General features: G+C 38.4%; 3 protein-coding genes across 6 annotated transcripts; 1 reads left to right on the top strand and 2 right to left on the bottom strand.

The window, feature by feature from the left end:
• Positions 1–43,327: 43,327 nt before the first annotated feature.
• On the bottom strand, positions 43,328–154,213 carry rcan3 (regulator of calcineurin 3). 4 transcript variants are annotated; one of them, XM_039739704.1, is made up of 5 exons: positions 154,027–154,213; positions 145,060–145,315; positions 52,494–52,667; positions 51,926–52,097; positions 43,328–46,977 (listed from the first exon to the last, which is right to left on the bottom strand). In XM_039739704.1, the coding sequence occupies exons 2-5, from the start codon at positions 145,252–145,254 to the stop codon at positions 46,820–46,822; spliced, it is 699 nt and encodes a 232-aa protein (XP_039595638.1). In that variant the 5' UTR covers positions 145,255–145,315; positions 154,027–154,213; the 3' UTR covers positions 43,328–46,819. The 4 variants fall into 4 exon arrangements, with proteins under 4 accessions (XP_039595638.1, XP_039595640.1, XP_039595639.1 ...); XM_039739706.1 differs by lacking the exons at positions 145,060–145,315; positions 154,027–154,213 and adding exons at positions 117,490–117,580; positions 118,146–118,324; XM_039739705.1 differs by lacking the exons at positions 145,060–145,315; positions 154,027–154,213 and adding exons at positions 117,490–117,580; positions 117,723–117,849.
• Positions 154,214–155,481: 1,268 nt separating this feature from the next.
• On the bottom strand, positions 155,482–212,300 carry nipal3 (NIPA like domain containing 3). The gene is made up of 11 exons (XM_039739288.1): positions 211,949–212,300; positions 192,237–192,305; positions 179,758–179,929; positions 177,014–177,073; positions 176,070–176,215; positions 174,522–174,618; positions 170,924–171,059; positions 165,365–165,453; positions 163,755–163,818; positions 163,496–163,590; positions 155,482–159,134 (listed from the first exon to the last, which is right to left on the bottom strand). Exons 1-11 carry the CDS (start codon positions 212,009–212,011, stop codon positions 158,938–158,940), a joined length of 1,188 nt encoding a protein of 395 aa, XP_039595222.1. The 5' UTR covers positions 212,012–212,300; the 3' UTR covers positions 155,482–158,937.
• Positions 212,301–247,047: 34,747 nt separating this feature from the next.
• On the top strand, positions 247,048–249,646 carry LOC120517553 (potassium voltage-gated channel subfamily S member 3-like). Its single transcript, XM_039739950.1, has 2 exons — positions 247,048–247,139; positions 247,502–249,646. Exon 2 carries the CDS (start codon positions 247,582–247,584, stop codon positions 249,049–249,051), a length of 1,470 nt encoding a protein of 489 aa, XP_039595884.1. The 5' UTR covers positions 247,048–247,139; positions 247,502–247,581; the 3' UTR covers positions 249,052–249,646.
• Positions 249,647–264,433: the final 14,787 nt, after the last annotated feature.

The raw sequence follows: 264,433 nt of genomic DNA, 5'->3' as shown, positions 1-264,433 counted from the left end.
TACTGTTTTAAATATAATCAAACACACTGTATCTAATAAAAATTGATCAATACAAATGTAAAGTTTGCCTGTCAGCTTCTTTTTTTCTGACACATTACCGAAGAGGTGCGGTTTTCTGTCCTGTAACGGATTCGGCCAAAATAGGCTTCAGCTCCCTGCATCTTCGAACTGCATTAAGCAGGTTTGAAAAAGTTTTCTTATGCTATGATGAAGATGAGTTGTACATTTTTAGCATTCTGAGGAAACTTTTTTTTTATAATTAGGAAAGAAATACAGTTAGGTCCATAAATATTTGGACAGAGACAACTTTTTTCTAATTTTGGTTCTGTACATTACCACAATGAATTTTAAATAAAACAATTCAGATGCAGTTGAAGTGCAGACTTTCAGCTTTAATTCCGTGGGTGAACAAAAGATTGCATAAAATGTGAGGCAACTAAAGCATTTTTTAACACAATCCCTTCATTTCAGGGGCTCAAAAGTAATTGGACAATTGACTCAAAGGCTATTTCATGGGCAGGTGTGGGCAAGTCCGTCGTTATGTCTTATCAATTAAGCAGATAAAAGGCCTGGAGTTGATTTGAGGTGTGGTGCTTGCATGTGGAAGATTTTGCTGTGAACAGACAACATGCGGTCAAAGGAGCTCTCCATGCAGGTGAAAGAAGCCATCCTTAAGCTGTGAAAACAGAAAAAAACATCCGAGAAATTGCTACAATATTACGAGTGGCAAAATCTACAGTTTGGTACATCCTGAAAAAGAAAGCAAGCACTGGTGAACTCAGCAACAAAAAGACCTGGACGGAAATCCACAGAAGACAACAGTGGTGGATGATCGCAGAATCATTTCCATGGTGAAGAGAAACCCCTTCACAACAGCCAAAGTGAACAACACTCTCCAGGGGTAGGCGTATCGATATCCAAGTCTACCATAAAGAGAAGACTGCATGAAAGTAAATACAGAGGGTGCACTGCAAGGTGCAAGCCACTCATAAGCCTCAAGAATAGAAAGGCTAGATTGGACTTTGCTAAAGAACATCTAAAAAAAGCCAGGAAAACATTCCTTGGACAGATGAAACCAAGATCAACCTCTACCAGAATGATGGCAAGATAAAAGTATGGAGGAGGCGTGGAACAGCTCATTATCCAAAGCATACAACATCATCTGTAAAACACGGTGGAGTCAGGCAGTGTGATGGCTTGGGCGTGCATGGCTGCCAGTGGCACTGGGACACTAGTGTTTATTGATGATGTGACACAGGACAGAAGCAGCCGAATGAATTCTGAGGTGTTCAGAGACATACTGTCTGCTCAAATCCAGCTAAATGCAGTCAAATTGATTGGGTGGCGTTTCATGATACAGATGGACAATGACCCAAAACATACAGCCAAAGCAACCCAGGAGTTTATTAAAGCAAAGAAGTGGAAAATTCTTGAATGGCCAAGTCAGTCACCTGATCTTAACCCAATTGAGCATGCATTTCACTTGTTGAAGACTAAACTTCAGACAGAAAGGCCCACAAACAAACAGCAACTGAAATCCGCTGCAGTAAAGGCCTGGCAGAGCATTAAAAAGGAGGAAACCCAGCATCTGGTGATGTCCATGAGTTCAAGACTTCAGGCTGTCATTGCCAGCAAAGGGTTTTCAACCAAGTATTAGAAATGAGCATTTTACTTCCAGTTATTTAATTTGTCCAATTACTTTTGATACCCTGAAATGAAGCGATTGTGTTAAAAAAATACTTTAGTTGCCTCACATTTTTATGCAATTGTTTTGTTCACCCCACTGAATTAAAGTTGAAAGTTTGCACTTCAACTGCATCTGAGTTATTTAATATAAAGTTTATTGTGGTAATGTACAGAACCAAAATTAGAAAAAAGTTGTCTCTGTCCAAATATTTATGGACCTAACTGTGTGTGCATATATTATATTCCTTGTCTTCACTACCATAGCACCACTTGTCCTGTAATTCAGGTTTTTGTGAATTTTGTGACAATCCCCCCCTCATTATTAAAATGATCTTCAAATATACACAATTATTTTACCATGGCTTCTGCTTTGAAATAGAAGTTCTCAAAGTAGAAATGTATACCCCCAATTTTGACTATCAAGTCACCCCCTGATTAATTGCAAAATAAAAATATTTTACAAAATATTATTTATTTGTATATGTAACTTTTATGTGCTGAGAAGAATATCTTCATGATCACTGCCTCAACTGAATCACAAATTAAATCATCCCATTGTTCTCTTTTCAGTTCTCCTTTTGGACATGTAACTAGTAATTAGCATTTAATTGTATAATTAGTCGTGTGTCAGCCATTGGTGGGCTGAGAGAGCCTCACTAAGTGTGTTCAGGCGGAAATGAAGCAGCAGCAGTCACATGCTGTATTAAAACATATAACACTAATATAATATGTTTTCACTTCCTTATAGATTTTATTTTTTACATTTTATTGCAACTGAATATGAAATGTTAAGACATTTTTGACACTTATAATTAGAAAAGCATAGTGTTAAAATGAATGCAAAATACATTTTATGCGCTATCCTGAAATGACTATAAAGCAAAAGGTATTCTGTTTAGTTTTATTTAGTAAATTATTTTCTATGATACACTTAGATAGACTTTCGCTTTAAGAAATTCACTAATTAGTTGAATGGACCCCAACTGTGTACAATTGCACTTGAATGTCCACCCTCTGTGATGCTACACATTTGTTTAATATAGCTGCTGGCAAAAACTTCATCATGAAAACAAAGAAACACTTATATTAAATATTGCATATGTAGAAAAAACAAACCTCTGAAGGCATTGAAAGTTGTCACAACTTACAAATTCAGAATATGCACCTCACTTACTATGCAACTGGTCCCCAACTGAATTTACTCCCTCTCACCTTTCAGTTTTCTTGACATGCCTGGCTCTTTGTCTTTCTGCCTGTCTCTCTATGAATGTACCGTATATTAATTCACTGTCAGATGACACTTTTTCACCTCATACTCAGGGAACTTAGAAAGGGAAATTCCTTTAAACCTCATCTAAAGGTTAATTCCACGGTCAGGACACACCTTGAAAGTCCTGGAAACAGACCAACAGATCTGCCTCAGGTGATTGCGAGCTGTTCCTGAGCCCTGCTTAGAGTAGAAGGAGAGGACCACATCCTTCTTGAGTAGCCTGTCTTTCATGAGAATGCCTTTCAGGTGTCTGTACAAGTATTAATACTCAGGGATGCTGCCCCCTAGTGCACCAGAGGAACACATAGTCTTGACAGACTGTCTCCCCAGTCCATCCATCACACTGATCGCCCGGCTGGGTGTTTTCCCGTGGTCCAACCCTGGTGGGACACCAACATACCTACTTCTGAAATTACATCTTCTGCTAGTCCCCTGACAGAAGCAGGATGATCCACACCTTTCTTCTGGTGCTTCTGAAGGGCTGGCCTCCTGTCCAGGTAAGTAATCTTGCCCTGTCCCAGCTGGGATGCCTGTCCATGTGCACCATCCATCAATATATAGTAAAACCTTGGATTGAGAATAACTTGGTCTGCGAGCGTTTTGCAAGACGAGTAGTACGTATATGCTTTGTCCGCCGAGCACATGGGGATTGTGGGTAATTGTCTCCCATGCTCGTTCTCCGTCGGTGTACTTCACTCATATAGTCAACATCTGTATGAGCATATACTGTTTACTATAGCATGGTGACCACGTGTGCATGCTGTAACATGCGAGTTCCTGTCATACACCTCAAAACACAAGGCTGAGTCTTAGTACTTTAGCAAAACTAGCTTTATTCAGCATGAAACAGGAATAGCGCAGTTATTTATTGTAGTGGGATCTACCGCTCTCCTATACAGAGACTCAGCCATCAGGTAGGGTCGTGACCAGGTAGTGGCCAAGTAATACTGTGCTCTTGTATTTATAATGTTCCTTGCATCACCCATTGACGGCAGGCGCTTATAGCTTGGCCGCAATCTTTTCTGATTCACTTTTACAGCGAACTGCTACAGCGCTTGGAGCCTGCGGTTGCTTCGGGACGCTCTTCCACGTGTTGACCCTTTGGGGGGGATTCCCAAAAGAATTTAGAAACCTTACAGTGTGTAAAGCATTTTTTTAGTTTTGTGTCCAAGTGTAGTGACTCTTCAGGCAAAAGCAACTGTCATTGGATAGGTTTCCTTGTTCAAGTCGCTAAAAAAGAAAAAGATTCCAGTGAGCCAACAGATAGCAGTGATTCTGTTAGTTAGAGTGAAAGTCATCCTACACAATAACTCTCCTCCTCCTCTCCTCTATATATTTTGTATTAATCATTTTTATATAAATATTTGTGGGTTGTGAAACAAATTAACTGAGTTTACATTATTTGTTATGGGGAAATTCGCTTTGATATATTAATGCTTTGGATTACAAGCACGTTTCCGGAACGAATATTGATATATATTCGTATAGATATTGTGGAAAAATAAAAATCAGTTATTGATCAAATCTGGTGTGCGTGACAAGGGCCACGAGAAGTCTGTCTTGCGACAAGTGCAGCTTCTGTTTTCTGTAACGAACAAGAAGTTACAAGTGCCCAACTGATGACCTTTAAAATTGTGTAACTACTGATCCAAACAAAACTATTGTAAAGATGTAATGTCTTGAAATTCTTGTGCAACTAAAGTCATAAGGTCAAATTTTGCGCTTAGCATTATAAAAGATTTAGGACACCGACACCTGGGCGCAGATGAAGGGCAGGTGTCCTAGGACTGTGCTTCTCTGTCATTCTTACCTTTGCCTGGTGTGTATTAATAAAATATTTTTTACTAACTTTAATTATATCTCTCTGTCTTCAGTCACAAGAAATGACACTAGAGAAAAAGTGTCCACAATATCCAGCAGGATTTTTTTGTTATTGAGATGTGATGTTTTTTCAAAGTGATCCTTTAATATTTTTTGAGCAGTTTATATATATAGTGTATATTATAATTTAAACATATTGTTATTTTCATGGGAATTGTGACATATGCATAATAGAACTATTTTTCATTACAGCGAGTAATTAACCATAATAAAACATAGTAAAATGTAATAAATTGAAAGAAAATTGTTTCATGTTGCATTAGTGGTATTCGTTACGTTTCACGTTTTCATTCTGTTAAACATCTTAGATTCACGAGTAGCGATTTGGGTGGTGAGATGTCTATCGAGGTGATCACTGTAATATTTATATGTCATTGAAATGTATTATTATCAGGCATGGTTTAGGCACCTACTGTATGTCATCAGGAAGGCACCCCGAAAAAAGGACCTCAAGGTTACTATTATGGAAGTTACTTTAGAGCACAGATGCTGTGAATGTAAGAGCTGTAATAAATAAAGTTCCCCTGCATACTTTAAAAGAAAGTCTCGCCATCATTTCATTTTTCCCAATTTGTGAAAACAAGACATGGTGTCAGAATAGAGGACAGTCATGTTGTTGGAGTTCCCTCGCTAGGAATTGACTTGGATTCTCTTAACCTGCCAGGAAAAAAAGGAAAAAGTTCCGACAGCACGTGAAGCTGATGTTTTCTGGCCCGCTAAAAGGCAAAGACGAGAGTGAGAAATGCAGCTACCTGCTCCTGTGGACTGGGGAAAAAGGAAGAGACATTTTTAACAAATGGACTCTCACCCAGGAGGAAGCCAAGGTACTGAAAACTTATTATGACCGTTTTGAGGCGTTTGTCATGCCTAAGACGAATACGATATTCGCGAGATACAAGTTTAATGAGAAGACGCAGGGTATAAACGAGACTTTTGATTACTTCGTAAGGGAGTTAAAATTGCTGGTGAAGAACTGTGCTTATGCAAACGAAGATGAGAAGGTCAGGGATAGAATAGTGTTTGGCACAAACTCAGCGAAAGTGCGAGAGAAACTTTTAAGTGCCGGGTCTTAGCTAACATTAAATAAAGCCGTGGACATCATAAGAATGCATGAGATAGTACAAGCACAGCTGAGAACCTTCGATGCATGTACTCTGAGCGGCTCACGTGAACTGACTGTGAACGCAGTACGCAGACTACAAGCAAGAGCTCCAAAGAGTGCTGAACAAAAAACGCATTACACAATTGAGAAGGCAGCAAAAGAATACGAAGCGAGTGACGCATACAAGCATATTCATAAGTGCAGCTACTGTGGAAACAAAGCACACGGTGGAAAAAGTCAATGTCCAGCTAAAGGAAGACAGTGTAAAAAATGTGGTAAATTGAACCACTTTGCTAAAGTTTGCAGGACTGGGAAAGGTAAACCCGTGCATGCAGTGTGTGATGTCTCAGATAAAGAGGAAGACGAGCTCTTTATTGATGCAGTAAGAAAGGAACAACCCTCTGAAACTGAACAAGCCTTTGTAGACATATCAATAGGAAAGCAAGGTGTAAAGCTTAAGTTTAAATTAAGTTCATAGACACGCTGGCGCTAAATATTCGCAGGCAAATCCACAACTTAATACTGGGAATGCCTGTTAAACATCTTAGATTCACGAGTACCAATTTGGGTAGTGAACACTTCGATGAATGAAACCTGTTATCTTTACAACGGTTGACAAACACGGAATGTAACACAACACATCCTCCAAATACGAACCTGATTGAAAGAAATAATGATAATCAAATCCTTGATGACAGCAACACTCATAACAGTCACAAAACAATTACGTTGACAATCACGTTACGTTATTTTTAACTTCTTTAACACACTACTTCTCCACTGCAAAGAGCAGGTATTTTGCTATATACTGTATATATACTAGCAGAATACCCGCGCTTCGCAGCAGAGAAGTAGTGTGTTAAAGAAGTTATGAAAAAGAAAAGGAAAAATTTTAAAAATAACATAACATGATTGTTAATGTAATTGTATTGTCATTGATATGAGTGTTGTTGTCATATCTATATATATGTACGAGGTGTGGCAGAAAAGTAATGAGACTGATTTTTTATTTAGCAAAGTCTTCTTTTCCATTCTGACCAGTTTTCACTGCTAATTAACTTCTTTCCCCTTCATTTTAATAGCCCTGATTTTAAGGATCCAGTCCCCTGAATTCATTCCTTTCTTCATTAAATGGTAGCCGAAATGAAATGAAATATGAAACACCCTAACAAATGACCAACTAAAACAATTTCACTCCAATCACTTTCTTAATGAGAAGCCTATTCTTGCTGTTAATTAAACTCGTTAGTTATTTAATTCAATGGCCTGTTGTTGCTCTCATTCTGCCACAGCACACATTTCCAAAACTGTTGATTTTTCTGTTTTTTCTAAGAACATCATCAAGATGTTTTGGTGACCTTAGCAATCAACCTTATCAAGACCTTCACCTTTCTTTTTTTGTAGATAATGTGTGATGGGCACAGGTGAGCTGGTCATGTGGTGGCTTGTTTTGTGTCTCATTATTGTTTGGCTGCTAATTAAAGAGACAACTAAAGGGTCTCACTCAAGTTAATTAAAACTGAGGCAAAAGAAGTTAATTAGCAGCAAAAACTGGTCACTAATGAAGAAGATGGTCAGAATGAAAACCTGCAGCCACTGCGGCCCTCCAGGACTGGAGTTTGACAACCGTGATATATATATATATATATATATATATATATATATAGATGTACATATATGCACGCTCACACAGACGTTGCATTAGTATTTACAATCCTTCAAGAAAAAAATCCCTTTTTAATTTAAGCAGTAAAGAACACTATTAGATAATATTTTATGTACTGCAAAAAATGCATTTATGCACCTGTTAGTCATGCTGTATACTATTATATTACAAGACCTTAACAAAGGCTTCTTTGTGTCTTCATAACACTCACATAGCAGCAGTGAAATGTTTGTTTATCTCAGGAGTGTGTCCTTCTAACAAACCTTCACTTTGAAGTGGTCTGAGATGCTCAACTGAGACATATTTCTGTTGATATTCCATATTTAATATAAAATCTGTGAATCGTTCATAGTAACAAGTCATTTTACCACCATGTCAATATAACACACAGCACAGAGATGAATAACCTGTCTACTGATGTTTTAGATAGATACTTTATTAATCCCAAGGGGAAATTCACACACTCCAGCATCAGCATACTGATAAAAAACATTTTATAAGTGTTATGAAGACCAAAGGAAGCCTTTGTTAAGGTCTTGTTACATAAAAGGAAAGGAGTAATAGATGCATTTTTGTAATATCTGAACTAAAGTGCTACCAAATATTTCATAGAGTTTTCAAGCTATAAATCTGGGTGGAACTTTCTAGAAGCTCAAGTCCAGAAGTTCTAAGCTTAACACGCACATTCCCGTATATTCAGTTACTGTTTCATTTCAGTAAAGTTCAGTGTGTTTATCTTTCTTTTCTAGAGCTGTCTGATTTACAGTAGTTTTTCACTTGAGGGTTTTATATATCTCACATCTGTTTCAACATCTCAGTTTGTGTTTCTTTATTTTACAGCCTTCTCTTCTTCAGAGGAAGCAACTGAAATGCAGTATTTTTTTTTTTTTTTACTTTTAACCTAATACAGATGTTTTATGTAAATGCAGTGAACTGATATGGTGCCCATTTCCTGACAGTCCCCACCTATCCAATGTTGCGAAAGTCGCCTTCCATGTAATCAGCCTGGAGGAATTCTGCTCTTGTTTTACAAATACCTCATCAACATTTCTTCAGCATTCAGTCCGGTATCCTCCGACATACATTGTGCCTTTAAATCAAATAGGATGTACCATGCCCTGGAGGTGTCTAACTCACCAGGTTGGTAGTTACATTGGCTCTGCAATAACTTTTTTTTATTTTAAAGTCATTAACATCTTATCTCACCTTTGCCATGCTCACTTTACCTCTGTAGTTACTTTTGAGTGCTCATTTTTCCAGCTTATTGTAGCACACAGTGATGTCCCAATCACAAACACAAAGAGAGCTCTTTAATTGATGATGATTTGGATACCCAGGTGATAACAGTTCAGTTGCTGATATTTTTGTGTTGCATTAAGCTCTCTATTAGTATGAGAACTTTGGTAATAACATCTTTGAGATTTCCATGTACTATGCAAAGTCATTTCTAAGGTGTTTCACCAGATGGACATGAAGTTAGTGACAGACAAGTGTGGAACATGGCAGATTCTTTGTTGAAATGTCAAGGACTTCAATGAGCTGCCAAAAGTAGAATACAATACTACTAGTATAATAAAATGTATAATTTTAAGAATTTCACCAGCTCTCTTCTAACATTACATCATTAAGCATGGACTAACCTTCTGTGTGCTGACCGCTTTAGCTCCAGGCGCTGTCGATTAACGTGAAACGCATTCTGTATCCCTACAAATCTAAAATATCTGCATGAAACTGAGAGTATTTTGAACAAAGTGCTGACTTGCAAAGACACCAATTTCAGGCAGTGGGAATTACAATGAGCTTACACAGCTTGAGGTAAAATGTGCTTTGTTTCCACACATAACTGACACCCAGCAAAGCCGCATTCACTTCCAACTTAAGGGTCCAGTTCTGGTGACTGTAACACTTGTAACAAATTCCTTTCAGTCATGTTACCTGTGTGTTAACAAACTATTTCTGTTTCTTCTCTCTAATGACAGCAGCAGCAGCAGCAATAATCGGAGGCCTTGAAACCTTTTTGTATGCATTGGCAAAAATAACAATGTGTTTTAGAACATGAACGCAGCCATTCTTTGATGTTTTGCAGGTTTAAACAACTGGGGTGGGGTATCTTATCTGACCTCAATAATGATACATTTCTGGGCAATTATTAAGGGTGAGATTTGAGTTTATTAAGGGTGAGATTTGAGTCTTGGCTTCATGCTGAGATAGTGACGATGCAAGACTTTTTTCCTGCGACAAGACGTGGTCTTTTGAATAGAGACAGTGAGACACTTTCATGTCCTGCAAGATGGTCAAGTTACATCTAACTTACAACCTTTGGAAGCAAGTCCCATGATACACATGTAGAGCAGGTTAGAGATAATCGAAGTAGGAAAATTCGAAAGTCTCACAACAATGAGAGTAAACATCACATTAGTGCAAACAAATGAAACATATTACTCAGTAAAATAATGGAACAGCAAAAAGAGATCGAATAGTGTTTGAGAATGTCTGGGGGAGAAGAGAGACAAGGCAGTGAGACAAAAGGACAGCTGCTGTACAGACTTTTAAACAGTCGAAGCGACACACGAAATGCAGATCACGTGGCACGGTAGCAGCAGCAAGCCAGCAGCTGATCGAGCAAAGAAGAGGTAAAAATAAAATGTATTTGTTTCCCATTGTGTCACCATTTAAGAGGGGTTTCAGATGAGCAGCCGCGTCTCCTTGGGGTGCATTCAGACCCCCTCTTCACAACCGTGCATAGTGTGGGGAAGGGGTTGGTGAGCAAAGCAAACAGGGGGCAAAACCCCCTACTGTTTCTAAAAAGTTAGGTTTATTCATAACATCATTCCTTTGGCACAGACATAGAAATCAAAGGGTTATATTGTGAGGAACCTTTTCAGAATTGGCTGATGTTAATAGTGGTATGCCACGGGGGTCAGTGCTAGGGATGCTGCTATTTTTAATATATATACAGTATGAATGATTTGAATAGGAATACAGTAAACTCTCCTCGATCGCGGGGGTTGCATTCCAGAACCCCCTGCAATAGGTGAAAATCCGCGAAATAGAAACCATATGTTTGTAGGGTTATTTTTATATATTTTAAGCCCTAATAAACTCTTCCACACTGTTTATAAATATTCTCCGCACAGTTATACAGTAAACCCTCGTTTATCGTGGTTAATCCGTTCCAGACTCTACCGCGATAAATGAATTTCCACAAAGTAGGATTCTTTATTTATAAATGTAATATTTTCACAGTTAGAGCATAGAAAACCTGTTTACGACCTTTTAAATACGCTTTTTAACATTATTAGAGCCCTCTAGACATGAAATAACACCCTTTAGTCAAAAGTTTAAACTGTGCTCCATGACAAGACAGAGATGACAGTTCCCTCTCACAATTAAAAGAATGCAAAAATATCTTCCTCTTCAAAAGAGTGTGCGTCAGGAGCAGAGAATGTCAGAGAGAGAGAGAGAAAAGCAAACAATCAAAAAATCAATATGTGCTGTTGGGCTTTTAAGTATGCAAAGCACCGCGATAAAGCGGCCGCAAAGAAGGGAGCAATGTGAAGGTAGTCTTTCAGCATTTTTTAGAGGAGCGTCCGTATCCTCTAGGCAAACAGCCTCTATACAAACAGCCCCTCTGCTCACACCCCCTCGTCAGGAGCAGAGAATGTCAGAGAGAGTGAGAGAGACCGAGAAAAGCAAACTATGAAAAATCAATACATGCTGTTAGAGCTTTTAAGTGTGCGAAGCACCGCGCGGGAAGCATATCGTATATCATTAAGGAGTTTTAGTTAATATGTAATACCTGCTCTGATTGGGTAGCTTCTCAGCCATCCACCAATGCGTCCCTTGTATGAAATCAACTGGGCAAACAAACTGAGGAAGCATGTACCATAAATTAAAAGACCTATTGTCCGCAGAAATCCGCGAACCAGCGAAAAATCCGTGATATATATTTAGATATGCTTACATTTAAAATCCGTGATGGAGTGAAGCTGCGAAAGTCGAAGCGCGATATAGCGAGGGACTACTGTATATATAACAAGCTGGTTAAGTGTGCAGATGATACCAGGATGGGTGGATTGGCAGGTAAGCTAGAATCTGTTGAATCATTACAGAGGGTCTTGGATATCATACAGAGTTGGATGGATTTGTGGCAGATGAAATGTAAGGTAAGTAAATGTAAAGTATTACATGTAGAAAGTAAAAATATTAGGTTTGAATACATAATGGGAAGTCTGCTTTAGGAGTCGTTGTGGGCTCTGCACCAATGAACAGACATGTTCAGAAGCTATTAAGAAGGCTAATAGAATGTTAGGTTATATAGCGCCTTGATGTGTGGAGTACAAGTCCAAAGAGGTTATGCTCATGCTTTATAACACACTGGTGAGGCCTTAGCTAGGCTACTGCATACAGTTTTGGTCTCCAGGCTACAAAAACATAAAACAGTGCTGGAAAAGGTCTAGAGAAGAGCAACTAGACTGAATCCAGGGCAACAAGGGGATGGATTATGAGGAAAGAGGAAAAGAGCTGAGCCCTTTCCATTTAAGCAAAAGAAGATTAAGAGGAGACATGATAGAAGTGTTTAAAATTATTAAGGGAATGAGTACTGTAGATCGAGACCGTTAACTGTAAAATGAGTTCATCAAGAACATAGGGACACATTTGGACACTTGCTAAGGGTAAATGTCGCACAGACTTTTAAATTTTTCTTTACACAGAGACCCATAGATACATGGAATAAGAATAAGTAGTGTTGTAGACTGTGGGTCTTTAGGGACTTTCAGAACTTGACTTGATGTTATTTTGGAAGAATTAAGTGGATATGACTGGTGAACTCTTTTAGGTTGAATGGCCTGTTCTGGTCTAGATTGTTCTAATATCCTAATGTTTTTTCTCTCTGCCAACGAACTAGGATATTTTCTTTGACAGAGAACATTGAAATATAAAACAGAGGTTGTAATTCTTCACGTTTCTTTCTAAGAGTTTAGTTGCTCACAGCATTACTGTGTAACTTTTTCACTGCAGTCTTTTGACATTGCCTTTGATGGCTCTGTTTGAAAAACAGAGTTTATTAATTTCTTGGCAGCTGAAGGCAGTTGGCTGGTTTCATGTGTAGATGAGGGCTGAGATAGGTAGTGTCGGCATAGTGGCGAGGTCGCTGGACAAGGATGCAGGTTCACTCTCCACTTTTGACTCGCTCATTGCTTAAACAGTTGTAGTGTATCCTAATATTGCAAGTCACCTTGGAAAAGAAGTCTCACAAGTGAAAAAAATAAAGCTGTGTAAAAGGGAACATACTGTAAGACACATAAGAAAGGCAAGGGTCCTAAATCTGTAAAGCTCCAGTGGCTTTAAAAGTTGCAGTCTTCTGCAGAAAAGAGAAAAAAATACATTTTACTCACATTTTATTTTATTGTGTCTTTAATGAACAATGGCCGCTAACCAAATGTGACTTTCCACAACTGGTGGGCCTTTAAAGGTTGAAGAACTGCAAAGGCAGAGTCGGGCTTCGTCTTGAGGGGCATGGTCTGAAGTTGGACTCAGTGTAAACTGTAAGTCTCATGGGACCCATGCCTCTTTTACAACTGTGCATCTTCTGGGCATCTCAGACAAACTTTTGCATTTTATACAAAAATATACATGACAGAATTTTTTATACATACTAGGGGGCTTTGCCCCCTGCTCGCCAACCCTCATTTTTGTTTTTCCGGATACACACTTTTAAGATTTTTTTTTCTTTGAATTGTTGCTATTTCATTAGTTTCACTTTTATTTCAGAACTTCTGTAAAAACAATATTTGGAATCTTTCAGTCCCAATATGCTGAATCTTTTAAATGAGCTCCGTGAGACATGTGTTTAATGACTTTGTACCATAATTTAGGATAGGTTTCTCTGTTTGGAATTTCAGCCCAGACAAAACGATCTTCATCATCAGCAGTTAATCATTTTTTTGGCAAAGTAACCAATAAATGCATTTGAGTTAAACCCTGTTTTTGAAATTCTCTGACTTAAACTTCAAAGCCTTACAATATTGACATACTTCTGACATATTACTTATGTCCATATATTCGATCTCTATTCTCCTTTTCGTTATTTCTCCGAGTAATAATTTCTCTTTCTTTGTGCTAATGCAATGTTTACTTTCTTTGGTTTGACACTGTCGCTTTTTTCTGCTTTCATATTCTGCATCTTGCTCTGCATGTTTTTCATGCCTACATTTTTTTGAGTCTTTTGAATTCCAGTTTTCATTTTCTCTAACCTGTTCTGCATGTGTTTGGCCCCCTTGTTTTTTAACCTCTTTATGACGTTTTACTTTGTTTTCTACTCTGTCTTTTATTTCTGACCTCGCTTTGTCCTGCTTTTGTTTTAATGACACCTGGTCCGTGGTGATTACTTTCTCTTTTTTGATTAATAATTTCCATTTGCGCGACTGCGATCTTTAATTTCTTTTTTTATAGACCTGCTCTGCATGTGTATAGCGCCAATGTCAGGATTGGACGTGCTTTTTTTCAATTCCACTTGTTCTGGGCTGATAATTACTTTCCTTATTTTCTGAATTTGCACCTAGATTATTCTTTTTATAAGTTTTTTCTCTCCAACGCTTTTGAGTCTCTTTTCTCTGCCCTGCTTTCTTCTTCGCTTAGTCGTCTACGTTCATTTATAACATATTGTCCTTATACGCTTTATATGTGCTGAGAGCCCTGAATCTCTGTGTGCTCAAAGCCAAAATACGACTGAGTGTGTTGCTGCCTGCACTGTTATTTGGTCATGTTCTGTGTTATCGTGAGACGTTCCTGGTTCAATCTCTTGGCACAAAGTCTCATGTATAAGGTCCCCCCCCGCGAGATGCTCTGTGGCCAATCTTGCTAGTCTCGCGGGTCTTTTAAGTGTCTTCCTTGATTTTAATGTGAATATCACGTCTCGTCGCCCTACTGCTTCTCTCCAGGATTTTTTTATATATATATATATATATATATATATATATATATATATATATATATATATATATATATATATATATATATATATATATATATATATATATATATAGTGATATATGGCCATCCCGGCCAATACCCCCAAGCTGCCAGATGGAACCCTCCCTGCGAAATGGAGATGCCCCGAATTCCAGCAAGGCATCATGGTATGTGGAGTTTTAATTCACAGCCCTGCTGGATAACATTGGGGCTGCCCAGAGACCTATATTTTCAGTACAGCCTGGAAGTACGTCACAGTCACGGGGACAGAAGAAAGAACGTACTTCCGGGTTGAAGAAAAGGAGTTTTCTCCTGACCCAGAAGTACTGGATAATCACATGGACTGAGGGATCAGAAGCACTTCCGGGTCAAGGACTATAAAGGACTGTGGGAGATCCCAGATGGGTGAGCTGAGTTGGGAGGAAGGGAACAACGCATCTGGGAGAGGAGGATTATTGTATTTATTGGATTATTGTATTGATTTATGAGTATAGTGGAGTGGAGGGTGCTTTGTGCACATTATTATTATAATAAAGTCAAGAGTTGGACTTTTATCTGGTGTCTGTCATCTAATCTGAGGGTTAAAGGGGACGACAGCGCCCCCTATGTGTCACAATATATATATCTCCATCCATCCATTATCCAACCTGCTATATCCTAACTACTACAGGGTCACGGAAGTCAGCAGGAGCCAATCCCAGCCAACACAGGGCGCAAGGCAGGAAACAAACCCAGGCAGGGCACCAGCCCACCGCAGTGTATATATACCTGTATATATATACTAGCAAAATACCGAATAGCGAAGTACTGCCTTAAAATTTTTATTAAGAAGAAAATGAAACCTTTTTAAACTGAGGGAAAATATACCAATAATTATTTGTTAAGGATCTCTTTGTATACCACATTGTCAGTTCGGCCCTCCGGTTGTAATATGACCAAGCTGTGCGCTGAGCTTACTCTTGAGCATGCAACGTACAGTTGGCCATGTGAACAGCAATCTTGTTTCAAGATCTCATAGCTTGGATTGCTGCTGTCATAATCGGTTTGAGTTTCATGGTTTGTTTCAATTACGACAGTATTTGTAGGACTTGTGTTGAAGTGACATTCGGCATCTGTCAAGCGTTGTAAGTATACAACCTGTTTCATTGATAAATTCACATCCAGCTTTTGAGAGTTTAAACATTCATAAACATCAAAGTGTCCACTACTGAAACCGTCACCTGTGAGTCTAAGATGTTTAAGAGGCATTGGTGGTTGTCCAAAGGTGTAAAATATTTGGCCATTTCGGTACACTTGAAAGCGTCAACTGAACAATTCAGCGGCAGCCATCAACTCACATGCAGATGCATAGGTGAAAGGCTTAAGCATTTCACTCTTCTAGTGCTCCTGTGTAGTATAATTATCTTCTGTACCGTCATCAGTCCACACCTTGAACCTGTCCCAGTCATTCAATACATAAGACACAATGTTCCTCCGGATATCAAGAGTGAGCCTGATATGGCCGTGCAATATGTAACAAAAAGACAATGGAAAAGGTAGGTGCCATCTCTGAGCATGGAAACCACTCGGTAAGTGACAGTTCTTTGATCGATGGTGATCACCTCGATAGACATGTTAATGGAGGTACGGTTGGAATGATAAAGAAAATGGGTACCTGAACAATGTAAAGTAAGTCTAAAATACGTACACAATAACTATAATCGTAATAAACGAACAATAAAACAGCGGAGAAGCTGTGGATTAAATAAAAAGGCTGTAGTTATCAGCAGGGAGACGTGTATCCCGTGGCGAAGCAAGGAAGGGAATGTAGAGACTGGAGCGATGGACGGCCTTATATAGGCAGGCAGCCAACAACATGGGAGGTGTTGGGATGGGGGACCCAACGCCGCCTCACACGGCGACCGAGCTGCAAGCTATGGACGTATATATGTACGTAAGTAGGATTCAGTTAGCGTTGGGAACCCGCGTACCAAATTTCTTGAAGATGGGCCCATAAGTAACAAAGACATTTGAAAAGTTCAATATGGCGGCCGACAGTGGCGTCATACCACTGAAATAAGTACGTACAGTAATCCCTCCTCGATTGCGGGGGTTGTGTTCCAGAACCCCCCGCGATAGATGAAAATCCGCGAAGTAGAAACCATATGTTTGTGTAGTTATTTTTATATATTTTAAGCCCTTATAAACTCTCCCACACTGTTAACATTATTAGAGCCCTCTAGACATGAAATAACACCCTTTAGTCAAAAGTTTAAACTGTGCTCCATGACAAGACAGTTCTTTCTCACAATTAAAAGAATGCAAATAGATCTTCTCTTCAGGAGGAGAGAGAGAGAGAGAGAGAGAGCAATCAAAATGTGTGCTTTTAAGTTTGCTGCGGCATTTTTTAGAGGAGGGTCAGTATCTTCTAAGCAAACAGCCCCTCTGCTTACATCTCCTCCGTCAGGCGCAGAGAACGTCAGAGAGAGAGAGCGAGATTAAAGCAAACCATCAAAAAATCAATAAGTGTGCTTTTGGAAGCACAGCGATAAAGCGCCATTTCTTAGAGGTGCGTCCGTATCCAGTAGGCAAACAGCACCTCTGCTCACAGCCCCTCCGTCAGGCGCAGAGAATGTCAGAGAGGGTGAGATAGAGGCAGAGACAAGCAAACAATCAAGCTCCGCGCGGGATGCATATCGTATGTCATTGAGGAGTTTTATTGAATATGTAATACATGCTCTGATTGGGTAGCTTCTAAGCCATCCGCCAATAGCGTCCCTTGTATGAAATCAACAGGACAAACAAACTGAGGAAGCGTTTAGCATAAATTAAAAGACCCATTGTCCGCAGAAATCCATGAACCAGCGAAATATCCGTGATATATATTTAGATGTGCTTACATTTAAAATCTGCGATAGAGTAAAGCTGCGAAAGTCGAAGCGCTATATAGCGAGGGATTACTGTACATTGGTTTTGGTTAGCGCAGGGAAGCCACCTACCAAATTTCGTGAAGATGGGGTCATCCTTCTACCTACACGGGAAGTTGGAAAATTAGTGACGTTGGAAAGTTCAATATGGTGGCCGACAGTGGCATCATACCATGGAAATAATTATGTACATCGGTTTCGGATAGCGCAGGGAAGCTGCCTACCAAATTTCGTGAAGATGGGGCCATAAATAAGAAAGTTCAACATGGCGGACGTTGTCAACCGTTATTGACCGTTATGACCGTTATGTGTAGAATTTCGAAATGAAACCTGCTTAACTTTTGTAAGTAAGCAGTAAGGAATAAGCCTTCTACCTACACGGGAAGTTGGAGAGTTAGTGATGAGTGAGTGAGTGAGTCAGTGAGTGAGTGAGTGAGGGCTTTGCCTTTTATTAGTATAGATATATATATATTGTCAGGGATGCCAGGGGCCATGACCCGGCCGGGACGCCATGAGGAACCGGATGTGGGTCTGTGCCCACCCTGGATCACATTGGGGTCGCCTTCCTGGTTGCTTTGGGGGCCACAGGTACAGGGCATGGAAGCTCCACCCTGTAGGGGCCCGTGGTCACCACCAGGAGGCGCCCCAATGCCTTGGGGACCTGTTACCCCAGCACTTCCGCCACACCAGGAAGTGCTGGGGGGAAGAATTAGGGCGGCGCCCGGATAGCTGCCGGGAGGACAGCTGGCACTTCCGCCACGCTGGGGCGTGGCCAGAAGAGGAATGCCGGGAACACCTGGGGCCGTCTCCCTTCATTTGAGGCTGGAGTTGGGTGGAAGCAGGACGAGGCAAGAAGAGAGTTTGGAGGCGGCCCGAAGACGAGGCATTGTATGGCCAGGACTGTGTTTGGGGTATTGTGCACGTGACTGGGTCTTAGTGACCATTGGACTGGGTCTGAGTGACCAATTATATATATATAGTATTTATGGAGACCTTTACTCAGACTAGCTAAACTTTGTATCACAATGCGTACAGCTTTCCTTTATTAATGTTTACATTAATTACATTAACTATTTCTGATGCTGTACAACAGAAGGGGGTCTGTAGGCAGTGCTTTTTAAAAACGAGTCCTATCGAGATTTTCAGGACTAGCAGTAGCAAATATTTCTTGCTGTTAACAGCTATGTGCTGCACAAGATGGTCAAAAGGCCAAACCATGCCACTTCTGTGCAAAATAGGTGTAGTGCCTAGACATAACGATGTAACAATAACCATTTTTTAATTAGCTGAGACAGTACATAAGTTTATTTATGGTTTATTTTTAATGTTAGTCTTCACAGCACAATTATCTGAGTCCAAAATTAATCTGGATGGGCCGATCCATCCAGTCATTTCTAGAATGACATGGTGGTTGGCAGCTTCAAAGCATGTTGATCTTGTAAGTCTATAAAAATTAGGTACACAGCTATAAGACTGATTTTCTGTTTTAGTTCAGTTACATTATACTGATAATACCATTATGTGTTTTTTTTTTGCCAGTCCTGCTGCTACCAAAGCAAAAAAAAATAAATAAAAAATGGAATCTTTGATATAGTAATTTAGCATTTTACTGCTACAAGATTAGGTTTTTGAAATGCTAACCTTCAAATGGGCCTGCAAGTCTATTATGCACCTTCATGTCAAGACGGAGATAAATAATTTAGGGGTAACTGCTTACTGTGACCTGAATTTTAAATCACATATTAATCAGATCACTAGGACAGCATTTTTTCACTTAAGAAACATAAGTAAAGTTAGACCTCTTATATCATTGAAAGATGCTGAGAAATTAGTTCACGCTTTTGTTTTCAGTCGACTAGATTACTGTAACGCACTCCTCTCAGGACTACCCAAAAAAGACATAAATCGTTTGCAATGAGTGCAGAATGCAGCTACTAGAATCTTAACTAGGAAAAGAAAATCCGAGCACATTTCTCCAGTTTTGATGTCACTACACTGGTTACCTGTGTCTTTCAGAATTGACTTTAAAATTCTGCTTATGGTTTATAAAGCCTTAAATAATCTCGCTCCATCTTATATATCAGAATATCTGACACCTCATATTCCAAATTGTAACATCAGATCCTCAAATGAGGGTCTGCTTAGAATTTCAAGAGCAAAACTTTAAAAGAAGTGGTGAGGCGGCCTTCTGCTGTTAGGCACCTAAAATCTGGAATAGCCTGCCAATAGGAATTTGCCAGGCTAATACAGTGGAGCACTTGAAAAAATGCAAAAAACACATTATTTTAACGTGGCTTTCTCATAGCTTAATTTTAGTTTAATCCTGATGCTCTGCATATTCAATTAATTATCATTACTATTCATGGTGGCTCCAAAATCTGTACTAACCCCTACTCTCTCTTCTGTTCTTTTTCTGGTTTTCTGTGCTGGCGACCTGCGCCACCACCACCTATTCAAAGCACCGTGATGTTCCTACATTGATGGATTAAAAGCCAGAAGTCCACGTCACCATCATCATCAAGTCCTTCCATGAGAATCCTAAATATAAAGAGGACTAATCATTTATGTTAGGTACAATGCCTAGAGGGGGCTGGGCGGTCTCGTGGCCTGGAACCCCTGCAGATTTTATTTTTTCTCCATCCGTCTGGAGTTTTTGTTGTTTTTTTTCTGTCCTCTCTGGCCATCGGACCTTACTTTTATTCTATGTTAATTAGTGTTCCCTAATTTTAATTCTTACTTTGTCTTTTTTCTCTTTTCTTCATCATGTAAAGCACATTGAGCTACACTATTTGTATAAAAATGTGCTATATAAATAAAGGTTGTTGCTCATCCTTGGAATGTGTGCCTTGATATTTAGTGTAATGTTATGCTGGACAGGCTCAAACTGTTATATTGTGTTCCATGTGCTTATTCAAATGTATTCAGATGCTTTTTGGCTGACATTTTGCTTCAGTAAATTAAAAGTACTTTCATATTAGAGTAATTAAAGTTACAACTCATTTTTTTTTCCTGAGATGAAATTAAATTAATACATTTTGTAAAAAAGATCAAAGGTGGATATTATCTCTGTGTATTCTCTGCTACTCTCTGTAATGGTGTTTCGCTTGCCGTAGGCCCAAAGAAGTGTGTTAACTGTTTTAGGAGACTTGGCCTTTCAGTACCCTGGTCGCAGTTTCTTTATTTCTACAACAGAGTGAATGTTCATTGGAACAGATTTACATAATGATAAAAGAATCCCATCAAGGCCAGGGGTTGACAACAACGACAACAATATTTATTTATATAGCACAATTTCATACAAATGATGTAGCTCAAAGTGCTTTACAAGATGAAGAAAGAAAAAAGAGAAAAACTTAAATTAGATTAGGCAATATTAAGTAATAAAGAATAAAGTAAGATCCGATGACCATGGAGGACAGAACAGCAAAAAAAACTCCAGAGGGCAGGAGAAAAAAAAAATAATAATAATTTGCAGGGGTTTAGAGGCCACGAGACCACCCACCCTCCACTGGGCATTCCACATAACATAAATGATCTCACTCAGTCCTCATAGTATTCAGGCTTCACATGGAAGAACTTGATGATGACCGTCATGTGGACCTCTGGCCTTCAATCCAACAATGTGGGGACAGCACGGTGCTTTGATCAGGTGGTGATGGCGCAGGTCACTACCACAGAAAACCGGAAAAAGAACAGCAGAGTAGGGGTTAGTACGGATTACGGAGCCACCATGAATAATAATGATAATTAAATAGATATACAGTACAGAATATCAGGATTAAACAAAAATGAAGCTATGAAAAAGACATGTTAAAATTATTAGTTTTTAGCAGTTTTTTTGAAGTGCTCCACTGTATTAGCCTGATGAATTCCTATTGGCAAGCTATTCCAGATTTTAGGTGCATAACAGCAGAAGGCCACCTCACCACTTCTTTTAAGTTTAGCTCTTGGAATTCTAAGCAGACACTCATTTGAAGATCTAAGGTTACGATTTGGAGTGTAAAGTGAAAGACATTCCTAAATATAGGATGGAATGAGATTATTTAAGGTTTTGTAAACGACAAGAAATATTTTAAAGTCAATTCTAAATGACACAGGTAACCAGTGTAGTGACATCAAAACTGGAGAGATGTGCTCGGATTTTCTTTTCCTAGGTAAGATTCTTGCAGCTGCATTCTGCAGTCGTTGCAATCGATTGATGTCTTTTTTGGGTAGTCCTGAGAGGAGTGCGTTACAGTAATCTATCCGACTGAAACCAAAAGCGTGAACTAATTTTTCAGCATCTTACATTGTTATAAGAGGTCTAATATTTCTTAAGTGAAAAAATGCTGTCCTAGTAATCTGATTAATATGTGATTTAAAATTAAGGTCAAAAATAAAAATTTATATATTTTAATTACCCCTAAATTCTTTACGTCTGTCTTAAATTTTAATCATAATGTATGTTTATTTCTAATACCCTCATTATATCAATTTTTGCCAATCACTACAGTTTCTGTTTTCTCCTTATTTAGTTTGAGAAAATTACTACTCATCCATTCAGAAACACAAGTAAGACATTGTGTCCATGAATCAAGAGTATTGGGGTCGTCAGGCGCTATTATAAATACATATAAATACAGTTGTGTGTCATCAGCATAGCTGTGGTAGCTCACGTTATGCCCCAAGATAATCTGACCTAATGGAAGCATGTAAATCGAAAAGAGCAGCAGACCCAGGATAGATCCTTGTGGAACACCATATAGAATATGATGTGTCTTTGAAATATAATTACCACAACTAACAAAGAATTGATGCCAAAAGGAACCTTGACTTTTGATCTGAAGAAATGGAAACATTGGTCTAAGTAGCACGGCTTTCTTTCTACGGCCAAGCTGATTCATTTTTTCTTATGGTAGTAAATTAGATAAAGACCTGTGCCAAATCTGACTGTTACAGCTTCAGGAATCCACTACTGAAACCTAAGCATATTGCTTAATAGGATATGATATGGCACTTGCCAGTTCAGTTCTGCTTTTAACTTTCGTAACTGTTGTCTGATAGATCTCTGCTCTGGAGTGTTATGGTTTCTCTCCTTGTTCAGGTGTCTGTTTGCACATATGTTCCACGCTCCTTGCTGTAGGTAGTGTAAACTGGTGCAGACGTGACGTTATAGCAGCACCCACCACCCATGAATGTGTTCTGTACTAACAATCATTCTAATTAGGAACAGATAGTCATATGCAGCAAAAAGCAGTAGGGAACATTCACTATTATTCTGTATTTCCAAATTAAAAAGTATGTTTGTATTCAGATTCACTGGTGACAGGGAAACACCATACTCAAGGTAAATCTGCTTTAAAGTTATCCAGCACTGCTTGTACTTACGTGCTTGTTGTGAATTTCCTTTTAAGAGGGGGCTGCTTCACAGAAACCCTCATCTAGATGCTTTCTGTGGGGATTTTGCACCTTCTCCCCATGTCTTTCTCTGGGTCTACTTCCCTTATCTAAAGATGCACAAGTTAGGTTCATTGCTGAATTTGAATTGTCCCTATATGAGTGAGTTTGGTTGTGTGTAGGTGAGTGAGCCCAAAGTTGTACAAACTGCTGTACGCTCCAAACCAGATCCTAGGGAATTATATTTCATAGGACAGGCTGAACAATTATTTTGGTTACATTTGGCCATTAGAAAATCCCATTTTGTAATCTTAACTTTAGCTACACCAGGCTAAGCTAGCAAAGCTATGCATTTATGTGCTCAAGTGAGCCTCCAAACAACGTTTTGGCTGAACGTATTTAGTCACTAACTATGTAGATTGTTGTTAGCTGTTAACATTTCTCAAACTTTGAAGGTTTCCCAAAGAAATCCACCTTAGGAAGCAGTGGGAGGTAGCCCTTAGACAGGAGTTTGAGAAAGCTGTCCTGTGATGTGTGCCATGCTAGTTTGGTAACAGATGCTGTACCGGCATCATATGATCAAGGCTATCACTTGCTCACATTAAAAAACAAAGGAGGTTTGATGATTCCTTCTAAAGGTACAGTCAAGGTGGTCAAAGTAGCTGAGTGTGTTATCCAACAGTCGACATTAGGGCAAGCCGTCAGTGTATTTTTGATCAATCAGATTGTTCGAGCTGAAATTGGTTCAGATGGTTTTCTCAAGGAGCACATCGAGGAAACACAGTTTGAAATTGACAGCCATCATTTTATGCTCATGTTAGTTGTGTCTGTCTTCCACAAACTGAGGCTGCACCATATTGCCAGACTGAATACTCTCAAATTACAGGATCTGAGTGAGCGAGAGGGAGTGTAAGTCTGGAGGAGATCAGTGAGGTTGTGGAGAGCTTTAAATGTTAAGAGCAGTATTTTGTATTGTATTCAGTAGTGAACAGGGAGCCAATGAAGTTGAGAGAGAGTAGGTGTAATATGTTCAGTGGATTTAGAACAGGTTACTATCCTGGCAGCAGAATTTTGAAGAAGTTGTAAGCGATGGATACGTTTTTGTGGGATGCCAGATAGAAAAGCATTACAGTAATCAATACGAGAGGTATCTAGGGCATTAACCGGTACTTCAGTACTGTGTTGCGTAAGAACAGGACGAAGTCTAGAAGTGTTTCGGAGATGGAAGAAGGCAGTCTGAGAAATGTTACTTATATGGGAGGAATTATTTAATAATAATAATAATTATTATTTAATAATAATAATAATAATAATAATTGTTATTTAATAATTGCCATTATTAGTTAGTGTATAAATGGATATAAATAATTGCATTTAAACGGTTCATGTCGCGGCGAAAAATTATCAACAGAAGGCTTTTTACCTGAAAATGAAGGCTATTAGGACCCAGGATAGGCAAACAGACTTTTAAAGCTTTATTGCAATAAAACTACACAAATAATAACATGGACTCAACCCAATACGGCCAAATTGAGCTGAGCCCCGAACAGTTCAAAACTTATACAGTATTTCTCATCACTCTTGACTTCGTTCAGTTAGCTCATTCTGCACCTGTCCTTACTGGCTATTGTTCATTTCTAGTTTCTGTTTTGCTTATTTTTGATTGGTCTTTGGTCAGGCAGATGCTTCCTTTTTCCATCTTTGGGCTTTCTTGTCTCATTTCCTTTCCTAAGCCTTTCATGCTATTTATTTGGTATCCAAAAGCTAAGCTTTAATTAAAAAGAAATATGGCATATGGCTTTATTTAATCATTTGCTCAGCATGCTTGACTTGCCTTAATTTCTGTGCTAATTTCAATATATTTTTCTATATTTATTTATGCTAGTGCTTGAATATACTAATTCTTCTTTCATGCATTACACCATTTTGACCTTGTTTATAGCAAAAGCCTTTTGCTGTCTTTTTGCTGATTCACTAATCCAGCTGGTTTCTCACATGTCTACCAAGGCCTCCTTTTCCTTAGTTTACTATCTTGTCCACACAGGTGCACCGCTCATCACCAGGCCAATACCACCCCTACAGTGAAGCATAGTGGTGGCAGCATCATGCTGTGGGGATGTTTTTCAGTGGCAGGAACTGGGAAAGATGACTGCAGCAATGTACAGAGACATCCTGGATGAAAACCTGCTCCAGACTACAGACTGGGGCGACAGTTCATCTTTCAGCAGGACAACGACCCAAAGCACACAGCCAAGATATCAAAGGAGTGGCTTCAGGACAACTCTGTGACTGTCCTTGAGTGGCCCAGCCAGAGCCCAGACTTGAATCCGATTGAACATCTCTGGAGAGATCTTAAAATGGCCGTGCACCAACGCTTCCCATCCAACCTGATGGAGCTTGAGAGGTGCTGCAAAGAGGAATGGGCAAAACTGGCCAAGGATAGGTGTGCCAAGCTTGTGGCATCATATTCAAAAAGACTTGAGGCTGTAATTGCTGCCAAAGGTGCATCAACAAAGTATTGAGCAAAGGCTGTGAATACTTATGTACATGTGATTTCTCAGTTTTTTTATTTTTAATAAATTTGCAAAAACCTCAAGTAAACTTTTTTCACATTGTCATTATGGGGTGTTGTGTGTAGAATTCTGAGGAAGAAAATGAATTTAATCCATTTTGGAATAAGGCCGTAACATAACAAAATGTGGAAAAAGTGATGCACTGTGAATACTTTGTGGATGCACTGTAGATGTTCACCTATCCTGGGCATGCACTCATTGGTGGAAAAAATCTTTGAAGGGTTGGTAATGCTGCCAGCCATGGAATTCATTATAAAACTGTAGTGACTGGTATATTATTTGCCTTCGGCACATAAAATTGCAGCATTTAAACAGTAAAAAAACACAAAACGGATAAACAACGCAACATGTGCCATTGAAAGCAACTGTTCAGTGCCCGTTACGTTGTGTTGAAATACAGTTTGTTTTCTTCCATATGGGTGACAATTTAGGCAAAGAGATGTTTGTTGTAAAAAGCAGGATCCAGTCTGGGAAGCCAGTCCAATCATAATAAGCGCAAACCAGTCAAGAGTGTGATTGGAGTCTGCAATTAAAAAAAAAAAATCTGCATTTTTACTGTTCATGTTACGACTGTGTTTTCGGCTTTGAAGAGCATTTTCAATAGTCTCCTTTCTCAGGGGTTGAAAACACTGGGGTAGTGTGGATGAAAGGCGAAAATAGAGATGAATGTCCGTGTTTTTAAATGGTTTGAATGGGGTCTCAGGTGTACTTCTTGAATGGCTCTCGTCTGGACCATCGAGACGTCACACAATATAAAGTGAAATATGGATAAGTTTCTTGTGCATTCCCGCACTGCTAATCCCTACCCAATGAGACTGAAAAATCAATTTCTCAATCATGAATTTCAGAAATGTGTATTTCATGTATTAAAATGAGTGAGAAATCACTTGCGCAGTTGCGAAATTCTAAAAAATAGGCTTTTCTATGTTGAAATTAGTAAATGGCACATTTGTGTGCCCATAGTACTGGCATATCGTACGACACGTGTAATACTTTATTTCTGCATTTCAGAGATTTTCTCACAGCTCCAGCATGCTCTGCAAGCGTTCACTTTAAATAGACACGTAGAATGATGGAGGTTCACTACATAAATTAGTGTAAAACAATAGAAGATAAAAAGCTTTAGTGTGTCTAAATATCAAAAATCCCCATCACCAGTAAGTAACATGCAATCCCTTCAAATTGCATATGCAGTAAATCTATTCATAGATCTGTGACTGGAAAGTGAACTTTAAAAATGCCATAAATCTTTGCAACCTCACCCTTTAATAAAAACGTTTGAGAAAGGCAGCACAGAGAGATTCTGTGGCCAAATGTAACCATATTATTGGACATTGGTGTCTTGCTATTTATATAAAGTGTTTTCACTGTTTTAAGAAACAAGCTTTGTAAAGTAACGTGTTTGATAAATTGACAGTGTAACAAAAGCTGTGTTAAAAATGACTCCTATTTGATTTGAGCAAGTACGTCATTTGGAGCTGTCAGGCTTGTTCATGTCTAAGTGGTTGTTCTGGCAGCAATGGAGACAAAGTAGAGCTCACTCTGAACTGGTCACCAGTTGCTTACAGTGTGTGCATACGGTTTGGGCTTATTTGGAGTTCAAGTGCTTCTGACAGCAAAGAACGTTTTTAATTATAAATAAAATTTGAGTGTGAGTATGATTTGAAAGGCTCATGGAAAATCAAGAGGTCTGAAGCCGCCAGGTTTCAGCGTGTCCTTACTGGCCTCCATCTACAGTAGGAGTTTCAGACTGCCTTCCTAGAGTGCCTCAATGGCTGATAGGTTTTGTCACAGTTTGGCTTTCAATCAGTGGCTAATTCTTTTCTTTTGATTAAAATCCCTTGTTGATTAGGATTCTAGTTTCTCCCATTTTAGTCTCAGTATGTAAATTTAAAAGTAGCCTGCGCTGTGTCTTGCTTAATCATGAAGATGTTACAACTGTCTTTTTAACACACAGCTTTATATTGTATTCAGCTTCTTAATTGTTCTTTTTTAAGGGGCATTTCTTTTTAAATAATTCCAATCTTTATAATGTGGTTAATTTCCAGTACACAGGCACATGTAGAAATGCAGTAGGATAGATAGATACTTTATTAATCCCAAGGGGAAATTCACATACTCCAGCAGCAGAATACTGATAAAAAACAATATTAAATTAAAGAGTGATAATAAAAATGCAGGTATAACAGACAATAACTAATATAATGTTAACGTTTACCCCCCCGGGTGGAACTGAAGAGTCGCACAGTGTGGGGGAGGAACGATCTCCTTAGTCTGTCCGTTTAGCAGGACGGTGACAACAGTCTGTCGCTGAAGCTGCTCTTCTGTCTGGAGATGATCCTGTTCAGTGGATGCAATGGATTCTCCATGATTGACAGAAGCCTACTCAGCTCCCGTCGCTCCACCACAGATGTCAAACTGTCCAGCTACATGCCTACAATAGAGCCTGCCTTCCACTCCAGTTTGTCCAGGTGTGAGGCATCCTTCTTCTTTATGCTGCCACCCCAGCACACCACTGCATAGAAGAGGGCACTCGCCATAACCGTCTGATCTAATTGCAAATGTTGAAGGACGCCAGCCTTCTAAGGAAGTATAGTCGGCTCTGTCCTCTCTTGCACAGAGCATCAGTATTGGCAGTCCTGTCCAAGTTATCATCCAGCTGCACTCCCAGGTATTTATAGGTCTGCACTTTCAGCACACAGTCACCTCTGATGATCACGGGGTCCATGAGGGGCCTAGGCCTCCTAAAATCCACCACCAGCTCCTTGGTTTTGCTGGTGTTCAGGTGTAAGTGGTTTGAGTCGCACCATTTAACAAAGTCCTTGATTAGGTTACTATACTCCTCCTGCCCACTCCTGATACAGCCCATGATAGCAGTGTCATCAGCGAACCTTTGCATGTGGCAGGACTCTGAGGAATTGGAAGTTCGATGTATATAGGCTGAACAGGACCGGAGAAAGTACAGTCCCCTGCAGCACTCCTGTGTTGCTGACCACAATGTCAGACGTGCAGTTCCTGAGACGCACATACTGAGGTCTGTCTGTAAGATAGTCTAGTCTACTCCCATCTCTGTCAGCTTGTCTCTAAGCAGCAGAGGTTGGATGGTGTTGAAGTCGCTAGAGAAGTCCAGAAACATAATTCTTACTGCACCACTGCCTCTGTCCAGGTGGGAGAGGGATCAGTGTAGCACATAGATGATAGCATCCTCCGCTCCCACCTTCTCCTGGTATGCGAACTGCAGAGGGTCGAGGGCGTGGCGGACCTGTGGCCTCAGGTGGTGAAGCAGCAGCCGCTCCATGGTCTTCATCACATGTGATGTCAGAGTGATTATAAGACGTATACAGTGGTACCTTGGTATACGTCCTTAATCCATTCCAGATCCTTGGACTTATACCAAACAAATTTTTCCCATAAGAAATAATGGGAAAATGATTAATTCGTTCCCATGAAAAAAAAATCATACTGCTATTGGCATATTATACATTGATGGGGTTGTATAAAATAATTTAAACACTGCTTAATACTAAAATACATAAATACAAAAGCAATTAGATGAAATAAATGAAAATGACTTGTCCGATAACAATGAGTTTTATTTTACTGCACAACAAAGGAGAGCGTTACAGCTCTTCCAAAGGAGCCTCTTCAGGCGATTGTGTAGCACTGCCGTTGTTCTTCTTCTGGCAGTCTTCAATCCAAATCCCTAAAGCAGATTCCATCCAGACTACTACCTTATTACATCCACTTACAACTCGTTTTGCACCCTGGTTAAAAGGACACTGCGGCCGTAGATCTTATATTCCTTTCCTAATTTTTAAATAAAAAGAATCGTAGCCTTCAACAAATCCAAAACGTTTACCTTTTCGGCAATTGTTAACATCTTCCGTTTGCGCTTGGGCACGGCCCCTGAAGCAGTAGCAGATCGTTTTGTAGCCATAATGAAGGGCTTGACTATGCACAAAGATAAACACAAAAGAGCACAAAAGTTAACTCTTTACACAGCGAAACACGTTAATGCTGAATGAGCGAGACGAGACTTCCTGGTTAACACTGCATTCAGCACGCAGGAACTTAACTACTTCTCAGTCATCCGCCAATAGCGTCCCTTGTATGAAATCAACTGCGCACCATGAAACAGAGTCCCCGACCTTTAGATTTCTTAGCCTCCGCTATTTTGCCTATGTAGAACTTGGAATAGGAGTCCAATGGAGTCACCGCTTGACCCAGAAAGTGGTGGGTCAGCCATGTCTCAGCGAAACCCAGAATGTTGCAGTCCCTCATGGAAAGTCTCTCTTGCTCTGAGATCATCTAGCTCGGCCAGAGACTGAACATCTGCAAGCTGAATGCTTGGCAACGGAGGATGATAGGCTTGTTTCCTCAGTCTGTTTCGGGCTCTGGCACAGTTCCCCAGTGTTTGTTTGTTCATCACTGCAGGGCCTCGCAACCACGTTCTTTGTCCTCGTCTGCACTCCAGAGTATCTCAGGCGGCCACGATGGATCGAGTTTAAAAAGTTCAGAAGCCGAGTGTGAAGCTTGATTCCCAAAGTCCTGAAGCATTACACTTTCATAAATTACTAAACCCATTTTGTATGGCCATAAAAGTTGGTAAAAACTAAATAAAATATTACCGTAATTACTTGTGTACTTTTTTACAAAGAAAATCACGAAAAAAGTTTTGCCCCGTGTATGATGCGCGTTTTTATTATATAGGAAGTGTTTAGAGAGAGAGAGAGAGCCCGAGTGAGCCCATTCAGAAGAAGTTAACATTACAGAATTACATTTCCTCGTGTATGATGCGCACCTGATTTTCTAATGCTAATGTTCGGGAAAAAATGTGTGCGTGGTACACGCGTAAATACGGTAAATAAAAACACAGCCTACATGGATCGATGAGAAAGGCGTCTGGATGTAGCCGTGCCACCGGCTGAACTAAGTTTAAACCTCTGGCAGCTTACTGGTTACCTTTTCACCATTTTAGGTCATTCATTGCATTTCAGTTGATTACATTTGAAGAGACATTGGAAAAACTGAGGTGTTGTAAAACTTTTGACTGGTAATATACAGTAGATATGAAAATTGCTGTACAATAAATAGATAAATAGATACTGTAGACATGAAAGGTATTGATGCCACATTGATTTCGCTTATTATTAGCATTTTCACAACAACATGATTTTGGATTTAACTGTTCAAAATTAAGGGCGGCACGGTGGCGCAGTGGTAGCGCTGCTGCCTCGCAGTAAGGACACCTGGGTTCACTTCCCGGGTCCTCCCTGTGTGGAGTTTGCATGTTCTCCCCGTGTCTGCGTGGGTTTCCTCCCACAGTCCAAAGACATGCTGGTTAGGTGGATTGGTGATTCTAAATTGGCCCTAGTGTGTGCTTGGTGTGTGGGTGTGTTTGTGTGTGTCCTGCGGTGGGTTGGCACCCTGCCCGGGATTGCCTTGTGCCCTGTGTTGGCTGGGATTGGCTCCAGCAGACCCCCGTGACCCTGGATTCGGATTCAGCGGGTTGGACGATGGATGGATGTTCATAATGAATGTAGCTCAGTTTCCACGGGGGACCCCAACTGGCATTTCCTATTTATTACTGGAGTGCAGGGGGGCTGAGCAGGGAGTTACCCATTATTTGCTTCAATACTGGTAGTGGGGTACAAAGCCAAGCAACGATACAGAAATCAGAATGTTAGTACCAAAGCAATACTACAGCAGTCACTGTAGCTGTAGAGAGGCCGAGTTTGACACTCCTGATCTCAAGGGTAGTATGTGTTGGATCAAATCAAACAGACATGGCAGTAGGCTGTGAATGTATGTTGTACAGAAATGATTAGGTGTGTGTGTGTGTCTCTCATCTGTCCATTGTATAGTGTGATGCTTGACTCCTGTTGTTTCTTTTATTAATTGTGTGCACTGTACACACAGAATGAAAGGTAAATACAGTATACGCAAATCATACACCAAAACAAAAGACATTATCTCCTGCCCTGTGCCTGCCTAACAGAGTTCGGGCGCATAATGAGCCTCAAGATCGTCCCAACTGTAAGAGGGGCTCATGAGGATTTCTGAAAGATGCTATGAGTTAGCTGCGGTGGGCTGGCGCTCTACCTGGGGTTTGTTTCCTACCTTGTGCCCTGTGTTGGCTGGGATTGGCTCCGGCAGACCCCCGTGACCCTGTAGTTAGGATATAGAGGGTTGGTTGCTATGCGTTAGTAACATTGACTGTCAGTTGTTTTTTTTTACCTACTGTACATGTGTGCCTGCGTTATTATTTGTGCCATTTGTTTGACCAGTTTATTGTTATAGGGGATTTGTGCCAATCAAAACTGGATTTACTTTAAAAAAAAAAAAAAAAGAGGCAAGAAATGCTACAAATATTGCTCCTGACTTGGCTCTGCTTATAATGTGGTGGCATGTAAGCTCCATCTGCAAGGTTTGCACACCAGTGATTGTAGCCCTGTGCAAATGTTACTTGGGAATGTGGCATAGCTTTGCTTGACATCAGTGTTTGCCCTCGAATTGTCTTGCTGCATAATCACCAGCATGCGGCCTCAGCCTGTGGTAACGTTTCACCTTCACAATGCTGGAATGGCTGCTAGACAACTCTGTGACTGTCCATAAGTGACCCTGCCAAAGCTCAGACTTCAACCCCATAGAACATCTGTGGAGGAACCTGAAGATGTCAGTTGACAGAAGCTTCCCGTCCAATCTCATGGCGCTTGAGGGGATCTGCCAGGTAGAAGAAGGGGAAAAACTGCCAAAATCTAGATGTGTAAAGCTTGTAGAGATTTGTCCAAGAAGACTTGAAGTTGTAATTGCTGCAGAAGGGGCTTCTAAAAAGTACTGAATTAAGGGTCTGAATACTTACATGAATGAGAGATTTCAGTTTTTGATTTGTAACAACTTAGCGAACCTTTATGAAAACATGTTTTCACTTTTTATATAACGGTTTATTGTAGATTGATAGAAAGAGTTTCAAATTTATCTTATTTCAAATTAAATCTGCAGAATCAAGGGGTCTGAAGACTTTCTGAATCTCATGTCATTAGCAACCAGAAGTCATCCGAGGATGACACAAAACAAAATGGTGTTAGAAAAAAATTGTCACAAAACTTAATAATTAAACACAAAGTGACAAAAATGAGTCATCACAGTGGTCAGGTTGGCTTACACCCTCGCTTCCCGATTCATTTTACCCTCGCACCCCCTTGGTTTGAGAAGAAGTATGAAAAAATATGAGGTTAACGCAGAAAAACAGATCACCAGTTGAAGCTTTATGAATAATGGATACTTTATTCGCCATCAATAATTGTTTTGGTAAAGCCATACTCGGTGTAATCCTCCTTCCATTTTCTAATTTTTTCGCGACTAGCCATGATTAAATGAATGGTAAAAAAGTAAGAGCGAAGTGACGGTCACTTATTGTGGCAGGCAGGCTTGATGTGGTGCGCGTTAAGTCGATCTAAAATGCGCGCTCAGATTCGAAAAAATATATCTTTCCAAGTTCTATTTGGATATAAGTAGGTTCTATTTAGTCGACAGAAGTATCTTTGGTAGGAATGTAAGTTGAATTTAGTCTTTACATTTCTATGGTGAAGAAAAATTTATGCAATGCTGACTAAATTTAACTTACATTCCTACCAAAGATATTTTTGTCGACTAAATAAAAATTACTTATATTTAAAATTTAAATAGAACTTGAACAGATACGATAGTTCATAATACCCACGCAGCACTACGTACACGTAAGAGTGGAAGTCATCCATTTTAACAAGCAGCGTATTGCACTGATACGAAATAGCCTGTCCATTTAATTGTTTAGGAATGGATAAATAAATTAAGATTTTGTACAAATAATGTTTTTCATTTTTCTTCCTCGATGGATTCTGGCACCCCCAGTAACAGCTGCTCGGACCCCAATCGGGAAGTGCTGGCTTACACTGTGCCTTGAGTCCGTGTGTTTCACCCGCATGCAGCACGTTAGCCTGTCGACACAATGCACTGCCTTCGTAGACAACACCGACGCTAAAACAACTACAGCAGGTCCACTTTAACGCCATCAGTTTGGCCACTTGGGTGATTACTCTGCTGTGGAGCAGTGAGCATGAGGGCTACGGCTGGCCTGCGACACGCACTAAAGTTTATTACAGTCGGATAAGGAGAACTCGTTGGGCTAATGGTGCGTGATGGTTTTTATTGAGAGCAAACTAAACAGCATGGCTGTGTCACCATCATTTAAAATGAAAAGACTACACCTAAGTGACAAGTCACAGACCTGCTTTGTGTCGCCAGTCACTCGGCAGTCAGCACTTCAAAATCGCATCACAGTGTCGGTGCTCTAAAATGTTTGAGTTTCTGCTCAGATCACTTATGCAAGTCGTCCATCTTAAAGCTAGCGATTGTGAACACCACAGTGCTTTATAACAGTTGTTTATGATGTATTTTTTATCATTTTTAGATCTTCCAAGTTTCCTGTGGCCTGTCTTCAGACCACACACTTCTAGTGCCTGCTGCTTCTTCTGTGGTCCCCTGAATTTCATGTTTTTATGTTAGTCTTGTGGGGCCTCTTCTTGGACATACCCTTTGGTCACATTGTTGAGATTCTTTAATTTAGCTTATTTACTATTAATTTCAAAATCATGCCTTTAAAACTGTGATTGTACGATGCCTAGAAAAAAGTATTCACCCCTAGAAGTTGTCACAGTTTATTTTTATACAAAATTGAAGCACAATAGATTTAATTTGCCTATTTTTAACAGTGACCAACAGAAGAAGACGCCTTTTAATGTCAAAATGAAAACAGATCTGTGCGAAGTTGTCTAAATGAATTACAAATTTCTAATAATTGATCTGATGATCATTCTCTCCCTTCAAGTCAGTATTTAGCAGACGCACCTTTCTGTGTGCACGGGCTCTGCACTTCTGGACACCAAAATCTTTTTCCATTCTTCTTTGCTGAACTGCTGAAGCTCTCTGTCCGGTTGCATGGAGATTGTGAGTAGAGAGCCTTGTTTCACGTCCGACCACAAATTCTCATTTGGTTTGAGATCTGCACTCTGTCGCTCCAGGTATTCATATTGTTTTTAAGCCATTTCTGTGTAGCTTTGGCTTTACACTTGAAGTCGCTGTCTGGCTGGAAGACAGACAAATCTCCTGCAGACTACATCAGGTTTTCCTCCAGGATTTCCCCAGCATTCAGTTTTTCTCTCTCTCTGTCCTCAGAAACCTTCCAGGTGCCGTGGCAGAGAAGCATCTCCCCAGCATTATGTGATTGCTGCCATTCTTTATGGTGGGGATGGTGTGTTTTTGATCATTTGCAGTGTTTGGCTCACGTCATACATGGCATTTAATGTGATGGGCTGAAAACTCAACTTCGGTCTTCTCAACCACAGAACCTTCTTCCAGCTGACTTCAGTGTCTCACATGCGTCTTCTGATCTGAGAAGTCATTTTGCTTTGCTACTTTACCATAGAGCTGTGACTGGTGAAGCCACCCAGCATGCGGCTGTTGTCTGCACAGTCTATCCAGTCTTAGCCACTGTAGCTTGTGACTCCTTTAGAGTTCCCATTGTCCTCATGGTGGCCTCCTTCACTAGTCTTATTTACATTGATCACTCAGTTTGTGTGCTGATTTACAGCAGTGCCATACTCTTCATTTTTTAATGAGTGATTCAGTGACATGAACATTTTCTTGACTCCATCCCTGTGCTTTTCAGTCTCCTTTTTAAGGAAGTCGCCTGGAATGTTCTTTTGTCTTCATTGTGTAGGTGAGACCACCATACTGATTCACCACAAGCTTCACCTCCCAGATAAGGTCCGCTTTTACTAGCGTCGATGGAAACCCCAAGACAGGTGATCTCTCTTGAACTAATAATGGGATTTCTAAAAGCAGTTGGTTGCACCAGTGATGGTTTAGGGGTGTCATGTTTGGCAGGGTGACCATTTATGAGATTTGAAATTGTAGCTAATTTTGACCACTTTTCAGAGATTTATTTTGACTTTGACATTAAAGTCTTTTTCAGTTCAACAGTGTCAAAAAAGGGGGTTGAATGCATTTGGCATCACTGTATAAATTGTTCTTCTTGGTATTCTGCTCCCTGTGATCAAAAGAGACATCCGAGTGCATATTAGGATGTCGAGGTTACTGAGACAACGCCACACGTTTTTCTTTTAGCGTATTTTATTTAGTTGTGGGCCTCAGGAGGTGTATAAGACTCTGTGGAATTCCTAGAAGGTGTCCAGTTGGTCATCAAAAGTGCAGTTTTATCTTTTGTAAAAGACTGTGGACCCCTACTGGCTGTAACCTGGAGGTTTTTTTTTTTAATTATTCACTGACCACTTAGTGTGACTTTTTAAAATTTTACCACTAAAACTAATGCTTGTTTCAATTTTTGTTGACTGGATATGTGAGTTTCTGTACAAACATGCATAAACATTGTAAGATTAAGTACTTTCTTGTTGTTATATGTGAGCCTTTGCCCATAGCATAGCCATGTACAGTATAAGAGTAATCTGATATTAATCTCTCTATTATAATTAAAAAAAAAGGAAGAGAGATGAGACGTGACTTTCTCAGAGAGACACTTTCACGTCCCGCGAGACAAGACTTTGTGGCAAGAGATTTAACCACACCTGGGGCCACAAATTAAAGACGACGAGTAGATGACAAAGCAGAATGTTGTAAACAGGTTCAGAAATGTTGGTGCGATACACATGCAGAGCAGGCTAGAGATAATGCAAGTACGAAAATTCAAATGTGTCAAAAAAATAATACTAAAGAGTGCAAACAAATGGAAATTATTACTCTGTGAAATAACAGAACAGCGATAAGAGATAAGATATATTATTCAAATTTAAACTTTAAGTCAGAGACTTGTAGATCATCTAATCCGTGTTGCCATCATGGAAAAGCAGTGTTTCTTCTCAGTGAAGAGGCATATCCGCGAGAATTAAAAGATTTGTTGTTTGGTGAAAGTGAAATTCACATATGCAAGCGGCAGAGACGCAAAGTGGCTGGCACGTAGCGCAGGCAGGGGGTTTGGCGAAGCCCCCTAGTTTAATTAAAGATTAGCTTCCCTTCATCTTACCGAACGTGTTAATGTGTGTGATGTGTGAATATGAGGAGACACTGTGGCTAGTAGATCTTTTAGTAAGAAGTGCCTGTAAATTTGTAACGATCTTTGTAGGCACCTTGAGGACATGTTGACTGTTCTGTCAATCTTCACGTCCGTCCAGCCATCCATCATCAAACCCACCTAATGCATTTCAGAGTCACATTGCTCTCAATAGCACCATGCACAAAGCAGGGCAGCCCCGGACAGAGAGCCAGAGCTATGTGTCACCCACATGCTCACAGTCTATAATTTGGGTGGCAGTAATCATAAAGACCCCATCTTTAGGATGTAGGTGGAGAAATGGAGTCCCCAGACAGAAACCTCATACAGATACAGTTACAGGCACAATGGGCAAACAGCACACTGATAGTGACCAGGCCAGGTTGAGAACCCAGTGCTGTGGAGTTGTGAGGCAGCAGTGCTTACCATAGCTTCCCAAAGTACTAAAATCAAGAACGAGAAGTATGCCATGTTTATTATGACAGGTTGTTTAATTTGCCAAGAAATGATAAAGTAGGCACCATTTGGACACCAAATACAAGAAAGGGCCCAAAAGAGTGTGACGTTTGAAAAGATTTCACACTAGTGAGGGTGCAGTGTATGTGAGGGACAGTGACAGCAGATGGACGCTGCTTATCCACTTGTGGGAATGTGATGGCCCAAATGTTAAGGCACAAAGGGCAGTGCAGTACAGTATAAAGGAAGTGTAACTGAATTGGAGGACTGGCATATGCAGATCTTTATTACTGTTGTAAACATAAATTGATTTGAATTCCTTGGTTACATCTCTAATAAGAACGTCATAAGTTTGTGGAAACATACAAAACATAAATAATCAAATAACGCTTAGAATAAATAGGCTGATAAAAGAACACGTAGGATAGTAAAACTAAGCATAAGACCCGGCCACAGTCCCACTTCACTTTTGGATATAGTAGGAATACACAGAGTCAGGCACCTGGGACCTCCTGGCCATCCAGTGGATCAAGCAGTAGAGAGCAGTTTTATCACAATGACTGATTAATCAGATCCCATATTTGCAGCTGAGCTTTTGACAGCTTTATGGTGGTGTCAGATGTTCTGTACAACCTCTGGAGTTTCTGAAGTTTGCAGAAGATTCCCCTGCTGTTGAAATCCCAGTGTGGTTCTAGTGCCAAAGAAGCGGCACTTCAATGCACCAAAGGACTTTAGGCCATCTGCTCTTTCCTTATATATTATGAAGACCTTTGAGTGGTTGGTCCTGAAACGGCTCCAACCCCAGGTTACAGACCATCTTGATCCTCCACAGTTTTCCTCCCAGGATCAAATATTTGTGGAGGACGCGCTAGTTTATATGCTCCACAAAAAGTACTTCTACTTGGACAAAGCCAGCACCATAGTCAGGGTTGTACTTTTTGATTTATTCAAGGCTGTTGACACCATCTTGTCTCATAGACTAGGGAAGAAGCTGAGGCCCTGCATTTTGATGCCCCAACAGTCACCAGGATCATGAACTACCTGACCAGCAGATGGCAGTAAGTGCTGGGCATCAGACATTGTGGTGTGTAACGCTGGGGCTCCTCAGGTAACCATCCTGTCTCCCTTCCTGCTTACCCTCTATACAATGGACTTCCACTGATAATGGAGACCAGTAGGAGTACAGGAGGCTGGTGGAGGATTTTGTCTTGTGGTGGAGGGAGAACCACCAGCAGATCAGCATCAACAAGAGAAAAAAAGAGTTGGTGGTGGACTTCTAGAGTATTACAGAACCCCTAAGACCAGTCACCATCCAGGGGAAGCAAGTGTACGTGGTGCAAAACTACAAGTGCCTGGGGGTCCATTTGAACAGGACAACACAATGATGTTGTATAAGAATGGCCAGCTCAGACGGTACCTCCTGAGGAGACTGTGGTCTTTGAATGTGTGCAGCAAGCTGCTAGAAAAAGTGTTAAAAGTCTGTTGCAGCCAGTGTGGTGTTCTACACAGTGGTCTCATGGGGAAGCTACTTGAATTCAGGTGATGCAAAATACCTAAAGAAACTTATCAGGAAAGCCGCCTCCATCACAGGATTGACTCTGGACACACTGGAGGCTGTTTTCAGGCAGTTCAGTGTTTCCTCCAGACATCAATCACTCCTGCCCAACATCACTGGAAATAATTCAAGTCTCAATATATTAGTTATTTTTTTAGCAAGATATTTATTGAATAATATGTTTTATTCTGTTTCCTTGTATTTTGCTTTGAGACAACATCTGTGTATTTTCTATTTTTCTTTTTATTTGCTGCGGTATGCATTTGAACTTCCCCTTGGGGATTAATAAAGTAAATCGGATCTCCTCTAACTGAACTGTCACTTAACATTAATTGAGAAAGAGCGGCCCAGCATGAAGAAATTTGGTGAATCAAAACTCTAGGGGCGAATTGATTAACAGGGCTGTACTTTTAGTCACGAATCTGGAGGACAGCATAGCGGAGGTGGAATACGAGTCCTTGTGTGTGTGTGTGTGTGTGTGTGTGTGTGTGTTTGGAACGAGTGCAAGTGGGACTGGTGAATGCAAAGTGATCCAGTGGGGCAGCAAACATGTCTTGGTTTCTTTTTCCCTCTTGACCTCTCATTTATATGTGTAATAAGACTTTTTTATTTCTGTGTTCACTCTATTTGGTCCAGAAGCCAGCACCACGCAGACATGCTTCATACACTTTCCATTTATATTCAGAGGCTACATTTCTATTAGAGACTCACAACAGGAACAAACCTGAACGGGACGCCAATACATTACAAAGTATTCCTACTGCTTTATACCTAAACATTTTAGAGTTGCCGTTGAATTTAATATTCTTGTCATTGAGACATAGGACCTGAAGAAAACCCTCTTGTCCCAATTACTTTAGAAATGTAGAAACTTTAGAACGGGAGAGAGCAATTTTGGCTCTGTTAAGTAATTTAATCTCAAGTTAAACAATTATTAAACATTTGAGACTTGTTCTTCAGCTTCTGTCTGAAGATCGTCTGATTGAGATCAGTATGAGAGTAACCTCAAGGTTGGCTTAGTATGGACTTGAATGTTAAGTTAAAGCTCAGTGTGGAAAGGGCTTTCCTGTGGGGCACTGTGACTGGTAGCCTGCAGGTTGGCTTACTGATTTGGTTGATTAACTAGACAGCTGTCTGATGTTTCACTTAAACAATTACGTTTTTGCCTATTTAATGTCTGACACCTGCAGCTTAGCTCACATACAGTACATTTCTTACTGATTCAGCTGATTATCAGGAAAGCCATCTCACACATCTTTATCTATTTAATCATCCATGTCTTGCGGATGGCTGTACACAGATTGCTTCTGAATTCTGATAATTGGCTGAAAAAGCCAATAGTTGAATTATCCCATCTATTTATTATCAAACCATAGGCACTGGTATTTGGATTAAGGCAGGTACCAACCCTGAACATAGCACCAGACCACCACAATGCACACTCAATATACAGGGTGGGCCATTTATATGGATACACCTTAATAAAATGGGAATGGTTGGTGATATTAACTTCCTGTTTGTGGCACATTAGTATATGTGAGGGGGGAAACTTTTCAAGATGGGTGGTGACCATGGTGGCCATTTGGAAGTCGGCCATTTTGGATCCAACTTTTGTTTTTTCAATAGGAAGAGGGTCTCCTGATCTGACCCCCTTAGAATTTTTATCTTTGGGGTCATCTGAAGGCAACTGTCTATGCTGTGAAGATACGAGATGTGCAGCACCTGAAACTACGGATACTGGAAGCCTGCGCTAGCATTTCTCCTGCGGTGTTGCTATCAGTGTGTGAAGAGTGGGAGAAGAGGGTTGCATTGACAATCCAACACAATGGGCAGCACATTGAACACACTTTATAAGTGGTCAGAAACTTGTAAATAACTCATGAAAGAATAAAGTTACGTTAAAACCAAGCACACCATTGTTTTTCTTGTGAAATTCCCAATAAGTTTGATGTGTCACATGACCCTCTTCCTATTGAAAAAACAAAAGTTGGATCCAAAATGGCCGACTTCCAAATGGCCACCATGGTCACCACCCATTTTGAAAAGTTTCCCCCCTCACATATACTAATGTGCCACAAACAGGAAGTTAATATCACCAACCATTCCCATTTTATTAAGGTGTATCCATATAAATGGCCCACCCTGTATATTGAGTGTGCATTGTGGTGGTCTGGTGCTATGTTCAGGGTTGGTACCTGCCTTAATCCAAATACCAGTGCCTATGGTTTGATAATAAATAGATGGGATAATTCAACTATTGGCTTTTTCAGCCAATTATCAGAATTCAGAAGCAATCTGTGTACAGCCATCCGCAAGACATGGATGATTAAATAGATAAAGATGTGTGAGATGGCTTTCCTGATAATCAGCTGAATCAGTAAGAAATGTACTGTATGTGAGCTAAGCTGCAGGTGTCAGACATTAAATAGGCAAAAACGTAATTGTTTAAGTGAAACATCAGACAGCTGTCTAGTTAATCAGCCAAATCAGTAAGCCCTATAAATGGCCCACCCTGTACATACCCCCATGAAGCCAATAGAGGACCACCAATTCGGGTAACAAGCATACCTTTAGGGTATGGAAGGAAAAGCAGTTTGGTCATAAAGAGAGACCAGGGCCAGGATTCAAACGTACAACTGTGGCTTTGTGAGGCAGGAGCTCTTACCAACCCAACAATAAAAAGAATCAGTTATATAATCCTCCATTATAGGTTTGTGAAATTTATTAGATGTTTTCTACTGCAAAACTACACACTGTACAGGTACACCTCAATAAATTAGAATGTCATTGAAAAGTTCAATTCAAAAAGTGAAACTCATATATTCACAGATTCATTACACACAGAGTGACATATTTCAAGCATTTATTTCTTTTCTTTTTGTTGATTATGGCCTACTGGTAATGTAAACCAAAAATTCAGTATCTCAGAAAATTAGAATATTGTGAAAAAGTTCACTATCGTAGACTCATGGTGTCACACTCCACTCAGCTAATTAACCCAAAACACCCCAAAAGGTGTCCTGAGCCTTTAAATGGTCTCTCAGTCTGGTTCAGTAGGCCACACAATCATGGGGAAGACTACTGACTTGACAGTTGTCCAGAAGATAGTCATTGACACCCTCCACAAGGAGGGTAAGCCACAAAACAATATTGCTAAAAAAGCTGGCTGTTCACGGAGTGCTGTATCCAAGTATATTAATGGAAAGGAAAAAATATGGCAGAAAAAAAGGACACAAGCAACAGGGATAACCTTGAGAGGACTGTGAAGTACAGCCCACTGAAGTATTTGGGGGAGATTCACAAGGAGTGGACTGCGGCTGGAGTCAGTGCTTCAAGAGCCACCACACACTGACGTATCTGGGACATGAGCTACAACTGTCACAGCATTCCTTGTGTCAAGTCACTCCTGAACCAGAGGCAACGTCAGAAGTACCTTACCTGGGTGAAGGAGAAAATGGACTGGACTGTTGCTCAGTGGTTCAAAGTCCTCTTTTCAGATGAAAGTACATTTTGCATTTCATTTGGAAATCAAGGTCCCAGAGTCTGGAGGAAGAGTGGAGAGGCACAGAATCCAAGTTGCTTGAGGTCCAGCGTGAAGATTCCACAGTCAGTAATGATTTGGGGGAGCCATGTCATCTGCTGGTGTTGGTCCACTGTGTTTTATCAAGTCCAAAGTCAGCACAGCCGTCTACCAGGACATTTTAGAGCACTTCATGCTTCCCTCTGTTGACAAGCTTTATGGGGATGCTGATTTCATTTTCCAGCAGTACTTGGCACCTGCCTACACTGCCAAAAGTGCCAATACCTGGTTTAATGACCACGATATCACTGTACTTGATTGGCCAGCAAACTCTCCTGACCTAAACCCCATAGAATAGAGAATCTCTAGGGTATTGTCAAGAAGAAGATGAGACACCAGACCCAATAATGTAGACGAGGCAAAGGCTGCTATCAAAGCATCCTGGGCTTCCATAACCCCTCAGCAGTACCACCTCCATGCCACGCCGCATTGATGCAGTAATTCATGCAAAAGGAACCCCGACCAAGTATTGAGTGTGTACATGGACATACTTTTCAGTAGGCCAACAGTCCTAGATTAAAAATCCTTTTTTTTTTATTGGTCTTATTTAATATTCTAATTTTCTGACATACTGAATTTTTAGTTTTCATTACCTGTAAGCTATAATCAGCAAAATGAAAAGAAATATATCAGTCTGTGTGTAATGAATCTATATATATATATATATATATATATATATATATATATATATATACTGTGTATATATTTATATATGTATATATGAGAGTCACTTTTTGAATTGAATTACTGAAATAATTGAACTTTTCGCTGATATTCTAATTTATTGAGATGCGCCTGTGGTGTTGGAGATATTCACTTTTGTTGAGATAAACAACAATCATTGTTTTTTTGAACCAGTGCTGTAGTGGGCCAATAAGCCTATCCCTGCGGCAGCGGGTGCCAGGCTGGAGCCAAGTGTGAAGAGAGTGGTAGTCTGATTTATGGTCACTAATCACCCTAGCTGCAGATCTTTGAGAGGTAGTATGAAAACATCAGTGCCCAGAGAAAATGGACATAGCAAGAATGCAAAACTCCATCATAGGCTTGAAGAAGCCGTGCTAACCATTGCGCCACCAGGCCCCATTAGCAGATATACAGCACAGAATGCGTATGGTGGAATGTTGTTTCTGATTAGTTTCTAATGTTCTATGCTCTGTTTTACAAATGTAGGCTCATTACCAACACTGAGATGAGTTCCAGTTTAAGAAGAGTCTTTTATACACATTGTTATTTGAAACAAATTACATTCAGAATTCTACACAAAAAAGCAGTTAATAGTCAAGTAAAACAACATTGAAAAATAATGAAACACATTACGTGAAATACAGAGAAAACCATAAATTATTGCTTTTTTGCCACTACAGTACAAGACACAGATTTTTTTTAACAAAACAGTGTAACAGTAACAATATTGTTCTTTTTTTGTCGACAAGACAGTAAAGAACTGGGTGCATTTTCAAGAGCCTATTCACCTTCTGATTCGGCCATTAATGTGCAGCCTCTTCTTTACTTTCTAAGCAAATGTCTTCCACTTACCTAAGTGCTTCTTTTTGCTTTTACCAGACTGATATGAACGGGTTTACTTCGCTGGCTTACATCCAGCAAGGAGGCAGCAGTGACTTTCCTTTTTGTGGTTCATTTACAATGAGCCCCACTATCTCCACAACAGAAAGCAAGCAGATCCACGGAGTACAAAGAGCTGCATTCACAGAGCCTTGAAACGCTGAGGCGTGAGTTTCGGGTATTATGTGTTAGCATGCAGATCCTTTTGTGATTTCCTTCAAGTACATAGGCAGTGTCAGCATCTGTCAGAAGATGACACAAATTTGGGACTGTTGTTATCAGATTATATCTTGTACATTTACTTTTGAATGAATACTAAATATCAATACTAGCAAACATTTTGAAATGTGTAACGTGAGCTAAGGGGCAAAGCACGAGCATTATGGATGCCATCAGTGCAAACAAGGAATAGGAAAGGAATTTACGTTTACAGTTCTTGTAAAGTGAAATCAAACATTTTGAAATAAAATATTGCAGTTATCCGAGACGGGTACATGCTGTCAGTATACACGTTTCACATCTTTGATTAAATAACTGCATTCATTTATTTAGTCAGTTAGTTTTTGGCTGTGGTTCTAATGCTGTAACGTATAGGAGACCCCCAATAGGCAGAGCAGTTCAAGCTGAGTCACTTACTGCCTGTGTGATAACTGGTGTGTAGTAAGATGTATATAATGCTAACGTATTTTACCCACAATGCCTCTCATAAAAAGGGTAAAGTCAGTGGGTGGTTCATTCCAGTTTACTGTACTTGAGTTAAGTACGAGACGGACATTTATGAGCGTCTCCAGCTGTTCCTAACTAAAAGACAGAAAAAAGAAAACGAAACCACCAAGATTCAGCAGACTACGGACATTGACATACTGCTCAAAAAGATACAGCAGAAACAAAAATTTGTCCGATATTGTCAATGCTCCAAGATGAAAACTTTGAAAGTGGTCAAAGGACCAAGCCTCCACGATACTGCGCGTGATAAATAAAGCGCATCTGAAAATAAGGGAAGGATAGAGAGAACCTTTGTTTTCCATATCAGTGAGACGAGTCGCGATTCGTTGAGTGAGGCTCTATTGTAAGTTTGTACTTGTCACAAATGTGAGAAGGGAGATGCCCCGTTGTGATCGTTATCCCCACTGCTCCCCTGAGGGATTAAGTGAAGCACAAATACTTCTGGTGGGAAGTAATAATCCAAAATGCAGAGCCTAATATATTGTGATAGCAGCCCTAGATGGGATGAGGCCTTCCATTTCACTTTTTAACAGATACACCCTGATAAGGCTTTTCAAAGACATTTACAATGCATTTAGAACATTAAATATACATTTAAAAATATGACATTTAACAGATTGAACAAACATTTTACTCGTATGAGAAAATGCACCCAGTTTCCCCAACAGACACTAAAATGCTATACAAACGTGATAATCTGACGACGTGTTCCTTAAATCGGTGCTCTGCCTCTGAACGGTTCTCGATCTGAATGGAGCTGCAGAGCGTCAGGCTAAGTCCAACCTGCGCCATTCATCTGAACCTCTTGGACCAAGTGACTCCACTTCTGACATTCTGAAAAAGGCAATCTGCAGTTTCAGGTAGCTTTTACGAATGTAGCCAACATCCTTCACTTACACTGTGAAAGGCGTCAGGACTTAAAACAGCAGTCAAAGTGTCATGTAATTACGAATAAAAAGCACTGAGCAAATCCACAACGCTAGAGCCTGGTCTGCCAGATTTGCCTGTTTAAAAATGTTACTTGCAGTTATGTCCCCAGCCAGTATGATGCATGTTTAAAAGCTGAAAGCAACTTAAACGTTACATTACATTCTGAGCATATTCTACTTGACTCTAGGGAATCTAGTCTATTTTCTGGCAGTAAATAATAGATACACATGCAGAACCGTGTCCTTTTCTGGCTACACTTCTTACTTTACAAAGAAAATTTCCATATATACACCTTCTATTCCACAAACAATGCAAAATACAAAAGTTAAAATGTTTACTTTTATTTTCTTTATACTATTTACTCTGGCCTACTTTTATGTTAAGATCTTTCCTATCATTTTATCTGAAACACAAAAGGTAGGTAGAATGTTAAAAAAAATATATATATATACAACAAACATGGAAACCAAGTTATGAAATGACTACTAATCTGGAACAAAATGACTAGTGTTTTCTAAAAAATGGGATATTTGATATTTTCAGGGTTATTTTAGTTTTGCCATCTGCTTCTTGAAATGCGATTTGTACGTATACTTTTATTATTTGGCCTGTCATATGTACTGGATTTGTTTGTGCGCACGTATTTATAACTGGTGTTGGTAACACTTCTTTAAGGTAAAGTACATAAACACAAAAGTCTAAATACATTTGTATCTCTGTAAAAATGTACACAAAAATGTAAACACACATTGGTCACCTGTTACCGTCAAGTGCCACACATACTGCACAATACTCTCCCTGTTTTACATGTTAAACATGCATTTTACAGCTGATGTATTACGTTTTTTTGTTTTTTCTTTCATTTGTTCAAGGTATAATTACAAAACATCTAAAATGTGTATATATTTTTAGGGGGATTGCGTATGTTTATAGTGTGTGTGTGTATATGTATATACTGCATTTAATAGGCATAGAGATTTAGATTATTATATGAATTTGTTTTTCAGTTTTATGCTCCCTAGTTCCACAAATATTTGATTCTTTTGTAAAGAGCTATATATACTAAACCTCTGTGAGTAAAACAAACTCCGATCAAAACTTCTTAAGCTAATTTTTTTTTTTATAAATCACATCTATTAGGTTTTTGAAATGTAAAACAGACGTAACTTTTACACAAAGGTCCCTCTGCTCAGTCTTGAATAAGCTTTCAAGCTATGCTGCATAACAAAATACAATCAAACAAGCAAATTAAAAAACAAAAAAAAAAAAAAACAATGCGAGAAAGTGCTTCGGATGAAAACAGTATGTGGACTTGGCCTTCAAGAATGCAACAGTACCCATGAGCTCAGCTTTATAGTCTTCTGCGCTTAGAGAACCACTACTCACCCTAGTCTGGTATTTGCATTTGTCTGATTATTCATGCAACATATCTTTAATAAGATATGAAAAGAACAAAATAATGCCATTTTAATTAAATAATTCTGGTAGAGCTTCTGGGCGTCTTGTTGGAATGATCTTCTGTTTCGGTGGCTTGGCGTCCTCTTCTTCTTCAGTCTCGCTCTCACAGACATGTACCACGACACTGGGGGTTGACTCTGTCCCTGCATGAAGCTCATATTTCTCTCCTATGGAGAAGAAAACAATATAACACATTGCAAGATGATTCCCTCTTAATAAGTACAGGGTGAGTCAAAATGATGTTAACATTTGAATAGCGGAAACAATTTATTCACAAAATATATTTCATATGTGCCAGGTGATTTACAGGAATGTCTCAACCTCTTCGTCATCATGTTCAACACATGTACCATATGTGGCACATAAATTGTCCCCAAAATTGTATACAAGTATATACATAGCAGTACCGTTAGTGTTAACATAATTTTGATTCGCCCTGTATTTGTTTTAACTGAAAGAACAAGGTGTATTTAAGGTTCTCCTTCCTTCTGTAAACTCTTTGCTTGTATATTATTTAATGTGAAATAGGTAGCCCAATTACTGTTAGAACTTTTTTCTTATTACTACTAGGGGGCTTCGCTTGCCAACCCCCATGTGGGCCTTACGCACAGTCATTTCCTGATATGTCGCTTGAGACGAATCGTGCTGTGCTTTTGGATAAACACAAATATCAACTCTGTCTTTGATATCTCCCTCTTTTGAAACTATTATTGCTGACAATTCGTCACATGTTGGTTTATTATATACTAGCAAAATACCCGCACTTTGCAGAGCAGAAGTAGTGTGTTAAAGAAGTTATGAAAAAGAAAAGGAAACATTTTAAAAATAACGTAATATCCCTGACCATCTCATCTTTGTTGTCAGCCGTTGTAAAGATAACAGGTTTCATTCATTGAAGTGTTCACTGCCCAAATCGGTACTCGTGAATCTAAGATGTTTAACAGGCATTCCCGGTATTAAGTTGTGGATTTGCCTGCGAATATTTAGCGGCAGTGTGTCTATGAACTTAATTTAAACTTAAGCTTTACACCTTGCTTTCCTATTGATATGTCTACAAAGGCTTGTTCAGATTCAGAGGGTTGTTCCTTTCTTACTGCATCAATAAGCAGCTCGTCTTCCTCTTTATCTGAGACATCACACACTGAATGCACGGGTTTACCTTTCCCAGTCCTGCAAACTTTAGCGAAGTGGTTCAATTTACCATATTTTTTACTCTCTCTTCCTTTAGCTGGACATTGACTTTTTTTCCACCGTGTGGTTTGTTTCCGCAGTAGGTGAACTTATGAATATGCGTGTATGCGTCAGTTGTTTCATATTCTATTGCTGCCATCTCATTTGTGCAATGCATTTTTTGTTCAGCGCTCATTGGAGCTCTTGCTTGTTCTCTGCGTACTGCGTTCACAGTCAGTTCACGTGAGCCCCTCAGAGTACATACATCGAAGGTTCTCAGCTGTGGTTGTGCTATCTTGTGTGATCTTGCGATCTCCACGGCTTTATTTAATGTTAGCTCAGACCTGGCACTTAAGTTTCTCTCGCACTTTTGCTGAGTTTGTGCCAAACACTATTCTATCCCTGACAATCTCATCTTCGTTTGCATAAGCACAGTCCTTCACCCGCGAATATTTAACGGCAGAGTGTCTATTGGATTGCTGCTGACGGACGGCCTTATATGGGCAGGCACTCAATTACGTGGGAGGCGTGACGATGCGGGACACAACTCTGTCTCACACGACGACCGAGCTGCAGGTTATGGCCGTATATATGTACGTAATTAGGTTCCAGTTATGACCATTAACACGTAGAATTTCGAAATGAAACCTGCTTAACTTTTGTAAGTAAGCTGTAAGGAATGAGCCTGCCAAATTTCAGCCTTCTACATACTTGGGAATTTGGAGAATTAGTGATAACTCAGTCAGTCAGTGAGGGCTTTGCCTTTTATTAGAATAGATGTGAGCATGATCTTTCGGATTCTTGAATATAGACCAAGAAAACTTCTTTGTCTGTGTTTTTCAGATAAATTTTGTGTAAAGTGCGATACTTTTGGATAGATGGATCTGTATCCTTTATTGACTGTAGAATTTCTAATATATCCGATTGTTTAACCCTTTTGATTCCACATTGCATCACTTCTCCGTAATCATAAATACAAACCTGACCAAATTGTGCTTTCTTTGAAATTAAACTTGTCTTAGCTTTAATTGTTGCAGGACCACAGATTGTGATAGCATATGGTCCTGAATCGTGTAAATCTACGTTTTGAGCATTGAATGATGCGAACATGAACAGATTAATGTAGATGTGGATATTTTATGGTGGCGCAGTGGTAGCGCTGCTGCCTCGCAATTAGGAGGTCCGGGTTCGCTTCCCAGGTCCTCCCTTCGTGGAGTTTGCATGTTCTCCCCGTGTCTGCGTGGGTTTCCTCCGGGCGCTCCGGTTTCCTCCCACAATCCAAAGACATGCAGGTTAGGTGGATTGGCGATTCTAAATTGGCCCTAGTGTGTGCTTGGTGTATGGGTGTGTTTGTGTGTGTCCTGCGGTGGGTTGGCACCCTGCCCAGGATTGGTTCCTGCCTTGTGCCCTGTGTTGGCTGGGATTGGCTCCAGCAGACCCCCGTGACCCTGTATTCGGATTCAGCGGGTTAGAAAATGGATGGATGGATGGATATTTTGCCTGTAGAGTTTGTGGGTTTCACTTTCACCAAACAACAAACCTTTTAATTGTCGAGGATAGGCCTGTTCATTGGGAAGAAACACTACTTTTCCCTGATGGCGACATGAATTAGATGATCTACAAGTCTCTGACTTAAACTTTAAAGCCGAACAATATCTACATACTTCTGTCATATGACCTATGTCAATTTATTCAATCTCTTTTCGCTGTTCTGGTATTTCACCGAGTAATAATTTCTCTTTGTTAGTGCTAATGCAATGTTTACTATCAGTTTTTTGAGACTTTCCAATTTTAGTATGTTCATTATCTCTAACCTGCTCTGCATGGGTATCGCGCCAACATTTTTTAACCTGTTTATGACGTTCTATTTTGTCTTCTACTCTTTGTCTTTTATTTCCTGACCCTGCTTGGACCTGCTAGGTTTTCAGTTACACTTGGTCTGGGCTGATTATAACTTTCTTTATTTCCTGAATCTCTTGCAACAAAGTCTCATCTCGCGGGACTTGAAATTATCTCTTTGAAAATGTCTTGTCTCATCCCAGGATTTTTTGTATATAATAGAGAGATATATGCATGAACAGAGTTTTAAAATTCAAATAACAGGTGTAAATAAATGCTATCAAAGTGAGATTTGCTTTGCATTTACTGATAGATTGTCAGGGGCAACCACCAAAGCCACCAAGCATTTATGATGGAGTACAATAGTTTTGTTAATCCAGTCTGTCCTCATTCAGTACCTGGTACTATAGTGCATCACACCTACAGTGGGTTGCAAAAGTTTGGGCAACCTTGCTAATAGTCATTATTTTCCTGTATAAATCGTTGGTTGTTACGATAAAAATGTCAGTTAAATATATCATATAGGAGACACACACAGTGATATTTGAGAAGTGAAATGAAGTTTATTGGATTTACAGAAAGTGTGCAATAATTGTTCAAACAAAATCAGACCAGCACCAAAAACCTACAACATCATCTTGCAGCAGATGGAGTCACTGTGCATCGTTTAACCATTCGGCGCACTTTACACAAGGAGATGCTGTATGCGAGAGTGATGCAGAGGAAGCCTTTTCTCCGCCCACAGCACAAACAGAGCCGCTTGAGGTATGCTCAAGCACATTTGGACAAGCCAGCCTCATTTTGGAATAAGGTGCTGTGGACTGATGGAACTAAAATTGAGTTATTTGGGCATAACAAGGGGCGTTATGCATGGAGGAAAAAGAACACAGCATTCCAAGAAAAACACCTGCTACCTACAGTAAAATATGGTGGTGGTTCCATCATGCTGTGGGGCTGTGTGGCCAGTGCAGGGACTGGGAATCTTGTCAAAGTTGAGGGACGCATGGATTCCACTCAGTACCAGCAGATTCTGGAGACCAATGTCCAGGAATCAGTGACAAAGCTGAAGCTGCGCCGGGGCTGGATCTTTCAACAAGACAATGATCCGAAACACTGCTCAAAATCCACTAAGGCATTCATGCAGAGGAACAAGTACAGCGTTCTGGAATGGCCATCTCAGTCCCCAGACCTGAATATAACTGAAAATCTGTGGTGTGAGTTAAAGAGAGCTGTCCATGCTCGGAAGCCATCAAACCTGAATGAACTAGAGATGTTTTGTAAAGAGGAATGGTCCAAAATACCTTCAACCACAATCCAGACTCTCATTGGAACCTACAGGAAGTGTTTAGAAGCTGTAATTTCTGCAAAAGGCGGATCTACTAAATATTGATTTCATTTCTTTTTTGTGGTGCCCAAATTTATGCACCTGCCTGATTTTGTTTGAACAATTATTGCACACTTTCTGTAAATCCAATAAACTTCATTTAACTTCTCAAATATCACTGTGTGTGTCTCCTATATGATATATTTAACTGACATTTTTTATCGTAACAACCAACGATTTATACAGGAAAATAATAACTATTAACAAGGTTGCCCAAACTTTTGCATCCCACTGTATTCGATTATCTCCTCTTCTAGACTCCTAGTAATGGTTTGTACATTTTTAGCACAATTCTCTTTCTGAACAGTAGAGGGCATTGTTACACCAGAGGAGAACTTGAGTGCTCTTAGCAATAGCTGAAAAGAAAAAGGGCGCAACCCGTGTAAATGCCACAAGAGACTTGAGTGTTAAAGTTTGGAAATTACTGTCTTTTTAAGGCATGGGACATACTAACTACCAGCATAAACAAACAAATTCAGAGATTTTCAAAGTTGAGCCATGGGAGACATTACAATTAACAATGAGACTAAAATTAGTAACAGCTATCTGTTCATTTACTTCATTATATAATACAAGCAATGAGGAAAATTCCTTTAAAAGCATGCTTTCTATTAAACAGCAGCATAGTTCTAAACGTTGATCAGAATATGTGAAAATAAGGAGCTGGATTACCGCATTTAATGCTGGCTATCTCAGTGAATTTATTTACTTTAAATACATACCTGGCCCCAGCTTGGCAACAGCACACAGCAAATCATAATTGATGACCGGTGTTGCATCCTCAATCTGACTCCAGCCCACTGGTGGGGAGGCGGGTGGCGAGATGAGGAACTGTTTGACAGGCTGAGGAGGTGCCAAGTAAGATTTGTCCATGTCTTCACTGGTGTTCTGCACCTGATTTATGAAAATAAACACAAGGAGATCAGGGGAAAAGTCAGCACAAAAGCCTTCACCACTAAACACCTGACTGATATGCAATAGAGCACACAGTCATATGCAGGAAAAAAAATGATTAAATACAGAAGAATTGTGAGTCAGGATTTAATTAAAACATTACTGACCTAGAAAGTGGTGTTCTGTAGGCACAAAAAAGTAGTTAATATCAAGCACCAGGCTATAAAGCATTCCAAAGCAAGAGAGGAAACGGGTCCAGAATGCACACAAGTGAACCAGTGTGACTTTGTAGGCCATTGACAGCAGATGTCACACTGCCATAAGGTTCTTAATCAAACACATATTAGCCTTCTTGATAACAGATGTGAAAAAGCATGCGACAGGTGCTAGTTTTACCTGTGCAAAGTAAAGTTTGAGTTTTTTTCCATTAAACTCTGATTCATGAAGCTCTATTCTGGCTCTGGCTGCGGTTTCTGGTGTGCTGAAGTTGATTCGCACCCTTCTAAAGCTTTTGAAGAGCTGGAATGTGACATGTTCGTCATAGATTCGGAAGAGAGCCTCAAATCGTTCCTAGAGGGAATAACACAAAATTCAGAAATGAGTATCAAGCTACTTAACCTTCACTTTTGAAAAGAGTGAATGATGCATCTGAACAAGTTAAGAAAAAAAAATTCAGACCAGATGTAAAAACTACAGCTTAAATTTTTTCTACAATCTAAAGTTGATTTGGAAAGAGCAGGACTTGATCCAAAAATCTTTCAGGAAATATTCCATTGATTATGTAATCAGCTGCACCTTGTAATAAAAAATAGAAGCTAGAAAGGCAAAAGAGACAAATGCGTTTGTTTATAGACTATTCTTTCATCCAAAGGTTTTTAGAATTTTTTAGAACAATGAACTACTAATTACCACTGGCATACCTACATTAATGGCAGGCGGAGCCCTTCTTCCAAAGTGCAAGAAGTTAAGTAAGTAGTAAACTTGCCTCAATAAGGAATATGGCATTACCTGTATATATTATTATTTTTTATGTAATGATATTATATTATGAGTATTTGTTTACGTTCCTGCTTTCCTAATATTTGATGCTGATGTTGAGATATCTTGTAATACTATCTGTCATTGGGTGGTTGTACAGTATGACAAAGTAATACAGTATACAGATCTTCATTTTGTGTCATTTTTATGGCATTTTCTGGCTAACATTTTATCATCACAGTTGCTGGTGGCCTAATAAATTCTGAATACTAAAGCTTCATCCACACATAAAGCTTACTGCATCCTTTGCTGCCCTCCATGGCCATTACAACCCCTTCAGTTTTGCACTGCCCCTTTATTGCAGCACCAGTGATCTTTTCTTTATCGCATCCTCACACACATACACATTCCTACCGCCATCTCCGTCTCACAATGCTCACTTGGCCTCAGAGGTAATAACATCTGTACTCACTTTCCCCAACTCTGTCAGTCAATCCGAGCCAGGATCTCCTTATTTACTGGCGGCCATGTACATAGACCAGCGGATTTAAGCAGGTCTCAAGAGTGCTGCTCTTTAAGTGTTTGATCATCTCTCTGTCTGCCACATCCCGCTCTCATTCACTCTTTCTCAAACATCCAGATGGCTCTGAGCCTTCTGACAGCATCTCTCTTAACAGGCTTTTGTTACGTCCACCCGAATTTTCATGACAAAAACACCCCTACTGCCAATATGAACCACACATCTCTTAACGAGTGAATGATTATAAATGTATTTGTTAGACCGGTCTGGCAGATTTGCACTCCAGTGGCATCTGAATCATGGTAGTTTTAGACTGTATATGCCTAACTGAATGAAGCAAGAGATTTCAATGCAGTTTGTGTCTGCCATGCCCAGGATGTGGCACAATTTTCAGATTGCTGTGCTTGTCTTCTAACAGAAATGAATATTATTACTCACCATAAACATTTTTTACCCACAATTCTTTTTAAATTTATTATAAAATTTTCAACCACATCTGCGTTTTCATATTTTAGGGTGTTATAACATAATCTGCATTGTGCTGGTGTCTGATTCATTTATGCCTTGTGCCCAGTGACACCAGTACAGGTTATGCTCTCCTTTGGGCTGAAATTCGATCGACATACTTGAGAATGCTGTTGCATACAGATACAAAGTATTGAACCACTCTCCAGTGACCATCTAAACAGATGATCGTGCAAACCGTGGTCTTCACAAGACACAGAATTAGATGAACGAAGTCCACTGTAAGAGAATTGTGTTTCTGGGACAAAAACACCACTTACAAATAACACAGAACTGGGCAACGTCATACAGAATGCCTTCATAATTTCCTTTATTGTGTGCCAGTGTGGGTAGTACAAGGGTCACCAGGGAGTGTTATGTTCTGTATGTGTGCTGGGTGCCCTGGAAGGACAAGAGATAGGAGCACCCATATGTAGAAGAGAGAGATGCCACCTAGGCAGAAGCACATAGTGCTTTCCCAGGATGCTGAAGAGCTGGTGACCCATCTGTAGGCAGGTATATGTGTTGTTCCTATAAAAGAGAATGAAGCGAGGCAGGGAATCCGAGTAATACAGGCCACATGGTCCCAGAAGGGAATATTTGGGACTATGTTGTTGTTGTAAAAGACCAGGTGGCATGGATGCTGCCAGGGAGATCCAGACTTGTAAAGGCAACTAAAGGGCAACTAACAGTTCAGCGGTGCAAGCTGCCCGAGGGAGTTCTAGCCTTATGTTCCTGGAGTAGATACAGGGTCAACACCAACCCAAGAAATGATGAGGTGGTATATTTAAGTCTGGAGTAGAGACAGTTGGTGACAAAAGCTCAATTGATGGGAGGATGACAAGGCAGTGATTGTGTGTAGCATTATGGTGGGTAAGTGGGTGAGCTACTGTATCTTGCAGGACAAATGAGGGTAGGCCCTGAAGGACAGCCAAGTTTTGGTTTATTTATTTGTACTTTTCACTATCCCAGTTGTGATGCTTACACCTTTGGATTATTTAATGAAGGTTGTGCACATATTTTTTGCACGTTTTGCTACAATTTAAAACTATTATTTTTATATTTATATAACTTGTGGTGGGCAGGCGCCCTGCCCGGGATTTGTTCCCTGCCTTGTGCCCTGTGTTGGCTGAGATTGGCTCCAGCAGACCCCCGTGACGCTATAGTTAGGATATAGTGGGTTGGATAATGGATGGATGGATAACATTTATGCCACCATTTTATGTACTGTTTACTCCTGCATTCAGTCGCCATTTTGTACATTTTTCAAAATGTCATACAGAATGCCTTCATAATTTCCTTTGTGTGCCAGGGTGGATAGTACAAGGGTCACCAGGGAGTGTTATGTTCCGTATGTGTGCTGGGTGCCCTGGAAGGACAAGAGATAGGAGCACCCATATGTAGAAGAGAGAGATGCCACTTAGGCAGAAGCATGCAGTGCTTTCCTGGGATGCTGAAGAGCTGGTGATCCATCTGTTGGGAGGTATGTGTGTTGTTCCTATAAAAGAGAATGAACATATGATGACTATAAAGCTTTGTGGTCACAGATCACCATGTTCGTTGCATTATGATGTCATCTTCGAGCGCCTATACTTAGCAATGGTCTGAACTACCTGAACTATTATGACGTGTGCTGTTTTCCAATGAAGAGTCCTTGCAAACGTCCCTCTTCTGTATTTTTTGATTTAATGCTTACGCTTTGACTCTTTGGTTGGCTAGATCTTGTCGTTTCTGATTCTGGCATGGCTTTAGGCTTTGGTTTGTTCCTGCATCTTTGGGGCTGTCAGGCGGAGTGGTGGCTCTGAGGCTAGGGATCTGCACTGGCATTCGGAAGGTTGAAGGTTCGAATCCCATAAATGCCAAAAGGGACTCTGCTCTGTTGGGCCCTTGAGCAAGGCCCTTAATCTGCAATTGCTGAGTGCTTTGAGTAGTGAGAAAAGTGCTATATAAATGCAAAGAATTATTATTATTATTATTATTCCTCACAACTAAGCTGTGACCATTTCTTGTGGGCAGAGTACAATGCATGTAGTCATCTCTCCCTTTTATTATTTTATTTCACTTTACTGACAACCAGCTTTAAGGGGATGTGTAAAAGTGCATTGCCAAGACATTGACAGTTCTGGAAAGTGCAGTAGTGTAATACAAATGCAAAACTGAGCATCCATATTAGAAGGAACTTATCAGGAAGGGAATCAATATGCTTATAGGAGCTCTTCCATGGCAAAGTTAGGCGGCAGTATCCACAAAGCAATAATGTTCTGGGTGCATAATACTGTAAATCTCACCATCTTGTATGAGTGATAAAGAGAAAGCTACTGTTAAAAAAAACACTCACCTGAAATATTATAGAAGGCGTGTGAAAGACTGAAACAAAATAAAATTTTTTTTTTTTTTTTTGCTTATTTAGTACTACTTTTACCACAAGTAAATGCCCTATGGTGCACTGGTTAGTGCTGCTGCCACAAATCTCTAGTGCCCTGGGTTAAATTTCCAGTGCAGTTTGTGTGGTTTTCCTTATCGACTTTTGTGTTTTCTCTGGAGACTCTGATTTCCTCGTACATCCCAAAAACAAGCACAATAGGCTGACAGGTGACTCTAAATTGTTTCTCAATGAGTAAATATGCCTGCAGTGGACTGGCACTGGCTGCTAAGTTAGGCTGTGGCAGCCGGTATTGGAATAAGTGGGTTTGGAAAATGAATTATTAAGAATAATACCACATATTATCCTGAGAATATTATCCCCTACTGTGCCATGTAGCTTTGGCAACATCATCATCATCCTCCTATGGGGATGTTTCTTTATATTTGGGTGTGAAAAGTTCAGAAAATAGAAAGTAAAGTGAACACAAAAATGCACATCATGTAGCTGGACAGAAGCTGGAGTTTGACAGAAGATTAATTTTTTCTATCATTTTCACCTATAATTTTCACCAAAGCAGACACTAACAAGTAAAGACTTGAGAAAAGAATATGTTATCTTTGGGTTTTTTGTGTGTCTATATTATTTGGAGAATTTTATTCCTGTTTGCATTATAGGGCTTTTGTGTTTATTAGTGTCATAAAAGCCCAGTTGAATACAATAACATTTCTCATATAATATGATTAATGTTTATCGCCACAGTGTAATGTTACAAAGGGAAACCACTTGAAAGTCAACTGGTATTCAAGGAAGAGTGTTGAGTGAAAAAGAGCTGTAACTCTAAGGTAGTAGCAGTACGCAACCAAGCAGAGGATATTTTTTAGGATAACAGTAACAATCCTGTTTTCATTCTTGCTAAACAAAGGACTACAACAATGCAAATCATGTCTAAAAATGTAGGCGACTTTACATCCTTTGAAGCATTCAATTTAAATATTAAAACAGATTCCAACACAATTATAGTGCTAGTCTACAGACCTCCAGGGCCATATTCATTGTTCATGACTGAATTTAGCAACCTTTTATCTAATTTGGCTATAAATTATCATCACGTAGTACTGATGGGGAATTTTAATGTACACATTGATGTGGAAACTGACACATTTAGCAAATGTTTTACTTCCATCCATCCATTTTCCAACCTGTTAAATCCAAACATAGGGTCACGGGGGTCTGCTGGAGCCAATCCCAGCCAACACAGGGTGCAAGGCAGGAAACAAACCCGGGCAGGGCGCCAACCCACCGCAGATGTTTTACTTATTTGTTAAATTCAGTAGGATTTTGTCACAATGTCAAAGGTCCAACTCATAATCATAACCACACATTAGATTTAATTATAACTTAAAAAGTTGAAATTCAAAATTAAAATATTACTCCATTAAATTATTTCCGATCACTACTTAATTACATTTGATTTAGTCCTGCTCTTGTCAACGCACTCACAGATTAAAACAAAGATAGTGCAACATCTAGATTGTAACTCTGTTTCAAAATTTATAGATACTTTGAGTAAGTTGAGTGTAATTGTGGAAAACCATTTAGATCAGTTAACATCAAATGTAAACATGGAAAACAATTTAGATCAGCTAACATCACATTATAATGTGACCTTGAGAGATGCTCTGGACACAGTGGCTCCCCTTAAAACAAAAGTGATCAAAGCACATAGAAACTCTCCCTGGTTTAATGAAAACACTCGAGCTCTTAAATTAGAGTGTTGAAAACTGGAGTGCAGATGGAGAACAACAAAGCTACATGTCTTTCAAATTGCATGGACTGAGAGTGTTAAAAAATTTAAAAAAGCTCTCTTTAAAGCTCGCTCAGAATACTATTCTACAATAATAGATAGCAATAATAAAAATCCTCGGTACTGTTTAGAACAGTGGCTAAATTAACAAATGGAATTTCAGATCTACAGTGCAAAATACCAACAGATATTAGCAGTACAGACTTTATGAACTTCTTCAATGAGAAAATTAAAATATAAGATCCCAGATCTCAGCATCACAGTACAAACCAAATACTAGCTTAGCAGACCCTGTCTCACATTGCATTCAGCACTTTAATAATTTTAATCCTGTAACTGAGCAGGAAGTCTTAACTTTAATTTCTAAAATGAAGCCCACTACTTGTTCCCTAGATCCAGTGCCAACAAAACTAGTAAAAAGTGCAATGGATGTTCTTGCAGCCTATTCTAACCATTATCAATAGTTCATTATTGCATGGCACAGTACCTGATGCACTAAAAGTGTCAGTCATTAAACCATTACTTAAAAAGTCAGACCTAGACCCACACATACTAAATAATTATAGGCCTATTTCAAATTTACCCTTTCTCTCTAAAATACTAGAAAAGTAGTCGCCAATCAGCTTCAGTCACACCTTACGCATTACAATTTATTTGAGAAATTCCAGTCTGGTTTCCGCACTAGTCATAGTACAGAAAGGCACTAACACGGGTTGTAAATGACATTCTGATATCCTCTGATGAAGGAAACTCCACTGTAATTATGTTGTTAGACTTAAGTGCAGCATTTGACACCATTGACCATTCTATTTTACTGCACAGGCTAGAAAATGATGTTGGGCTTACAGGCACTGTGCTCACTTGGTTTAGTTCTTATTTATCAAATCGATTCCAGTATGTACAGAAATGTGCTGACAGTACTCCATCATTATACACAGAAGTTCGAATATGGTGTCCCACAGGGCTCAGTACTGGTACCTTTACTGTTCTCAATTTACATGCTATCATTAGGAAATATAATGTTAATTTTCACTCATATGCAGATGACACCCAGTTATACCTTTCATTTAAATCAAATGAAGTTTCTCCGATGTTGTCTTTAATTAGTTGTGTTAGTGAATTAAAGGAGTGGATGGATGAGAACTACTTGTCTTTAAATACAGATAAAACAGAGATGTTAATTGTTGGAGGGAATGACGCTGATCACAACAATATTTTGTCATCATTTAACTCAGTTGGAATCCCATAAATTTCACTGAATCAGCCCGAAATCTAGGAGTTATCTTTGACTCTAGCATGTCATTTAAAGCATATTACAAAGTGTCCAAATCATGTTTCTTCCATCTTAAAAATGTTGGGAAATTAAGGCACTTTCTAAATAAACAGGATTCTGAGAAATGAATTCACGCATTTATTTCTAGTAGGATTGACTACTGCAATGCGGTGTTCACTGGATGTTCAAACTAAAATGATGCTGCAAGAATTATTACAAGAACAAGAAAATACAAACACATCACTCCAGTTCTTAAATCTTTACACCGGCCTCCCAGTTAAGTTTAGGGCAGATTTCAAAATCCTCCTTTTAACATATAAAGCATTAAATGGCCAAGGTCCGCTTACTTGTCTGAACTTATCATGACTTACAAACCAGAGCACATTAAGATCTCAAGATGCCGGTCTGCTTATGATTCCAAGGATTAATAAAATAACAGTGGGAGGTCGAGCTTTTAGTTACAGGGCCCCTAAACTGTGGAATGGTCTGCCTGCTACAATAAGAGATGCCCCTTCGGTCTCAGCTTTTAAATCCCAGCTGAAGACTCACTAGTTCAGTTTAGCATATCCTGACTAGAGCTGCTGATTAACTGTAAAGACTGCTTCTCTGCTGTTAGTCATTAGCACTAAAACATAAGTAACATGATAGTTATAATTTGATACTAACCCTCACCTATTCTGTTTCTCTTCATGGTACTCAAATGTGGCACTTGGTGCCACAGCCCACCTGCCAAGTTGTTTGCCTGCCTAAGGTAAAGTCATCCCTGATGGAGGATCACAGGAATCATTGGAAAGAGGGGTCTTTTCATCGGATTAGCGCTATTTCAGCTGTGGAATGGCCAAATCGGGGAGGTAGCTTGATGGATGAGGTCTCCAGGACACTAAACAAATCCAAATCATATTATGTGATATCATGTACTGTTAAATTCTACTCTGTATTTCTAAAATTTTTTATTTTTATACTGTACTGAGGATTTGTTCTGTTCTGTGTATTGTACTGTATTGTATTGACCCCCTTCTTTTTGACACCCACTGCACGCCCAACCTACCTGGAAAGGGGTCTCTCTTTGAACTGCCTTTCCCAAGGTTTCTTCCATTTTTTTTCCCTACAAGGGTTTTTTTGGATGTTTTTCTTGTCTTCTTAGAGAGTCAAGGCTGGGGTACTGTCAAGAGTCAGGGCCTGTCAAAGTCCATTGCGGCACTTCTTGTTAAATTAAACCACATAGGAAGAGTAAGTTAGGATCCCAAAAATTCTAGGAGTCATTGGCAGATTCATTTTCTCAAGCACCCCCACTTTTTTGGTATTACTTCTTACAGAACTCTTCAGTTAGAGAAGACAAAGCCAGACTTGGCCACAAAAGCTTTTGATTAAGGAATTTCTATTAGGGAGAATTTCTAGGCTAACCCAAGGGGCTAAAAGCTTAAATATTTTAAGGATGATTATGTAATTTAACTGGGGTGACCACCACTTCATTCCAAAGCATATTCAATTAAGAGATTAAGTACTGCACTTGAAGAAACAAAATATTCTGTGGAAGTTGAAAAGAAAACAACAAATGTAAATAATTAATGGGCTTTGGATTCTATTCAGAACAACGTGACACCAAGAGAACTTCCAAGACTAATCAGGAAATGGCCAAATGTCAAGTTGAGCAGCCATCTGCCAAGCATTACACCGCTACTGTGTCACTGGAAAAGGGACAACATGTTACGTTATACTGCTTTGCATGCTGATTTTTTTTTTTAACAACTTTGACAAAGATATATTTCCATTAGGTAAAATAATCTTTTTTTGGAATGCCAAAGTTGTAACTTTTGAAGACTGAAACAGCACAACAGTGTTGTGGTTCTTCTGGTAGTATGACACCCTGTTTACCAGTTATGATTGCATCAAGGAGACAGCAATGCCTTGTACATTCATCCATTATACTTGGAGTGAGGATAACCTCAGCTTCATGTGTGGGAGCGAGTCAAGAGACAAGAAAGGACAGCTGCTGGGAAACAGAAGGGCTTGGATTCCAGTGTAGTGCATTTTCCTTTGAAAAAAAGACAGTAAAGCTACATGATGATACATTCTGATGTGTCTTTGTGTAGAAAATGTGCAGCTGGTCACAGTTTAATAAGCACACTGTGCTTCTCCACTGTGAGAGCTTTTAATATATAATTGATTTTCCATGGGTGCTGCAGGTTACCTGCATTAAAAAGCTGGATGAATAAGTGTGAACAGGGCTTTGGGGAGCAGTATTCTTGGTATTCCCTCTAAACCTTTAAAAACCCCGTAACGACTCTCTTTTTAATGAGTTTTGCTTTTCCAGATTTTAAAATTCTATTCAAATATTAGCATCAATTTTGCAAAGCTGTATGCTAAATGAAACTTGGCTGTTTTGCTCATCACGACTTACTAGAATTAAATCCTTTGTTGTTGGGCTGGCCAGAATATTGTTAAAATAACCTTTAGGAAGTACAGCCATTTTCTGGCATTTATTTGACTGCCTTGCACAAAATGTTCTAACAGATGGATCAACAGTGTGTTAGTATTTCTGTTGCAATGCAATGCAGTGTCTCTCTCCAACATCCATTGGTGCAATTATTTAAGAACTTTTTAAAGTACATGCTTTTTATTAAGCTCGATAAATAACATGGGGAGAAATGTGTTTTTTAGAAGAGGCTCATTAAATCAATACACAGATAAATAAAAATAGGTATACAGACACACAAAGGTCCAGAAGAATGGAAAAGGAAGAAAGTTAAAAAGAAAGAAACACTTCTGACTTTATAGGTACAGTCCCAGTGAGGCATTATGCAGGCATATTGCTGTTGGTATAAAGGAGCCCTATTTGCGTTTATTGACACACTTTTGGTGGATAATTTGTTGGATGAAAGTCCTCAGTGTTAGTGTGTCAGAGAGAGGGTGTGCAGCATTGTTCATAATGCCTATCAGTTTTGTTTTAATTCTCTCCTTCACTATTACTTCCAGGAATTCCAGAGTGTGTCCCATAACTAATCCTGCTTTTTTTAATTAGCTTGTTGATTCGGTGAGCTTCTCTTGAAGTGATGTTACCGGCCCAGCACAACACAGCGCAGAAAATCACACGGGCAATCACAGAGTTATAGAACATGTGAAGGATATCATTAACCACATTAAAAGAGTGTAGCCTCTTAAGAATAAAACAGTCTGCTCTGCCCTTTCTTATGTAGTTCCTCTGTGTTATGAGACCAGTGCAGGCTGTCATTGATATGGACCCTCAAGTACTTACTTACTAGGGCAGGGGTGGGTAGATTCAGTCCTGGAAGGCCGCAGTGGCTGCAGGTTTTTGCTCCAACCCAGTTGCTTAATCAGAAGCATTGGTCTTGCTTGTTAAGATTTCAAACCCTTATGGCTTATTTTAGTCTTAAACAGCTGTGGTCTTGGTTTTTAATTGCTCCTAATTAGCAATAAGATGCAAATGACAAAAGAAACTAGCATTTCTCCATTTAGCTTGTTACCATTTACACCTGTGTGTATTTCTTGTGCACTATTGGGTTTAATTAAATACTTGGAAGGAAAGTGAAAAGAAAAAAGTGAAGCAATGAGAATAACTCATCTGTTTTAGACTTCAAATCATTTGGATGATATCCTTAGAATGGAAAAAAATCTAGGATATGAGAATGACCTGACATAGCAGAGTTAAAGCACTAAAGAGCCCTGAAATTAAATAATTGGCAAGAATTGTTTTTTAATTAAGTAACTGGGTTGGAACAAAAACCTGCAACCACTGCGGCCCTCCAGGACTGACTTTGCCCACCCATGTACTAGGGGGTCACTACCTCTATATCCACTCCCTAAGTAGTGACCACCAGACAGAGAGGTTCTGGCACAGTGAAAGTCAATAACCAGTTCCTTGGTTTTGCTGATGTTTAGTTGAAGACTATATATATATATATATATATATATATATATATATATATATATATATATATATATATATATATATATATATATATATATATACTGTATATATATATATATAAAATTGAGAGAGAGAGAGAATTCTTTTAGTAAATCACAAAAAAAGTACAAAAGGCATGTCTCAAATGCACTCTGTATGATGAATAAAGATTAACCTCTAGCTGTAAAAAAGGATACCAGATTTAGAAGGGCAGTAAACTTTATCCGTCTTCAATAAATTGTATTTTTTCTAATTTCACATAACCATTTTTAATGTAGAGTTGGCACTGGGAATTTTTATTAATTAAAATTGGATTTCAAGCTATTATTATTGGCAGTTACATTAGGATGATCACTAAAAATGGATACTTTATCAAGGATTATAAAATAATGTCTGTTGATATTCCAGTCGTCTTTGGCACTAATCTTTGGCAGATTTTCAATAAAAGGTGAAGCCAAAACAAGTGGTCAAGGGAGGGAGGAACCTGGAAGGCCTTTTTACATGTGTTGTTTATAAAGAATTATAAGGTACAGTATACCATTTTTAATTCTGTTATTCCATGTCCAACGAAGATTGATGAAGAATGTATTCTTTAAAAAATGGATTTCTAGCTCATTATCTGTAGCTGTTGTTGTAAGGTCTTCTTCTCAATGTTGTTTTACAAAATCTAATGGTAAGCTGCTTTGTAGATGCTGTTCTTTTCTAAATAACTCTTTAGTCTTGAAGCTGCTATTTTTTATATGCCTTTTGTGTTGATCTGCCATTGATTAATGTAATTAACGAAATTGAGAATGAAGCCCTACACAGTGTCCATAAGGTTGATAAAGTTCTTTTTAAAAGTAAGATAAGTTATGGTCAACAAAATAGTGAAACGGCTAATCAGTATTTGTCACATGGTTGTGCAAATGATGTGGAAGGATCCAATACAGTGGGGAGAAGTGCATTTGACAGTAATACATCTGTGTCAAAGAGTCTGTTTTTATTGATCCCAGATTCATATGAGCTTTCAACCTGTTGATAATGTCAGGTAATGCACAACATTTAAAGATGAAGAGATATGAAGCCCCCTTTCCATTGCAGCTTGTTGCTGGAACACACATACAGTGTAATAACTAGTACACCACGCCTGCTCGTCAAGTCAAGATATAGATGTTAACATTATAAGCTGAAACTACAAGTTTTACACTGCGTCAAAACAGATGAATATTCATTTTGCTATGAGAAAAACATTATCAGTTGCTGTCCATTGATGTAAAGCATGAAAGCTACAGTATCTGTGTCAGGACATTGGTATCTCTAAAATTGAACTGACAGTTCTTCGACAGGGGGAAGGCAGTCTGTGCCATTTTCAATGGTTTCTACTGAAATCACTTAGACAATGCCACATAGAATGGCATTGTGTAAAAATAAACAGAGCCAGAGACAGTTGGTGTGTGCATGTGTGTGTCTTAAAGAGAAAATGAGAGAGATGCCCGTTTCCACAAAGTGAATGGTAGGAAATTAATTACTTGCATCTTTAAATAAATGCCCATTTCCAGCCAGCCTGCCATAAACAGTCCTCAGGTGCTGTTTATCTCTTTTATCATAAAAGTAAAATGGCAATTATGCTATCTTGCATTATACCAATCTAATCTATTCATTTTCCGTTTTTACCACAGAATACTGAAAACCCTTTAATGGAGTAGTTATGCACAATCAAACCTTATAATATCAAATCCAGATTGCTTGCTAGTTACACAGTGTTCATTGCTGCATATTGTTAACGTTGCTTAATGTTTAAACACCTTCACTTGCAGAATTCATCTTAACATCTTAAACTCATCAACAGGAAGGTTCATCTGTTGCACAGAGTTTGGTTCCACTGGCAATAAATAAATTATGGAAAAGAGGAAAAAGGTTCAACACCAAGACAGCAAGTCTATGAAAACAACCTAGTTTTGCTTCACTTGTATGGTGCCATGTAGCATTCAGTCAACACAGTCAAGTAATACATTAAAAAGTTTTACTCAAATGAAACATATTCACTATACTCTGTTGCCTACCGGAAAAATAGTGTTTCTATGTTTTATTCACCTAAGTCAGGGTCCTCAATCCCAGTCCTGGAGAGCCGCAGTGGCTGCAGGTTTTTGTTCTGACCTGGTTGCTTAATTAGAAAGCAATTCTTGCCAATAAAGCACTAACAAGCTATGAAATTAAATTAACTCTGCTATGTCAGGTCATTCTCATATCCTAGATTTTCTTTCCCTTTCTATCATGCAAATGATTTGAAGGCTAAAATGGACGAGTAATTCTCAGTCCTTCACTTTTTTCTCTTCATTTTTCTTCCAAGTATTTAATTAAACCCAATAGTGCAGCTAAATACACACAGGTATAAATGTAAATAAGCTAAATGGAGAAATGCTGCTCTCTCTTATCATTTGCATGTTATTGATAATAAGGAGTAATTAAAATAGCTGTTTAAGACAAAATTGAGCAATAAGGGCTCAAAATCACTAAAGTGAAGCAGAAGTGTTACTTTAGCAATAAGTGCTTTTTATTAAGCAACTGGGTTGAAGCAAAAACCTGCAGCCACTGCGGCTCTCCAGGACCGTGATTGAGGACCCCTGACCTAAGTTATAATAAGCTTTGTATTTACGGTAAAAGACACTATATAAAATAAATATATGGTTTATTGAGATGCTTTAATACAGTGTCAAACCAAAAGCTACAAAATATTGGATGGATTTTTAAAGTTAAATGTGTTCAAACTTCAAGGAAGCCAACAAAAATCAGTCCAATTCCCCTAAGTGTAATTTTGTCTTTTACCATGGCTATACTTGGTAAAATGGCCCATTTTGAGCCCACAAGAGTGTGTCATTATTGGTTTCTCAAATGAGGCGCCAGTGTCCCTCACAGATCAAAGGGCCCAGGTTTAACTCCAAGCTCATTCAATACCTGTGTGTAGCACACACATTAAATATGCACATGGCTCCTCTATGAAAATTCTAGATTCCATCCCACATTCCAAAGATCTGTCTGTTACGTACGGGTGACTTTAAACTCAACCAGCACATCTAGTACCCAACTTAAAACTGGCTCCTGACATGCATCAGAATGGATTCCAGCTTTGAGCAGCCTATTACTGGAAAAGGTCAATTCACAAAATGAATGAATGGATGGATTTTTTTTTTTTCCAAAAGAATTCATGCGCTGTACACCATTCAGCTCACTTAAATAGCTGATGACATTTTACAACTTGATAGTGGCTCTTTACTTATTTATATGTCCATGTAGGCCTTCCTGAGAAGAGGATGAAGTTACAGACGTGCAAAACACCTGCCTCATCTACCCAAGTCACATCATACTGCGCGCTTCATACAACTAAACACCAATTCTTTTAGTCCTCTTAGGGCTCCAAAAAATTATTTTAGCAAGGCATCCCAGATAGGAATTCACAAAAATCTCAGATCCAATTTAGATAAAAAATGCTTTTTGCCTACTGGCACCGATTATGGAGACTAATTCTAATTTGTCTAATCTAAAGTTTTTAATGGCTACAGTTGTCCTTTTAATTTAGATATTGCCATCAGTTACTTCATGACTAATAAAAAAAACAGGTGTAGATATTTAGGGATAAAATAATTCTTATTAAAACTATTCACTCTGTCAGAAACATGACATAAATAGAACAGCAATTAAAAGATGATTGTCCTCATTGCACAAGTCTGTCCTCGGTTTCATGACAATTAATGACCCGGGTTAAAGAAGATGCCAACCAACACTACAGTTAACCGGACATCATAGATTTAGGAACTGTAAAATAAAACAGCCATACTGAAATAGTTTTATATCATATAGACTGTTGAAGTCATAACATTCTTCTCCTTATTATTATTATTACTGTGTTTTTAATAAGATCATATTCCACTACAACAGCTTACATATATTTTGTAGAACTGGTTCACAGGCAGGTCAAATAACTTCTTAGACCAGATTTATACTTCACACAACGCATTCTCCAGGGGACACTTCTGCTACGCAAGCGTTGTACTGTTTATACTTGCGCACGTAAATCTGGAGGAATCCAGCAGGTGGCAGTGCGAGATATTATCACGGTGAGAACAGGTTCAGCTTTGCTGTGTTGTGAATTGCCTGGAACACCCATTAAATTTCGATGACACCTTACCGCAGTATCTGTGAAAAGGATGTTTAATGATTAGATCCATCAGTCCAGGGAGGTGTCCATTCCAGCTAGCATTGGGCACGAGGCTGAAACAATCCCTGGATGAGGCATCAGCTCATCGCAAGGTGAATACAAGCACTCACCTACACTAGCGTCATTTTAGTGTCACCAAATCTGCTTATCTTTGGAAGGAAACCGGAGCACACCGAGGAAACCCAGCAGGAAAACATGGCAGAGAACACCAGCGATGTGACTCCCTGCAAGACAGCAGTGCTACCGCTCTGCTACTGTGTCACCCCGTGAGTGTAATTATTAACAGTATTCATTATTTAAATGAAATTAACAATTTACTGTAAAATGTAACACACATACTTTAATGCGTTTCATCATGAAAGTGACATCAAGTATAAATCTAAGGATTCTAAATGTGCAGAGAGTTGGAATACCATACATTTAATGTGTTCTGTGTGGCGATCTATTGCTGTTTGCTGCTGCTGTCAGGTCAGGAGGAAGCCCTAAAAAAAAGACTGCACAACAGATGGTATGCGAGACTTTTAAAATGAATCGTGTCATTACGATCGGGAATATGCAACGCTTGAATATAAAAGCACCACGAATACATTTGTATGTCGGCATTTTGCTTCACCACATCAAACCATTCATCAAACATTGAAGCGCACACATCGATCCCGTAGGATCTGCAGAGAGCCTTTCTGTCACATGTAGATAGTAAACAGAGACTCTTGCGTCACATTCCAGCTTTTAGCACACTCGCCCGACTTTTGCTGGTACTGCAACTCGTGCACACATCGTGTTAATTTCTGAGGACCTGCTCAGAGGACGTGTCAAATGAACGCTGGGAACGCGTGGCAGCCATGATGCGTGCGCATACGTATTCTGAGCGTGAAGTATAAACAAGCCCTTAGGGTTACACAGTCTGCCAGAGCTGGGGACTCTCTGGTTGAAAGGCCAATGCCCTGGGCACTATTCCACTCTGCCTACAATATACAAACCACATACAGAAATGGCTAGGCAATCAGGTACTTAATAGTACGAAACATATCTAGAAATTAGGAGCCACAAAATTAATTTAACGTTTGTGTGGATTTAAAAAAATTATTGGCACCTATGATTAACATGAACAAAAAAGTCACATAAAATTAACAGTACGGATAATAAGACATATTTTATTTCTATAAAAGTGGCAGAGCTAAACAGCATTTATTCTGCTTCATTTACCTAAAAAAAAAAATTGACTTTTTTCCGCAAACAATATTTGCAAATGTCACTCAATTAAATTCATGGCTGTGGGGAGCTGCAGCATATCCTTGTAGCACTGTGCATGTGACACGAGTCCGCTGCAGAGCCTGGTTAGGCACATAATCACACTCACTCATGCCCATCAGTTTAAAATATCCACCATTTACATCTTTGACTAATTGAGAGGAGGACAGGACTACCCTTACAAAAATACACAAAAGTACAGAGAGACTCTGCAAACTCCACTCAGACCACAAGAGGGCATGAGGTTCAAATCCCAGCTTCTGGATCTAGGAGGCAGCAGAGCCGAACTACTGTGACATCCCATCTCCACAATGTATATATCAAAAGTAGTCGTTTACCACACATTTCTTTTTGTTTTAAGAAAATGAAAAACATTAAATCTGCAGTATGCGTCTCTTTTATTTACATAGAACTTTGCCAGAAGGAACACTTTATGGATCTCCTGTTGTATCAACATAATATATTTTTGATAAATCTTCCGGTGATCAGCATATAAATGTATGACAGATTTCAAGCTGTCATGTAAATAAGTGTAAGCAAATCACACATTTACATTTATATGTTGTAAACTTTAAAAGATACTGATTTAATTTGAAAATCATCATCATTTTCATTCTCTTTGCCCTGATGTGGACCCACTGAGCTACTAGATACAGAAATAGAAACCTTTCGATCGATCCTATTATGGCACAACACCTTCTTTCAAAACCAAGAATTCAGAAGCACATCAGTTATTATTATTACTATTGTTCCCCTTTATCACCCCAGTCCCAAAGGTATCACGTCCTGGTGAGCTGAATGACTTCAGGCCTTTCGCCCTGACGTCACATGTGATGAAGACCATGGAGCGACTGCTGCTTCACCACCTGAGGCCACAGGTCCGCCATGCCCTCGACCAGCTGCAGTTTGCATACCAGGAGAATGTGGAAGCAGAGGATGCCATCATCTACATAATACACTGATCCCTCTCCCACTTGGACAGAGGCAGTGGTGCAGTAAGAATTATGTTTCTAGACTTTTCTAGCGCCTTCAACACCATCCAACCTCTGCTCCTTAGGGACAAGCTGACAGAGATGGGAGTAGACTCACACCTGGTGGCATGGATCATGGACTATCTTACAGACAGACCTCAATATGTGCGTCTCAGGAACTGCAGGTCTGACATTGTGGTCAGCAGCACAGGAGCGCCGCAGGGGACTGTACTTTCTCCGGTCCTGTTCAGCCTATATACATCAGACTTCCAATACAACTCGGAGTCCTGCCACGCGCAAAAGTTCGCTGATGACACTGCTATCGTGGGCTGCATCAGGAGCGGGCAGTAGGAGGAGTATAGGACCATAATCAAGGACTTTGTTAAATGGTGCGACTAAAACTGCTTACAACTGAACACCAGCAAAACCAAGGAGCTGGTGGTGGATTTTGGGAGGCCCAGGCCCCTCATGGACCCTGTGATCATCAGAGGTGACTGTGTGCAGAGGGTGCAGACCTTTAAATATCTGGGAGTGCAGCTGGATGACAAATTGGACTGGACTGCCAATACTGATGCTCTGTGCAAGAGAGGACAGAGCCGACTATACTTCCTTAGAAGACTGGCGTCCTTCAACATTTGCAATAAGATCAGACGGTTGTGGCGAGCGCTCTCTTCTATGCTGTGGTGGCAGCATAAAGAAGAAGGACGCCTCACACCTGGACAAACTGGTGAGGAAGGCAGGCTCCGTTGCAAACACGGAGCTGGACAGTTTGACATCCGTGGCAGAGCGACGGGCCCTGAGCAGGCTTCTGTCAATCATAGAGAATCCACTGCATCCACTGAACAGGATCATCTCCAGACAGAGGAGCAGCTTCAGCGTCAGACTGTTGTCACCGTCCTGCTAAACGGACAGACTAAGGAGATCGTTCCTCCCCCACACTATGCAACTCTTCAGTTCCACCCGGGGGGGTAAACGTTAACATTATATTAGTTATTGTCTGTTTTACCTGCATTTTTATCACTCTTTAATTTAATATTGTTTATTTTTATCAGTATGCTGCTGCTGGAGTATGTGAATTTCCCCTTGGGATTAATAAAGTATCTATCTATCTATGGTTGACACCTTCATCAAAGGAAATTTACAGGTTTAGAATACAGTAAAATTGTATCTATGCGTTTTTTTTTTTTACTTTTTTTTATTACATGTATGTTAAGTGACCTGCTCAGGAGGCAGATATTGACCTGTCATCCCCAGAGCTCACGATCTAATGTCTAATGCATTATGCTACACCACCTGTTGTATTTGCAATAAATATAGCAGTATTTACTGACATGTAGAGAATTAACAGACTGTCTGTGGAGGAATTACATTACGCCTCCCGGGAGGGGAAAAGTCAAAAGTTATGAGAAATATGTGTGCAATAAACAGATTAATACACCTACTGTTCTCCTAACATTCAGATGTCAGTATGCTTCAATGTTGACAGAATTCTGATTTGAAGATAGCAATAGAATAAAAAAGAAAAGAAACATGTTGGATGCTATAGTGACTAGCACTTGAAGTGCATTGTTCCAAATTCTTTATAAATTGTCAATACCAGCACCTCAGAGCACATCTGTAAACGACTTCTACTGTGTAAACGTGAGAGAGAGATCTTACGCCAGACTGGTGCTCATTTGGTCAAGACCTCACTTCACATCACTTGTGACTGTTTCATTTAGTTTTACAGCATTTGTTCAACAATTAAAATGAAACTGCAGTACACACCTTTTTCTTTTCATATATTAGAATTGCTTTTGCTTTTTGTTAATCTTCATTAAACTCGACTCTTTATCTCTCTTATTTATTTTGTACTGTTAACATACTAGCTGAAATACCCAGCGTTGCCCAGGAGGAAAATAAAGTTTTTTATTGTTTGATAATAACATAATTAAAAAAAAAAAAACTTTAAAATAAAAATAAATTAACAAACAATAAACCTGGGTTTGCTTCCGAGGTCCTCCCTGCGTGGAGTTTGCATGTTCTCCCCGTGTCTGCATGTGTTTTCTGCGGTGGGCTGGCACCCTGCCTGGTGTTTGTTTCCTGCCTTACGCCCAGTGTTGGCTGGGATTGGCTCCAGCAGACCCTAGTGACCCTGTAGTTAGGACATAACGGGTTGGATAATGGATGGATAAAGACTCACTAATGTGTTTGTCTTGTGGTGTTGTATGTATATTATCATCCAGTTGACGCTTCAACCGGCCAACTGTATTTAATTTGAAAAGCAACAGGGGTGCAGTGGTGGTCAAACATAAAGAATGTTGGTAGTCACGTTCAGTTCGCCCTCGTGTTTTTTTTAAATTGTTTGAGAAAAACATAATTAAAAAAACACAACGTTAAAAATAAAAATAAATTAAGAAACAAAGACTCACTAATGTCCTTGTCTTGTGGCCTTGTATGTATGTTATCATCTAGTTGACGCTTGGAACTGGCCAACTCTATTTAAATTGAAAAGCAACAGGGGCGCGCGGTGGTGCTCAAAAATAAAGAATGCTGGCAGTCACCTGGTATACACTGTGTAAACGGGATCCTAGAAAGTACTGAAATCGTCAGAACTGTTCTGGGCATCTCTCTGCTAGAAGTATTCATGTTGCCGAAGTGCTCTCATCGTTTGTGCATTAGCTGTTTTTCTTAGAAGGTTTTCTTTTGCCGGTGTACTGGGCTTGCTTGCGCATCCTCAGAGCTGGAGCCCTCACCCCGACTCTACGTCTCACTTCTGGGCTGGACAGACACACACACTTCCACGTGTAGAACTCTATTTAATTTCAAAAGCAACATAAAGAATGCTGGCAACACCTCCAGTTTACCCTCTGGTGGTCGTTCCAAGTGTCAACTGGATGATAACATGCATACAAGACCACAAGATCACCCCCCACCCTAACCAGAAGGGGGTGGGTTATGGCTGATTTCACCCTACAGTATTTTTACTTGACCAATGAGGAACATGTGTGCCAAGTTTCATGAAAATCGCTCCAGCCGTTCAGACATGATGCTGGAACATACATACACACATTGACTTTTATATATATAGATTTCCATTCACATCTGTGTTAACTGATTGTATTGCTTACTCAATGTCTGGGTAACACAGTAATAGTATTTTTAGCACTACAGCTACAAGGATCTAGGTTCAGTTCTAGTGTCATCTGCATTCTCCCCATGTCCATGTAGATTTTCTCTAGGTACGGTGACATACAGTTAGGTCCATAAATATTTGGACAGCGACAATTTCTTTCTAATTTTGGTCCTGTAAATTACCACAATGAATTTTAAATGAAACAACTCAGATGCAGTTGAAGTGCAGCTTTTCAGCTTTAATTCAGTGTGTTGAACAAAACGATTGCATAAAAATGTGAGGCAACTGAAGCATTTTTTAACACAATCCCTTTATTTCAGGGGCTCAAAAGTAATTGGACAAATTAAATAACTGGAAATAAAATGTTCATTTCTAATACTTGGTTGAAAACCCTTTGCTGGCAATGGCAGCCTGAAGTCTTGAACTCATGGACATCACCAGATGCTGGGTTTCCTTCGGCTTTCAGTTGCTGTTTGCTTGTTGGCCTTTCTGTCCAAAGTTTAGTCTTCAACAAGTGAAATGCACGCTCAATTGGGTTAAGATCAGGTGACTGACTTGGCCATTCAAGATTTTTCCACTTCTTTGCTTTAATAAACTCCTGGGTTGCTTTGGCTGTATGTTTTGGGTCATTGTCCATCTGTATCATGAAATGCCGCCCAATCAATTTGACTGTAATTAGCTGGATTTGAGCAGACAGTATGTCTCTGAACACCTCAGAGTTCACTCGGCTGCTTCTGTGCTGTGTCACATCATCAATAAACGCTAGTGTCCCAGTGCCATTGGCAGCCATGCACGCCCACGCCATCACACTGCCTGACTGCACCGTGTTTTACAGATGATGTGGTATGCTTTGGATAATGAGCTGTTCCACGCCTTCTCCATACTTTTTTCTTGCCATCATTCTGGTAGAGGTTGATCTTGGTTTCATCTGTCCAAAGAATGTTTTTCCAGAACCGTGCTGGCTTTTGTAGATGTTCTTTAGCAAAGTCCAATCTAGCCTTTCTATTCTTGAGGCTTATGAGTGGCTTGCACCTTGCAGTACACCCTCTGTATTTACTTTCATGCAGTCTTCTCTTTATGGTAGACTTGGACATCGATACGCCTACCCACTGGAGAGTGTTGTTCACTTGGTTGGCTGTTGTGAAGGGGTTTCTCTTCACCATGGAAATGATTCTGCAATCATCCACCACTGTCTTCTGTGGACTTCCGTCCAGGTCTTTTTGCGTTGCTGAGTTCACCAGTGCTTGCTTTCTTTCTCAGGATGTACCAAACTGTAGATTTTGCCACTCGTAATATTGTAGCAATTTCTCGGATGGGTTTTTTCTGTTTTCGCAGCTTAAGGATGGCTTCTTTCACCTGCATGGAGAGCTCCTTTGACCGCATGTTGTCTGTTTACAGCAAAACCTTTCACATGCAAACACCACACCTCAAAACAACTCCAGGCCTTTTATCTGCTTAATTGATAAGACGTAACGACAGACTTGCCCACATCTGCCCATGAAAGAGCCTTTGAGTCAATTGTCCAATTACTTCTGAGCCCCTGAAATGAAGGGATTGTGTTTAAAAATGCTTTAGTTGCCTCACATTTTTATGCAATCATTTTGTTCAGCCCACTGAATTAAAGCTGAAAGTCTGCACTTCAACTGCATCTGAGTTGTTTCATTTAAAATTCATTGTGGTAATGTACAGAACCAAAATTAGAAAAAAGTTGTCTCTGTCCAAATATTTATGGACCTAACTGTATGCTGTCATTTAAAAAGGTGCACATATTACAATAGTGGCTGATACTAAAATGGCTTGGAGTGGATGTGTGCGCATTAATGTGACATGTGATGGATTAACATCCTGTTGAAATCTGGTTACTAAATGATGTGGCGTCATTTCTAACCTGCACCTTGGGTTTGTCAACATACACTACATACTCGCATGCTTGGTTAGTTCATAATATGTTTATTTTAAAAATGTATTCCTTTTTTATCAGATTACACTGTAAAGTAACCTGCTATAGTATCCTCTGTTAAGTGCGCTGTATAGAATTAGGACCAAAATAAGGTTTGGGAATCAAGGTGTAGAACATCATGGAATCTTTTGTGTGGCTTTTATGTTTGTACTAGTAGGAGTACCCGGCGTTGCCCAGGAATCTACAACCGGTGAATTTCCCAAATGAAAGAAACAGAACATAGAAATAGAACAAACAGTTTTCTGATTGACATTTTATTGTAAGTTCATCCACTCTGGATTCTGTCTGCTGTGGCGTTTAAAATGCCCCTGAAATAGACTTTCTTGTGGCATCTGAAGTGGACCTGCCAATTCTGCGTCTTTTTTTCGTGGCATGGGCCAAAAGCCGGACAATTATAATGTGTTACATGGTATTACGTACGGAATAAGCACCACAGTGAGATGAATTTATGTTATTTACAAAATGTCAGAAAGCAAACAAATAGCAGCAGTCAGTAAGAAAGTGCAACACTGAAATCGTAGTATGAGTCAGAAAGCGAGCAAATAGCACCACAAATACGGAAAGCCAGTGAGAAAGAGTAACACTGAAACCATACTGGGAAAAATGGCGGGGAGGGGTGCTCTGTTTGTAAGGAGCATCTGTGCTGAACCGTGATGCCATCTAACGGACATTGGCGATGGTAACTACAGAGAGAAGTGACATACAACCGGTGCTGCATTTCGGGAAAATGGTGGGGGAAGGATGTTGTCTTTTTAAGGCGAGTCTCCGTTCAAACGTGCTTGCATATAACGAATGTTGGCGAATGAAAGACAGCAATATCAGTGTGTGTGGGAGGTTGACGTGCGGAAACGCGGATGTGTCAGCCGGTCACGCGCACTGGGTCGTTGACGTTTTATATCCATACGCCAGATCCCTTTCACCCGATCAAAGCAGTCAGCCTTGCAACACTTGCGCCATCTCTTGGCAATTTAAAGAAACATGGGTAAAGAGCGACGCACAGAGGCCAAAGCTGTCGCTAGATGGCGCCGCGGTGAACGTCTGTTGCAACATGCGGCCATCTTGTCGATGATAAGTATGGGGACGTGTGCCGAACTTTGTGTTGGTGAAAAGGTGCCCTGTGGTTCACCAGGAACGTTTTTCCCAACCAAACATACCCCATGACCTTCTCCTTGTCACAAAGCAGCCCCATCCCCAGTTTGGTGTCGATCAGATGCCCGGTGCAGATTTGTATGGTGGACAAACAAACATACATACACACATACATAGACTCTGTTTTATATATTAGATAGATTAGTTTGCTTTCAAAGTTTTAATGGTTTGATGTAGCAGTGTACGCATGCATATATCTAGCATGGAAGTGAAGTCTACCTCTTATTAGCTCATGCATATGGTGACTAACCCTGGTTGGAAGGCAGATCCATCATAGCACAAGATGTCAAATCTGAAATTTGTCACATTTAATGTTCATTATCATATTGTTCATTATTTGTTTAAAGTAGCATCCTTGGCACTGTGGTCAGTTCGGCTGCCTAATGGATTCCATATCCTGGATTTAAATCTCCACCCACTCACTTTCTTTGTGGAGTTTATATGTTCTCCTCATGCATGTATTGGCACATTGCTCAGGGTTGCTGCTAACTTCGGATCCAGGAAAATTGATAGATGCATTATTTGTTTTTCTGGTTTAATTTGTCACTTAACATATATAATGTAATTATTCACTCTGTTTAGTCACACTTTTAGTTATCTTTCTGGACATAGGAAAATGCCCACTTAATTGATTGGGAACAAGATAAAAAACATTGGCAAGAGCAGTAGCATTTTCCATGATAAAAACAGTATCCCTAAAGCACTTGAGACTATTGCATGATTTTTACAGAAAAAACATATTTATGCAGAGGGAACAGTGGCGGGTTAAATGAGGTCACACAGAGAGTCAGCGGAGAAATCTGAACCCAAGCCCCTTGTGGTCTCAAATCCCAAATCTTTAGTCATGCTGCACTGACCGCATGCTCTGCTGGCATCAGCTGCTAAGGTAATTAGTTTAATGTAGTTGTGGTCCAGTGTGCTGTTTCATTAAAAAAAAATGCTCACAAGGAAAAAAAATGTTGAACACCACAAACTACTATAGTGACTTTACAAAAGCAAGCATATACTGGAATACGAATAATACAATTATAAAAACCCACCAGATTTCTTACATAAGTGTCCCCCAGGGCCCTTCTTCCAGCCCTGTTTCAGTTGCCCTTCTAGCCTGCTGTTAATCATGAGAATGACCTACCACCTTCGATGATAGCTTTGTAACCCAAGCTGAACAAAACAGCCAAGCAAAATTTTAATTTAAGAACATAACTTTGCATTATAGTTTTGTAGGACTGCTGCCTCAAATATCCAGTGACTTATGTGCAGTTTGCACACTCTTTGTGTGAAGTTTGTAAATTCTCCCTTGGACCAAAGAAGTGTGTGTTGCATTTGCATCCCACCCAAAGAGGTGCCTGCTTTGTGTACAGAATCTTATAATGGAAAATGCCGATTTAAAAAATGCTTTCCATATGGCATGTGAGGGATGACATGTTGGGACCGGCGTCCCAGACAAAATTGATTTGGGATCCTGCCTGGCTGGGACACCAGTATCATGGAAGGACAGTGGAAGGCAATATATTCAGGTAATTGTCTCCCCCCACACACTAGGTGGTAGCATCCCTGGGCTACAGTACCCCTGTGGATACAGTGAGGCATCATGGGAATCGTAGTTCTTTGGAACCCATGGGAGCAGCCAGGGGTACTGAAGGGACTAGAGAGCTCTAGTTTGTGGGACTTCAAACGTACCCAGAAGTACTTCCGAGCCACAGTTTCGGGACACTGGAAGTACTTCAGGGTCTGCAATAAAAGTGGCCACATTGCCTTGTCCAAGTGAGTCAGAGCTGGGAGAGGAGACAGACAACAGTTGCCTTGAAGGAGTAGCAATGCGGCATTGAGAAGAATAATTATAATTGTCAAGTGAAGGTATTACTTTGAAATAATCCTTTTCTTTTGAACTTGGGGCTTATGTATGTATTCGTGTTTGGGGGTTGGTGCTCGGTGGTGCCCCCTGCTGATCACAGGTGTTACAGAATTCATCAATTACAGAAATATGAAAGGATTTGAAAGACTGGTCATCAATATATTGAAGAGGAGTTTCATCACTTTGCTATATTAATAGCCAGAATGCACTTTGGCTACAAACAGCCATGGAAAAAAACTGGACAGTTCTAACTCCGCTTGTGAACACTTCAAGGGAAAAAAAATATGATCTTGTTTGCCAGACTTAATTGTAGATAACCAGCAAACGTCATAACTTCAGTGCTGTTTAAATGATGCCTAACAGAAAACAAAAAAAAAAAAAACCTTGAGCGATCTGTGATGTCAAACTGGGATGATAGAAAGTTTGGGCTGTCGACTTGTAAACAAGATTTATATAAACATTTAGTTTGTCACCCACTGCTTTATTTAAAGCAACACAATCCTCACCAGAAATTGAGTTTTCCTATGTGAATCAGTGGTGTTAAGTTTTCCAGTGATTTGTTTCCCCACGTCTCTTGTCTGTTTCTCTCTCTCTCTCTCTGGCATGTTTCCTAATGGTTCAAAGTCGGCTTTGAAGGATTCCGTGTTCCATTATGAGAATACACAAAGAGACCACATCCCTCTGGACGAGAGGAAAGTCAGAGACTTTCTTGTTCAAGTTGCAAAATCCCCAGGCAGGAAAGGGAATGGAAACTTTAATTTAGCCCCATAGGTATCAATCACCATGCTTACAATCTCTGCCGAGCAGGCAAAATTACAGAAGGTTATGTAAGGTTTACAGACTACATTTTTGCAAATAATCATAGGATTAATTTGTGACTCATGAAACAGACACACAATTTTGAGTTTCATCATTTCCATGAGGAAGAATAGCCAGGATTGCACCTACTAGACAAATATACTTACTATGCTACACTAATTTAACTCTGAAATCTTTCAAGGAACTTTATACTGCAGTTGTTTTTACTTTTGAGGCTTTAGCAGGAAAAGGAAATGGATATTGATTTTGACAAATCACAAGCACCAAAACAAAAATGTGCAAGATTGCACGCGCACGCCTTTGTAAAGTGCCATTCCGTGTTTGAGAACTCTCTTTTTTGTTATGTTTCCTGTAGATAAGGTCAAATCTGTATGAACCATTTCAGTTTGTCTCTTTAGCGAGAGCCTCGGGGTCGTGGTGCTGTCACTCCTCTTGCATGTGTTGACGACATAGTTAACAGGTCTGGGTAATGGCAATTCCAATCAGAGAAACAAGGGATATTATTTAAACAATCTCCTCTGGGATAATTACTAGGACTCACCACCCTAGTTTCCCCCACATACAGTGTGTTTAATTTGTTTTAATAGAGGATGTACAGTAATTGTTTGGATGCTTTGGAGATTTATATTTTGAAGTAAAAATTGCTAAGCAGCCTTCTAGCTTTTCAGACAAACTAAACTGACCAAAAACACTTAGAGAAAGAAAGAAGACTTATAAAGTATATCCATAGGTCGGCATTGTTAAATGAACTGTAAGATCTACATGCATTTCAGTAAATAATGATATAAAGTTATAGGCATGTTCACATTTATTACTGTACATCTTTCTAGTGCTTTACTTTATTTAACCATACAGGACTTTTATGTTTTTCACATTACTTCAATTTCTTTGCACATGCACATTAGGATAATTGCGGTCTCTAAATTGGTCTGATGCACATGAGTGTGAATGTGTGCCTTGTGATACGCTTTGTGTTCAGTCCAGTGTTGATTTCTGCCTTTCGCTTGTCACTATCTGAATGGACCTGGGCTTCTTATTAACCTGTAGTGGATTTAGTACTCCTAGAAAAAGGATGGACTCATTTTCAGATGAATTGAACTGCCTATTAGGCATAGCCTGGCCAATATGATCACCTGAGTACCATGTGCCACAGTAATTTTGAGGAGTTAGCTTGTTTTTAAAATAGAAATTTGTAATTTTCTTGGAGAAAGATACAGCTATAGAGGTGAGGATTGAAACTGTCCACAACTTCTAGAACACAGCCATGTAGTTGGCTATTTCCTTCAGTCTAACATAAATAGGAACGACTGCTTAGCTTGCATGATTACATAAGCCTCCTCTCTGATGAAGAATGAACTACTCCCTGGGAGCATTACCCAGGCAAGAAGAATAGACACTGTACTGGTGTTGTAGGCTCTGACCGGGCAATCCCAAAACTCTACACACATTTTTCTTTAGTCATTCCAACAAAGACTTGTTTGTGGGTTTCAGATCACTTTCTCTCTGTATGACCCAGATGCGCCTCAGCTTTAGCTCAGTGATTGATGGCCTTACATTTTCCTAAGAAATCCTCTGACACAGAATACGCAGAATGTATAGTTTTAATAATGATGGAAAATCCTACCGGTTCTACTGCACAAAATAAAACTAAACCATAATGCTGCAGTGCTTGACTGGTGGGGTGCGAATCTTACTTCACAATGCAGGTTCAGGCAGTGCCTAGACATAATCTGACCCTACACAGGGATGGCTGTCCTCTCTGCATCCCTTCTTTATTGAACACCATATCTTTGATGCCTCTGCATGCATTCTGCTTTATGTAAAATAACACTGTATCTATATCATTTGAAAATCGGAATAGTGAGTATTCCCCTAATAGCTCATGTAGAGAAAAGCCAAACAAAATGACACCTTTTCTTGGCTAACTAAAAAGATTAGAATATGCAAGCTTTCAAGGCAACTCAGGCCCCTTCTTCAGAAGAATCTTTTTAGTTAGTTAATCTTTTTTTAGTTAGTTAATCTTTTTTTTAGTTAGTTAATCTTTTTCGTTAGCCAATAAAAGGTGTCATTTTGCTTGGCTTTTCTCTACATTCATAATGGCTAACACGGTACAACACCCTAGTACTACCTAATAGCTCATAGTATTTTCATTTTCTTCAGTCAATGTTTCTTCACTATATATCATTTAATTGATAAGAATTCAATTAATTGATTAATTGGTTAAAAGTAAATACATTAGTCTGTTAGTCTGAAGGTGAACAACAAATCATACATTTTGAATATGTGCCTGTCTTTTACAAACCAATTTAATGTATCACCGTGTGTATATTTTTGTGGCATTCCTTGACTATCCCATAGGATATTTCAAAGTCTAAAATCTAAAAGTATAAACAAATGACCAAATTAAGCAAAGAGTTTCACTAAAAGAAAAGATGCACGCTCAGTCTGTGCTTGAGCACTGGTTATTTGTTTGGAAACATATTATGCTATTCCTATGTTACAATATTTATTCTAACATAACCATACCATCTGTCTATCCATCCATTTTTGAATCTGCTTCTTCCATTGCAGAGATGACATCAACCATAAACAGGATCGAGTATACATTTGGAATCATGCCAGTGAACTTAGTACATCTTTGGGATGATCCAAACAAAAGTAAATTAGTTGGACATAACGCCATGGAGGTAAGGACAGACATTTCCAGAGTGATCAAGCCTAGAAGCAAACTCGGGCCCCAAGATGTGTAAAACACTAGGACTACCATACTGGTTAGTGTGTCCCTTCCTACGCCAAAAAGGTTAGTTCAGTTTAGTTCTATTTATAACGTTCACCTTCAGGTATAATAAGCTCTGTGTGTTAAACACCAAGTGCAAATGCAGTATAAACCTGTTTAAGTAATATATTACAAAATGATGTATATCTAAAACACGAAATACAATGTTGAAGCATTGAATAAAAATACATATATGCACAGGTTTCTTTTAAAATATTGATAATGATTTCTCAAAGTCTCAACAGATTGCTTTAATTCTAGGTTGATCTGTTCTAATGTAATGGATCAGGATATAGGTATTTAGAGGTTTATTTATGTAGGCTTTGCTGCAGCATATAAGTGATATTTAAAAATGCACTTCATGTACATTCACGCTTTATTAAGACCAAAACTGAACTACACTGCTTCTTACTTACTTATTTTACAGCATTGGTCCTGGAAAGCTGACTCAGACAATCAAGGAATGCTCTTCTATCTGAGGGAGAAAACCGCAATCTTTTATGAAACAAACTCACATGAGCATTGTTTCTAAGGATGCACAAAATCAACTGGACTAAAAATAAAGGAATACATTTTAGATTGGTTTTCATAAAATTTGAAAAGCATCTTCTTGTCATACTGTCATGCCTGTCTGTCTGCATTAAAGGGCTTGGCTCCCATTGGACTCATTCTGTTGAAATTTAATACGTTCACTCTCCAAGGAAATTTGTCAAGAACATTTCATTTTTGTTGACCAGAGCACTATGATTACATTTTTGAAATTGGACAAACTTTAACAAAGAAACAATTCCATGCAACCTCATTTACTGATTATTTACTTTTTCGGTTTACCTTGAGAGGGGTAACTGCAGCTTGTATATTTTGGATATTTTCTACTTTTGCTTGTCCAATAGCTGGCAAAACATATTCACAATATGAGTTATTAAAATGCCAGAAAAGTTGCATGCACAGCAGGGAGCAGGCTTTCACATTATTGGCCTTTGTGAACCTTTTCCAAAAACACCTAATTTCCCCTGTTGTTCCAGGTATGTTAAATGATCTTCATAACCACTGCATAAAAATGCAAGCCAAGAAAACAAGTCACTTCAATTATCTAGAAATAAAAGGAAGAAGAAAAGAACCCCTAAGCATGGGTCTGTGAGCTGTTACGTGTGCAATGAATAAACATGTACAAAGGGTTTACTTTACGGTGAAAACAACTTAGTGGCTAATGTATCACCAGATTATAATGATTTAGTATTTCTATGACATTATACAGTAAGTTATTGGCAAAGCGCCACAATGACTTTCTATCAATCGTGACATGTTGTAGCCAACAATTTTATTTGGAGACTTTAAAATAGATTTTAAACTTTCTATCAGACACTTCTTAAAAAACTTTTTATGCTTAAGAAATATAAACTACAGTTAGCCTTAAACCCTCCACAACCAACCACTAACAATAGTACAAAAAATATTTTTGTACTACTACAAATGCAATCTGGTGTCTCGGAGAGCTATTACAGTTACAACAAGTCTATTTGGCTCATTTTTAACTACAAGATATTGTAAAATGTTATTAAAGTGTATTATGTACTGAAGTAATACATTTAATTATATTCTGTTATCACTATTTTTTTGGATATACCTGATTATTATTTCAGTGCGTACATTGTTGCTCACTTGTTCTTTCTAATAACTCAAACAGATTTCATAGATTGTTGATGTGCATAGTTTTGAAAGCTCACAGATCACATTCCCAGCAATGTATTGTATGCTTAGTTTCTACTATACCCAACTACACTTTACAGGCAGTAATTGACGGTAGTTGAAAAAGCATTATTGCAATTTTTATCCAGCCTTAGATTAATTTTAAAATGAAATTTTTAAAACATAAGAAATGTAACAAATTAGTCCATCAAGCTCTTTAGTTTAGCTGATACAGTAGCTAAGCGGTTACAATATTTCATCCCAACACTTCCTAAAGGTTGTCAGGGTTTCTGTTTCACCTCAATATCTCAGCTGTTTGTTGCAGATTCCTAAAACTCTTTGTGTTCTTCCTGGTTTCAGTCCTAAATGCACTTCTAATTAATTGCCACTGGTGTCCTTGGGTATGTAATGCAGGCTTTATCAAAGCCTTTGAGAATTTAAAGACCTGGGGCATCAGGCATAATGGCGTGCATAGAATTCACACTATAACATGGCGTACGGACAAAAGTGGAAATGTGCGTATGCACAAAAAAAAATCCAGATGCATAAATCTGTGCATATGCCAGATCAGACCTGGTCAGTGTGAAAAGTAACGCACATGCACGCGCCTGCTATCCCACCCCGTCTCCTCCCACAATTACACTTCTTTGAATATGCAACTCAATATAAATAGCCCTTAAGCTCAGCATTCTGTGAAAAGACAATTGCAAAAGCACAGGGGAAAATAAAAATATTTCAGCGAATACCAAGTGGAGGCAAGGAAAAACATACTATTTGTTGGTTTAAACAGTGATATAAACAACAAAAGGAAGTTGATCGAGTGACATAGCATGTCAGAGAAACTTGAAAGCACAAGTTCACAAGAAGTCACATATCAAAGTCGCCGTGAAAAGGCGAGTTGTAGCCCATCGTCTGAGCGTCATATGGAAGCTTATTATGGTACAGAGAAAAGAAAAAAGGAAAAAAAAAAATACGGACACAGTGGGGAAAAAAAGCTTGAAATATCAACTTAGTCACATAGTTTTTGTCATTAAAGTAGACAAGTAAACTTCATCTTAAAATCATTTGATTTACTAGTTTCTCAAATACCATCGTAACTAAAGTAGCATGTTAAATGCTATGTTTTGTGTGTGTTCTTCTATGTGTGTGAATCACTACATGTTTCTTAAACGGGCTTTCTTTTTCTCCAACAGGACACAGAATTCATTACATTTGTGATATTACAGCTCTATGAATAATTTAAATACTGAGATGTATACTTAATATCATTTTCATGATTATAGGAATTAAAGCATGTTTTAAACATGGGAACACAGTGGCGCAGTGATGGTGACGAGCTGGCGCCCACCGTCCAGAGATTGTTCCTGCCTCCCACAAGATGCTTGGTGTGCCGTGCATGACCTTCAATGAAATAATTTATTGCAGCAGTACTGTCTCTCTCAAACATACTAACCCCCAATTCCTGTCCTTTCTTTTGTGTCTCCAAGTACCCAATCGCCACACAATTAGCTCTGTAATAGATGTCAAGCCATCTGTAAGCTTAGATCGCCGATTGTTCAAAACTTTTAAGGAACATTGAAATATCCTCATAATACATGTTTAATTATTCTATCCATCTATACATCCAGTGTTGCGGCAGTCCCAGCAAGAATACAGCGCTAGCACTGCAACACTGTGTCCTTCCATATTTATTATTATTAACAATGTAGATCATTTAAATGATGTTGAAATTTTGTCTGTATAATGTAATAAACATATTTTGCTGCATTTCATCTTAAAAATGATATCGTTATCATATGTAAATATGCGCTTTATAAAGTGGCAATATTATAACTGTATCGCAAGTTTACAGTGAGGCAATTGTACTTATAAGTACAAAGTGTTCTACAAGGAGCACTTGATGGACTGATTGAGTGCATTTATAGTTCTTGGGATTAAACTGTTTCTGAAACACGAGGTCAGTACAGCAAAGGCTCTGAAGCGTTTGTCGTGTGTGCATATCTGAGGCAGGGTGTGCTTGATGCTGTATCCCGATAATTCTCTTTCCGATCAGCTGCTGTAGAGCTGTGATTTCACATTCAGATACAGTGGGATAAATACTCTGAGTGGTGCATTGAGAGGAACAATGCTAAAGCAGCTATGGTATCTGGAATAGTGTGGCCATTCTGTGGACCATTATATTGTTACAGGTTAATTACAATCAGATGCCTTAAGCTAATAAACAATATGCGATTAATTGCAGTTTATTTGATAAAGCCGCGTCAGGATGTGGATCTAAAAAAGAAAGGCAAACCACACTGGAACAAAAGCACCGCTTTGATGCTGGGTGCTGCTAGTTTGCAAAACTGAGTGGAGAACTTGCCTAGACCAGGGATTGAGCTGGCGTGAAACTGTGCGTGGCTTTATGCCAAGTTCAGATTTTATACATCGCGATCTGAGCATGAAAACGGGCGTATGCAACATTTGTGTGCATAAGCACTGTTTATATATGAGGCTCCTGGATTAGGGCCCCACAGAGTTTCCTCTGTTCAAGACTACACAGATTAAATCCACTGAGTCTTGCGGAGTAGAGTATGTCCATAAATATATTGCAGTCCACTGCACCTCTTCACTGTCACACAATACTCCAGATACGGTCTCACTACTACATTATATAGTCTTGAATATCAATTTATATTCAACAGTTTTAAGATATAGCCTTATTTGCCTTTTTAATAACTTCTGTGCATTGCTCAGATGAGTAAAATGATGCGTCAACATCCATCCATCCATTATCCAACCCACTATATCCTAACTACAGGGTCATGGGGGTCCGCTGGAGCCAATCCCAGCCAACACAGAGTGCAAAGCAGGAAACAAACCCTGGGCAGGACGCCAGCCCACCGCAGGGCGCGCGCACACACACACACACACCAAGCACACACCAGGGACAATTTAGAGACAATTTAGAATTGCCAATGCACCTAACCTACATGTCTTTGGACTGTGGGAGGAAACCCACGCAGACACGGGGAGAACATGCAAACTCCACAAAGGGAGGACCCGGGAAGAGAACATGGGTTCTCTCTCATGGGTTCTCTCTAACTGCGAGGAAGCAGCGCTACCTAATGCTCCACTGTGCCGCCCCTATGTGTCAACATAAACTCTTAACTCCTTTACAGAGGTTGCTTCCTTTTGGACAGTTTTTCCATCTTGTAAAAAGTAACAAGTAACAGTTGAGCAATATTTAAGAAATCCCATCTCATAACTTAAATGAAGCCATGAAACCACAGGACACAAAATATTACTTTCCCACAGTTGGAAAAACTAACTACCGTATATTCCTGGAAACAGCAGAAGCCTAATTAGGGCCATGTGCTCTGTGAATTACAGCGGGGCTTCACTGGTATCTCTGAGAGCTACTGCACCTATCACATGTTTATTTGGCTAATTTTTAACGCCAAGATATTGTGAAATGTTATTAAAAAAGTGTATTATGTACTCTACTGATACATTAAATTATATTCTATTATACTGTTGTTTTGGATGTACCCAATTGTTATTTCAGTGCGTACATTGTTGTTTACTTCTGCTTTCTAAGAACTCAAACAGGATTCATATATTGTTGATGTGCATAGCTTTGAAAGCTCACAGATCGGTTTTTCAGCAATATGCTGTATGCATGTTTCCTACTACAGTATACCTAAATGCAATTTGATGTTAAAACCTAATAAATTTTATTTATATAGTGCCTTTCCCATGCTCAAGACGCTTGTAAAACCTAAATAGATTGTGATAGACAGAAAGAAATAATTAGAAATGCCATTTAGTAAAATATAGGTGAGAAGAAAGTGAAAACAATCGATAATCCATCACATTCACACATGAACTTTAATGACTATACATACAGTAAATATTAGTAACAATAAAGTGAAGAAACAATGACATACATAATGCTTCTTAAGTTTTAACCTTTGCAGTATATCACAGCAAAATATTGGAAGGTTATTAGAGAGGACGATTGTATGTATAGAGAATGAACTGTGGCAATTATGGACTTCATTTTGTACTATATTTGTGTCATAACCCATTCTTCGTTTCTGGTGTCTGTTCAAGAATTAAAAAAATAAGGTGCATTGGCAATATAAAGAACAGCAGCTCACTACCCTGATACGGTCAGTTATTTTCTAACCTGATTAGTCATGAACAGGGCTGTGGGCCTCTGCTGGAGCCTATCCCAGCTAGCATAGGGTGCAAGGCAGGAACAAACCCAAGACAGGGTGTCAAGCCATCGCTGGGCAAACACACACATCTGCCCTACCCACACACTAGGGCCAATTTAGGATTGACAGTTCATCTCACCTGCATGTCTTTAGACTGTGGGAGGAAACCCATATAGACATGGGAGAACATGCCAGCTCCACGCAGGGAGGACCCAGGATGTGAACCCTGGTCTCCTTACTGCGACGCAGCAGCGCCACCACTGCGCTCTACTTACACAGAACATTATGAGGAATCTGAGACTAAGCAACACATGATATATAAAAGGCCTTTCATCTATCTGTACATTCAGTTCCCTTGTATAAGTGATAGAATAAGAAAAAGAACACTTCTATTATCTAACCTCCACCACCTGCTTCCACGGATGCTCCTATCTGATTTAAATTTTTGTATTTTAGTTTCGTTTATAAATGTGTGTTTTATCTATTGTTTGGTGTCCTTGAGTGTTTAGAAAGGTGCCTATGAATAAATAAAATGTATTATTATTATTATTGCTACTATACAGTACAGCTGGTCCTTAGAACCCATACAAAAAAAAAATCTCACAGTCACTTTTAAAGTTTGTGCATCACTCTGCTTCACTTCTAGAAATACTAATTGGTGCTAAAGGGGATCCCTGTATTTACTGTATGTCTTTCCTGGAACTGCTTTGGGGTGGTCTCCCCTGTCCCCCTGAGAGTAGAACCTAAAGTGTGCTCACGTCCCTGGTATCACAGAGGGCTGTCTCCAGCAACATTCCACTTTGTTTTACCTGCTTGTTCAGCCTTCCCCCGGTACTCCTTTTAAGGCCTTTAAAAGGTGGTTTACCCTCCGGAGCACATCTGACTGTAATTAACCTTGATTGCCATTGTGCCTTTAGCACAGAGCCATTAACCAACTAATTAAGTTTATTTTAAACAGTGCAGCAGACAGTTTTAATGGTAGCTATGCTACCTGGCAACGGCCACCAGTTGAGGTCAGTGATCTTATAAAAGACTTGTCATCACTATGTGGACACACTTCTAACTAGACTTCCCTTTGCTGAAAGAGACAAGACACTACAAAAACTTCCAAAACAGTGTGTCCAGTGCTACAATACATCAGAGAAAAACACAGATACTTGGAAGTCCATGTGTTATCCTAAAAAGTATCAGAAGAGATGTAAGGGCATGTCAAGTCCTACAGAAAGTACACCATAATAGCTGTACATGTCTACGTGCCAGCATAAACATGCATTTGTTTCCTTAAAGGAATGCTCCACCCAAAAATCATACCCTATCTAGTCTGTAGGGATGGCCAGAAAAAACTTTTCACCTCATATGCGCATGCAGAATGAGACAAAAATTTTTATGATATAATAGAACCCAGTGGTGACTAATGCTGTACAGCTGCAAACGATGTGAAAAAACATCCAGTGCAATTGTCACGTTGCTTGTGTCACATAATTCACATGTCTGTTATCCAGTTGTATGCTCAAAACATGCAAAATGCATGCATTATTTGTTAAAATATTATTAATAGTCCCCCCCCCCCAAAAAAAAAAAAACTAGGAATGGCAGTCCCATAATACTGTACTTTTGTGTTAAAGATCTGTCTCTCTTCCTCATTCATTGGTCCTATCTTCAATTCAAAAGCATAATATTTTGGGAATGCCTTACCTGTTTATGTTTTACTCTGGTTTTTCCAGATGCAACTATTAATAATATTTTAGCAAAAAATGCATGCTTGATCATGCGATGGAATAATGGACATGTAAATTATGCAACACGAGTAGTGATAACGAAAGCATTTTTTTTCTTTTTACCATGGACATTTGTCACATCTTTTGCTATTGTACAGCATTGGTCACCATTAGGTTCTATTATAAAATAAACGTTTGTCTCTTGTATTACATGAAATCATGAGAATTAAACATTTTTCTTGACTATCACTACAAACTACATAGTGACATATACAGACATGTAAAAAAAATATGTTTAGGTGAAACATCCCATTATTGCTACCATCAGCTAATGTCTGAAGCCTTGAGTATGAAGACGGTGACAATCGCTCTCAATCAGTTCCACATCCATTACACCAGTGGCTTATATCCTTCTTCTTAAATTTGTGTCAGTGCTATCAACATTATACTTAAGTGCAAAGTAATGTTAATCATGTCTACCTTTTTCCTCTAACCTATATTACATACACATGTATTGTAATTTTGTGTATTCTCTGCTCTGAATTAAAAATGAAAAATCTTGTATCCATCCTGCCATATTTTATGCTAAGATTCTTACCAGGTCCATAGTATTATTGTATGCAGTACCCAACCTGGTCATCAATTCTCTGTCTGTGTCTTACTGTGTGTATTTTAGACACTAAAAGTAGGGAGCCGTGTGATCGTTCACCATGGATGGAGATGCAATAGTGAAGCTGTGTTGGCCAATCACTTTTACCTCTCCTTTTTCATGCACTCCCTCCTGACACTCCACTGCAAACACGGCTATGCTCTCCGGTCACTCTTTCCTTCCCAGCTGCATTTTGAGTTGTGTTTTTTATCGAGTCTCCATTTCAACAACGTGCTTCTGGTTAAATTACCTAATGGTAACTAACATCCGATGAAAACATGGAACTCTATTGAAAGAACCTCCAGTATCATAACACTGGCAGCTGTGTTTAAGGCCTTACTCACAAAATTCTCCATGCAGAGATTTGTGTTTTTACGCATGTTAATGCCTGGGTGTTTTCTGCCTTTTTCCCCATTGTTGCACATAGGTTCATGTGCTTTCATGACCTAGTCAGCATGTATCTGCCTGTTGTTTGGGATAAAAATGAAGTTCTTTTAAATAAAGCTACTACAATGCCTGTTTTGCCAATGAGGATGGCAATCATAGCAATTACATTCCTGAAGATCCATAGGAGATACAGGCATTAACATTAATTTTCCATGGTTGGATTATGAAAGCCTACTACTTTGCTCACACATTCACGTTAATGCATTTTTATGGAAAAGAGCTGTAGTCTCAGCAGACAGCACAGGCCCACAGCATGAAACAGGAAAGTTGCTAGGGCAAGGTAAGGGGTGAGCTTCCTGTGCAGTGTTTCCTGGCTAAAATATGAGCTAAAAGACGCAATACAGTGTTGTATGAAAAAGTTTGGGAACCCCTCTTAATTCTTTGGATTTTTGTTTATCATTGGCTGAGCTTTCAAAGTAGCAACTTCCTTTTAATATATGACATGCCTTATGGAAACAGTAGCATTTCAGCAGTGACATTAAGTTTATTGGATTAACAGAAAATATGCAATATGCATCACAACAAAATTAGACAGGTGCATAAATGTGGGCACCCCAACAGAGATATGACATCAATACTTAGTTGAGTCTCGTTTTGCAAATATAACAGCCTGTAGACGCCTCCTATAGCCTTTGATGAGTGTCTGGATTCTGAATGGAGGTATTTTTGACCATTCTTCCATACAAAATCTCTCCAGCTCAGTTAAATTTGATGGCTGTCTAGCATGGACAGCCTGCTTCAAATCATCCCATAGATTTTCGATGATATTCAAGTCAGGGGACTGTGACGGCCATTCCAGAACATTGTACTTCTCCCTCTGCATGAATGCCTTTGTAGATTTCGAACTGTGTTTTGGGTCATTGTCTTGTTGGAATATCCAACCCCTGCGTAACTTCAACTTTGTGACTGATGCTTGAACATTATCCTGAAGAATTTGTTGATATTGGGTTGAATTCATCTGACCCTTGACTTTAACAAGGGCCACAGTCCCTGAACTAGCCACACAGCCCCACAGCATGATGGAACCTCCACCAAATTTGACAGTAGGTAGCAGGTGTTTTTCTTGGAATGTGGTGTTCTTCTTCCATCATGCAAAGTGCTTTTTGTTATGACCAAATAACTCATTTTTTGTCTCATCAGTCCAAAGCACTTTGCTCCAAAATGAATCTGGTTTGTCTAAATGAGCATTTACATACAACAAGCGACTCTGTTTGTGGAGTGAGTGCAGAAAGGGCTTCTTTCTCATCACCCTGCCATACAGATGATCGTTGTGCAAATTACGCTGAATTGTAGAACAATGTACAGATACACCATCTGCAGCAAGATGTTCTTGCAGGTCTTTGGAGGTGATCTGTGGGCTGTCTGTAACCTCACAATCTTGCGCATATGCCGCTCCTGTATTTTTCTTGGCCTGCCAGACCTGCTGAGTTTAACAGCAACTGTGCCTGTGGCCTTCCATTTCCTGATTACATTCCTTACAGTTGAAACTGACAGTTTAAACCTCTGGGATAGCTTTCTGTAGCCTTCCCCTAAACCAGAATACTGAACAATCTTTGTTTTCAGATCTTCTGAGAGTTGCTTTGAGGATCCCATGCTGTCAGTCTTCAGAGGAGAGTCAAAGGGAAGCACAACTTGCAATTGACCACCTTAAATACCTTTTCTCATGATTGGACACACCTGTCTATGAAGTTCAAGGCTTAACGAGCTAATCCAACCAATTTGGTGTTGCAAGTAATCAGTACTGAGCAGTTACAGGCATTCAAATCAGCAAAATTACAAGGGGACCCACATTTTTGCACAGCCAGTTTTTCACATTTGAATTAATTTCATACAACTAAATACTGTGTCACTAAAAATCTTTGTTCAGAAAACACCCCATTACTCCGATGTTCCTAGGAAATGAAAGACATACCACTGTTATCTTTTTTATTGAAAGTAGGGTAAATTATTATGCAGGCTGAGAGGGGTTCCCAAATTTTTTCAAATGATGTATGTATGTATGTTAGTTATCTTTTGGGGGTTTTGAAGATGCAGAATTTAATTTTACACTTAGTTCTTTATTTCAATTTCATTTTGAAGGGATTATATTTTTAACGTTTGGTGGCAGTGGTCATTCTGTTATTGACTACAGCTCCCTGTTACTATTATGAGGTGACTGGAAGCTGCAACACGTGATGACTATTTACTTTAAGTATAGAATATAATTCATTTGGCTGGTGTGTGGTGGATCCCTCATGGTATGTTGATGCTCAAGTAGCATTGGTGTGAATGTAACCTAAATTACAAAAAACTGTCATGCAATAAACGGACAGTACAACACAGAAATCGCACTGTGTGCCACTGCACCTGCTACTCCGTTTGGATGCCCTTGTCCCCACTCTAAGGAGAACTCCATGAAGGGCTGTTGTAGTAGAGCAGAGAATTCAGTAGAACATATTTATAGAACAAGTTTTCCAATTAAACAGTTCCAGTGACATGCACATGAAATCATTTGCAATAAGAACAAAGCAGACCTTACTTAAGTTAATTTAATTTTCATGTATTTCTGGCATGTTTGCTGCTCAAACAGTAAGGACACTGGACTTAACTGTCAGTAACTCTTGAATGCTGGTGATGGTGGCTGCCTATTCAAATAAGTACAGTAGATTTTTTTCTACTTGCACTAACGTGAACACGTGTGAGTAAATACAGACAAAATGCCCATGATAATTTCTGTGTAGCTTCATGCATGCTACTATAAATATGTAAATATATTTGCGTATAGTTAAGAAACTTAATTATCAAGTAACATGATTTTCATAATTTACAAAACGTAGTGATGGGTTTAAACAACTGTCAAACTTTGAGACCATGGTGCAAAATGGCTGGGTAGAATTAATGGAAATGGGGTAAAGACACTTTATTAATGAAAACAAAAAACAGCTCAATAACTGTTATAAAACTGTAAGTCATTTGAATAGTTTACCAATAAATCCAACTAAATGATAAGTTCGAAGACCTTGGCAAAAGGCCTATATGGAGCCAATGAAAATGGGGGGTTAGGGAAGGAAAATCTATAACAAAATCAATAGGTGCTAGCGCTTCGAGTATTAAATGGAAGACAGTGTAGTCTAGAAGGTAAGTCAAGGCAATGGCTTTAAAAATTTCAGTTTTTTAAGTTTATTCTCAACCTGTCACTCGATACAGTGGCCTGAACAAGTCAATTAATGTACCGTAATCATTCTCCGACCCGCTGTATCCTAACACAGGGTCACGGGGGTCTGCTGGAGCCAATCCCAGCCAACACAGTAAAAGTAAACAATTGAACTATCTGTACTACTAAATTAACCCTAACTTAAGTACAAATCAACCTAATTGAACCATTGTGCTTGAGAGCACTTTTATTACACAAGATACAAAATAAAGTTTAGATGGTTTTTTTTTTTGTATTTAAACATTCAGTAGAGTAGTATTGTTGAATCCCCAGACGTATGAGCAACATTACAGAATACATTTTTTATGTAGGCGGTAATGCATTTTTATGGAAATGCTCATTTTCAACCATTGTATGATATAGATATTACTTCAATATTCTAATTTGATACAGAACTCTTTTCTTTTAAGAACTGAGCCACAGAAAGATCTTAACACAGCGTGTAACATATGAGTGACATAATGGAGGTATGAATGTTTTCAGATGCTTACATTTCTAAAATCCAATGGTGACTGCACGCTTAGGTCTGTTCAAAGGCCTTAAGTCCTGTGGTAGCACATGGGGATGAGTGAGTACTTTCATCTGTGAAAAGTGTGTATATATAGAGTGGAGATAATTATACAGTAGATACCTGATGTCATGGCAACTCATTTAAGTAATTTTAATCTTTTAATCTACATGTGATTTCATTTATTGCACTTTTACTGATGTCATTCATAATTTCACTTTATTTAAACCTGCAGATGTGCTGGCAAACATTCTGCTTTCAGCTATTTCTGTTTCTTTTTTATGTACAGCATTTTGAGAGATTATTGACTGCGTTACTACCAGCAGTTTGTACGGAGAATGAACTTGTGTTTCTGATTTCACATTTCAGAACAACTGTATATCATTTCAACAGAATACAATGCTCTGAAACTCCATGATGGCTCTCATTTTGTATACCGCATTTTTATAAAAGCAGAAATAGAATTGCAATTGTAATTTTGTTCAGGATTTCAAAGTATGGCTAATACATTCTTGGGATAGCTACACTGATTTACCAGGGGTGTTATATGGTTATTTAGATGAAAAATAAACAAAAGACACAGTGGCACTATTTCCACTTATCAACAATATGTAAGGAAATAAGAACATATTTTTTGAATATTGGAATGCAAATATGGCACCATTGTGGCACAGTGTTCAGTGATTCTGCTCTGCATGGTTGATGACCGAGATCAGTACAGTTTAATTTTGGCATACACTGTTTCAATATGCACACTTCTAAGGGTGACTTTAACACTGTCCAGAACTACAGTCTTTAATTATTAACCAAGTTTAATTTCTCGCAGTGACTTCTTAAAATACTTTAGAAAAGGTACCAGTATTATAGTACAAGATTAAACTACAGTATACAATGTACTAAGAGTACAAACAAATTTAAAGAAATTGGCACTGGTAAATTTTTTTTCACTGAATGTTTTTTTGTGTAATGAAATCTCAAACTAAAAAAAAGAACAGTTTCCAAAACTTGTTGAAACTAACGCTGGGTCATTGAAGGGAGTACCTAATCACAGCATCATCTGGTACGAAGGAGAAAGGAACTTGGGCAAGCAATGAATTCATGTAGTATTAAGAAATACCAAGAAGTAGCGGCCAGTGGTTCAGCTGGATGGTTACTGGTCAGTGACAGTGGTTGCTGGAGGAGGTCTCAATCTTTTCAATCTTTTTGTCTTTCCCCTTAGTATTTTAGTTTTGTGGCCTGCTATCTTCTGTCATGGCTGTTCCGACACTTTCCTTTCTTTTCTCCTTTTATTGACTTCTCCTTACAGGGCTAGGATGAGAGAAGGATGTTGGTAGAGGAAGGATCTTCCATTTTATCGGTTTGATTGAAACTTGGCAATAAGTGGTCATTTATTGAATGTTTTTAAATATAAAACTGACCAAAAAAGCAACGCATTGTAGTACAAAGGCTGATCGACCATGTTCTAATAATTTTTATGGGCACTATCAATTAGGTGAAGTAATGCCTCCCTACACACTGCTGTCATCTCTAACAGCTACTCTGCTGTATCTGGTGGAACACACAAGGGTGAAGACACCTTGACATTCTGCTTTTCATTTGGCCGTAAGTGCTGTATGGTTCATTTAACCAGGAACATTGAACAGGTGTGGAGAAAGAATTCAGATCCTCATTAATTCAATGCCATGTAACGTACAAGTGGGCAATTAGGATAATAGCGGACATTTTCCATTGCACTTCCTCCAGCCAATACAGTATTATAGTCAGAATTATTTTGCCCTGCATTATGTCATTGATACTGTGTGATCTACAGTGTAAACAGTATTGTGATCCATTTTTGAAAGATCAAAAATATATAAAAAGCCTTTATACTAGTATAAAACAAAATCCTGTTTGCAGCATTTTTATTACAGCCAGTCATTTTTAGGCACTGTTCTGTGTAGCATGGAAGTCAAAATTGTAATATGCCCATCTCACTTCTTTTTTTAACAGTACATAATGCTGATTTTTTTTTTCTTCGTTGTAATGGGTTGTGCTAGAGTTAGACATTAACTTTTGCATCATGAGATGAATGAACTAACTTTATTTTTTGAAATTTGCTATTTACAGAACATTAGTTTTGCATTCTGCGTTTAGGCAATAGGCATGTATTTTAAAGTGCAATTAATGAACCAAGTTTTAGCCAAGGTGGATTATAATCTTCTTTGTTGGTTTAATCTTCCATCCATCCATCCATCCATCCATCCATCCATTGTCTAACCCGCTGAATCCAAATAGGGTCACGGGGGTCTGCTGGAGCCAATCCCAGCCAACACAGGGCACAAGGCAGGAACCAATCCTGGGCAGGGTGCCAACCCACCACAGGACACACACAAACACACCCACACACCAAGCACACACTAGGGCCAATTTAGAATCGCCAAGCCACCTAACCTGCATGTCTTTGGATTGTGGGAGGAAACCGGAGCGCCCGGAGGAAACCCATGCAGAGAGGACCTGGGAAGCGAACCCGGGTCTCCTAACTGCGAGGCAGCAGCGCTACCACTGCGCCACCGTGCCGCCTGCTGGTTTAATCTTCTAGGTTAAAAAACAACGTTCTAAACTTTTTCAGAATAATTCATTTGAAAGTACATAACATTTAAAAATTGTTAAGTTTTACATTCTTCAGTAACTGCAGTCAAGATAGCAACAGCTATTTAACTTGCAAGCTAAGCTACTGTGTTTACAGAACAAATTCTAATGTAGTTTTATTCCGGTATAATGGCAGAGACACAGAGGGCTCCAATCATGTGAGAACGCTGCGAGACCCAACATAAAAATAAAATAAACGGCGTAGGCGATTATGGAGCAGGCAATTGACAGGAGTGAGCAGTCAGATGACAGCCTGTAGGAAAGTTATGGGACTTAATTATTAGAATTATAATATACACATCTATTATGTAATCAAACAAAGAACTAAATAGTTCAATAGTAGTATCGGTTTTGTTCCAGTTACCAAATTATATAACTAAAGAGCCGTTCAAAAAAGCAAACCGGCAGTGTACACCCATAGCACACACATGGGTTCTTTCCACCTCAAGGGCAAAACCCTGGCTGATCACTTAAAACTCTGCCGTGGTATAGATGACTTCCTTAAAGAAGAAGAAGAATTTATTTAGTCCTAATACTAACCATTGCTACTTTCAGCTACTCCACTATGACTGACTTGCATATTAAATATTTTAACAGTACTATATGCAAAATTGCCTGTCAGTGCAAGTTGCTTCAAAACTTTAAGAGAATAAAACATGTCAGGCCAAAAGTGAGTCAGTATGGAATTAAAACTTTGCGGCAGCAGGCAAATATAGGATCAAGTCTTGCGGAAGTGAGAGTGACAAATCACTTCCATGATAGCCTCTAGAAGAGGCCGCATCAGCCCCCTATACTTCAGCAGAATACAAAACGTCATAGAATTGGTTCAGCACAACTGTGTAACTTTATATATTATATATCTACAAGTATTTCATAACTGGGAATAAAACTTTGATACACAGCAATAACTCAGAATCCAAACAGTAATATTAATGGAAACATCTAGATATTGTAAATGACAAAAAAATTATAGTTCCAAGACTGTTCCAGCAAGAACAGTTTTGTATGATGTTGACAGTGCAGTAGTATTGACTACTTGCCTCAAAATCCTTCCATCCATTTTCCAAATGTGTTTATCCACATGCCTCAAAATTCCCACCAAGTTGCACTGGCTTGCTTTGACACTTGTGGTGGTCAGTCAAGGAAGGCACAGTGACTGCCCTTACATGGCACAGGGTGCAAAGGCTGCTCTGTGAAAGCAGATATTCAAAGATCTCTCACATCAACTCCATTCAGAAATGGTGGCATACAACTACCGCCTGTTCACTAATTAAATATCACATTAACACAATTAAAACCCAGTCCCATTCTAAATGCAGTTAGTATAGCATTCCAGACAATGAAGATACATTAAATCATAATCAACACTTGATGTCCACCCCTACCCAGTGTGGAGTCCTAACCAAAAGCCCCTTATAAGATAGTTCCTTGTGAATACTGAAATATCAAAAAAGTAGAACAGAGGTATATTCTTGCTGATTCTGAAAAATAACTTTCACATTTTTCTTTTGGTTTTAAATGGTCTATGACATCACTTTCCCATTAAATTATAGAGGGTGGGTTAGGATTCTTACAGTTAAGCAAAGTAAGTCGGAGTGTGAACAAAGCAGTATAGGAGACCACAATAAATGTATGATTGCATAATGTTTTTCCTTCATCTGTTGTTACTCTAAATAGTACTATTTAAGAATTAGAAGTAAGTGTGATTCCTGTACTGTATGACAATTAAGCTAAGATTTTTCTTCTAAAGGGTCTTCGTGCAGGACATTCCCTAAATGTATGACCTAGTGAGACTGTTATTTGATGATATTGTTTACAGCTAAAATCCTGTCCCTGTTCGATTTTAGATAATTTTAATCTTACAAGATGTGTGTAATAATGTACAATTCTGTTTAATTACTCCATTCCTTGCACATACCAAAGAACAGTGTTCATGATAGATTATTGAATTCCATTCCTTTTCCAACATTACTTGAGAGGTTCATTTCCCATTGCTTCCTAGGATTGTCTATGTATGCGCACCGTGGAATTAGTTGAAATTATTTTAAAAATACTACCTACATCTTCATCATTGCTACAAGCAGTATGTTGCTTGATGTCGGTCTATATTGTTGATCAAAGAAGGCATGCCCTCTGTACCAAGTTCCCTATATGTCGTAATATCTAACGTCTTCCATGAATTAATTACTTTATAGATTAAGCAAGGCTGGGAATATATGGTTTTCACACACCAGAGCAGCAGAGAATAACATCTGCCTTCAAGTGTCATTGGGTATTTACTGTATGTACTTCAAATGGAGTTGTGGCATGCTGTGATGTGAAGTCTGCATCAAAGATTGCACTTATACAGTACAGCATAAAAGTTCTTTAGACAATCAAACTGCCAGCTTATGAAATTAATGAAGTGTTGACTTCACTAGTAAGAGTAAAGAGGTTTCACAGAGAACATAAAAAGTTTAGAAAACAGTGAACACTGGATGACTGCTCCTTTAGGGGACATACAGCAAGACTTTAGGTGTACGCAGTGTAAACAGGTATGCAGAGCTTTGGGTTTTAAGATGTATTATTTAGTAACAAGAGTCGTGAGCATTATTCTTAAATGAATGGGAGGAAGTTGATCATATCTACCAAAAGGATACATTTAACTGTTACATTTTTTATCCATCTGTTGCTTGGTAATACTATTTTGCAAGAGAATAGAAATCTAGTAATCCATCCTAAAAGTGAAAATCAGAAAAAGCATTTATATCTAACACACTGGAGGAGGGTCAAAGTTCAAGCCACTTGCAATGATGGCTCCAAACTTGGCCACAAAGCAGCACTGATGCAGTTAGTAGGGTTGATATGAGAAATTGTCTTCTTGTATTGCTTTTTATATGACACGCTAAAGGCCACCAGTCTGTTGTGAAAGGGAGCTGCACCACTGCTAGTACATTGCTAACTGCCAATGGACCAATTTTGTTGATTTTAGGTATGCTAATTCTTCAAGGAAATTTGTCAGAAAAAAAAAAATTTTGTGCAGGTTATATGAAATAAAGCTGTCTGCAAGAATGTTTGAAATTGGAAAAACTCCACATTAAAAAAAAGAGTTGGTTAATTTTCAAATGCTCCATCTGCAATTATTACATAAACAATTTGCCTTGAGAGAATTTACTTCCGCTTGTGCATTTTCCTCGCATATACATCTGATAGTTGCTCCTAACTGCAAAATAGATCCCTAAAAACAGGTTTTTGAAACATCAGCAGAATCACATGTGCACATGCATGAGTGGGTTTATGAAGTCCCCTAATGCACCCAAATGTTATACCATGTACACATTATTTAATATCTTTATTATTAGTAGCATCAGGTTTGTGACCATAACATGGGGAACAACAGAGCACAAGAGTGTGGCACAGTCAGGAAGGTCATTTTTTCTTTTTAAGGGAAAATAAGTTTCAGGGTCTTGCCATGATGATGTGGAGCCAGAAGTTCCAGCCACAGCCTTTAGACTCGCTGTTCAAGGGTGAAACAAGTCACAGCAAATTGCTTTGTGCATTTCCTCCTTAGTGATGTCTTTGTCTATGTGTAAGAGAAGCCTGGACACAAAGCCTGAATCTGCACACTGGTCAGCTAATACCTTCAAAAATAAAAAAATGGCGGACTAAAGGCCTAGGAAGTAGTATGGATAGAGTCCCATAAGTAACTGGCATTTGCTATATTCTGAATGTCAATCATGCCTTAGTGGCTGCCAGTAGTGTACTACCACAGCCTCGTATTTTCCTTCCTTGCAGCCTTAAGTAAAAACGTGAAGGCACCTGGTTGGAACCAGCAATCTTTGTTTTTGAAGCATACTGTAGTTACTCAAGCTTGCTACTGTTTAGTAAGTAGTAGGTTATACTCAGTTTATGTTTCTGGAAGGACGAACATGCTAAATTGGCAAAAGCCCATCCAGTCATTCATTTTGTTAATTCCTATACAATATTTTGTTACAGGAAAATGTGACTTGCATGCAATGTGTTAGATAATAGATGAGAGAACAGTCTATTTAAGATAGTTTGTTAATTTATTAGAAAAGCTGTTATAGCATCTCATCTGGATACTTTTTAAAAGCTGCCAGGATTTCTGCCTCAACTACACGACTTAGTACAGCAGTATCAAGCGATAGCAGGCTGCACTCCTTGTGACGTCATTCTCAAAGTTTTCAAGTTGTTCACCTGTAAGGTCAAAGTGAACAAGCACAGAAAATAAAATTGCAGCACATGCAGTTAATACTTAAATAGGTAACTTATTTGTAAGAATCCTTAAGTTACTCTGTGAATGTAATAATCTCTGGGTGTTTTTATTGTTATTATTATTACTACATAACAACAGTAACATTCTGAGAGGTGCTTAATTCATTTTTTTTAATAAGCTGAAAGTTTCAAGGTCCTACTGTGCCGCCATTTTTGGCAGTCTTCCAGGCTCCAGTCTTCCATCAGACTTCATCTTCTCCAGAGTTTACCTGGAAATTTCTAGGTTACTTCCTTCTGTGTGTTAGCTAAAACCATTAACCCATTTACTTTCTATACCTGGATAACAGGGCCATTTATAATCCATTCATTGCTACTATCAGTTTGTAACATTTAAAGAAATAATTATTACCCAGGAGTGACATACAAACAGGCAGTGCTTAATATAATGTACGTGGCATGGTCTCTGACACAGAACACTTTCATGTTTCATTGTGCAGTGGTATCCATAATCTTGCGATGCTGGATGGATCATAGGCAGAATATCTCTCTGGTCAAAGAAGGCTGAATTAAACAATATTTAGGATTTGTGTAGTACAAAGCAAATGGATTAAACTATAGACCCAACTGTTTTTTCAAGGTTTCAGTTACATCATTTCACAAAGAGTACAAAAAAAAAGATGTGAATACTCCATGTGGAGTGAAGTTCCTCAGAAGTCTGTCCTGGGACCATTACTTTTTGCAATTTATATTAATGACATATATTTCAGTATAGTTAGTAAACGTGAAATCTGGAGATGACAGAAGAACTGACGGAATGATAAACACTGAGGAGGCATCAAAAAACAATTCAAGAAGACCTGGACAAGCTTCAGAACTGGGCGAACACTTGAATAATTAATTTTAATGTAGAACAATGCAACTTGCTACATGTGTGCAAAATAAACGTCAGTTATATGATGGGTGACACTATCTTACAGTAGGCAACCTCTGAAAAGGATTTAGGGGTTTATGTTGACACAACCTTCTCATCGTCTAAACAATGAGAAGAAGACATCAAAAAGGTGATTACAATGTTAGGTTATAAAACTGTTAAAATTGTTAAAATAAACTGAGGTACGCGACTTTCACTACTGTGACTGTATCTGGAGTATTTATTGTGTTCAGTTCCGGTCATGACACTACTTCTTTACACAAAGAGGTGTGGGATTCTAAAACAAGCACCTGAGCCATGTACAGTATGTGAAACAGAAATCTTGACAACCTTTAAGAAGTATCTGGATGACGTATTGGGACATGTTGGCTAAACAAATGAGCTCGATGGACTGAATGGTTTCTTGTTGGTCACATTTCTAACATTCTAGTTTAGATAGTGGAAGAACCAAGGTCAGCCAAGAACACCCTGTTTGCAAGGAAGTACTTATAAGAGAAAGAAACCCTGTCAATGCAAAAAAAGTATTTTGGTTACCCTAAAATGTAACATTTTTCTTGCTGCGTGTAATGCCTCTGATCACTTGAAAAAATTGCACACTTCCAAAATGTTTTTTAAAACCTGATCAGCTACCCAGAAATCTGCATGTTTTAGGGACATTCAAGCCTGCATAACCCAGTTGTAGAGATACACAAGGCTGGAGCTTATTCTGTCAGTACTGTGCACAGGGCAAGAATAAAAACTGCTGGGGCTGTCACACACACACACACACACGCACACACACACACGCACACACGCATACCTGCACTTCCTCTCACTGGTTTAGTTTGGAGTTGGAAATTCTAGCAAAAACATCTTTGAGGTATAGGAGGACAACTGGATTACCTGGAGAAAGACCCTTGTATACAAGGGAGAGAGCAGATTCGACATTTGGTATTTGAATTGGGTCAATAAGCCATCTTTTTATTCAGACAACTTTTTGGTTTCATGTAATATCACACAGTTCTGTAGGTACAATCAACACTTAAATGTTTATACACTTTATACCGCTGCAGGTTAGTTTTAGAATGAAACTCTTATATTCCATGCACTGATGTAAAGCAATAATGTAAGCAAAATGATACGGTGTCTGCAAAATGGCTGAAGAAGTGGAATAGTTGAAGTAGTTTAAGCAAACTTTTATTTTATTAGTGTTTAGACAGAATATTTCCACTTCTTCATTTGTCAGCACGGAAAGAAACAAAAGCCCTTAGTAACAAAGGGAGTGCAGCTTTTCAGACACTGAGAATATGGTGAAAAAAAACGAGCTGCAGTGTACCGATTGAGCAAAGCATCAAGCTGGTGAGGATGTGGTCAGTCATAGGCAAAAAAGAACAAGTCATAAAACAGTATACAACCAATGATAAGTGAGCCTATCATAAAGTAAAGGTCAAAAAATAAGAGCAAAAGATCAAAGCATAAGAAACTAGAAATACTGTGAACTCTAAACTCTGCAAAGTGCAAGGAGGCTGCTTAAATATATGACCAATTAGGACTAAAAAAAGCCTCAACTTAAAGTGCAATTCTTGTAATTCACAAATTAGATAAGACAGAGAGTAAGGAGTAGGCTTGGCTAGGAAGCAGAACAGTTCCTCTTGTAACAAATATTAATAGTTTATCAGATATATGCAACAAACTCCAAAACTATATAGGAGTCCAAAGCTGCCCCAGGTACACTTTATTTTTTTCCAGGGTAGAATTAAATTTCAGATCCTAGTGATCCCAAAAAATGCCTAAAATTAAACTTGCCAGGAGCTAATGCCTAAGCTGATTACTCATGTTTGACAAATAGAACTAGATTTTCTGAAACTGTCCTTTAGGTCACCGAGTATCATATGCCCTCTCTTTTCGAGAATAATTTTTTTTTTGGTTTATTTCGCCTTATACAATTTCTTGTATTAGGAATTTGTTAGTTTTCGCCCCTGGAGCAATTGAAGGTTAAGGGTCTTGCTCAAGGGCACAACAGGATCTCTTTTGGCAGTGACAGGGATTTGAACCGGCAACCTTCGGGATACCAGCGCAGAGCCTTAGCCTCCAAGCCACCACTCCGCCCTAATGGAATGAGTAATGGAAAATTTAATATTTAAACTGAAGAACATGATTTCTGCATTGTTTATAATGAACCTAAAATCCTGCACATCTTATATGATTTCAAGTTGACTTTATTGTCAACATGCTGTGCATTATTTTGTTTCTGTACTAATACAGTGCTAATTGTCAGGTACACTGACATTAGAGGAGATTTATACCTCAATGTTATAGATAAACTGAAACAGATAAGTCTTAATTTATTTTGTTCTAACAAAAATAAATGTGTTGGAAGAAACTGTTTTTAAGAATTTAAAGGCTTGAACAGTATAAAAAATAAGAATACACAGTATTTTAAAACATACATTTACGCTTATGGACAGACAATTCATGATGGATTAAGTTAGCTAAATGGTTGCTCACTATTTATTGTTGTTTTTAACTAGGTGACATCTGAGTAACATTATCGTCATACACAACACAACAATGCAGTAATTATTTGGTACGAAAGCCAATTTCTGGAATACAACACCACTTTTAAACTAAGATCAATATTCACTTTATATCAAAAAAACTAACATAAACAAGAAAAGAAGCACAAGCAATGCACTCGGCCATGTTGTACAAGTGTGAAAAGTAATTTGAACAGTGTAATCACTGATTCCCACCAGGCGGACGCTTGGCATCCCAGCGAGCAGACACAAGTTTGCTGGGTTCTGTTGGACAATGAGAGGGGAACAAAAGAAGAAACCTTCATCCTGTTTCACTGATCAAGCAAGACAAAAAAAATGCCTATGGGCTAATAAGGTGTTGTACCTGAAACAAATTGTAACAATGGCAGTGAAGTCACTTAATGAAAAGAAATCAAAGTAAAGCATGCTCTGTAGTTTCAGAGTGAACCAATTTTCACAGATAAACTGGGAACATAAAAAGTGTGATGATAATAAGAAGATATAAATCATAAATAATTGTGTAGTAAAATTTTCCATGTCTTCCTGAATATAAAAAAAATCTAACCTGAATATAATAATTGTAATATGTTCACCTGGGACATGACATGATGTTTACAGTACCACTTTCATGAAATCTCTGATTTGTTAGTAAAATAAAGCAACAATGAAATGCTTCAAATGAATTCACAGATTATGCTGTACAGTACTTGGTATAGGAACCGCGAGATATTTTTTGCTGTATACTCAAGGTATTTGGATATTTCAGTTGGAAAGAAGTCTCCCATGGGACAGTGCTCTGGCTAAGCAGGTTTAAAAAATGGATGGCTGGACGGGTGATAAGTCCAAAAAAAAACAGCAAATGAAAATGGCTACAGTAGGTTAGAAAATCATCTGAAAAGAACAAAATTAAAGTATGGTGATAGGCATGATGCTGACATGTTGCATTTATTTGTATCACTTTAGATTCATTTGGTCTCATGTTTATTATGCCCTCCTAAAATGACCACAGCTGGTAGTATAATTGTGTATAGATAGTCAAAAGTTAAAAAAGGCATTCTGTAACTTTGTCTGATCCCACCTATTTACCTGAAATCTGAATTGCATGTGCATATAGCAAGAAATCTTTCTTCAGCGACCCAAAAATTATTCACAATGTAATATATCTATTGCCTGTCAATTTGTACCGCATAGCTGTATCTCCATTTGAACCATTACAGATTTACAGGCAAATATTCAGCATATCAGAAAGCTTACCTCATATGCAAAAACATGGCAGATATCATTGTGTTACTCTGCATAAACCATGCAACAACAGTGCTTAGCCAGCACTCTCTCTATTTTTGTAATATTTAATACTGTGTGGTTTAACTAAATGGACAAAAGGGCATTTCAGGTATTGTATTTTTAGAACTATTAATTTGAAAAGATGCAGTAAAAAATGAAAAGGGCATTTACAGGAGTCTGTCTGCAGCTGTCCTTTATCCTGACTTTTCAGTTCATCACAATCAATCAGGGAGTCCAGGCAGCCACAGTTGGGCCGTAGCCAGCAGTGGATTTGGCTGCTCACTCTACCTGCAGTCCTGACCTGTCTTTATGCACTGCAAAAGCTTACCATGGAGACATGAAAGAAGAAAATGCACTGACTCAGAACCAAATCCAGGCTTTCAATAAACAACAGATTTTTCATCCAGCTGACTTGGTGTACTACACAAAAATTAAGCACATGAAAAAGTAAACTGCCACATTATTAACATATTAATCATTATGAGGAAGCAAGTCAGCTGTTGTACACCCCCAACCCCCTCACCAGTCTGTTTTGGTATCTTTAATGCGCATTTATGAGCATCTGCTGGTATTAAAGTAGTGCTGGGACTGAGATTTTTCTTTGTGAATTTTAGCTTCCAATAATAATAATAAAAATAGCAAAATAAAAACTTGCATTCTTTTCTTTACATAAAAAACGTTTTCTGCCTTGTGTATAGTGCTGCCTGGATAGGCTCTGGCTCCCAAACAAACTTGAAGTGGATTAAGCGGGTGCTGCTGTGTCATGATCATGTCATATCTCCTACTGCAACTATCAGGAAAAAGTTTGTGAACCCTTTGTAGTTTTCTGGATCTCTGCATAAACGGTTCACAAATGTGATCTTATGTGATAAGATTGTCTGATTAAACAGTTAGCACACACACATGAGATTTAAGTATTCCGGGACAGGAATGCAAACATAATTATTTAACTGGTGACAAGTATTCCATTTAAATTTGGGTATGGATCTAAGGCATTCTACCCTAAAAAAAACAAATAAAAAACCTAACTCTTCCCAACAGGGATCTGTTGAAATTCAAAACTGCCTGATCAAAAGGCATTTGTGAAGACCGCAGAAGAAGAGTTTTTGAATCTTATAAAACAATAAAGGGCTATGAAAGAATCAAGAATTACAAGGTTGGGTGGAAATTTGGTACCACTGGAGTGGGTGACCTGGAAATTACAATAAGTATAATGCATATCATGTTCAACAGGGTCACAAAGGACCCCAAGATCTGCAGGTGTCTGTTTCCCTTGGTGTATTGCTCCATTAGTTTAGGACATGAAAAGCACTAAAAAAGATTGATGATCATGGATGTCCGCCACACAGGAATCTCCTGCTCTCCACAAAGAAAACAAAAATCTCTAGTTTTCATAAAGACTACCAGTCTGTTCCACAAAAAAACATTACTGGAACAATATTCTCAATCAATCAATCAATCAACATTTATTTATATAGCACATATTCATACAAAAAAAATGTAGCTCAAAGTGCTTTACAAAATGCACAGATGACACAAAACTGGGAAACCAAAACACTGCACACCAACACCAAAACCCCATCCCAATTGTTAAACATAAAGGAGGAAACATTAATTGTTAAAAAGAAAAAAATCTGCAGTCTGGTTGGACCACAACAACAGTCCTATTGAAATATTTTGGTATGATATCCCAGAAATGCAAAGTAAATCATCTGGTTTTGTATGCAGAAATGGGTCAAAAGACCATTGAAATACTGTACATATCAGAGGAGTAGCTACAGGATCCATGTGTTTGCAACGTTTTCTTCTAAAGGAGGTCTTATTGTTCTTTTTTGGCCATTTTTCCTTGTAAGGATAAGGTTGCTATTTTTAAAGTTGAAGTAATTTCTTTTTACAATCATGGTATATATTAATTTGCCAGAAACAAACTGTGTTGTAAAATGAAGCATATTTTATACATTTAAAAAAAAAAATAACTAGCCTGCTCTTTGGTTTTATAATCTGTGCCTGGGTCCCAGTGGGAAAACAAGCCTTAAAGCTTACAGACTAAATAAAAGCATTCAATTTTTGAAAGAGCCAAGCTGCCGGCACATTGCACTTTCTGTGGCATGGACATGCACAATAAAAAAAAAATACTTAGAAAATGAAAAAGGCAGAGAGAGTGATAGAGCAAAGCCATGAGGAAATAGTTTGGAGTGCCATAAACCAATTATTTATTTATTTATTTTTTTTGACACTCGATGAGTCTCTCTTGCTGAGGATATAGTAATGAAAGAACTGAGGACAAGGGTTTTGTGCAAGTAAAACCACTGGCACTCATGGATACCAATCAGCCGGTTAAATTTACAATCAGAATGTGCAAACTCCATGTAGAAGCTGGTGCTGTGAGGCAGGAACGTCAGCTCTGCGCTACCACTCTGCCTATGCTAAAACATCCATGCCAGACTTAGTAAACTTCAACCTGATTACAAGTAAATGTCTGTTCAGTTCTTGTCACTTGAATGTATAGTGCGTGCATATTTTATCTTTCTCTCATTGGACCTCTGAAGTACACATGTACATTATGATAATGGTGGCAGCAGGCAATATCTTTGTGAAATAACAAAATAAGCTTCCTTATAGTAAAAGAATGTGAGCAGTCCTAAGTGGCAGTTTATTAATTCTTGGCTGGCTGTGTGCAGAACAGAGACAGCAATTTACATCTGGACATCTACATTTAATAAAGTCCATAACAGTGCTTGGTGATGGCTTTCCAAGGTGAATCCACACTCCTGGGGCTGAAAGGCTGCTATAGAGGAAGACAGGCAGGGAAGTAAAGTACACAGCAAGATTTATTTTTTAAAATGGGTGAATCTCACAAGTTTGCTTTTCTTTTTCTCTTCTTAAAAGAACATGGATATCCTGTTTTGCAGCATGTGTACAATCTCAAGTCCCTGATCAACATACAATAACATTTTTGACTTGAAGAATAGATGTACTGTATATGGTAAGTTTTAAAGCTTTTTTTCCCCACTTTTGGACCCTGGTACCCATTAGCCTCATTATTAAATATTTTCAAGTGTATAAAATGTACTTCACTTTAACATGCAATTTCATGAGTCAAATTAAAACATACCATGATTGTGAAGAACTAACTATGACTGGAACAACACCAAACATATGCTTTAAAATGTAAGCAATGCAGATATTACAATGTGCAGTTTTTAGTATATTATTTTTACATTTTAGAAAACATTTATGCAGGAATTAAAAAAAAAAAAAAACCCAAAAACTCCACAAATATTTCTCAAAACTGTCCAATTCTCTCCCATTTGGCTACTCCCCAACTCATAATCTTCAGTCCCAGAATAGGTCTAATTCCGTAATAACCATTGTAGTGGTTTGGAAAGCACACATGTCAGAAAATGTGAGTTTTGTGTAGTCTGCAGTACCTGAAGAGCAGTTGGGAGTGCGTGCTTACTTTTAACAACTTTTTTTTCCTCCATTATTGGTTCAACCCCCTTTTTTTTCTTTATGTACTGTTATTTGTAAAGCATGGACAGCTACACGTCTCTATGAAAATACGCTAAGTAAATTATGTTTTTTTTCTCAGTTTACCTGCTGTTGAGAGCCACTCGCTGGTTTTGGAGAGTTGATGATGAGTGAAGGCGTTTTATCCATCTATTTTGAGTTGCCATTCAGATTTTATAGTTTTTTATGGCCTGCTCATACTTATGTCACCAGTTAAGTGATAAGTGTGACCGGAGTTTGAAACTGTGGAACATGGTACCAACTGCACTATGAAGTACAGCACTCCTTCAAGCCATATTGATTTCTGTTGTGAAGCTTTACTGCCTTCTCGTTGGTTAATTATTAATAAATAGATGTACGATTCAACACACACACACCTCCAAAGAGAACCTTACTTTTTACTCTTTGCACATTATTTTTTTCTGTGTTATTCAAAAGATCCAAGTGTAATTTTTTAAAATTCTAGGCACCTGTGAAGCTTGATTTTTGTTTTTCCTTTCCTGGCATTATGGTCTAAATAGCACATGCAGATGAATGTGAGCTGCTCAGAAACAATACAGATTAGCTGTGATCTGTGCACTGCCAAATCTCACTACTGCCACTGTTGAGATCTTGCTGGAGGCATTTTACACTTAGAGTGGCAGTATTTTGCACTGTCGTTTTTAAAAATCACTACCTACTGCTTTTCCACCAGTGGTGATGTTGGTATTCTGGTGCATCTCAGGTGAGAAAGAGAGAAAAAGATAGGCTGAAAGGAGGCAAGTCTCCTTGATCCAATTTCACTTTGGGCCAGCAGGGTGATTGATGCTTGTGGAATGAGTTGTAGAAAGGAAATTCATTTCCTTTGTGGAAACAAAATTGAGTTAGAAGTACTGTTTCAGTCTACTGAGTTGGAAACACTGTTTGAGCCTGCAGCTGATATTACAAATACACAAGAGGGAAAATGGTGGCTGAACTACAATTAGAGTCGTTTAGAAATTAAGACAAATAGGAGCTCGGAAGACAGGTTAAACAGAGACTGTAGAACGCTCAGGGATCAAGTGGGGGCACAAAATTAACAAAATGTTACAGGGAGAATGGCCCTCAAGACTCTAGAGAAAATATTGGAGACCAGAGAAGCAGAAATCACACTAATCACCGTTCAACATTAGGACTTTTATCCCAGAGCCATAGCACAGGCTAAACATTTCAAACTAGAATGAAAAATGTGAAAGGAAAACTGGGTAAGGTACTCATCTCATACAAAGATATCTTATGTTTTTCTCATTCAGAATAATGCAAAATAATGTATAATCTGCCTTTTTCAGGTAATACAGAAAAAAATATGAAAAATGCTTGAAGTTAAACTGCCCTCCTGCATTACATCTCATGAATGCAGCTTGAGAAGCAATCAGACTGACATTGAACCTTCAGGGCTGAAAGCATGGTATTAAAATTTCATAGTTGTAACCAAAACACTAATTAGGTCATCCATACAAGGTCAGCTCTCTTGTCTGATATATAATCCCCCCTTCTGTCTTTTTCACATTAAAGAAAGTTTTTAAAACAAAAATAACTTTTCTGTGAGGAGTTTGCTCTCACCCGCCACTGGGTTTCCTTCCAAAACGAAGGATGGGTGTATCTTTCAGAGCAGATACCCACCTTGCTTCAGTTGCTTGTAAATTCAACTCAGATTCTTCAGCATCCCCAGGTTACACTAAAAGGACTTGAGGAGGAATGGAATCCTGCCTGTGCAGTGACATATGAAAATGTCACTCATTTACTTTCGGTGCTGCACCTAGAAAGCATTTATTTTCCTAAATTCAGTGAGATGAAGATTTAATGATATCTGGGATCAAATTTAATATAAGTAACCATCACTCTACATAACACAAGGCACATTTTGTAATAAAAAGTTCACGTTGCTCTAGAAGCAAAATTTTGTCAAATAATTACATGAAAACTTTCTTCTCTTTTTGTGGTCATTTATTTTGTTATGGAAAATTATCAGCACTTAAAAGGTGCAGCATACTGCCTCCAATTTTATATTATCTAGTAACGGTGAGGTTAAAATGATTCTTTTTTGTGTATCATTCATATGTGTGAAAACCAGAGTGCTCAAGGATGAATTTCTCTCTGTGACAGTGGCAATGCTAAACCTGCGTGCCATATCTCAGTCGCGACTGAGGAACAGTCAATGGTAATAAGAAATACACCTTCAGAATATAACATGGCAACATTTACACATTCTTTAGCTACTTTATTTTACATTAATTCTATACAGAAATCATGAACATATGAAAGAAATATGGAATTAAGGACCTCCAGAGCAGGGAGACAATTGTTCTAGCTTAATGGAGGAAAAATTTACCGTTGTGATGGAAAAGCCAAATTGGTTCAAAGGACCAGAGTTTTAAGACCATTGTTGAAGTGGATCATTATATAACTCTAAAGGTATGAAAATGACTAAATGTATATCAACATGGTTGTGACTGTAGATAAAATAATAGGATACCAACATTTCAAAATAAAAAGCTTATGTCATGTTTTTCACTTTCTCATGATTTAAATAAATAAATAAAAATGTACAAGTATGTATATCCTATGTGACATATTAGCATGATGAAGTTTTGCCATTTTGCTTAACTACCATCATGAGTTAGAATAATGCAATGTTATTAATTAAACCTGCTTATTGGGTCTTTCTGATCCTAAATTATGTTTTTGCTCATAGTCATACCCGCACTGCTTTGTATTGTACAAGTAATAGTATGAATGTAATCTTCTTTTCTCTTATTTCTTCAACAGTCTATTTAAGTTGCCCCAATTCATATCATTTGACCCATGCCCTTCCAATGTTTTAGCTAATTTAAGTCAAAAATAGTACATGGTTTATCTAAAAATCATGTGGGATGGGGGATGTTATTTATTGTTATCCTAAGAAGACAAAAGTTTAGCTTGTCGATGTGGGGCATGGTTATATACTCCACGCTTAAAATGTGAGAAAAGTTTGTGAGGGTTTAAATATATCAAGCATGCCTGGATTGCTTTGACAGCTCAAATGTATAGTTTAAGCTACACTTTTCACTTTTATGCAATCCTATTATTTTTAATTGCTGAGGAAGGCATGAGTGGTCAGTCCTGGAAACATCATATGCATTGCTTTATGCATATAAGCTGACATTCTGGTTGTGTCAGGGAGCAGACTAAGAGCTGTACATCAATAAATTACGAGTGTATTAGGCTGATTTAGTATCATCTGTGAGGGTACCTCTGCCTGATGCCCCGGGGGAATGGGAAGGTGTTCAGTATATATACTGATCTATTTAATGCTGCTTCTCTGTTTCCATCTTGGCATGCAGAGGACCCCCTACTGTTGCCTGGTGTGGTTCTGTTTATCCTCTGAAAATCAAATGTGTGGACTTTATGCTACAACATGCTATCATAGTGGTGCTTCTGGCAACCTCTTGCCAGCAAGGCAAGGCTTCTTTATATACATCAACCTCTGAACAATCCACCACTGTAACGTTGAGTGTCAGGTTAGAATGACCAAGGGATCTTTAGTCCTTGTACGGAAGTACCCCTTATGGCCGCTAGTGTTGTTTTCAACCTTTATTACAGTAGTAGGGGTCTAGGATTCATGCCTCAGGCTCTCCCTGCATGGAGTTTGCATGTTCTCGACAAGTCAATGTGGGTTTCCTCAGGGTGCTCAGGTTTCCTCCCACAGTTCAAAGACATAAAGGTTAATTGAATAGTCATTGCTTAACTGGCTCAGGGATTGTTCCTGCCTGGTGCCCACTGCATGCCACAGCATTGCTCAGGATATGTGGATTTGGTAAATGGATGAAAAATATTAGCATTTGTTAAACACTGAAGAAAAAACATAATTTATATTACCCTAATATCACTTGGTTATATATGGCTACAATGAAGAGCATATTAAACCGTCCTATCAACAATGGCTACAACATTGGGTGGAATTCATTTGTTTACTTACCATTTTTTAAAAATTTTTTGCACTACAACATCTTTAATATTCAGAATATACTAAGATGAGGAATATTACTTGATTATGTTGTTGCATTGTGAGCCTGATTAAAAAAAATACACAAAAACCCTATGTACTGAAAACTGTAAGGAACTCATGAATAATATTCCTCATTTTTTAGGTATGAGACTTTATATCAGGTTTCCAGGACTTAAAACCTCTGTCTATTATAAGCCAGCTCACTCACACACACTTACCTTTTCTACATTTATTTTCATCCCTGGCAAACTAAAAACTCCCTACCTTTTTTACAGTTTCTTAGACTCTGCCACCTCTGCAATGATGAGGGTGACTTCAGTAATGATACACTCAGAATGAGGAGTTTCTTCATTGATAGAGGGTACCCTTCTTATACTGTGGACTGAGCCCCCAATTAAGCCAGGAGCAGGCCTTTGTAACATTCACTCTAAGAAGAACCGCAATAATGAAACCCACATCCTGCTGGTCCCTCCTTTCCATCCTGACACCCTCTCTCTCAGACAAGTTTATTAAACAAAATGTCCCCATCTTGCAGACTGATGCTTCCAAAGAAGTCTTTTTTTCATAATCCTCACTTGATCGCTTTCCATCGACCACCTAACCTAAGCAAACCTCTCATCTGCAGCTCACTTCGCAGAGCAGAGCCACTTTTCCCAACAGGCACTTTGAACTGCAACAGGAGTCGATGTGCCCCTTTAAAATATGTTACCAACTATACCCTTGTGTCTGCTCAACCTGGTAAATTCAATATTAGACAATGAAGCTCTTGCCAGTCTAACAATCTTACTTACTACAGTTCTACCTGTACATACAGTAGGTGAAACAGAGAAATGGCTAGCAAACTGTTTCAGGCCGCACATTCAAGCCATTAACATCAAAAACCTTACAAAGCCTATTGAAGACTACTTGACAGCACCCGCTCTTAAAAATAACAGTTCTTTAATGACTTATTATGGTTCTTTACAGGGTTGTGTGGTTCCTCATAGAACTGTTGCTTAACAAAGCGCCATTTCATTCTTTGTAGATGAAGTTGGTTCTTTGTGCTTTGAAAAACTTTCTAATATGTAGAAAAAACCTAAACTACCTAGCAGGAGACTAACAGATAAAGAAAACCTGAAAATAGCCTGTGTTATGGTATGCAGCAAGAATACTTTTAACATCATGACCCATTAATATTTCAGAAATCTGTGACCATTTACTCGTGGTTATTTAGTGCATGGAGTCTGTTTACGAATCTAAATAAATAAAGGTTCTTTCTTGAACCTTCATATGGATGTGTCTTTTAGTAACAAAAATGGTTCCCATATGATATGAAGAACTATGCACACAGTATTTCTCCATGTCTGAATGACCGATTAACTTTTTAATCTCTTCTTTCATCTTCTCACACTTCCTTTAGCTTAATCTCCTTTCACCTGCCCTGGCTTTGCTCCCTTCTTCCCCTCCTGTATACATATTACCTGCTTTTTCCTTTTCAGTTACACACCTGATGAAGGCTACACTCACCGGCCACTTTATTAGGTACAACTTGCTAGTACTAGATTGGACCCCCCTTTTGCCTTTAGAACTGTTGTAATTCTTTGTGGCATGGATTCAACAAAGTGCTGGAAACATTCCTCAGGGATTTTGGTCCATATTAACATGATAGCTTCATGCAGTTGCTGCAGCTTTGTCAACTGCACTTCCATGACGCAAATCTCTCATTCAACCTACTCCCAAAGGTACTGTATTGGATTGAGATCTGGTCACTGTGGAGGCCATTTGAGTACAGTGAACTCATCGCCATGTTCAAGAAACCAGTTTGAGATCGTGTGAGCTTCGTCACATGGCACGTTATCCTGCTGGAAATAGCCATCAGAAGACTGCAGTCATAAAGAGATGGACATAGTCAGCAACAGTACTCAGGTAAACTGGCATTTAAATTATGCTCAGTTGGTTCTAAGGAGCCCCAAGTGTGCCAAGAAAATATCCCCCACACAATTACACCACCAGAAGCACCCTGAACTATTGATACAAGGAAGAAGGGATCCATGCTTTCATGTTATTTTTTCTGATCCTACCATCTGAACGTCACAGTAGAAATCGAGAGTCAATTATTACAATCTTCTGTTGTCCAGTTTTGGTGAGCTTGTGTGAATTGTGAGTTGCCTGTTCTTAGCAGACAGGAGTGGCACCCAGTGTAGTCTCCTGCTGCTGTAGCCCATCTGCTTCAAGATTTGACGTGTTGCGTGTTCTAAGATGCTTCTTGGCATACCTCCGTTGTGATGAGTAGTTATTTAAGTTACTGTTGCCTTTCTATTAGCTCCAATCAGCCTGTCCATTCTCCTCTGACCTCTGGCATCAACAAAGCTTTTTGCCAGGAGAAGTGCTGCTCACTGGATATTTTCGCTTTCTTGGACCATTCTCAGCAGTTTCTGAAATACTCAGTCCATCCCATCTGGCACCAACGATCATGCTACCTTCAAAGTCACTTAAGTTACCTTTCATCCCCCTTTTGATGCTCAGTTTATACTTCAGCAGGTCGTCTTGACAATGTCTACATGTCTGAATTGCTGCCATGTGACTCACCAGTTAGAGATTTGCTTTAACACGGAGTTGAACAGGTGTACCTAAAAAAATGGCCGGTGAATAGATACTGTCGAAATGTTGTTTCTTTAGCTGCTTTCCTTATTCAACTATTCAACTAGGAAATAACATTTAACCCCCTTGTTTATTTGCAGATGCACACAGTTGCAGCACTTCACTATATATATATATATATATATATATATATATATATATATATATATATATATATATATATATATATATATATATATATATATATATATATTTATACACACGCATATACTGTATATATATTTAATATAGTTTTAGTGAAGATTAAACTAATCTACAGATTTTATGCAAGTAATTTCACCCAATAAACAAGATACCATAAACCTAAACCTAACTGCAGGTATCACCGAATTCCTTTCAGGTATATCACTGTTAGGTTCCTGTGGTGTATAACCATATCATAATGTAATTGTTCCCTCAATTTGTACTTCAAAAACACAATCGCAGGCATGCAACGGTGAGTAATGCCGTGCTGTATATGCAAATATCATGCGTAAGTGGCTGTCAAGAGTACATAAGCAGGCAGCCTCACTATGAAATGTCATTTTAATCACTGACCTTAAGGAAGGTAACAATCATCTCATCAGGACAGCCAAACAAAAGATTAATATTCGCTTGGAAAACGTCTGAATGGCAGCCGTGCATGTTGATGACAGTACAGCATGCCTAAGTAGATGGTGTCAAACAATTCCCATCCAATCAGAATCAAGACGCACTGGAAGCAGTCTCATTTATTTAACTGCTGTATATGTATCTGGCAGTAAAATGTATTTTAATAGGCAGCACCGCAATGTTCAGATCGCATTTTGGAAGCAATGACTGAATTGCTGGTGCAGACCCGGTAAGCTACATTCAACTTGAGAAGTGTTTAATGCAAATTAGCTGTTTCCGAAGTGGCACATGCAGAGCAATCGGAAAACTGATCGGGCAGTCGAGCGCACACTGCAGGTACACGGATTCGGAAGAACGGACATAACAGGAATGTGGTGAAGTGAAAGAGCTGGATAGGAGCCAGCTGTGTCGCCGATCGCACTGTTTATTGGAGTGAAAAAAGCAATCAATGAGAACAAGGAGCGTCGGTAAACACCTAGATGTGTTATTTTTGGAAACATTCGCCACGCGCCGATTTACACCATTGTTAAACACTTCCTCACAATTGCGCTAAACCCTACACAACAAGCGCCAATGCGACATAAATCGGTGACACTGTATCACAGGGGGAACACAATACAAAAGCCAGGCTAATAGGTTTAGCAGCAGACATGGCCTCTCTAATAAATCAAAATAACTGATGGAGGTTACATTTCGATGAACTTGCTTCTGTTTTATGAATCTAAACCGTAGAGATGGTCCTTTACAGAAACATCTACCTGCAGTGACTGCCAGCCCTATAGCGCAGGGGGCACAGCTTCATGCATTGCAACGAGCACCGTTCTCTGCACTGATTGTACATATTTTCAGGTAAAGCGGGCGTTTCCTTTTTTAACTTTTATGTATTAGTATAACAAATCCAAACTTTCATTTAAAAAGTCCCACCTTTGTTTGCATAATCATTTGCCATTTACGACACTAGCTAATATTCTGCATACAACAGAGCTCGTGCTTCTCGTGATCTTTCAATATTTCGTATCTGCAATACAGAATAATGCAAATAATACTGTTGCCATGCACGATCTTTTTAGCTAGGCGCCAAGCTTGAAAAGGCATTCTTCCAATGCAGCGCAAGAGGCATCGCACAGTGCAAAGCATGCTTTAATGCTAGCATCTCCAATCATCCAAAAAATCAAGAAGCATACCCCCTTAAGGTACAGTACCTGCATCTTGTCATTTGTGAACACTTCCGAATCAACCTCGCAGGCAATCAGAGTCAGCAGTTGGAATTTCATGTTGAGAGCTGGCATTCCTCTTTATTTTGCCGAATGAAAGGAAGAGAAACAGAGTAAACAAACAAACAAACAAAAAAAAAGCCTTGTTCTTCTTTTTTCTTTTAATTTTTGTTTAAGTCCCGATACAAGCAGCAGCTTTTATTTTTTCCTTTGTTAGTCACCTAGGAAGATGCCTGCTGGACTGGCAGTAGTGCCGATGAGACGACTTATCCGCTCCTTCCTCCAGCGCTCTGAGGAGCACGCAGCCAGCGCAGCACATCTCCTAAAGACCAAGCTTGACGTCAATGCTTGCGAACCGACTGCTGCTCCGCTCTGTGCCTCAGTCGTCCGGCGCATGCAGAACAGTACAAATAGCTTCTAGCAGACCACCATCACCACTTCCTATCTGAACTGCAATATATCTGACAATTATTTTCATGCATTCTAAATCATTCCTAAATTTACAGATTCATAGTACACGTACTAAGCCCGTAATGTGAATTATTACAAGAGGCAACCCATATCAGATAAATGACAAATTTGTGTTAGTTTACTGTTGCATAACACACGAAATTCACATCATTGCCAAGGTGAATACCACATACCCTGGGACTCTGCGGCTCGTCGCGATTGCGATCAGAGACGCGAATCGATCGTTCCTGGCCATTCCTATTGCTCCTCAGTCATAGCATTGCTGAGACGCATATTTCTAAAACGATCATTTAAGCCTGATATAATGCAGACACAACCAGCAATTCGGGAATAAACGAGGGTTGTGCGGTGCCGTCTTCCTCGTGCATATGTGGCATTTGTTTCCAGTATTAGGGCACTTTGGGGAATAAATTCGCACGGTTTCTGACTAAAGAACGCAAATCAATACGTATTCAAGCTATGATTAAATATGGTGGTATACACAGTTCCAGAGTCCAGACCAAATAGCGGACAATAAATCAGTGCAGAGACGTAGAAAACCAACTTGTTGTTGATGAATGAACAGAACAAGGTGGTTTGGGTGCCTTATTTTGGATAGGTTGCATACAAATAATGAGTTTCAAGAGTTCAGTGCGTTTCAAAACAGAAATATTTATTGAAATAACTTGCACACACAAAAACAGCAAATAAACCCCTGTTTGATACTTGTGTGGTTTGCCTTCTGAGTGGAATGGGTGTGTTTTCTCCATTTACAAATGCGTTTATTCCTGAGGGTCCATATGCCTCCCACAGTCCAGACACATACTGTACAGCTGGCAGAGCAGCAGCTCACCGTGTTGGTGAATGTGCAGGACTGTGTCCTGTTACTGATCTAAGATTTGTTTCTTTCTTTTATTCAGTCCTGACAGAAAAGACAACTGCTCTGTGAAACCCTTTTCCAGATTATGAGAATTCATAAACAGATATAGTAAGATGGAAGTAAGTAACAATGAAGGAAGAATGAAAGCATGCATCGGGCAGCTTTGAAGTATGTCAAATCTACAACTAACTCTCTGAGTCTGTATATGTATGTCTTTCAATTCTAAAATTTATATGTAGAGTAAATGCCCATATTCTCTTTATAGTAAAAAAAAAAAAAAAAAAACATTGACCATTACCAAATATTCCATATTTTCTCTTCTGCTTTCCTTTTATCTAACCAGGCTGACTTTATACAGTATACATACTGTTATATGATAATCTATCTAATTCATGTGTACGTTAATTTGTTATTGTATCCATAGAAGAATTTTTCTGTTCTGTTCCTGTGAGAACACAGGTCCTTCTGCTTTGCAATTGACTCAGGGTTCTTATACCACTTCATTATGACTGCCTTCAGATTGAAATGGTAATGGATGTAATTTTGACTTGATAAGTAAAACTGTGGCACATTTACATTAGAAATGCTGGCTACTGTGTCAAGTATCTAATAGGTGAGGTGAATTTCAAATAACCCCATGCTCTGCGACTGAGGAGGACGGTGGAATGTGCAGTTCAATCACTGACATTCTATAGCTACTTTAAACAAGCCAATAACAAAAGCTGTAGTATAAAGGGAGATGGCAGCCATGAACCCACTGAGCCAGTCAAACGTATTCTCACACTCCACACCACTGTCCTCACATGTGTCATGATGTTATTAGCCTGATCTCGGACAACAACGGCATGTAATCAACAATATAAAATGTGTATGTTATCAGTTTTAAATCGTAATAGTCATCTGGAAAGTTTGAAGACATTCTGATCAGGAGTCTTGCAGTCTGAGAAACTGTTAATTAATCTGTACAAAATGCATGTTAGGTACAAACATCCATCCATCCATTATCCAACCCGCTATAACCTAACTACAGGGTCAGGGGGGTCTGCTGGAGCCAATCCCAGCCAACACCGGGCACAAGGCAGGAAACAAACCCCAGGCAGGGCGCCAGCCCACTGCAGAGGTACAAACATAATAATGAAAAAAAGAGAGGTGCACTTGAGCATAAACTTTTATATTTATTTTCTTCACACTGGCAGCAGATTTAAAAATAAATTAACATGTAATGCATTTAACTGCAACAGAGTTCATTCAGCCATTCATTTTATAAACCTACTTTTTCCAATGCATTATTAATAGCAGCTGTGGTCTGTCCTGACAGCACTGGATTCAGGGCAAAGGTCAGTCCTGGACTGGGTCCAGTCCATTGCAGGGTACACTTGGACGCACTTTACAGTTAATTTAGTATGTACATCTTTAAGATATGAGAAGAAACTGGAGTACCCAAAGAAAAAACCCATTGGCACTGAGAAAATGTGTAATCTCACTCAAACAACTGTCAAAATAGGAATCCTAATGAATAACCCCTGGAGTCGTGACACAGCAGCATTAACCGATGTGACACCTGGTAGCACACTACAGAAATGTGGCATTGATAAATAAGCCGACTGAAAAGCAATGACAGCAGCAGGGTTGACAACTTTGGATTATTGTAAATGTTCCACTTGAGTCAATATTGGAAGATGAAGAAGGAAAAAAAAAAGAAGAAAACCATTTATACCATTTACGTAAGTGGGTTGGTACGAGGCCTCGGGGACATTTTAGAAAGGCAATGATCACAGATCAGTTGCAGCTATAATATAATTGAAGTATACACCATAATATTGTTTGAGAGAGGAAGCCTCATTGATTATGATGATTTCTGCAGAGAGCTGCATGCAAACTCCTACAAGGATACATACAGTATATAAGGTAACAGCAAATAAATCAATCCACAGTGAACAAACTTCCATAAACTACATAGCATAATTTACTGAAGACAGAGTCAAAGTCCTCGATGGAATTAACTACAATAGGACATTCGTATCCAGTTTAAGATCACAGGGAGCTAAAGTCTATGCTGACTGTATCTGTGCAAAGCAGAATCCCGGTCCATCACACACATGTCTACACTCACACAATTTAAATGGGAGACCCCACCAAAAAAAAAAAAACACTCCTGTAGGAGAAACAAGTTTCACTCTTAAATTAGACGAGTGAATGCCAAGACTTTTAATTAACTTCAAACACTACCAATGTGTGATTTCCAGTTTTGTGAAAATAAGCACAGGTTTTTATATCGCAGCTGAAGTTAGTTTGTGCCAGGTCCTGCATGTAGATCCTATGGCATTTGGGTGTTGTATCCCTTTAATTACAAAATATGCCCTGAATCTGTAAAAAAATGAGTTTATTTGTATAGTCAGAGTGTGTGTCTTTGAGAAGGACAATTAAATGACTTGATCAATAAAAACTCATAACATCAAAGATTGACGGAGCAAGTAGATCAATGGTTGACAGAGTGCAGCCAAGTCCGCTTTAAAGAGTGAGGACTGACTACAATACCTGCCTCAAGTTTCATAACATTTTCTTTGACACTCTACAAACATATTAAATTAACTTACTAATTTGAACAACTTTCTTGAAGTAGCAGCATTGTGCCACTATGCTGTGGTTAAATGAAACGTATTTTACTAATAATTCTAATTGTAAGTCATGTGGCGTACGGGTGGGTGGGACGCCTCCAAGATGGAAGGACCTGGGGAGGGAGCATTACCTCCCTCGGAGAGCAAAGTGGCAGCGGTGCCTCAGCCTCTCGCAGGGCTCCATGGGAATTCGAGTTGGTTACAGCCCTTTTGGGATTCATGGGCACCACCAGGGGGTGCTATAGCAGCTGCTGAGCCCTTCTGGGCAGTTCTTCTGCCACACCACAACGAGCACCTTGAGCACTTTTATAAAAGGAGCCAGCAGTCACTACTCCTGGAGCCAGAGTCGGGTGGAGGGAGGCAAAAAGTGGAGGAGTAAAAAAAAAAAAAAAAAAGAGAAAGAGAAGAAGGAGAAATGTAGGTTGTGCGGTGCTTGGGAGGACTGTGCTAGACTTATGGGAAACAGGTGAAGACGTTTCCCACGAGGAAAAAATAAAAATAAAAAATAGTTTGTGGCTTGAACTTGTGTCCCGCATCTGTCTGTGTCGGGTCTGGGCGGCAGTGCGTCCTCTGCAGGCCACACTCAATAGGCTCATACGTAGCTAATAAAAACAAAGAGATAACACAAAAAAGGAGAAAAATGTCAAAAATAATCTAGTAGGCGCTATCACTTAGAACACAAAATAAGATGAGGGCAGTGTGGTCAAGGGCAGGGGTTCTCAACCGTTTTTCTTGGTGTACTACATCCAGGAATTGAAATGTTCCAAACTACCACAATTGTTTGTTTTTAAACTGTTAGATACCTAACTCATATTAGACATGACTAAGGGAGATGTTACTTTAACCCCTCCTACCCACCAAATGTTACATCTGAGGATTTTAACAAGGGTTTACAGATAGTGGCGGCACGGTGGCACAGTGGGTAGCACTGCTGCCTTACAGTAAGGAGACCTGGATTCGTTTCCCGGGTCCTCCCTGCATGGAGTTTTCATGTTCTCCCCTGTGTCTGCGTGGGTTTCCTCCCACAGTCCAAAGACATGCAGGTTAGGTGCATTGGCGATCCTAAATTGTCCCTAGTGTGTGCTTGGTGTGTGTGTGTGTGTGTGTGTGTGCACCCTGTGGTGGGCTGGCACCCTGCCTAGGGTTTGTTTCTTGCCTTGCTCCCTGTATTGGCTGGGATTGGCTCCAGCAGACCCCCGTGACCCTGTAGTTAGGATATACCGGGTTGGATAATGGATGGATGGATTACAGATAGTTTATTTAGGACCTGCAGGAAAAAAAATCAATTGATGTAGAAATCTAAATGCACATCTTTTCTGAATGTTAAAATTTTATGGACCCAATTTTCTCTTTTCTAAATTGTGGTATGTAAAAATGTAACCACTGTGTGCGCACACACATTGTTCTGGAGATGACGTACATAAACTTGTGATACACGTGATTGAGGGCACTGGGTGGTCATGGCTAATATAACAGGAAACTCTGCTAGTGTGAACTATGACGGCATTGAAGAAAATTACATTCATATCAGCCCCTTCTTCACTAAAGGCAAGCATCTGGACACATTTCAAAATTTATAGTCACCAAGGGAAGTAGGCACTTGACATGACTTATACAGTAGGAAAGCTGTGCAAGGCAAATGTGAAGTATTTTGGGAGTATTACAAACTGACGCATACCTGGTTTTAGCATTGAAGCAGAAAGGTTTTTCTCATCCGCTAAGGACAGAGTAACAGCTCAGCAGCGCACTCTCACTTTTTACAACACGTAGAGCAATTTCTCTTTCTGCAAAGTACTTAGACATTCCAGGACTGTATGCTCAGTAAACTACATTAAGTCGATCAGTGACAGCACTTTTGCAGCTACTTTATATATGCAGATTTATAACATCTAAAGGTATGCTCTTAAGACTATACAATTGTGCATTTTTGTGTTCATGAGAAACTGAAAATGCTTTTTACCTGTCCTATCTATGTAATATTTTTATTGTGTTTAGAAGGGTTACTTATACATACTTTGAAATCACTTCCGTTTTTTTATTTTTTACCAGAGCCTTTTGACTTACCTGTACGAGAAACCCCCACAAGACCACAAGCTTTTTGGAGTTTCCCCTCTATTTTGTCCCTCTAGACCTGAAAACCCTCTTTTGTAGCCCATTTGTGAGCTGTATGTTATGCACCCTTATGACAAACGGTAAACTAGTAGGTGTCTTCAGCAAAAATGATCAGACAGCATGAAGTTTTACATCTCACATCAACCCCCTAATAAGATGTAGGGGGTGAAAGCCAGTCCTTTTCATAAAACTTAATGTTTCATATTTGATACTTTACTGGTGGTCCTAGACCTCCCAGAAGTTTAAAAATGACACATTTCAAACATAAGCACTTTGGCTACAGTTTCACAGTACTTCAGGTTAATGATTACAAAAATGATGTCATTTTGGATTTTTGATTCCCCTGATAGAAGTCTATGGAGAACATTTACACTTTAAACATATAAATTGAAACACATGTTGTAATATTTAAAATATTTGATATTTATTATGTACTTCTGACTCATGAAGAAAATCAATGCATTTCTTATGAACACCCTGAATTAGAGTTTAGCTTAAATTATTTTTGGATATTGTTGAGATATACCAACAGCTGCTCCATGTTTTATCTGTGCTAATGTTCTAATTTTGCATTAAGAAATGTTAGCATTTGTCTTGAAGCTGCATTCAGTTTGATATGAATTTAAAATAAGAAAGTGTAAAACGTATATGTGTTTAATTTACAAAAATTATATAGGTACATTTGACTTTGGATTTGACTTATTTATCAAAATAATGTAACTTCCAAATGTTTCCAAGTCAATGTGAAGGTTGAGCCTGTTTCATGGTACTGAGGGTCTTTATGTCGGGGTCCAGTTTTGATAACTTTAAACAGTTTTGCTTCTCCATTGAGCCGATTCTTGTACTTATTACTTAAGGAAGGATGAAGGTAGCCAAACATTGTCATCTCTGTCAAAACAACAGTGTTCCTCTAGAATTATATTAAAATTAAAAATTAGATGTTTATCTTATTAGTGATAATTGTTAAAATTTGCCTTTGTCACTTGCTTTATATTCTTCTGCTTTATCCTGCCAAGTTATAGAACTGTTCTAAAAATTATGTTAGATCATAAATTTACCAAAACTAACAACATTGTAACGATGGTGGACCGGACCTGAGAGAGAGAATGAGATGCTGCACAGACTGCTCATGTAACTGAAGGGAGGTTGGGGTTGTAGAAAGAAAGTACTTGCCTGTTAAGACACTCTCCTCTTAAAAAACTGACCAGCTTTGGCACGTTATTCCTTGGGATCACAATACTGGCATGGATCTACTCAAGGAGGTGAGAAGCAAGAGAGAGCTCTTACTTTGGGCCCCATGTGAGCAGTGGGAGACTTCAATTTGGGTGGACACAGAAGAGGAGAATGAGGTCGGTGGGAAAGGAAAGGCGTGAAGTCCTGTAGCAGGGTCACTGTGAGATATAGAGGTAAAACTGAAGCTTAGCCAAGGATGCAGACTTGGGTTTGGATGCTGCGTAACCAGTGATTCTTTTAAGAGCTACGTTTTTCACACTTTTTTTGTTCCTTAGTTGAGAAAAACTGGTCTAGAGTCTAAGGTAAAGCAGTGGACTTTAAAGTTCAAGTCTGTTGGTTCAGTCCCCACCTACAACTTACTGTGTGACCCTGAGCAAGTCACTTAATCTGCCTGTAGTCCAGTTGTAAAAATACTGTATATGTAATCAATTGTATTACAACTCTGAACTTGTAAACAGAAGTGTAAAATAAGAAGTAATAGCTGTTTATGTTTGTGTGGATATGTACCAATTTAGCAGAAAACACTCTGACAAATTTTCCAAATGAATCCTCAGACACATGAGCAACATTGCAGAATAACCATTTTATGTAGGAAGCAACATTTTGTTTTACTATTATACTATTGGTCAAAATTTTAGAACACCTCAATTTTTCCAGTTTTTCTTCAAATGTAATCAGCTGAAATGCACCGAATGACCTAAAATGGTGAAAAGGTAAGCAGTAAACTGCCAAAGATTTAAAGTTTAGATTATTAAAAACTTAAAAAAAGGAAATTTCAGAATATTACAAATGGGCCTTCTTCAGGGAAGAACTAATAGATTACAACCTACAGATGTTCTGCAGCACTTAAAGTAAATGAAGCCTTGCAAATTGAAAACAATTTGCACAGGTGTCCCAACTTCTGTTGATTACTTAAAAACCTTCTATCTGTCTTAAAGCAGAGTTGGAACAGACTGTGTTACTACACCTTCTGAAGTGCTATTTGGACAATATGACACTAGCATAGAACAAATAAACAATGGCAAATTAAAAAAAAAAACAAAAAAACAAGTCAAGGAATCATTAAGCGTACAAAGTTTTATTCATTATGTTTGATTGCTGATATAACAGCCAAACTGTGGTAACCCTTTTGATTCAGAATGCCAGTCACTCTGTGCAAGTCAATCTGCCTCTAGCAAAAGACCCCCAGACCATCAAACTTCCTCCTTCGTGTTTGACAGTTCGTGTCACACACTGAGGAACCATTCTCTCACCAACTCAATGGCATACAAAAACTCTGTGTGAGGAACCGAAGATTTCAAATTTTGATTCATCGGTCCATGAGACTTTCTACCAGTCTGCAGTATTCTACAGCCGGTATTTCAAGGCCATTTCCTTTAAGTAATGGCTGTCTTACTGCCACTCGCACTGTCAAACCTGCAGCTCAAAGTCTCCTCTGTCTGCCTTTTCGACTACTTTTAAGCTGTGCTTGAAGCTGGTGTGCTGTGAGGCGCCTATCATGTAAGCTGGCGACCCTCACAAACTTGTCTTCTAATAGGGTTGTGACTTTGGGTCTGCCAGATCTCTTCCTATCAGAGTTTCTTCCAGTTTCCAATTGCCTTTGGATTGTGTAGGACACCATACTCACTGATACTTTGATTTTTTTTTTGCAGTTTCTCTAAATGAAAAGCGTACACTTCTAAGGGTATTAATGATCTGTTTCATTTAATTTGTTAATTGCTGTTTCCTTGCCATTATCAAAGGAATTTAGGGTGTAGAGGGTGTAGTAACACAGTCTGTCCCAACTTTGCTTTAAGACACACAGAGGGTTTTTAAGTAATCAACAGAAGTTGGGACACCTGTGCAAATTGTTTTCAACTTGCAAGGCTTCATTTACTTTAAGTGCTGCAGAACATCTGTAGGTTGTAATCTATTAGTTGTTCCCTGAAGAAGGCCCATTTGTAATCTTCTAAAATGTATTTTTTTCAGTTCTTGCTAACCTAAAATTTAAATTTAAACCTCTGGCATTTTGCTGCTCACATTTTCACCACTTCAGGCCATTCATTGCATTTCATCTGATTAAATTTGAAGAAAAACCGGAAAAACTGTGGTGTTCTAAAACTTTTGACCAGTATTGTAATAGTAAAAAATATATTGCTGTCTACATAAAATGGTTATTCTGCACTGTTGCTCATGTGCTGGGGGATTCAGTTGGAACATTTGGCAGAGTGTCTACTGCTGCTTTGGCAGATTTGTATAATATGGGTTCTCAACAACACAGACTAGGAAGACTAAAAGCAGATGATAGTTTTGAAATGAGCATATTCACGAGTCATAACTGGACCATATACAGTAAACATCTTAACACAATGTGGCACATATGGCGAATTCCACGTTTAACCACGGATTAACTGCAAACCATATTGCCCACCCACTACATTCAGTTGGAGTCATAAGCATGGAATGTAGAAAAGTTTATTGGTCACATACAGTTGAGAAACAGACAAAAATTACCAATTGATCTAAAATCAAATCAACTTAATCTTGTTCAGCTTCACAGGGGCCTTAGCCTATCCCAGTAACATCAGGTGCCAGAAAGGAACCGATCCCAAATAGCATGCCAGTTGACTGCTGGACATACTAACACTTAGACTCATACTCTCTTGTGGTTGCTAATTTAGAAGGACAAAATAACAGAATAAGCATTTCTTTGAGATGTGTGAGGAGAACCAGAGTACACAGAGTAAAACCCATAGACACACAGAGAGCATAAGCAAGCTCCACAAATGTGGTGAATGCACTGTGATTCAAAGCCAGGACTTTGAGCTATGAGGCAGCACTGATAATCAAGCCACTCTTCCATCCTATTTAATAAAACAACATAACAACACATTCAAACTAGTTCAGTTAACTTTTGGATTGTAGGGAAATGATCCTGTCCCAGACACAATGAGTAACACAGGAGCCAATAATTCAGAGCCTACTCACACAAGCACGAATATATACACACACAACACATTTGGAGTCATCAGTTTACTGTTTTGGTTGGTGACTTAATATAGGGTGGTCCAGATCTAATTATGCAATTTTCTTTACTCTACAACTTAAGTTTATTACATAGAAAATCACCTGAAAAATCCCGGATCATCGAGAAGGACGGACGACATGAAGAATCTTCTTCGCGATGAATTGGAATCGTCCCCGCATAAATCAAAGTCATCCAGACGATCTGGATCTGCATAATTAGATCTGGACCACCCTGTAGATTAGCAGATGCCCTGTTCTGATTGGGGTGATTTGTTTCTGAAATGTGCCTGTTGTCTTCCTAGGCTTCTTCTTTACAATAAATTCTTGCCTTGAACTATTAAGATACAGAGCTTGGTTGTTTTTTGTCCCTATACCGTGATGAACTGACTTCCTATCCAGGGTTAGTTCATATCTTGATCAAGTTGCTTCTTAATCAGTGTTTTAAATTTAAAATCAGTTAGAATATACTCAACTGAATAAAATAAACATGACAAACAAAACTTAAAAAAAAGACAAAAAATTCCAGAAATGTCAATAACATCAAAGATCCAGACCTCAGTGTTTCATCTAGCATCTTGTGTTCATGGCAACTTAAGTTTACTTGCATACGTTGCATTAATTGTTCTTTATTTCAAAATGATCCTCAACAATTGATGTCTTCCACCCACCCTCATTTATTTGCTTTGTTGATTCTATATCAACTTAGGTGACAAATGAGATCAAACAAAAATTTTGACTCCTCCAAAGGTTCTCTATATGACTTCTTTCTTTTGGCAATGAAGAAGACCTGCCTATCAGTAATTGTAACCCTGCTTTGGCAAGTCCCAACTACTGAAAGGCACTATACATTTTTGAAACGTACTAAAATGATTATAGTCTTCACAGATTGCTATATAGAACAAAAGTCACTATACAGTATTTCAGAATTCATAGATTGAAAGTGAGGGACATGGTGGCATGGCACCTTTTCACTGTAGCCTCACAGGTCCAAGAGTCTAGGTTTACATCCCAGCCTGGCCATTCATCTATGCAGATTTCGCATGTCGCTTCCTACATGCCAAAGACATCTAAAGTTCTGCCATGTACAGATGCTGCCACATTGTGAAGAGAAGGAGTGTATAAAGTAATATTTATTAGCTTACTTGGTTCTCCTAGGGAAGCATGCACTCTTACTTTGATCAGCTTTCCAGTATGGTTTTATCTGTTGTCACAACATGTCCTGTTTACTTGAAATTAACTCAGAGAATTCTAGTTTTCCCCATGCAGTGTTGGCAAGTTTATAGAATGCTTCGAGATTTGTCTAAAAGGTGGTATATAAAGAGATGACTAACCAATTGTTTCTTCTATTTTCTGTGAAACAATTTTACCAGTTAATTCACAGTAGAACCGCAGACAAGGCCTTTAAATGTTCATTTGTATTCTGTCTGGTAAATCACATCTTAAAGTACATTGCTAACAGACAGCATTCCTTACTGTTAAGATAGTGAGCCAGTGAAAATACGCTAACGCCAATGTGCCATCCGACTGATGATCCCTCTGGTGTACAAATGTCTACAAGGAAATCAATCCCATAATCTAAATCTGGAAGAGCTCCAGGGGCCCCTGCAGTGCTGAAACTTCACACAGACCTTCTTTCCAATAATCCAGCAGAGTCTTCAGTAAGTATGCCTCTGGAGGCCATGAGCTCATGCACGACTGTTAAAGAATATGCAAGAAAAAGAGAAATGCTGAATTAGAGCTATACAGCCAAGTTCCATGACCATATGGAAGTTCCCCCCCATCCTGTGGAATTTATTCTTCTCTGGCTTTAGCTCCATGTTAATTTTCCATCCTACTTTTGTTCCTTACTAGTTCTTGTACTAACTAAATTGCCAAATCCGGTCAGTTTTAAAGGACGTTAATCACCTACTGTTAGGTCTTTAACTTGAGTCGGGGCTTCCTTTACTCAATGCTTCTAGTGGTTTAGTTTCTGCTACACTTGCTGACCATGATTTTGGAATCTCATTTGCTTTTGTTTACCAAAGGTGCTGCCAAGTATTTTTTTGTAAGTCTGTCATTATGTGATTAAGTTGATAATGGCAAAAATGTCCTTTCCTGGCTAAAGTGTTTTGGTCAATATCACTGTCCCTAGTTTGGATTTGTTAATGTACGTATGAGAAAGTATTCTTGTAGAAAATATGAATAAGTTGCAAGCAAATGGACATGGAGATCAATTAAAATAAGTTAACGTATTAATGTAGACTGACTGTGTTCGGATTCAGCGGGTTGAAAAATGGATGGATGGATGGATTCATTTCCTCAGCATCAATATAATAAGTAATCACCACTGTTTTATTTTACTCTTTATTTTATGTTTTAATTGTATATACAATATGTGTAATACTTTTGGCTTGTCTCTAGGAATTGTGTCTGACATCTCCACAGTTCTGGGTTCAGATTGCGGAGAGTGAGTTTGTACTTTCTCCTTATCTATGTGGGTAATTCTTCCAAATCACAAAAACCATAGATGTTAAGCTAACTGGCAATTTCATACTGGCTTGGTGTAACTGAATACAGTCATATGAAAAAGTTTGGGAACCCCTCTTAATTCTTTGGATTTTTCTTTATCATTATATGAGCTTTCAAAGTATCAACTTCCTTTTAATATATGACATGTCTTATGGAAACAGTAGCATTTCAGCAGTGACATTAAGTTTATTGGATTAACAGAAAATATGCAATATGCATCATAACACAATTAGACAGGTGCATAAATTTGGGCACCTCAACAGAGATATTACATCAATACTTAGGTGAACCTCGTTTTGCAAATATAACAGCCTCTAGACGTCTCCTATAGCCTTTGATGAGTGTCTGGATTCTGGATGGAGGTATTTTTGACCATTCTTCCAGAAAATCTTTCCAGTTCTGTTAAATTTGATGGCTGCTTCAAATCATCCCATAGATTTTTGATGATATTCAAGTCAGGGGACTGTGACGGCCATTCCAGAACATTGTACTTCTCCCTCTGCATGAATGCCTTTGTAGAGTTTGAACTGTGTTTTGGGTCATTGTCTAGTTGGAATATCCAACCCCTGCGTATCTTCAACTTTGTGACTGATGCTTGAACATTATCCTGAAGAATTTGTTGATATTGGGTTGAATTCTGGTTGAATATTGGGTTGTTCTGACCAAATAACTCATTTTTTGTCTCATCAGTCCAAAGCACTTTGTTCCAAAATGAATCTGGTTTGTCTAAAAGAGCATTTGCATACAACAAGCGACTCTGTTTGTGGCGTGAGTGCAGAAAGGGCTTCTTTCTCATCACCCTGCCATACAGATGTTCTTTGTGCAAATTGCACTGAATTGTAGAACGATGTACAGATACACTATCTGCAGCAAGATGTTCTTGCAGGTCTTTGGAGGTGACCTGTGGATTGTCTGTAACCATTCTCACAATCCTGCACTTATGCAGCTCCTGTATTTTTCTTGGCCTGCCAGACCTGCTGAGTTTAACAGCAACTGTGCCTGTGGCCTTCCATTTCCTGATTACATTCCTTACAGTTGAAACTGACAGTTTAAACCTCCGAGAAAGCTTTCTGTAGCCTTCCCCTAAACCAGGATACTGAACAATCTTTGTTTTCAGATCATTTGAGAGTTGCTTTGAGGATCCCATGCTGTCACTCTTCAGAGGAGAGTCAAAGGGAAGCACAACTTGCAACTGACCACCTTAAATACCTTGTCATGATTGGACACACCTGTCTATGAAGTTCAAGGCTTAACGAGCTAATCCAACCAATTTGGTGTTGCAAGTAATCAGCATTGAGCAGTTACAGGCATTCAAATCAGCAAAATTACAAGGGGACCCACATATTTGCACAGTCAGTTTTTTTACATTTGATTTAATTTCATACAACTAAATACTGTTTCACTAAAAATCTTTGTTCGGAAAACACCCCAGTACTCCGATGTTCCTAGAAAATAAAAGACATCTCACCGTTATTGTTTTTGTTGAAAGTACAGCAAATTATTATGCAGGCTGAGAGGGGTTCGCAAACATTTCATATGACTGTAGATAGTAGGTGTTAGCGTTAGTGTGTTCTGAAACAGCGTGGTTCCACATCCATTGTTCTTACCAGTCTGGTGCCAGTTCCTTGCGCCTGTGACACTGCAGTGGACAGAAAGCCTACAGAAAATGGGTGTATAAGTATTAATTTCCATCCACTATATTCTTGTACAGCAAGGTAACCCAATGTTTGGTATCACCATTTCAAAGCCCTAGGAGGCCTGAATCGAGTTTGCTGTTGTCATGCAGTATCCATAACTGTAGCCAAGCAAAAGCTTTACAGACATAGGCTTGATTCTGGACCTGGTCACCCAGTGAAGTTTTAATGTTTTTGCTGAGTTTGCATTGGTTTTCTTCCAATATACCGTATTACTCCCATATTCGAAAGATACTGTATGTATGTTAGCAATGTGCGAGAACAGATTAGTGTCTTCCATCTCAAACTGATGGGTGCCTCCCTTCTGCCTGACACAGCTGGGATAGACCTCAGTCATTTATATTAAGATGCACCTTTACAGTAGTGTTAAAAACTATTTGCCCCCTTCCTGATTTCTTATTCTTTTGCATGTTTGTCACACAAAATGTTTCTGATCATCAAACACATTTAACCATTAGTCAAATATAACACAAGTAAACACAAAATGCAGTTTTAAATGATGGTTTTATTATTTAGGGAGAAAAAAATCCAAACCTACATGGCCCTGTGTGAAAAAGTAATTGCCCCTGAACCTAATAACTGGTTGGGCCACCCTTAGCAGCAATAACTGCAATCAAGCGTTTGCGATAACTTGCAATGAGTCTGTTACAGCGCTCTGGAGGAATTTTGGCCAACTCATCTTTGCAGAATTGTTGTAATTCAGCTTTATTTGAGGGTTTTCTAGCATGAACCGCCTTTTAAGGTCATGCCATAGCATCTCAATTGGATTCAGGTCAGGACTTTGAATAGGCCACTCCAAAGTCTTCATTTTGTTTTTCTTCAGCCATTCAGAGGTGGATTTGCTGGTGTGTTTTGGGTCATTGTCCTGTTGCAGCACCCAAGATCGCTTCAGCTTGAGTTGGCGAACAGATGGCCGGACATTCTCCTTCAGGATTTTTGGTAGACAGTAGAATTCATGGTTCCATCTATCACAGCAAGCCTTCCAGGTCCTGAAGCAGCAAAACAACCCCAGACCATCACACTACCACCACCATATTTTACTGTTGGTATGATGTTCTTTTTCTGAAATGCTGTGTTCCTTTTACGCCAGATGTAACGGGACATTTGCCTTCCAAAAACTTCAACTTTTGTCTCATCAGTCCACAAGGTATTTTCCCAAAAGTCTTGGCAATCATTGAGATGTTTCTTAGCAAAATTGAGATGAGCCCTAATGTTCTTTTGCTTAACAGTGGTTTGCGTCTTGGAAATCTGCCATGCAGGCCGTTTTTGCCCAGTCTCTTTCTTATGGTGGAGTCGTGAACACTGACCTTAATTGAGGCAAGTGAGGCCTGCAGTTCTTTAGATGTTGTCCTGGGGTCTTTTGTGACCTCTTGGATGAGTCATCTCTGCGCTCTTGGGGTAATTTTGGTCGGCCGGCCACTCCTGGGAAGGTTCACCACTGTTCCATGTTTTTGCCATTTGTGGATAATGACTCTCACTGTGGTTCGCTGGAGTCCCAAAGCTTTAGAAATGGCTTTATAACCTTTACCAGACTGATAGATCTCAATTACTTCTGTTCTCATTTGTTCCTGAATTTCTTTGGATCTTGGCATGATGTCTAGCTTTTGAGGTGCTTTTGGTCTACTTCTCTGTGTCAGGCAGCTCCTATTTAAGTGATTTCTTGATTGAAACAGGTGTGGCAGTAATCAGGAAATTGAACTCAGGTGTGATACACCACAGTTAGGTTATTTTTGAACAAGGGGCAATTACTTTTCACACAGGGCCATGTAGGTTTGGATTTTTTTTCTCCCTAAATAATAAAAACCATCATTTAAAAACTGCATTTTGTGTTTACTTGTTTTATATTTGACTAATGGTTAAATGTGTTTGATGATCAGAAACATTTTGTGTGTCAAATATGCAAAAGAATAAGAAATCAGGAAGGGGGCAAACAGTTTTTCACACCACTGTATTTAATGAATAAATTAGATTTGAAGGACTATAATGTTCTAGTAATATAATAAGTTCTCCCAATAAAGTACAATTTTTTTCAGAACAAAAAAAATGAACAAAATTTACCTGTATGGCATATATTTCAATGAAAATACGTGGAACAATAGAAACAAATCTAAAGAGACACAATTGTTTGATTCCAAGTGAAAATGCAGAAATAAATACATTGTCTTCTGCTCCAATCAGGTTAGGCTATTGCTTCCTGTACCTTAATGGAGCAAAAGCCTGATGTTTTATGCCTGTGGATAAACAAAAACCTTTTAAAACTCTGAAATGGAGTTATGTAAGCTTGATATGTTTTGCTTCTTGTTTATCTGGATTCTTCCTACATTGTGTTTTTTTTCTTGAACCAATTGCTCATTAAAGCATGTGCTTCCTTCCATTGTTAGACAAGACACATTTTCCATGCGAGCGTCACAAACACCAGAACACGCGACACAAAGCTTCCTTGAAATTATTACCAAATAGGATATGAGTAACCCTTGATACAAATGGCTGCATCCTCTGTGCTGCCTACACCACACTAACAACACATAAAGTCTACCATGCTTCTTTTAACTGGGTTAGGCAATTATGTCACTAGGATTCAAAACTACCAGACTGCTGGTAAATGTTTGCTCCCGCCACTACTGTAAGAGCTTCTATTAAATCAAACAGTAAAAAAAACAACAACAAAATAAATAAGGTATGTGTCAGCTACTAGCAAGCAGTCATGCTTGGAAACAAGAAATCAGAAAAAGGCAACACTTATCTCACACTTGACTTACCAAGGTGAGAGACTTAAATGGAAAAAAATGTGCTATGAATTTTACTCGGCTCAGTAATAAGCTACCACTAGCACTGGCCAAAACGATCAGAAGCAGAGCAGCGTGGTGCTCGGCTTGGTCGTTTGCCTAAGATGCATTGCTTTTAAACTAGGCCGTTCTATTTATACACTCAGCAACAAGCCATCCTGTTACACCATAAAAAAAATGAGGGTCCCTGTAGTGGGAGACAAATAACGTTGTCTTATTTATGAAGTCAAGCAGGCACACCTTTTCTGACAGAAGGCTGAAGAGACGGGATACAGCAACATCGTTCTAGTTAGACAGCACTAAAAGCAAAGCAAACACAGGAGAACACATACACAAAGTAAAGGCAAGGCAGACAGCAGGAAGCACTCCTTTATGAAACAAAGTAATGGCCCTTTGAATAAAATGTGTCTATTTAATGGTTTGAATAAGCACCCAGACTCCGTAAAGAAGCAACTAGATGATATATGTGACAACTGAAGTTATTAGATACCCAAATGAACCAGATGGCCTGAATGATCTCCTTTTGTTTTGTATATGTATGTTGCTAACAACCATTCAAGAACAAAGCCAGAAATGCTTAGCAGTCCATAAGTCATCCACTTCCTTTGAAGCTGGCGAGGGTGCCTGTCCGGTTCTGGTACTTAGTAACACTAAATTAGATGACTTGTATACTCCCTTTTTCTTGGAGTTTCTTTACTTTATACTAAATGTTATTGTTCTTACTCCTTGAACCAGAGGGTAACTTAGGAAAGAATTAAGAGAAACATAATACCAGTCTTCCCTTTCAAGGCATAGATGATGTTCTCTGTAGATCCAGTGCATGATCATTTTATACTTGAGCACTCTGTAACTTACATAGACTTTAATTTATGGAAGTCATTAGTTATCGAGACCTTTAGATATCGCTGTATTAATAATGTGTTCAAAACGTTTTTTCAACTATGTCTTAAAAATGTAATTCCTGCTACACCTACCTAGCTTTCTATATTTAAAAGTCAAATACCTTGTTAAGAGGAAACTGCCTAACTGCCCTAATCTCCCATCAGCATCCACACTAGAATATATTTTGGCTAAGAATGAGGGGTATAGTTGCAGTTATTTCTAGACTTAATCAATTAATGTCATGGTGTGTACCTCTATGTGATTTTAGGCCATGCTGGGAAAAAGAAACCTTTTGTATTAATACACAATGCTTTGCAATTGCTGTGTAATAAAACCATTTTTGGTGAAGGTTTTCACTTTTATATCAAACAGGACTGGATTTACAATTATTCCTTTCTTCAAATTGCACTGCTTGATGCAACAGCAAATGTGTAAGTTAATGCAGAGATAAACTTATTGTGATTTGCTAAACTACAATCTTAGTGTGTCTGCTAATTGTGCTTAACTGGAAGAATCGAAATGTACTTCCACAGCTCAATGGGAATAAGACATATTTATCTAAGTCCAGAAAATATCAAATTTTCTTTGGTAAGAATGTATCAGTGTTATTCTAAACTAATCTGTCAGGTCTTGGCTTCTGTTCTGATTTTATCTGTGGTTTTTATTTTATATGAGTAATTTTGTATAATGAGCTTTTTGTACATATAGTTCTAAACTGCAGGAGGCTTTAACCATTTACTATTGTATGATCCAATACATCTTTTTGATTTTTATGGAATCTTGTCAGTGGTGTTCATCGATTGCCATCCTGGAGTAGGCATTGGACAAGTAGGGAGAGCCACTGAATACAAAAATAAACGAAAACTTATGTTTACTGATTTTCCATTTGTTGGGTAGATAACCTTTACAGGTGAGCACTGGGTGTATTTTTGATTATAGTGTGTTTTACTTTTTGTAATGTGATCTTTATGGTATAGTGTTTCTGACCACTGTTATCTATACTAATAAAAGGCAAAGCCCTCACTGACTGACTGACTGACTCACTGACTCACCACTAATTCTCCAACTTCCCGTGTAGGTAGAAGGCTGAAATTTGGCAGGCTCATTCCTTACAGCTTACTTACAAAAGTTGGGCAGGTTTCATTTCGAAATTCTACGCATAAGGGTCATAACTGGAAGGTATTTTTCTCCATTAACTGTAATGGAGTTGAGCTGGAAGCGTGGGGGAGTTTTGTGTGACATCATCACGCCTCCCACGTAATCACATGAACTGACTGTCAACGCAGTGTGTAGAAAACCAGGAAGACCTCCAAAAAGCGCTGAAGAAAACATGCATTATATAATTGAGAAGACAGCGAAACAATAAGAAGTGAGCGAGTGACATATACTACCATAATTATGAGTGCTGCTACTTTGGAAAGAAAGCAAGGTGTAAACCTAAACTTTAAATTAAGTTCATAGACAGGCTGCCGCTGGCGTTTCTCATGCCCACGGGTAATGCGGCATACAAGTTTAATGAGAGGACGAGGATATAAGCGAGAGTTTTGATCACTTTGTAACTAAGTTAAAATTGTAGGTGAAGGGGTGTGCTTATGCAAATTCCGAGACTGTGTTTGTGGGGATTGACAGTTAAAGGCGGTGGGGAGTCCGTCATCATCTCCCCTCCCATTTACCTCATTTCGCTCTGAGCTGAGCTCAGCTAACGCCGTCTTCGAAGCAACCGTCAGACTGCCACCAAATACTCACAGAAAAATCCACAAGTTAATACACACGCTCTCTCTAGAGTTTCTCCACACTGAATCCTCCAGGCACTACTTACAAAAGGTTACATTGACAATCGTGTTACGTTATTTTTAAAATCTTTCCTTTTCTTAGCACAAGCACAGCTGAGAAGCTTCAATGCATGTGCTCCATAACGCATTAAAAATAATGCATTTAATCACACTTTGCATTACAAGCAAAGGGAGCTTTTGTCAATGCATGATTTCCTGGTACACGATTACATTGATCAAGCGCATCCCGATTCATTTTACCCTCGCACCACCTTAGTTTGAGAAGAAGTCTGAAAAATATGAGGTTAACACAGAAAAACATCACCAATTCAAGCTTTATGAATAATCGATTAAGCCATCAATAATTGTTTTGGTAAAGCCATCCTCCTTCCATTTTATAATTTTTCCGCTACTAGCCATGATTAAATGAGCGGTAAAAAGTAAGAGCAAAGCGAGGGTGACTTATTTAGGCAGGCATATATATGACAGCAACACTCATGACAATGTCAATCATGTTACGTTATTATTAAAATGTTTCCTTTTCTTTTCATTACTTCTTTAACACACTACTTCTCGCTGTAGTAGCGGGTATTTTGCTATATATATAATATATGAATGACCTCCAAAGAGCGCTGAGACTTTTGATATCATGAGCGTGTCTGCAAAACTGGGGTCTCCTGCCCAGCAAAGTCGAGCAGCCAGCGCGTGCATAGCTGTGCCGGCCTTTGAGACGCTGACTGCACTTCTGCCTTAAGTCAAAGTGAGCACTTTTAATTTTTTCATCCTCCCCTGAGCTATAGCCCAGACAAGTGCAAACACGGGACCCCTTTTCTACACGCTGCAAAATAATATTAAGGCGATTCACACTTTCTTTTGCGTATCACGATTATGAGGTCCTCAGCTCGGATTATGAAGACACGCACACGAGTGGAGGACTGACAGTGCCATCACAGCCGATTAATGGCGGGGCGTCTCACCAGTCTACACAAGACCCACGCGACTGTCCCCAAAAGGCGATCATAGCGTCAGCGAACACATCTCTCTATACTATATAAAAGAAAAAAGCAACTTTCCTTTCTTTACAACTTTTTTTTTATCCCAAACCAAAGCCTTTTTCTCTTAACACTGCAGAGGACACAAAACTAATTTTCTTTAATTGCTGGTAATGCCGATAAGGCACATTACCAGAGGCACAAATTTGAGCGTTCACATAGAAAATGTAATTTCTATACCACAGCCGTCGTGTAGCGCCTTTCAAAAGGGATCTACTACCGAGAGATGATCCATATACATTTTAGCTGCTGTTAGTTACTTACCTGTTGTGTTACACAGTCTTTAAAATGTAGTTTACCAAACCACTCCAGTAGTGCTCAATGTACCTGTACTTCTTAAAACGTTAATGTTTTACTGTTTAATAACTTATAGACTATATTTTATTATTTTTCCCTTGCACTCAGTGACCAAAGCTATACACACACATATAGACACCTACATATACCTCTGTGTATGTTTGTGTATATATATATATATATATATATATATATATATATATATATATATATATATATATATATATATATATATATATATACATATATAATATATATATTATATATATTATATATATATATATATATATTATATATATATATTATATATATATATATATATATATATGAGAACAACACTCATATCAATGAAAAAACAATTACATTAACAATCATGTTACATTATTTTTAAAATTTTTCCTTTTCTTTTTCATAACTTCTTTAACACACTACTTCTCCGCTGCGAAGCGCGTGTATTCCGCTAGTATCTTACTAATTGTAAATACAATTTACAAAATAATAATTTGTATTATATAAAGATAAATTCTTGTTTGATTTTAGATATCTAAACTTCACTTTGATGTATCTCAAGCAGAAATTAACACATCTCAAAACAATCTTCCATCCAGTGCGAAGACCCACATGCCACATACTATGGCTTTAGCTACTCTCCCATTTTGCAGTGGTAACTCCATGTTCCTTGACAGCACGTATGGCGCACTCACTCATGGTTTTCTGTTTTTAAGCAGCATTTGCAAAACAGACCGTGGTTGCTAATATTTGATTTTGGAGAGTTTTGGTTTTTAAACTACTCTGTTGTCTTGTATTTTAGCCTCATTTATGCTCCCGTGTGTTGAAATCCCAACATTTGCTCATAGACATAAAGTCTTTCCTTCTTCTATTACTTTTCCTTGTGCTAGTTTATATACAGGTGCCGGTCATAAAATTAATATCATGACAAAGTTGATTTATTTCAGTAATTCCATTCAAAAAGTGAAACTTGTATATTGGGTTCATTCATTACACACAGACTGATGTATTTCAAATGTTTATTTCTTTTAATTTTGACGATTATAACTGACAACTAATGAAAATCCCAAATTCAGCATCTCAGAAAATTAGAATATCAATGAAGACCAATGTAAAAAAAGGTTTTTTTAGAATTGTTGGCCAACTGAAAGGTATGAACATGAAAAGTATGAGCATGTAGAGCACTCAATATTTAGTTGGGGCTCCTTTGGCCTGGATTACTGCAGCAATGCGGCGTGGCATGGAGTTGATCAGTCTGTGGCACTGCTCAGGTGTTATGAGAGCCCATGTTGCTCTGATAGTGGCCTTCGGCTCTTCTGAATTGTTGGGTCTGACGTATTGCATCTTCCTCTTCACAATACCCCATAGATTTTCTATGGGGTTAAGGACAGGCGAGTTTGCTGGCCAATCAAGAACAGGGATACCATGGTCCTTAAACCAGGTACTGGTAGCTTTGGCACTGTGTGCAGGTGCCAGGTCCTGTTGGAAAATGAAATCTGCATCTCCATAAAGTTCGTCAGCAGCAGGAAGCATGAAGTGCTCTAAAACTTCCTGGTAGACAGCTGCGCTGACCTTGGACCTCAGAAAACACAATGGACCAACACCAGCAGATGACATGGCACCCCACACCATCACTGACTGTGGAAACTTTACACTGGACCTCAAGCAACGTGGATTCTGTGCCTCTCCTCTCTTCCTCCAGACTCTGGGGCCTTGATTTCCAAAGGAAATGCAAAATTTACTTTCATCAGAGAACATAACTTTGGACCACTCAGCAGCAGTCCAGTCCAGAGGCGCTTCTGGCGCTGTCTCTTGTTCAAGAGTGGCTTGACACAAGGAATGCGACAGCTGAAACCCATGTCTTGCATACGTCTGTGTGTGGTGGTTCTTGAAGCACTGACTCCAGGTGCAGTCCACTCTTTGTGAATCTGCCCCACAGTTTTGAATGGGTTTTGTTTCACAGTCCTCCCCAGGGTGCAGTTATCCCTATTGCTTGTATGCTTTTTTTCAACCTCATCTTGTCCTTCCCCTTGCCTCTCTATTAATGTGCTTGGACACAGAGCTCTGTGAACAGCCAGCCTCTTTAGCAATGACCTTTTGTGTCTTGCCCTCCTTGTGCAAGGTGTCAATGGTCGTCTTTTGGACAACTTTCAAGTCAGCAGTCTTCCCCATGATTGTGTAGCCTACAGAACTAGACTGAGAGACCATTTAAAGGCTTTTGCAGGTGCTTTGAGTTAATTGATTAGAGTGTGGCACCAGGTGTCTTCAATATTGAACCTTTTCACAATATTCTAATTTTCCGAGATACTGAATTTGGGACTTTCATTTGTTGTCAGTTATCATCAAAATTAATAGAAATAAACATTTAAAATACATCAGTCTGTGTGTAATGAATGAATCTAATACACAAGTTTCACTTTTTGAATGGAATTACTGAAATAAATCAACTTTGTCATAATATTCTAATTTTATGACCGGCACCTGTATTGTGTTAAAAAAAAAAATCAAACCCTGCTAGTTTTAAAGTTCCCCATTTCCAATTTTGAAAACTGTAGGTTAAAGTGACAGCTACACTTTCCAGCACTGTAATTTAGTTACTATTACTAAATTGAAATTTAAATACTATTGGATAGCTACTGTACAGGCTTTTAAATGTTTGAAGTGCAGGCGAAGTGCAGATCGTGCAGCACGGCACCAGCAGCAATCCAGCAGCTGATCAAGCAAAGAGGGGGTAACTGTGCAGTCTAATGGTCTGGAATCCCTACAGATTTTATTTTTTTCTCCAGCCGTCTGGAGTTTTTTTTTTTGTTTTTTCTGTCCATTCTGGCCATTGGACCTTACTCTTATTCTATGTTAATTAATGTTTTTTATTTTCTTATTGTCTCTTTTCTTTTTCTATTCTTTATTATGTAAAGCACTTTGAGCTACTGTTTGTATGAAAATGTGCTATATAAATAAATGTTGTTATAAAAAAAAAAAAACTATTTGTTTCCCATTGTATCACCATTTAAGAGGGGGTTTCGGAGGAGCGACTGCGTTTCATTGGGGTGCATTCAGCCCCCCTTTTCACAACACGAGCGACAGAGATGTGAAGTGGCAGGCGCGTAGCGCAGGCTGGGGGAGTGGGCAAACGAAACGAGCAGGGAGCGAACCCCCTAGTCTCATATATTAAAACAAGTACAGGATAACAAAATTTTGGGATAGGTTCCAATCGGTTTGTGTTACATTATTCTTTAAAAAAATTACTTTAAACTACAATGGTAACCATTTTAAGGTATCCTGAAATTAAAAGGAATATATTTTAAGATATTTTAATTAGGAGATCTAAATTGAAAAAAACTCTGAATTAGCGTAAGCCTTCCCAATATGGGACATTCACAAGAAATGGAATTAGGTAGGAGAACAAAATAAACAAGAATAGTTGCATTAAATATTTGAAATATTAAAATGTATGCTTCAAACTAAATATTAAAAGTATAAAGATTCTCGACTGTAATAGAAATTCGCCATTTTTTCACCCTCTGATAAAGGTCCATATAGGATCAAAATCATTTTAGTAATCATTGACCGTGAAGTAGTCTGAACTGATACCCCACATGCTTATGTTTGAAATGTGTCATTTGTGACCTTCTAGGAGTGACTCTTAAGGGGCTAGAACAGCCAGTAAAAAAAAAATCAACTATCAAAAACATTATCATATTTGTGATCAGCAACCTCGCAACAGCATAAAATAACACTCCACATCCTATATTACTGATATCCCTTTATTCAAAGATATCTGAAAATTAGTAGCTTTGATCCCTCATTTCCCATTAAAGTGTGAAAGCCTGGAGTTGGTTGATCTGGCATAAACAACGTCAAGTCCTTCTGATCATTATTTTTTGAAGACACCTATTGGTTTACTCTTTCTTATAAGGGTGCACAATGACCGGTCTAAGAATTGCCTAAAAATGAGTGGGCCAAAAGCAGGAGGAACCCCAAAAAGCTTGATATCTTGCACAACTAGATATCGAGACAATGTAAATGATATATCAATTGTGGAGTTTTCTTATACTGGCGAGTTTGGAGGTACTAGAAAAGAAGAAAAAAAAAAAGCTGAAGAGATTTCAAAGCATTTTTAGGTAATTCTTAATGACTGAGATATTCCAAAAGTTTTTTAGTGCACAATGAGATCTCTGGAATTCATTTTAAGAAGGAATGCATGATACCTAAATTGTATTTACAAAATCTTCAGCAGCTTCCTATTTCGCATGTACTTCAAACTGGAAAACTGTATTTTTGAGATGCCACAGCAGGGTGCATTAGGGTTGTGATGGCAGTGAGCTAGTGGAAAGAAGAACAGGGTTCAAATGGCCATCCTCCTGCACTCAGTCAGGGACAGACGTTCCTCATGGGAATTTGTTTTCATAGAAAGTATGGTTATTTCTGCTGATGAGGAACCTGAGACAATCTGGATGTGTTGGGAAAGGAAACCAAGACACATTCATCTATAGGCATTTGTCAAGATAACCAGAAATGAGACCGGAAGTCTGAATAACACGTCTAACCATCCTATTAGAGGATATCTTAAATGAATTTCAGCAAGACATTAAAGTAATTCTCATCATGTTTCATCATACTATGGATTTTGTGATTGCTTAAAACATTAAAAAACTTGAATTAAAAACATTTTACACACAGTGGTTTGGAGAAATTTTAAAGTGTGCTTCAGATATCTCCAAATGAATTAGATATTGTAAAAAAAAACAAAAAAAAAAAAAACAAAAAGCTATTTCAAGATACTTTAAAATAATTTTGAATATGTAAAACTTTAAACTCCACTAGTAAGATGCATCAGTTATTAACTGTGTTTCTATTATCATGCCAGCAGATGAATTTTGGCAAAAAATGGTTTCATTTTTCTCTCTTTTAAGAAGTAACGACCAGTTTCTCATTACATATTTTATTAACAAGCATGGCAAGAATGACATTTAATCAGCTCCAGTTCACTTTATATTTGGCCTCAGTCAACTCATCTGACTGCTTTGTTTAACAAATTCAAAATCACACAACCCAAGTGTTTAGTGAAGCTTGTGTTTATAGATTGAACAGTTTAATTTGGAAAGTTAAATAAGCATCATGACCATCTGTGGATCAAAGACTTCAACAGTGTAAGGGAAGGCCCATGACATAGTTAAGAAGATCTGACGGCGGTCAAGAACAAGATAAGAAAACAATGCGATACTCAGGACGGGGACAAGTAAGCTTCAATAACTCAGGGAGGTCAGGAATGCTCACTGAACAATTACTGGAGAAATACGAGCAAAAGAAAACGTACATCCACCCAAGAGACAGCCTTAAGCTATTAATCTGTGCTGCTCTAGTCTAGTTATGCATCATTACAGTATGCTTTAATCACTAATGGAAAAGATTTTTTTTTAGCAAGTGCGTAAAAAATCAACTGCAAACTGTGTATTGTGTTGTTCTCATAGACAAAAAAAAAGCTCTTTCTTTTTCCATAAAATCTAAAAACATAGACCGTACATACATGTCATTAAACACCAAAAAGAGGGATTGTAGGAAAGCAAATTATCTGAAGCTTAAATTCTGTTCTTGTTTAATGCAGTTTTGCTTCCTGATGCAGGTGGCTGAACGCGATGTGGGTTGTCAAAAAATTCTGCAACCCTTTCTACAGTTTAGTTAAAATTGATAGGAAATGCATGCAATTTATTTTGTGGTTAAATGTCCTACTTCTATTATTTGAAAATTGTGGACATGTTGGATTACATAAAGGCTATCTGTCAGCCTCAAAACTGTGTTGAAACAAAGATGTGTTCAGGTTTGCTCTCCCATTACAGGGCTAAGGAAGTCATGAAGTGTCACCAGTGATGAAGCTAGGGACCAAAATGACAGATGGTGGACCCCTCTGAACAAGTGACAGTGTAGAAGAAGAGAATACATGTTCCTTTCACTGGTGTAGGACTATTCAGGTTGACAAAGATTACATATAAAAATGAAGATAGAGCAAATAGATCTAGTTGTGCTATGTACATGTTTAAGCAATTCTTAAATAACTGCTAGCTATTAAAATAAGTCTATTGTAAAACGTTGTGGGTAACTTTTGTATATTAGTAACAACACAGTGACCACCTTACCATTAAAAACAGATTGGAGAAAACAGGACTATAGCAGCTCCAGTTGTTACAACAGCACACAATTCTGCAGTGAATAATGAAAATGAATGACCAGAAAACACAAGATGGATGGTAGTGCAACTCACCTGGTGATGTGTATCTTCAAAAACACATTCATGAACGCTGCAGGCAAACAGAGAGGCAGGCAGATCACTGAGGTCCATCATCTCTTCCACGTCCTCTTCATTTTCACTAAAGATCATCTCTTCCTCATCCTCTGGGTCACTGTTGTAGGCATCAGACTGTCCATCGCTCCAAGTTTTAGCTCCATCCCTTAGCATGATGCTGACTGGTGCCAGATGAAGAGAGGGAAGTTACGCCAACAGAGATAATCCAAAAAAGCTAAGATAAAAATCAGTTTACAAGAAATGTTACTTTTTTTTTTATTTTTAACTTTATTCACCAGTTCTCTAATAATCACACTCTGGCCCCCATATTCTGGCGTGTTCTGCTTGCACAGGTCTTAGGACTTCTTTAAGGTCAACATTCCAAACGGTTTTCACCCTTCATATTACGAATTTCAGTTGATTGGTTCACTTGTTATTTTATAGAGCCTTCCCCCCCGTCATATTTACTGATCGCCTTTTTCAGTGATACCCCCACCATGTACATTACAACATACTGTACCCTTGCAGTCCTTTGATTAATTTTTGATGAGATCTCTCTTTCTGCCATCTCACCTCTCAGTTGCAGTTCTGTGTAAAGTGTTTTCTGATTTATTTCACTGTCTAACTCTGCTCTTTTAATCTCCAGTTTCTAATAGTCGCTATGCTGGTTAAGTTCATTGAGCTAACAAGCTCTCTATGGTAAACTAAAAACAGCTTTCAGCCTCTTTTGATTTGAACCCTCAGCACACATTGTCTTTTTTCCCTAGGGCTCCCCATCTAGTTTTTATCCCGTTTGGGGGGCATTACTAAACTACGCTAACTTGATCTTCCCGATTAGAAGGACCATCAACTTGGTTCCGAAGCTGCAATGGATTATATTTTTTTTTATTTTATTAATATTATTGTAATCATTCCATACAAATACAGTAGATCAATTTTTACAAAAAAAAAAATAAGGATGAAAACAACTTAACCCCACCGCTATTTGTCTCTAGGAAGAAGCTGATTTGTTTGGATATAAATTCTGTACAGTTCTCGTCTGCTAATAGAAGTGGGTTAAGACGCCATCTGCGAGGTGAGTTTGTGGGGCCTAATGATTTTAGCTCCAAGATCAGAGGTACATGGTCGGAGATAACAATAGCGTTGTACTTGCAAGATTTAATCGTAGGAAAGAAATTATTATCTATAAAGAAATAATCAATTCTTGAGTAGCAATGATGCACTGGTGAGTAGAAAGAATATGTTCTTGTGTTTGGGTTTAGAAACCTCCAGGGGTCCGATAAATTGTGGTCAGTTAAAAAGTTTGTAATTGTCTTTGCAGTGTTAGATGTCATCCCCCCTGTGACAGGTGTCCTATCTAAGAGTGGGTTTAAAACACAAATAAAGTCCCAAGCCATTATAATTGTATGAGTGTTCATATTGGGAATGGATGCAAATACATTTTGCATGAATTCCTTATCATCGATATTAGGTGCATAAACATTTATCAAAATCACTTTACAATTAAATAAGTTACCCATGACCATCACATATCTCCCTTCAGGATCACATAGAACAGTCTCATTTGTGATATCAGACGTAGTATGTATGAGAATTCCCACTCCTCTAGTTTTCTTTGTAAAGCTGGAATGGAGTATTTGGCCAGTCCAGTCCTTTTGCAGCCGGAACTGATCTTTGCTTTGTAAGTGGGTCTCCTGTAAAAATACTATTTTAGCATTTAAACCTGTTAGGCGAGAGAATACTTTCTTTTTCTTTAATTTGTGATTCAGGCCTTTAACATTCCAGCTCACAAAGTTTACTGTCCCATCATGGAGACATTGATTCTGAATTTTTGATGTCATTTTATTGTCTTAACTGGAAGTGAGAGACAGCTTTAACCTTAATTTCCAATTTCCCCACGAGCTGAAATGGATTACTGAACCTCTTACTCAGTTACAGAAACTCATTTTTTGCCACTTGCTGCCAGAGTTGAACATTTCAGTTACTAGTCACATTTATCAAGAAGGGTGTCTCCATTGTTATCACTAGTCCCAGTTGGCAGATGTTTAAGCACCAACACTTAAGCAAGAAACCATTAGCTTTATAAAGCATGCGGGGGTCAATTTATCACCGAAATGTTTGTGATAGGGTAAAAGCAGAAGACGTTACCAAGCTGTCTAGATCAAACCTTAAATACTAAAACGAGAACTGTGCTTTATTTCTTCTTCAAAAGTGTCTCAATTTTACTTTTTAAAATAATTTTACGCAATCTCTCACTCTTATGTAACATTGTCTGACATGTCATCAGTTGGCCCATAAACAACATCACCAGACTAATGAGAAAGTGTCCATAGATGCAGTGCCTGATTTAGACCAAATAATATTAAACACTACAACTAAATGCACATAAATAAAAGTCCAAAAAATACAGATGTTAAATTTCTCAAAACCAAGGCTGTCCAAGATTAACACAGAGATTGTGCCATCGTGGGAGAACAAAGATCTATACTGAACAATTAGGCAGAAAATGTTGTCTTCAACCCTCATGAGATGCCCCGGACCACCTGGCATTTCCTTCGTTTGCCACAATCTCACTTGGGGACAAAGCTCCGAGGTCCTTAGAGTTGTCTGCTTGGGGTAGCTGCTTCCTAATCACTTTGACAGAGCAGGTCTACAGTATACCTTCAGATTCAGAGACGCTAACCCTCTCCTTAACTACATTAGACTCCAGATTACGAGGACAACATCATCTAGAAACAGAAAAGACATCACTCTCACATCCTCAGGCGTGTTTTGATGACCTCTCTGTGGAGATTAGACACACGCCAGGTAGACTGTACAACTAGCACTGAAAGTACTTGACTTAAGTCCAAGGCTGTATATTTGATAAGAATTGAATTTGGAGCCTTAACAAGAAGATGTGGCTTCTAATAAGCTGGTGACATAGTTCTTGATTTGTGGAGTCCATATTTCTCTGATCTCTAACTATTTTGGTCACGCTTCTTTTTACACCAGAAGTGACTATTCATCTGCTCCGCTATTTTTTGGACCCATGTTTGCTCATTGCAGCATTATAACACGACATGGTCAATACCAGCAGCATCACATGCAAGAAGTGAACCAACTCAAGATGGGATGCCGGCTCCTCAGAGATAACGGAGCTACTGAAGAGCAACATCTGCATTGACAAACTGAATAAATGAAAAGCTAGGAGACAATACTTGAAGTGGCAAATGATATTCACTGCGTTTACATTTTTTTTTCCTGTTCTTTTTCTCTTCATTAAAGGGACACAGCACTCAGGACCCCATTGGACCCCAGGCAGGAACAAACCTTGAACCACTGCAGGACCAATACTGTGCCAGTTTAGAAACAATGACTGATCTAGAATGTAGATCTTTGGAACGTGGCGCACTCACTCACTCACTCATACTGGGTCAGCGATTAACCCAATACAGACATGTTTTGAATAAAATCAGATTACACATACGGACCCCAGCAGACAACATACATTCTACAGACTGTGACTGGTCCGAGACTTGCACCCAGGCCCCTGGTGCTGTTAGGCAGGAGCACACACAAATCACCGACTACCAGAAATAGTTTGACTTGAACACTGAACGTGGCTAACTTGGCTACCATGTTACACCAAAAGTGATAAGATATGCAGCAATGAAATCGTTTATTAATACATCATTTTAAGGCAGTCCAGTGGGCTTTAAACAATTGCTATTTATTGCATGGCACTTCTGTCATTTAAAAATTTAAAGCAAATTGTCTGAATACAAATTAGGCCAACCCTTACTTTCTTTTCTGGTCCATCAGCATTTAACTAATGGGGCTAAGAAGCAACAATTAGCAGTGGTGTTTCTACATTAAAGGCCTACAAGGGCACAGCCCACCAGATGTTGTGCAAACAAAGTAATAAACTTCCCTCTGTAACTGAACTTATTAGTAAAATGTTTATGGCAACTCTCAACTTGTCTTTCTAACAATTGTTTGCCAATTTTCTACAGTATGCTTAATGTAATTACAGTGGGTATAGAAAAGAATCCCCCCCCTTCACAATATTCCCATTTTTTTGCTTTACAGCCATAAATGTACTGTGGCATGCAAAATTGACTGCAGTTTCCCGCTGAAACCAATTGGCCCTGCAGTGTTCTCTATACCCCTGGGTGTGTGTGTGGGCAGCCTGAGGTTTATAGTTTAGTGACGGGGCTTGAAGATTAACGCCTGTATTCAAAAGTCCAGTTAAAAGTCAATTTCCTCCCTTAAAGATATCCACAGTCATTTGAAAATCTTCATCTTCTCTCTGTGCCGAGTTGGGACCATGCTACGTGCAAAAAAGCCCCCAAGGAAGGCTACATGTTCTCCGTCCACAAATGGCATACATGCATGAAAATCATTTTTAAAATTGTTTGCTGGCCCTGTTCTGACCTGTCCACATGCTAGTTAGCGTTGCTACAGGATGCGTAGTTTTCTTTCCGTGTTATTGTCGCTTGTCCTTTTTCACCTCAAAGCTGTTCGTTTCTAACCTGCAGGTGTTGCTGGTCCAATTCAGAGCGTTCATAGTCAATAGATTTAGTTGGCAGGCTTTCACTTTACTTAGCATTTAAATCTACAGGGCCCATGAAAAGTAGTCACCTCTTGGGGGTCTTCACATTTTATTATTGGTCAACATTGAATCACAGTGGATTTAATTTGGATTTTTTGGACAATGATGAAAAGAAAAAGACTTTTTAATGTCAAAGTACGGAAGATCTCTACAAAGTGATTAAAATGAATTACAAATATAAAACCCAAAATCATTGACAACACAGGTTTTCAGTTCACTCAAGTCAGTCTTGAACAGGCGCACCTTTGAGTCTGTGTGCACAGGTCCCTAATAGTTAGGCACAACTGGACACTGCATTTCTTCACCAGTCTTCTTGGCAGGCTGCTTGGGGATTGCGAGTGAAGAGCCTTTTTCAAGTCCCGCCACATATTCCCAGTAGGATTGAGACCTGGAATCTGACTCGGACGCTCCAGGACCTTAACTTTGTTGAATTTCAATCATTCCAGTCTACCTTTGGACGTCATGCTTGAGGTTGTCGTATTGCTGGAAAAACATATTTTCTCCCAAGGTGCAGGTTTCTTTCAGACTGTAGCAGACCTAAATAATAATAGCATGTTTTATGTTTGTGTTGAGTGCGCTTCGTTTCATCGTCCCGTTTACTGTCCGTTATATGTACGTCAGTGAATATTGTCCCCGTAAATGAAAAGGGGAAGGGTGATGGAAGGAGACCGCAGCCCCGAGACAGAAATTGCCTGTCAAACTCGCCTGATTCACCCGGGGCATTGCGTATTTAAAAAAAAAAGAGGAGTGAAAGGCAAAGGAGGAAGAGGAGAAAGAGAAATTGAGGAGCGAAAAGAAGGCAATTTAACCATTCATTTATCAACTCATCACTGCTGATCATTGCTTTAGTCCACTGCTTGCTTTTTTCAACATCACGACAGTCAGAGCCGAGGAACCTCGGGGCGTTCGGATTCATCCCTGCCATTGCCAGGACTTTTCATGGTGAGGTCGTTTTGTTTTCGGGAAGGAGAACAATAATACTACAGCCAGTATCAATACCGCCGGACTTTATTTTGGACTCATTTTTCACCACATTTCAATTGCTGTGTTTACCTACTCTGTGTTTGCGTTACGTGTTTCTATTAATTGTTTAGGGGCAAGGGAGGGCTCTTTATAAATATTTGTATAGTCGTGTCTTATATAATAATTAGTCACTGGTGTTTTTGGGATTGTGGTATTGTGTGCATACATATATTATATTATTGAATATTTGTTTGTCTTTTCCATATACACAATAGATCTGTGTTTGATTTTACATATCTGTTACTGTTTTCCGGTTATTTTGTCATATCGGGAAAAATAAGACAACTTGTAAGGAGTACGGCTTGTTATTAGAGCAAGAAGCCGCAGGTGATCCAAGGAATGGTCTTGTAGTGTAGTGGCCAGTCTGGGTAAGGGGTTGGTCGTTACAAGACTACATCCGGTTTTCCTCCAGGATTTCCACGTATTCCTCTGCATTCAGTTTAACCTCGCAAGCCTTGCAGATCCTGACGCAGAGATGCATCGCCACAGCATGATTCTGCTGCCACCACCACGCTTCACAGGAAGGAAGGTATATTTTTGAGAATGTGCAGTTTTCATCTTACACCAAACATGGCTGGTAGTCTGAGGACCATAAAACTCATTTTTTGTCTCATTAGACCATAATACCTTCTTCTAACTGACTTCCGAGTCTAACACCTGGTGAAGTCTAGCCACGGTTTTAAAAACACGTTTCTTTTTATAATGGTGACTTTTTTAGCTGCTGTCCCAGTTGTGACTGGTGGAACACCCAGATAACAGTTGTTGTCTGCACAGCTCCTCCAGTCTTCCCCACTGTAGCTTGTAACTCCTTCCTGAATTTGCAGAGAGGCCTCCCCCACTCGGCGTCTTAATGCATAGACAGGCTCTCAGTTTTTGAGGATGGCCTGCTCTGGGCAGGTATACCACTCTGCTGTACTCTTCTCATGTCGTAACAATTGGTTTAACTAGACTCCGAAGGATTATGTAGTGACTTATGTATTTTCTTGTCTCCATCCCCTGATCCTTGATTTTCATTCACCTTTCCACACCGTTTCTTGGAGTGGTCTTTTGTCTTCACTGTGTAGGTTAGGCCACCATGCTGACTCGTCACAAGTCCAGATGCCTACTTAAACCACAAGCAACTGAAACCCCTTGGCTACAGACGGGTGACCTTCTACAATCAGCTGGCTGCACCAGTGATGATCAATACTTATGCAAGTAGGTATTTTGTATATTTCTAATTAATTTAGACCCCTTTGCAGAGACGTGTTTTCACTTTTGACATTTAAAAAGGCCTTTCTTTTGATCAGTGTCCAAAACGGCAAATTATATACACTGGGATTCAATGTTGTATAACAATGAAATATGAAAACTTCCAAGTGGTGAATCCTTACAAAGGCACTGTATATGGCTCAGTTTTGTCAAGTCAGAAGGTATCACAATGATCTGAAGGACATTGAGACAAACCAGGCCCCAGCATCCCATTATCCAATTGATTTGTCTTTTTGTGATGTGAAAGTTGGGTGAACCCTCATTTTACACTGGTCATTAGCAAAAGAAATTTCATACCAAAAAACGCTACTGACAATGAAATCATTTTACTTTTATCCAGGTTGAAATCTTTGGGGCCATCAGCGAAAAACATTTATAATAACCCAGCAAACTACTTCCATCAGTCCCAGAATGCTCCTCAAAATGGACCAAAAGCTGGATGAATAGTTTGTGATGGACACAAATGGCCAATGCAGTGACTCTGGTATTTTTACAGCCTGGAGCCTCCACCTTGGAACTCCAAATAGGTGGAGCTGACTTAATGGGCACTCTGTTGTATTATTTGACGAATTTGTCTAATCTTAGCCGTGTTGTAACTGGGCTGAGCTCTAGAGGTCAGCAGCTAGACTCTATAGACGCCCTTTGGAATCAGCTCCACCTTCTTGGAGCTCCAGGTTGGGGGTTCCAGGTTGCAGAGACGCCTGGTTTGAGAGTTCTGCGTATTCAGCCTACATGGCTTTATGACATGGGGTGCACCTTGTGGTACATGCCGCATTTGAAACTACCTTGAAATTAAATCTTCTACACCGTCATACATAGTGAAGCCTAAAAACTACCCTCTCTTTGCAAACAAACGTTAATTTATTAATCCATGGGGTTGCAGCGCAGTGCCTGCTGGACGTTTTTATTCACAAGAAACACTGCCACCTAGCGTGCATCTGTAGAAATACAGTGTAAGTCATGCTTTCGAGTAAAACGAATGTGTGTGTATATATAGATATATCTATCTATATCTATCTATCTATCTATCTATATATATAAAGCAAAAGAGATTTTCAGACAATTACAAACAAAAAATAAAAAGAGAAACTAACAAAAACAAATAATTAGATGATCTGATAAAGTCAATTGGTCACTTGTCCTTGCCAAAATGCGCATAAAAGTAATTATTTGAAGTGCTACAAAATTATAACGTATCATAATTATTATTGTTAAACTTCTCTCAAGTCATAAATTAATGTAAGGCTCCCACTCATTTCGTGGCCAAGGAGCCGTTTTTAAAAAGTCCAATGGATTGCCTATAAAGTGATGAAACTGTTTTCATGGCAGTTATTACACGTTCTTAGACGTAAGCCAGATTGAAAACTAATCGAATAAGAATACACAGAAAACAAGCAACCGATGGAAAGAGAGGGTATCACAGGGGACATAAGCTTTAAAACTCGGCCTTATTAATAGGCGAGATCAACATTAGTATATGAAGTGCCCCGTCAGGCGCGTATCCTGCACCCGTTTACTTGCTTGTTCGGCTGGTCAGAGGTGATTAAAGATAATAAATAACCTGTTCCTGCTCACATGTCCACTGAGAGCACCTTAGCAAAAGCCGAGAGGACGGACAGCACGGTAGTGCCATCTAGTGTTCAATACCGCATACAGCAATGCAGTTAAGAGTCTATTAAAACACCGACACTGCCAAGTGGCGTGGTGGTTAGTGTCCCTGCGTGGAAAGCCGTTTCAAGAATGTTGTTTTGAACCTTTGCCAGGTTCACGAGGAATTGGCAATCCCGTGTTCGCACTGAATGCCTGGCGTCGACTTCAGGGTTGGTTCCTTTATGCTACCCGGCTGTGCCCAGGCTTTTGTCTACCATGTAATGGAAAACGCGGGTATACAAAATGGACGGAACGACGAGTGACCCACGTTTATGGTTTTGGGCATAAAGAAAAAGAAATGTCGAAATAAAATTGCAGTATTCATTCTCATTTTCAAAATGTTACGATTTTGCGTAATGCCTACATGTCTAGCGAACACGCAATACATAAATAAACAGTCCTCTCAATTTAGTCAAAACACTACTTACCCAACTGTAATTATTAATGTCAAGCTTTTTCTTCGTCGGAGTTTAACTGCTAGCGGCTTTAACGACCATTGACTTTGATGTCATTTCCCCACAAGCTCGGTTTTATTTTTGCTTCCAGAATACCAATATTGTTAAGTGCTATTTTTGTTTGGTACATGAAAGCTCTACATGACAGCCGGCGGTTACGCACAACCTACCATCTTTAGGAAGACAGACAAGCGTAGCGACCAATAGCCTTTCGGGGCGGTGACGTTAGCCCTATCAGGGAGGCAGGGGGCGGTCTTTGCTCTGAACCTCATGCTCGGTAGAGCTAACATTGAAAACACCTGAAACCGTCCGTGTCCTTTTGGGCTGCCCGACTGCAAGCTGGTGTCATTGAGTTCTGCGCCATCCACCGATTTAAAAGCACTGAAATACTGCAGGAAGTCTCGGCGACTTTCAAGGTTTGGCACTCCAGGAGACCGTGCGACCCCAGGGTGGCCAAAGTTAAATCGATTATTTTAAACATTTAAAGTTCAAATAAAACGCATCTTTTCGGGGCGCGCATTTTATTAATTCCAAACTGATTTTTTTGCCTTCTCAAGGTTGTCTTGTTCTTGTAAAAAAATGGACTTGAATTTTCACTATGAGGGAAACATAAGTGACCTGGGCTTTATACCAATTCTTGGCCGCAGTTAGGCATAAATGTCCTCCGAGGAGGTGGGCACACGTGAAAAACTCAACTGGTGTGCCCAAATCAGAGCACTTACTAAGGTACACTGACATGATGACTTGCAGATGGGATGTGAATCATTCTTCGTAACCACTGCGCCACGTCACTTTGGAGTGACAATTGACGATAAAGAAAGTGGTAACACAACATTTTAATGTTCTAGATATACAAATTGTGTGCAAAATGTATACATTCCTTGAGAAAATTGCATGTATCATTAGAGGAAAAGCTGCCATTACATGACGATCCTTGTTTAAATTTAAACAACCTTTTAAAAGTCGCCCCGTATTACAAAAATATACTGATAAACTGCAAAAACTATTCTGTAATCTACCTTTAATGGTAACAGTTGAATTCATACTCATCATATACTGTATATTTGGCAATTGCGGACATTTTAATACACAGCTGCAATTTTTCAATAAGCTGTACGATATGTATACAATAAATATGACACATTTAAAATAAGTTGTTATTTGCACATTTGGAATTTTTAGTCTAATTTGAAATGTAAAACTTGCCATTACTTAACAACTGTATGAAAACAGATGTAATGCTGATGTATCTTATCTCTTAAAGCAATATGTTTTAGTTATATCTATATATATACAGTACATGCACACACAACATATATATATATGTATATATCAGCATATATTTTGAGAAGAAAGTTTTCTGAAATTATGCATTATGATATTTAGAAGCATATGGTGAATGCATAATAAATGGCTGCAGAAAAAGACTTCTGGTTTTACTTGACATTTATTTAAAAAACAGCATAATAAAACTGCAATGCATGTGCAAATGTAAAACAGGCATTTTTATGACTTAAAGCATAAATTATACAGGTACTGTTCAGTAAGGCAATTTTCCAGCAGCTTACTACATGATATTATATGTGTAGTTCAGATATTTCCTATTACCGGGATCATACTTTAAACATCATATTAAACATCAAGGCAAACATAATAAATATATTTTACAAGCACCTATTGTATTTACAGTTATTTGGTTTTAATCAGAAAGCCACAGTTAATATTAATAGGTATATATGATAAAATATACAATGGCTGTATCCACCACACGTCTTCCATTTAAGATTACATTAAACATCTTTCTTCCTTTATGTTAAACTAATTTAGGCAGTAATGAAAACAAATGCAAATGTTAGGAGGATACGGTGTCTCAGAGACTGGACATCACATCCTAAGAGACTCGAGTGTAGCAGTTTGGGTATTTACAGGGTCATATGTACTACAAGGCAGCCATCACAATAAGGCCGAAATGTCAGTTACTGTATATTGAAAAATGAACAATTCTTCACGCTTAAAAGAGTACAAAGGCTGACTTGGCTTGTTTAAATAGACTGAAGCAAAAACTAACACTCCATCCAGGATTGCACAACATATCAAATCGCGACAGGAATGTTACTCTGCTCGTCGATTACAGCTCAGTGACTGCAACAAAATGATGTTTATTGCACACTTGTAACATGTACAGTAATCAAACAGAAAGAAATATAACAGGTTAATTAAAACATGAAAACATCCTCAGATATTTCCTACAAATCAGAGTCAAGTATCAGCAATGGCAGGCTAAGGCACTTGCTCAGCATGGTCAATTCATAACGCCACTGTGCCCAAAAATCAGGCTCTCATTGATTATAGGCGATGGGCACTACAGGGTTGCAGACACTACACAGAACGTGACTAACTGGATTTGATGAAGATGAAGCATACAGACAAGTAATATCCGTTTCAGCAGTTATTACGTACTGTACAAACATTTATTGCATAATTTAAATAAAAGAGAAAATTGCGAACTCTTTATGTTGTGTTTTGTGAACTTTAACCTGGATTTCTTAGTCCTTAACAATGCTAGTATTCACTTTGTTTCTACAAGAATCTTAAAAAATAAAAAAAAGGAAACTCATATCCATCTCGTCTTATTTTCAGTCAAAACCAGTAATTAATTGTGGATTTATATCCAAAATGACCAACACAATAATAAATCAGTCAGTCTTTTATTACATCAGTGTTATAAACCAATAAATCACTCTCCTGGAAAAGTCAGTCTTACAATGTATGGTCTATAAATAATTTAATTCATACATTGATGATTAAAGAATCAATTTGGATTGTTTTTCTATTGCCTTTTTGTTCTTATTTGTTTGTGCCCTTACATTTTTGTCAGTAAGATCTGTGGGAGTTTCATTTATCAAAGAGTGCATAAGCGCGGGGAAGAAAAGCAGCAGACTCCACTTTACACAATACAAATCAAAACAAGGGCATCACTCACATCGACATGTTTAAACACTTACTTGTAAACACGCACCTGCTCGTGGTCACAACTTCTACCTGTGTAGTAAGTTGCAGCATCTCCTGTGGAAGAGCTCAGCTCACTGGGCAATGTGTCATCCTCCCTGGAATACAAGAATCCCTCCCTAAAGTATCTGAGCTACAGCATAAATGGAGGGGGGCTATGACCCGGTCACATACAGGTGGGTGTGCTTCTTAAGGGTGAAACCTTTTTTATTTTTTCTGTGGAGTTATACTGAGACACAGTTGGCCTTTCTTGACAATATGTTAGAAAAACACTCTGTTCTGCTGGATGCAACAATATTAGTATAACAAAAGCAAATAAACAAACACTGTACCGCTATATTGTGTTTTAATGTTATAATATATGAATCATCATATATTATATTGAGCTTTTGTAAAGTTGTCATTGTGAGATACAAGTTAAAATTTGTTATATTTGACATAAATAACAGCAAAAATTATTTTAACTGTCAGTTATTCTTTCTTGGAATAATTATATCACCTCTTTATATTGGCAAGACAGCTAAGCTGATTCACCCATCCATCCATTGATCCTTTGTCTGAACCAGCGTATTCTAATGTAGTTTTGCACAGGATGGACTGTCTCTTCGCAACATCATGCCAATGAAAGAATGTGCTTTAAGGGACATGGCAGATTCCAGTACATTTAGAGTCACTAAAGTCACTAATCAACCTCGTCTGCCTAAGGAGACCACACATAACCATGAAGACACAAAGGAAATGCACTGATGCTACATAAACAGTGGCCATGCTGGGAAGTGAACCTGTGCCTCTGGAGCTGTGAGACAGCAGTTGCAGTCTGATGCTGACACCACTCTGATGTCATTTTTACATTTATGGCACTCTAAAAATGACATGTAGGTACATAATAGCAGCTCAGTGCCAAATCTAGTGCAATTTTAAGACATACCTCCAACAAGAAGTTATTAACGTAGACAGATGCATGAAGTCCATGCTGCAGAAAAACTGAAGCACAAAGGCATTCCCTTTCTTTTATAACAATACTCAACAGAGATAAACGATGCACTTTGAAACATCCTGCAGTGTCCCTGGCAGTAGTATGCTTTTTTACATTGGAAAACAATTGGAAAAACTCACTCCAACAATATAAATTACCAAAATACATTTGCAAAACTATTTTTTATAAAAGTCAGTTTGCACATTTCCTATAAAGGCACTCAAAATGTTTACTTGTCATTGTCTGACAGGACATTTAATGTTTCCCATTGATTTTTCTAAATAAAGCGAAATCTTAAAATAGAACCAAAATAAAACAAAACAATAATTTTTTTAACATTTCGAAATTTGCACTGTTTTTAAAACATGTTTTACTAAATACAAAGCACTCAAAATCCTTTGTACATTTGTACCGTTTTCAGGATGGTACAATACATCTGAGTACTTCTTTTCTTCTGAATTTATGTCATCTTCTCCGGCTTCTTCTTGTTCGGGACTTATCCATATTTGGACAAGTTATCCTTGCATCTCAGTCAATTTATTTTATGGTCATTAAACACTTGAATTGCCATGCACATGTACATTGCTACATTTAACTGTCTGCAGCTCGTAAGTGATGGTGCCTGACAGATGGGAATATGCTCTTCCAAGAAAGACGAGACTGAAATGAAAGTGCCAAACCACAAGTGGTATAAAACCAGAAATGTTGACATAACTGACATGATGAAAAGTCAATGATTGCCAGGACTGATTTACTCCTTAGAGCTAAAGAATTAATTTAAAATTTTCACAATGGCATTCTATAAATAAATATTCAAAAAAAACCATTATAGTGAACTGGGCTTTGTCAGGCTTAAATGAAGACAATGTACTGTACACCTGACCTGCCATTGACAGCTTCTAGTCCTTCTTATGATCTAGTGCCTGATAAAATGGTGCTAGTGATGCTTTGGAGTTGTGCTGTTCCTGCACTATTGCCAGGGTGGCAGGTGTGTAATTCTCATCAGAAGGAATGCTGTTCACTAGGGCGCCATAAGAGAAGGACCCATTGTAATCTGGCTGAACAGTTCTTCCTTTGTCATGGATGTGCGGAAGAGCTACAGTGAAAAGGAAAAGAACATATTATACGTTTCAGTGAAGTACTTAAGACATATACTTAAACAAGATTATTGAATAAAGTCAAACTGAAAGTAATTTGATCTCCCATCTCAGGCTCCTAAGAGAACACGCCATTCATCCCAACAAAGCTTTTGAGTTCTTATAATGGTTTCTACAATATCTCTAAGCTGAGATGCATAGGTCTCCATGATACTGCTTAAAACGACACTATTTAGTAAACTCGTACCCTCCGAAGAATTAACACCTAACATTTTTGTGAAATCTGCCTATAAGCAATGTCCACCTATGACATCTGTTTTTAGTCAGCAGTTAAATTTATTGTATTATTATTATTATTATTATGTTTTGTAATTTTATTGTATTAATTTATTCAGTAACAGTATAACAGCACCCCTCATCCTTTTTATTTAAAGTAAAAAGATGCATTTCCTTCAATCTTTTATCACAACTCATATTCAAATGAAACACATATAAAGGAATACTTCCAAGGTCACAGGAATCAGGAACAAACCACTGAGTCAAGAGGAAGCTCTTATAACATTATAAAAAGTATAAGGATGACACATTGGAGCAACTGCCTGAACAACTAATCTTGCTGAAGTGAATCATCTTCCATGGTTTGTTAAAACTTCTTATGTTCTTCACATTTTAAGGAATTGGTGTAGCAGCTTCTCTATTAGATTTCTGTACCACTCTTATGTCCATCCTGTGAAGCAGACACTAAAACTGCGCAGGATTTCCAGGTGTAGTACAGTTAACCATAACCTTTCTTAACTCATACTCCAAAAACCACATTTGCTATTATATAGCCAACATCCCTGCCTTTTTAACTAGTTATATGCAGAGTTCCCCGTTATGGTTATGAACAGTGACAGGTACAATAGGATTCTTAAGTTCTTCTAGCTTAAATATTCCTCATTGTGTGTAAATGTAATGCTTCTTTCTTTCTTCATATTAAATTTAATTTTCTACCTATTTATATTTGGTCCAGACAAAGCCACAGGAATTTTCATGACTCTATGGTATCAACAAAGCCACCTAATTTAGTGTCATATGGAAATTTCCCTCATTTGTTATATTTTTAGATAAATCTGCCATTTCATAAAGCAGTGGCTCCTGTATTGACCCCAGTGGAAACCTAATAATTGAAAAAAAAAATCCATATATCATAGTGTGCAATTTTCTGCACTTAAGCCAGTTCCATACCAGTCTTCCTACTGCATCCTGAATCCCTCTTTTTACTTTTGTAATTTGTTGCCTAAGCTCTCTCAGAGTACCACATTAGGTTTTTGAAAATCAAAGTTCATAACATTGAACTCTCCACAATATTTTTTTTTTCCTGTCAAACTCTATCAGAATTAGTGATGAGCAATCAAACCACTCTATGTGAAACCCCATCTTGTCTTTAACAGCTGCTTCCAGTAACATGTCTGTGGTACACGTTAGATAAACTAACATATTAATACTGTCAGCGGAAAACACTTTCTTATAAAATGGGGGAATGTTTGATACCTTGTTAGGTGTTTAGCTATACGGCTGTTTTGTGAATATGGTCTATAAATATAATCACAAGTTTATTTAAGCATTTGACTAAGAGTTACCTGATCTGGGTGATTCTTTACCTTTTAAAGTTTTAATCTTAGTAGGGCTTTGCTTGCTACAATCTTTAAATGATTTTAATTTTTTTTAACATAGCTACTGACACTTTACTGATTTCTTCAGGTAAATATAAACAGTAGTATTTGCTGTTTCCGTACTTCATATGTTCCTAACACAAGCATGGTAGATTGACTGGTAACACTAAATTGCAGTGGGTTTGTGTGTCAGTGGCCTGTGATGAATGAGTTTTGCCTCAAGTCCTAAGCTGTTAGGAAAGGGCTGTCCAGCTGCTGAGACAGGGTGATCCTTCTCTGAAATTTGATGAGCTGTGGAAAGAAACTGTAAATGAATCTACTGGTGCGAGTGCGAATAATCCAGTACTGGAAGTAGTGAAAAAACTAACTGTGCAGGATGGCTGGTACCTTTATTAAAACTGTTTGCCTTTCAACAGCAAGTCTTTTTAAAATGTCCTAAACAGAATGCAGCTCAGTGCTGATAATATTCTGTGCTGCATCCTGCCTGTCTCCTAGACCCAATCCCAACAACAAAACTCCTGAAGAACTCAACTGCAACCATTCTTAACATTGTTATTAGTTACTTACTCACCTGGCACAGTTCCTAATCCACTAGAAGAGTCAATTATCAGACTGTTACTGAAAAAAAAATCAGAGCTAGTCCCACATATACTTAACAAGTATAGACCTATTTAATGTAGATGCCATATAGTGTCAATCTCACCTTACATATCAAAATTTATTTTAAAAATTCCAGTCCAGCTTTCAGACTGGAAATAGTAGTGAAAAAGCAGTAACCCATGTTGTAAACTACACTGTAATATCTTTTGATAAAGAAAATGCCACAGTAATGAAGCTGTTAGATTCAAGTTCACTATTATTATTTCATAGGTGGGAAAAGTATGTTGGGCTCTCAGTTTGTATTTATCTAATCAAGTACGTATAGAAATTGTTATATTTCAGCTAGAGTACCTGGCACGGCTAGGGTTCAAAGTTATATTTTATGTCCCTTTTGTTCTTTGTTTAGCCATTTACTTATGTTAATGTTATTTTTGTTAATCATCTGATGTATTTTCTTTGCCTATATTATGTTCCTTGTGTTGTGTGGATTGTCACCTACCAATTACTACCAGGAACTATCCTCTATGCTAGAAATCCAGAGAGTCTACCTGCTATTCCTGCCTGTTCATTGTGAATGCGCTCTGGTGTGAGGGAGTTCTTGTCCCTTCTGCGGTGCATTTTGTGAATTTTCTGGATTTTGACCATTTTTCTCTATTTTTTGACTTGACCTCTAAATATCTGTACTGGAACTTGTTTGCTTTGGATTGCCTTTGTGTTTTAGACAATTGCATTTTGCATTTTGTACTCCACAGAGCTTCCTTCAATGCTTTTGAGTAGCTGGTAGGAAGAAACCATTTTATTTTTAAAGATTCTACAAGGCTCTTTTTGTATCTAGCCAGAGTTTATGACAAGTGGGCATTTTTGGAAGTGCTTTTGGGACTAGAATGATTTGGAACTCCTAGTTCATGACAGAAATGTACTGACGGTACTACTGTCATTATATTCTGAAGTTAAATATGGAGTCCTGCAGGGCTCAGTACTTGGATCTTTACTGTTTCCATTTTATATGCTTCCATTAGGGACTATCACTAGTAAACATAAAATTAATTAATATCCATGTGCAAATAATAATGAGCTATACCTTTCTTTTAGACCAAATGAAGTTTCTCTGATAGCATCCTTAATTAATTGTGTCAGTGAATTAAAAGTAAGGATGAATGACAACTACTCATCTCTGTATACAAAAAAAATGTTATTTATTGGAGGAAGTAATGAAGACTGCAACAATATTCTGCCTTTTAATACTTCTGCTTGTCTAAACATCAGTTTTATTGAATCAGCACATTGTTGATACCTGCATGTTTTTAAACACTTCCAGCTCAGAAATACTGGAAAATAAAGACTGTTTATGTAGGATACTGAGAAATCAATTCATGCATTTGTTCCTAGTAGAAGTACTAGATTACTGCAATGATATCACATGCTGTTTAAACCACTGCAGCTTTCATTTAATTAAAAAAATGCTTCTGTAAGAATCATCATAAGAACGAGAAAGAAACTCCTGCTTTAAGTTGTTACTCTTGCTTCCAGTTAGGCTTATGGCTGATGTTAACAATGACTTAGAAGGCCATGCTTACCTAGCTGTGCTTGTCATTACTTACAAACCACAGCATGTATTAAGATCTTAAGATATTGGCTTTTTAAAGATTCCAAGAATTAATAAATAACAGTGGGAAGTTGAGCGTTTAGCTACAGGGTCCCAAAGCTGTGGAATGATCTGCCTGCTCATATAAGACGTGCTCCTTTGATATGAGCTTTTAAATACAGGTCAAATACTCATAACTTTAGTCTATCATACACTGATTATAACTGCCCATTCTCTGTGAATATTTCATCTTGTTTGTACAATAATGTGTGCAAAGCAACAATTATGAACTATTAATAACTCTCCTCTATTTTGTTTCTCTTCTTGGTGTGCTGCTTTTTTCTATGACTGGGTAATAAAATTGTGTATTATTTTTGAAACGTTTTCTCATCTTCTTCATACTGTACTTATATTTACAGTAAGCACTTTGTAGAAATATTCTACTTAAAAATTATTTTTTTACTATGTTAAAACTACTTTAACAAGGGCATTAAACTTAATATACTGTTTATGTACTTACCTGGCATTGTGTCCATTGCTACATAGGGTTCAAAAGACTTTGATTTTTTTCTGTTTCTTGTTATTAGGAAGACTCCCGCAAAAGTAATGACACATCTGTATAGAAATGTAAAAATATTGCTTTTACAAACTCCATAATAAAATTAGTTGCTTTCCCTCAATGAAGTTTGATTTCTTATAGGCTTAGGAGATAATCTAAAAAGAAAGCAGAACTTAAACCAAAGCAATTTCAGTGGAGTATAATGCAGAGAGACACTTACCCCAACAAAAACATACAAATGTGAAGAGCCTGCTCCTTGTTAAATTCATGATAAAATATTGCTCCTAAAATGGCAAAGAAGCAATCCATTTAAAATTTAATTGTAATTAGAAATCATTTAATTAAGTACACATTTTTATTTACATTTTATTTACAGACTTTTGTAATGTATATCCCACTATCTTCCTTTGAATTTTCTCTTTGCCCAAATATGTTTCTTTGGCATTTAAAAGTGGCTTAAAAGAGCGGATTTGAAGACTTATAACCGTGAAGATTTTTTCATGACCTGATACACTTTAATGTGGCCTAAGTAGGTCTTATGGGGTCTTATTTTTGGTTTCTTTTTGCGAGTCTGTAGTAGCGTTGATTGGCAAAATTCACCAAAGTGTTTTTTGTAGTGAATATGCTGTGTTATAAAAGTATTTTGTTGTTTTGTACAGATTCGTTGTATGTTGTATCCTCACTGCTGGTTTAAGCATTTTATACTCCTTGTTATGCTATGCAGATTAGGTACTGACAGGCACAGCACTCCAAATATTTTATGCTGATAGGCTCTCTGAATGTGCAGATATGCACTGGTATGCATATATTATTTGCTGGCACTCTGAAACTTAAACAGGAACCTATCGGTATGGAGTAATGCAAACCGATCTTCAAGTCCCAGTGACCAACCTGCTGCGCAATCATATAAGGGAAGCGTGTGTGGACCGATTGATTGCACAATTAGCCATGTCACACAGTGCTTAATCAAAATAAAACCTTAAAGGTATAATAAAAATAATAAAAAATGTACTATATTTACATTAATTTTCTATTATTCTGACAGAAGAAAAAAGTGTGAAGGATCTGCACAGATAGACTGGAAACAAAAAAAGACATGTCAGCTCTGTCCAGTCTACAAAGACATATCAAGTGCAACTGATGTACAGTATCTTTTTCTTCCATCAAAAACATAGAAACACCTTAGTAATAAATCTTTCATTATTATTATTATTAATAATAATATAATTTCACAGGGTTTAAAGTTTGTTGCTCATGCATTTGGCTGGCGAACAGTCTACCAAGAAGCAAAGATATGTTTTTATGCTATACACTTTGCATCACATCCAGTCAGTACCTCAAATATTGAAACTCTGTCAGCACAATGATAAATTTGTTGAATTCTGTTTAAGGTTAACATTCCCTTTGTGTCTTTTGTTGTTTTGACTCTGGGTGACAGAGTGGTTAATACTGCTGCCTCACAGTCCAGGTCACATTTTTGGCAATATTAATGGGTTCAGCATAGTTGGCAGATGCTTCCCGAAAGCTCAGGGACACGTAAAACACAATTGCACCATTATAATCCACACAAAACTAGTTCAATTCCTCCTTCTCAATTGACAAAGAATTTTACCGAATTCAGCTAGGTTTCTTAAAATTGAACAATGATTATTGTTATGGTTGTAGCATCTATCAAAAAGGAGGTATGCAATAATTAAAGACATATTCAAAAAATAACTATTCTATAAATTGTTTAAGCCGCCATGTTTTGTGACTTCTTTTTTATAGTTAAAATATCTTTGGACTGTACAACTATTTTAAACAAAACAAAAAGAAATAAATTGAGCTTACCTGCTGTTATAGCAAAGATTGTTGAAAAAATATAGTTAAGACAGGCGATCTGAGCAGCATCATAAATCTGTGAGGCCTGTGACAAGAACCTACAAATGTATGTAAATAAAAACTGATATTGTCACATAAGCAAGGAGTGGAAATGAGCTTAGATATGATGATTCAAGACAGGTTTTTAGAATTATCCAAAGATTTTATCCTTCAACTCAAGTGATCTACGCCAAACCTCTTTAAACTGTTTTAGGGCAATGTTCAATACATGTTTCTTTCCTGTATTACTTAATTTTGTCTCTTTAGATGCTATACTTTTGATGTTCATAATACAAAAAAAAATTAAAAAAAATAATAGTATAGGCCTAAAAGAACATATCAGGTTAATCTGTTTGAATGCTGATGTTTGACTTATTTTTAGGAGTAAAAAGCCTTTACTTTAGACTTTAGAGTCCACCTAAATTACTGGGAACTTATAAGACTACAGAACATCCATTTTACAATTGAAAAACATTGTTTGGAAATAATGATCCATCCATTTATGCTCCTAACCTGCATATTCTATTACCAGGGATAATTAGGGATGGCGATGCCTATGATACCATGCTCCCACAGGACATGCTTGTGCTAATTTATACTAAGATGATTTAAAGGCGTCCATTTACAACATTTCAAATCTTTGGGATGTGGGAGGAAACTAAAATGTAAAAGTTAAGCAAATATGGAAACAGTGATCAAACTTTGTGACAAAGTGAAAACACCACACAGTAACTGAGTCTGGTACTGAATCCAGATCTCATTTTAACAAATCAGTAATACATAAATTCAATTCTAATCACTAATGCTCACTGTTAATTGTCTTTTGCATTCAGTTTTGCAATTTAAGTCAATATTTATATATATTCTGGAAGTTCAGTCTAAATACCATTTAAAGATTTCTTTAGACTCAGAAACTCAAAGTTTGAAACACATTACTACCATTTTTCATTAAAATGATTGCCCTGTTGCATTTTTCTCATTTTTTTCCCCAATAAACAATCAATAACTGAGAGCATGACATAGACAAAGGGCTAAGGAGTACATCTGCTGTGTTTATTACTACATGAAAGTTTGTATTTAATGTATTTTTGTTTAAAACTGCACTGTATGTTTTACACATGCAGGTAACTAGTAGGGCTAATATTACCTATAGTTCTGAGCCACTTCTTAAATAATGGCAGTCAGAATTTTCACCAGTGTGTCTTTTTGTGCAATGCCCATTGCAGACATTAAAGTGCTAAACTGATTACTTCCATAAATTAAGTTATCCACCACTGACAGCTTTCTGATACTAGTAGATGGTAATACTGCATATTATGGCCATTTTGTTTTTTTATGACAGTCTGCCAGACTCCAGCTTGGTGATGAATTTAGATTAGAGTGATTGGTGGCTGAAAGGAACACAGGTGTCTTTTGAGTTGTCCATGGTTGACAAATGAATGGATGAAAACAATAATAGTGTAAAAAAATGTTGTCATAAAAGCAAGATATATAAAGCACAGCCGGCCCTTGTGAGGCTGATGGGTAAGTCCAAAGTGCAAGCTTTAATATTGTGCCTAATTACAAATGATTATCAGGTGTCTGGCAAGCTAGCATGCTATGTGAAACTGTTGCTAAGCAACATGGGACACTAAAAATAAGAGCTGAGAAATAAGAGAACATGCTTGGCTGGCATGCCATATTTATGATAAACCATTTCTTGGAAATTTTTTTTGCAACATACACCTTTATTAATACATTTTTATATAATTTAATTGAAGTATAATGTGGTTGAATGTTGGGTTTACTAATTATTAACAGAAATATTTAATGTCTAATGCTGTTGGTTGATGTTGTATAACTCAAATGTTGTTATTTAAACATAGATTTGCTTCTGCATATTTGAGAAACGTTTTGTATTATCATATTTCATGCAGCACTTTAAAAGTAAAATGTAAAAAGAAACACCTATCTAGCACATAACTGTACATATTTGCATCTTTTTATCAACTGGTCATAAGATGATCCAAGATTTCAACCTGGAGAACAGGGTGAATAATGAGCTAATATGACACTGAAGGGCATGTGAAATTCTGTTTTGTTATATTTTGCAAGTCCCTATTTCTGATGCTGTAGAATGCTTATTGGTTATTCAGAAACTTTACACAGTAGACAGAATTATGGAAACGAAATGGACCTATTGGAAATATTATTAAGAGGCATTTGTTAAATCTTCTTTTAGAAGCAGTCATTATTACCCGATCAGTGTTTCTCACATTCTAAGATGACAATGAATGTAAAAGGCTCTAGTGTTTCGGAAATAAGAAAAGGAGGAAAGAACATTCATTAAATTAAATCTAAGTGGAAATCCCTAAAGCCCTACTAATCATGTTGGCAGCCATCATCAAATAAAGGACTGGTTATAAAAATGAGTTTAGCGTGACATAAAATTGTTGAAGAATTTTTTCAGGTTTCAGCATACAATGGAACTTTCTGGATGGAAGAAACAAGATTCACAGTAAGTGTTCAGTTGTTGTAGCATAGAAAGTGTATCTGGCATAATGCAGTGACTCTGAAATGTGCACTGATCCTCCAATGAATTAACTCAATTGAAGCTTGTGTTTGGCTTTGCCGGCTAGGGATCACAAAGATTTGGCATTTGATGGTGTGCAATTCTATTTAATTGTTTTGAATAGCGTGATGATCTACACTGCGAAGAGCCACTGGCTGTTTCAGAACTCCCAAGTTAAAAGAACATGAATAACTATGCTGTCACATTTGGTCATTTGCTCTTCTGCTGGACTGTATCTGATGATAATATCAAAGTTCATACTGAAGGATTGCTGAATAAAATACATTTTATCAATTACCGTATTGAGTATTTTTTTTGTGAAATGTTTGTATGTTTTGCAAGGAATTATATATATTATATATTTTTATGCTTTCATATTTTTATTCATGCAGTGGTGCTTGAAAGTTTGTGAACCCTTTAGAATGTTCTATATTTCTGCATAAATATGACCTAAAACATCATCAGATTTTCACTTTAGTCCTAAAAGTACATAAAGAGAAACCAGTTAAACAAATGAGACAAAAATATTATACTTAGTCATTTATTTTCTGAGGAAAATGATTGAATATTACAGAATTTTTGAGAGGCAAAAGTATGTGAACCTCTAGGATTAGCAGTTAGTTTGAAGGTGAAATTCGAGTCAGGTGTTTTCAATCAATGGGAATGACAATCAGGTGTGAGTGGGCACCCTGTGTTATTTAAAAAAGTTAAAAGTCTGCTCTTCACAACAGATGTTTGTGAAAGTGTATCATGGCACGAACAAAGGAGATTTCTAAGGACATCAGAAAAAGAGTTGTTGATGCTCATCAGGCTGGAAAAGGTTACAAAACCATCGCTAAAGAGTTTGGACTCCACCAATCCACAGTCAGACAGATTGTGTACAAATGGAGGAAATTCAAGACCATTGTTACCTTCCCCAGAAGTGGTCGACTAACAAAGATCACTCCCAGAGCAAGGCGTGTACTAGTCAGCAAGGTCTCAAAGGACCCCAGGGTAACTTCTAAGCATCTGAAGGCCTCTCTCACATTGGCTAATGTTCATGTTCATGAGTCCACCATCAGGAGAACACTGAACAAAAATGGTGTGCATGGCAGGGTTGCAAGGAGAAAGCCACTGCTCTCCAAAAAAAAACATTGCTGCTCGTCTGCAGTTTGCTAAAGATCACGTGGACAAACCAGAAGACTATTGGAAGAATGTTTTGTGGATGGATGAGAGCAAAATAGAACTTTTTGGTTTAAATGAAAAGCGTTATGTTTGGAGAAAGGAAAACACTGCATTCCAGCATAAGAACCTTATCCCATCTGTGAAACATGGTGGTGGTAGTATCATGGTTTGGGCCTATTTTGCTGCATCTGGGCCAGGACGGCTTGCCTTCATTGATGGAACAATGAATTCTGAATTATATCACAAAATTCTAAAGGAAAATATCAGGACATCTGACCATGAAATGTTTTGGAACAGCCAAGTTAAAGTCCTGACCTTTATCCAATCGAAATGTTGTGGAAGGACCTGAAGCGAGCAGTTAATGTGAGGAAACCCACCAACACCCCAGAGCTGAAGCTGTTCTATGTGGAGGATGGGCTAAAAATTCCTCCAAGCCGGTGTGCAGGAATGATCAAAAGTTACCGGAAACATTTAGTTGCAATTATGTGAACATAAACCCCTAAATCTTTTTCAGAGGTTGCCTCCTGTAGCACAGTGTCTCCCATTTTGATGTCTTTATAATCGAAATTCTTTTTGCCACATGTTGCCCACATTTAGTACTTTGCACTTTTCTACATTAAACTGTATTTTTTAAGCATTTGCCAGTTCTTAATGTTGATCAAAACTTTCTGAATTGTTTTTACTTGCTCTTCAGTGTCTATCATTGCTCCAATTTTAGTGTTATCTGTGAATTTTAAAAGTTCACTAATTATACTGGAATCAATGTCAATAATATAAATCAGAAAAATTAATGGTTCAATGAAAGACTCTTAGGGGAATCTGGTAAACACTGATCACTGATGACCTAACTCCATGTGGAACATTCTCCTCTAAACTGTACTCTTTGCCTCCTACCGGTTAACCAATTTGAGATCCAGTTTTATAGGTTACTCCTGATGCCTATAGTTTCTAATTTTAGGTTTAATCTTAGGTGTGGGCCTGCATCAAAAGCTTTTTATAAGTCTAAGTAAATTATATTGTATGCTTTGCTTCTGTCAACTATTGCAGCTGCCTGTTCAAAAATATCTAAATGATTGGTTTGGCAAGATTGTCCTCTCATAAACCCATGCTGGCTGTTGTTCAGTATGTTACTTTCATAAAGGTACTTTACCTATTTATTCTTATTATATTTTCCAAAATTTTGAATGGGTGTTAAATAATGGTACCTCTTCCACTTGCATTATTGGAGGTATTCCAGCAACCAATATTGTCCGTTTTCAAATTCATACTAATATATGCAATGTTATGAATACTGTCACAAATGTGCAATTGATTGATGGTGTGAGGTGCAGTAGCGTCACTTCCGGTTCTGACCTAAACCCGCCTCTTCCTGCAAGAAGCCATCTTAACAGAGCCACCAGCACCACTAGCTAGTTGACAGAATTGTGTCTGGAAAAATGTATTGCTATAGCATCAACTGCTAATTTATTTTAACTAAAAGCTTTATTTCAACATATTATATGGGGTTCACCTGTTGGTAGTCCAACCTTTCATCTTGTATATTTCTTGTCATTTACAATACTCAAGAAGACTTTTAGCTAATATTTTCAGTAATGATACAATTTTTACACAATTTCAGTTTCCTTGGCATCATTCTGGTTGCAGGAGGGTCATACAATGCAATATTCAGCTGATCAATTACAATAGTGCTATTGTATCAGTTGATGAGTCAACACAAGGATTCATTGTGATCACAGATAAGCTGAATGCATAAGGCATTAACTGGTTATCACTGTAACCACATCTGCCCCAATTACCACTATACAATTACTCACGTTGCTTGGAAGACAGCAGTTGCTACCATGCACACAAACATAACATAGAAGATAGGGTAAGTGAGTTGCATGCTGCCTTGTATGGTAAGGACTATCATTCCAGAAACAGCTTTTACAGTTACGACTGTCATAGAACCTATAGAAGAGAAAAAAGCAGTACATGTATTTAAAAAGTTATGTGGTGAAAATGCTCAATCATTCAAAAAACTGACACTTTTTTTCAAGCTACACACTAATCAAGAAAAGCCCAATAAAGTTAAAGAATTCAAATTATGTGAAACAGCAAAAAATATTCCAGGTAGAACAATATATGGAAAGAGGAGGAGGTTCAAATACAGCAAAATATAGAGTAGGAAAATGTGGTCTGATTTTATCTGTAGTGTTAACGCTTTCAAACAATATTAAAAATAGCAATTTTAAACTGGTAAAACATATTTGAGCTACAAATTAAAATAACCCAACTTTCAGTAGGGTCCATATGATAATGCACAACCATCAGCCACTCTTCAATTTATATGCCATGTTTGTCTCACCATTGGTAACATGGAAAAATGAATTAACTACATTAAAAGTAGTAAGAGCGGTAAGTAAAATAATGTCTTCATTTGAAACACATCAATGTGTTGCTAGTGGAGAAGATAACCACGTATGCTGCATATTCCTCAGGAAGTTCTGCCTTGGTTTTCCCAAAATTGACTACAAATTAAAACAATTACATTCTTAGATAATCACAATAACATTTATTTCTATACACATTTTCATACAAAGGATATATCTGAAAGTGCTTTACAACATGATATAACACTTGTATACCTGGTTGTAATGAAAGATGTACATACTGTTTTAATGTTTAAAGGCTACAACCCGCTGTGGCATCAACTAGATACTTCACATATTATGCTACTTTATTGTTACTCAGAATTACCCATACAGAAAAGGGGAATAACATGCAGCTCCACAGTGATAGAGAGCAGGCTATAGACTAAAAAGTGGTCCCAAAAGTTGCAAGATCCAGCACTAAATGTCTATATATCACTGCTATGTAAATTATGTACATATGTGTGCATGTCCATCTTTCTTCTGGAATTATTCTCATCTTCATGCAAGTGTGCACTGTGCAATAAATAAATAGGGTTAAATTAAAAGATACTTTACTCTTTTCTCTTAACATACTGAAGAAATGCATGTGTGTGTACAGGAGGGGTGTAATGGATAATGAAATCAAAATGGACTGCTCATTCAACTTTGAAATGTCAAACTTCAGATATTTTTTCCCACATTGACACCACAATCCTAGCCAACCATTCCTTAATGTTAATTTTTTTTTTCAATTTGAGGGTAGCATAAAGTGTATGTGATTGAATAAAGAACTGTTGTCATATTGTTTCTACAACACAATGAAGTATACACTATATTTTAGTACATTTGTAGTTTTTAAAAAAAAAAGGTGAAGGTCTAACAGTCTATATTCTGAGGTACTATTTTAAATAGTATAAAATATACTATAATAAAATAGTAAGTGTCAACTACTTTTCCTTGTTTCAGGTACATGTTGATCATTGATTTAAATACTTTACCTAGTAAATACAGCCTGTAATGTCTTAGTAAATTATATGTGCTAATACAGAATAAGAGACTTTTAATGTTGCCTGCCACTTTCTATATGCAAGTATCACAGATAAATATAGCAAGGTTTTGTCACTGAAGGCACGTAAGCAATTGTGGTCCATGGCCGGCCATTCATCCTGGCCAATACCCCTAGGCCGCCAGAGGGAGCCCTCCCTGCGACATGGAGATGCCCCAAATTCCAGCAGGCCATCATGGACTATGGAGTTTTCCTGTACAGCCCTGCTGGATAACGTCTGGACCACCAGGGGTCGCTGCAGGGAGACCGAGGGACTACTATTTGCCCTACACCCTGGAAGTATGTACGAGTCACATGGACAGGAGGAATGATGTACTTCCGGGGTGAAGAAAAGGACTTTTTATCTGACCCAGAAGTGATAAGGAATCATGGACTGGAGGATGGAAAACACTTCCGGGTCAAGGACTATAAAAGAACTGTGGGAACTCCCAGACGGCGAGCTGAGCTGGATGGAAGGGTGGCAACACATCTGGAAGCTGGAGGATTGTATGGTTATTGATTGTTTTATGAGTATTGTGGAGTGTAGGGTGCTTTGTGCACTATTTAGTAATAAAAAGTCAACTATTTGGACTTTTACCTTGTGTCTGACGTCTTGGTCAAGGGTTCAAGGGAGCGATATCGCCCCCTATCTGTCACACAACATATGTGTAAGTCTGCAAACTGCATGATTTTTCAAGTACTGTTCAAAATTCTAAAGTTGCATGTATTATCATTTTGATTTTGTCACTAATTACTGCTTATTCAATTGTACAATAATCCAGTGTAAGAGTGAATGTAGGACAGTAATTTATGCTAGCACTAGCTGTATTACCCGTTTAATAGTGCACAATCTATTAGAATGTATTTTGTAATGTATGTAGTACTAAAATAGACTTCACAAGCATTAGTGCTGCTTTTACAAATCCAAATTGCATATAACACAGACACAGCACACAGATACATAGACACACACAAACAGACACTTGTCTTTTTATTTAGGTGAATCGGCTGATTTTTGTCCATCTGGTGGTTATTTTCTGTTGGCCGTATTCAGCACTAATGTCTGAAGTGCATCATCATTTGGTGCACTGCATCTACTTATTTCCAATAAGTTTGAAAGAAGGCTGATTTTATTCTTGCAGACGATAACAATCCAAAGTTTCACTTGTTGCCATCAGGCTGCAGATTTAGGTCTCCAAGAGTGATGAGAACCAGATTTAAGAACTCATTTGTTTCTGGAACAGTAAGCATTTTGAATGCTAGTAGTTGAGTGAGGTGAGTTTTGAATTATTATTATGTACAGTTAGAGTTCATTATTCTTATTTGTAAAATACAGTATGTATGTGTGGATGTACTGATTGTCACAATGGTTGTCATATTTAGGCTTATTTTCTTGTATCTGAGTAACAATGTCTTATATTTAGTACTCTCCTCCTGTAAAAAAACACATTTCCTCTGGGATAATAAAAGTCTACCTAACCTAATATGACATTCGGCACCTTTGTGATGATTAGTGTTGGGTGATGCCTTATAAAATATTTTTCAAAAAGGAGGGAGACACCTGTTCCTGAAATAAACAAATCATTTCCACAGAATCCAATATATACATATGACAAGCTGTGCTTCACCTGCTGTAACCGGTGGTAGTTCATGAAGATACAGTATACAGTATATTCATTTTCCCTCTAAATCTTATGACCTCTTCAGGAAACAAAATGTTCCCATCTCACAAAGTTATAATTATCATCATTACTAATTTTTGGTAATAAAACACAGTGCAATATAAAGTGGACCCTGGCATAGTGTATTAAATACCTATACCATGAAAGAGAGCTGAATAAAACAGGTGAAAGAAATTTTAAAATGAATAGTAATGAAGAGATTCCAAAATGACACTGTTAAAAGCACTAATAATAAACATGCATAAACAACTACTATATGGTAAAGGAACAAATACTGAACATATCTTCTTACCCAAAAGTGCTACCAAAAGCAGGATTACCACTAGGTATTTTGCATCCTTTGTCTTATAGAAATACAGTAGAAGGCAAAAGGCAATAATTTCCAGTAGCTGTAATTTAAAAGATAAAATTACATTATGTAGCCCAATAATTAGCACATTAAGACTTCTGTATAAAATGTATCATATGACCCAATTTCTGATTCCTGTTTAGTCAATGTAGGTCACAGACTGGCACCCAGTGCTCTGAAAACTTATTCACCTCACCACATTGTAGCATATTTTTCACAATGAATGTTATGATGTTGTCAATCAAACCTAAAATTTGATGGACCAAGAATGAACAAATAATAGAAAATTGGTACATTCCTCATGTCAACAATAAAGCAAATTAAACAATGATAATGCATTGAGTAAAAAGGAATTGTGGTTTTACTAGCTGTAGTACCAATAAGTGTAACTCGATGTTTCTAGCAGTTATTGATCGTTATCATAGATGGACTTTTGAGTATGAAAATCTTGTAGATACTACATTTCAACGGCTTTAGTCTTAAGTTTAACTGTCATTTCATTTCCTTCAGTAATTCTGATGTAGATTTATTTCAGATCATTTAGCTGTATAACAGCTGTATGTCTGCTTCAGGTTTATGGAAGAATGGTCTAACACTCTCCTGAAGAATCTTTTGATACAAACAAAATTATGCTTGTCAGATTGCATGAGCCCTTCCTGTAAAATGGAGCTTTAAATATTTCTCCTACCATAATCAGTCCATTTATGGCTAAATTATTCCACTTTCAAGTCATTGTCCCACAGAACATTCTTCCAGAACTCACTGTGAATATTCATATACTTTTCTGACAAACCTAAAGTCAGCATGCAAGTCATTCTTATTGAGCAGTGGACTACATCTTAATACTCTGACATGATGTAATTTTTGCTCCAATAGTGAAATAATGAATACCAGAGCTGATAAAATAGACATTTGCAATTCTCTAACTGCTGCTTAAGGGTTTTTTGAAAATTGTTAAAACTTACTCCAGAACATTATTTAGCTAGACAATGACTTCTGGGTTGAGTTTAGTCTCAAACCACCCACTTGGACAATAAACATGATTCACTGACACTCCCAGAGCCACATAAATCACTTGGAGACTCTTTCCTGACTGTCACATATCAATAGCTTAATTTATTGTTGAGATTGTCATCATGACATGATATACCTGTAGAACAAAAAGTATATGCTGGCAACTTCATTTTGATGGGAATGGCCAAGGAATGTTTATTAAGTTATTTTTCTGATCAGGGATGGTCTATGACAAATCAGATTGTTAACCAAAGTATTCATGCTTTTCTACACTGTAAGATTGTATATTTGTGAAAGTAGCACATTTAATATTCACTTTCTTTTCCTCAGTTTCTCTATCTACCACTACAAAAAACATACCAAGATCTGACCTGCACTGAGAAAAAAAAAATGGAAAAAACAAAATCAGACAAGGAGCCAATGTTGTTTCATGGCACCATAGTCCTCTGATTGTCTTGACATAAAATGGATTCTTACCAGAAACAGAAGAACTGGCCAGCCAATAACATGCTTGATAATGTTTTCTGCTGAAAGCTTTTCATGGGTGTTTGGACCAAATGTAACAAATAAGTAGGTTCCAATGATTGTCAAAGCGCAGCCTAAAAAAGAAAATATATAACGTCCTGCAAAAGACAAGAAAAGTTATAGATAAACTAAAAGCAGTCATAATTAGACCAGTTCAAACAAATATAAACCAGGAAAGGAAAACTATCTTCCGAATGTATTGGCCTTGTTTCCGTACATTCAGCACAGATCAAAGTTGAATAGACTAGTGGGAGAAATAAAAACGCAACAAAGACTAAACGAATATGCTAGTCTGTTATGGCTATACTTTGGAGAGGGATAATTCTGATGATGAGAAGAGGGATTTGTGTGGTGATTTTAATCATCTCCATACTAATTTTGAAAAAGCATCAAATGAAAACTGACAGCACTTGGAAAGCAGAACTTCAGAAAACACATCTGTAAAACTTTTGAGAATAAAAATTCTTTATTGTCTAAAATATTTTCAAAATGTTCTGACTTAACTTGAAATATATAAACAGCAGGGCTGATAATATTTCATTAACATTCCAACTATTTCTGTAAACCAGAATGCCTTAACTTTTACATACTTTATTTTTTGTTTGTGAAAGAACCAAAGCCAGGGTGGATGTCTGTCCATTACTAGGTACCCTTTCACATACCCCTAGATTCACCCACAACAGGCCAAATAAGTAATACCAGGCCATTTCAGTCTCATATTTGATCTACTGTATGGATCAAAAATGCAGGCAAACATATTCAAATTTTAGACAGAAGACAAGGCACCCAAGCACTGAACAAAGACCGAAGTACTGCATGATAATGCTTCTCATGTGCCACAATGATAATGTATCAGGGGTGTTTCACAGAAAAATAGTTATATATATCAAACTTACTTAAAAATTCATTTGGTTTCCACTTTTCTCTTATAAATATAAATCCTAAAATAGATGTAGCTGTGAAAACAAGTGAGAAAAAAAAAATTAAAAAATTAAAGTATAATAAAAATAAAGGAACACATTAAATTCTAATTGCTTTATTTATCAATAGCTCATTTTAATCACAAACTGGAATTATCAATTAATATTTCTTGACTGCATGGATTATTGTCTTGGTAAATGAAAGAGCACTCTGCCTACTAATGTCTACTACTCATGTCTACAAAGCATAATTCATAAAATGTATGACATGTGAAATCAAACACTTTATTCACTTATATGACAGCACGTAATTCAAATATATTTTGAAATTTGACTGATGCAAGTGTTTATTGCAGGAAAACTGAAGAGCAAAGCAAGGCTAAAATGAAGACTGAGGAATTCTTGCTGAAGCTGGAACCACAAATGTGCTCCCTGGTTATATAAAATCTACTTAGATATAGCTGTACTTCATTCTTGATCAAAGAGTACTTAATGGCACTATTTTGAACTTTCTTCAAAAACATATGCTTTGAAAATATTTAAAACAACAACTTAAGACTACAGTAGTTCAGTTCCTTCACATGTATCTGTAAAAATAAAAAAGTACAAATAAAAGAGTTTTCTTGTTTTTCAGAATAAATCTGTACTAGATTAATTCACTCAATCTAAATTCACAAGTACATTAATAATATTACTTTGACACAGTGAAACACTGTAAAATGATTGTTTAAAGATAAACAGGATCTAAATTGTCTCTCCGCTCATCCAGACTGTGCATTAATATAAACCTGAGTTGTAACCAAGGTATGTTTTAAATGCACTAAAATCCCTTTACAAAAGCAGGAATGTATTTCAGCAGCAGTGTAGCCCTGATCAGTGCTAAAAGACGAGGCAGTTAACGCTAGTGTCACTTCTGCCTATATAGTTAAATTAATTTTTTTATGGAGATGATTAATTAAATGTACAGTAAACTAACGTTTTCTCAAAACATTCAAAAAATCGGTAATATAAAGAATAACTAACTAATATAGAGGCTAACTGATTAATTAATGCTAGTGTAGTTTAGCTGGTTAAAATTTCTCCACTATAGCAACCACAGTTTCTAAATTACCAAAATGCAACAGAATTTATTTTAGGAGTTTTAGTTTTCCAAGTTTATGCAGCAGACAAATTACTACTTTTTATTTAAAAATAAATATAAGGCAATAATTTGTGAATGACAATTTCACTATACTCTACACACGTGACAATAATGACCCTATAAACCTAGAACAACACAATGCATACTGTACTTTAACAGTAAATTGGTTTAAGCTGGTTTGAGAATGTTATGTTTATTACTTGCAAAATGAATGAAAGAATCAGCAAGACAAATAATAAGAGCAGTCACGCATGCTGACCCATAAACACAGGATACAAGTCGTCATAGATTCTTTACTAACATCTTCTGGTAAAATAACATCAAGTTAATTTTTGAAGGTCCCCGCACTCCTTGAATTCATAAAAAGCCTGGTGAATGGGCCCTTCTAAAGACTGCTGTTAAAAAGTATACATCACCAAAACCCTGGCAATCAAGATTTGTGGTATGTCAGTAGATCCCAGAGGGTCATCACTAAATATAACATCACTAATTAATTGTATGTGCATATGGTAATCGTTCCTCATGTCATCATCTTTGCTGGCATGAGATTTACCAGCATGATAAGCCCTTTTAAAACATTACAGCTTGGACAAAGCCCCTCATTTGAATCCTGCCAAGTACCTTGTATGTATGCGTAACTGCTGGAAATTGTACAGGCTCAAATACTGTATGGAATAACTGACCAAGAAAATCAAACAGATGTGGAATGACTTCTCATACTCCATACTCTGTAAATTCTCTCCATCTTTAAAAATCACCTGTTTAAATCTATTATTTAATAGCTTGGACTTGCTTTATAGTTTAGATATCACATTCTTTAAAATGCAAAGCATGTGTGCAATTTATGAACTGACTGATAAAACCAAATTCAGTGATAGAAAAAAAAACTGATTTGATATTGCATGTCTACAGTTTATCCGGCTAATAGAAATTACTATCCTGATAGGATAATGCATAATGTTTTACTATTAGTGTTAAACGTTGTCCATATATATATACAAATGGTAGATCTAAAAAGACCATACATTTCCTCATGATTTAAATCAATTTTGTATTTTAAAATAAGGACTTTTCATTATGATATACATTCCACCCTTCATTAAATAAAACAAAGCAATAGTTTTCAGTTACAAATTAGTTTTAAAAAAGGGTGTTTGAATTTTGTTTCAAAGCACATAAAACACCAAGTACTCAGTAGTTTACAAAACATTTTCATTCCTTTAGATCTAGTAGACTAAAGGCATCTTGAATCACTGGGATAGAACTGCAGTGCTTTAGATGTAAAATTGAGCAGAGGTATTGTCATCATCCTTGGAATGAAATGTTATATTAACAAAAAGTGAATAGTAGCCTTGACAAAAATAATAGAGTGCAAGTCAACTATTTGGCATACATGGATGAATATATACAGTACGTATTGGGTGTCAAATAGATAAAAATTTTCAACATGCAAGTCTATGAAGCCGGCTTGCATGACTATGGTAAAGGAATAAAATCAACATTTTTCTTAAAAATAAGACATAAATTACAATGTAAAATTCAACAGTTACATACAAAAATACAAACACAAATACAATACCTATTGTGGACACAGCACTGAGTGGTGTAATCAAGGACAAGGGTGCAAAGGCATAAGAACTAAAAACTCCTAGTTCTCCAGCCAACATCAGGAAGAGTCCACACCACCAGGTTTTGGTACAATAATAAGCTCGTGAGTCCTTTGAGCCAGCTAATCGGACATGGCTGTATTTCTGAAGAAAAAAAAAAAAAATAATGTTTTCACAGTTTTAAGTTACTTACATATATCAGGTCCTAGCCTGATTACTAACCTACTATGCTCATAATAATAAAACGGACAACTATATTAGATTAAAATCTTTGGAAGTTCAAATATTCACACAGCTGACACCACTCCCTTCATTTTATTAACTGCTTTTTCCTGTCAGAATAGCATGGAATTAAAATCTATCCAAGCAGCAGAGTGTACAATGCTGAAACCAGGCCAATTTAAGTTTGATAAACAATCTAGCAATATGTCTTTGGACTGTGCCCTGGAAACTAAAATAACACAAGGAGAACAGAAAAGAATTCAGAGGGAGGGAGGATTCTGGAGTTTATTGATACTGTGGTAATATGTACAAGAACCTGTTTACAAAGACAGGAAGCTGGTGATTTGAATCTGGTAATACTTCCTTTGACTAGGTGTGAACCCAGAAAATGGCCAATAAATTAGCAGAAAGAGATGGAAGGAGAGGACATTTCTACAAGGACAAATGTTGTTAGTTAGTACAGACTATTACAATATGGTTTAAAACCTCTGTCACTAAAGAAGGGTATGCATCTCCAATGTGAGCTGACATTGGATCACTTCATCAAAGACATGAGAAAATAGATTGTATGTGTTGATGAATATGGAATAGAAGATGAGTACAGAGAACATGAAATGTTTATTGGTTGTAATTTTCTTATCAAGTGCAGATGAAGAAAAGCAGTGTAGAAGGGGCACAAAGTCAGGAAGCAGGAAATAAACTGAACTGCAAAATGTGAAATAAACAGAAACGTAAATTGAACAGAAAAAAAAAAAAAAAAAATATATATATATATATATATATATATATATATATATATATATTGTCGGAGATGGCTGCGGTGGCGACCCAGCCAGGACGCCCAGGAGTACCGGAGGAGGGCTTACGCCTTCCCTAGACTGTGTGGGGGCGACTGCCCTGGTTCCTTTGGGGGCCACAGGTACAGCTCTACCCTGTAGGGGCCCGTGGTCACCGCCAGAGGACGCCCCTGTGCCTTTGGAGCCCTGGACCTCAGCACTTCTGCCACACCCGGAAGTGCTGGGGGGAAGAGGAGTAAGGACACCTGGAGTGCTTCCGGGGCTGCAGCCGGCACTGGGGCGTGTCCGCCTGTCTGAGTCCGGGCCGGCTTCCACAATATATATATTATAGTGATTTTTGAAGAGACCATTATACTTGATAGTAGTGGAGCCAAGAATATACTCCCCCAATATCTCACCATCATTGTAAAGGAATCAAGTGTAACGATTTTTTATTCTTGAATATACCAGAAGAAAGACAAAGACTCTCTCCACATGTCATCTTTTACCATAAGTTGTGCAACAAGCCAACCTGTTTGGCATTTTTAATATAGCATACCTCATGGTTAGTTCAACAACATATCCAATGTCCTATACCACCATTACTTAGGCTACCTTCGCATTAGTGTATAGATGTTCTTCAGATACTAATTTGTATACATTTTATTGTGGATGGTATAACTTAAGACATAATTTTAATATAACTCTGCACTCGAATGCTATATTTTCATTAATATACTTGAATACAAAATCTGGAATTTATTAGTGCTCATTGTACTACCATCAGAAATGGGTTACCAAACAAAAAAAAAGTTAGCACTGAAAAAGCACAGGGCCCACCAAGTCCCTAAAAGCAACCTAGGAATCTTACAGTGTTTTAACTGGATACTATAGGGGAGACAACCCATGTCTCTGCTGAAGGTGCCAGAGACCGCAGAGGGTTGGCATTAGAACAGAATATGTCCTAGACAACACAGAGGAGAACATGGTCTCAGGATGAAATAAATGAGACCAGGTTGCACTTTTTCAAAATATTTTTAAGCAACCATTAATGAAAAAAGCAAAAGCAATCAGATTATGAACAATGAATTAAACAATTAAGAAGTCAACATAAAATTCAATCCAGCTCTGTAAACACGGCCATCAGGAGCTTCATCCACAATGCTTATTTCACACATGTGCGCATGGGAAACAGCTAAAGGGCCTACAAAATGGTAATTATATGTCAGACCAGGGGGCGGCGGAGTATGCTAACTGTCTCTCAGTCTCTTGCAGACCATTCTCGGGAAATCCTACTTGGTTCCAGCGCCCACAATGATGCCACTTCCGGTCATGAAAACATCACTTCCAGTTCCGGCACCGACGATGTCACTTCCAGTCCGAAGGACATCACTTCCGGTCAAAAAGACGTCACTTCCTGTTCCTGCACCAATGACGTCATTCCCCGTTTTATCAGTTGAAACTGCCATCGTGTCTCCATGCAATCATGCACATCGTGCTACTTCAAATCAACTTTTGCAGCCGGGAAAACCAATATATGGGTGGATGCCCCATATCTTTATGATGTTTTTGACTCTTATTTATCACAGTGGCGTAGTCAGAAGGATAATTACTTCCCAGAAGAAACCGGGAGAGAACCGAGAATATGGTCAGGTAGGAAAGTTCTGGGGCCGTGTTTCTGGGTGAGGGGTGCGCTCAATGGTCCGGAGTAACGCGGTGCGGGCTTCACTTCCACAAATATAAACTGGGCTCATAGTTGTACAAAGGGAGAATGTGGAGGAGACCCACAGGCATGGTCTGGTCCCTGGAGGGAAAACGAAAAGGGCTTATTATGCTCTCTCGGAGGAGAGAGCTGAGCCGCCCATTGGGAACCAGGTCCCAGAGAAATAAGGGCTATCCCCAGACCAGCAGGTAAAGATATTACAAACCTGGGAATATGAGGAGGAGCATGCAGGTGGCTGGTTGCTTGTGCTATAACAAGCTTGACCTGGTGGCAATCAACGAACATGTACTGTGCAAGGCATGTATGGGGTCCAATGAGAAAAGAAGAGCGTTCATAGCTCACCTTGCAGAGGAACATTCTTTCCCAAGCATGTCCTGGAGTCCTGTGCACACTGGGCAAGATCGAGGGGAAAAAAAAACGAGTTCACTGATTACAAGCGCAAGAAGGTACGCGAATGAGTATGAATAATATGAATAATGTGGCATCCATGTCACAATGTTTTCCGAAATGTATTATACAGGTCATAAAATAAATAATTCCAAATATCATATACACCTATGTCTCTGCTTTTTGGCAGTATGGCTTTGACATCATGGACCATAAGGTGCATACTAATTCAGCGTAAGCAGGAACACTCAATAAAACTGAGTAAAAAAAATCAAGTGACAATGAGATACGAATAAGGCAGATTCACCAGCGTTTGTGTGTCAGCTTTTATCTATCCAGATTAGAGAATTTCCAGTTCGATTGTCTTAAAACACCACTCACATCTACAGTTATTCCCAGTTTCAGTTAAAAAGTAACTGCGTCTGATCCCTGGGGGGCCGGTAGTATGTATCGTGATCGTGACTGAGAGAATAAAAGTGAAAAAAAAAGGTAACTTTTGCAAGTACATTTACAGCGGCTGTTACAGACTCAAATCAAATGTATGTGTTTATTGTATATCTATACTAATAAAAGGCAAAGCCCTCACTGACTGACTGACTCACTCACTCACTCACTCACCACTAATTCTCCAAGTTCCCGTGTAGGTAGAAGGCTGAAATTTGGCAGGCTCATTCCTTACAGCTTACTTACAAAAGTTGGGCAGGTTTCATTTCGAAATTCTACGTGTAATGGTCATAACTGGAAGCTATTTTTCTCCATATACTGTAATGGAGTTGAGCTGGATGGCCGTGGGGGGGCGGAGTTTCGTGTGACATCATTACGCCTCCCACGTAATCATGTGAACTGACTATCAACGCAGTATGTAGAAAACCAGGAAGAGCTCAAAAAAGCACTGAAGAAAACATGCATTATATAATTGAGAAGGCAGCGAAATAATAAGAAGCGAGCGACTGACATATACAACCATATTCATGAGTGCTGCTACTTCGGAAACAAAGCACTGTGTAAACCTAAAGTTTAAATTAAGTTCATAGACAGGCTTCTGCTGGCGTTTGTAATTTAGTGCCTGCCCATATAAGGCCGTCTGTCAGCGGCAATCCAATAGAAACACTGCCGTTAAATATTCACAGGTGAAGAACTGTGCTTATGCAGAGGAAGATGAGATGGTCACGGTGGTGTTTGGCACAAACTCAGAGAAACTGCGAGAGAAACTTTTTAAGTGCTGGGTCTTAGCTAACATTACATACAGTCGTGGACATCACATGAGATGGCACCAGCACAGCTGGGAACCTTCGATGCAAGAACACCAAGCGGCTCACATGAACTGACGCAGTGCACAGACAAAAAGCAGCAGTTCCAAAGATTGCTGAACAAAAACCGAATTACACAATTGAGAAGGCAGCAAAAAAATATGACGTGTCTGATACATACAAGCATATTCATAAGTGCAGCTACTGTGGAAACAAAGCACACGGTGGAAAAAGTGAATGTCCTGCTAAAGGAAGACAGTGTAAAAAACCCGTGCATGCAGTGTGTCTCATCTCAGATAAAGAGGAAGACGAGCTGTTTATTGATGCAGTAAGAAACGAATCGATGAATGAAACCTCTTATCTTTACAACGATTGACAAACACAGAATGTAACTTGAACACAACACATCGTACAAATACGACCCTGATTGAAAGAAATAATGATAATCAAATCCTTGATGAGGCAGCACGGTGGCGCAGTGGTAGCGCTGCTGCCTCGCAGTTAGGAGACCCAGGTTCGCTTCCTGGGTCCTCCCTGCGTGGAGTTTGCATGTTCTCCCCGTGTCTGCGTGGGTTTCCTCCGGGTACTCCGGTTTCCTCCCACAGTCCAAAGACATGCAGGTTAGGTGGATTGGCGACTCTAAATTGGCCCTAGTGTGTGTTTGTGTGTGTCCTATGGTGGGTTGGCACCCTGCCCAGGATTAGTTCCTGCCTTGTGCCTTGTGTTGGCTGGGATTGGCTCCAGCAGACCCCCGTGACCCTGTGTTCAGATTCAGCGGGTTGGATAATGAATGGATGGATGGAAATCCTTGATGACAGCAACACTCAATAACACTCACAAAACAATTAATGTATATTGACAATCATGTTACGTTATTTTTAAAATGTTCCATTTTCTTTTTCATACTTCTTTAACACACTACTTCTCCGCTGCGAGTATATATATATACCCCGATCTACATACTCACAAATAGACAAGCCACACGCCGTGGCGCAATTGTAGAGGCTTCGCCTCTAGCGCCGACATCCGAGGTTCAATCTCCGAGAGGGGATGCACTGAGTATGTACGCGCGCTTCCCGATTCATTTTACCCTCGCATCTCCTTGGATTGGGACATATGAAAAAAATATGCGGTTAACGCAGAATCATGTTACGTTATTTTTAAAATGTTTCCTTTTCTTAGCACAAGCACAGCTGAGAAGCTTCGATGCATGTACTCCATAACAAAAAATAACGCATTTAATCACACTTTCAATTCCAAGCAAAGGGGAACTTTTGTCAATGCATGATTTCCTGGTACATCGATTACACTGATGCACACATCACAGCTACAAAAATGTTAGAGTCAGAATAAAGCGCATTCCTATGACTGATCGGAGGAAAATTTCATTTCAAAAGACTACCCGAGTGAAGCCTTGATAAAAGCATGGTTTTGTGCACACTGAAAAGTGCACCAACAATGATGGACGGATTAAAAGGCAGAAGTCTACGTGACCATCATCATCATCAAGCCCTTCTGTGAGAATCCTAAATCCAAAGAGGACTGTTTCATTTATGTTAGGTAGAATGCCCAGAGGGGACTGGGCGGTCTCATGGTCTGGAATCCCTACAGATTTTATTTTTTCTCCAGCCGTCTGGAGTTTTCTTGTTTTTTCTGTCCCCCCTGGCCATTGAACCTTACTCTTATTCGATGTTAATGTTGATTTATTTTGTTTTATAATTGTGTCTTTCATTTTTCTATTCTTTAATATGTAAAGCACTTTGAGCTACTGTTTATATGAAAATGTGCTATATAAATAAATGTTGTTGTTGTTGTTGTTGAAAAGCAAGCAAAATTAGATGCATTACAGAAAGCGGACTTTGTGGCTCTTACTGGGGATCATTGGACTTCCGTGACCGTTAGTAATTCTAATTACATCTAATTACAAAATGTTCAATGATCACACTGTTTTAGCCTAATGTACAAAATAATTTTGGCTAAGGTTACCCAGAGTTTAAAGATTAAGTTGGTCAAATTAACTTTTATGTTTCTGACTTATTTTTTTAAGAAGAAAAACTGCACTTTATGTTGAAATTTTGATTATTATTATTTAAAGACAATACCATTCTGAAAATGTACTTAAAGTACTTAAGCTACCACTTTATTTTTAAGTCTGCCCAATTTTAACCAAGGATGATATTTTTGTTTCTGTTTTGAATTCTAATGCAGTTTAAAAGCATTTTTTTTTCCAGAAATTAAAAGAGCTTGAGTTTACAATATTCATGTCCATGTCTATTATTTGATTCTGTCCCCCACTAAAACCCTTTTAAATTAAAAAAAAAAACATTTGCGATTTGGGGAAAATTTACGTGTGTGATTACATACGATTAATCAAGATTAATTATTACACAGTCTCTAATTAACTGGATTAATTTTTTAAATCGAGTCCCACCACTAATGTATATATATGTAGATATATATGTAGATTTGTATATATATGTGTATATACAGTATATATGTAGATATGTATATGTGTATATATATGTATATATATGTGTTTGTGTGTGTGTGTATATATATGTATATATATATATATTTATATGTATATGTATATATATTGTGAGATGTGTTTTGCTTGTCATCCTGGCCAATATCCCCAGGCCGCCAGATGGAGCCCTCCCTGCAGTATGGAGGTGCCCCGAAGACCAGCAGGGAATCATGGATGCTGTAGTTTTTATCCTCAGCCCAGGTGGATACCTCAGGGGCCGCAAGAGGGTGCTGTAGGGAAGACCGAAGACTCATTTGTGCCCTATGACCCGGAAGTTCGTCATAGGAAGAGCGACAGGCTTCCGGGGTGAAGAAAGAACTTTACCTGACCGGAAGTGATTGAGGATCACATGGACTGGGGATTGAGAACACTTCCGGGTCAGGGAATATAAAAGGACTGTGGGAGCTCCCAGACGGTGAGCTGAGCTGGGTGGAAAGGTGGCAACGCGTCTGGGAGCTGGAGGATTGGTTTATTGTGTTTATTATTGTAGTATTTGTTATTATATGAGTATTGTGGTAGAGAGTGTGCTTTGTACACTGTGGCAACAAAATAAAGTCAACAATTGGACTTTTACCTGGTGTCTGGAGTCTTGGACAGGGGTTCAAGGGAGCGAGAGCGCCCCCTATCTACCACAATATATATATGTATATATATGTGTATATATGTATATGTATATATATATATATATATATATGATGTGTATATATATATGTTTATATATGTGTGTGTCGTTGTGTGTATATATATATATATATATATATATATATATATATATATATATATATATATATATGCCAGCAACACTCATGACAATGACAAAACAATTACATTGTCAATCATGTTATGTTATTATTAAAATGTTTCCTTTTCTTTTTACTTCTTGGCTGCCAAGCGCGGGTATTTTGCTATAATGACAACAACACTCATATCAATGACAAAACAATTACATTAACAATCATCTTACGTTATTTTTAAAATGTTTCCTTTTCTTTTTCATAACTTCTTTAACACACTACTTCTCCGCTGCAAAGCGCAGGTATTCTGCTAGTTAACAATAAGAGCAGCTCACTACTCAAAACAGTAAACATACGAGGCAGGAAAGGTTTGAACCAGGGGACTCTTGCGCCACGGAAGCTGTTGCTTCATCCTTGAACCTTTTGTGAAAGTGTTTATTTGATCTTTGCACTTCAGGTTTTACACATTATATAGTTTATGTTTGCATTTTGTCATTGATTACTGAAATATGAAAAATTTTCTGTTTTAATGATGTATTTACACAGATTATTGTAGAAACGGAACACACATGAAATCTATTATTTCCATTCTAAAACTCCAGCACTTCACTCCCAGATAATGAAGGCTGGAACGGGGAGAACTTTGTGGCTGTTCTACGGTTGTGGGGAATGGAATAGGGTGCTTGCTGCTTGTCTTGATAGGCACATTTACAAGACAAAAGACACTGCCTGAGAAGTGTGAAGGGATTTAAGGTCGGCCGGATTTCCGAGTTTTTTCATAGGCTTTGGTAATTCTAATGTTAAAGACTGCAGTGTATCATCCTCAAACCAACGGTCTCATTAAGAGGTTTAATCAAACTCTCAAGTAAATGCTTCACAAGGTGGTCAGCGAGGATGGGAGGAACTGGGACCAGCTACTCCCCCTCGTGCTCTTTGCATATCAGGAAGTCCCACAAACCTCTCTACAGGGTTCTCGCCATTTGAATTATTATACGGACGGCAACCCTGAGAAATATTGGATATTTTAAAAGAAAGATGGGAAGGAGAGGATCTTCCCTCTACCAATATACTAGAGTATATCGCACAGTTACGCGATCGATTTGGGAAAATCCGACCTATATTAAAAAGTCACATGGAGGAGGCGCAAGCAGCACAGGCCCACTATTATGATCGTGGTACAACCCTCCGAGAGTTCCATCTGGGGGATCGTGTCATGGTGTTGGATCCTACCTCCCATTCTAAATTACTTGCCCATTGGCAAGGGCCTTATGAAGTTAAGGAAAGGAATGGGCTTGTCGATTATTTGGTGAAACAACACAATCGTCGACCGAGCGAGCAGGTATATCATGTGAATTTGCTCAAGCCGTGGAAGGAAAGGGATCCTGATCCCTCCTCCGCTCGGCCCCGCTCTTTCTTTGCTCAGAGAGATGCCCTTAACTTCGGTCCTGAATTAAATTCGAGACAGAGATGGAAGCTCGAAACAGCTATCTTGTCAGTCCCATAGGTAGTGAGTAAGAAACCAGGCAGGACCTCTCTGATTGTGCATGATATAGTGACAGAACCCGGGGTTATCGTAAGAGAACACCTTTATCGACTTCTGAGACAAAGAAGGCAGAGGTGGAGCTTGAAATCAAGCACATGCTGGAACTAGGTGTAACTGAGGAAAGGTATAGTCCCTGGTCCAGTCCGATTGTCTTGGTAAGTAAGCCTGATGGGAGTTACAGATTTTGCAACGACTTCCATTGACTTAATCAAGTCTCCCAATTTGATGCTTATCCAATGCCTCGCGTGGACTACCTCCTTGAGAGACTTGGACAGGCAAAGTTTTTGATAACACTTGACATGACGAAGGGGTAATGGCGGGTTCCTTTAACAGATTCCGCAAAGGCTAAGAACGCATTTAGCAGCCCTGGTGGACACTGGCAGTATTGTGTCCTTCCATTCAGGTTAGATGGGGCTCCGGCAACTTTCCAGCGTCTGGTGGACAAAATGCTCCAAACCCATAATGTGTATAGTGGTGCCTATTTAGATGACGTTGAAGGATCACGTGCTACAGGTTAAAATAGTATTATGGACGCTGGGAAAAGCCGGACTTCGGATCAAGCCAAAAAAAAATTTTTTTGGGTTGAAAGAAGCTAAATATTTAGGCTACCTAGTGGGTCAGGGTACCGTGAAGGTGCAGTGCTCAAAAATGAATGCCATATTAAATTGGCCTCGTCTGCAAAAGAAACAGCCAGTACAAGCCTTTCTCTGATTAGCCGTGTACTACCACCGGTTTCTGCCTCGGTTCTCCAAAAGAGCTGCGCCCTTGTCTGATTTAACAAAGAACAGGGCTCCCAACCATGTGATATGGACTGATAAGACAGACAATGCATTTCGTGACCTAAAACAGGCCCTTACGTCTGCACCAATATTGAAAGCACCTAATTTTTCGCTTCCTTTCATACTCCAAACGGATGCTTAAGACACAGGCCTGGGTGCCGTGCTGATCCAAAGTGTCGAACATTCTGTCATGTACCTGAGTTGGAAGCTGCTGGATTGGGAGACCAAGTATGCAGAGGTGGAACAAGAGGCTCTTGCGATTAAATTGGTGATTACACAGTTGAGGTACTACCTCTTGGGCCGTAAATTCACGCTGGTGATGGATCATGCTCCTCTACAGTGGATGGCTCTTCACAAAGTGTTGAATCCCCGGGTCACTATGTGGTTTCTTGATCTCCAACCATACAAGTTTTCGCTTATTCACCGCAACAGCTCTCTCCACATCAACACCGATGCCCTCTCTCGAATTCACAACCTCTCGATTAGGTCTTCCTGACCCAATGGGTCTGGGCTGAGGGGGGCCTTGTCACACATGTGCGCATGGGAAACAGCTAAAGGACCTACAAAATGGTAATTATATGCCAGACAAGGGGGCGGCGGAGTGTGCTAACTGTCTCTCTCAGTCTCTTGTAGACCATTCTTGGGAAATCCTACTTGTTTCCGGCTCCAACAATGGCATCACTTCTGGTCAAGAAAATGTCACTTCCAGTTCCGGCACCGACGATGGCATCACTTCCGTTAATGAAGACATCACTTCTGGTTCTGGCATCGTTGATGTAATTTCCCGTTTTATCAGTTAAAATTGCCATCTTGTCTCCATGCAATCAGTTTTGCAGCTGGGAAAAACAATATACGGGTGGCTGCCTCAAATCTTTATGATGTCTTTGACTCTTACTTATCACAGTGATCATGCTCATTACCCCTTGATATGCTAATGCTACTGTATTACTGTGACAACTTGAATTATTACTGTCAGTGTTTATTATTTTTTCGATGGGCCTTACCCCTGTCCAGTGCTACATTTTCCATGAATGCAACTGTGTTATGGACATGTCCATCCATTACAAATTGTTCTTTCAAATTCTTAACAATACATTTGTATATGGACAGCACAGTGGCACAGAAGACACGTGGGTTAGATGAATTGGCAATGCTAAATTGGACCTATCGTGTGTTTGGTATGTGAGTGTGTGTGCATTTGTCCTGTGATGTACTGGTGCCCTGCCCAGAGTTTGTTTCTGCCTTGCTAGATAGGGAATCACCTTTACTGCATATGTGTAGTGATTTGAAAAAGTTAGTATACCCAATGAAAAGGTTTGCCTTTTTGTACAAAAAAAGGTATTTGATCAATATTTCACTAATATCTAATTATAAACAACTGTTTGGCCATCATAACAAATGTCATATTCAACAAAAACCAAAAACTGCCTATGATTAAAAGACCCTTATAAAGAATGTAAAACTTGGTAGTGAAAGTATTATGGTTTGGAACTGCTGCATTATAGAGTTTATTTAAGAATTCCACATTGTGGCAGGGAGTAATTAAGAGGAATGTGAGGCTATCTGTCAAAAAGGTGAAGAATACCAAGTGGCTTTTTCAACAAGAAATCAATTCAAAATACTTAGGCAGTTCCACTAAATAATGGCTCAAAATGAAGAGATGCTGTGTTATGAAATTGCCCAGATCTCAACCCCATTGAAAGCATGTGGTATTGAAGTGGGAATTACCTGCAAGAAAGCCCTCAAACAAACATCACACAATTGACAAAAAGAGTTCTGCAAGGAAGATTGGGAAGTCAATGTAGGAAACTGGCAGACAACTACAAGAAACACCTAGAAGAAGTTATTTCCACAAAACGGGGCAACACTGGCGATTGAAACGTTTTTCTACATTCATGACATTTTTGTAGAGCAAATGATTGCTCGAGGAGTAATTTTCTTTGTTTTTTTTAATGTAAAAACAATCATTTTTGTTGAAATGAAGTTCAAGCATCAAAAAATAAAAATATGCTGAAGAAAATACACATTTTCATAGGGTGTACTTACAAATTACTGGTGTCAAATAAAAATAGGAGAATACTTACAGATTCACTCATTTTTACATTTTAAAATGGATTTGGTAGGATCTGTAAGAACTTCATTTGCATTAGGCACTTTAGGAGTTTTTGTCTCTTGCTCCAATACAAAAAAAGAAACCCAATTAAATGAAATAAGATTACAAATAATTATACAATAAAATATGATTTGGAATGATCTGTAAGAACTGTGTTTTCATTATGACATTATAAAAGTCTTCTGTCTGTTGTTCCAATTCACAAAAATAAATCCAACTGAATACATTAAGGTTACATATTATAACTCAAAAAAATAAAATCTGTATTTAATTTTAAAGGCATTGTTTAACTGCTATGAAAAGAAATAAATGTCTAAGAATAGTACATGGATGAACATAAAGTCAGTTAAATACTCTGTACTGGATCAAGCGCTGCAACTGTTCAAGGGTGGCTTACCTGCACACTGAGAGAAACACTGATGAGAAGATTTCCAAATATAGCCAGCAAAGTTCCAATTAGATTATCCTGAAATGATGAAGAAAATGGTAGTAAAAACATTGTACAGAACAATACTTGTACAGGCAAATGTATTGATAGACAGCCAATGTATAAAGAGTTTAAATTTAAGCTACACTGTTATGTAAATGAAAATGTGTCAGTGCAGTGACATATGTGGGCCTGATTGCTAAAGAATACACAACAATAACTACATAGGTCATGTGTCAAGTAAAAATCACTGACATTTTTAATAAATGGCCAGTGAATTTTAATCGGCTAACCAGAAAACACTGTTTTGGACAGTAGAGTACCTCTGGACTCTGGCCAACCAGAAAGCAAATACTATAGTGCAGGGGTCCTTAAACTTTGTTCTAGGGGGCCAAAGTAATTGCATGTTTTATTTCCAAACAACGTCTTAATTAGAAACATTACTCTCTATTAAATTACTAAGTTCAGTACTTCTAATGTGAATTTTTTTTTAACAACTGTGGGATACATTTATTTCCTGTGGAAATTCATGATGGGATCACCACCGTTTAAGTAAATATATAGTCTATGATGTTTAACTTCTACAGAGGCTTTAATCCTTTATATTCAAAATAAATGGTTCCTCAAACCATTTTCCATTACTGTACTTAAATTAATTATGGGATGTCTCTTTTACCTTTTGCAACTCTTAATGAATATAATTTATGGAGATTCTTGGAAATTATCAAGATTTGAGTTTATTTACAAGAAACATACCTTCTAACAAGCCCCATGATGGATTAGTGCCCTGCTCAAGATAGTTCCTACCTTGAGCTTATGTCTGTTGGAATGGCTGTGGTTATTCATGATTCAGAACTGGACTGGTTTGAGAATATTATGTTATGTCTCCTTAGAACAATACATATGCTAAGATGTATACATCTTTTTGAAAAGTAACTGAGTCGTTCTCAGCCTAATAGGTCTGTGCAGCTGTTAATAATTACTTAAAGGTGTCAATACCTTACTGCATACATTCATCAAACACAACAATAAGTTCAGTCCATTTCCCTAAATGCTTCACATTACAAAGTTGTATTATCTGAAACCTTTGTTAATATGTATGCAAAACCTTACAGTATGTAACACTGCAACATGTTTTTGCTTCTTTGCAGCACTTAAATTAATGCGTGCACTGAAATAAAATGCAAGATATTTTTGGTCATTGGTGTTGGTGAAGTCACATGTCATAATTTTCAGTCATTTTGCATTATTTTTGTGTATTCTTAATGATCAGGTTTATTTTCATTTACATTTTTGTCTTTTAGTTGCATCTATGATAGGGGCAGTCGTCTTGGTTTTCAATACTGTATGTCACCCAGTGTGGTTTCTAGGGATGCTTTCCTGTACTGTAGCTGCTTGGTCATGTACTAGATGCAAAGATACTTACTTAAGAGCCAAGCATACAGAAATATCTTATCAGTACTTAATCTAAAAAGTAAAAGAAAGACTTTCAGACAAAAGAAATGGTTTTCTTGGTAAAAAATTTTGGGCTCAAGAAATTAATTTCTCTTATTTAAAATTCTAATTTTGTCCCTTCATAAAAGGTTGAGATTTCAAAACTACATGTTTGACAGCTAGTGACAGTCTATATGCTCAACAGGAAAAGAAAGCTGGTCATGAGCTAAATTTTGGCTGGAATATAACAACTACTGATCCCTGGGAACAGCAAAGTCTACTGGACTGTCACTGTGCCTTCTGTCTTTATGTTGCAATCAATCTATTAACCATAGACAATTGACAATTTCAACCTGTAAATAAGCTCTGAGTTTAGCTGAACATATTATTTTTTGTTTCAACATTAAGACAGAAAATGCAGAAACAGTCATTTTACTATGAATTTAACAGAGATTTGTGTTTTTATTCATACAAATTGACTAATATCCCTAAATGCATTTTTTAACATTTTACTCTTATTTCTTTCACAGTGACTATATTATAGTAGCCATGCGCAAACTGATGTCAATGGATGTGGATAAATAATTCCTCTTTAGGACACCTTCTTATTTGCTGTGGTGTTTTTTTAATTGTAAACAGTGCAGTAATGTATCCTTCTATTTTCCAAAATTATTTCTGCATGACTATCACCTGATGTAGCCATGGTAGACTCTGGCTCAAACACAACCCCTGATAAAGTAGGTCCATTAAATGCATGAATGGAAATCTGGTTGTCAGGTACACTCTATTACATTTTGTCTGACTAAGGTTACAAGAGTAGATTTATTTTTCTTTTAATACAAATCTTTGAAAGAATATCATTCAGAAACAGTGCCATCAACTGTGATATTCAGTGATATTGTAAAGTTTCAAAAAAAGAAAATTAATCCAACTTCCTACAGTCATATAACATAAGAGTCATACTAAATAGTATGCAAAACTCACAAAGCAGTCTAAGGTAGAAATGTTAATAAAAGTTGCATGTAACTTATATTTTTTAATAAATCAAAATGTTTAATGTCAGGTGTGATGATTTACAAGACTAGGGGTTTGATACTTTGCTATAATGTAAAGGTTTTGAAATGTTCTTTCCATTAAAGGTGCTAAATAAAGTGTACATAAAAATTACGTGTGTCCTTTTTTATTTACTGTATGTTTATCTCGATAATGCTGCTTCTAAGACATCATGTTCTTACTGAACAGTGCATACTGCAAAGCAAACACTTTTGACTTAGGTTTTAACCTATGTTTAAAATAGTCTATTGAACCTAAGCATGACACACAGCTATTTAGCCCAGAGAAGCTGCAATTTTTCCATTTTAAACATGCCTATTAAATCTTGGATACTCGGCGCCACCATGTAATTTGAATATACCTATCTTGTTTTTTCTTCGTAATAGCAAACCAAAAAGCTAACTTAAGTATTCTCGAGATAATGACTACCAGGATACTTCATATAAACTAACTAATCAGTTGATACAGAAGGCTTCTCGTGAAGTCATTACGAGAAATGTTTTAAGTATATAATGCATCAGTATTTCCTTTTCGTAAAAATAGTTCAATCAAAATGCCTGCTACATTGGTCCTTATTTTTGAACATAATGCCTATATGAATTAAAACAAAGAAGAGTGTTACAGTTTGCATGAGCTTTGGTAATGATGCTGCTTTCTTCCTATATTCCAAAAGTATGCAGGCAGAGATTAATCAGAAACTCAAAATTTTCCTGTGGCAAATATAAGTAGATGCTAGAGGCATGTCATCTAGGACTAGGTATTGCACTGAAACCCTTAAGCCTGGCGTATTCAAATGGTGGATGGTCGGCCACATGTAGTCAAGAAGCAACCTCCAAGTGGCTTTGGCCGTGGCCCCGCTAGAAATTCAGAGGAAAAAATGAGAATATCTCATTTCGCGAGCCTCCTATATAAATTTCTACAGCAGTACACACCATAAAGGCAACACTCCACATAGCCTAGCAACATTCAACTCACAAGGCAGCATGTTATTGTGTGTCTAACAACTGGTGGTAGCAGTCTATGATACAGCATTTTTTTTCAACTACATATTAAATGATTCAATAATCTATAATGAATTGTGGGCATAAACATATTCCAATTTCATCACGTGAGTGCAAATTAATCTAATTGTTATTCCAATGAGAGCCTTTGTTGGGGTGGGGATGGGTAAGCGTTAACACTATACAAAATTATAGACTGTTACACCTGCCTCGCACTCACCACCTCGCATTTTTTAACTTGCGCTGAATTTTTATCACTCTTTAATTAATACTAGCCGATGCCCGTCGTAGCATATGGCGGTGTAAGAATAGGAACGGAAAACGGTGAGAAAGGAATTCAGAAGTCAAGAAGAAAGAAATACTTCTTGAAAGACACAGTTGTGAATAGGTGTTTTGCTGGAGACGACAGATAATGAGTCGAAAGATCTAACCCTAGAAAAAGCCACGTACAACTGACCGTGGCTGAAGACTGGTTGTTGTAGATTAACGCAAATCTTTGCAAACGTAATGCAAGGCGGGATATTGGGGACGTGTTTAAAGTAAATGACAATGGAAGCATGGAGAATCTCGGAAAGACCTTGAATTTCAGCTTCACCACCATCTTGCCTGAAGAAGGGGCCTGAGTTGCCTCGAAAGCTTGCATATTGTAATCTTTTTTGTTAGCCAATAAAAGGTGTCATTTTGCTTGGCTTTTCTCTAGCTTCACCACCATAAACTCCAGATGTTGCAATGTATTGATAGTACTCATGACTTGTTGTGATAACTCGTCTTGCGTTAGAAAGAACAACAGGAAGAATGTCTCCAAATCTGTCCCAATGTGATGCAACGAAATCTACTGCCCTACGTCATAGTGTGAGTACATTGCCTTCGTCAACCGTTTGTGTCAAGAAATAGCCCAGGCAGTTGCCGGATCCCGGAATAGAGATGACGTTGTACAAAAACTTGTCGACAGAGAAGATACTGTCGTTCATTTTATAACAAAGGCTTAGGAAACAACCGTCGCAGTATAACAAAAATCTCAAGGAGCGAAACCAATGCCAATGGTCAAGAGAGTGCCATCCTGTAGCAGGCTACGGAAAAGACTCCCAGGCGCACACATGGCCGAAGTGAAAGGTCATGTGGTCAGGCTAGATATAGGGCAGTGACATGACACCAATGGGGTCATGAGAGAGGAGCAGGGAACGTGGTAGTCCGAAGGAGGAATAGGAATCGAGAAAAGCGGCGTGGGGGTGTATGGTAGGCTGCAGGCAGTGTGGGGAAGGTTTTGGAAGAGGAGGAATAGGAATCGAGTAATGCTGTGTGGGCTGCATGTGGGGGGCAGTTTTGAAGAGGAAGCAGGACGAACCAATAGGAATCGAGAAATGCCGTGTGGGCTGCTTGTGGGGTTGTTGCCGGTTTTGAAGAGGAAGCAGGACGAACCAGAAGAGAAATATATATAAGAGATTGTTTTTATCAGTATGCTGCTGCTGGAGTATGTGAATTTCCCCTTGGGGATTAATAAAGTATCTATCTATCTATCTATCTATCTAGTGCTGCTACCTCGCAATAAGGAGATGCTGAGTTCGCATCCTGGGTCATCCTTGCATGGAGTTTGCATTGCTTTGAGTAGTGAATAAAGCTCTATATAAATGTACAGAATTACTATTATTATACTTGATTTGTCAATTTCAAATTTTAAACGTGTTTTTTCACTATAAAAACAAAACATGTAGCACTAGGACTCTTGGCCTATATATACCTTCACTGTATTCAAACTTGATCAAAACACAACATATGTGTACCACCACCTTTTTGTTCATAAAAAAGGCACTGCTAATCACACATGTGGTGATTTAAAACGAACCTATGTTCCCTCAGTGTACAGTAGACATTGTATTCATGTGTGTTAGTTACTGTTATCACTTGTTATGGGTTTGTGCTCTGATACAGTAGCTTTGATAGCATTGACAGTTCTTTTTTAGTCTGTTAAATTAGGGTTGTGATGTGCCTGGGTCATATATGACGAAAACATTTATTTTATTTTGAAAGTTAAACAAATGTTATTGTTAATATTATGCACTTTGATATGTGCCTAGGTGAGATATGACCAAAATGTTTATTTTTTATTTTAAAAGGGAAACAATGTATAAACATTACTTTTTTTCAATACATTCGTGTTGGTTTAAAATGTGTTATTAACTGCTCTTTACCAGCTGCTGAAAATGTCTGGCCCAGCTGAATTTCTTGGTTTGAAAATCTGGCCCAATTGAATTTGTAATTGAATAGCCCTGCCTTAGGCCATTACTTAAAGGAATACTAACCTTGAAATTGAATGAAAGAGTAAGGGGATAAAAAATAAATTAAGATTTTGTTGCTAAAATAACAAAAAAATAAAAAAAACAGCTGTTCTGTCATTTTTTAATTCACTTTTTCTGTGGAGTTGCTCTCTGAAGTGTATCCAAATTCTGGCAATTATGACAAGCACAAACATTGAAAGCAAAACAACATCTATTTTAGTGTTACCCACTCGTGTGTTTATTAGTAAATAATGGATTAAATATCAAGAATGGTAAAAAGAACAATACAGTATATTACAAAGTAAAAAGAATTAATTTTTATCCATTTAATAAAGGCAAGTTCTTGCTTAATTCAGTAAAAATACATGCAAAAATACAGAATCTTGGAAATAACAGCAAACTTTTTGCAATAAAAACGTCTAAGAACAGATACCACCCAGGACTGCACTTGATAGCCACTGATTTATAAGGATAGTAGCGTTATGTATTGTACTCAAGGACAATTAAAATTAAAATTCCCTTTTGCTTTTTAGGTTTAAAATTATAATATCTGGTGTTGGAAGTATTTCAAGTAAAAAAATGAGAAATAATAAATAAAAAGCAAAAATACAAAATACAATAGTGATAACCGCTTAAATAAAATTAATTGAAATTTAATTGAAAAGAAAAAAATGGGGTTTTATATACTTGTTTTTATCTGTGGAATTGCCATAACCCAAAACTTACTTGATGAGATTTCAAATTTCACCCTGATATTTTCTATTTAGGCATCCCTGCACATGACTTGACCACTTTCAGATTGATGTCCATTTCTGTGTGTGTACTTCTATGTAGATGATTGTGAGTCTATGTAACTGAAGATAACTCAAATGTATCTCTCAAACCATGTGAAACTCAGCATTCTTGTAAGCATTGTACAACGCTACAGGCCTGCAGCTTTTGAGCAAAAATACTTTAGTAGATTTTGCTCTACAGAGATATATACATAAGCTGCGGATATATAAATATACATATATATAAGGTGTTAGTGTGACACAGTGGTAGTGGTGCTGCCTCACAGCAAGGAGACCAGGGTTTTAAGCTCAGTTCCTCCCAGCATGGAGTTTGCATGTTCTCCCCATGTCTGCACAGGTTTCCTCCAAGTGCTCCAGTTTCCTCCCACTGTTGAAAGACACACAGGTTAAGTGTGTCTGTGTGTGTATAGAGTGTGAGTCTATGTGTGTGTTCACCCAGTGGTGGACTGGTGCCCTGTCCTGGGTTTGTTCTTCCTTGCACCCTATGCTGGCTGAAACAGTCTCTTGTCCCCACTGGGTTAGAAAATGGTAAGACATATACATTCAGTGTATTCTGCAGTAATGCATTTCCAAAGGCAAAATAAACCTTTTTCTGTAGATATTTAACGGAACAAGAAGTAAAACTCAAAAGTTAGTGTTTGCATAAGTATTTAACCTTCTGTGCTTTGGAAGCTCCACAAATTTCAAATGAATCAGAAGCAACATAAACATGACAATCATTTAACCATAATTAAACATAATTAGGTACTACTTTTGAGTCCTTTATATCTCTCTGGATATAAAAAGCACCCTTTGTAAGGAGCATAGTCTTTCTTCGACAAAACTTGATGTGTTTAAACTAAGATATGTTTAAACAGTCTGAATTTTACAGAGATTTTATTCTGCTGGATTTTCCTAAATATAAAATTTATGGGACTTAATAATTTTGGAATCTATGTTTTTGAATAGAAAACAAGTGTAGTATTTCTAATTTAAAAACATTCTTAGTTCCTATATCAGCAGCATCAAGCACAGAGATCTGTTTTTAAATAATTCCACAGGTCATGCGAAAAGAAAATTTCCCTTTGGGGAATACAAAAATTCTGTTACAATAAAAGCTTTTAGATGTTCTCTTTTTTGGTCATAAACCATAACTATTATTTTTTATTCATCCTTAGCAAGGTTGTCAACAATATAGCCTACTTTATATTCATATTCAATAAACCATAGGCAAATAAAAAGTTCAGGTATGACATCAAACTGTTATTTAAACCTAATTTGCTTTAAAAGCCATTGAAATTTTCAATGCAAAGTAGTTGCACCAAATGAAACCAGTCAGCAGTACTGACAGGCAAATCAATAACTGACTGAACTCAAAAATATGACTGAGGGAATTTGCATAGCATAGCACATATCTTTTTTCAAAATGAAACTCATGGTGCTGTAAAGACAGCAAAATAGCAAATTTTTAAATGCTGTATTAAATGCAATTATTTTTTATTTCTGGCATCTCTCATTATCCATTGAGAAGTGACAAGTGACCACTGAAATTGTTTTTATGCCTCTTAACTGACAAGTAAACACAAATAACTAATTTCTGTCATGTTTCTAAGATCTGTTATGTATTCAAAAGTAGCAAAACCATTGTCTCCAAAAATTCAAATTCCACAATATTCTTCCCAATACAAATATCAAAATAAGTTCAAGTTACTGTATATAAATCCAGTTTTGTGAGACATTTACTGATGCCCTAATGTCTGTGATGTTACTCACAATTTTCACATAATGTGAGAACAGGAACCAATGTTTATGATAAAAAATATATACTATATGTGGACACTATACTTTTAAGTGTACTGAATCAATCCTCTAGAACTGATTCACTATAAACAGTGGAAATTATTTTGATGTGTTTTCCATTGTTTACAAAGTTCTAAAAGACAACCTGACACATATTTCTACTAAGGACTATTTTGTCCTCATGACTATGGCTATAACTATCTCAACAAGTTGGAAAAGGATGACATGTCAGCCTAACATTCAGGTGTGTTCATGAACTTAGTTAACTGATTTGAATTTTAGAGCATTTAAAATGTTTAGTTATTTTATCAAAGAAACAGTTATCACATTTTTAGTGAACATTTTTGCAAGAGTATTGCATATTCAAAAACAAAAGCAATAATAGAACATGATTTTAAGAACAGTTTACAAAGTTATGTAGTTAAATAATGTAGCACAAACAGGCTTGTGGTGGCTCAATTGCTTTCACAGACATCAGATTACAGTTCAAGTGATGTCAAAATGGCATTGATTGACATCTTGTTGTTAGTTATTAGTTGTGGATGGTCAGAAAACATAACATTTTTAAAAGAAGTTAAAATCCCTATTGAAAATTTTCAAGATAAAGTTGTTGGGTGCTTTGGATCATGATAGAGAACAAGTCAGGAGCTTTGTTGACAAATTATAGTGGTAAAGAAATAATGAATCATTTTAATATACAGATAATGCAGCCATGGGATTGGTTTTAGTATAATGTAAACACTGAGTACATATATGTTCACTCTTTGTTTACAAAGCAACATTTATATATTCTTTTCTCTAAAATTACTTCCTAGATCATTTTTTTTTCACTTATACGGCTAACTTACAAGAAGAAGCAAAAGTAGTGATCTAGGTACAAGTGTCTTGAGTGTGTGCGGCTCTCCTGGCGTTTGACTAACTTGTACTGCATATCTATTCTTCTGTCACCGGTGGTGGTTGGACATTTACAAAAGAAAAATATACCTCTCCTCTTGTGAATTTGATACTTTAAACTAATCTGTAATGAAAGCTACACAGAATGTTTTTGTTTTAAGATTAAGTTTGCAAATTTGCCAATGCTTTTCAATAGGAAATTTTGAAAATTTTAAAATTTGTAAAGCGTGCTGTATTCTAGATATTTCAATGAAAATTGAACTTCCCCTGACAAATTATGTGTGCCACATTTCAACAAAAGTGGTCCAATGGGAGCCAACTTTTCTAATGCAGACAGAAAGAGCTTATCACATTACATTGGATACACATAAAAATGTACTTTTGTAGGCTGATTCTCAATTTTTCTTTTTACATCCAGATGGTATCCATTTTATACTTTGCTAGATGTCTTCATAGATCATGACTTGTATAATTTAGGACAGCAAAGTAATGCAGCAGTGTCATCAATTCCTGGGCTGGAATTTACAAATTAAATAAATTGTTCACAGTTGGGTTAATGGTTAGATTGATGTAATCTTTTTAAGTGTTAGCATTAAAAGAACACATTTTAACCAGTATAAATCCTGTAACACTACTAAGAAATGTTTATAGAAGAAAAATCAATGTGTAAGCCAATTTATGCACAATCACTTCTCTTTATATTGAATAATTTATAGAGTAGATGCTGTGAAAGCTTGTTGTCTGCACATAGAATTAATAAGGAGGACAGAAAGAGAGAAAATGGAGACTAAAACATTCATTCATTCATCTATCAATTTATAAACCTGCTTAGTCCAGTTCAGAGTCGCAGGGGGCTTAGCCTTCCCTGGCAACATCATATACAAGGCAGGACCCAACCATGGACAGAGCACACACAATGATATCCATATTCACTAATACAAGGCCATTTTAGAGTTACCAATCAATCAGACACTAATGTCTTTAGGAAGTAAAATGAAAACTGGAGTACACTGAAAAATCCACACAATATCAGAAGAACATGCATACTTCACAAAGTGCCAGGGCCCAGGTCTCTATACTCTCAAGTTGTAAGGCATCACCTCTAACCACGGAACCGACATTTACCCATTAATCAATTGCTTTACTTTTTTCCTTCACTGGTTTACAATTTGGATGTAAAGTACACAAACTAAGTCAAGTGTATACAACTGCTCAGGCATTACAGTACTACATTTATCACTAACATACAGATTTACAAAGCTTCGGTGAATTTAGATTTTGTGACTTGTTCAGGATTAAATAGAACTACAGTACTACTCTAATCTAAATCCTCAGCCACCAGTTCATAGTTTTTCACATTTTGTAAATGCTATTCTTTTTAGCTTACCAATATTAATTTAACATAAAAATATTGCACAAACTTTTTCTTTGCCTACTGAAGGCATCAAATGACCTTAGTACTTATATCTGTATCAGAGATTTGTATAATGTATATGCATCCACCGCATATCCATCATTAAACTAGAAGAAAATCTGTGAAGGATTCTGAATAACAGCTGTGACTGCTTCTGAGTGTTTCAACATCAAGACAAGAAGAACTTTCAGTTAGCATTTATCATTGTTTGAATGTCATCACTATCTTGGTATTAGTAGAATAGTAGACAGTCGGGGTGGGAAGAACACATACAGTGGATTCAGAAAGTCTTCGGTCCACCTTCACTTTCTGCACACTTTATTGTGATGTAGATTTAATTTTAAATGAATAAATTTGCCATTTTTGCATATCTACCCACAATAACCCATAACAACAAAGTGAAAACATGTTTGCAGAAAACTGATTTAGGACTCTGCAAAACTAACTTTTTATCATGGCCTCTTTCTATTTTAAATTAAGTTATAGGTATATATATTTTTATAAAAAGGGATTTGTTATTATATATAGGAATAGTCTGAAAGAGATATAAAAAAGAATTTTGATAATGTCACCTGAACTATCAATTACCCAAATTACTGCTGCCAGTCCCCCCATCCCATAAACAATTACAGTATCTGGTTTTAGCTCACTGGATATTACGCTAAAATATCAATACATTCACTTTCAATTATTTATTTGAAATTATGTTAAGTATAGCTTCTGATGAATGAACTAGCAAAGATTCATTTAACATACAATCTTGAGAAGTTGCCCCAAACACTTGTTTTGGATAGAATTTTCCACATGTGAAATGCAAAACTCACTAAATGGGATAGAGGATGGAATGGGGTGGGGTGTTAAAATTATTTTGGGTGAAAAGCAAGGCATATTGCTCCATAAGGGGTCTTCTGCAGCCTGGTCCTCCGTCATCATTCAATCTTCCATGGCTCCTTCAGTGCAAATCCACACAATCTCAGCTGAATCATGTACTGTTTGCCTGAACATTAATGTCACTAGTGCTACCTCATGCAGCTCATTTGGGTCAGAGGTAACACCATCAATAGCTCACTTTCTCCTAACTCTGTAAGCTGATCTAAACCAGGATCCTTCCTGAGTTACAGATGTGGCCACATACCATGCCACTGGATTTTAGCAGAGAAGAAGCACCCTGAAGTGTGTGCAGGTATTTGCTACCTGTAGCCCTTCCACGGTTAGCGCTTCTTACACATGGAGAAACAAGTTGCAGAGTAATTAAAAATACATCTGGCAATGTTTAGAAACTGTAATGGCACTACAATAAACAGACAATCTTTCACGATTCAAAGAGATATTTAAGATTAATTTTATAAAATACTGCATGTAAAGTAAAAGTGTCATTTATAGTAGAAACCATGTAAAACAATTATATAATTCAAAATAAATGTATTAATAATAATTCTTTGCATTTATACTGTATAGCACTTTTCTCACTACTCAAAGCGCTCAGTAATAGCAGATTAAAGGCCTTGCTCAAGGGCCCAACAGAGCAGAGTCCTTTTTGGCATTTATGGGATTTGAACCGTCAACCTTACGATTACCAGTGCAGATCCCTTGCCTCAGAGCCACTACTCTGCCTAGACCCTTCTTCTTCAAAACACAATATTAACAAATTATTCCCTAAATCAATTTCAATGATGCAATAGTAATAACCTTGAATGCAATAATTTAATTACAGGCCTAATTACACTTTCCTTCATACATATTGGGATCTTATATATATGTTTGAATATCCAAACTAGTTGATTATCTAAACCCATTTTGACCCAGTTTGTAAGAATAACTGACTCTCAATTATAGTAAGTTTGTAAAAGTTTTCATTTCAATAGTATAAATTCTCATGGTTAATGTGACAGGAAAACATGATTATCTATTAATATTTTGCTTGGTAAATTCTAGATGTCTGAAATATTATATGGTTAAGTCATGCACATAGGTTAGATCCAAACCCATTGCATGGTACAGCAAAAAGATATCCCCATTTGATTCTATCAAAAGCATTTTCTGTGTCCAGAGGTAGGGTATCATCAAGAGTGAAAAGGAAGGTCTATAGGACAGCAGTGAGACCTGCTATGTTATATGAGTTGGAGACGGTGGCACTGACCAGAAAACAGGAGACAGAGTTGGAGGTGGCAGAGTTAAAGATGCTAAGATTTGCATGGGTGTGACGAGGATGGACAGGATTAAAAATGAGTAATTAGAGGGTCAGCTCAAGTTGGACAAATGGGAGACAAAGTCAGAGAGGCGAGATTTTGTTGGCTTGGACATGTGTGGAGGAGAGATGCTGGGTATATTGGGAAAAGGATTTAAAGATAGAGCTGCCAGGCAAGAGAAAAAGAGGAAGGCCTAAGAGCAGTTTTATGAGTGTTGTTAGAGAGGACATGCAGGTGATGGGTGTAACAGAGCAAGATGCAGAAGACAGGAAGATATGGAAAAAGATGATCCGCTGTGGCAACCCCTAAAGAAGAGCAGCCAAAAGAAAAAGAAGAAGAAGAAGAGATAGTACAGTGTCTAGACCAGGGGGCTCCAACCTTTTTTCCCCTGAGAGCTACTTTTACAAAATGAAAATGGCAGAGCGACTCATGTTTCTAACATTTATTCTCATAGCTTATTTCAACACAAACAAACTGAATAAGCTTGTTTTACCTGAACATTTACAAAATATTGGTGTCCACAACTCTAATTTTGCATTAAAAATCACAAAAAATATTTAGTTCACCTGCAAGTGCATTTTGTATGTCTGTATGCATTTTCTAGTGTATCTCACACTATTGAATTAAAACATGAATGCTGTCAAAACAAAACAATGCAATTCCAAATACACAGATATGACTTATTCATTTGTCATTTTGTTACATGTCACTGTTTCACTTCACATGTCCAGTTGGATGTGTGATGTGTTTTTTAGTTAGTCAGATGTTTGGAACTGCATGGAGTAAACAAGAGAGGTGTATGGTGGAGTGTAGTTCATTCACTCTTATGGAGTCATTTAAATGTTCATCTGTCAGTCTTGTTCTGAACTTTGATTTCATGTCAGAAAAGGCAGACTGACAGAGGTATGCAGACCCAAACAAAGCAGACATTTTCAGAGCTTCTTGGTGAAGATTCTTATAGTTATCTGACTCTACTAAGCTCCAGAAATGCTGAGAATGCTTTTGAGACTTTAACTGCACATTATTTTGAAGGTTTATTAATATATGATATATAAAATCCAATATCTGCCTGTGTGTATGTCTTTCTGCTTTTCACGAGAGAACTACTTAACTGATTTACATCAAGATTTTTTCTATAATTTGCTTGAACATTCCAGCTGATTTTGCGACTTCTCTCATTTTGCTATGTATCAGAGTTCGCTTGTGGTACCAATCTACTGTATTTGCACAAATTCGAGAAACACGCAGCAGGCCGAGGGTAGTGGCCTTCCTCACTCACTCGCCAGCTTCAGGGTGTGTTCCTTAACTCCGCTTAGCTACCGAATGAAAGAACAACTGAATTCAGCTTTGTTTGATATTTAAAATAAAGTGTTACTTAGGTCTTGATGAGTCTGAGTCCGGATATTCTCTTAAGTGTAGGCCACATTGAAAAGACAGATTGCAATTTAGATTGTGTATTGTGATTTTGTGTTAAAAGGATCGTGATATGATTTTTTGGAAAGATCGCCCACCCCTAATTTGACGAATCAAGTTTTCAAGTTTATGTAGGATTTATTAACCCTTTGGCGTGCTACTTGGAAAGGGGTAGCTCACGAGCGACGTGTTGGAGACCCCTGGTCTAGACGCTTGGATGCAGCAGGTCATACAGTATATTTTTCAACAATTGTTATAAGAGAAAGAATAAACATTTTTTAACAAGTCGTCGAAATTATTGTCCAACACTTATTAAGGGAGCACTTATTTTATTCTTTTGCAAAAGTTTTAATTATAATATCAACATGTTGTCAAAAAACAGGTCTATAGGATGTGCATTATAAGTGGTTGTTACTCTTTTTACAAAAAACAGCAACTGACACCTGGAATGGTGTTTTGGTGGTTTATCTTCTTCCTTAAGTATAGCATTAACACAACTAATTTAACAAATTTTTTGTAAAGTTTTGCTGGATAGCTGTCTGGGCCTATAGCTTTGTAAAGTTTTAATAGCATCTTGAATTTCAAAGATAACTCTGTTATATGCCAGTACGTTATTCCTTAAATGACTTTTTAAAACCTATTTAACCTGATTCGTTGCCATAGAGGCCAGGGCTATCCCTAGCTGCACTAGACACAAAACAACCTAACCTGCACATCTTTTCAGAGTCCAGAGACTTTAGTTACAACTGCAATAAATAATTTTTATGACTGCATTTGTAACTTCCTTTTTACATATTTGTTGAGATAAAAATGACTAACTTTTTGTCTTTATTTCTAATGAAAGTGGAGGGATTTACGATGCTTCATTTCCACTGTTGTAAATAAAATGAATTTTGTTTATAGTAACAGCCTTTTCTGTAGAGCTCAGCCTTTAGCAGTCTTTCTATTGTGGGTCAGTTTTAGAAATATTAGCAACTAAATGTTTAAGTTAGCAACTTATTTTATGCAAAATATAGAGGACATTATTTATTCCCTAACATATGTTATATGTACCTACCTGAAGTGTTCCTCTGGAGATACATTAGTCACTACAAAAAGAATAAATCTGATTATAAATACAAATAAATATAAATAAAACAACTGGTATTAATGGAATGAGTCTCTAACTGCAAAGTGCACTGGAAATGCTTGATATTGAAAGATGCAAGATTCAAAATAAGATGGGCATGATCAGAAATAGCAATGGCATCATAATTGCAAGTGTAGAAACCAAGTGATTGTAAAAAAGTAGTAACTAAGTAACCATGATGCACTGGCAAGAAACATTAATATTGTCTTGATTATGGGTTAGACAGGTCTATGTACGTCTAAGAAGATGTGATATTTGATAGAAAGCAATCTGATCAAGGCAGTTTTTGATATCCCCCACTGGTATAAAACAGTGCCCTTCAGAATTAGATCTGCTATCTCTGTAATTTTTATGTCACTTGTGTATTTTGCAAGCTTTTTTAACTATAAAATTACATCCACTGTCATATTGTATAATAGTAAAATGTGAAAATTTCCAAGGAGGTGAAAACTTTTTATAGGGATTATAAAACACAAATGGCAACATCTGGAGGAGAGACAGACTGACCACTGTGGGAACTCCACTGTTGACCTCATCCCCTGTGTAGCATTCCCTTCTTATCTGTGCTGCTGGTCTCAGGTTTTAACCAATTAACCAACTTGAAATCCAGTTTTGCAAGTTACCTCTGGTTAGAATGGCTTCGAATTTCATAATTAATCTTTGGTGTGGAGCAGTATCAAATGGTTTTTGAAAGTATAAATAAACTATATCATTTGTCTGCTATTCCAGTTTTGCATTCAAAAACATCTAACAGATTGGATTGTCAGAATCCTCCTCTCAGAAACCAATGCTAACTTTTATTTACTGTGTTATTTTATAGTAAATAGTCTTATTTCTTTCTGATTATGGTTTCCATAATTTTGCATGTTACAGATGCAAAGTGTAATGGTCTGTAATTATTAGGATTAATTTTGCCTCCCTTCTTGTGGACTGGAGTCACATTTGCAACTTTCCCTTCATAAGGTATTAGTCACATCTGTAATGACTGTTGGAAATTCTTTCATTTCTCTCAGCACTACTTGTAAAATCCCATTAGGTCTGGGTTTTTATTAATTTTGAGTGTGTTATGGGCCTGAAATACACCTGACTGTTCTATTTTTAAACCTGTAAACTCTGTGCTTATTTTAATTCTGCCTAAGGTATTAAATTGATTTCTTCTACAAATAATTGGTATTGCTTCTTTTTTACAATGATCTCTCTTTGTGCATTTATTGTTTTTTTTTTTTAAAACCACAAACAGAACATACTGAGAGATCTAGTCTCATTTACCATATCTCTGTACTGTGGCTTTTTTAAAGGTTTTAACACTTTTTTTCCAGGCAAAGTAATGTATTAAAATATTCCAGAATTCACTAAAACATGGAAAGCACCTGCATTTTACTGGCATGCAATTAATACCCCTTTTTACATGCTTATATCCAGATTTTCATAAGTATTCTGTAGACCTGCATCGGTATTGAGTCACACTTAAATGACACAACCATCTTTAATTCTGACTTGTAAACATATGTGCTGTCTTCTATTTTGTTTATCGATCATATATTCTCCCTTTTTCCTAATATATGATGTACATGTATATGCACACTGGTGAACGGCGAAAAAAAGAACATCCAACATCTGGTAGGTGAATTGTCTGTGTGTGCATGTGTGCATGCATTAATAAAACAATTACACACTCACAGGGTGATATGACATAGTTTATTCAGTACATACAGCACCATGTGTTACAGCATGCTCAGATTAATATCAGGTATAACCTCTCCATGCTGCAGTACAGGCCTGCATTCTTACAACGAAATGATCATACCAATGACAATGCTAATCCATGCTCTTTCATCCTGGAGGAGCAATTAATCAAGATTATTCATTGATGGCTGAGTGTGGGAAGTATGCCATCTAATCCTGTCCCATACACGATCAATCAGGGAAAGATCTAGCAGGCTGCTGAACAGCAGTGTTGACTAACAGCCATTAGGGCATGTTAAGTTGTACAGGTGGAATGCGGGTTGACAATGTCTTACTATAAGAACACATCTTTCATTTCACATATAAATGGGATTAGGAAAGACTGAATGATGTCCCTGATGTCAACAACAGTGGTCAATATCACCAACATCAATGCACTGTGGATCACTCCCTGTTTAATTCTTTCTGCAGTTTGACAGAAGAACCATACTAATTTGCAATGGCTCATTATATGACCCCATTCAGACTTTGCTAATTGCAAACACGATGCAAGATGATGTCTAAGAGAAATGATGAACACCTCACAGAGGACCATGCAATACCTAGTAACACAAATGACTTTCCAATAATGCTATAGGTTCTACCCATTGAAGGCTGAGTTCTGACCTTTACTGTATTGTGTATCTCTACCATATTGCATTGTACTATTCCAAGCTGGTTTCCTTCTGTATATTCATTTTCATAAGTACAGTATATATTTGCATATATCATATATAAAAATAAACAATGCCAAACCAGCCAGATCTATCAGGCAGATTTCAAAACAACCTTCGGACCATATGAAACATATCTTGAAAAAACCTGTAAAATTTTCAAGTTCCATTTACCTGTTGTGTGTTTGACTTTAGAAATTTTGAATTTTCTCATAAGAAAAAGTATTGTATCAGATGTCACATTTCAATGAGGAATAAACTAATTCACATACTAAACACTAAGGCGTTTCCATAATGCCTTGAATTTTACTATATATGAGCTTGTTTATTGGCATGTTATTTCTCATAAGAAAAGCATTTAAAAATGTTCTGAAATGTGGACTTCTTGCACTGTTGTAGATATTTTAATAAAACCTTTACATAAATGTACTATAGTAGCATTGGACACACATAACTTCTGGGTTTGATGCTAGAAAACTGTAAATGTAATCCATCTCAAAAAAAAGAAAAAAAAAGGTAATACTAAACAAATTTAAAAACAAAATATGCAAGCCAGAATGATAAAACTTTTCAAGTGCCTGGTACTTTTTGATAGTATATAAATAACATAGGTCTCAGAAGTCCTTGTTTCTGCTCCAAGCTGTTTTTCTTCATAAGAAAGGTTTCAGGAGCTACATTTGGAAAAACTGATTTGACATGAAAGTGAAATACTGAAAACTGTAGATGCATAATTTATTAACACTTTGATGGTGGTTTTTAGCCTCACCAGTGCTCTTTGTTCAGTTTTGGAAAATGTAAAATACTCCCCCACTTAGGAAACACATGGGGGATGCTAAAAATGTAAAGAAATTGCACAAGCAATTAAAGATAAAAAAGTTTCTGAAATTCAGTGCACAAACAGATAATTTACAGAAAGGCATAACATATGGGAGAAGACAACCATTTTACATTTTTATTTATGATATCTGCCCTCAGCAATGTTGCACATATTACACTGATGCATATATGCATGCAGTACAAGATAATGTCAGGTGCACATATACTATAATTTCAATGAGCTTGATTCTAGAAAATTCATAATGTAACGTCTTATGGAAAGCATTAAAAATATCACCATGAGATGTCACTATTAAGATTGAGTGTGAACATCGTCTATAAATTAAACCTAAGTGCTGGCAGAAAGCAACTATCACAAATCATACATTGGACCGGGTCCGGTTAGTTCCTGCATTGCACTCCAGCCACAACGTTCCTAAATTTGAGCAAGAGGAATTTAAAATGTTACATTAGACAAACAGAAAGTGTTATAAATAAAAGGCTTACAAATGCAAAGAAAAAATGTTCCATCTTCCTTTTTGAAATTTCGTTTTTTAAGTTCCACTGCGAAATGCTTATTCGGTACTGAACGTGTGTTGATGTCAGGGACTGTATTTAAAATGATGCAAAGCACAAGACGGTATTTAAATGTGTAACACCGCCAGTATTTTTAAAAATATTTTTATTGCAACATTTAGCAAAAACTGCGTTGCCTGGGTCTGACATTTAACATCGCACCGCGGATTAAAACTAATATATACGAAATTGACGTAATGGAGCACTACGACTTTAAATGTACCAGCACAAGTGAAAGAACCTTGGCACCTGCGTCATTTCCAGCTCCATCTCTGAATGGCTCCGCTGTCTGCCGCAACGGTGCGACCCCGAGCTTTGCGTGTCAGGGTATGGAGCTGATGAGCTGTACCCCTCCCAGTAATTGCCATGCGTCACGGTCACCGTCACCTGCGTGGGCTTCTCCGCTTACCAACGCGGTGACTGACAAGCCCAGTACGTTAACATAAACCTAATACCCGGTGTGTCCAGGTCATCTAAGAGAGAGAAAGACTGAAAAAATGTGCCGCCACATTTACCTTATAGGATGACGGGTCGGTAAAGGGCACCGCGGAAGTCGCGGCTTCTCCGATTTGCGCCATTGTTCACGCGTGATGTGGAAAGGCGCGCCCATGTGCGGCTCGCACTTAGTAGTCGCCGATCTCTGTCCTGTTGCATTCGTTTTGCCGCAGTGCTCGCAACATCTTTCGCACCGGAAAGAGAAGCAGGTGGGAATACACAATGAAGACTTCTTATTTAGCTTCACTCTCACCCCCCTCGCGGCAGGTGAGAGAGGGAGAGTCAAGGCGACAGGAAGCGCGACACACTCACGCGCTCACCTCTGCCGCCGCTCTGCTTGGGTGTGGCTGCTTGTTATAAGCGAACGCTCTAGAGAGGCGCTGCTGCTGCTGCCAGTACAGGACCAATGGGGTGCAACGCTGCAAACGAGGAAGTGCCTCGGCTGCGAGGTGGAAGGAGGGCAATTTTGACAGCCAAAGTTAAAATTCTGCATATATGCGGTATGTTAATGTGTGGGACAAGCTACATTAAATCTTTACATCTACACAACACGCGTTTAGTTCACGAGTATCTGAAATAATTTTTTACATATTGCAAAATTAGCAGCGAATCGTGTTCCAAATGCATTTGTAATGTACTGAAATGCAATTGTTATGACACAGTTCAAAATATATTTTCAGACAGGATGTTGTGGTAGTTAGCGTCGAACACACACAGATCTCCGATTCGATCGTTGTCAGGGTTATTTTACGCCCCACCACACTTCTTTGGGGTTTCCTTAGCGTGCCTTAAAACTATCCATCTATCCATTTTCCAACCCGCTGAATCCGAATACAGGGTCACGGTGGTCTGCTGGAGCCAATCCCAGCCAACACAGGGCACAAGGCAGGAACTAATCCTGGGCAGGGTGCCAACCCACCGCAGGACACACCAAGCACACACTAGGGCCTATTTAGAATAACCAATCCACCTAACCGGCGTGCCTTTGGACTATGGGAGGAAACCCACGTAGACACGGGGAGAACATGCAAACAGGGAGGACCCGGGAAGTGACTGCGCTACCGTGCCGCCCTGCCTTAAACTAGTTGTTCTTAAAGACCCGTTATGACTACAGCCGTTTCAGTAAGCGCGGAAGTCCTAATTCGCCCTCTGTTACATCGCATGACTTAAGCAACTTCGTCTTGCGCACGTTGAAAGAGGCCGCTTTGCTGAGTATTGGTGTACTGTACTTACACATTGGTATGGAAGACTAGTTATGCACATTAATGAACGCCCAATAAATATGTAAAAAGGCAGATATGAATAATTCTTACGGTCGTTTATTCAATTTTTAAATTGAACTAACTATCTGAATTCTTAAGGACGTTTATTCAATTTTTAAATCGAATTAAGTATCGATTTTCTAATGTACTTTTCCAGTTTAAAGTCACAAGGTCATTTAATTATACTTGCTGTCACTGATGTCTCATCAAGGGTTGGGTCCTTCCTTGCAAATGTGTTACCAGAATAGGTTTTACCTCTCAATTAACATATTGTCAGAGGAAATGAGCTGAGAAAATATACATCTTAATTGCTGTTTAATTTTATCAGAGAGTCAACAAGAAATTGAACCTTTCTTGTTATTAATAACCTAGAGTTTGGCTGATGTCTTTACCTAGAGCAACACAAGCAGGTTATGTGACTTTAGTGTCACACAGTGAGTCAGAGACGGGAATTGATCACATTTTTATATGATCATGGTTCAAATTAAGGATCAAATGTGAGTGTAATCAAGTGCAGCATTCCACTTACAGGTTATAGAAGCAAAGCTTTTTAGTGTAATGTTAATTAACAGTGACACTTTATTTTTACATATTTTCCATATGCAGTTTAGTCAGATCTTTGCATGGCCTATAGTCTTATAAACAGGAAGAACAAACTGGGGAATCAGATAAAAACATTAATTATAAATGAAAATATATTTGAACAAAAGAAATATAATTTAAAATATTTAATGTGGTTACCAGTAAAATTACAAGTATGCTCTATATCAGTGTTTCCCAACCTCGGTCCTGGGAGTACACAGTGGCTGCAGGTTTTTGTTCCAACCAGATTCCTAATCAGTGACAACACCTGATAACACTGATCTCATTTAATTAGCTGGATTAATTATAATTATTTTTCTTTTATTCTACTTTCATTAAAGCACAGCAGCATGATTTTTACATTTATAAGACATTTAGAAATATTTCAACTTTTGCTATAGACTCTCTTTTGTTGATTCCATTATATTTTGCCCTTTCTCTGTGCATTTTTTCCACTTCGTTGTATCTTATTAATGACAATTGAAAATGAGCAGAACAGACACGCTGGCAAACAACACTGAATAATTAAAGGATGTAACTACTTTAGCATCAGACTCACTAATTAGTAAGTAATGGATTAATTAAACAATTAGAACACCTAGAAAAGCAGAATGAAAATCAAGATGAAAATATTGTTAAAAAGAAAAAAATGCATTATTCCCATATTACTGCTTGGTACATTTTAATATATATATATACAGTACAGGCCAAAAGTTTGGACACACCTCCTCATTCAATGTGTTTTCTTTATTTTCATGACCATTTACATTGGTAGATTCTCACTGAAGGCATCAAAACTATGAATGAACACATGTGGAGTTATATACTTAACAAAAAAAAGTGAAATAACTGAAAACATCTATATATATAATTCACTAAGGCAAGACAACCATGAAAAGCACGCCGGAAGGGGCGTGGATTCACTAAGCCGCCGACAAGTGAGACACCTATGGCGCACGCAGGAAGGAGCCACGCCCACCAACTCCAAGACCATTGGACATGACGACAACTCGCAGGGCCACGCCCACCAAGTCGGACGCGAGGACACAGAAAAAGTGACATCATTTATATTCGTCTGTCATGGAGGCCACATGCGGTGCAGGTCAGGTTAATGCCATGTTCATGTCATGCACCTCCGAGCTACGTTGACTATTCATAGAGGCATGTTTCTCACGGAGGTAAATCGCCATATGCAGCGTGTGAAACGGTTTGCGAGGGGTATCTCATGGGATCTTTAAAACAATCATTTACAACTGAGGTTAAAACACAATGAAGTAAGCAGTCTACGAGTTTTCGGTTACAACGCATGACCGATTGCACCATAGCAAACTGTTTTACACGCTACATACAGCAATTCGCATCCGCGACAAACATGTGTCTTCTTAGATGCTCCTGCAGGAACACGGAAGACGTTTTCCTGCTCACCAACACTCCTTTTTCACCGGCCCACGTCTACCCTCGCTCTCTACGCATTCACACTGCCTACCCATGTGCCCGGACGCAAGAACTCACCGACCACCCAGTTAGCCCCTTTCGTCTGTGCTAGGAGTCCACATGCACGTCTAAGCCACGTTGACTTTTCATTATTCTTTTCGGTTTCGACACCAACCGCGTCCACCATGAAAAACCATGCGAAAGGAACAACGAAGCCCCACCCACAAACTCTACCCCTCCTCCCACTTGCTCAGGAACGCACCTCAGACCACTGCCCGCCAAATCAAACAGCTCGTCAAACACATACTCACTGGCTTTGGTCTGTGCTGCGGTCCAAACCCAGCTGTGAGCCACGTCGACTATTCTTTTGCCCTCCATGGCTGCCGCTTCAAATGTATTTCATGGAAACAACACTTCTTTCAATGTTATAGAAATTCCTGCTTCAGGTAACTGTTTGTTTCTGTCAGTCGGGTTTTTTGGAGAAATGTCATTGACGAAACTGTTGCTCATAGCAAACTGTTTTACATGCTACACACAGCAATTCGCATCCGCGACAAATATGCATCTTCTTAGATGCTCCTGCACTTTGTACACACCCCCCCCCGCCGTGGTCGGGTGTCTTGGTGGATTATATATAGAAAGGCAGCCAAAACCGCACAGAGCAATGAAAAGTCTTCGTGAGTCACAGGTAGGGTTACCACTTTTAATACAAACAAATAAGGGACGCATACTGCAGCGGGGGCCACATCCCTTGGGGGCCAAGACCACGGAACGCGCAATTTCATTCTCAAATACTGGCCGATTCCATATTTTAAACGACGGGTGGCAACACTAGCCTCACAGGTGCATCTGCACTGTACAAAGACGACAATGACTCGAGTGACGAGTTGGAGGTGGGCACTTGAGCAGGCGGTGTATACTGAACGAGAAATCAGCAGACTAGCATGACGGAGGGAGCGGAGTGGATGTCGTCCTCCTCTCCTCCCGTTCCACCCTCCGCGCCTGTGCGCCGCACAGACGATTGTGTGTTGGTTCGTTCCGTGCATTGGTTAAAACCCAATGAAGAAACCAGTCTTTAAAAACCAATAAGCCCTGTGCCTCTGTTTCATTACCGTCTCACCTGATTCACCAATGCAGGCCCAGCAACAGACGATCCGGCGGCGTCATTCCCATGACCCGCTGGGCAGCCAACCGGGTAACCAAAGTCTTTGGGTTCGGGGGGGGGAGTATGGTTACAAAGCTGAAACTTAAAGGAATTGACGGAAGGGCACCACCAGGTGTGGAGCCTTTCGCTTCATTTGACTCAACACAGGAAACCTCACCCGGACACGGAGAGGATTGACAGCTCTTTCTCGATTCTGTGGGTGGTGGTGCATTGCAGTTCTTACTTAGTGGAGCGATTTGGATGCTTATTTCCGAAAACGAACGAGACTCCCGCCTGCTAAATAGTTACACGACCCAACAGCAGTCGGCGTCCAAATTCTTAGAGGGACAAGTGGCTTTCAGCCACGTGAGATTGAGCATTAACAGGTCTGTGATGCACTTGTATGTCCGGTACTGCACGCGCGCTACACTGAATGGATCAACGTGTGTCTACCCGGCGTGGGTAAGCCGTTGAACCCCATTCGTGATGGAGACCGTGGCTTGCGATTGTTCCCCACGAACGAGAAATTCCCAGTACGTGCGGGTCATATGCTCGCACTGATTACGTTCCTGCCCTTTGTAACCTCATCCCTCCCTCCCCCCGGTCGGGTGACTTGGTGGATTATATATAAAAAAGCACCCAGAACCGCAAAGAACAATGAAAAGTCAACGTGGAAATCGACTGAGGCGGTGTTTGGAAAATTAACAGTCAACGTGACTCACAGGTGCGTGTGGACTGTACACAGACAAAAGCGACTCAGGTAGGGAGTTGGGGGCGGGCACATAAGCGGGCAGTGCGTACTGAACGAGCGCCGTTCAACCCCGTCCTTCGCTTTGGAAGGAGAAGGCGCTCCTCCGGTTTTCAGTCACGGACAATTGTATGTTGCTTCGTAGTGTGCATTGTTGCAATGTTACTTTTCTTGGTGGTTTATTAAATTACGGATTTTTCAAATGTTTATTTTTTCCTCTGTGCTTAAAAATCATTTAAAAAGCGGCCTGATTATGCGGCGTATGCTACGCTGCGGGTTGGCTAGTGTTTTATATTCTAGTTTCTTCAAAATAGCCACCCTTTGCTCTGATTACTGCTTTGCACACTCTTGGCATTCTCTCGATGAGCTTCAACAGGTAGTCACCTGAAATGGTTTTATTACCAAACTTAGTTTTCTAATTTCTATATTGTTCCCAAAACACAGAACTTGGGAAATAACACATCACTTAATTAGCCCAGGAGTCCAATTAAAAGCAGAAGCTCGTTGGAACAAAAAACCTGCAGCCACAGTGTGCCCCCAGGACTGAGGTTGGGAAACACTGCTCTATATTATAAAAAATATAAGGACAAATCAAAAGATTTCACCAATTATTATTATTTTTTGGTATTTGGAAAACTGTATTATTCCCCAAGGGCAGGGGTCCTCAATCCCAGTCCTAAAGAACTGCAGTGGCTGCAGGTTTTTGTTCTGACCTGGTTGCTTAATTAGAAAGCAATTCTTGCCAATAAAGCACTAACAAGCTATGAAATTAAATTAACTCTGCTATGTCAGGTCATTCTCATATCCTAGATTTTCTTTCCCTTTCTATCATGCAAATGATTTGAAGGCTAAAATGGACGAGTAATTCTTAGTCCTTCACTTTTTTCTCTTCATTTTTCTTCCAAGTATTTAATTAAACCCAATAGTGCAGATAAATACACACAGGTGTAAATGTAAATAAGCTAAATGGAGAAATGCTGCTCTCTCTTGTCATTTGCATGTTATTGATAATAAGGAGTAATTAAAATAGCTGTTTAAGACAAAATTAAGCAATAAGGGCTCAAAATCACTAAAGTGAAGCAGAAGTGTTACTTTAGCAATAAGTGCTTTTTATTAAGCAACTGAGTTGGAGCAAAAACCTGCAGCCACTGCGGCTCTCCAGGACCGTGATTGAGGACCCCTGCCCAATTGGAAACTGTCTTTTTGCATGACCTTTGTGGGTCAGAGTGCATGGTCAGGCATTGTAAAAGCACCCCTGGAGCAATTTTCAGGTTAAGGGCCTTGCTCAATGGCCCAACGGAGTAGGATCCTGTCTGGCATTTAAGATATTAATAAACAAAAAGGTATGCATTAAGGCTGATAATTACACTATATAAAAAAAAACACACCAGTGAGGGCATAAATACTGTATATACAAAGTAATTGAAAAGAAATTAAAACTACACATGTATATAGGTATAAGAAACTAATAGAAACCGAAAAATGGGAATAAGAAGCTAATAGAAACCGAAAAATGGGAAAAATAATATAAAAAATAATTAATCAAAGATAGTTGTGGAACACAAAAATATAGATCACACTCAGATATAAAAAATTTACAGATAATAAAAATAAATCAGACTTGTATAAATACAGTAATAGTATCCAGAATTAGTTCATAAACAATAAAGATGTAAAAAAATTGCAGAAGCAATGTTTTCAAACAACCAGTAAATCTTCAACAATTTCCACAGGGAAATAAATCAGTTGTTGATTCCAAAGGGTGGGAAACAGTCTTATATGTGTCAAATTAGGGGTCCTGTTTTCATACTTGTAGCTTGGGCAGTAATATGTTTGGCTAAAAACTCTGTTGCTGAATAATAAAAATATGTTTGTCTATGAAGAAAATCGGGGGAATGTAGATGGATGTACAAGCTTGGAAGAACTGATAAATACACCAAATGTCCAAGTTGAAAAAATGAATAAATAGTCTCTTAACTGTTAATAGATGTTGTTTTTGTTTCTGTAAAGCTATGAAGGAATTAAGATAGACCTGAGTGTCATCAGCATACAAATTAAAGCTGGCACTATGTCAGTTAATAATTTGGCCTAAATGGAACATATATATTAGAAAAAGAAGGGAACAAAGAACAATCCCTGTGGTACACTTTGGGAAACCAGAGCAGAGGGGGCTTTGCATTTATCAGGTAAGATTTAAGCCAAGACAGAACTGTGCCACTATGCCAGTTCAGGAAAGACATGGCACAAGTTTATTATGCTACACAGTATAGTGTCAAAGTTTGCACTAAGATCAAGGAGGAGAAGAATGTTGAGTGCCCAGCAGCAGCAGATAAAAGGAAATCATTAACAGCTTTCAAGGGAATGTACTCAACTAGTGCATGTAATTACATTCTGTTATCAATGTTGTGGTTCATCGTGTGGTGGGGTGGCAATGTGCTATCAGCGCATGCTCCCAACCTTCTCCTCCTCCTTCTCCTAATTGTGTCATAAATGTTTAATAAACCAAAGTTTGATATATTTGCCTTTGATTAAGTGAGTAAACAAAAAAAAACCTCCCAACTTTGAAAACAGCTAATTAAGTCCTGGGAACAAACCTCAATGATACACCATTCATATATTTTCAAACTCGTTTATTCTTTTTTTTTATCTTCGTTTTCTTAGTATGTCTTAACAATGTGCATAAAACCCATTTTGTCTGGCTTTATGTAAATTGGGAATTGCATTGAATCCCATTATGAGCTCAAACTTCGATTTGTTTGTACTTCATCTTTGCTTCATTGTATTTACAGTATTAGCCTATTTATCTAAACAACATATAAACAATGAGCACAAACCAATCAATGAAAACAACAGTTTATAAATGATATGTAGAGCAATAATGTGTCGACTAGTCTTATCACTTACATCACAGCATAGCTGAATACTATGGTGTTAATAAGGCATTAATTAAGGCATTCTCATGAGCACAGGTTCTGCATACAGAGCATGTACCAAATAAGTTCAAATATTTCTCAGGCAGTACCAGAAAACCTCCCAAACAGAGTGGGAATAAAGCAAGATTTTAGACTTAACCTAGTTCAGTCTGGCTACTGGTGCGTTTGGAAAAACAGCCCACATCTCTGGCGTCTTACCAAACCACAGTCAAAGCCAAGGTTATTTTCGGACACTATTCAACCTTCAAGGAGTGGCTGTTCTGTAAGTCTGACATCATGCTCTTTATATTTGAAAGAAGTGAACATGTACGTCACAATTTAAACTTTATGCCAACAATAAAGCATACTGGTGATGTTGGCATGGCTTGGGGATGGTTTGCTCCCTTAGGACGTGAATAGTTATCCATTCTGTATCACATGATTCACCAGTAGAATATCAGGCCAGCTTTTCATTAGTTGAAGTGTACAGTAGTGGTTCCACACAGTAGGGTGATACTGGAGCACTCAATTCGGTCTAAATTAGAAGAGTAAGGAAAGTAACACTGAAGTCAAGGCTCATAGTAGTTGGTCCTGAAGCACACCCCATTCTCTGAATGGAAGCAGCTGTGCTCGGTGGAGCAGACAACACTTTCTCCGCAACATTGTTTTGTGACTAATGTTAAGCTAAAGAAAAAGTCAGGTTTCATTTATTACTACATAAGAGAGAGTAACAACTGAATTCAGAGGCGCAATTTACTTTTTCAGATACTTCATTGAATATTATATAACTTTACCATCCATCCTTTTATTATCAGATCCCCTTAATGCAGTTCAGGGTCACATTGGCCAGAACCAATCCTAACAGAATTGGCATGTGCATGGCAGGAACTTGCAAAGAACAGGATGATAATGCACTGCAAGTTACACAAACTCATAATATGAATTCAAGGAGTGGGAGGAAAAAATGAAGTATCTGGAGAAAAACCTGACACAGCTGTAGGAGAATGTGCAATAACTGGACTGGAGTTTGATCCCAGGATTCTGGATCTGTGAGGCAGCACTGCTACTTCTAAGTCCCCTAATATCTAATCTAATATTATTTTAGAAATTAGATTAGGCAAGTACTCTTTTTGTAGTACTGTATCTGTGAAATTAGTTTGTACACTTGAATAATACAATATGATAAACATAAAGATGGTCAGTATTATGTAGTAAATGTTGGTGCTTTATTTGGTGACTCTACACCAGTGTGGCATGCATGGGAGTGGATGTGTGTGTCATTGTGCTCTGCAGGATTGTTTTGAGTCGTGTCAGTTTCCGTTTGAACAGGCTCTGTCTATCTTGAATTTTACAAAGTGGGTTTGAAGATGACTACATAACATTTTCACAGAAATGTGTTGACACCATGATGTTTAAGAACCCATTACCTCACAGTGTCCTGGATATTATAAACATACATGTAATATAGGTACTGTATGTAAATTGTGACTAGCAGATAGATAGAAATTTTATTGAACTCCAGGGTAAACTGCAGTATTACAGCAGCTGAATAAACAAAAACTAGAAGGTAGTGTTTTGTCATCCTTTTGACATTATTACTTAAAAACTGCTGAGTATATATTATTATAATTATAACCATCCTTCCATGTGTAGTAGAGATTAATTATCCTCAGGTAGGCTACTGTAATTATTGCATAAGTCAAATGATTAAAAGACTCTGCAATATTAATATTTGTGCCTACTGGAATGAGAAAGGCTATGCAATCACCAAAGGGGTTTAAGTCTTTGTATGGTGATTTAGAGTCTGGAGTGGGGCATGCCCCATACCTGTGCACGTTATAAAGTATAGGCTGGTGCAGGCTTTTAATTAAATAGACACTCCTCTCCATATAATACATTTTTGAAGTGATGAATGTCATTTAGATGTTATCGTCTTACTCAGATTAAAAGAAGGTGGGGATGGCACTAAATTGGAAAGATAATCAAATTGAAAGAGGCAAATAGGAGTCTTGTTTTGGGAGACATGAGAACATAACCCAACTCTCCAAACATATATGCCAAAGTCATAAGAGAATGAAACAGGTAAGGGTCTAAAACACTAAAGTCTTCTTGAAAGTGCCTTTTAGTTTCCTCTAACGGTAGGAGAGGTGCCAAAAGGTAAAACAGAGTAATGTTGAGGTCAGGAATACAATCACTAGGTCATACATAATTTGGTGAGAACAAGCCATTGTTGTATTGGGATCTGGAGTCTGGAAGTGTAGCCCTGTTAGGGTCCCTGGATGCTGTCACAAAGTTGAGACATACTCAAGAAAAGGTTTGGGGCAGCCACCCGTATAATCTCGTATCCCGGCTGCAAAGTCGTTCTTTCTATAAAGATACAGCACTGAAGTGCACACAACGAGTCCAAGACAAGACTGAGGGAAAGGGGAAAAAGGGCAGGCTTTTAAAGGGGAAGACAGGAAGTGAGGTCATAAGGATCGGGCACGTGTTCATCATTCATTGGATCAGGCCCGGATGTGACATCAGGGGGGCCGGAGCTGGTAAGGTCTGTTTCCATTGGTTCGGTCCCGGAAGTGATGTCAAGAGAGCCAGGTGGAATCTCCCAGGAATGTCTACACGGAAGTGAGAAAAAGAGTGAGTGCACTCTGCCACATCCCGGCATGCCTCAGAACTGCCTTCACTCAAGCCCTTTAGCTGCCTCCCATCCCACGTGTGTGACAATGCCACAAGGGGGTGCTGTCGAGAGATAAATACCCTTGTTCTCAGACAACCCGGAAATACTTCCCGCAAGTCATGCCGGGTCACCAGGAGCTGGACAGAGCTGCATTTCAAGACTTCAGTTCTACTGAAACTCAGTGGGTGTCCAAGCTGGGACACCTCCAACGGACCACTGCCACTTAACGTATGGGGGATAGAACCGCTCCTGGCCTCCAGCTTTTGCTTGTCCTTCCCTTGGCACCTTCCATTTTATCTCAAAGTCATGCAGTCATGCAGATAGTATACTGCTGCTGGATTATGTGAATTTCCCCTTGGGATTAAAAAAGTATCTATCTATCTATCTATCTATCTATCTATCTATCTATCTATCTATCTATCTAATCTATCTATCTATCTATCTATCTATCTAAGGATGCCTGGCCATCCTCTGTGGCACGCACAACACTCATGCATGCACCTGCACTCACTCACATGGCATCAGTTTTGAGTAGCCAGGCAGCATAACCTGCAGGTCCTGGGGAATGTGACAGGAATCCAGAGCATGCAGAGATAAACCACACAGACACTGGAAGAATGAACAAACACCACACAAGACAGTGAGCCAGCCAAAACCAGGACCTGGAGTCTGAGAGACAACAAGTGCATACCAGTGAGGCACAGTGCTGCTCAACTTTACGGAAGCTTTTTTGGCAACTTGTCTGTTTACCTGAAGATACAAAATTACAGAATATTATGTCCAATGTGCTCTCTGCCTCTGAGGTAATAATTGAAACACTTTTTAAAGTAAACAAGTGCAAATCTCCAGTTCTACCACATCCCAAAGTTGTTCCATTGGATTCAGATCTGGTGACTTGGAAAGCCACCAAAGAACACTGAACTCATTGCCATGTTCACAAAACCAGCTTGAGATTACTTTTGCTTTATGACATGGCATATTATCATGCTGGAAGTAAACATTAGGAGATGGATAAATTGTGGCCATGAAGGAATGAACATGGTCAGAAATGATGAATCAAATGATGATTGATTGATTGATATTAATGATGTCACAAAAACATTCCTCACACCTTTACACCACCACCAGCAGCAGCCTGGACTGTCAAAATAAGTCAGGTTGGGTGTATGGACTCTAACATTTGTGTGCTGTAGCAGAAATGGAGACTCCTTAGGGAACTGCAGCCACAGCTTTCTGTTCTTAGCTGACAGGAATGCTGTTGCTCATCCCCTCAAGGTTCAATGGGTTGTGCATTCCGAGATGCTTTTCTGCACAGCATGGTTATTTGAATTACTGCAGTCTTTCTGTCAGCTCAAACCAGTCTGGCCATTCTTCTCTGACCTCAGTCATCAACAAGACATTTCAGTCCATAGAACTGCCATTCACTGGGTGTATTTTGTTTTCCTCAACATTCTGAGTAAACTCTAGTGACTGTTGTATGTGAACATTCCAGAAGATCAGCAGTTACAGAAATACTTTGACCAACCTATCTGACACCAACAATCACATTATTATCAAAATCACAGAGATCACATTTTCCCCAATTTTGGTATTTGATGTAAACATTAACTGACGCTCCTGACCTGTGTCATCACGATTTTATGCATTGTGCTGCTTCTACATGACTGGTTGATTAGACGACGGCTTGAATTATCAGAGAAGCAGAAAATTTCACTATATGGTGCTCTATATATCAGACCCATAATCAACTCTATAATTAGTCTTAAACATGTTAGCAAATTTTCATAAAATTTCTGGATTAAAAATGAATCCAAATAAAGGTGTGATTTTCCCAGTGAACACTCTATCACATCATACTAGATTAGATAAAATCAAGCAAGGTGGTAACAGATGGTCCTTAGCCCATTCCACCTTTGAGAAATTTAATACTGTGAAAATGAACATCCTCCCTATCTACTCCAGAGTATTTCTACGTACACAAATTATTTTTTAAGAAGTTAGAGTCAATTATAACATCATGCATCTGGAATTCAAAATGGCCACTCATTTAAAAGGTGACTTTACAAAGATCTAAATCAAGAGGTGGCATGGTATCACCTAGTTTTCAGTTTTACTACAGTGCAGCAATTATATGCACAATAAAATCTTGGAAATCTTCAGAAAACGCATCTACACCACATTCCTTATATGCCCTGCTTTGTGCACCACTATCATCAGCTCTACAGTACCAACCAATTACTTAGAATATGGAACCAATTCAGGACATATTTCAATGTAGAGAAACTCTTATCTGTTGCTCCTTTAGAGGATCATCATCTTTTTCTACTTTCTCTGACCTACTCATTGTTTAATTTGTGGAAACCGCTAGAGATCAAAACACTTAGAAATTTTTATATAGACAATGTATTATCAGCCATGTCATGTACTTCAAAAGAGTGTAATTTAATGAAATAATACAATTGGATTAACTACCCTGCTGCTATTATATTGTTAACTAGTTTTAATAATTAGCCTGATTAAGTATACCATATTTGAAAAGGTGCCAAGTTATATTTGTTGTACTCTTACCATACATCCCCAAAAATCTTGGTGTGTGTCCCAGTTTGGTGTAGCTTACATGGTTGCCTTTTATGTGTATAAGATATTTTCGCCCCACCCTAAAGACTAGGGTAGCTTGTGAGTAGGTGTGCATGTGTGCCCTCAAATGACTTGCCATCTAGCTAACTTACATCCAATGGTTCTTAGATAGGTGGTAGTCTCCTGTGACACTGTATTGCCGTTCCACAGGGGTCAGTGCTAGTGCCGCTAATATTTTTAATATATGTGATTAATTTAACTAGGAATATAAGAAACAAGATGTTTTTTTTTGTAGATGACACCAAGCTAGGTGGATTGCCAGATAATCTAGAATCCATTGACTCATTACAGAGGGACTTGGACAGTATACAGGCTTGGGCAAATTTGTGGCAGATGAAATTTAATGTAAGTAAATATAAAGTATTGCATGTAGGAAGTAAAAATATTACATTTGAATAAAAAATGGGAGGCCTTAAAACTGAAAGTACACATTATGAAAAGAATTTAGGAGTCATAGTGAACTTGACACTATAAACTTCCAGACAGTGTTCAGAAGCTATTAAGAAGACTAACAGAATGTGAGGTTATGCAGCACGATGTGTGGAGTGCAAGTCCAAAGAGGTTCTCCTCAAGTTTATAAGGCACTGGTGAGGCCTCCAATGGTGTATTACGTGCCGTTTTGGTCTCCATGCTAAAAAAAGGTCACAGCATAGCTAGAAAAAGTCCAGAGAAGAGCGACTAGGCTCATTCCAGTGCTACAGAGTATGAATTATCAGAACAAATTAAAAGAGCTGAGGCTTTTCAATTTAAGAAAAAGAAGACTAACAGGAGACATGATTTAAGTGCTTAATATTATAAAGGGAATTACTAGGACTGGTGTTCTAATGCTCTAATATTCTACAGTGCAAAGAGTGATGTTATGAGAAGCAAAAAGCTGTGGATTTTATGTGTTTGATTGTTTTACATAAGTTTACATAACTCTATGTCTGTTCTTTAAATATACATTATTACTATTTCATAGTGCACAGGATCGGTAGTCGGCTATGACAAGACCCTGAAGGTTGCTGAGTGTTGTGTTGGTGTTACCGGTGTTCCCAGAACAATGTGTTTCATCTTGCAGGGCACCCTGGATATCATCGAGAGGAGTCGCAGTGCACGGCTCAATGGCAACTCTGGTCTGTACTGGGAACTGAGAAGGACAGCTGCGAGGGCTTTGAGGGCAGATAAAGAGGCGTTTGTTAGAGGAATCTGTGAGCAAGTGACACACCATTTGTGGTCTAGCGACCCACGTCCTGCTTACAGAGGAATCGAAGCATTACGCACATCTGAATCTGTTCCTCGGAGAGTCGCAGTCAGGGCGGCTACTGGAACAGTCCTTACGGATGAATATGCAGTTGTGACCTGCTGGGCTGGCTACTTTGACCAGTTGTTCAAAGCTGGTCCTCCGGCTAGGACGCTGGATATCTCTGTGTCCACGGTTTTTGAGGCTAATCCTCTGATTAGCTGTGACCCACCCAGTCTCACTGAGATTGCACAGGTGGTGAACCAGCTGAGTCCGGGAAAGACTGCAGGGATCAGTGGTATCCAGGGTGAACTTCTCCAGGCTGGTGGTAAGGCTGTCCTCTTGGCACTGCAAGCAATCTTTGCTTCCATTTGGGAGACTGGCATCATCCAAACTGACTGGAAAACGGGACTTGTCATCCCTATCTGGAAAGGGAAGGGTGATTGTCTGGATTGCAGCAACTACAAGGGGATAACACTGCTCTCGTGCCAGGTAAGGTCCTCGCTAGGGTCATCCTCAATAGGATTCGTGATCACTTGCTCACCTACCAGTGACCGGAACAGTCTGGTTTTACGCCTAAGAAGTCTACCATCAACCACATCCTGGCACTGAGGGTTCTCATGGAGCGCAAACACGAATATTGGCAGAGTTTCTTTGCAGCCTTTGTCGATTTTCGCAAAACGTTCGACTCAATTGATCAGGATGCCCTGTGGGACATCCTGAGGGTTCGTGGGATCCCCTTGCGGTTGTTGGATATCATGGCCGGCCTGTACACTGGTACTGTGAGTGCTGTGCAGAGTGGAGGCAGGACCTCTGCGTTTTTCCCAGTTGATTCTGGGGTTCGTCAGGGGTGTGTTCTTGCTCCTACTCTGTTCAATACTTGTATGGAGTGGGTGTTGGGCAAGGTCGTGGGGTCCAGTGGCTGTGAGGCATTTGTTGGTGAGAAAGATTCACGTATCTTGACTTTACTAACGATGCTGTGATCTTCACAGAGTCAGTGGAGGCTCTGATCAGTGCACTCAAGAGACTAAGTGAGGAGTCTGAGTGTCTGGGTTTGCGAGTGTCCCGGATAAAAACCAAGATCCAGGCCTTTAATGACCTCTTGGGCACAGCCATCAGCAGTGTGTCTGTTTGCGGAGAGAGTGTTGACCTTGTTAAGAGTTTTACTTACCTTGGCAGTGATATTCATGTCTCTGGTGACTCTTCCTATGAAGTCAGTAGACGGATTGGGAGAGCATGGGAGGTCATGAGGTCGCTGGAAAGGGGTGTGTGGTGCTCCCGATATCTATGCAAAAGGACAATGGTCCAAATCTTTAGAGTCCTGGTGCTTCCTGTCTTGCTATATGGTTGTGAGATGATGATGAGATGAAGTACTGTGTCTCTCCGGAAAATCCTGACTTTGTGTCGAATAAGCGGTTGCTCATGGAGTCCCGAATGAGGCACATTACCTGCATTTCAAGATGGCGCCGACTGGTGTGGCTGGCCTTCTGCTCGTCTCGCTAATCTATGTTTTAACTTTGTTTTTATGTTTTTAGTTTATCCCAACAGCCACTGTACTACGATCATCCATCCATTTTCTAACCCGCTGAATCCGAATACAGGGTCACGGGGGTCTGCTGGAGCCAATCCCAGCCAACACAGGGCACAAGGCAGGAACCAATCCTGGGCAGGGTGCCAACCCACCACAGGACACACACAAACACACCCACACACCATGGATTGTGGGAGGAAACCGGAGTGCTCGGAGGAAACCCACGCAAACACGGGGAGAACATGCAAACTCCACGCAGGTCTCCTAACTGCGAGGCAGCAGCGCTACCACTGCGCCACCGTGCCGCTACTAGGATCATGATTCTTTACTTAACATATTTTCTTGCTTGCTTTCCTCTCAGTTTTCATCTCCTGATGGGATATTATGTGAACCTCCACCTTTGTTTTATTCATCTCCTGACTTCTTCACCTGGACGCCGGTGTTCACCTGTATTAGTGAGTTGAATGCCTCTTGGAGATGTAAACGCACCCGCCGCCGTGGAAAAAGAGCCAGTATTGCTGTTAAACAATGCCGACTCAAGTCCCAGAACTTTGATTCCCGATGCCTGCAAGTCGTCTATGACCCATCTTCTCCTGCACAAGACTCCATTCCTGGTCCATGGGCGCTGGATACTGGATTTAATTTCTCCATTTCAAGGCGGCATCACTCTTCCTCTGTGTGCTCTTGGGCAGTAAACGCTGCTAATCTTCTCATGCTCACCCATGCTCATCCTGCAATGAGCTCTTCTGCTTCTATCAAGGCTGCTCTCTTGAACGTGAGATCAGTGTCTAATAAAACTTTTATTTTGCAAGACTTTATTATCTCAAATAATCTGGATTTCTTTTTCATCGCTGAGACCTGGATTGCAAATGGTGACTCTTCATGTTTTAGTGACTTGGTATCATCAGGTTATTCATTTTTAAACTCTCCGCGGCTGACTCGTCGTGGTGGGGGCATTGCCACTCTTTTTAAAAGTATGTTCTTGAGTCAGAGCCTTACAAGGGGTCCATTTAGTAGCTTCGAACTGCAACTTTTCGAAGTGTGCAGCTCCCCTTCTTTGTTGTTTGCTGTGGTTTATAGACCTCCTGTAATTAATGATATCTTCAATTCTGAATTGTCTGACCTCCTAGCTGATATTACCCTCTCCTATGACAAAGTATTTATTGTTGGTGATTTTAACATTCACATTTGTTGTCAATCAAAACCTGTGGTTGATGACTTTTTATCCCTATTGGACTCATTTGATTTTATCCAGCATATTAATACGCCAACTCACTCTCTCGGTCACACCCTTGATCTCGTTCTTACACGTGATATTTCAGTTAATAATATTGATTTATGCGATGTTTCTTTTACTGATCACTTTTCTAACTTGATAGATTTGAATATTACTGTTGATGTCCCGACTACTAGTTGTCCCCCATGCTGCTCTCGCTTTTTAAATTTCTCTGTTATATCCAATTTTAAAACCATATTCTTTAGTCTTGATGTGCATGTCCTAAATGATGGTATTGATGATTCTGTCTTAAAATTGAATTCTTTTTGTTAAACGATTTTAGATTCAATTGCTCCGCTCAAGATACATTGTAATAAGGGAAGGCTTGCTCCCTGGCTAAATGAAACTACGTGATCGCTGCGCCACACCTGTTGAATTGCAGAACACTGTTGGAAAAAAGATGGTCTGATTGTTTCTAAACAGATTTTTGGGACTTCTCTATTCAACTTCCAGGCTGCAGTTAAGAAAACTAAACAAGATTTCTTTGCTGATTTACTATCCCGTTCTAAGAATCCTAGGGTCTTATTTAATTCAATTAATGCGGCCATTCACCCTCATTCTGTGATGGGATTAAATAGTACTGTTCTTTCATGTGAGCAATTTCTTTCATTCTTTGTCAGCAAAATCGATAGTATCCACTGTGGCATTGTTCAAACTGGCTATGAACTTCCTACTGTTAAACAGGGCATTGTCTTGGAATCTTTTGATCTTGTCTCAATTTCACAGTTAAAAAGAACTACTGACACTATTAAACCAGCTCTCTGTCCTCTTGATATTATACCACAACACCTCTTAGTGGAAGCCTTTGATGTTTTGGGCCCATCTTTACTAGCCATTATCAATGATTCTGGGGGTTGTGCCCTCATTTTTTAAACATGCTGTGGTGTGTCCCTGTCTAAAAAAGGCAGAATTAGATCTTGGACTTTTAGCCAATTTTCGCCCGATTTCCCAACTGCCATTTCTGGCTAAAATTTTAGAAAGAATTATCTATAATCAATTGGTTGATCATCTTAACTCCAATAATTTATTTGAGATCTACCAAGCTGACTTTAAGCGTTATCATGGTGTTGAGATGGCCCTCCTAAAAGTATTCAATGACATCTCTATTATTACTGACTCAGGTGGTGCTGCAGTCCTTGTCCTCCTTGACCCGTCTGCTGCCTTTGACACTGTTGACCATGAGATATTGCTGTTGCGGCTTGAACATCTTGTTGGGCTTAAAGGGGCTGCTCTTAACTGGTTCAGGTCATATTTAACTGGTAGACACTTTTCAGTGACTTTAAATTCCTCTTTTTCATCTACTGCTCCTCTTAAATGTGGTGTTCCTCAGGGATCCATTTTGGGTCCTATTTTATTCTCTATATACCTTCACCCTATTGGAGCTATTTTTAGGAAATTTAACATTTCTTTTCACTGCTATGCTGATGATACTCAGGTTTATATTCCTGTCTGCAACTCTGCAATTAATCAACAGCACAACTGTCTTTCTGAACTAAGATCCTGGATGACTAATCATTTTCTTGATCTGAATCAAAATAAAACGGAGGTGCTTATAATGGATCCATCAGCTAAAGCCCAAATTGGTCTTGGACTTCTCAGCTCTTTCTCTGCCTTTTGCAAACCTCAAGTCTGCAATCTTGATGTTATCTTTGACAGTAACCTCTCTTTTGAGAAACAGATTAATTCTGTAGTCAAGAGTTGCTTTTTCCAGCTTCGTCTATTAGGTAAGATCAAGCCTTTTTTATCTTCTAGGGATCTTGAGAAAGCTACTCATGCTTTTATCTTTTCTCGCCTTGATTACTGCAACTCGCTGTATTCTGGGATTAGCAAATCCCTGATACACAGGTTACAGTTGGTCCAGAATGCTGCCACTCACTTCCTGGTTGGAGCAAGAAAGTATGATTCCGTTTCTCCAATATTAGCATCTTTACACTGGCTGCCCATCAGTTTTTGAATTGATTTTAAAATCTGGTTGCTAGTTTTTAAATCTTTACATGGGCTTGCTCCTACCTACTTATCCGAATTGTGTGCTTTACACCAGCCATCTAGAGTGCTTAGATCTTCTGGTCAGTTGTCTCTTGTTGTCCCTCGTACCAAGTGTAAAACTAAGGGGGACAGGGCTTTTGCAGCTGCTGCTCCTCGCCTGTGGAACTCTTTACCTCATCACATAAAGGAGTTGTCTACAATTGAACTGTTCAAAACAAGATTAAAGACTCATTTCTATTCACTTGCATTCCATGACCTTCAGTAATACTGATGGTTTCCTCATTGTGATTATGTAACATTACTTCTATTTATTATTTATTTTATTTATGTTCATATATTTTATTTCTATTTATGTTATTTGTATGTTTTCTTTTATTCTATTATTGTAAAGCACTTTGGCTACAGCATTCTTATGTTGTTTTAAATTTGCTATATAAATAAATTGACATTGACATTAACATTGTGAGGGAGCGTCAGTTACGGCACTACGGCCATGTGGCGTGTTTCCCCGAGGGTGATCCGGCTCGCAAGGTCCTCATTGTTGGGGACCTGAGTGGCTGGACCACATAACACCTGGCTGCGGTCATTTCTGGAGGGTGGGACTGGACCGTGCGTCTGCCTGGGGGGTTGCAAACCGGGATCCAGAGTTTTTATTGTGTAGTGGGTGCAGCAACGCACTGTACCAGTGCATGCTCCCCAACCTGACCTGACCTAACAGTGCACAGGTACCAGCATATGTTTTCTAAATACTTCACTGTCCACTTGAATGCTGTGACTATGAGAAGACTGCTGTACATTAAAAGAGACTCAAATTTCATTTTTTAAAATCTGTTATTTTGGACCATGTGGAGGCCTCTGACTGACAAGTGCATCCCCAAGAGTGTCTCAGAAAAAAGTAAGGATGAGATAAACCTCTAATACACAGTGAGAGGAGGAATTACACTAGCAGTCAGAGCATAACAGGCCATCTGAAGGCAACAACCACTGGAACAAATGCTGGTTTTGTGGAAATTATACCACCAAGAAAGCCAACCAGTGTGAGAGGTCGATTTGTGTTATGAAGAATTCAGCAGTATTTCATCTAGTCAGGAATAGATTGAGACTCTCAGAACACCATGTCTGTTCTTTATGTCATCTACTAATTTATTTATTCAGAGATCAATCTGTGGCATTTTACTTAAAAGACAAGAGTTCTTCAGGGGAAAGGCTTGCTTTTTGTAGAAATAAAAATTGATCTCTTTATTGATTATTTTATGATGTACAATACTGAGGTACAAAATGACAATCGACTGTAAAATAAGTGCATGAAACAGAACAAAGCTCTGCATTTTTCAGAGGGCACACATCCAGTAAATTAGGTTCTTTCATCTTGCAGTTTATTGGTATCCTTAAAATCTCATACACTCATGTCTCAGAAGAGGCCATGCAAAGACAAAACAACTAAGCTTTAGAGAAAAAATAGTGTATTTCTCTAAACTTCTAATGCTGATTTAACTTCCTGAGTTCCATGGCACAAGGCATAAAAATGAAAGTCTCTGCTAAAACCAGAACACAGGATGAAAAGAGGTCCAACTGGATAAGAAAATATTAACACCAGAGACAGAAGGCCAACAAGTTGCAGAGTACAATATCTACTCTTTTTATTATCGTTTTACAAGAATGAGTCCAAGAAAATACTGCATACAATAACCTATAAATCCCTTCTCTAGACCAATGTGTAACTAGAACATTCTCACAAGTTCTTGATTATAATAAAGTTCTTCTAGTTCACCATTGTTGTGAACTGAAGCTGGATCTATAACTATAAAGGAGTGAGGCTACCACAAGACAGACTTTACTGGCTTAATCCCCACTCCAAATTGTTCCAATAACTTAACAAAAGCCCCCACAAGAAGGAAAAAAGTCAAAAACTTCAAGCTTGTAACAGGCAGACTAATGATCTTTATAAAGAATGTATTAATCAAAATAAGAAAAAGGCAAGAACAGGCTCAATAGAACAAAAAGGAGCAAAAAGATATTGCCCAAAGGCAAACCTGACACCACTCGTCACCACCGACATTAAAGTGGACAAGCTATGGTGTTTTTATTATTACCACGCTTATTTTAACTTCACTTGTTTGTTGCCTGGTATAAATCTTGTAATTGATATTCAACCCACTTTCTATTGTCCAAATAACTTGAAATTTTGCGCACTTACTCACTTCCAATAACAATACATGAATACATCAATAATCAGTTTCAGTAATCCATGTTAATTAAGAAATGAAATTTTCATAAGAAGAATAGTTAAAGATTTCACCAATAGATGGGGTTAGTAACAGATAGAAATATTAAAGGAAGTGTTAAAATATTGATTACAAATTAATAATAAAACAAACTCAAGATTTAAAAGTTGAAAATATTATATATATAAAAAATACTTTTTAAGAAGTAAAAAATAAGTCTCTCATACATCACCGGATCACTTCAAAACGTGACCAGACTTATGGTAAATCAGCGTTTCTCAACTTTTAAGTATTTGCGACCCAAGTTTTCATAACAGATTTAATCAGGGCCCCCCCCCCAACAATTTTTTGAAATGTAGATGCATATTTTATTATACCTACTTAACTTTTATCGACATTTATATAACTATATTTATTGTTCTAGTATCAGAATGTAGTTTAAGTTAATTTGTTTTGGTTTCAACAGATGTTTTTTTCATATTTTTGATTCTTGTTTTCTTTTTTTCACATCTTTGCGCCCCCCTTTTTGTTATTTCGCCCCCCTAGGGGGTCCCGCCCCACAGGTTGAGAACCACTGCGGTAAATGATGTAAGTCACATTATTCAAACATTGCTGCAAACGTTGGGAGCTATAAACGAGACAGGCTTCATGCTATATGTTTCAAGCTACATCCACAATTACAAAGGTAAGATCCAGATGTATTAAAAACGTATGGCTACTATGAACTTACATGGAACAAATAAATGATTATACAGTATAAGGCGTCTTTAAAAAAACAGAATTTCAATAATTAGTCACTGAACTTTATTCAGGGACAGGTGAATATGTATGTAAGCTTAATACTTAATAATATGAGTTTGCTGGATATCTTACCTTGTAAAAAAGAGAAAGTCTCTGTTTGAGGAAGCAAAATGGTGAATGCCAAATTGCTAATTCGTTGTAATGGTCTCAGTTTGTTTCCTCAGCTGGAATTCTATCAAACTCTCCAATACACCAACACAAATATGAATTCAAATTATGATTTATTTCTACAAATACCTCTAAAGGTGATGCACAAATACTGCATACGCACAATTCCTCTTATTTTCTATGTCTTTTTTCTCTCTTCTTCTTCTTTTACTCCTCTAGCAAGCTTTGGCCTCATCCACCCACCTCTAGCACTCCTGTGTGAAGTTGGGAAACTTCTTTTAGGCCAGACCCAGGAGCACTTCCAGTGTGACCCTACTACAGGTAGGAGGTACATCTGGGTCAGACCAAGGTTCCTTGAAGTGGGAATGAATTGTCCCTGCAGCTCCCCCTGGTGGCACACATGGAACAATGCAGGGCTGTTCTACTGGACTACAATTTTCAGTCTGCCCCACAGGTATCCATGCAGGCATTGTAGTTCAGGAAGACTGACACCTATTTTGTCGGGAGAAGAAATAGTCTGTACAATTGGTCTTCAACTGTCAGCCCATGCCTGGTGGCCATCATATTGCCCCTCCTGAGCTGAGCATAGTAGGGTGAGGTGGCCAGTCCAGTGATTGTGCCAATCATTTGAACAAATATCTCAGGGTCCCAATAGTCCCGTCCTTTCCCGAAACAGAACAAATAAAATCATTATGCTTCTGACCCACCCCCAGTATGCTTTGGGCAGTATCTCCAACTATGCCCCAGGCTATGGCAATTGTAACACCAAATTTCTGGCACTGGCCATCTTGCCCTGCGCATATAGAAGCTGGAGGGATAGTACAGCTCATCAGTTTGATCCATATATTTTGGCACTACAGTCATGTGAAAAAGCCTCTTTTTAGATTTGGCAACACTGTTGGAACAAGTGCTATTACACTGTGCATTCTATGGTATAATTAACTATTTTTGTGCTTAAAAATCTTTAAAAAAATATATTTACATACAGCTCGTATGGTCCAGAATGGATTAATTGTATTTACATACAATCCTATTGGGGAAATTACTTCAGGTCACGACCAAATCGGGCTGCGACCAGAGTTTTGGAATGAATTACGGTCGTGATCCGAGGTTCCATTGTACAGGATTTTACTCCCACTGTCAATGAGGTAGGAATATGGCAGTCCCACAGTTTATTTAAGCCAACAGTGGCTCATACCACTGACTCTTATCTGTCACTATAAAAATCGCTGTTATTGTCCTGTACATTTTTATCCCAGTGGCTTCTTACATCCTGTAGTGAGAGACTTCACAGATTGACCAGTTCTTCCTCCCCTTGGTGGGACTCTATGAACTGCAAGAACACCCAATATCTGGCATCCTGACTGTATTTCTCTCTTTTTCAGTGATTTTTTTCCCCATTGTAAGAAATATGAGGTGAGACACAAAAATAACCAGACTGTGCTTGGGGCTTTCCTGGAAAACCATCTGGAGGTCAGCTGGACGTGAATCATATATCTATATCCCTTCCTACACGCCCTCTCAAACTGCTGACCGGCTAGGTATATCCTGTGAATAGCCCAGTCAGTATTTGCACAACAATCACTACACGAATTGCCACTATAATGTCAGGTGAAAAAATCGAACAGCAAATCAACATCAAATTTCTCACAAAATTAAGCAAAACAGCCACAGAACCTTATGAAATGATAAAAACAGTGTACGGTGGTAACAGTTTGTCTCACACACAAGTTTTTGAGTGGCACAAACGTTTTAAGGAAGGGCAAGAAAGATGTTCCATGTTCAGGTCGGCCACGCTCATCTCGGACGTATGAAATCATCAAAACGGTGAATCAGATTGTTCAAAATGATCATATGGCTTTTTCCATAAAGCAGTTTTGACTGACAAAAAATTCCTGTCCTCGATCATCCTTCCTATTCACCCAGTTTAGCTTCCTGTGTTTTTTTACTTGTTCCCGAAAATCAAAAGTGACCTGAAGGGAGCCCATTTTTCTGCAATGGATGAAGTGAAGACAGACACGGCAAGCCTGTTGCAGAGCCTCAAGCAAGAAGACATCCAGCACTGTTTCAGTCAATGGAAGACACGTATGGAGCGTTGTAGAGATCGGGAAGGGGAGTATATAGAAGGTGACAATGTTTAGAATGCTGTAATTCATCCATAAATATGTATTTTTTTACCAATCTGGTTATTTTTGTGTTTCACTTCGTATAACAGTCACTGGTTATAGGTAATACAGAAGGTGGTGTGGTAGGGTGTTGGGCAGGTTGGTCACAATAATCCTTCCATATAAAAGCAGTCTAGATTTTCCTTCCGTCCCATGAATGCTACGCAGGCGCGGAGTTTCACACACGCCCCGTCCATTTTGCAATGTACGATGGGATTTGTAGTTTCCTTTTTCCAGGTAAAAGATGATTTTCTACTCCAGACTGTGCGATATCTTCTTCTTCTTTCTTATCTTACTATATAAAAGCGGTCGGGATTGTCCTTCCGTCCCGTGAGTGGAAAGCGTAGCGGTATTACGCTTATCACAGACTTACTACTTACAGCTTGCGGTACGAAGCAACATGATGTGAGCAGAGTTCTGGTGCTCCCATCGTTCCCTTGCTTTTGTGCAAAATGCGCTGGAAAAATAGACAAAATTATGTCTCTGGAAATAATTAATGTTGATGGAGTACAAATGCCTCACCGCGTAGTAAATATCAGGGGGGTTCAAAGGGCGACCTCAATATAGAAAAAAAGTTTAAATTTCATCACAAAAATAACAGAAACTACGAGTATTAAAGTAATACCGCTCAAATGCAATATAACCAAATTAATGAGTTTGTATAAAATATCAAATTGATCTACATATTGAATTGCCTTAAGAAGTGGTCAACTTAAAAGTCGGTCGCCTTAAAAGGCGGGTCAGCCTAGTTATACATAAAGCAGGTCAGTGTCAAACCAATAGCCAGAAAACCAGATAATTTATTTTTTGAGTTTAACCAGGAGATGTGTGCAAAAGGCAAAACAAAAGAAATAAAATGAAGTGACCAAAATCTAGAAAAGAGGGAAGAATCATAGTCAAAATTCAGGCAAGAAGTCAAAAACTTGGCAAAATCTGAAAGTCAATCACAAAGAGAATTACTATAAGGGTTTTGAAGGATTTATCTGCAGATCGAATAAACTCTTTTAACCCATCTGCTGTCAAAGTCACGTACCCAGAGACCACTCCCCTAGAAACGTGGGAAGCAACCATAACAACTTTACGCAAAATTGCTTCCACTATAGGAAGAGGCTATATCGCCCCAAAAGTCAGCCCTGATCATGACAGAAATGTCCTAAATCATGGCAATGGGACAGCTCACACATCCACTTTCACTCACACCAGGCCAGTTTAAAGTCACCAATTAAAGTGCACATGTTCGAAATGTGGGACAAAGTCATAAGTACCCAGAGAGACATTTGTTATCTCATTACTTGAAAACCTTGTTTGTTTTATAAAGTGGCTTTGCTTCTGAGGTGTGCTCTGTTATTATTGGCTTTCTCTTTTAATTTTTTCTACAACCTTATGTTGCCTGTTTTGGAATCATTTACATCCTTTTTGGTGCCTTTGAGGCCATCCTCAACTGTGCTGCACACCGAAATGCGGTTGACGCATCTGTTGAGGGTTGCTTGTCCATCGACGAAGCAACTGCTGGTTCGTGCTGCGACTGAGGCAACTGCAAGTTCATAGCCTCCCTGTGCAGCGCATCTGTTGCCCGATAGTTGATACGGGGATCATTCTAACTAGGCCACTAACGTGGCCCCGTCACTACTCATTTGCCATGTCTGTGTGTTTTGAAGTGGTAGCTCTCGTTTGAATATATACTCTGACTGTTCCTGTTTTAATTAGAATAAAATTGATTTTCTTGAAGCCTTTAGATCCAGCGTCTTCTCTCAGGTGCATGATAGTGACTCATGCATTGCAATATTTTGAGTAGTGTCACACACGTGCACATGGGAGGCAGCTAAAGGGCTTCAATGAAAGTAATATCATGCCAGACCAGGGGTGAGGCAATGTGCATTGACCCTTTCGCTCAGTTCTCTGCAGACCAGTTATGGGAAATTCTGCCTAACCCTAATGATGTCACTTCTGGTTCTGGCCCCACGGATGACCTCACTTTCAGTAACGACTCCAATTATGACATTTCGTCTGGTATGCCTTAAAACCGCCACCTTTTCCACACCTAATCGGTTTTGTTTTGGACTCAAACCTGTACACAATTGTCAAGTATTTTGCAGCCAGGAAAAATTAATTGGGTGGCAGTCCCAAACATTTTTTTTGCTCTTTGTTGAATCCTTTGACAGTAGTTCAAGCTTGAAATCAGACAATAAAGCTGAAAGGGATAGCAGACTGGACCACAAAGAGATAAAAGGACAGCTTGAAATCCCTCCCCATAAAAAATGCTCAGAGTCCATGGAAGGGGAAATAAGCTTCGATTGCATTTAGAATAGATTTTTTTTTCTCATGTTCCAATTTAACTGTTATCAATGTAAGTTTGTACATCTTTAAATCCACTTACCATTTTTTTTGTCTTCTCCCAGAATTACGAGGAGTAAATATAACAGATTTCAGCCCCCTAAAGTCAAGTACTGATTTTTTAGCCTTTTCGTCATTCAGAAAAATAATTATTAGCCTACTTTATCGAAGTAATGTCTTTCATCCTGCCCAGGTACTCTGCCTTGAAAAACTATTTTCACTTTTGATTCACTCATATTCTAAACTAAATTGAAGGAAAAATGTTCCACTTAATCAACAAAACAGTATACCTCATGCCAAATACTGAAAACCTTTCAACAATTTGTTAAAATTATTCCTAAGCTTTGTAAACATATAGCTAACTCTTCTCAGGTACAATGCCTTACTGTAAGAGAAAATTGCACTTGAAACTGCCTGCCTGTTTAACTGGGACATCCTGGCATTTGTACCAATACGTTAAAATTAGAAAATTAGATCATATATAAAATTAAACTTTATAATTTGCTGTCTGGTAACAGTTTATATTGTGACATGGGAGTCACTGCCTTGCACCCAAAAGATGAGACTGAGTACAGGGCTTTAAGAAAACCAGCTTTATTCAGTTCAAAACAGAAACAGCCAGGGTGTTCATTGAAATGGGAGCTACCACTTTAATACACGAAAACACAGCAAACAAGCAGTAATCAGCAAACAAACATTATCAGTTGTCCTGCCTTGGCTTCCTTCTTCAGTTGAGGAACAGATAGTCCTCCTTGTCCGGTTGGTCCTGCAGCTGTGGATGAGCAGCTGGGATCGGATCATCCTGGAGGGGAAGAGACAGAAAGAAAAACAAATGGGCCAGATCAGTGGCCAGATTAAAGTGATCAACCATCGGTCAACGGATGCATTACATGACAAGACTGCCAACTCATAGTTGCCTCGGTGACACACCGAACCTGCCATTGCCTTCTGGGTGCACAAACAACCCTCGACGGATGTTTCACCCATGTTTTGGTACTGGGTCACAATATATAAGAAGTCTTTTTCTTTTAACCAGGTACCATCCATCACTCTTAATGATTAATAGCAGAAGTGTGTTTCTGGACCATACCATTTATCTGTATGTTGATAGGTGTGTTTGAAATGCTTCAGTTTTTACATGTAAATGTTTCTTGTTGATTAAAGGAAGCTTTCCATTAGATTTCTTCAGTTTGCCATGCTGCATTAAAAAGAGCATATGGGACTCCATCTTTGGGTGTAAATAAAGGACATCCATGTTTGGAGTTCATATATAATAATGGCTCCACAACACTTACCAACTCACCCATTTTGTTGGAGGTCTCCACTTCATGGATCACCTGTTATCGATAAATTTGTGAGGGTAAATCCCCCGGTGTCACTGAGGTTCAACATTATGTCAGGGATTTTTCATAAAGCAAACAAACATAAAGATAAAATATCAGTTAATAATAATAACCAAAACTTTTTATTTTATGGTGTCTTTTGGGATACTTAAGTTACATAACAAAGCATAAAATCAACAGTAATATAAAACAGTAACGCTAAAAATAAAAATAAAATGAATAAAACCTAATAAAACATCATTGTAGCGCCAGCAAGACAATTCAGTTTTAAAAGCAGTTTTGAATTTGGTAATAGAATCCAGTGATGAAATATGAGGAAGTGAAATCCAGAGTTTTGGTGAAGCATAAGAGAAAGTCCTGGTACCAACAATATTAAGGTTATAGACTGAGACTGAAAGTAAACCAGCTGGTGGAAATTGCAGGGGCCAGTTATGAATATACATATTGTGATGTGTGGGTCACGGACTTGCACCAGAGAGGAGGAGGCAAGTACAAGTTTCTCAAAAAATTATTGTTGTCAAGACAGGAATATTATCAGAGCATTTATCCGAGCAGGAGCTCCTGTCACTTCAACACATACAAACACAGCAAGCACACAGTGGTGCTGACGTCACAGTGCATGAGCTCCCTTCTGATGAAAAGAACAGATAACCTTCCTCGGAATGAAGACAGAAAGTGAGCACGTGGCCAGGTCAGTGGCTGGTTTTAAAAGTTCCTCTCATCAACCAGCAGTTAACAGACGCTGCAACAGCAGCAGACAATCAGGCCCTATCTGTGTTAACCAATATCTGAAGAAGATCTGCAAGACAGGTTGGAGAAAGATTGTGAAGGGATTTAAATGTTAACATGAAAATTTGAAACTGCATCCGACAAGACACAGGAAGCCAATGAGGTTGAAATAGTAAAGGTGTGACTTGTTCAGTGAAGTTTGAACATGCAATAATCCATGCTGCATTTAAACCAAGTCAGGAATATAATTATAGAGAAGCACAGATCTGGGGAAGGATACAAGGTCATCTTAAAGGCACCAAACATACCTTGGAGCTCAGTGCACTCCATCATGGAGAAGTGGAATAAATATGAAACTACAGCAATACTACCAAGGCAGGCTAGACTGCTCCTCTAAACGTAGTCACCAAACAAGAATGGCACATGTTAGAGAGACTACTGTGGTGCCAGTCATAACTCTAACTGGGTTGCAGACCTCCTTGCCTGAGATTTGAGAGCATGTTCACAGCTCAACAATCTTGAAGGCATTGCACAAAAAGTGCTATTCTGGAAGAATATACAGTTTGCAACATGTTACTTGGAAGATACTGCAAATATGTGGCAGAAAGGTTTTTGGTCTGATGAGGCTAAAGTGGAACTGTTTGGTTTGAATGCTAAGCAATATGTTTGGTATAAATCTCATACTGAACATTAGCCATGTGACACCAGTCCCTCTGTAAAGGGTGGTGGTGGCTACATCATGTTTTGGGGGATACTTTTCAGCAGCAGGGACTGGCAGTCTGGATGAGATTGAGGGAAAGGTGAATTCAGCACAATAAAGACTGATCCTGAAGGAAAAACTGCTCCTCTTTGCCAGGAAATTAAAAATGTTTAACTTTCAGCAGGGCAATAACTCAAGGCACGCTGCTGGTTTAGCAGTGGGATGGCCTAAAATGGATAAAAGTGATGTTCTTGTGTGGCTCAGTCAGATTCCTGACCTTAACACCATCGGATATCTGTGCTGAGACATAAAGTTGCTCTTCACCCCAACTCCCATCACTTACCTGATACAGCTTAAGCAGTTTTGCAAGAAGGTTGAGATTTCAGTCTAACAATTCAATTGTTTATTGGTTTATAACGTTCTGTCATTTTTGGGCAGCTGTGTAAACATGTGATTTAAAATAGTAACTTGCAGTCAAACTGATTACATTTACAGGTTGTGACAATCATTTATGTAGAAAAAGGGACGGGGGTCTAAAATAGGCACTGTATTCATCTTTTCAGAAAGTCTGGCAGTCCTGATTTAGTCTGACCTGCAACATTCAAACAGTGTGCTAGGCAGCTTGCTCTTCACAGACTTCTTTAGCCAGCCTTTTGCACAGTGGATTGTACCAGACTGCTTTAAATCTTCTGGTATTGTCCCAGTTCTCAAAAAAGATAAAATAAGCTGCCACAGTGATTACAGGCCAATTGGACTTGTGTTAGTTCTAATGAAAATGTCTGAATAGATAGTTGTAACCCATCTCAACTCCTACTACTCCTCATCTTGACCCACTTAAATTTGAATATGGAACAAATAGATCTGTGGACGATGCCATAAACATAGACCTTCACTTTGTGCTAGAGCATTTCTGTTAAAGAACTTAGTCAGAATACTGTCTGTAGACTTTTGTCCAGCATTTAACACCATTATCCATGAACTGTTGTTAACTAAACTTCTGTAAGCTGAACTGAATGCTACCATCCAAAGGTCAGGAAACAGTGCATTCAAATGGGCACTCACCTCTCAGACTGTCTCAGTATCAGCACAGGTGCCGCTCAAAGCTATGTGCTCTACCCCCTACTCTATTCCTTGTAAACCAATGACTGTAAGTACACAGATCTTTCAGTAAAAATCATTAAGATTGCCAATAACACTACCATCATTGGAGTAATAATCTAATGGAAATCCAACAGCATATGTTGTAGAAACAAAGTGACTTGTCTTTTGTCTTGGTGCGCAACCAATAACCTGGTACTGAATACCACCAAAACAGTGGAAATAGTAATCGACTTCACAAACAGCAGTTACACCCTCTTCGTCTAGAAGTGAATGATTCTATGGTCAATATGGTGAAATCCATCAAATCTGTGGGTACAACTCTCACAAATATTCTCCTCTGGGACATTAACACCACTTCCATCACTACGAAGGCTCAGCAGCAGATGTACTTTTTATGCCAACTAAAGAAATTAAATATCTCCCAGCCCATCCTAGTTCAACTGCACAAAGCCAGAACTCAAAGTATGGTTACATTCTCTATTTTTGTTTGGTTTGGTTCAGTAACAGTCCACTTCAAAAATAAATTAGCATCATTTAAATTCATTTGCACCTCTCCTTCATAATTGGACTCTTCTTTAAACATGTATAATATTTTAGCAACCTCCACGTCAGGTTCAAAAAGAATAAAAAAACAGACAGACGAAGTAAGGAACACAGAACAGTTTACTGGAACAGTAAAGAAAAAAAACCACAGGGCTGTAACAGCAAAAAAAATGAACGTTTTTGACTTTGAACTATTTACAATCTCCTATAGTTCTCTCATAGTTGTGGTCCTAAGAGACGCCATTAAAGAAAAGCAAAACAGAAAAAGAAAAACGCTGACTACAATCCCTCGACACCTTCCTTCTAGCCCCACAAGCCCCAACCCTCCTCCCGTCCCCTCTATCCCGGGTACCACCACCCCTTTCCACGTCAATCATACCCCCGCTATCAGTCCTCTGCACTGGACTCCGCCCTCCCTCATTTGGACCCAACAGTCACTCCAGTCACAACCTGGCTGGTACTTTACAATATGTTTAGTTTAACTTATGCTATTTGTATGGGATGTTATATTCTGTTATAAGCAGCCCCAAAGCTATCAAATTAAATTTTTATGCATTAAGTACTGGTGAATAAAATTGATTCTGATCACTATAATGTCATTAGCATACTTGCTAATTGAACATTGTTGTGCCTGGAGCTAATATACAGTAAATAGTGAACAAAAAACACACAGCTTTGAGAAGCCTTTATATTTATGCAGAACCTTTCAAAAAGTGTTTTGTACTCTAACTGCAAATGACTTCAAGTCCTAAATCCATAATTTAATAAATGAATTTGAATTCATGTTGTTTAGTTTATCAATCAATGTGCAAGACTAACTGGTGTTGAACACTGAAAAAAATGGAAAAATAGAAAAATCGCACAAAAGACTCAAATGGAACCAAAAAAGGAGTTGCCTGAAAGACAATCTCAAATAAACAAATCTCAAATATGGAATTCACAAGAATAATACAATAACAGAGCAGTAATTCAACAAAATAAACTAAACTAAACTTACAATAACTCTGACAAACCTGAGCTTACTCCACTCTGACCCACCGCAAATAGCCAGAGAGAGGGTGTGGTGATGTCAGAGTAACCACAAAACAAAAGAGATACACAAGCACTTTATTTCACATGTTGAAAAGTAATACATAAATGGAACACTATTATCGTAAAATATAAATACTGGGTTATCCGCAGAGCATGCTCAACACAAGGGTAATTATGTGACAAAGCTCCAAGGGGTGATTGTAGAAGTTCTTTTTATCAGCTGCCCCTAGACTCTCCATATAGCTTCTGGATAGTCAATGGTTTCCTGCTATACATGTTAATTATACTGTAAATGCATTATTTTACTATTACTATTAGGGGGCCCTCCACCTGCGCTGTGCTCCAGCAGCTTCACGTCTCTGCCGCACACGTTTCCTGGATTTCACTTTCACCAAACAACAAATCTTTTAATTCTCGCGGATAGGCCTCTTCATTGGGAAGAAACACTACTTTTCCCTGATGGCAGCACGAATTAGACAATCTACAAGTCTCCAACTTAAAGTTTAAAGCCAAACAATATCTACATACTTCTGTCTTATCACCTATGTCTATATATTCGACCATTTTTCGCTTTTACTTTATCGTTAATATCGCATTGAATTTTGATTATGTGTTTAAAATTACATCGTGACAACGCAATGTATAACTGCCCATGAGTGAATATAGTTTCTTTCTCTCTACAAGAAATGTGTCTGACAATAGTATTCACACAAATGAGAAATGATTGAACCGTGTATGTGGTTAAGTGGGCAGGACTTTTCCAATTCTCTTTGAATAAGCTCTTGTCTTCTGGGGCCTGAAATTTTCTCTTGTGGGATTTCACTTTCACCAAACAACAAATCTTTTAATTCTCGTGGATATGTCTCTTCATTGTGAAGAAAACTACTTTTCCCTGATGGCAACACAAATGCGACGATCTACAAGTCTCCGACTTAAAGTTTAAATCTGAACAATATATTCAATCTCTTTTTGCTGTTCCATTATTTCACCGCATAATAATTTCCGTTTGCGCTAATACAATCTTTACTATCATTTGTTTGAGACTTTCAAATTTTCGCACTTCCATTATCTCTAACCTGCTTGTGTAATGTGCCAACGTTTTTGAATTCTTTCATCTACTCTTTGTCTTTTATTTCCGGCCCCGGGTGTGGTTAAATCTCTTGGTACAAAGTCTTGTTTCGTGGGACGTGAAAGTGTCTCTCTGAGAAAATCACATCTCATCTCCTGCCAAGATTTTTTTTATAATAAAGAGATATGTAGCTTCAATATCATTGTAATTTCAACTACAAACTTGTTAAGAAGGCAGGATCTATTGTAGGATTAAAGTTGGACAGTTTAACATCTGTGGCAGAGAGACGGGCACTAAGCAAACTCCTGTCAATCATGAATAATCCACTGCATCCACTGAACAGTGTCATCTCCAGGCAGAGGAGTAGCTTCAGTGACAGACTAAAGAGATCGTTCCTCCCCCACACTATGCGACTCTTCAATTCCACCCGGGGGAGTAAATGCTAACATTAATTTTATTTCAATTTTTTTCATTTTTTTTCATTTTTATTACTATTTAATTTAATACTGTTTCTTTGTATCAGTATACTGCTGCTGGATTATGTGAATTTCCCCGTGGGATTAATAAAGTATCTATCTATCTATCTATCTATCTATCTATCTATCTATCTATCTATCTATCTATCTATCTCTACAACCAGTAATCAATCAATCAATCAATCAATCAATCAATCTATCTATCTATCTATCTATCTATCTATCTATCTATCTATCTATCTATCTATCTATCTATCTATCTATCTATCTAAAGAATGCCTCAAATTCATAGCATTGCTTGTGATTCTGTATGGTTCAGTGGTTGGGATTAGGCTGACTCCGGTAAAATGTAATTGTACAATACAGTATCTCTGTGCTAGTAAATCTCCTTGGTGGCATCTGAAGAGCTTGACAATTATCTGATCATGGAAAAAGTTAGGGTTAATCACTCACTAAAAAAAGAAAAGAATGGACACACACACACACACACAGCTTTTTACCAAATAGCTTTTGTCACTTTCTTTTCTTTTTTCAGAGGTCGAGTAACCTTTTTCTTATGTAGATACAAACTGACGCCGCTCTTCACTCACTCTAGTTATTTGATATTGGTTTTGGATGGTCAGAGAAAAAGAGCATCCCCAGTGGCTACCCACACAGGAAAGGGAAGACATGCACACAGAAGGCAGACAGAAACTGAAGCAGTGCCCAGACACTGTGAGGTGGCTCGCTACCCATACAGCCTGGACTATAAGTTTTAAAACACTGTACAATGCCGGTTTTGGACAGCTTCTCACAGTGATGTAAATGCTTTAAAGATAAACTATGTTTTCCTATCCCACTCCTCTACATTACCGATTGCACACTTTGGAGGTCTGCGGTAGTATAAAAATGTTGAGTGGTTCTGTAAAGTAAATGAGGTTGTGTGGTCTGTGCACATAAGGGAAATCATTGACAAAAGATGTTGCTCTTTATCTTGGCTCTCAAGTGCCCAGCGAATCACACATCACAGGCTGGTCATGTGACATGATAGCTAGAAAGGTCTCAAAGGAGAAGATAAAAAGTATGTAAAAGCCCATTCTGGGAAATGATGCTGTGCAATCTGATCTGCGCTGAAATCAAGGAGCACAGATGGGGATCAATGGGAAACTTGTTAGAGACAAAGCCCACTAAAACAAAGGTATGTCCGATTCATATTAATAAATTGATAAAATCCCTATACAATAGAGAGAAAACGTAAAGACATATAGTTCCTTTTAATGCATATGTGTTAGTTGTGGCTAGTTGTGATTAGATTTAGTTCATTTATGCATCAAAATTTTTTCTTGTCTCTTTTTCTAGTGATTTTACATTCCTCACCAGTTTTTGCATAGATTTACAAATATTGCAAAACCAAATGAAATTTGATATAAAATATAAGGATTTCAGATTTTTAGTTTAGCATCTGTGAAATGTTATACGATTCATTTCAGAATGTTAGCTGTGTTGAATGCAAGGCTTTAATTTCTGAAGGAAATGAAGGTGCCTTTGTTAATTTTACAGGTGCTTGAAGTTTAGAGCATCCTGAAATATTCAAGGAAAAAAAGGTCCAACCTTAGGAAAATTCACAAAAATAAGCCATCATGGTTTTTGGACAGTTTTATCAGAGAACAGAGCCAGGAAAAGACATGTTAAAACTGAACATTGGAGGGCTGAAAAAAAGATTAGATTGTCAGCTGATTCTAAAATATCCTCATACACGGCTGGGAAAACTTATTCTCTGCGACTCCCTGGAAGCCAAGCTAGAGATGTGTGATGACTACGATGCACTACACAAAGAATTTTATTTTGACAGGAATCCAGGTTTATTCAAGTACATTCTCAACTTTTACCATACTGGAAAGCTTCATGCCATGGAAGGGATGTGTGCCCTGTGCTTTTACCAGGAGACAGAATATTGGGGTATCAGTGAAGCCCGAATACATAGCTGCTGCAGTTACAAGTACCACATGAGGTGGGCCAATCTCAGTGATGCCGATGGAAGTCTGTTCAGTGATGAGCTCAGCCTGGTTGCCAAGGAAGATATTTCTGTCATCCACAGAGAAGCCAGCAAGTTTGACAGCATGATGTATGGCACATACCGGAAAAGGGTCTGGCTGCTTTTAGAGAACCCAGAGTATTCATACACATCCAAAATCTTCACAGTTGTTTCCCTGGCAGTCATCGTGATCTCTGTCTTCACAATGTGTGTTAACAGCATGCCTGAGTTCCACAGAGACACAGAGGAGCACCCGGCACTCCATATTGTGGAGGTCAGCTGCATTATATTCTTTACTTGTGAATACCTTGCCCGCATGTCAGTAACACCAGATCTCAAGAACTTTTTTCTTAATCCCCTCAATACCATTGATTTCATTTCATTTTGCCCTTTCTACACCACTCTCATTGTGGAGAATTTTAATCAGCATGACACTAGGTTTGAAAACATAGGTCAGATAGTGCAAGTTCTTCGGCTGATGCGGATCTTCAGAATCCTAAAGCTAGCTCGGCATTCAAATGGACTGAAATCTTTAGGCTGTACAGTCAGGCACAGCTATGAGGAGGTGGGATTATTGGTGGTCTTTCTGACTGTGGGAATAGCTATCTTTGCAACTCTGATGTACTCAGTAGAAAAGGAAGAAGAGGAGGCTGGCTTGACCAGTATTCCTGTCGGCTGGTGGTGGGCTACAATCAGTATGACCACAGTTGGCTATGGTGACATATGCCCTGTAACAATTGCTGGTAAAATCATTGGCAGTTTTTGCATAATCTTTGGCCTTCTGATGGTGGCCTTGCCAGTCACAGTGATATTTAACCGCTTCTCAAAATATTATCGAAGGGAAAAGGCCATTGATGCAACCTTGTGGAGCCAAGAGCTTAAGAAGCAATTCACTGCAGTGCCTAATATGAATTTAAGGGACGCGTATGTAAAAAGGCTGCAGTTCCTTTCAAAGATCAATGTGGCCAGGCTGGAACCCTCTGCATATGAAAAAGCAGAATCTGTATCATTAGAAAAGGACTATCATATATATGATGGGGACCATACTGCTGACAGCAAAGAGTGTCAGACTTAACCTGTTGTAAGACACCTTAACATGCTGAGGCACAACTAGTTTAAATTTAATGTCTGAAGGGACGGAGCTAGAAGCAGTATTAGCATTATCAGATTTTATGGAAATTCAATGGTTAATTCAAATTCTTGTTGGGTGAGCTTAAGAACAGTCTGCCAAGTCATTAGTACAATGAACACTAACCAAAAAACAGAATTGTATTCAGAGTGGACTCAGCGATATGCCGTGCCTTTTAGAATAGAAATACAGTGCTCTATTATATAATAAGAACACTAAACAGGCTTACTTTAGGAAGCTATCAGCTACAATTGAACATTTTATCCATGGTCGCTCCTGTCCTGGAATAAGATTCAGCTGCACACAGCCTGACACTGGTAAAGACAATATAGAATCTGAAATGGAGAAATTAATGCTGCTTGTTTCACCTTTATGTGGAGATTCTTATGAATAAGCAGTATTGTTGCTCTGTACTGTATTTGTATGATGCTACAGAAAGGCTAGATTGAAAAATTGACATTTTATATTAACTTATTTGGAAGTAGCCACTGATTTGCAAACTGAGTGTATGATCTTCCCTGATTAAATATAATGACAAATACATTCTTTTGAAAGAAAATGTAGATGTACTGCTATCATTGCTCTACTCAAATATTTATTTAAACATCTATCTATCTATCTATCTATCTATCTATCTATCTATCTATCTATCTATCTATCTATCTATCTATCTATCTATCTATATCATATGATGTCTTTCTTATCTAACTCTTTATTATGCCTGACTCCAGTGAAAATGTACATAATTGTACAACAGGTCTGTGCTGAATAAATCCACTTGGGATGGTGTTTTTTGTAAAGATTAGGCTATATATAGTTAAATTGACTGTTCATACTGACTTGTATAAAACAATATTCATTTTAGTGTCTCAGAAACCAAGCATACTACAAATGAATAAGACAGTAGTCCATCAAAGTGGAGTCTAAAGAAGTGACAATTATTTAATAATGGAAAAACTTAAGCTTAATCCCCCACTGAAAAAAGAAATGAAAGCAGACACACACAATGCTTGACTTAATAGCCTTTACCACTTTGTGTTCTTTTTTCAGCACAGGAGTAACTTTGTTCTTAATCAGATACGAGTTGGCGCAGCCGTTCACTACCTCCGGTTATCTGATATTGTTTTTGGATGGTCAGAGAAAAAGAGCCTCTCTAGTGGCTTCTTACACTAAATTAAGGGAAGGCATGCACACAGAAGGCAGATAGAAACTGAAGCAGTGCCTTTTACATCTATCCAGTTTTCTTCAATTTGCATATTATTTATAAGGTCAATAATGCTATACAATTGTACAAGTATACTTTAATATGTTTAAAATAAAACACAAATTAAAATTTTATAAAAGCCCAATAATAGCCCTCAATGCAGCTCAAAAGCACAGTTACAGGCTGAATTAGTTTGAAAGCCATGCCAGTTTCGACTGTGTAGATTATACCTGCTCTCCTGATTGACCTGGTTTGTGAGTGCCATTGTGAATGACTGGCACTCTGCCCAGTGTTGGGTCCTGCTTTGTTCCCAATGTTATTGTGGGAAGCTTTGACTCTGTAGTCCTAGCCTGAATAAATCAGCTAGAAAAAGTGGGATGAATGAATAATGATAAAATATTTCAATTTATGCATGTATATGCTGTATATTAAGGAACTTACTCATGACACTCACTGTGGTGGGCTGGTGCCCTGCCCAGGGTTTGTTTCCTGCCTTGCGCCCTGTGTTGCCTGGGATAGGCTCCAGCAGACCCCGGTGACCCTGTTGTTAGGATATAGCGGGTTGGATAATGGATGGATGGATGGATATTGCCTGGTATGGTTGGTATATGGTTGCATATGTCTGCTCCTAAAGTCCTGTAACAGCTTGTGAGGGACAGATTAAGGATGTGCATTGCGTGAAATCAAGTGGCAAGAACTGATCAAAGAGCATACAAATTAAGACAAACTTAGGAGAAATAATGCAGTAGCTTTGCAAAATAACACAATATGGTGGGAATAAGCATTCATAATCTAGTGTCAAACCAAATTTTATTTTATTCTGTAACAATCTCAAAAATGCTTCATCAATTTAACAATCACAGGTAAATTTATAATATGTACATTATATACAGATATAACTATCGATCAATATACATGAATCTAAATCAAACTTTTCTAGGTAAAACAGAATATCTGGAGCAAAACTAATGCAGGCACAAGGAAGATGTGCAACATCAATGCAGAATAAGATTGAGTGAGGCATTCAAGTCCACGACAATGGAACTGTGAGGCAGCTGGGACTTGTTTTGTGGACAGTCGTGTATTGAGTTTGGGATGTGTGAAGCCCCCTGCAAGTCATAATATTGTTTATATACTGTATATGAAGATCCACAATACTACTACTACTACTACTACTACTACTACTACTACTACTACTAATAATAATAATAATAATAATAATAATCTGCTAGAGGAAGCTGTACACTTCTTATGAAAACTAATTACTAAGGACAATTGCACAGGTGGTGTCTTTCATTAGAGAAAGCCACATTTAAGAAATACACTGAATGTAATTAGCCTGTAGCCTCTTAGTTAGGAATCTCAAAGTAAAGAGGTTGGGTCAGAAATTCAGTAGGTCTCAGAAGGAAATTCTGTAAATAAAAGACAGGACCTCTTGAGGGGCACTCCTGGATCTTGAAGGAGGAAGATTAATTCAAGCCTTAACCGAATGTGCGTGGAGAAGACTGCCGAGATGTAGGAAAGGGTGGCAATTAATGAGTGACACATAACAATATCTGATGCATTCATCTGATTATACTTTTTAGATGGTGGTACTGCAGTGATTAGGCTGGGACAAGCTAACAATTTATTGTACTCACACTCACTCAGTCACACATGTGCGAATATCCCACCAACAGTTTTCTATTTTATAAGGATTTGAGAAAATATTATAAAAGTAAGATAAGATAAGATTCATTTATTGTCATTAAATAACACATACATTGAGATTTCAGTATGCTTCCTGAAACGATGCTCAAAACTATACGTTTAAAAACCACACATTTCATATCTCACAAATTACACAATTGTCAGCATATGGTAAAAAAATTTTTGTTTAATATTCCGCAAGTTAAGAAAAATTTAATAATAATAATAATAATGATGAATATGATATTATACAATTTTGTCTTAAAGGTGTGTGATTTCAGTACAGTAATCTCTTGGGGGTAGAAACTGTTCATCCGTCTTGTGGTCTGCGCTCTAATGGACCCATATCTCTTCAGTGAGGGGAGAAGTTCAAGCAGTTTGTGTGCTGGGTGATAAAGTCCTTTATGATGCTGGATGTCTTCCACAGACACCAAGAGGTTTAAATATATTTCAAGGAAGGCAAAGTTGTGTTGCCAATTTTCTCTGCTGTTTTTATGATTCTCTGCAGAGTCTTCTTGTCAGCTGCTGAGTTGTTGCCATGCCATACGAGTATCCCATGAGTCAGGACACTCTCAGACACCAGAAGCTTTTGTGATGGATTATCAAAGTCACTGTTATGCTTTTTTAACCAGTGAGTTTGTGTTTATTATCCATGTGAGATCTTCTGAGATGTAGGTACCCAAGAACCTACAACTAGAGACTCTCTCCACTCTGTCATTGTTTATATGGTCATCCTGCTTCTTCCAGAAATCAACAATCAGTTGTTTAGATTTGTTTGGTATTAAGTATCAAATTATTCTCAGTGCACCGGTCTGTCAGTCTTCATACCTCCTCCCTGTAGGCAGACTCATCTCCATCAGTAATCAGCCCTACTATTATTGTATCGTCTACAAATGAAATGATGGCATTTGTAAGTGTGCAAGTGTTGTGGGCTGGTATGCAGTCATATATATACAGAGAGTAAAGAAAAGGACTCAACACACAAACCTGTGGCGCTTCTGTGCTGAGTGACAAAGTGGGGGAGTGGTGGGGACCCAACCTGACTGACTGTGGCTGGTTTGTTAAAAAGTCCTGTATCCACATGCAGAAGTTATGTGGGAGGCCTAGGCTGGGCAACTTGGAAAACAGTCTTCTGGGTATGATGGTATTAAAAGCTGGACTGTAATCCAAAAACAGCAGCCATGCATATGTTTCTCGCTGTTGCAGGTGGAGCAGTACAGTGTGGAGGACAGTGGAAATGGCGTCATCTATTGACCTCCTGGATCTATATGGGAATTGGTGAGGGTCAAGAGTGGATGGAAGAGCAGCCTTGATGTCTTGAGGACCAGTCTTCCCAGATACTTCATGATTACTGATGTTAATGCTACTGGCCTGTAAACATTGAGACAGGTTACTACAGTCTGCTTTGGAACTGGTACTATGGTAGATGTTTTCAGGCAGGTAGGGACAGTGCACTGTCAGATCTGCCTTGCATTGCCCCTGCTGTTAAGAGTGTGACACTTTATAGCAGGCTACACAATCCTTGTAAATGACCTCATTTCACAGGCAGTCCCTTCCTCCCTGGAGGAATTTGGTAAACTGCCTTATCCCAGCTAGCCCTTCTTTTGTAGCATCCAGCAAGGATGTGACCAGAAGAGGCAGTTTTCCTTGTTTTTATACTAAAGCTTTTTAATCTGAAAAGCAGAAATCCTTTTTGAGGACTTCCCTATGTCACCAAACCATTCAGCAAGACCCAGGGCAAACTATGACAATATTCCATTAAAACTAGGTTATTGTGCTATGCAAAGTAAATCCTTTATGAAAGGGGCCAAGTTGAACTATTAGCAGGTATATATATTGTTTTGTCTTCCTCCCAGTGTCATAAAAACTCCTTATTTTTGATTTATCTGGTAGTATTTGTGTTCAGAGTCCATGGTGGCAACTGGAAGTGGCATGGCATCTAAATTTCACCCTTTACAGTGAATAGTCTCTGTTTTAACAAGTTATTGTAGTGGAATCACTTTAGACTATGACAATATTTTCCCTGAGGAGTCTGCAGGGTTCTCCGTGGCAGTGCATGCTGTTAACGCTTTTGAAATTCACATCAATTAGTGGACTGCTTTACAGAAATGGAAACCGAAATCTAGGAATTGATATTGTAGAGTCCATTAAGAATGACATTATTGCCTGCACACTCAATGACAAATAAATATACATACACTATATATATAAAACACTACATTATGAGGCAATCCTCTTGTAGGAAAGCATTTATTATTGAATTATAGAAACCGTTAATTTTCCCAATAGAAGGAAACTTGCAGTTACATACTAAAATTGACTGTTGGCATGCATTGTTACATTCACCTTGAGAACTCAGCATTGCTTCAAGTATTAATATTCCAAGTATTGTCTTACCTTAATTACCCAAAATCATTTGTTCAGTAACACAGGTCAAAATAACCCTGGGTGTTTCAAAAAAATTCAATTGATTAAATCTGAAATTTCATCTCACTCACTACTGACCGTATCAAACTCAAGTGGGTCTCAGGCCCCATATTGCACTCCTCCCAGTGAACCCTGGGCTGAAACTCAACAATGACATTCTTGTTTCTTTGGACAAATTGTGCAAGGTTTTATTTTTAACTAGGAAAGGAAGTGTAAAGGGAGACTTCTACAAAATAACAAACATAGGAATCTCCATGATAATATATTCAAGGCACAGTGATAAGTGTACCTGGTGTGTGTGACTGCCATATTCCCACAGCTGAGGGGGGCTCCTCCAATAATAAAAGCAGTGCCCTGAGTGGGCACTTGCTTTGGCAATTGGTACAGGGGTAGCTGAACCGTTTGGTTTGCTTGTGCTGAACTAGTAAGTCTCTTGGCTGAAAGCAGCTGTCTACATGCAGATAAGGGTGTACTTTATTAACTATATTAAGGCATAATTCCACAGCAATGCAATTGTCTTGTATACAGACAGCAGTGAAAGATTTACTTGCATGTGCTAATCAATATGCAACATGTCGCTAGTCTACAGCACGTTGATCAGTAAGTATTATGCCCTACTTTTATCTTCCTTTCCCTGAAACTTTTGATATAATATTGATGTACAATGTATTTATACACTTACCATAACTTACCTGATTGCTGTCATCACCCTACGTTATTCTTTTGTCTTTTCCACTTATCTGATTGTTTTATGAGGATAGAAAACACATTCGCATTTCCCCTCATGTTAAATGTGATTGCCAAACTTAAATGTAGTCTGTGTGATCCATCACCATTGTGTTTGTTACTGTGGTTAAGTGACATCTGATTGTGAGGCACACTAATGGAGGTCTGCTTTGCTTTAACTATAGTACTAGGGTGTTGTACCGTGTTAGCCATTATGAATATAGTGAGAAGTGAGTTGCCTCGAAAGCTTGCATATTGTAATCTTTTTAGTTAGCCAATAAAAGGTGTCATTTTGCTAGACTTCTCACTACATTTGCTTTAATAACAAATTCTCGCCTCTAACCAGACTGACTCTTTCACTCGACTGATCAGTGCACCTACGAGTCCTTTGCAGGTGATCTTTCAAATTATAGGATGATGTTCTTGGCTTCACAATCAGCTTGTTATGCCGATTGTCCTCTTTTTCTTCAGGTTCAAGTTTATAACTTTATTTTTGTTCTGTTTCCCTTTAATCGAGTTTGCTCTTTACCCTACAACAGCAACAACAATTTATTCCTTGTATAGCCAAAAATAGCACATGGAACGCCTCAATGGGCTTTAACAAGCCCTGTTTTTTGACAACACCCCAGACTTGACTCTCTAAGAAGACAAGAAAAATTGTATTTTACATCTCAATTTCCACATTTATGCAGGTATTGTATAAATAAAGTTCTTTCTTTATTTTGCAAGAACAGGGCATTGCCATTCTGAACAGTTCTTAAAGGCATTGTTTATGTTCCTGTTATTAATCCTCTTAAAATTTAACTATGCCAGGTAAGAAACAAAACTACTCAGGGGTTGGATTTTTGCCTAGTGGCTGAACTGCACATATTTATTAACACTGGCATTTCTTGAGATGCATGCTTAGTAGTATGTTCTGTATATTGGGCCTGTTTATATAATATTAACATGAATAACTTGTGACATTTGTAAAAGTGATTGAAAAAACCCGATCATACAATGTAGCACTCATATGTATCCTTTACAATTTGTATGTAATAAATCACTGTGTTTCATACAACTCCCAGCAACCTTATCAGTGGAGAGTGAACCGGTGCAAAAAACAGATTTAGAAGATATTATTTTTAAATTCACAAATAAATTTCAATGATTTGTATTTTTGTAATTGTAACGGACTTCAATTAAAACACATTATTATTATTATTTACTTTTTAAAACTAGCATTCTGTTAGGAACATGGAACTACCATTATGCAATTGACCTATTGTGTTAAGAATGACATAGATACATCAAAAAGGTTTGGGGCAGCCACCCATTTATTATGCTCTGGCTGCAAATGGTTCATTTTTATGAATTGTGTTCAGGCTGAAGTCCAAAACAGAACTGGCTCAGGTTGGATAAAATGGCCGCTGCAAAGGCCATGAGAATCGGAAGTGTTGTTGCTGGGACCAGGAGTGACGTCACCTAGAGCACTGGAACCGGAAGAGACATCATCAATGGCACCGGTGCCGGAAGTGACATCATCAATGGTGCCAGTACCGGAAGTGCCATCATCAATGGTGCCGGTACAGGCAGTGACATCATCAATGGCGCCTGTACAGGAAGTGACATCATAAACAGCGCCGGTACCGGAAGTGATGTCATCAAAAGCCCCAGCACCTAGTGGGATTTCCTGAGGATAATCTGGAGAGGACGGAGAGAGAGATTTAGTGCAGCTCGCCACCTCCTGGTCTGGCGTGGTATTTGTATTATTTGAGCCCTCTAGCTGCCTCCCATGCGCATGTGTGTGACACTATGTACTGTTTTAATATGTTATTACAGTTATATATTTGAGTTTATAAAATATACTCAGTTCTAAAATGTCAAAATTACATTTATTAATGTAATATATCTAGTAAACTGCTATTTTTTTTTGCAATCATTTACAAAAGATTGTTAAATTCATTAAAACAAATACATAGCTATAGTTCATATTAAAATGCAGTCATTGAATATAAATATACAACATAATCAAGCAAAATGTTATATTGAAGGTTAAAACAGCAATAATCCTACACTGCATAGCATAATGGGGGCACCATCTACTGTTTCACCTAAAGCTGAAGCCATTTTTTTACAGTCAATGCTGCTTTGTGTCCCATTGTGGCTGGTACTTTTCCTAACCTACTACCTACTACAGTGTCCAAATAAAGTAAAGCTTATAAAAAGAGAAGACAGTTACAACTGGGACATCAGGGAGAACATACAATTGTGATGAGCAGAGAGGTTTCTGAGTGTATTATGTGTAAAGTAACAGTGACAGCATTTGTTTTTTGACATATTCCAGCCTGTGCTAGGTATATAAAGTGTATGGCTGCCAATCCACCTGCACTTCAGATTAAGTAATCCACTTGAAGCTAAATCTGACCAGCACTTGGATGGACTGGAATAGGCATGGATGAGGCCAGCATGGGGCACTTAACCTGTGGTCTCAATGGGGATCCCAATGCTCCAGTGCAGTGACTGGGACACTGTGCTGTAAAAATGGCGCTGTCCTTCTGATGAGATTTAAAACTGAGGTCTTAACTCTTTGTAGTCATAAAAGATCCCTGGGCTTCCTTCGTAAAGAGCAAGATATATCCCGATGTCCAGGCTAAATTGTCCACCACAGTCTAGTCATTCTGGACCCTTAATCATCCCCTGTCTCTAACTGACGACATCTCTTACCAATTCACAACCTAACAGCTAAGTTATGATGAGCATACTGGTGCAAAAACGGCTGCCGTCACCTCATCCAGGTGGATGCTGCACATTAGTGGTGGTTGAAGTGGCCCCCCAGTAACTATACAATACAATACAATATAATTTCTTTTTGTATAGCCCAAAATCACACAAGAAGGGCCGCAACGGGCTTTAATAGGCCTTGCATTTGACAACCTCCCAGAATAGACTTCCTAAGGTGACAAAAAAATCCCTTGTAGGGAAAAATGGAAGAAACCTTGGGAAAGGCAGCTCAAAGAGCAACCCCTTTGCAGGTAGGTTGGGCTTGCAGTGGGTGTCAAAAAAGAAAGAAGTCAATACAATGCAATGCACAGAACAGAAAACAAGTAATCCTCAATACAATACAACAGTGCAATAAAAATATTACAAGTACAGAGCAGAATTCAACAGTAGATGATATCACATAATATGATTTGATTATGAAATGTGACTATGAAAATTGCTTTTGACCCGCCTTGGGCTAAAGTGTCGTGATCTGGGCAGTCTCAAAAGCACAAACACCAAAAACACTTTCCAAAGTTACCCACTAGATGGGAAAAACACTGTCAAAACCTTGACTAGAAACCCAAATGGCGAAGAAAAATCTATATAAAATAAAAGGTTTATTTTAACAAAGGCGGTGCATCACAAAGCTACAGAGAGCACGAAGAATTGACAGAAAGGCAAGGAAAAAACACAGTAAACAAAGTCCCAAAACAGAATCCAAAATTGTAGTCGACAACAGAGCAGAAGTCCAAAAATATCAATAAATACAGGCGCACTATGAAATCCAGAGGTGAGGTCAAAAACAGAGCAAGGGTTCAAAATCCAGAAAATCACAAAGCAATAGCCAAAGCACAGAAACACATGAAAACACTGCCACTGCCAAGCACGTTCAGTGAACTGCAAGGAACTATAGGAGGCCCTCCCTTAAATAGGGTGGAGGGCTGTTCTTGATGGTGATTGGCACCCAAAAATCACAAGGGACATTACGTAGGCCACACTTCTTTTTCAACACACACACACACACACACACACACACAGAAATAGGTACATTATAAACAAAAGAAACATTAATACAAATAAATAATACTAAATTAAACAATACAGACATGAAACACAACTGTGAACACCAGCCAGGCGGAAAACACAGGCTGGCAGGAGGTTTCCCTTATTCTCTTGGTCTAGGGATGGCAGGGATACTCAGGTGTGCTTCAACTGTCCTGTGTTGAAGAAGAAAGCAGGTGGTACACTGAGGTCTTTAATACCTGAACACTTTAAACAGTTCATGTCTGGAAGGTGCCACTTGGGAACAGCATGTAGCAGCAGCATTTACAAAATACCTGAAAGAAGTAGGCATTTTAAGAGAACTGCAAACACTCACAGAGAATCACCAGTGGCACAACGGCATTTGTTGCTGCCTCACTGCTCCTGAATCCTGGCTTGGTTTGGTGAGTGTCTCTGTGGAGTCTGCACATTGTCTTTGTGACTTTGTCAGCTTTTTGCAGGAACTCCTGCCTCTATACCACAAAGATGTGACTACCTAATATGAGTGAGTGTGCACTGTGAGAGACTGGCATCCGATCCGGCATCGATTTCTTGCTTGTACCCAGTGCTACTCACTGCAGCCCTGGAATAAGCAGATTTTGAAAATGAATGAGCATCAGTGAAACATGAGATTCAAGGTCAGTAGGAGTAAAAAGCTAAGGAGGAAGTGCTCAGGATATGAAGGACAAAAGAGGGAGAAAGGAGGTGAGAGACTTATGTGGGTTTCAAGATGGGCAAGTACATGTTTATGAGCCAGCAAATCTATTAGAGAGGACATAAGCAGAATTTTAGGGCCACTTAATACGGGATTTTCTTATTTTGATTTTTTATGGCTGGCTTCCTGACTTTGTGTTACTTATCCTGTTTATGTCTGTGGTAAGTTGGACACTGCATTCTGGGAAGGCTAGTTGGAAAATAAATCCTGCTTTTATTTGCTGTCTCTCTCTCACACGCACACACACACACGCACACACACACGCAAATACAAACAAATCCTTGCATTTGCAGGCCTGTTAACTTCTTAAGGGTTATGGTGGGAGGCCAGAGGGCACAAGGCAAGAAGCCAAATTAGCCCTGGACCAATACAGTATAAAGATCTGCTGAGATGCTAGAGTAGATTCTGGCCTTTTTAGCTATTGAATAATTCATCTTTATTTTCTATCGCACCATTAACAGCATACATCATCAGAAGGCATGTCAAAAGAATGCAGTAAAGTATCAGATTTAACAGTGGAGCAAGGAAAAGTAGAAAAAAAATACTATACTAAAATATATAAAACAAAGATTGATTAACTCATGACTTATTTCTAGAACACTTTTCTTCCCACATGTAGAACATTCCTGCTGGTTTGTTAAGAATCTAATCATGGGGCTTGCAGTGAAGTTTCCATCCATCCATCTATCTATCCATTTTTTAACTACTTTGAAATATATTATATAAAATAAATACAATACAACCTAACATTCTGAAACCTACTTAATCCAGTTTAGAATCACGGGGGACCAGAGCTTATCCTGGCTTCACCGGACACAAGGTAGGAAACAGTCCTGGAAAGGGCACCAGTCCGTTGCAGGGTCCATTCTCACACATCCTCACTCACACACACTCGGGTCCAATTTGGGTTTGTAAATCCACCTTATCTATATGTGGCAGGTAAGCGGGGTTTACCCAGAGGAAACGTTACGCAGACACAGGGGAGCATGCAGTTCTAACCAGTGTGCTATCACAGCACTCAATAAAAAATGAAGACTGATTTTAAAAACAGTTCCACTTATCTGCACATATTGTTTCTCTCTTTCCCAAGGTTGCATAACTGCCGAAATGTCTCACTTCTCAAACTCTCTGCTGTACTTGCTTTTTCACCTTGTGATGCCATGTCATGGTTCAGGACAGTTGTTACCTGAAAAGTCCCTAAGTTGCTATGATGTGCTGCTACTTGGCGATTCTCATTTTTATTGTGTCCTAGAAAACAGGTTAATATACCTAGAGAGCCAGGTACCAAGGTAGGACCTCACTCTACCTATCCTGCCATATGCCTGTAGGACCCACAGGCTTCCAATCAGGTTCTGCAATGTAGCAGGCCCTTGACTGAACCCATAGCAGGCCTCAAATATGCCAACACCTGTAAAGTCAACCCAACCCAACACCTACATATAAGCAGATGCCACCCTGATAACACCTTTTATTTTATATTGCGCATTTGCATGTAGAAGTGTTAAAGTGTTTTACAAAGGCCAAAAGTGATATTACAAAAGCCTCAAATGGTTATAGTGGCAAAAGTTGGCAGGTGATCTGAAAATATATGCTACAGTCAAATGTCAGGGAGGAGTGGAAAACAAAAACTCCAGCTGACAAAAATTGAGGAGAAGATAAATCTCAAGGGGTTCCATGGCCAAATGACTGCCCAGCCACCCTGACTATTCTAGAGTACAGAAATGCCACAATTTAATCTCTATATATAATCTTCATTTGGATCTTGATCTTTGTTTGTCCGCGAATGATTAGAAGAAGAAGCACTAGATGGCAGTAGAGAGACAGCTAAAACATAGGCATTGCATTAAGAATCACCTCCAGGCTTATACTACTGAAGACTGTAGTACTCCAGTCACACCTCAAAACACAGACATTCAAACTAAACAAATTGTTGTGCTTTAAATTAACTAAAGAGATCTTCATTTAGATCTTGATCTTTGTCCGCGAATTCCACGCATGCGTAGACCACCTTCCAGTTTAGTACGTTGTTGTTACTCACGGATGTCAACAATGTGCCGGAATAACGAAAGGGGTGGTGGACAGTGTTACACTGGTTAGCTCCTGAGGCCTGGTTAGAGAATGAGATTGCCAAAGATAAAAGGTACGTGCCTACGTAACATACAGTATGAATGAAAGAATTATTATTGTTACGTGGTAGCCAGCGAGTGCTGCGCGTCTCACAGTTGTATTGTGGCTTGCTCACATGTCAGTGAAGTGATCCCTATTTATGCTTTAAAGAGCCTGGATACCTATGTGTCCCCCTTTTATAAACATTTCTGCCGTGTATATTGCCTTACTCTTTGGATTACCACAAAGCAACCTGCGAAATTGGAGAAAGGTTGAAAAGAGATCATGAGAGGAAATAACAGCGTTGTTAAAACGAGACGGACTGTGAACGGACAGAAGCAGAAATGCTCCTACACCACCACATAATTACGATTCAGACAGTGATTCTGAGTAGGCCATTCCTATCGAATCAATATCCAAGGGTTTTCTTTTGTAATTTTGTTTCCCTTATAAAAAATCATAATGCTGTGCGACGAAGGGCCCAGTTCACGACTGGCAGCCGCTTTTAAACAGGGAGCCCTTCACAGACAACTTTAACACGCACAACGTAGTTGGGCGCACATGGCTAGTTCATTAATATTGAGCTACTTGAGCTATGGCGTGTAGTTACGTAGTCTGCTTATTTCAGGGTTTAATGAGGAACAGGCATTAAAACATCATTGTATATCTGCTCCCATTTATTTACACATCCAACCAGTCCAAGTTTGGCTGCCAGGTGTTTTGATCTTTCTATGTAATTAATTGAGATATAAACATATATAAAAGCTTCAAAAATTTTAAGGGCAAACTGAATGATGGAGTAAACTGATTGATACCATGATTACACTAAAAGATTAATCTCAAGTGATTGAAATTTTTATAAGAAACAAGGAATAAATCTGGAAATAAAATACATCAAAAATAACAACTAAATGATAAAGTCAAGTCAAAATGAATAGAATATAACTAATAAGCATATAAAAGAGACTGAAAAAGAAAAATACAAAACACATGAGACTAATAAGATAAGAGACAATAATCATATCACGAAAATTGAAATCAAAAACTCAAATTCCAAAAGTAAAAGGTAATATTTCAAAAATAATATGATTAAACAAACAATTCCATGATCTCAAAGAAACCAAAGAACATTGTCTCAGCACCAGCTGATCTCACAGGGCTTGCTAAAGGTAAGTGAGGGTCTTCTACAGTATAATCCTCTCAGGTAACTGCACCCCTACAGCACCTGAGAGTCCTGATTGTATGGGCACCGGTGTCATTAATCTACAGTTTGATTGGAGTGTATTTTACAATTTTTTTCTCATTCAATACATTTTTGTAATGGATAGTTTAGTTTTTTATGGAATCTTTGTATTATGGTGTTCATTATTTTACTTTTGTTTTGTTAGTACTTTATGTATAGTAATAAGAAGTAACATTTGACTGTTCATCATTTACCTGTGTCAATACTGTCTTTGTTTTAAGATGTAGAACTCCATTTTTTTTGTCAAGGTGTGGAAACGTTTTACTAGGGATGGATACAGGAAGTTGCGTCAACATGACATCATTGAGAGAGATGGTATTTAAATTGGTGCATGAGCATAGTTAATAGTCTATGTTTTGGAAAAAGAATGTTTACTTGAATTTTCATCAAAGACCGTTTGTGCAAATTTGCGCATTGGCTTTGATGCTTGTATTTTCTGATGTTGTGTTTCCCAACTTTTGCCTGTCATTTGAATTCATTGCTCTGTTTTGACTGTTTCCTGATCCTGTACACAATGGCCAGTCAGTGCAACTAGGAGGAAAGAGAGTGCTCATGGAAAAATATTGTGATAGGACAAACGAGGAGGTGAAAGACATAAAAAGGGGCAGGCAAAGAAATAATCATCAAACCAAAAAAACAAACCCAAAACCAAAAGTAAAAAATAACATTGCAAAGAAATCCTGAGCAAAACTAGAAATCCTTAGCGATGGCTAATGTAAGATGGGAAAGGCAATTAATTGATTAGTGCTTTCATACAAAAATGTGGATGCTAGAAGCTTAATGTCACCATTTTAAACAGGTGAGATGTGATGACTCTATGTCACATGGACAGCAAATGGTGCAACAACAGCAAACAACGTGGCTTGATTGTCACAAAAAGGTGGCAAAATAAAAACCCAAATTGCATCAACTCAAAAAAGAATAAAAGTGAGATCCAGATATACAAACCCCCGATTACTGATTGCTAATGAGGTTCCTGTTAAGCCAACTGTGATGTTTGTGAATGCTAGGATGCTACTTCAGGTGACCAACCTGACAATGGTGTTTTAGCTTTCATCACAATAGAGATCAGAGATCTTATTGTCACATTCACTCCAAGAGCATTGTGGAATTCCTGTGCCACAGTTGCAGTGATGCATAAGTAAATAGAGTAAATAAGAGGAGCAGAAGATAAATAAGTGAACAAATGAGTAATTTACTGTACAATTATAAATAAACCAGCAGGTGGGTACAGTACACAGTGCAGGGCAGCTAGGATCAAGTTCCTGGGAGTTCAGTGACCTTATGGTCTGGTGAAGAAGCTGTCCCTGAAGCAGGTAGAGTGAGTGGTGAGGTTTCAGTATCACTTCCCAGGAGGCAGAAGTGACAACAAGGAATGAGCTGGATGGTTGTCATCAGAGATTATGAATTCAGCCCTCCGCCTCAGGCATCT

This window comes from Polypterus senegalus, chromosome 17, assembly GCF_016835505.1.
Source record: "Polypterus senegalus isolate Bchr_013 chromosome 17, ASM1683550v1, whole genome shotgun sequence".
NCBI classification, from domain to species: Eukaryota; Metazoa; Chordata; class Cladistia; order Polypteriformes; family Polypteridae; genus Polypterus; species Polypterus senegalus.
This window is presented reverse-complemented; position numbering and strand designations above follow the sequence as displayed.

What these genes read in the sequence shown, in the direction of transcription:
- rcan3 (XM_039739704.1), bottom strand. Translation starts at nt 145,254, where the DNA reads ATGCTAAGGGATGGAGCTAAAACTTGGAGCGATGGACAGTCTGATGCC. An exon ending in TTGAAGATACACATCACCAG is followed by an intron (nt 52,668 to 145,059) that starts GTGAGTTGCACT and finishes TATTCCCTCTAG; the next exon opens with GAACGATTTGAGGCTCTCTT. An exon ending in TGTTGCCAAGCTGGGGCCAG is followed by an intron (nt 46,978 to 51,925) that starts GTATGTATTTAA and finishes TCTTCTCCATAG; the next exon opens with GAGAGAAATATGAGCTTCAT.
- nipal3 (XM_039739288.1), bottom strand. Translation starts at nt 212,011, where the DNA reads ATGGCGCAAATCGGAGAAGCCGCGACTTCCGCGGTGCCCTTTACCGAC. An exon ending in CCGACCCGTCATCCTATAAG is followed by an intron (nt 192,306 to 211,948) that starts GTAAATGTGGCG and finishes TCATCATTTCAG; the next exon opens with GATAATCTAATTGGAACTTT. An exon ending in ACTGCTGTCTTCCAAGCAAC is followed by an intron (nt 165,454 to 170,923) that starts GTGAGTAATTGT and finishes ATACATTTGTAG; the next exon opens with GTTCTTGTCACAGGCCTCAC.
- LOC120517553 (XM_039739950.1), top strand. Translation starts at nt 247,582, where the DNA reads ATGGTTTTTGGACAGTTTTATCAGAGAACAGAGCCAGGAAAAGACATG.